At 37.5% G+C, this 224,764-nt stretch overlaps 1 protein-coding gene across 1 annotated transcript; it reads left to right on the forward strand.

The window, feature by feature from the left end:
* Window positions 1–21,481: 21,481 nt before the first annotated feature.
* Window positions 21,482–206,673, forward strand: CSRNP3 (cysteine and serine rich nuclear protein 3). Its single transcript, XM_045187352.2, has 7 exons — window positions 21,482–21,535; window positions 43,872–44,042; window positions 68,121–68,209; window positions 134,997–135,167; window positions 185,654–185,913; window positions 200,412–200,708; window positions 202,061–206,673. The coding sequence occupies exons 3-7, from the start codon at window positions 68,197–68,199 to the stop codon at window positions 203,114–203,116; spliced, it is 1,797 nt and encodes a 598-aa protein (XP_045043287.2). The 5' UTR covers window positions 21,482–21,535; window positions 43,872–44,042; window positions 68,121–68,196; the 3' UTR covers window positions 203,117–206,673.
* Window positions 206,674–224,764: the final 18,091 nt, after the last annotated feature.

Here is a 224,764-nt window from a genome sequence, read left to right on the forward strand (position 1 = left end):
TGTAACTTCATTTGGGGACTTGTTATCTAGGGTATCATTAGGTTTTACATACCCAAAAATGCTATGGCAAAGTGTTTTCAGAATTAAGGTCCTTTGAAAAATGAACCAATTATCGTTTTTAAATTAAATCAGGAGAAAGTTTTTTTCTTTCTCTCTCTCTACCAGAGTATATCTGAACATGATAATTTTTCCCTCAAGTATTATTTATAACTTACTTAAATCATGTTCTGGTTGGTTTATGACCTACGTGAGATTGAAAATCTTTCAGAGGTATATTGAATTATGGTAATTATTTCCAGTACTAGGTCCCATGAAGTCTGGATCAAAGCATAATATTCATCTAGTACACTGTGAAATTTGACTCCATTTCTTCTATCTACTGCAGCAGTGGTTAGAGATGGATTCCATTATCTGCTTTTTTTGTCTTGGATTACTTTTGATCAAGTATAATTATGTATATGCATCACACATATAGGTGATTGCTCCATCTTAATCTATTCTTTATTTTTCGAATTACATTATTTGTTATAACTGAAAAGGTGAAAAAGTTTTCTTTTTTCTTTGTCTTGGAAAATATAAGATTCTTTACATATTTCACTGGCAAGCTTCTCTGAATTACAGACCTTAAAATTATTGTGTTTGGTACTTTTCTTTTACCGGTTGTGTCTTTTGCCTTGTATCAGTGGTATATGTGTACTTCTATTATTTCTTCCTTGTAGAGTATGTCCTTCCAGAAGTTCAATATTATTTCTTTCATTGGTTTTTGTATCATTTGTTTAACACACATATATAGGTGCTCAATAAATTCTTGTTATAATCAATTGAAATAAGATATTTTATCTCCCTGTGTATTAAAACCAAATGGATGTTAATCTGGTACTGCCTTATACATTTCTGAATTTTCCAAATAGTCTAAAATTAGCATATATAATTTTTATAATCTGAAAGGAAACTAATCTAAGTTTTAAAATATCAGTGAAATTTGGCAGCTACTTTTCTGCCTTGGTATTCCTATTAGCTTCATATCACCTGGTAAATATGACCATGGTGTTTGTATGTCCTTCTCACCCCCCACCTCTTCGGAAACTATGGATCACAGTGTTTAAGGGACTAAGTGTATTTATCCGAGAGAAACTATACATTCACACTCAGTGGGGAAGCTGAGAGCCCCGTGTTCTCATTCTGTTTTGTCCCTTCCCATCCACTTTCTATCCTCTCCGGCTCCCTCTGTTGGCCCTTTATGAAAAGGAGAAACATAGAATTTCAGAACTGGAAGGGACCTAAGAGACTATATTAGACCTTAGAGTACAATCACTAAAATGCCTAGAGCCAGCCAAGGCTGCAATGAGTGAAGTGGGATTACTGGGGCCTGTGATGCCCCAGAGAAAACAAACCCTCTATAGGGGTCAGTGCATCGGACTCAGCGCCAGCTAATTATTGCCAATCAAGAATGTAGGCCCAGTCTATCATTTTTTTTTGAGAAAATTCAAAAGTGGACTTTATGTAAACATCCAAATGTTGGCAACTGATGCACACAAAAATGCTCTGCTTGTCAAAACACATCTTCAGGCCACAATGAAGGCATGAGCTGCCAGTCTTCAAAATGTGGTTAGACCAAACTCTCATTTCACAGACGAGAAAACTAAAGTGCAGACTGATGTGAAAACTTGCCTAAGACCATCCTGGACCTTGGACAAAAAACTCGGCACTCTTCAACCGTACATATTAGTGACTCGATATAAATATTTCCTTAACAAGCCAGAAAGGAAATTTGCAAGCATATCCTCCATAGGGATGAAGTGTCTGGGAATTGTTGTATATCTTGGTTCATGGAGCAAAAAAGCATTTATGTTTGTAGATCAGGAAGTGGCAAGAAGACTTTGTTTGAGTAAATAATATGGTGCAACATCTGAGAGGCAGGTAAGGTAATAATATTTCATTTATATTCATGGCAAATAGTTTTTTACAAATCCAAGCTCTTTTGTGCAGAATAACATAAAAATTTCTGAATTTCAGTTAAGGTTTTGTTAATAAACTGGTTGAAACTGGTATATTATCTATTACTTCTACTAGATTATTATTTTGATGGATGTCTTAGGGATCACTTGTAATTTGGAGAAGGAGAAAATTATCTACCAAATTGCAAGAATAATCTTTCTTCCCTAAATTTGTATTGCATTTTATTTCCTACATTTAAAGTGTCCTTTTTATAAAGGCTCAAAAAACAGATCTGTGGTAACCATCAACTAGATAAGTAGTAAGGTTTCTATTTCCTCAGATAACATCATGGTCCTCGGTGAGATTTTTATATTCTGATGGCCCAGCTTCCATCGCTCCCTGTTTCACAAACAACACAGGGTTGGAAATAACATCGACCAGATCAGAACTGGCTAAAATCTGAAGAAGAGAATATGGCTGCAAAGACTAAAGAGGCCCACACCACAAAATATATTATAAGACACACTTCTAATGTTTAATAAAGATGATTCTCATTCCAGATCATCTGGGCAACTTAAAAAAATTACCAGTGCCCAAGCAAGGATTCTGATTTTATTGATCTGAGAGGTGGGCACACAGATATCTCATTCTGGTCAATCTCCATGTAGTGAGTAGTACTAGCACATGATTGAAATAGCAATGGATCCAGATATAGGGTAAATTTTCATCTGCATCTTCACACCAATCCCTTCCTGACTCTCAGGAAATCCAGCAGCAGTATCTAGAAAGGAGTGAAATCTATCTCAGTTCCATATTGATGTGCTGACTACTGAAGAGGGGATCTAGAGTCCTGGTTAGTTCCATCCTAATTGCCAAAGCAGATTGAATTCACGATTGCCACTCAGGTGTCAGTTTCTTGGTCCAGTAGAAGAACTCCCAGATAAAGTAACCTGTGTCTATAAGACTAAGATGCTTCAATTATCTGGAGGCTTAGAAGTAAGCAGTAGGGCGGGCTGGGGTATTGGTGGAACTAAGAACCATTTGCTGGACGTACTCATGCACATGGACGCAGTAGAGTCCACCTAACAAAGGAAGATGCAAAAGCATTCCAGAGATAGGACCAGAATTTCTGCATGGGAAATGGAACTTTGGTTGGCAGGGATGGGCGTAGCCCATTGAAACCTGTCTTAAAGTTACATTGGCTTAACAAAAACTTTAGTTTTTACCTAGCCAGTATGTTTATTTGCCATACAATAATTTACGGAGCCGAGAGAGGCTGACAGAGATTATAGGACTAACCACATACATGGGTATCTATTTGTGCTGTCTGTGAGGGTTCGAGAACTGGCTGGTTGTGAAAGCAATTCTGTTCTTTTATTTTTTTCATTGATTTTTTTTAGAGAGAATGGAAGGGAGAGGGAGGAAGTCAAAAAGAGAGAGAGAAATATTGATTTATTGATTTGTTTTTCCACTTATTTATGCATTCATTGGTTGACTTTTATACATGCCCTGACTGGTAATTGAACCCACAACTTTGGTGTGTCAGGATGATGCTCTAGCCAACCAACCTACTAAGTCAGGGTGTCAAAGCAATTGTCAACAGAAAGAAAAAGAAGCTAAATCCTCTAGTATGGCCTCTGTCACAGGCCTTGAAATGATGCTTTTGGTAAAAACATCAGTCTTCTAAATCACATTCAGAGGTGAGGTCTCCATTTATGACTAAATTTAACCACAGGAAGTTACAATTCTTAGTATTCGTTTCCTTAAACTTAACACAATCTCCTCCTAGGTCGCAGATCAGTCTTATTTCCAGTATGTGCTATGTCATGGACTCACAACCCTCATCTTCTTCTTTCTCCTCAGTGTTCACTCTAATAGCTAGTTTTTTGACCCTCAAAACATCAAAATTTTAATTATCTTTATTTACAGAATAACTGAAACAAATTGCCATGAATTTGATCCTCCAAGGGAAACTAACCTCAGGGATTCCATGGTGATTTTTGTGCCAATATTTAGAGTGGCCATGTCTCTTTAAGGAAGAGAAAAACACAGATATATCTATTTATTTACATTTAATCTCTGAGCAGTTCTCTAATTTACATTTAGTCCTTTGAGTGCCTTCAGATTGAGGTTTATACAGTAGATAACCAGCTTTCATAAAACTTAATAGTTTATGTGTAAATTTTGAAACTCTGTTTTCATACTTAACCTCAAAAAATGTTTGGTAAACACAAAACATTAAATCAATATGTACTAAACTATGTTTTGCAGATCTTGAATTTTATGGTTTATTAAGAGTTGCTACAAATTTTCATGTGTGTGTGTAAACACAGACACACACATGCAAAGGATTTGCTAGATTGGGAAATGCCGTCTTAAATCTACACTGGCTTATTTACTCTAAAACTTCAATATTTATGCCAATTAACTTAGGAGAATATATTGAACACATTTTCAAAATCATTCAACCAATCAAGCCATTTGAGCAAATCACATGATGAGACTAGTCTTTTTAAAGGAGCATTTCAGAAAATGTGTTCCACATGATGGACTAGACAGCCATGGATTTTGGAATCCCGACAGGGTTAGAATTCCAGCTCTGTCACTGGGTAAATAATATCTGTCTCACAAGACTGATCTGAGATCAAAAGAGATGAATTATGTAAAGATGTTGGGATGCAGAGGTCCTGGATATATCAATAAATCTGAACTTACTCCTTCCCTTGGCTTCAGAGTCTCTTCGGATGGCCTTTCACGCACACACATATGTATTTGTATGGCTCTAATCGGGTTCCACATATGGATCTCATTCTAACTTCACTTAATTATTTACTGTAAATATGGGTCTGTATTAACATAGTTCATATAACAAAACAGGCCAGCTATTATTCCATGTAATTAAACACTAGTTTCTTTGGACAATAGCTTATTGTTGGACACTTCAGTTATTTTCAAATTTTCCCTTTCATAAACAGCTTTGTATGAACAGCTTGGAACAAATTACTTATTTGCTTTTAGATTATTTTCTAGGAGTATATTCCCCAAAGTGAAATTACTAGGTCAAAGAAAAGCAACCGTTACACAGCTTCTGTCACAAATAGCTCTGCAGAAAATTTGAACCGATTTATAATGCCACTTAAAATATATAAGCATACCTTTTTACCTTAACCTGTCACCAGTAGATCTTTATTGCTTTTGCTAGTTTAATGGCTATACACTGGTCCCTCAAATTTGCTGGAAGGCAATTTTATTTAACTCCAGCATGCTATGGATTTTTTAGAATGGTGGTTTGCTGCTTTTATTTTTATACAAATGTGCAAGATGTTTATTCTATTACTTTGGTATTTATTGATCAGAATCTAAATATCCAGGTTACAGGACCTCTAGCCAACCTCATGTTTTAGGGCAAATATTGATAACATATAACAACTGCTCCTTTAGGATGACTTAGAAGCTTTGTCATGTGACTCCAACCTTTTGCTTCCTCACCACTTTCCTTTTCCCACCCCACCCTCCAAACTTGATAGAGCATAGCAAATCTCAAATACTTTTAGTAAGAGTGATATCAGAAAATATTCAGTGTTTAAATCACTGCTATGGTTGGCCAAGAGTGTTTATGATGTCAAAGAGTCTCGTAAAACCCTGAAAAGCCATGATCTCAAACTTATATCAATAATTTATCCTTATGGGCAAGGCTTTAAATGAGATCTTGATAATTTTATATTAATATGTAGAGGGACTTGCTAAATTATGTAAGATAATTAAAGGACTAGTTCACATAACATCAAGCTCTGCCCCCAGAATTTTTCTCCATTGCCAAGGCTTCTTGGTGACTTTCTACTATGTTCTTTAGGACCAATCCTAACTTACACTGAACTGCAACTTAGCATGATGTCATAGGTCCTGCTCGTTCAGTCTTGGTCTTGCACATCAGTACTAATAACTAATTTATCTACCTTTAACCTAAGGATTCCTTGAGGTAGCCTAACTGGCACACCACAGGGGTAGTTGTGTGTTCCCCAAAACTCAAGCTTACCAGCGAGGGAAGAGTTGGTGTGTGACATGTAGACTGACTGTAGACACTGACTCCCTGCCTGTCCTAAGCCTTAGCAAATATGGAGCCATTTTATTAACTCACGGATATAAAGCTAGATGAATCATAATCCCAAATCCGAAGTTCTACTACTGTTTTCCAGAGGAAGGAGTGTGTGTTAGTCACATGGAAAACTGAGTAAGACTGTCTTGCCAAGGTGAACAAAATGAGGAATCGCTTATGAGCCCATGCACACCTCAGAATTTGCCTGGGTTTATAATAAATATAATAAAATATAATATGCTTTATATTATTATTTTATATTATATTAATGCATATGCTTTAAATATAATATAAAGCATATACATGCTTTATGGACGAGCAGATGTCGAAGACTGTACTGAGAGAGAAGAGGCAGGAGACGGAGCCGTAGAGGATGCAACTGGAAATCGTGTACAGGAACACTTTGCTACATGTCACCCACCCTTGAGTAAGAATTTAGGTTTTTCTAATAGAATGTTTTCCTACCAGGAAAGGTGCCTTCAGTTTCTGGGCAAAAAATCTTTTATTTCTCCCACCCTAAACTGATGGAGTATCTGCGTGGTGAGAATGACTTCAAGTCATTAAAGTAAATTTTGGCTTTAACCAAAAGGTTTTTAATGTTGTGAAGTTTTGACATTTGATCAATGAAGTACTACACTAACCTATTATGTAATTTTATATAGTGCATATTTACTATATAGAAATTTGAAATGCAAGTAAGCAAAAGATAATGAAAAACACCTCTATGATATGACCTTACTTCCAGAAATAAAATTATAAACATTTTGAAATATTCTTCTAGAATTCTTTCTATACATGTACAATAAAGTGATTGATCATAAAGTCCATCTTATGAATTATTTACATGTCAATAAATGCATTTTTACTGTGAATATACAATATAAATTAAATGGCATATTAATAGTCTATGATTTATTAGTCAGTTCTATATAATCAAATACTGATACTATATGCTTGAGATCCTAATATGATGAAAAAAGGTTAACCTTAATGTATTTTTCTCATATGTTTTATATCAATGTGTATGACATCATCAAATCTTACTTAAGCCATTTAACATTTCCCTTTGAAGTAATTGTTCAGACTTAAAAAAATTGATTGAATGCCACCTTTATCCAAGTACTCAACATAGAACTGTGTTTACCAGTAAATTTTCAATTCTGAGAAAGAAAAATGATGATTTGTTTCATGTGAGTATCACTCGGAGGCAGCCAGGTTTCTCATCTGTTACAAGTGGGGCAGGGAGGGTTGCAGACAATACTGTGTGTGTGTGTGGGTGTGTGTGTGTTACTGGCAGGAGACTATGTAGATTTGTAGGTTTTCCAAAGATGTTAGTGATATATTTCTGAGAGCCAGATGTTTCTGTGTTCAAATTCCTTACTGGGTTAGTTCAGGCAATTTATATAATTTCTCTGATCTCATTTTCTTACCTGTAAATTAGAGGTCATGATACCTTCTTTGAAGTCTCATTGGAATGAAATGAGAACATGTTTTTAAAGCTCTTGGTTCATAAAAGTACCAAAAGTTTATTTCCTATTTATTTAAATGGATCTTTCCCACTCTGACTGGTGTGGCTCAGTGCATTGGGCGTAGTCTGGTAAACCGAAAGGTTGCTGGTTTCATTCCGTCAGGGCGCATGCCTGGGTCGCAGGCCAGGTTCCCGGCTGGGGATGTGGAAGAGGCAACCAATCTGTTTCTCTCTCGAACTGATGCTTCTCTCCCACATTGATGTTTCTCTCCCTCTCTTCCCCTCTCTCTAAAAATAAATAAATAAAATCTTTTAAAAAAATAATGGATTTTTCCACTTTCAGAAATAGAACCAATGATTCCTCACATCAATTGAGTACATGAGTAAATATACACGTTTGACTTTGTAAAATATTTAAACACATTTTATTGAACTGCATAATTACAAGTAAACCATCTTGCTGCTATTATTTGCATGTGGCTTTTATCAATATGCTTTTGACCTTTTTACACTGTGATCATCACAATTATTGTCTTGAAAATTTTTCTCTCTCACTTTTAATCTTTCCCTACCTGTCAAACTAATGAAGTCGTTAAGGTCACCATGAAATAAGTCCTGTTTGGGTTACGAATGTACCGTTTCAGTTCTGCTGCAATTTGCCCTGTGCTTATGGAATACACTGGGTTTTGAAAGAAAATAATGATCTGATACTCTGCCAGCTTATCCTCCACATCCTTTCCATAATAACTACAGAAATAACAAAAAAAGAAAGAAAGAAAGAACAGGAAAGCAGTCGTTCTTTGACAAAGCTTTTTTATCTAACCTGGTCAAGCATCACATCTGTGTTTGCACCTACCCAGAAAGTGAAGGAATAAAGCAAGAAAACTCCTTTTATCCCTCCTCACTAGCATGCACCCCGCCCCCCGTAACAGTTTCCCCAAGAGGATATTGTGTCTAAGGAATGCCGTATTTCTTTCATCAGAAATGGTTTCTTTCTCAGTCATGTTACTAAATAGAAAACACCGCTGTTCTACGCTTGGCATAGAAGCGAATACACATTCTCATGAATGCACATACATGTACATCATTTTATAGAGAAAATAGAGAAAATTTAGTTCCTTGTTTCTTAAAAGTTCTCCATCCTATAAAAATAATAAGAAAACTCCCCAGCTAGATGGGAGCAAGTTAAAATCTATTTGCAAGAATTGCTCTTCTAATGCCACACATTTTCTTTCTTTTTTCTTTCTTTCTTTTTTTTTTCCATAGGTGGGCTTGTCTGAATGTTTCCAGCCCTTAGTAGGTGGCAACTTTTATCTATGCTCTCTGTGCTAAACATGCCTCCTTCACCTCGGGTACTGCACAAATTGCGGTGCTCACGCTGTTTTACTGTTCACTGCTGCTGTAACATCAAGACCTAAACACTGAAAAGAGAAGTCATAATAAACACATTTTGTTCCTTTACTCAATGGGAATTGATGCAGTGCTTAATATGCACCAGACCTTACATGTGTTATTTAGTGCTCATCTATGTTATTAAATTATTTCTATTAGATGTGTTTATTCTCACTTTTGTTAGACTATAGTATTATACTTAACATATTGTTTAATTCAATTTCTGCTCATTGTATCTGTTTCATGAGGTTTCTGCCTTTCTGTGCACTTTGGCAGAAAAGGATGTAAGCATTTGGCTCTTTTCCATCATTTTAAAGTTTAAGAAGGATTTATTTTATGTTTATTAAAGTAGTCAACATAATCACCCTTTCACCTTCCTACCCTCAGTAAACAAATTCTTGTTTCCTGTAAATTGAGATACAGTGATAGGAATAAAGGTATATATTTGCTCTTGGACTCAAGTGTACATTGACACGTTGTTATTCAATTATATTTTTTAACATCCTTTTACACATCTGAAACAATGATAAACAAAGGAGGCGTGAAGACGGAAGAAGTCCCTGCCCTCCAGGGGCTTCCAGGGCTGAATGACCTGCTTTCCTCTGTCTGACGGACGAATGATAGAGTTCTATGGACTTTCACTTTTACATACACCAACGGGTTGAATTACATATTCGACACTCTGTTACTAGGGGTTCTGAAAACTAAGTATTCATATACTAAAATCAGCACACTACTGCTATGGGCTGAAGAATCTATATTAATATTTTATTATTCATTCTTTTAGCAAACTTTGATTTTAGACTAGCTAGCCTAGCATTTATTTACAATTGTTATATGCATTTTACTAGATATACATATGTATATGTATTTTAAATGTAAATATTATCTCTTTAAACACAAAAACCACTATGTAAAGAAGGTATTATTATTAATACCATTATACCAAAAAAAGGAAGAAACAAACAAAGGCTTAGAGGTTTGCTGGTAAAGCCAGGGCTGGAATCAAGGTGCTGGGTCTGGAGCCCACGCTTTCAATTCCCAAATTGTACTGGGTGTTGGCGACTGAAGGATGGGCAATCAAACACTGCCCCTGACCTCAGAAAGTTACGGTCTAGTTAAAGAGACAGATATTAATTGAATCACACAAATATATAAACAGAAATAGTAATATGTACTCGAAAGTGTGAATACAGGCTCTTAGACCAAAACTATAATGAAGAACCGGATACAATCTGACACGGTAAGAGAAAACAGTTTTGAAAGTTAGATGGGAGCTGCTTTCTGAAGGATAAGCAAGCATTAAAATGATGAGTATCATCAAAAAGAAGTTGGAGATCAAATAAAGCATTTTTAGACGGGAAAATTAGAGGGAAAGCCACGGGGGAGAGGAGGGTGAAGGAATTAAAGGAAATCCGAGGTGGCTGCGGCCCCCCCGGCCAGGAGACTGGCATAAACGCGATAAGGTACCGACCGTCCTGGGCGTACCGGCAACGTTAGCAATCTTTGTCCTTTTCCTAAGAACTTTGAGAATCCGCTCAGTGATTTTAAGTTTCTAAAATTTCTACTTAGCTCAAAACTCTTGGCAATTTGGCAGACCTACTGCTCATAAACACAAACATATTTGGAATTTCTTCAGTTTTTGTGAAGAACATTTTGTTATGTCTTGAGTTGTCTAAGGTTTTTATTTGAAGTTATTTATTATCTTTAAATGTTACTTACTTTTACCTTATCTTCATTGCCTGTTTACTTGGTTGTAGACTTTTTGGCTAACCCCATCCATCTCGACTGTCCAGTGTTTGCATAAGTAATATTTTGGTCTAGTTTTTGAAAAACTACCTCAAGATACGTATAGTATATGTTATAGTATAGATACTGCCTTCGTCCATTTGGGCTACTGTAACAAAGTACCATACACTGGGCGGCTTATAAACAAAAGAAATGTATTGTTCACTGTTCTGGAGGCTGGGAAATCCACGAAGAAGGCACAAGCCTATTCAGTGTCTGGTGAGAGCCTGCTTCCTGGTTCATAGAATGTTGTCTTTTTGCTGGGAGCTTACATGGTGGAAGGAATGGGAGAGCTCTCTGGGGTCTCTGCTCTGAGGCCACTAATCCCATTGATGAGATCTCTACCCTTCTGACCTAATCATTTTCCAAAGGCCCCACCTGCTAGTACCATCCCATTGGGGATTAGGATTTCAATGTATAAATTTGAGGTGGGGGGGACACAAACCTTTAGTCTTTAGTTCAATGAGCCAAGTTCAAACAATATTTGAGAGCCATGTGTGCTCACATTGCATGAGTCATTAATACACAATTACAACATTTCTACAATGAAGAGTAATACAGAAAAAGGGTGAAGGCGGAAGGAAAAGAGACCCCTCCCCCACGAAGCCTATGTTCCCTTGAAAGAAATGGCCAAGTCTTCAGACCTGGCAAAGTCCAGTGTGAGGCTTTACGGCAAACTGGAATTCTGGTAGGTTTTTAACGGAAAAGAGGAGACAAAATAAAATGCAGGAATGCATGGAAATGAGACAGTATCACACACATACTTACAAAGTTATGATGAACTTAGAATTTCAGAAAATAAGCGAAGCCAGGGCACGTGATAAGACAGGACAGGTATGCTGCTCATGAGAAATCGAGATGGAAGTGTGTCATAGGCTGACTTTTGAAATCTACTTTTTGCGGAGGTGGCTTGGATGACCTATAATAACAGAGGACCTATGACCAACAGAGCACCAGAGTCTGCATTAAATCATGAGACTATTTCTTGAGAACAGTTAAGTTATTTGACTTCCGTTATGGATGTTGTTAAAAGGGAATACACATAGTTGAGACTCATCAAACTTTCTATTTTTATGGAGATTAGCAGTCAGGAAAAACACACAAAAGGGAGATGATCAGTATGTACAGAGATTTGGCTCCTGATATCATCCATATGATAACAGCGGCTCTACTCAGCACATTAGTAAAATTTGGCAAGATTTATGAATTGTCTTAGCAACCTCCCTGAAAGTGAAGTTTGGCTGATGCAATGCCATCATAGGAAAGGCCAGATCTGCATATCATTAACATTTGTGTTGGTGGGCTCCCAAAAATGGCGTAGTCTGACCCAAAATGAGTGTTATAATAAAAACCTCCGCTTGTTATGCAGGAGTGTAAAACCATCTGAAGGAAGCAAAAAAAATTAGACATTTCTTCAAGCACAAATGTCTGGTGTCAAAACTAGTTGCAATAGTGCTATGTTCAGCAGCTGCACCTGCATGGGAACTAGGGAGCTATTTGGCTGTGAATGTTTGTTTCACACATCAGAATTTAAAATAGGGAGTGGAATACACTGGGCAACATCTCATGAAAATGGAGTGGGTTTTCTTCTTCCCTCCATAAGTTGAGCCTGAAGCCTTAAAACAAGCATAAACCATGACATAATGGTTTTATCTGTGGAAAAAATACATATTTTTCTATGCAACTAATGGCATTTAAAAGAGAAATGTGCCTATTTTGTTAATGACCACTCCCACATTATAACTATCTTGGAATTTCCTTTTTAAGCAATCTTTCCTAGAGACCCAGTGTTGGCTGGAGACCAATTTACTCAATGCCAAAAAGTTATTTCTCAGGCCCAATTATCTAGAAAGCTCGTGAAATGTGTGCCTTGGCAGGCTGAAGGAAAAAAAAAAATTAATCAGGTTTTCCAGAGGAACTCTCAGAATTTCCAACACAAGATCCCATTTTGGTTGAAAGAGGATACAAAGATAGAAACATTAACGAAGAAAAAACGAGGACTGTTATCTGTGATACAACTCCAGGCAGATTTGTTCCGTCAGGTCCCTCCTAGCAGAAGTGTAGGAAAAGGTTAAAGTGGTTAGAGGACCTAGACAGAACTAAGGATTTCCTAAAATGTCCAGTCATGTGATGACAGCTATTTGGGTAACCCTTAAGGAAAGAGCTAGAAGTCAGAGGCAGAATAAAAGTCCCTTTTGTAGTTATTTAGGACAAATGAGTATGTCAAAATTGAAGAGGACCAAGAAGTTAATCTGGGACCATATCAGCAGGAAACTGATGATGACCTAGGACTCAGCTTATTTACACCAAGTTACCCAGTTGCAACACCAGCCACGAGTTCAAAGAGGCTCCAAACAAACCTTTGGCTATTCAGAGACTCCCCTGGCTCCCTTCACCTCTACTCCCTTATTTCTATAGCCTCAGAGCAGATCCCTTTCACCCCCAAACCCAAGACCCACTCTTTTCCCATTTTTTTCCCCCAAGGAAGGTGATACTCCTCTAAGGAGAAACAATCCAATTTACTTAAAAGGAAACAGAGTTTGATCTTTAGATTTTGCTAAGCTTAGCTCTTGTCATTTCTTACAATTAGCTTTTTCCAATTTCTGCCTTTGAACGTATCTTCCAAACTCAATCACAGAAACCAAAGGCATCCTCCATTCAATTCTACATAAAGTGTCAGCATATACCTCGTCTCATTCAGGAAAATAATCACAATATACCAGAACTAATCATGTATTGTAAATATGATATTTGAATATTTAATATTTACTTATCATCTATCTAATTGGCAAAAATTCAAAAGTTTGGCAGAATATTTTGTTGACAAAGCTGTGGCAAAATAAGCACTCTAAATATAGCTACTGGTGGTCATCAAAATGGCAGAAGCTTCTAAGTAATGTGTTAAATTTTGGAAAAATTGCATATTTGTATAATCTTTAACCTATTATATCTCATCATGTTGAAAAGTGATAAATGAAAGGAAAAATAAGATTTATCCTGTCTTTCCCTTATTTTTATTTCTTTACTTTTATTTATTGTTTACACTATTACAGATATTCCCATTCCCCTCCTTTGCTCACCTCCCCCCACCCTCACCCTCCTCCCTCTCTGTTTTTTCCTATATGAACCATTACTCTGGAATAAACATTGAAGAAAGTAAGTGTATCAATTCCAATCATTAAATTTACAAGAAATGATAGGATTAGATTGTCACTGATTTTCAGGTTCTAATAAAACAATAAATCTAAGTTGTTAAAAAACAATATTCAACTGAGTAAATTTGAAAGATTTTGTTGGCTTTCTTCTGTTGAATCAGGCAGCATCCAGTATAGTAAATGGAAAGAAGCTTTAAGGAACTATACAAAAATGAGAGACTTACAGCCCGAAGGGAGAGGGAACAGGAAGTTACACTAGACACAGAAATGGGTTGATTAAAGAGAGCTCACCTCCTTCAGGGGACAGCAGGGGCCATCAGGCAGATCACCTAACTAGTGCTGATCAGGCAATTCCTACTGACTGGTTTAAGATTCTGTTTCTGGGAGAGTAAAAAGTGTAATCAAGTTTAAGTTTTATTTTGATGATGAGATGCCTAGCATACATGTCCCTATTTTGAGTCGTCTTTTTAACAAATCTATGACTGTATAATATCGCACACACACAAAAGTCAACCTAAACTTATACCAATAAAAGTACCCACACAACCTAGACAGTAAAAGCTGGAAGGTAATCAAACTATGTTACCAAGGTTTTGACTGCGATGTCATATTTTGGAATGATGTTCATAGAATCAGATGTGATCAAACAATTTTAAGGAACTGAGATTGAGTCAATAGTGCATCCTTCAAAAAACTGCCTGAACTCTTGGGGGTCTCAGTTTCCAGAGCCCTTGGAGGTGAGTAAGGAAGGTCACCAACCAGAACTTCAGGATATTTGGGGACCTTGAGAAGTGAGGAATTCCCCAGATCTGCTGGTATTTTGGTGACATCTGATGACAGGTCCTTGGCTTGGCATCCTAGTTTCAGGAGGATTTTTTAAAAATTAATTAATTTATTTTTATTCAGTTACAATGTCTGCATTTTCTCCCCTTCCCTCCACCCCACCCCAGCCAGTCCCACCTCCCTCCCCCACCTCTACTCTCCCCCTTGATTTTGTCCTTGTGTCCTTTATAGTAGCTCCTATAGACCCCTCTCCCCACTATCCCCTCCCTACTCCCCTGTGGCTATTGTTACAATGTTAATTTCAATGTCTCTGGTTATATTTTGTTTGCTTTTTTCTTTTGTTGATTATGTTCCAGTTAAAGGTGAGATCATATGGTATTTGTCCCTCACCGCCTGGCTTATTTCACTTAGCATAATGCTCTCCAGTTCCATCCATGCCATTGCAAAGGGTATAAGCTCCTTTTGAAAGTCCATTCTGAAATTTCTTATAAAAAATTCCAGCAGATCAGACTTAAAAAGTGCATATATGGTCATCACTATTCTTGCTGCACTTATATAAATAATCAGCCCAAGTTTAATGAAACTAGATTTATTTTGCAAATAAATTAGTCTTACTGTGATTATCTTTGAAAGAAATGGGGGTGACTATAAACAGAAAAATATGTTTTGATGGAAAATTATTGCATGCGCCTGTGGGTACCAGAGTCTAGTCCTGAGCACTGTTTCTGAGGTTCTGTAATCTACCTGTAAGCTGGACAGGACCCCCAATTCATTCAGTTTTCTCAAATATCTGGCTAAACAATCCAAGCTAAAGTTCTCAGCTTTCTCGCACTTGTCTGCCTTGAAATAACTAAATTTATTCTTAATCCTTTGCTTTACATAAGTTCACAACAGAAAATGATCTTTATCAAATCAAATCATCATCATCATCATCATCATCTCACAGCATCTGCTTTGGAAGGATCATAACTTAAACTCCTGATGTCGTTTTGTTCCCTCAAATGGAGATCAGGAGAAAAACTGGGAGAGTAAAATGACTTCAGAGTCGTATGTGTGGGAGTACAAGGAAATGCAGTGACTTAAGCTGGACTGCTTTAAACTGGATGGAAAATTAAACTGGACTCGAGAACTGGCCCCGACGCGCTACTACCCGCTATAGATTGCTTCGAGGAGCCGGAGTCTACGAGAATTAGCGCTGCACTGCGAACCACCTGAGGCCTTCTTGTACTTTAGGAAAGAGGAAAACCAAAAGTTGTTTTTTTTTTTAATTTAATGAAACATAGAACTACCTTTGAACTAATTAAGAACACTTTTAAAATTTGTGTTAGGATTCTTAGTTTTAAGGGTCATTTTGGGAAAGAGAAAGTTTACCTGAAAACACTTCATGCCCAAGTCTGTCAGGATGCCTGCTGCCATTTGAATTCCCATAGGAAACGTTGGCCAAAACTCCTATTATTGAATAACCATTGCAAGATTCTCCTCGTTCATTTTTTTGTTTTGCAAATAACCTTTTTACGTTTGTAATGTGCAGCTATAGATACCATTTATTTTCTTTCTGTATGAATAGGACAAATGGAGTTAAATATTTCATTGTTAAAACATTATTATTTTGCCACTTATTTTCTTTTACTATCTGAAAATTTATATTTAAATATTCTTTAGAAATTTTTAGAACTGATGTGTTTGTCCTCATTTTTTATATTTAATATAAATAGCCTTAGATTGCTACGATTTCTTGCTCTGATTGTTCCAGGTTTGTAATAAATACTACTTACTGATAAGGAGTGAGTGCCTACCCACACTAATATCTTCAAGCAACGCCTCCCTGGGGGTTATGGCTGAGATCAACTTGGAGGCAATAAAATGACAAAGCATCTTCTATCATCCCCTCTGAGATGACTGCAGAAGAACAGGATGGAGTCCTATAGTGCCCATCTTAAAGATTTACACAAATTGTTCCTTTCTCTCAGATTGCTGCTACTTTCCTCAGTGTTACATACTGTCATTAAATTCTCCACCCTTGCTATTACAGCTTCCATTACCACCCACATGGCACTCCAGCTTTATCCATGGGTGGCAGATGTTATCACCATATGTCATCCGATCAATTTTCCATTCAAGGGTAATGTAACGTTTGGTGGAAAGCCAACTCACACTTAGGAAAGGCTTTCTCTGTGGTCTTCACCAGCCGTAAATGCAAGCATCCTTTCAACTTCTTGGCTCTGATACCTAACCCAAAAATCAGCAGGGATCTTAGAGATGCTTTGCATGTTTCTGTGTTAGCTAGGCGCTCTCTCATTGTCACCTGCCAAATTATTTCCTATTAAGGAGCTTGGCACTATTTTGCTTTTGTCTACTTTCATCTCAGAATATTCTGGACAGAGAATCATTAGATAGGTGAATACCCAAAGAGAGCAGCGGTTTCAGGTTCTGGTTCACGAAGCTGTTACCCTCTCTTTTATTTCTAGTATCTTTATCTCACCTCCTTATTCCAGAGGTTGGCACTGCTCATAGTTTGAAATGCTTATTCCATAAAGTTCTAAAGGGTGCTCAAATTTAAGACAGATGACATATCTGTACAGATTTGATCTGGGCGTGCTTGTTCTCTCTTTCTCTCATTCCTTTTATTTTTTTTTCTTTTCTCTCCCAACTCCACTCCCACTCTTGTTTTGAATTTATGTCTTTTCACATTTATCGAACACTTATTTTTTTTGCCAGTCACTGTGTATGCTCTGCACATTTAAGTATTGAATAGAATGTAATTCTTCCAAGTTTTTCATATTTTAAAGATAAACTTTAGATTATTTTGAAACCAGCCCAGTAAATCATTGCATTTCCCAACCACATTGGGTAATTAAAATGTGGAATGTTTGGGAGAAGAGGAAGTAGAAACAATTACATGTTTTTATCGACTATGAAATGATCTCCCTCTCAAGCACTGAAGCTGCCTACAATTTGGTGATGACATTTCTGTGTACTTTGTTCACAATTAGTATTTTAACGACTCGGGTGATGTCCTTTTCCCATTTTTCTTACCAGTTTCAGGTATCCAAATGTCGAGATCAAACGCATTTGAAATTGCTTAATTCCAATGATCACTTGACTTGCGTTTCTCCAGATATTTTCTAGTTATTATATGTCTTTCCTTATCTGTGATAATCAATGATTACTATGAAATTTCAAGTGCAGACAATCTTTACTTTTACATAGAATAAATACACACCTTTTAAAAATTTTCTCTCTGTGCTTCCAGAACAGGTTAGGACTGTGGGCATTTTTGGCAACAGGAAATAGTGGGCTTAGGAACCAAAGCGATGTTAATCTCTTCATGAGTTATAACTGATGTTCAAACATCATCATAACTTAAGGTTTAAATTATTTGTTCTTAAATTATAACTTTATATCTACCCCTAATGAAAATCACCCGCTACTTTCTTGTTTATTCATGCTGACCTGTAATGTTTTCTATAATTTATTCTAATTTATTTATCATAGTACTCCTCAGAAAATGTGAGTCAAAACAGGACAGTTGAATATATTTTACTGTCCCTCAAGAACATTTTATTAATATCACTTAATTGTTATATAATTAACAACCCTATCTACAGCTGTTTTCAGCATGAATCCCTACGGAAACCATGTTATCAATTTTTTTTTTTGTCCAGAGCATCTCATTACTAAGAGAATTTTTTATTGTCAATACATCATTTTCTACAATCCTCTTCTAACTTAAATGTCATATTTTGTGCTAGTTTTGTTGTTGCTCATTTCCGCCACCCCAGGAAGGTCAAACAGTGCCCCCCTTGAGCACCTGCACACGCAAGAGCAGTGGTCTTGACATCTTTGGGCCACCTGGTCTTCACTTGGCTTCCTGGCCACCTGCTATTTTTCCATTCCTGGGCTCAAGTCCATACACTGTCTCAATGTCACTTATTTGTGGAATTTTAAAAGCCAAACCTGTGAAAACAGAGAATACAATGATGGTCACCAGGGGATGGAGGTTGCAGGGTTTGGGCAGATATTGTTTAAGGGCACAAACTTACAGTGAGTAGTAAATAAGCCCTGGAGATTTACTGCATAATAGAGTGAATATAGACAACAATATTGAATTATAATCATCACACTTGTTAAGAGATTAGAACTTAGGTATTCCAACCACTGAAAAGACAGGACAGTTATGTAATATATAGAGATGCTAGTTACCACTACAAGGGTTATCATATTACAATATATAAGTATATTAAATTAACATTATGCATCTTAAATGTACACAGTGTTATACATCAAATAAATTTCAATGAAAAAATAAGTACATAACAATAAAATTTAAATGTGCATTGGACTCTTCCGTGGGTCTGGATGAAAAGCAGACTACGGTTCAGTTTACTGGCACAGGGCCTGAGATTCTACATCGTAATGAGCTCTAGGGGGTGCTTGACTTCAGTGAACTGAGCTTTGATAGCAAGGCACTAGGCCTTGCCATAGCCTTTTAAGGGTTATTTTCTCAAAATTCTCTAGTCCTTTGATTTCCTACACCACTTTTTTTTTGGCTCCTCTCCTTGCTAACTGTTCCTCTTACATATCTTTTCTTCATACCACTTCCTCTGTTTGTTCTTTGTGAATGCAAGTCATCCCAAGGGGTTTATTCTCACTGTACTTTTTTTTCTAGAGTGGTGGTTCCAAAGTTCCGTATACAAGGAAAGTTAGCTGGGGAATGGAATAAAAATGGAGCTTCCTCAGCCCCGCCGCAGAGATTCTGACTTGGTAGGTATGAGGTGGAGTCCTAGTCTGCATTTTTAATTCTTAGAAAGAAATTCCGTAGGACATAATTTTGAGAACAACTGCCCTAAGGGTACTCATTCACTTTTTGTTGCTTTAACCATACTGTACATAATTTCCAGATGGTACCTCGACCCCAGACCTATCCATGATTTAAACTGACAATGTAATATTTCAGTCAGGATATTCAAAAAATTCAAAATGTCCAGACTAAATTGATCTCCCCCTTATCACCTCTTTTTCTCCCTCTTTCTGAGATAATGGTGCCATAATCAAACCATGCAAAATCTGGTTAGGGGTAGTGTCCAAGGAACCCTTGTCTATAGAGTCGCTGACCTAGAGCATTATTGGCATAAAAATCACCCTGGATGCTGTCACAAACTCTTCAAATGCTAATTCCTTAAATCTGGGGTGAGGCCAACAGATCTGCATTTTTAATACACTCCCCCCCAGCAATGATTCTGATGAAGATGACCCCCCACCCCCCACTTTCAGAAATGCTGCCATAGGGATATTTCCAGCTATTCCTAGAGGCTTTGAAAGCATTTTCCAAGGCAGAGGGCTTGGGGTGGAAATAGGGATGTTTTAACCTTCCTCTTTTCTCAGGCAGAGCCTCCCAAAGCTACTCCAAGTAACTGCACACACTCAGTGAAATCAGTGCACTTCTTCTATCTGAAGTCAGGTTTAGGTAGAGTTTCCAGCTACTCCCCTCCCAACAAGATTGATACCCCTAAGCCTTTTTCATACAATTATTTCTGGACACCAATGTTTGCCCTCAGGACATTTACTCTTTGAAATAAATAGATTCTTGCCACGTCTCTCTCTTTTTTTCTCCCTTTGGTCTTTCCATGTTATTGATTCAAGAAATTGAATTGCAAAGACTATAAATATCTCAGGTAGGTAGTACATATCCTTAAAATAGAGAAAATATCCATTGTTTAATTTATAGCTCCCCTAAAAAACTTTTTCAGACTAACTTGAATAGTGGAAGCTCAATCAATAGTACCTTTTATCATAAAGAGCCATGGTTTGTGTTATATTTTCAATGTTAAGAATAAAATCTGTACATAGGTATAGATTAGATAGAAATAGATGATATATAGATTTAGACGTAGGTATAGGTGATATAGTAGACACAGATCTACTTTGAAATCTTTGGTAGTCTCAACATAACATCCTTTAAGCTGTGGACAAATTTGCTTTGTTGCGTTAAAGAATTCTAACTTGATGTTTCCCTTGATTATCGTCCTATACCTATTATGCCTTTTAGTTCAGAAGTGAAATTATTTTGCCCAAAGTTATTAGAATAAAATTGGACTTTAGTCACTTTGAGACATGATAACTAAGTGCTGATTCCTTTTTAATCTTTAAAAAACTCCATTATTTATATGGACAAACTGATACCAACCTTTAAGAAATCTGAAGTAATGCTAACCACACAGTTCTGAAATATTGGAACAGTTTAATATTCGGGATTAAATATCTTTTTCATGCTGATTAGGCTCTGAAACTGGTTTTAAATGGAAAGAGTGCCAAACAGAGGCTGAAACGCAAGTGGTATGATACATCGATGTGCAGGGGTTCGACTCATTTTATATACTTGCAAATCGTATAATATTACCATGATGTTCAGCCTCAACTTTGTCTATCTGCTCATCAAAATGTAAAATGAGGAGATCAATATTTTCCACTGGGAAAAATCAGTGGGAGTTGAATAAATAGGCGTTTTACCTAGGTTTTACCGTGAGTGTTTTGCTTTGATTTCAGGTGGGTGAGGCGTTTGATTGTCCCTGTTTTCCTAAATCCAAAGCAAGGCATTTTACTTCAGCTCAGTTCACCTACAGATATTTTTCATAGTTAGGAGCTATTCTTTGAAATATCTTTCATCTCTTCATTCCTTTCTTCTCCACATTCCTTTTCTCCACTCCCTTTCTCTCTCCCAGCAGCGAGGGTTTGTCCTCCAAAAGAGCGGGGGTGGGAGGGACCAAGGGAGGGAAGCAGAGCAGGGAGCATGAGCCGGAGAATGCCAGGATCCGGCTTTTGTTATTGGTTGGCTGCCGCCTGATGGATGTAGAGGGAGGAGTGAAATCTTCAGTGTGATCCGACGGAGCCGAACTACAGAAACCATACTTACAGGTAAGGGCAAACAAGAAGAGAAAATTTTCTTTTTATTCAAAAGAGAATGCTTCTTAATTCCTACTGAGAGCGTTTTACGATTTGAAAATCATTCTGAAGACATTTCCCGAAAGTGTGTCCTTTTCGTTACTTGAGGAAGCTCTGCGAAAATGTTCTTTCTCCCTGCAAAACCCTGAGCTGATAAAAACACCACAGGCATGTCTTATCCTGGGTAACTTCCTAAGCAAGGGTTATTGAAGCAAAATTAACAGATGATTGAGTCGTCACGTGCTTTTCGGGGGTTTGTTTTTATAGAAGCTTATGTAGTTAGGAATCAAAAGAAGGATGAGGAGAGAGCTCAGTAAAATCCACAGGTCCTGGGAAAATGGAGCTTTCTCTAAATATACAGTATAAAATTTCGTGTGTGTCTTCTAATATTTACAAAACAGTAAATGGTTTGGGAAAATTTTTGCTGGTTGTAGAGCTTTTTAGCTCTAACTTAGAACGAGTGATTTATGTGTATTTATGCTCTTTTAACTTTCTCCTTTGATAAATCTTGGGCTATTGAGTAGCTGCATCAGTTTATTTAGTAAACATGTCTGTATTTATCAACATGCATGAGACTTTAAAAGCTCAGAAGCCTATTTGTGAAAGATTAAACATTGCCATAAAAATTGCATCTTAATAGGCCAGTTTCATCGCTAGTTTCATTTATCCACCAAATATATCTAGATAAGGATTCCATCACAGCATTTACATTGTTAGGAATATTTCTAGGCAATATATATATATTTTTGAAGCTCAAAAGTTAAGATTTACTTCACCAGTGGCTTAGTGGCTTATATCTGCTAATATCGTCTTTTTATCTTTTTTTTCTTTTTGCATGGGGAAAATAGGAGAGTTCTAAATATGTAGACTAAATGACACACAGTAAAGACATTAAAACCTAATTTTACTCCAAGTCATTTTATTCTATTCTTAATAAATAAATATGGGTCAATATTGGTATGATAACCTTTTGAAAACTGAGCTTCTTCTAAGAAAGATTATCACTGACATGGCACATTGGCAATTAATTAATACTTATTGATTATGATAACAAAATAACAGTCAGTGGTGTCACTGATTTGTTCATATATTTTTTAAATACAGTGCTTCTGAATGAATCACAAACTAGTAGGAATGAATATAAATAATTTTAAAGTTTTCTTGGGGGGGTCCTGATTTTGCTTTTTGTAATTGGAGAGATGGGTTTTGTCTTTAAATAGCAGACAAAACATAACATCCCTAACGATACTAAATACAGAGAATAATATGTTTCCGTACTTAAGTGCCATAGTGACCCAAGCATGTCCTCCTGCATGGCTCATTCTGAACTATCTCCACTCTTATGTCTGCATTTCACAACTCATAGTGTGCGGCCGAGATGTTGCCATTTTCTCATTATGGATTCTTTTCATCTTGGTTTTTAAAACAAAATGATGGTAGAAATTAATCCTCTCCTTAGACTGAAATTTAAGGTGATGTATAAGACCAGGTATTTACTGCCTGATATGTATTTGAGAAACTAAGTCAAGGCAGTTATGTTTTTTTGGAAATTATAAATTCTGAGTAAAGCTACCTCCAGGAATGAAGGGGAATTGATGAAAATTAGAGAGCAGAGTTCCACATGGTTTTAAATTATTCTGTTTCCTTGGAAACCAGCTGCTGCAGATGCATTTTGCTTTCTTTGGCTAAAAATATCATCCTTTTAATATTCGCTAAGGGAAAGGTTCTGAATAAAACCAGAGTGTATTGTTGCTGCTTTTTATAATTTCCTTAATGGTTCGCATATTTTGCATGAAATGAAGATAAACCCTTTCTCAATCAGCATATGCTATCATCCACTGGCAGACATATCTGCATAAGCCCTCCTCGAGCACTACCGTATTTTTACTGCAGGGGCTATGGGGAGGGGGTGTTGGGTGGGGGGGAGCCCGCGCTGGAGTGGAGGCATATTAGATTGAGAATTTTTTTAACTTAAATATCCAGGCCATGTTTCATTAATGCAGTCATTTATTTTTACCTCTTTAATCTAACTAATATGTAAAAAATTACACATTGCAACAACCTAAAAGCAGTTTAATATTATAGTTAAATATCACCTAGAACTATTTTATGTTATTAAGTCAATATATTTGAAATTTAATAGGAATTATTATAAATTTATATACATCTTTTTGTTTTATTAGAAGGCTTTGCTTTTTTGGAAATAAATATTTATTTTATGAAACTTTTCTTTAAAAGAAATAAAATTTACAACTATCATATTTTACCCTAGGCAATTTCTTATAACACTTTCATTGTGATTGCTTTTCTCTCATCTACTTGGTGAGGAGAGAAAATCATCATAAAACTGTTACACTTTTCCTATTTTATTGTAATTTAGATGAAATTTCTAAATCTATTTTCTCTTTTGCCAATTGTTTTTGACATACAATACTTTATTTTCATATAAACTTAGTTTCTTAGATTTCATCTTAGCAATGTAGCAAATAAAGTATCACATGCTTAAACCATGTTTTAATACATTTAGTATTTAGCCAATGCATTACATAAAGTTAGATAAATTTAGAATGTATGTCATATTTCAAAAAGAGTTAGGGTAATGGGGAGTATTTCATTTTTATCAATTAACATGAGCAAAGCACTTCAGTGGCAGCACTTTCAGCATAAACACAATAACATTAAAGAGCATGGTAACAACAAACTAGACTAGTAAATGGATTATGCAACCTGTGCAAATAACCCTTATTTCTGGCACAATAAAAATTATCCAGTGTATTTCCAGTCCCTGAAAATAATGCATTGCATGGTTTTACTCTCAACTGCAGATCATTTTTAAATAACATTTGTTAGTAGTGTCTCTTTACTGCTTTATGCTTCTTTATTTGTTAGATTCAAATTCATAGGTGAATTTACATGTGTCTCTTAAGTATCACAAAATGTATTCAGGAAAATGAAATTTAATAGCTTCCTCTGTAACATAGACAGACAACTTAGTATCTATAATGAAAATATGCTAGTTTGGCAAATAGCCCTACATTGCTGGAAATGGAAGGATGGGATTTAAAAGAAATAGAAAACATCCCTGCCTGGATAGCTCAGTTGGTTAGAGCATCATCCCTATACACCAAGGTTGTGGGTTTAATCTTCAGTCAGGGCCCATACAAGAATCAAGCAATGAATACATCAATAAAATGGAACAACAAACCTCTCTCCTCCCCTCTGTCTTTCTCCATCCCCCTCTTTCCTCCCCCCTCTAAAATCAATAAATAAAAAATTTTAAAAAAGAAATTATGCCAATGTGAGAAAACTTAGGTCAGGTCTCACAGTGTTCAAATTATGCTGTGTACTTTAGGTAATTCAAATGGAAAATCATGTTAACTAAAAAATAATTGATCAGAGGTTACTTTTGATGGAGTATATATTTAATTCTTAATAGTATAATATAGGGCTTATTTAGTATAGAAAGGCAGTTGGTTCAAAGGACCATTATTACTCTTTATTTACCACCTTGTAAATTAAGGACCAAGTAATGGCTTTAATTATCAAACTAATAATCACATTTGGATGTTTCACATATCTCCTTGAATCATTTGACAGATCATTGGATTTCTGTCAATTGTTTTGATCTCAGTTATAAGACACTAAATAGTTTGACCTGAAAATTGTTGAATGAACATGCTCTGAAAATACAGACTCAATTTAAGCTTTTGAAGCATTTAATTCAAGATAATGATGACCTTGATAAAGGTCAATACTAATTCTAAGGATCATACTTTAGCAAGAAAATCACTTGACATGAGATCAATGTGTCATTCACTTTAGTCTCATGGCTGAAAACAACACATTTCAGTATTTCTCCTGGCTCACCTGCACATTTGCAAAAATAGTATTTTATTTTTATTTTTATTTTTATCGTATTTTTCCATTACCATTTATTTCCCTTATACACCCCTCCCTCCTGCAATCACCACACTGTTGTCCATGTCCATGGGCCTTTTTCTTTTTTGTTCGATCCCTCTACCCCCTACCTCCACCCTCCACTAGCTGTCATCCTGCTCTCCATCTATGAGTCTGTCTCTGTTTTGCTTGTTATTTCAATTTGTTCATTAGATTCCACATATGAGTGAAGTCATATGGTATTTGTCTTTCTCCAACTGGCTTACTTCACTTAGCATAGCATTCTCCAGGTCCATCTATTCTGTCACAAAGGGTAAACTTTTCTTCTTTTTCATGGCAAAGTAGTATTCCATTGTGCAAATGTCCCGTCGTTGTTTTATCCACTCATCTACTGATGGACACTTGGGCTGCTCCATAACTTGGTGATTGTAAATAATGCTGCAATGAACAGAGAGGTGCTATGTTCTTTTGAATTAATGTTTCAGGTTTATTCAGATAAATTCCCAGAAGTGGGATCACTAGGTCAAAAGGCAGATCCATTTCAAATTTTTTGAGGTGTCTTCATACTGCTTTCCACAGTGGTTACAACAATCTGCATTCCCACCAACAGTGCAAAAGGGTTCCCTTTTCTCCACATCCTCACCAGGATTTGTTGTTGATTTATAGATGACAGCCATTCTGATAGGTGTGAGGTGATATCTCATTGTGGTTTTAATTTGCATTTAGGGACCTTGAGCATCTTTTCATATGTCTATAATGGCCATGTGTATGTCCTCCTTGGAGAAGTGTCTATTCAGGTCCTTTGCCCATGTTTTAATTGGATAATTTGGTTTTTTGGTGTTGATTTTTTAAGTTCTTTATAAATTTTGGCTATTAACCTCTTATCAAATGTATCAGCAAATGTATTCTCCCGTTCTGTGGGTTGTCTTTTTACTTTGTTGATGTTTTCCTTTGCTGTGCAAAAACTTTTTAGTTTGATGTACTTTCATTTGTTTATTTTTTCTATTGTCTCCCTTGCCTGAGGAGATATACCAGAAAAAAATATTGCTACAAGGAATGTATGAGATTTTTCTGCCTATGTTTTCTTCTACAACTTTCAGGTTTTGGGTCTAACAGGTAAGTCTTTTTAAAAAATATTTATTTATTTATTTTTAGAGAAAAGGGAAAGGAGGGAGAAAGAGGGGGAAAGAAACATCAATGTATGGTTGCCTCTCATGCACCCCCTACTGGGTACCTGGCCCACAACCTAGGCATGTGCCCTGAGTGGGAATCAAACCGGAGACCCTTTGGTTTGCAGGCTGGCACTCAATCCACTGAGCCACACCAGCCAGGGCTAACATGTAAGTCTTTAATCCATTTTGAATTTGTTCTTTTGTGTGGCATAAGAAAGTAATCTAATTTCATTTTTCCTGCATGTATCTGTTCAATTTTCCAAACCCATTTATTGAATAAGCTATCTTTGCTGTAATATATGTGCTTGTTTGATTTGTTGAATATCAATTGACTATATAGGTGTGGGTTTATTTCTGGGCACTGTTTTCTGTTCTATTGATCTATGTGTTTGGTTTTATGCCAGTGCCATGCTGTTTTGATTACTATCGCGCTATATTAGGTAGCATGATTCCTCCAACTTTGTTCTTCTTTCTTAAGATCACTGTTGCTGTAGTGGCCATTTGTGGTGTTTTTGTTTTTGAAATACTAGGTCTAGTTCTGTGATATATGTCATTGGTTTCTTCATAGGCATTGTATTGACTCCATAGATTACTTTGTGTAGTATGGACATTTTAATGATGTTAATTCTTCCTATCCATGAACATAGTATGTGCTTTCACTTAATTGTATCTTCCTTTTTTTTTTTGGTTTTTATTTTTTTTAAATATATTTATTGATTATGCTATTACAGTTGTCCCATTTCCCCCCCCTCACTCCACTCCATCCTGCCCACCCCCTCCCTCCCACATTGCCCCCCTATAGTTCATGTCCATGGGTCATACTTATAAGTTCTTTGGCTTCTATATTTCCTATACTATTCTTACCCTCCCCCTGTCTATTTTCTACCTACCATTTATGCTACTTATTCTCTGTACCTTTCCCCCCCTCTCCCCCTCCCACTCCCCTATGGACAACCCTCCATGTGATCTCCATCTCTATGGTTCTGTTCCTGTTCTAGTTGTTTGCCTAGTTTGCTCTTGTTTTTGTTTTAGGTGTGGTCGTTAATAACTGTGAGTTTGCTGTCATTTTTACTGTTCATATTTTTGATCTTCTTTTTCTTAGGTAACTCCCTTTAACATTTCATATAATAAGGGCTTGGTGATGATGAACTCCTTTAACTTGACCTTATCTGAGAAGCACTTTATCTTCCCTTCCATTCGAAATGATAGCTTTGCTGGATACAGTAATCTTGGATGTAGGTCCTTGAGTTTAATCTTGGGTAATGTAATTATGATGTGCCTTGGTGTGTTCCTCCTTGGGTCCAGCTTCTTTGGGACTCTGAGCTTCTTGGACTTCCTGGAAGTCTATTTCCTTTGCCAGATGAGGGAAGTTCTCCTTCATTATTTGTTCTAATAAGCTTTCAATTTTTTGTTGTTCCTCTTCTCCTTCTGGCACCCCTATAATTTGGATGTTGGAACATTAATTCGGATGTTGGAACATTTCAAGATGTCCTGGAGGTTCCTAAGCCTCTCCTCATTTTTCCAAATTCTTGTTTCTTCATTCTTTTCTGGTTGGATGTTTCTTTCTTCCTTCTGGTCCACACCGTTGATTTGAGTCCCAATTTCCTTCATATCACTATTGGTTCCCTGTACATTTTCCTTTGTTTCTCTTAGCATAGGCTTCATTTTTTCATCTGGTTTTCAAACAGATTCAACCAATTCTGTGAGCATCTTGATAACCAGTGTTTTGAACTGTGCATCCGATAGGTTGGCTATCTCTTCCCCGCTTAGTTGTATTTTTTCTGGAGCTTTGAAGTGTTCTGTCATTTGGGCCTTTTTTTTTTTTTTTTTTTTTTGTCTTGGTGCATCTGTTACTTAAAGGGGCGGAGCCTTAGGTGTTCACCAGGGTGGGGTAACACTGGTCACTGGGCTGTGACGCTGTATGTGGGGGAGGGGCCGAGAGGGAGCAATGGCACCTGCTTCACTCTCCTCCGGATTTCAATCCTTCACTCCCATACCCACAATCAAACTGGGCCGCTCTGGTGCTGGTTCCCGAGTGGGTGGGCTTGTGCATGCCCTAGGCCCCTGTGGGTCTCTCCAACGACCTCTCCTGTGAGGCTGGGAGTCTCTTCTGCTGCCGCCCCAACCCCCGCGGGCGTTTTCAATCAGAGGTCTGAGGCTTTATTTCCCAGAGCTGGAGCCCTGGGCTGCGCCATCTGCTTCGCTCCCCACCGGTTGTCCAGTTTATTTGTGCTCGAATGTGGGGCCACGGGGTGCTACCCGCAGCTCTGCCTGCCCCGTTCTCTGCCACTCTGAGTCCGGCCCTCTCGGTTTATCTGTGTGTGAATGTGGGGCCGCAGGGTCTGCTAGTAGTTGAACTGCCTGCCCGTTCATCCCACATTCCGCCAGTCTCAGTCCCGCCAGGGCCACTTGAGTCCTCTCCGCCCGGGTGCCCGTCTCCGCCCCTCCTACCGGTCTGGATGAATGTTTATTTTTTATTTCCTTGGTGTCGGACTTCCTTGCCGTTCGATTTTCTGTCAGTTCTGGTTGTACGAGGAGGCACAGTGTGTCTACCTACGCCGCCATCTTGGTTCTCTTAATTGTATCTTCTATTTGTTTCTTCAGTGTCTTATAATTTTCTGAGTGCAGATCTTTTACCTCCTTATTTAGGTTTATTCCTAGGTATTTTATTCTTTTTAAAGCAATTGTGAATATAATTGTTTTCTTAATTTCCCTTTTTGTCAGTTCCTTATTGGCATATAAAAATGCAACTGATTACTGGATATTAATTTTGTATTCTCCTACTTTGCTGAATTACTTTATCAGTTCTAGTAGTTTCTTGGTGGAATCTTGGTGGTTCTCTATGTACAGTATCATGTCATCTGCAAATAAGTCAGTTTGACTTCTTCCATTCCAATTTGGATGCCTTTTATTTTTTCTTCTTTTCTGATTGCTATGACTAGGACTTCCAGGACTATGTTGAATAAGAGAGGTGAAAGTGGTCATCCCTGTCTTATTCCTGATCTTCAGTGGAACACTTGTAGTTTTTGCCCATTGGTATGATGCTGGCAGTGGGTTTGTCATATATGGTCTTTATTATGTTTAGGTGTGTTCCCTCTATTCCCACTTTGCTGAGAGTTTTTGTCATAAGTGGGTGCTAGATTTTTGTTAAATGCTTTTCTGCATCTATTGATATGATCATGTGGTTTTTATCCTTCATTTTGTTTATGTTGTGTATCACATTTACTGGTTTGTGAACATTGTACTGACCTTGCCTTCCTGGAATAAATCCCACTTGATCATAGTATATGATCTTGATGCATTACTGTATTTGGTTTGCTAATATTTTGTTGAGGATTTTAGCATCTATGTTCATCAGAGATATTGGCCTATAATTTTCTTTTTTTGTAGTGTTTTTATCTGTTTTTGCAATTAGGATAATGCTGGCCTTGTAAAATGAGCTTAGGAGCCTTCCCTCCTCTTGAACTTTTTGAAATAGTGTGAGAAGGAAAGGTGTTAGTTCTCAGAATGTTAAAATTCACCTGTGAAGCCATTTGGTCCAGGATTTTTGTTTGTTGGGAGTTTTTTTGATTACTGCTTCAATTTTACTAAGTAATCTGTCTATTCAGATTCTCTGATTTGTTTCAGATTTAGTTTTGGAAGATGCTGTGTTTCTAGGTATTTATCTATTTCATCCAGGTTGACCTGTTTGTTGGCATATAATCAGCAAAAACAAAGGAATGTAAGAATTTTCTTACAATCCTTTGTGTTTCTTTGGTGTCAGTTGTTATTTCTCCTTCTTCATTTCTGATGTTATTGATTTGGGTCTTCTCTCTTTTTCTTGATGAGCTGGTTAAAGCTTTGTCAATCTTGTTTATCTTTTCAAGAAACCAGTTCTTGGATTTATTGATCTTTTTAGTAATTTTTTAGACTATTTCATTTATTTCTGCTCTGATCTTTTTTATTTCCTTCCTTCTACTCACATTGGCTTAATTTGTTGTTCTTTTTCAAGTTCCTTTAAGTATAAAGTTAGATTGTTTATTTGAGCTTTTTCTTGTTTTTTGAGATAGGCCTGTAATGCTTTGAATTTCCCTCTTAAGATTGCTTTCCCTGTGTCCTGTGGATTTTGGATTGTTATGTCCTCATTTTCATTTGTTTCAATGTATCTTTTGATTTCTTCCCTGATCTTGTTGTTGACCCATTCATTAGTTAATAACTTGTTATTTAGCTTCCATGTCTTTGTGTATTTTTCAGTGTTCTTCTTATGATTTATTTCTAGTTTCATAGCTCTGTGGAGAGAGAAGATGCTTGATATGATTTCAATCTTCCTAAATTTATTGAGGTTTGTTTTGCACCCAATACATGATCTATCTTAGGAAATGTTCCATGTGCACTTGAAAAGAATGTATATTCTGCTGCTGTGGGTTGAAATGCTCTGTAGATATCAATGAAATACATTGATCTAAAGTGTCATTTAAGGCCACTGTATCCTTGTTAACTTTCTGTCTGGAAGATCTATCCATGGAAGTCAATAGGGTGTTAAAAATCACCTACTATGACTTTATTTATGTCTATCAAGTTTGCTTTACATATGTAAGCACTCCCATTTGAATACATAAATGTTTACTAATGTTACATCTTCTTGTTGGATTGTTCCATATATCATTATGTAGTGTCCTTCTTTGTCTTTAACTATAGACTTGGTTTTAAAGTCTATTATGTTGGATATAAGTACTGCTACACCAGCTTTTTTTCCCCTTTCCATTTGCATGAAATATCTTTTTCCATCCCTTTACTTTAATTCTGTGTGTATCTTTTGTTCTGAGATGGGTCTCTTGAAAACAGCATATATATGGGTCTTGGTTTCTTTTTTAAAGAAATATTTTTAATTATTTATTTTTAGAGAAAAGGGAAGGGAGAGAGAAAGAGAGGAAGAGAAACATCGATGTGGGAGAGAAACATCAATTGGTTCCCTTCACATTCTCCGAACTGGGGACCTGGCCCACAACCCTGGCACATGCACTGACCAGGAATCAAACTGGCAACCTTTTGGTTCACAGGTTGGCACTCAACCAAATGAGCCACACTAGTCAGGGCAGGGGCTTATTTTCTTATCTATTTAGCTACCTATGTATTTTGATTGGTGCATTTAAGCCATTTACATCTAAAGTGACTATTAATAGATATATATTTACTACCATTTTTTAAATTATCTTTTTCTTTTTCTTCTTATAGCAATTCATTTAACATTTGTTGTTGTACTCATTTGGTGTAAAAAACTGTTTTAGAATTTTTTTTTGTCTGGGAAGCTTATTATTTCCCCTTCAATTTTAAATGATAGCCTTGCTGTATAAAGTAGCTTTGATTGTAAGTCCTTGCTTTTAATCACCTTGAAAATGTCACACCAATCCCTTCTGTTCTGAAATGTTGCTGCTGAGAAATTAGATGACAGTCTAATGGGAGATTCCTTGTAGGTAACTAACTGCTTTCCTCTTGCAGCTATTAAGATTCTTTCATTGTCTTTAAGTTTTGTCATTTTGATTTTGATGTGTCTTGTGTAGGCCTCTTTGGGTCCAACTTGTTTGGGACTCTCTGAGCTTCCTGGACTTGTGTGTGCTTTTGCTTCACCAGGTTAGGGAAGTTTTCCATCATTATTTTTTCAAATAGGTTCTCAATCTCTTGCTCACTCTCTTCTCCTTCTGGTATTCCCGTAATGAAGATATTGTTATGCTTCTGTTGTCCCAAAGGTTTCTCATGCTCCCCTTATATTTTTAAATTCTTTTTACTTTTTACTGCTCTGCTTAGGTGTTTTTTTGTACTTTTGTCTTCCAAATCCCTGATTCAATCTTCTGCTTCATCTAACTTACTGTTTATTCTTTCCTGTGTTTTATTTGTTTTGGATATTGCATTCCTTATTTCTGACTGTCCTTTTTTATGGTTTCTATGTCTTTTTTGATGCAGTTGAGTATTATTTTAAACATTACTCTAAACTCTATGTTAGATAAATTGTTCTCTTCCATTTCATTTAGTTCATTTGGGACCTGTTTCTTTGTCTTCCCACTTTGGCTCCCTTTTTTGTCTTTGATTCTATGTATTAGGTAGATCTGCAAAGACTTTGGTGCTGACCTATATCTCTCTGATGCTGTCACAATCCACAGCTTGTGTTCCCTCTGCTGTGCCTGGGGTGTGCAGACAGAACCAAGCTGCACACCAAGGCTGGCTTTTACTAGCATTGGGCCCAGGGTAGGGTTTACTAAAGTCTCAGAGCTCCCAGAGATATGATTTTGCCTGTAGGCTTTCTATTAGGTTTTGTCTCTAAAATATTATCCAGCTTTATACTTTTTCAGCTCAGCTTAAGCTCCAAAGGGTGTGTGGTGAGAAGGATTCTTGCAAGTAAGACTGTTGCTTCCCTCACCAGCCTGATTCCACATGGAAGGGTAGTGCTCTGCTGAGAAAGATGGCCACTGCTGTATGGGGAATAGCTGAGCACAGGGATCCTGGCAGCTGACCCTTCAGCTCTCTCTCCAGCCTCACTTTGTATTCCTCAGCAGCCCCACTCTAGCTCCACAGGGTGCGACAAGAGGGATTCCTATTTGTGGGACTATTGCTTTCCCTCAGGCTGGTGTTGCATGAAGAGTAGTGCTCTGCCTGAGAAATATGGCTTCTGCAGTGTGGGAAATAACTCTGCACAGGGATCTTGGAAGCTGTTCCTTCAGCTCTGTCTGCAGAGCCACCAACCTCAGACTCTACTCATGTGGTTCCAGTTTGTTCTGCCTTCCCTCTGCCAGAACCCAGGGCAAATGGCTGCAAAGGAATTTTAGTGCACTGTCCCTTTCTGAGGCTCTCTGCATCTCTAGGTGTCTCTCCCTGGTGGAGAGAAACCCCTCTGCTTTTCACAGATGTTATTTGGGTTTCTTTCCTGGTTCTGGTGCTCTGTGTTGGGAAGCCCAGCCTGGGGTTTAGACCCCATGCTTCTCAGGGGGAGCCCCACTGGCTGCTGAAATATCTATCTGGTACTTCAGCTACCACCCATGGGAGCCCCGCCAGCCCTCTCACACCTCTGTGCTCCCTACCATTCTCGTTGTGGTGAAGTGGTTTCTTCCATAAGTACTTGGTTTTAAGGCTTCTCTCCAGCTAGTGTTAAGCTGGTTATTCTGGATGATTTTTCTCTAACTTAGTTGAAATTCCAGTTTGGTCCTGGAAGGAGGTTAGTGTAGCCTCCACCTTCTCTGCTGCCATCTTTGATCCCCCATACTATTTTAAACAAAAACACAACCACCAAGTAAAAGTAGTTCTTATGTAATTTTTTATATTTTTAAATAATTTTGCCTATGAAGTTATATAGCATATACTCACTTAATTTTCATTAATTACTTTTGAATATTTTAGTTTTTCATTGCTCTAGGAATATGGGAGTGGCCTGTAGAGATAATTCCATCCTGGATTGCTCATTTTCCTATAAAAAAAATAAGACACTGGAAAGGATAGTTCCATGGTGATTTTTTTCACTGGGAAACTGGATCATTTGCTAAGGCCAAATAACAGCCAAATACTATGTGCTTGTATTAAATATTTGGATATAATGCATTAAGTACTGAATGAAAGCAGAGTTTAGGAGGACTTTGAAAAGTGAAAAAAACTTGGTGTGGTCAGATGATTCCCAATGCATAACAGCACAGGAATTTTAGAGTTGCACAGAACTCCCCACTTTAGGTCCGCCTTGGTATTTTGTGAGCGTGATTGCTTTGACTTACTGTCACAGAGCCCTTGATTTTTTGTGAGTTTGCTGTCATGCTCAAAAATGCATTTTAGTTTTGTTTTCTAGTAAACATTCATATAGTTAGTTGTTGTCATGTTGTAGATATATCACATTACATTTAATAAATGACACAAAAAATTTCCTAAACAGGACTCCTGAATGTATTTACAACGATTTTCATTTCCTTTTCTATCCCACTTAGGCTGGCCACAGAAAATCAATATTTATCATCCATTCTTACCCAGGCAATATTGGTTATAATGCTGTCAGATTATTGAAACAGAATGATGCTGGGAAAGGTTTTCAAAAGTTATTTTTTAAAAAACTCTTGCTTTGCTTTCTCATAATTCCTTTCTTGTAATTCACTAAAATCATAATTAAAATTTTATATTATTTGGCCACTATGATATCTGAATCAGTAAGAGGCTGCAGTGGACTCTCTCATGCTGGACAATAAAGCCCCCTAGGGCTGAGTGTCAAATGACTAATTCTGAGCTTGGAGATTCCATTATAAGCTTATATATTCATAGATCTTCACACACCTTATTGGCAGGGCCAATGAGAGCAGTCTCAGAGCCACCTAAGACCTGTTCTCGGCCCCCTGCCATGGCTTTTTTATGTGGTCATTACGGTCACTATCTTGACCTCTTTCTACAATCTTTTATTCAACTATCTCAATTATAATTCTCAGTAGCAAGGGGTTTCTTTTTCTGTGTATCAACAACAGCTAATGTAATACCTGATACATATCATGTGCCCCCTAAATCATTTTGCTGATTGAATACATACGTGAATAATTTTGTCAGATAATTATCTTACCCTTTTCTTTTATCCACCAAATGATAGACACTCATTACATTCTAAGGTAGGCCCTTCCTTTCATGTGCTTCCATGTTAATGCTCTTTAATGTGATGACTTCCATGTCACATAAATGTGATTAAGCCATGTCAAACTTTGTATTGCAGGCTTTTTATTGTGTGAACTCCATTTGAGGTCTCCTGCATTACCAGGAACTTCATCTATATGCATGTCCCATTTCATGATTCTGCACTGTGCTGTTCTGTAATATCACTATTCTGCTTCTGATACACACACACACACACACAGGACATCATACACTATTACATCAATGGATGAATTGTAAATAAATAATAATTTTATATTAACTTGTAATAAAATGTTAAATAATGTTTGTGTAAGAAAATATAGTAATATGTCTTATACCAGCCTATGAGCGCTGTCATGCATGTAGTCATTCAGTGAATCACCACAACATTTGATTGAAGTTAAAATTTTTCAGCAAGATTGTTGTTCTGCACTGGATCCACTTTCTGCCATCTATATTGTTTTCTGGTAAATAATTTCAAGCCATAATGCTTAGCAAGTGTAAATGCTGAATCAGGTACAAAGAAACCAAGGGTGCATGGTTTCAGAATTAATATAGCTGTTTTACTGGAGTTTAATATGGCAGAAGGTAAAGGTAAGCAGATAATATGGGACTGGAGGAAGTTCCTACCACAGCCAGGTAGAACTGACAAAAAAGTGGATGTTCTGACCCGATGTGATAACTGAGTGTCTGAAGATAGAGTGAGTGCTTATATTCCAAAAATGTGTTCAGTTCATTTATATGGGAAGGATGATTTAGTCACAGAGTCAGCAAGTCTGTTTCTAAAAATGCATTCTCTGAGGTAATGGGGTCTTGTAACTTGGCTTACCTATTAGTTCTTTAAGTAGTGCAGCATAATGATGGATGGGATGTGTAATGGACTTTGCAGTCATACAGATTGTAGTTCAGCTCCCAGACATGGCATCTACTGCCTGTGTAAATTTGGACAAGCTATTTAAACTATCTGAGCCAGTTTCCCTTTCTATAAAATTCAGCTATCTGCCTGTGTGATAGTGTAAGGATTGAAAGGTCTATGTGGAACATTTTTCACCACAGAATTTGGGACATAGGAAATGTGCGCAAGTTTAGTTGTTATTTCCAGTCATTCTTTTTGCTTATAAGTCAAGAATGGGAGGAGCAAAATAATCCCGAGGGTTTTTTTTTTTAAGATTTAATTAATTAATTTATTTTTAGAAGGAGGGGATGGGAGGGAGAAAGAGAAGGAGAAAAACATCAATGTGTTGTTGTTTCCCAATGTGTGGGACCTGGCCCACAACTCAGGCATGTGCCCTGAATGGGAATTGAATGGTGCCCTGAATGGTGACCCGTTTGTTCACAGGCCCACACTCAATCCACTGAGCTACACCAGCCAGGGCTAATCCCCAGGGGTTTTAATAGCTTCCTAAATATTACTTCTCATTAGGGAATTACAAAAAAATAAAAACAAAAATTCTTCTGTATTGGCTAGTTTTTCTATTTTCCACATTTCTATAATTAAATCATTGGTCATCACCTGGTTGAGTTAGCATTATATAAGACTGTAGAATTATGAAAACCATTCTAGCAGTGAGACAATCATCAAGGGTCAAGGAAGAGTGTGATGATTAAAAGTATGCTGATCAAATGTCAAAATGCCCGGGTTTGAATGCTGCCTGTAGTTTACCTCTATGACCTTGTCCTCATTATCTAACTTCTCTGTTAGTCAGTTTTTTATCTGAAAACGGCATTAATAATAGTGCCTACTTCATGCCCTGGCTGGTGTGGCTCAGTGGATTGAGCACTGGCCTGTGAACGATAGGGTTGCTGTTTCAATTCCCAGTCAGGGCACATGCCTGGGTTGCAGGCCCAGTCCTCAGTAGGGGGCACATGAGAGGCAACCACACATTGATGTTTTTCTCCCTCTCCTTCTCTCTCCCTTCCTCTCTGTTTAAAATTAAAAATAAATGAAATCTTAAAAAAAATAATGCCTGCTTCAGATGGGCATGATGAAGATTAAATGAGTTGATATATGTTATATTAGTTTTCTATTGCTATGTAACAAATTACCACAAACTTAACAGCTTAAAACAATGCCCACTTACCAGTGTATAGTACTGTAAGTGCGAAGTCCTGCACAGTGTGGCTAAGTCCTTTGCTCCGGGTTTCACAGGGCTGAAATCAGGATCAGCTCAACTGAATTTTTGTCTGGTCATTCTGGGGAGAAAGCTATCGTACACCCAAGTTCTTGTTGACAGAATTCAATTCCTTGTGGTCATAGCACTGAGGTCCCCATTCTCTCCTGGCTGCAGCTGGAACCTCTCACAGCTCCTAGAGGCCACACACATTGCTTGTCATGTGGCCCCTTCTGTCTTCAAAGGCAGCCACAGAGTCTCTTTTGCACCAAATCCTTCTTACTCTTAATATCTGACCCCTGCATTTAAAGTTCATGTGATTAAGTCAGACCCACCTGGATACTCTACCTGATCATTGATTTGGGACCCTAATTACATATTAAAATTTCCTTTGCCATATAAGGTACACATAATCACAGGAGCAAAATTTTACCATGTATGTAATCCTGGGATTATTTTTAAAAATGTACACCAGAGGGTGGGGAATCTTGTATTTCACCTTAGAATCCATCCTAATATTGTACCTATGCAAAATGCTAGAAAGTGCCTGGCACAAAGTAAGCACTATACGTGTGTTAGCTCTTAACGAGTATCGAAAACATTCACAGAAATGTTTAAAATAGCAGTGTCACAGTGATGGCAAGTTGATGATAAAGTGGTATCCCAGTGCACAATTAAAGATACGAATTGGTAGAGACTTTCTGCCAGGTTATTTGACAATGTGTATTGAAAATCCAATAATTCCACTTTTAGGAATTCATCCTAAAGATATAATCAGAATTATTCACAAAGACATGAAAGAAAATGTTAATTATATGGTGATTTATAATAGTTTTAAAAACCCAATCTCCTTTAGAATTTCAGTTGATATTATGGCCTGGCTATTCAATGAAATGCTATGTAGTCTTAAGCACAAAAACGAAAACCAAATAAAACAAAAACATGTGCTTTTGGAAATTATTGAATGAGAAGGGAATGTGCTCATGTAATAAGTGGAAAAAGCATAGGTTACAAAATTGCATCTATAGTGTTAATCAATTCACACTCTTTGGAGTGGGAGGTGGCCTTCTGGCAAGACATGATCACTTGGAAACACAGCCTGATAAATCTCCTCAGATTGCTGTAGGTAAAATTATCTTCTAGAGACTCCTTAGGAGCCTAGCATCCACATGGAGTTGTAGGGGGATTTTAGCAAGACAGGGTGACTTGACTAGGTCACGCTGACACTGGTCATGCCTATTCAAGCAGGGCATCCTCAAAAGAAGACTTTGTATCATCTCCCCTAATTTTCTGTGCTATTACCATCCATTCAATGCCTCAGGGTGCACATGGTGGTCTGGTGTCTCACTCCTAATTTATAACCCTCTTTTATGTAAACTGGCTAAGTTATACTCTCAGCCAAGATTTTAGAGAATTGCTCTTGTTTTGTTTTAGCTATAATGCAAGGCATCTGGAATTCACAATAGGTACCAATGATGAATGGAGAAGTTAACAATTATTAAGAAAGCACCCACAGTGCATATTCTAACACTATAAAACAGCCACTGTCAATCCCATTTTACAGGTGAAAAAATGTTGGCCCAGAGAAATTAACTAACTTGCTGAAAAACTATTTAGGAAATGGTGAAACCAGGTTTTCAAGCAATTGGCTTCACCCTCTTCACAATTCCAGTGATTGCTAGAGGTTCCTGGGACTCTATATGTTTAAAAATCTCCCTAGGAAATTTTAACAATGAGGCCAGTCTAAGTCCTACTGCAGTACACATCCCCGCTTTCCTGTACCTGAAGTCAAATGAGTGGTAAATATGCAGACTGCTTTTTCTCTCCTAAGCCAGATCACTAAGCCAAAATCAATGCCATATCTCTCAAGTTACCAAATTGTCCATTTTTCCTTTGGAGATTTCCCTCTATCCCTATGTGACTCTCCCATGTCCTACTTTCCCCTCCAAGTTCCCAGTACCATTCAATCTACTTTCACTTTTATTCACCTTCATTCTGCATCCATCTCTGGCTTCAATAATCTGCCCCCACTCTTGTTCTAATGTTTACCTACTAACATCTGGTTCTCAGAGGAATCATTAGATACAGGATTAGTAATAATACAGTATTCTCATTAGATAGATTAAGAAAATCTAAGAAGGCTCCCCTTTTTTTTTCTGGACCTGGGAAACACAGAACTCTATTAAGTGATCCTGAAATAGAATTCTAAGACTTTTGACTTCTAACAAATACACAACAGATATTGTAATCTCAGATGCCAGAAAATATAAATGTCATATGTACTTCCCTCTGTTTGCTAATTGTTTCTTCCAGCCATGTACTCTGCAAACAGCATTCTGTGTTATAGGGTGACTCTTAATATTGCTCAGGATTGCTTTCACTTGATATGCAGATGGGACAACCTCAATCAAGGGCAGTGAGAGAAACTGTTTTTTCCCTTATTTGCTCTCCTTTCTCACCTACTACTGTAGATATCTGAATAAAGGTAGCAACTTAATCTCTCACAATTTAGCTTCTCCTGCATGATCTCACTGTCTGTTGCCAGGGAAATAACTGTAACATTGCAATTTTAGCACTACAACCAGAGTACACTGCAGTGGGATCAGACTGGCAAAAACAAAGCAACATGAGTCTCTCTTTTGACAAGTGTCTGTTATGCTTTGGGATTTTTCCCCACCTTTTTCTTTGTGTTTACTTCAATATCTAATCATACAGTTTGTTCTCTCCTTAATGACTTATTACAGTATTCTTCAAGGCCATCAGAAACTAAAAGCATAAATGTGAGCAAATTCACGCACAAATTATTAACATGAATTTCTTAACAGTTAAGGAATAAATCTAAATAGTTTCCTATAACTAATAAACATAAGGTATATCAACATTTTTTAAAACCATCAAGAGTTCTCAGTCTTTACAAGTAAATCATCTAAAACTAGCTGAAATCACTTGAAAATACGAGTTTCTTCAACTAAACAATGATCACATTATGTCACCAAGTGACTATACCAAGTTGGAGACTATCTGGCTTTCGAACAGCGATAGTCCAGAATCAGAGTCCTATAATCCTGGCAACAGCAGACAGCGGTTGTGGGTTTGACTTTTTAAAAATCTTGAATAAGTAACTTTAGGAATAATGGTGGGTAAAATAGTTATTAAATCTTTGCCTCCATTTTCCCACAACTAAGTAAATCCTTGATAGTGGTTACTATCCATATATTCCCTTTTATCTACCAAATTACAAATATATCCTTTTAGAATGATAAAGAAAAGCTTACTTTTTCATTGTTAATTTTATTTGCAAGGCAGTAGCACAGAGTGGTACAATGTATCTGAACTGGTTCTAGTTGAAACCCGGTTTTGAGAGCTTCCGCTGTCCAGGGTAATTGGTAAATCTAGAGACAGGTGGTTCTAGGTGAAATTAAATAACCACATGGCTGTGGGAAGCACTTTGACCTTCCATCTCCTTCTAAATTCTTTCTAAATTCTTTCCCCTAAAACAACAACAACAACAACCCAAGCAAGCAAACAAAAAACTAGGGACCTCTCCAGCTATCTGACTCATCAGGTTTTCTAACTTGAACTGCTCATCTGAGCCACTAAGTTCTAAGAATCTTTCTTAATTCTGAATCGTTTCATTCTCCTCTCAAAGCTACCTTTCCCTTTCCCATAGCCCCTCTGTTTTCTTATGAAATGACAGGATAATGAGGCTCCTTTAAAGGAATAAACCAGGTCTGTCACTCTCCTACATAAGCCCCATAGTGTGGCCTTCTCTCACTAGAGCACTCAAAGTCTTCACAAGCTCCACACAATATGGCCCAATACCTGTCTAACCTCATCGCCGACTGTGCCCAGCCCAGGGCCTTGGCACACACCCCCAGGTGTCAAAATTGCTAACTCCCCCCACCCCGACCCCTCCATGTCTTTATGCTACTTTCTTACTGAGACATTAGCTCATCAATCAATTAAAAGCAGAATGTTCTCTATCAGCCAAACGTCGTCACTGTACAATGTAATTGCTTACTTTTCTCCATAACATTGATCTCTATATGGCATGTTATATATTTAATTTACTTACCTGTTTATTATTTGTTTATGCCTTCACCCACCAATACCTAGTATATGAGCACCATTAAAGGAAGGGTTTTTTTTCTTCTGTGTTATTATTTTATTCCCCAGTACCTAAAATAGTCACTGATACATGAAAGCTCAATAGATGTTTACTGAATAGATAATAAATGGCTCTTAAACAAAAGGCTTCAGACAAGCAAATCTCTTTTCTGTTGAAGGCATAAGTGACTGGATGACATTTTTCAACAATCTGAACTGAGACGTAGTAAAGAACAAGTCAGTTGGCGATCAGAGTTGAGACGTTCAGGATATGTTGAGGTAGAGGCAGGTCTGTCAGAATCTAAAACCATATGCCAGCTGGGGATAGGGGGAAGCAAAAGTACAGAAACAGAAGGAGCCAGTCAGTGGAAGGACCCAGAATAAATATGTTCCAAGGAAAAGTAGCTACCAAAATTGAAGGAGACTATGCGGTCAGTGAGGGGCATAAGAAAAATGGCCGGTCCCAAGGCTGCTGCTACTTTTTAAAGAAAGTCTCTCTAGTTAGACTTGTTTTGTACTACCAGGAGGGCACAGCTAGGACTACCATACTGGAATTTGGTGGCTTATGTTGCTGTCTCTTCTTGCCAGCATGTGTTGTGCAGGTATCCTCTGTAAAATAAGTTTGTTCTCCCAACTGAAGTATCTCTAAAAGGTGTTTCAGGGTTGTATTGGGCTAATGGACTGTTTTGAATCCTTACTCTATTATCCCTTCCAAGTTACAGATCTGAACCATTCTTTGTCTATCCTTTACAGCCAGTCCAAGTTGAGCTTTAAATAGAACAGACTGACAACTGTCAAAGGGGAGTAGGGTTGCAGGTCTGAGTGAAAAAGGTGAAGGGATTAAGCAAAAACAAAAACAAAAAAACAAAAAACCCCTCATAGACACAGACAATAGCATAGTGATGACCAGAGGGAAAGAGGGAAGGGGGGAGGTAGAAGAGGGTAAAGGGGGAATAAATGGTGACAGAAGGAGACCTGACTTGGGGTGGTGAGCACACAGTACAATATACAGATGATGTGTTACAAAATTGTACAACAATGTCACCCCAATAAAGTCAATACAAAGAAAGAAATTAAAATAATAAATTATAATGTAATCTAAAAATTGCTCCTTTAATTTTATAAACAAAATTTGTAATGGAGAGGAAGACAGTGAATGTGAAACCTGAGGATGTAAAGACTGCTTCTGCATGTGAGTGGGGCATTGGTCAGATTTTACAGGAGATCAAGTTGGAAAAGCCTGGAGCAGGAGCGACCAGGACTTGGTTCTCCCTTTGGTCTCCCTTTGGTCTCCCTTTGGTCTAGGCATGCATCTCTTGTCCACCACGGATCATACTACTTACAACCTACTGTCTCCTTGGCTGTGAGACCATTTTTTGTTGTGCCTGTGCTATCATTTCCCTTAGGGTAGAGAAATCTTTCTTTATACCTTTGTTACAAATAACAGTAGATGAAAGAGAAAACTAAGATGACTGCACGATTATATTGCATCTGACACTCTTTCCTCATTGAGGTTACCTGCATTTGTAGGAATTCGTGTTTGCAACTGCTGATCTCCTTAATAGCTACTCTATATCTATGAATAAATTATTATTCTCAGAGATTTAATGACTCACCTAAACTGACATTAACAAATTTAAAAAAAATGCATCAGGCTACCTCTGACTGGCTTTCTCTGACTGGCTTTCCCTGACTGTGTTGATACCGAGAGTGAAGACGTAAATTGAATATTTTACCCAGGAAAATATTTAGGGACTGTGGTTTACCCTATATAAAATGTACTGAGCCAGCCTCCTTGACATAGGACTCAAGTATTCCCTATAGCTCTGCTCAGCTGACCGGTAACATGATGAGGCATCTAAATTCTGCAGGTATAGCCATTCCTAGCAACCAATCTGATTTTTGATGGACAAAGAGCCCCAGGAAAGTAGATGCCTTTGCACTGAGAAAAAAGAAATTCCAAGCAAGACAGACATGCCCTAATCAGTATGCTCTGGGTATGACAGCATGCAAGAGAGTGATCTGTTTTGTTCTGAACTCTGGCTCTGTCAAAGACAGTACACGGTCTACCAGAACAAATCAAATACATGTATTTGACTCCTGTTTCAATGTTTGAAAACACAGAAACATATTTCTTTATGCAACTCTCTGATTCCAAATTGTTAATTTTGACTTTTTCTTATGAAATGCTGTTGTCAGATGAGGATGCAAATAACAATCAAGGTGGAATTGTTTTCAGTGCTTTTAAACATCATGAAAAGTATAATTTCTGCATGGCTATGATAGTATGATAGATGTCATTCAAAAAATCACAGCTCCCCAAAGCAATTTGGAAACCTCGACCGTGCAGTCGGTGGTCAAATATTAAAATGCGCTGTTGCTCCTGTTCTGTTCCAGGTACATGTGACAGCGCTGCAGCTATGAGCGGAATTTTAAGGGGGAAGTGTGAAGAAGTTGACGGCTCCTCACTCTGTTCCTCTGCGCAGGAACCAGATGATGAAGTTTTTAGCTGCGACAGTGCTGACAGTGTTGATAGTGTCGATCTGTCCACCTCTGATCATTTCACCGGTGAGTGTCTGAAGCTGCGTTTCAGGTTGGGCTCCAGATGTGTTGTGTGGTCGATTCTTGGAGTTTCTGTATTTATCCACCGTGCTATACCTGCTCTAGAGTTTGAAATGTTCAGACTTATTTGCAAAACAGGATATCATCTTGGTTAATTATCACAGTAGTGTGCTTTTGTTCATCTCTATGGAGTGAGTATGAGAAGGAAAAACAAGTTCAATCAAAGGCAAGCAGGTAGAAATTGAAAATGATTTTTTCATATGTGTCTTCAACTTTCTGAAATAAATCCATTTTAAAAAACTCTAATCAAGTCCTTGGCTTGTGTGTCTCAGTGGATTGAGTGCCGGCCTGTGAACTCAAAAGTCACTGGTTCGATTCCTGGTCAGGACACGTGTTTGGGTTGCAGGCCAGTTCCTGGTTGGGTGTGTGCGAGAGACAACCAGTCAGTGTATCTCTCCCACACTGATGTTTCTTTCCCTTTCTTTCTCTCTCCCTTCCTCTGTCTCTAAAAATAAATAAATAAACTATTTTTAAAATCTAATCAATTGAGGTCTTTTGAACTTCTATACTGGCTAATGAGTTGTGGAATACTTGCAGTACTGAGTACAATAGATTTACTTCCTAGGTGATGTTTTGTTTTATTTTTTTTTCAAAGAATCGTGCACTGAAATCAAAGCCTTGAAATCCCTGAAATTCTATAGATGTTTAGACACTGGTAAACCTCAAACTCAAGGCCAGGTTCAGGCACTACAGTGACTGTAGCTTTCTACAGGTGTATACTAAACAGTTAATGTGAACATCATTTAACTTAGTGTGAAATGATCCGACTTAAAATTGCAGCTGTTTCAGTTATATTCCTGGTACACCTAAAGATTTGAAAGAGACAGATTTTTACCAACATCTCCACATCTACTCAACCCCAGGCATTAGGGGAAGAGGGATCTCCAAATTAATTTTAGAAGAGTTAACATCACACAAAGCAAAAATTAACAAGGTGAATAAAAGCCCCATCAAATCACCCATATCAGAGGATGGCTATAAGCTTTCTTTTGAAGCTGTGTCCCGTAAGTAAAGATAAAAATTATACAAGAGTTTTGTCCCTCCCCTCATAAAAGTTTTTTTTTCCCCTAGCATTATTTTTCAGCATTAGTGTCTGGGGATTTTTAACACACTGAAACAGACTTTTAAAATCCACATTAAAGTTGATACAGTATGTTTCTGACCCCTAAAATTCCACTTTTAACCCTCTTTTTCCCAACGCCTAAATTCAGAAATTTGCTTGGTATTCATGAATTCTCCCTCCTCACTGTTAGACATGTTTAGATTAAAAATAGTATAATTTATAAGAATATTTACCCTTTGTATTATTTAACTCTTGACTAAAGTAGAACTTATTTATATGAATTTGCAGAAAGCATAATAAAATGAGGAGGAAATAAAGGAGCACTTGGGAGAAAAGAGAAAACAATAGCTGTCAAGAACAAGAGTCTCTAGTTACGTAGCAAGGCCATTGGCGGTCAGTGTAGTATTTATGGGGGCATAAGCTTTGTTTGAGATGTAGCCTCGTCACCCCTTCCTCTAAGTGTCTGTAGCCTTGTGAGGGCCCACACCTTGCTGTCACCTGTGCTTAGAGAAGTACAGAGCACTGAATGGTACTTTGACTTTCTTCATTGAGTGAATAGATTAATTTTAGACAATTCTCTATTTTTACATTTTTATTGACAAATAAAAATTGTACATATTTAAGGTGTTCAAGATCATGTTTTGATGTATGAATGAATGCATTGTGATATGATTTCCACTATCAAGCTAATTAACACATCCATCACCTCATCACCTCACATGGTTAGTTGGCATTTTTTTTAATTTTGATTTTCTTTTTTTTTTTTGGTGGTGGTGGTGGTCGTGAGAACACTTGAAATCTATGCTCTTGGCAAATTTCAAGTGTAGAAGGCATTTTTTTATAATTTCCGACAATTTTTTAAAACTGGAGAGAATGAGCCCACTGTTATTATCCTTAGAAAAGCGACAGCATACATTTAAATTCAAGCTGCTCAGGAACTCTATTAAATGCGTTTTCTTTGTACCTTGAAGAGCTTTCCTTCTCCGAGCTCTGGAGCATTGCAGGAGCTGCCTAGTCTTTTTTATGTATTTTCCTGTAGCCACTCCTGAGCAACATCATCACCGAAGACCCTGCTTCTTTGAGACACGACCTCATCTAGTGCAGTGTGGCATTTTCCATGTGCCTGTGATTTTTTTTAACCTCCAGCGTGCTTACATCCTCTCAGTGTCTCTGCCTCTCCTAAAGTTACAAATTGACTCTCCTGGAAAAATCAATTGTAAGCCTTCTATGCAAGATGCCTATTGATTTCTACAGCTTGTGAGTTCACAGAGTACCTATAATGTTCCTATAAACACCATCAGGTCTTACGATTGTGGCTCTAGAGTCTTTCCAGATGAAAGTGATATTCTGGAAGTTTTAAAAAAATTATAGGTCAGGCGCTTGTAATAAGTACCCGAACAGTTCCCTGGAAGGGCAAAAGTTGGAATGGAGAGAGGTTTTATTTTGATAAAATGAACTATCTGATAACTGTTCTGACATCTGGTCATAACTTTTCTGTTTCATCACCATTGTGAGAGTCTGTGGAGGAAGAGACATCTGAATACAGAGGAGAAGATGGGCCTGCAAAGAAAACAGCTGCAGAGTTTGATTAGCTTTTTCCAGCACTGCTGTTAACGAACGTTTCTCTGTGAATTTCCAAGGGCTCTGAGGGAACCATTTGCTGACACTCCTCTGTGAGGAAAAGGAGACAGGCATCATTGAACAGCTTGTAATGGAATGTGTGACCAGATCCATGGTGCGGGATACTCAGGAGGGAGGGAGAGGAAGGAAGATAGATGAAAAAATGTGATCTAGGGGGATTTCTGTTACTTTGAGCTCTTCTTAGCCTGATCTCCAATATAAAACCTTATTAATTATTTTATAACGTTGGGCAAATTGAAAAAGGAAGCCCCTTTAATGAATGTTTTGAGAAGATCTAATGTTCTGTGTCTAACAAAGACAAACAACATTAAGGCATCAAACTCATTTTGAATTCAAAGAATGTTAGAACTAGTAGGGCCTTTGAGAAAATCTAGGCTGGTTCCCTTATTTTACAGATGTGGAGAGTGGGGTCCAGAGAGAGTAACTTGGCAGGAATCCCAATGTGAGCCAGCAGCAGAGGACTTCGCTGCAGATCCCCGTGGTCTCTGATGGTCTGTTGTACCACTGAGTGCTAAGTAGAGGGACCCAAGTCTTCAAGTGAAAGGCATGCCTCTGTATTTTGTGCCAGCTCCTCTGAGAGACAGAATAAATGAGTCCATCTGTTGGTAAAGGTCATTGGCACCTTATCTCCTTTTGCCTTTTCTTTTTCAGCTGGTTTCTGGTGAAAGTGCTAATATCTCCTGGATGTAATATAGTGCTAGTGATGAGTTTATGAATAAATTCAATGAGCTAAAGCAATAGTGGCCAGAGAATTTAATTGAGTGTGAATAAACAATTTGCCTTCCCCTCTCCGTAAGGGACAGGGCAGACTGTTGAGGCTGTCCTTGTACGTCACTGACATTGACGGAGATATCTTGCAGCAAACATGTTGTTTTACATTTACATGAAGGAAATTGGTTTGTCTTGGTGACATAATGCTGCTTGTGTAATGTGAAAATGTTACAATGAAGAAAAGGTGAGATGAAGTATGCAGCATACTTCTTTAATAGAAGCTGACACATAGGGTTATTTCATTTACTTTAAAAGTAAAATCTTTTGTACATTCCACTTTTGCCAGAGGGGTGAATGGGCATTCTGGACTCCCTAGAAAAAAAAAGATAATGCTATCTTCCCCTTCTCTGAACTCCAGGTCCCTACTTTACTTGTTCAATAATTCAAGTCCTCAGAAATCCACTTACCTTGCATTTCGATTAGAGTCACTTAGTCACAGCTTCTGATTGAATGAAGTAATTATATTCCATTTGCTGGCTAGGTACAGAATTGGCTTTTATATTTGCTTATTTGTTTTAAGCTCTTGAAAGCATAAATTTGGCTTTAGACTTAAAAGCCAAATTGGATCAAATTTCAGATAAAATTTTATATGTCAATATCATAGTGAATCTAGAAAAACCTTTTCTCACTTGTGGATTTAACTCTCAGTTAGCTTCATAAAACACTAAATATAGAAGTAGACTTGGTGGCGTTAATGGTATTGGTTCTCACGTCATTCAAGGAATAAGCATGCATTCTCGTGAGATCCGAAATACATCACAGAAAACCTTCCACTTTCTCACATCTATTATTTACTCAGGATGTTCATGGGTGGAATTGATGTTGTAGTTAGTTTCACAAAGAGCACAAGAATTAAAGTTGCTATTAAATATTAAAAATATCATCTTTACATCAGTTACCAGAATGTTTTCATCTGACAGTGTGATTTGTTTACAAATATTACTTAGAGTATTTGCATTTTATAAACCTCTCTGTAAGAATCACATTTTTATTTTGGGGTCATCTAGGAGTGGTCATGGCAGTAAATAAATGATTGCCCAACTGCAAAATGCCATGAGTGGAAAAGGGACCCAAATGAATTTAGATAATTGCAATTCTACCAAACACTTTCAAAGTACCATATCTTTTGGCTTCAGTTTGAATACCAGAGATTGGTTGGCTTTATACTTGTTTATGGTGGTGATGATGAAATCATAACGCCTGAAGCAAATGTCTTTGTGTTTCTGAAAAGATTTTAAAATTTATCATGCAGATCAGGCAATCTGATGCTTTCTGACAGTTCAAGGGAAGGATATTTGTGAGCATGTGAATGCAGAAAAGAATGAAACCTGGCCCCGCTTAAAAAAAAAAAAAGGAAAGGAAAAGAAAAGCAGAGAAAGGAGTCAGTTGGTGCTATTTCTGAATTGGCTGCAATATCTAACCATCTACATGTTTGTACTCTGAAACTATTACTTCTTTTTTGCCTGAGAAACTTGGGAATAAACTGGGAATGTTTTAGGGCCATGGAATGATTGTACCATATGTTTTATATGTTCAGTTATAGTGATGATCTGGTATGAATTAGAATAATTAAATGTCTCAAATTTACTGAGTTCCACTGAGATTTGGGTTAACGTTAGAAGCATAGTTTTTAAATGAAAAGAGAGCAATTGTAATAAATATAACAAAGAGAAATATTTGATTTTCCATGAAAATCCAACATGTAAATACTAAAAAGTCACTTTCTTCCATTTATATTTAATTTTCAGGTAGAAAAGATTTTCAGTGAATGAAATTTGAAATGGACACTCAGTTTATTGCATTTGGTTTTATCTTACCTCACAAATACAATAATGAAGCAGTAATAAAGATTGATTTATGTAATTTATAATTATAGGAATGTGTATGAAATATTATGAAACTTGTTTTATATAATGGATTGTTAAATCATTTCAAAATCCCTAACAGATATGGGCAGTGGTCTAAATAAGCATGACTACCCTCCCCTCCAAAAAATACCCCCTACTCTTTGAAAACAATTTCCAACGTGCTGTGAAAACTGGTGAAGACTGCTATCCAGAGTGCTAAAAACTGGATACTTCTGACTAAAACACAGTAGTGGGTCCCGTTAATTGTGACATTGTGGAGACCTGAAATGAATGGGATGCTGTATGTGGTTACTCCATGATTGGATGATAATGTTAATGGAAATACTGTAACATGAAAATGTACATATTTTAGTTTTAAATCATATTAATAAAATTGCTTTTAAGTATTCACAATAAAGAATACTTAATATAGTTCACCTTTAATACCTGTAACTTCTACATTATACTCTAAATATTTTTTATTTTAAAGATTTTATTTATTTCTTTTTAGAGAGGGAAAGGGAGGGAGAAAGGGAGAGAGGCAATCAGTGTGTGGTTGCCTCTCACACGCCCCCAACTGGGGACCTGGCCCACATCTGAGACATGTGCCCTGACTGGGAATCCAACCAGTGACCTTTCAGTTTGCAGGCCTGCGCTCAATGTACTGAGCCACACCGGCCAGGGCCATTATACTCTAAATCTTAACAATGACAGGGTTAGGAGTGTTGAATTCTATTTTAGAGGATATGGGTTTGGAAGAAACACCAACTATTAATTTTAAACATAGTTGATTTTACTAGCATAGACTGTGCTATTTCATAATTTTCCCAAAGATGTCATTCATTATCTTGCTGTGTCGTATCTGACTTTTACTCTGTTTTCTGTTTCTATGACACGGTCATGTTGGCTTGGAAACAGTAGTATATAATATATGTATACATTTTTATCTGAAATTTGTACTGCTCTCTCCAAGCCAAAATGATGGTATTATAATAGATAATATAATATATGTACAGATAAACACATTTTAAGGGTGTTATACTGCCAGAACAATTGATCATTAGGCTCACAATTATGGTGATCACAAATTAGTACTAAAATTAAATGTTACACTAAGATCATGGCTACATAAGACACACATGTCACACATTATGCCTAGATTTTTAAAACATGAATAAAGTTGGAGAGACAAAAAATATTCCTAGAAAGTAAACTTGAACAAATAATTAATGGACATTAATAAAGCATCTATATTTTAAAAATTACCCCAATATGAGATGAGCAATAATTTTGATGAAAAATTAAAGAATAACTAGAATCCAAATATGATAAACAGAGCCGAAATAAACATTGTTATTTTCAACAGAATAGCTCTTACATTTTTAGCATTCACTTGTAAAACGAGTGAATTCTAGGATTCCATTCCTAGAATATGGAAATGGTTGAAATTCATAATTACAATTACTTTAAACTTCTTGATGGCAAGGGCTCTGTACTGTATTTCCCCCACATTGCTTAATGGTAATAATCATAACAGCAAGCCTTATTATATGCAATACTTTCGTCATTTGCCAAGCATTTTGCTAGATGCTTTAAACAAATTATTTCATTTGATTCTCACATTAGCTACTAAATAAGGTTATTTTGATTGGCGTGTTCATGACTTTTTTCCAGAAATGAAATGACTTAATTAATCAAATGATTTTTGTCATCTTAGAAATGACATGAGTGAAATGAAATAGACTAATTGCATAGAAATTAATTAAGATGGTTGGATACGGCTAGGGTCTTCTTCAATAGGTGCAGACCCAGGGAAATGTCTTCATGTAAGGAAGTTCCCAACTTAACCATATAATATTGCCAGTGTAAATACAACCACTTTTAAATTCCTTACATGTTTTACCAACCTTTACATCTATTATGTTAAAATTTAATATTCTAAGATTAGAACACTGAGATATTTTGGCTTTATTTTATTTTTTTTCCAGATATTTACTAGTTCTCTTTTTTTTCTTTTCTTTTTTTCTTTTTTAAATGTATTTATTGATTATGCTATTATAGTTGTCCCATTTCCCCTCCCTCACTCCACTCCATCCTGCCCACCCCCTCCCTCCCACATTCCCCCACTATAGTTCATGTCCATGGGTCATACTTATAAGTTCTTTGGCTTCTACATTTCCTACACTATTCTTACCCTCCCCCTGTCTATTTTCCACCTGTCATTTATGCTACTTATTCTCTGGACCTTTCCCCCCCTCTCCCCCTCCCACTCCCCTGTTGATAACCCTCCATGTGAGCTCCATTTCTGTGGTTCCATTCCTGTTCTAGTTGTTTGCTTAGTTTGCTTTTGTTTTTGTTTTAGGTGTGGTTGTTAATAACTGTGAGTTTGCTGTCATTCTTACTGTTCATATTTTTTATCTTCTTTTTCTTAGATAAGTTCCTTTAACATTTCATATAATAAGGGCTTGGTGATGATGAACTCCTTTAACTTGACCTTATCTGAGAAGCACTTTATCTTCCCTTCCATTCTAAATGATAGCTTTGTTGGATAGAGCAATCTTGGATGTAGGTCCTTGCCTTTCATGACTTGGAATACTTCTTGCCAGTCCCTTCTTGCCTGTAAGGTCTCTTTTGAGAAATCAGCTGACAGTCTTATGGGAACTCCTTTGTAGGTAACTGTGTCCTTTTCTCTTACTGCTTCTAAGATTCTCTCCTTCTGTTTAATCTTGGGTAATGTAATGATGATGTGCCTTGGTGTGTTCCTCCTTGGGTCCAGCTTCTTTGGGACTCTCTGAGCTTCCTGGACTTCCTGGAAGTCTATTTCCTTTATTTATTACTTTAAAAAGCTAAAGGTATCAAAAATTTTAAGTAAAAGGATGACTGTTTTGCAATATATTTTCTTATGATAAAAATACTCTATGAAAACCCATATAATGTATTAATATGCGGCCAATAAAAAGTTGAACAGATGTATCTGTTGTCATAAAAATATATTCATGTTAATAAAGTTTGCAAAATTGCATTAGTTTCATCCTGTTTGTAAAATCTTACATATGAGGTGTAAATTTGATAAGATCCACAAGTAAAAAAGAGAAATGTTTTCTATAGAAATATGGATAACAACAGAAATTTCCCATGCATGGTGAAATTGTGAGGAACTTTTGTTATCTATATGCTTTAAATATTTCACAATATTTGTGTTCCCAATTTGTTTTCATATGTTTTAGCCTAAAATGATTTACTATGTTCATTCATTATAATAGCTTTCTAGAATGTTTCACTAATATAATTTCTGCTGTCATGACCTGTTTGTAAATAAATCTCAGAATAAATCCCTAAAGATGGAAATCATAGTTCAAAAGTGTCTTTTTATTGTTTTTTTCCCATTACCATTTATCCTCTATATCCCCTTAATTGCCCTCTAGAAAGCTTGACCAATTTATATGCCCATGGCTAGTAATTGAGTGCCTATTTCTCCAGCATCTTGCCCAAATAGCTGTTCTCATTCTCTCTCTCTCTCTCCCCCTCTCTCTCTCTTTCTCTCTCTGTTGTGAGTTGGCCAATTTGATGGATGAAAACTAATATTCTACGGGCATTTTAACTTGAATTTTTCTAAATAGTGAGAAGCTAATTATATATATTTATTCACTTGCTTTTTCTGTGTATAAATGGTCTATTTTTGTGTGTATAAATGTTTTTTATTAGATGATTTCTCTTTCATTGCTTTATAATATTAAGAGTTATTTGATTAATGCATATGCAATCATATATTGCCTGTTTTTTATTTGTCATGTAAATCTTTCTATGTTTGCCATAAATACATGTTTATGTGGTCAAATATATGTGATGATTTGGCCATTAGGTAATGCTTTGGCAGGCCTCTTGCCCCCAAATGTTATTACACACAAGTGATCTCTTCTAGAACTAAAATTTTATAATCTTCTAGCCATAAAATTTTATTATGTATTTAAATCTTTAGACCATTTCAAAATTATGTTGGCATATTGTGTGAAATAAGATTATTTTCCAAGTCTGCTAAAATCACGTATTGAATATAATGTTTTCTACTGATTTGAAATTCTATTCTTAATCTTAAACTAATTCTTACATACCCTAAGATCAATGTCTGGTTTGCTTTCTATGTCACAATCTGGATGATGATTCTTAACCTAATGACAGTGTTATATTATGAGTCAGCAGTAAGTTTTATTATCTCACCCAGGAGTTTCCATTTTCCTAAGCCACTACTCCAAATAAAATCCACTCCCACACTCTCTGAGTTATCCTCACATGATTATTTGAATTTTAAAAGAATATTGTCAAGTTTCTAAACTAACCATTGCCATTGGAATTATATTTAATTTAGAGTTTAATTTGGGCTACAAGGCAGGTTTGATATCTTTAGCATACGATCTTTCCATTCCAGGTATGACAGATACCTTTCTATATTTAACTGATACTGTACCCACATTGATATTTGTGCTTTGCTTTTTCCAGTTCATTTTTCATCCTGAGTCCCTAAGTTTTAAAAAATATTTTAAAATATTTTGTGCCTATTATGAATAAGGTTTTTTAATGTGTGTTCTAGCAGATTATGTTTGGTACTGGAGAAGGCAGTGTTTTTTATTTCTTTTAATGGAAATGCTTCCTTTAGTTTGGCTGTAGGATATCCCTTATCCTGCTTAAGGAGGTATCCTTCCATTGGGAGTTTTGAATTGATAATAAATATGAAGTTTTCATTAGTACATATCAAAATAGTCCCATTTTTCTTTGACTTGTTATATGATAAACTGAAACAATTTTCCTAATATAAAATTATTATTGCCTTTGACTCTATTTCTAAGTGATTTATTTAATCTCACATGAGGATTAAACTTAGTCTGCAATATGTATGCATTAAGAAACCCTTAAAATGTTCAATAATATTTTAAAATTTATTTAAAAATATGCTTCATTAAGAAATAATGAATCTGGAGCCATCACTCACCCTGATTTTGAACTATAACAAAGCTATAGCAATTTTGGCATTAAAAAAGACACATTGATCAATGGAACAGAATAGGCATCCCCAAAATATACCAATGCGTGTATGGTCAACTAATATTTTATAAGGGAGACAAAAATACTCAGTGGAGAAAGAAGAAAGTCCTTTTAATAAATTGTATAGGAAAACTGGATAATCACAAGCAAAAATATAAAACTGGACACCTGTCTTACAACATTCACAACAATTAACTTGAAATGGACTAATGACTTAAATGTAATACCTGAGACTGTAATGCTTTTACAAGAAAAAATAGGGGAAAATCTCCTTGATGTCCTTATTGGCAACAGTTTTTGGATATGACATTAAAAATACAAGCAACAATAGCAAAAAAAAAAAAGTACATCAAACTAAAAAGCTTCTGCACAGCAGACAAGACCATTCACAAAATGAAGAGACAGCCTACAGAATGGAGAAAATATTTGCAAACCATATATCTGATAAGGGGTTAATATCCAAAATACAATAGGACCACGTGCAACTCTATACTAAATAATCAGTAAGAAAAGGGGCAAAGGACCTAAACAAAATTTTTTCAAAGAAAATATACAAAGAGTTGATGAGTACATAACACGATGCTCAACATCATTACTCCATCACCAGAGAAATGCAAATCAACCCCTATGAGACATCAGCTCACACCTGTGAAAATGGCTGTTATCAAAAGATGAAATGAATGTTGGTGAATATGTAGAGAAAAAGAAATATTTTAAAGATATCGCTTGATGTGAAAGAAGGAGGAGCTAGAAACATTAGTGTTCAGCACAAATAAATGCAGTGTTGATCAGGCCTCCTTTAGCATTTTTTTCCAAATGGTCGAAAGATAATTATCTATATTATTACAAACAAAAACAAAGTCTCTCCTTGATTGTTAAGGTAGAATAAAGGAGGATAAAATTGCTCTGTTTACCATTCCACATACTGTAGCTGCAGCTTAACTTTAAATACATTTTTTGTTTCTTCGTGGCCAGTTGTTATTTGATAGCCTCCATCTGGCATTGATCTGCATTCTTTTTGTAGTCTGATTACTAGGCATGAATCAAGGAAATCAGCTGGCTCCTCTATCTTTAAAGACTGGCAGAAATTACCTTTTTTTATATTTTATAATTTAAATTTCCTTTTTAAGATAAAAGAGTATGTACATTTGTATGATACATTTCTGTGAATTATACACTTGAAACCTATATGATCTTATTAAATAATGTCATCCCAATACATTTAAGTCTATTTTATTGATTATGCTATTATAGTTGTCCTATTTTTTCTCCCCTCTATTCCCCTCTGTCCTGTATCCACCCACCAGCATTCCCCCCTTAGTTCATGTCCATGGGTTGTAGATGTAAGTTCTTTGGCTTCTCCATTTCCTATACTACTGTTAACCTTCCCTCTGTCCATTTTGTACCTACCATTTTTGTGTATTATTCCCTGTACCTTTTCCCTCATTCTACCCTTTCCCCCTTCCTGCTGATAACTCTCCATGTGATCTCCATTTCTGTGATTCTGTTACTGTTCTAGTTGTTTGCTTAGTTTGGGTTTTTATTGTTTTTTTTTTTTTTTTTTAGGTTCAGTTGTTGATAGTTGTAAGTTTGTTGTCATTTTACTGTTTATATTTTTGATCATCTTATTTTTCTTAGATAAGTCCCTCTAACATTTCATATACTAAGGGCTTGGTGATGATGAACTCCTTTAACTTGACCTTACCTGGGAAGCACTTAATCTGCCCTTCCATTCTAAATGATAGCTTTGCTGGATAGAGTAATCTTGGATGTAGGTCCTTGCCTTTCATGACTTGCAATACTTCTTTCCAGCCCCGTCATGTCTGCAAGGTTTCTTTTGAGAAATCAGTTGATACTCATGGAAAATCCTTTGTAGGTAACTGTCTCCTTTTCTCTTGCTGCTTTTATGATTCTCTCCTTCTCTTTAATCTTGGATAATATAATTATGATGTGTCTTGGTGTGTGCTTCCTTGGGTCCAACTTCTTTGGGACTCTCTGAGCTTCCTGGACTTCCTAGAAGTCTATTTCCTTTGCCAGATTGGGGAAGTTCTCCTTCATTATTTTTCCAAATAAGTTTACAATTTCTTGCTTTTCCTCTTCTCCTTATGGCACCCCTATGATTAGGATGATAGAACCTTTAACGTTGTCCTGGAGGTTCCTAAGCCTCAATATATTTAATTTAAAAAAAAGAAAAAAGAGCGAATTCATTGAGTATTATGGTCAACTAAGACCTGTCAACGTAACCACCTTCACTTAATTTCTTTTACTGGTAACACATGACTGTATCCATTCTTTCATTTATTCTACTGATAATACTTGGCATTTCTCCTAGCACTTTTTAAAAATATTCAGTTAATGATCATGGTTATATTAGTCAAGATAATTTATTGCAAGTGAAAAATCCCTATACAATCTAGCTCAAAGAAAGAAAGAGAGATCTTAGTACATGTAACTGAGAAAGACAGGGGTGAGGTCATATCAGGCAAAAACGGATCTGGGGTTCAAATGACAACTTCAACACTCTCCCCTCCTCCCCAACACTTGGCTCTGCCCTCACAATGGGACACCCTCATTTACTCCTACTACCTGTGTGGTTATGGCTTTCCCTAATGACCTGTTGAAAATATCTTACTCCAGGTAGACATATATATCTCCTAGCACTCTGTTTTTGAAGCCAAGGAGCAGACACTTCCATCCCTGGATCCAACAGTTTACATGGTGAAATATCTCTTGCCTTTGTGAAAGAGTGTCTTAATGTGTCAACTGTGTGCCCACTTGTGTTCAGATCCAGTCTCTGCCCTTTCTTTGAAAACTGCATTTCCTGACTGCCTTGTCTATTGAATTCCATATGGATTCAGCCAGTAAGAGGCACCACTAGGACAGTGGAGGTCAGGATGAAAAAGATAAACCAGAATATTCCAACCCCTTCATCCATGACTCAGGTGGTATTTCAGGTGACCACTGCACCTTCTCCATGGTTCCAGCCCTTGCTCTAACAACCCTGCTTTTGTGGCCCCAAGCCCCATGGAGCAACTTCCTTGGAGATCTGGTTCCCACCAGGGAGCCCCAGGTCTTGAGCTCTGGTGACATCACTCCTTCCTTTGTGCCTCCAGCTAGAAGGGTGTCAACATCTTCCTATGTGGCTAAGCTATGAGGTCCTTTGTTTTCTGTTTTGTTTGGCATCTCAGCCCTTATGAAACCCTAATAATTAGTTCCTTGTATGAAATTTATTCATTGGACTACCACCCAGCAATGCCTCTGTTTTCTGAACTGAGCCCTGACTCATAATCCTCTGAACCAATCACAGTGACCAAGGGATGAGGCTCTTCAATTGGCTAGATCTCATTCATTTACCCATTCTTGTAATAAAAAATTTAAAAAAAGATGTAGAGTGTGTTACCAGAAAAAATGGGAAAAAGAAAAACATTGAGTGACCCATAGTACACATTACAATTCATTTTAATCCTGTAGTTAATAAACATGAAGATCCAAATTTTAAAAAATTTAAAATAACACTGCATAAAAATTCATAAGTAATAATGAAATATCTCAAGGTAATTGCCTTTAAAATTTATAAATATCCTATCATATTCTGTACTTTTTTATGGTTAATAAAGAGAGCTAGTACATTTGAGATCTGCTGTGAGTCACATGTAAATGCCATACTTGTCTCTCCTGCAAAATACAAAACCAGAGTTCACATGCCCCTTTAACAGATGAAGAAACTGAGGTGAAGTAATTTGCCCAAAGTCACAGAGGTAAGAAGGAGAAAAAACAGGAGAATGATGTCAGACTGTGTTTTTTGGTAGTCTGGAGACCAAGCACTTACTACGTTATCATACCACTAATATTTCTCTCTTGCACTGCATTGAAGCTGCATTTCTTTACTCATATTTTTAAACATCTACAATCAGGGTTCATCCAGTGTTCACCTTACGGTAAAATCACTTGATTAAAAGTCATTTGTTATAAAGTCTATATCCAGATAGACTTCTATAATGAAATTCTATCATATAGCATTCAGAATGGATCCTCTTTCCTTTATCCACGCTTTGTACTTAACATTGGCACCGTGTGCTCCATGGTGTTAAAAGCAGACCAATTTGGGGACAGATTAATTACATGAGTATATGGACCCCATTTCTATCTTCCACAACATGCAGTGCTTCTGAAATATGAAGAAAGCATGGAAACACTTGTTAAATGCTAGGTCCTGGGCACTTCACAAGGGAATATTTGTGAGTCTTACCTCTTATTGTAGCAGAAGAGATAAAGACATAGTCTTACATTACAGAAAGTCTGATTTGTTCCTCTTTTCCTTTGTAAAGATGAAAGTTTTCAGGACAACTCCAGCAACCATAAGACTTTATTTGGGCATTTCTACCCTGCAGGACAGTAACTGGTTTTCAAGAGGAAAAATGCCCCTCATCATAACAATTAAGGTACATACTACAGGCTGCTTCATTAAAAGTTGAGGAAACAGCCCTGACTGGTGTAGCTCAGTGGGTCGGGCGTTGTTCTGCAAACCAAATGGTAACTGGTTCATTTCCCAATCAGGGCACATGTCTGGGTTGTGGGTGGGGGCGTGGGTTGGGGGCCTGTGAGAGGCGACCAATCAATGTTTCTCTTGCACATTGATGTTTCTCTTCCTCTTTCTCTCCCTTCCTTCCTCTCTTTCTAAAAATAAATAAATAAACTCTTTTAAAAGTTGAGGGAACAAATGTTGTAAAGATCTTTTATTCCTCTCAGTGGATACTGCTTTTTCTTTTTTTAGGTTTGATTTCTATTTTCTGCCACCGAACATAAAAGTACACTGACTAACCCGGTCTGCAATCTAGCTGTGTTCCTAGGACCATCTGTAAGGGTTTGTGCATTTCCTGGGAGTCTGATCAATTCTAACAGCAATTCTCTATTTTCTCTGTGAGATTAAGGAGGCCTGTGATCAATTTTACATTTAAAAGTTAGTTTCTGTCTGAAAAATAATTCTGGACCCAGTGTCCAAAAACCCCATCCTGGGCTTCAAAATTGATTTCCCTGAATAATTCTCTTTCATATAGAAACACATGAATTTTTATGTAAAGTCATAAATATCCTATCACAGAATTTGTTTAATGTTCCTTCTCTCTCTTCCTCTCTTTTTTCCTTTTCTTTTTTTTTTGGTTTTGCTTAGCTTTTCCCTCTTTTTTTCCCATTGTTCTTCATCCACATCTCTTGCTCTAATAGGGTACTCTTATTGGCCTAGTTTGGGTCCCTTTACATTTTTTTAATATCATATAATCACAAACATATATACATATTCACACAAAATTTTTTATCAACAATTGATTGTATACACTTTTCAATGTAATGTTTTTAGTTGAACAATACTTGATGAAAATTACCCACGTTATTTGTTACAGCTCTGTTTTATTCTTTTCAATGGCTGCACAATATTTCAAGGTATGGACGAATCACATTTTAATCATTCTTTCCCCTGTGAATGTTCATTTGTTTCAGCTTGGTTTTTATGATACTATGAACAAGGATGCAATACAGGTTCCTTTGAAAATGTCCTTACATACTGGTGCTTTACTTTGTGTGGGGTAGATTTCTTAGGGTGGGAGAATTTATATTGGCATATTGCTTTTTCAAAAAGGCAGGAAAATTTATACTCCTACCAGATTTGGGTACGATTTCACTTTTTCCCGTAAGTTCCAAGCAATAGGTATTTGCACATACTCATTCAACAAGATAAAATCTCTGCCCTCGTGATGCTTATGTCAGTAGCCGAGAAGAAAAACAAACCTTGGCTGGGTAGCTCAGCTGTTTAGTTGGTTGGAGCGTCATCCCATTGTGGGCTCAATCAATGTTCAGGATGCAAAACTAGGTTGTGGGTTCGATCTCCAGTTGGGGTATGTCTGGAAGGCCATAAATTGATATTTTTCATTTATATCTATGTTTCTCTCTCTCTCTACCAAAAAAGTCAATAAATATATCTTTGGGTGAGGATTAAAAAATAATAAAAAAAGCAAATATGTAAATAATATGATGTCATAAATAGTCATGGATGTACTGTGAAGAAAAATAAAGCAGTGTTAGGATATAGAAGTAGGGATGCCTATTTTATTTTATTATTATTGTTTTTAATTGATTTTATAGTGATAGAGGAAGGAAGAGAGAAAGAAACTGATTTGTTGTTCTATTTATTTGTGCAGTGATTGGTGTTTCTTGTACATTCCCTGAATGGGGATCAACCCTGCAACCTGGGCGTATCAGGACAGTGCTCTGACCAGCTGAGCTACCCGCCCAAGCTGGGGTTGCCTATTTTAAATAAGATGGCCACAAGAGGCCCCTTCGAGGCGATGCTGTTTTTTGATTTTGGGTTTTTTTTTCCCCTGGGCAGTTCTATGGCACTTTTAATCAGAACAGGGAGATGCCATTTTGATAAAGACTTGGTGAAGTGAGGGAGTGTGCCATGCAGTATCTAGAGTGGAAGGAGGTCTCTAGAAAGAAGAGCAAATATGAGATGTCAGCGAGGAGCTTGACACTAGAAATAGGAAAGGAGACAAAGTTAGAGTCGATTGTCCGGCAGCAGAAGTGAGACATGTGGGACTTGAGAAATGGTCAGAGTCAGGATACAGCCTTAAGGTAGAGCTGACAGAAGGCGCTTGCTGTTTGGATGTAGGGTGTAAGAGAAAGACATAAACATAAATAATTCATAGGCTTTTAAGACTAAATTTCTATTTTACAAGAATTTTAGATTAATGGAAAAGTTGAGAAAATATCACAGAGTAAATTCCCATAGAACCTTCCCCCCAAATTAACATCTCACATAACCATCGTACCCTTGCCCAAACAAAGAATTTGACATTGGCACATAGTACTACTATTAACTGAACCACCGACTTCAGATTTTATAGTTTATCCCCAGACAGATTTTTCTATCCTAAGACCTCCTTAAGGATTTCAGGTCAGATTTAGTCGTGTGTACTTAGTTCCGTCGATCTGTGGCAGTCTCTGTTCTTTCTTTTCATTACCACAACGGTTTTTGAAAAGCATAGTTAGAATGTCCCTCAAATTTATTTAGACTTGAGTTATGGATCTGAAGGAGGAATTCCACAGAAGTGAAGGGTTCTTTTGTATCAAGTCGCATCAGGGAGTAGATGATACGAGTATGAGCATGATGTATATCACTGGTGATAATGTTAGTCATTTAATTTAGATGATACCTTCCAGGCTTCTCCACTGTATCATTGCTGTTTTCCTTTTTCCACAATTTATTCTTTGGAAGGAACTTACTAAATACAGGTCACATTTAAGGTGGGGGTTGGGGATCAAGCCCCATTTCTTAAGGTGGGAAGAGTATCTACATATATGCATTATTTGGAAGTCTTTCGTAAGGAAGCTTTGTTGTTTATCTCCTATTTATTTATTTATTCAGTCATTTATTTATATCAGTGTAGACTCATGAATATTTATTTTGATTCTTTGGGTTATGATTTAATACTGTCATTAATTTTTAGTGCTTAAGTTGTAGCAATTTTGACCATTAAGAGTATTTTCAGGTCAGCTCTTGTGTCCTTTTGACATGCCAATGCCTATCTTTTTTTCCTTTCCCTTACTTTCCATCACTGCAAGATACTACAGGTTCATCTTGCACCTATCCTGCTGCAATGCTAGAATAAGCAATCTCTCAAGGAGCTAGGTTTTTAATATGAGTCCCTGAGTGATGCCATTTACTAAAATGGAAAAGACTGCGGTAGAAGGAGAAGTCTAGAATATGTTGTTTCCTCCCTCCTTTCCACCTTCCCTCCCTTCCTTCCATCCTTTTATTTTATTATTGTTTTGTTTCGATGTGTTCAGTGTGTAAAGCTGATTAGTCATTCAAATGGTTCTGTAAAGCATGTAGTGATGATAAGACTCTAAAGCTCAGAGAAGAAGTTAAGACTAGAGATCTAAATTTGTGACATAAATAAATGGTGCTATTTAAAGACATAAGATCTGCTTTGCTAAGAAAGAGTCAGATAGAGAAGTCCACTAAAGTATTCAGAGGTCAGTAAGAATAGAAGAATTGAGGTAAGAAAATTGAGAAAGGGCAGCAAATGAGGTAGAAGAGAAGCCTGGCTCATGTACAGTATCCTAGAAACCAAGTTAAAAAATTTCTTTTTCAAGAAAATGAAAGCAATTGAGTCAAACTCTCTTGAAACATAAGGAAGATAAGGACTAAAAATTTACCATTGAATTTGGCAATATACAATTCAACTGCTGACCTTGATAATACAATTTCAGTGGAGTTGTGAAAATGAACCTAATTTGGGGGAGTTCAATATAGAATTTTATCTGAGGAATGGAGAATACCCTCTTTGGGGAAGTTGCTATACAATGGAGAGGAGCCCTGACTGGTGTGGCTCAGTGGGTTGGGCGTCATCCCACAAAATGAAAGGTCACCGGTTCAATTCCTGGTCAGGGCACATGACTAGGTTGCAGCTTCAGTCCTCAGTCACGGTGCATGACGAAGGCAACAGATCGATGTTTCTCTCTCTTTTTCTCCTCTTTTCTCTTTCTAAAATCATTGAATCAAAAGTAAAAATTAATTTTTTTAAATAGAGTAGAAAACTGAGATAAGGAACTGATGTAAAAGAAATTTTTTTAAGTTAGGAGACATTACAACTGCAGACAGATGGGAATTGCCCAGTAATGTGAAGAAAAAATGACAGTGCAGGAGAGAAAGGGGATCATTGAAGTAACAAAGACCTAAAAATGATGAGAGGAAAGGAGTTGACCTTAGGTTGGAGAAAGAACAGTTTCTCCATTATAACAGGATTGAAGGCTGAGTATATGGATACAAATATCAAGGATGTACAGGATATAATAGTAAGAAGAGGAAATTGAATAATGGTTCTTCCAATTTTCTTAGAATCCATATTATAAACTCAGATTACATGGAAGAAATGTCGAAGTGTTGAAAAGAAGCAAAGGTGCCTCTTTTAGTGATACCATAGAGCTGAAACATGAATTAATAAGGGAAATGCGGTAAGATAGTCAGGGGACCCACTTGAAAGTCTCTATCATATATCACTAGTTATGCCAGCAATGTAATATCCTTTATTTTCTCTAGTTACAATAATCTCTGCAGATACTAAAGGCAAGTCCATAGGAGGAAGACAGCTGATCTTAACTAGGTAATTTTATTTTTGTCACACTGACGTGAAGAAGAGAGACCTTTTAGGTGAGTGTATGTGCAAGGGAGAGACTAGCATGATGAATGGTGGGCCCTACACTGGGTAAGTGGGGTGTGTGAACTATGTATACAGGTCAAGAAGCTTTTTGGTTGGCGAAGTGTATGATCTAAAGCATTTGAAGGCTTGCATTGTAAAGGTTCTTTAAGGCTTCCCTGCACACTGCTGGTCCTGCTTGCCCTGTGGTGGTGGAACCTGGAACACCTTTTCAATCCCTTTAATGATACTCTGTCTGGTCAAGTTTGCACATCTTTGTGGTTCAGTCTTGCTAATTTACAATTTTGGGAGGAATTATCTACATCTTTGGGTTTTTTATTGTTGCCTAAAGTTTCACCTAGATTCTCTTATAATTCTCACAAATTCCCAGGTAAGTCTTTTCCTGTACCTTCACAGAGATATATCTGAACAATTTTAGAGAACTTTTTGCGCTTTCAAACACAGCTGACTTGAGTGGAAGACTCAACGGTGACCACCTGATAGGTAGATAGCCTAAGAGGAGGGGTTGGATGAATTTGCTTCAATAACTCATCTGCTTTACTGAAATAGAATGACTAAGTCCTGTCATCATTTTAGAAACTCTTTTGGTCATGTGATACTGCTTTACTATATACTTCAACACTGTTAGAGAAAAATAGAAATTCATTTTTCATTTGTTAAATGAGTGAATTAGTAGCTGCATGTATTTTGAGAACTGCACTTCAGCATGTGTGTGATGGTTCAAAATTGGAGTGGTATTGTTATTTATGAAATAATTCTAAATAGAATTGATGTGATTGTCAGTGGGGTTTTATTGTCTTCACAAAAAAGGGTCAAACTTTATACGGCAGATTCATCTTTCCCGCTAGATTTATTGGCTCCAGGGCTTTTTCTTTAGTCTGGAGACTGTCCTTCAGAGTGAGTGATGCTTTTGCCGATTGTGGGCATATTCATTTTGCAATACTGTATGTTGAGATGCAGTAACAAATGCAATTAAACTATTGTACTGAACTTAAAAGTTTTATCACCTTAGAAACACTGAATGGCAATTTCAGGTTTTTTTCACTTATGTTCATATACTGATATGAGTCATGCTTCCAGCCAAGCAGAAGTGATCAGCTTGGAAGGGGTGTGAGGGGGAGTGTCTCAAATTCTGTAATTCTGGAATAAGTTTATTCTCAAAACCCAGCATTTGCCAGAAAGATTTTTTTAAAGGCAGTAATAAGATAAGAATATTTAAAAGAAGTTATATTTCCTTTCAACTAATCATCGAATCATCCATTAAAATTAACACAAGCTGATCTGATAGCTCACTTACGCCTACCACTGACCTGTGACCTTTAGCAACCTCAGTGAAGTCTAGCATGACTATTGATAAAATATGCCAACAAGAGCTTTGTATCTCTCTGACCTACTAAAGGTTCCCCTTGGAGAAAATGTTGACAAACACGGAAGAGTGACCTGACCCTTGCCATTCTGAATGGCTGCTGGGATTTACAGGATGATTTGCAGTAATGTCCGTGAGCAACCAGGAAGCCAAGAGGCTGGGAACAAGGAGAGGCGATGTTCACCATTCTCTCTAGCCCTGCAGAAGTGCAGGACTTTCTAAAAGTGAAAAACTGGTTCTCAGGGAATTTCTCCATTGAACCCCAAATGTTAGGAAAGACCAGATGGAACTATAAATGTTAGGTGCACATTTCTAAGCAGTAAGGCAGGTTTATGTCTTTTATTTTATAGGACTCTGTCAGAAACCAGGGTTCTTTTGATGAGCACACACACAGACACATATTTGTGAGGGCAAATAGCATTACGTTTACATTAGTGTACATGTTCTTAGTATTCTACAAACTTCACCCTCCTTGAATATTGTTCATAGTACCTGGGATAATTATACTTATCCACAAACCTGTCCCACATGTCACTTGTCACTGCTAAGACCATCCATGGGACCCGGATTCCACTCAAGTAGTGGTATAATAGGGTATGCTGGGACTATCAACTCAGGTTGTGATCACCTTAAAAACATGGGTCTCCAGGAAAATGGCAGTTTCCACCAATCCTGTGTAGTCCTCTACTGACATGTCCAGACGGCTTGTCAAGGAAGAGTAGCAGCCCCTGGATCTTCCTGAGGTACATTATCTGGGGTTATTCCTCTGCACAGTTGCCTGGGTCTCAGAGCAAGTGCTATTAACCTAGAGATCTTAGCATCACAACTCTGTACATTCTCTCTCTCACAAGCATGCTCACACCCTTCCTTGCACAGTTTCACATAGCCAGTGTCCCCAAGTCACATCCACAGACCAAAGTGCTGGATTGGAATGGTTTTGAGCATCAACTCCTGCACACTGTGCCCAGAACTAGCATCAGTCTTCATATCCCCAATACTTGGACTTTGCTTTGGCTATAACTTGTTCTTTCCATCCTTCTTCCTTTGTGAGGGACTCCCTATCAGGGACTTGACTGGCCTCAGGTTAGGTCAGTCTGTCCATAAAATATATTTTATGTCCTTGACCTTGGAACAGGTCACAGTTTGAGTCCCTTTTTTCCCAACACCAAAGGTCCCTTGGCCTCTGTCTAAATTATAGGTTAACTAAAGGCATACAAATTAAGATCCTTAGATTTCTCAGTACTTTTGCCTCCCTCAATAGACTACCTTACATGCCTAAATAAAGTATTTTATTTATTTGGTTGTAAAATACAATTATGTTTGTAGTTTTAACAATAGGTTGTCAAAAATCTTAATTTATTTCTGTAGATTTAGTTACATTTCACAAATATACAGTAGTCAGTTTTCTTATTCAGTCAGGGAGACTGAACTAGACATCCGTTTCCTCACTTTTTCTATGGCAGAAAAAATTTATTTTGGGGTGGTAAAATCTTAAATGATGCCTCAATAGGTGAAAATGATGTTTAAATAATATCAAATTACCTTTCATTAACAAAAATTTTGACTTGAGTTATAAATGACATTTATAAATATATTTAATGAAGCATGTACTTTATTTTTAGTATTTTATTTTCATTGTAAATAGTATTTTTGAGTTTGTATTTAACAGACACATTATAAGCCGGTAGAAATCTGTTAATGTGCTTGCTTTTTAACTGCTTGACTTGCAGTCTCATGGTATGTATCATAACAGAGGACAGAAAAGTTATATGCTCAACTATTTTCAAAATGAATGCCACAGGTTTTGCAGGTTGAGCTGTTCTTCAAAGTGAGTGCAACAGGAGATGCAAGTTACTGCTTCTGTGGTCTTCATCATGGCATCCTTTGAGGGTAATGTTCTCAGAAGCGTTTTAGATATTTGAAAGAATGGAACTGGGCTCAGTAACCTCTAGTAGCTCTACACTTCCAACCCAAATTTGTTAACACTGCTACTGTTGTACCAGATATTCCAGTTTGTTCTAAATCCATGTATCCCTACCTACCCACATAAATACACATGAGGTTTAAAAAGAGAAAGAGGCTTCTGGAAACACAATCTTCCTGAGACAATTTTTTTCTTAAAGATTTTTGATATTTAATTATACTTGCCTCACATCAGCACAGGGCATGCTTGCTCAGACTATTTATTTCATCATTCACATAACCCATGGAGAGTATTTCTACACCAGCGATTGTTCTTGGCTACAGTGAGTGGCAGTTCATTTCTGGCTATTGTAGAAACACAATAAAGGAACCACACTTTCCAAGGTTTTCTACGTCATTTTTTAGGAAAGTTTTTACATTGTGTATGGACATGACCTAACATATTAGGATGGAAAGCTCATTAATTCTTTAGAAAAGGTGATTATATGCATTTTATTCTGGGAAAATAAAAGTATGTAATTACTACTAGGGTTTCCTCACCTCTTTAAATTATCGCACTAATCATTTGAATTATGGTACTGGAATTTTAAAACAAAATTTTTCTTAATTCATGTTTATGTTAAAGCATTTTTGTTTGAATTATTTTCTTAAAGTCTATGTTACCTTAAGACCTGAATATATAAATTTTTGAGTTAATTTTAGAGTTAAATTATTTAAGTAAATCAAAATAACATAATAAATGTTCACCAACTATTGTCACCAACTATTTAGCTATAACATTTTGGTTAATTTTCCCTGATTTTTGTGGGTCTTGAACATATGAATATTCTAGAGATTAGAAAGTTACTAAAATCCAATGTGATGTTAATTAATAGGATAGAAGGACTTTAACTCTTGTTCATAGAAATATTTTATTAAATAAGAGGAAAATAAATGAATGAAATTGATTATGATTAGTAATGTACAACATTCTTCTAGAATGGGTATTCTTTCTGCACTAAGTTATACATAATGCAATTATCCTGTTCCATATTTAATGCCTTATTTATATTCCAAGGTTTCTATTGATTTCTCTCTGTGTCATACTTGTACTTTGTAGTCAGCTTTACTTTTTGAAAATATAACCTTATGTAACATTGAAACAAATTTATTTTTAAGGAGAAAATAAGGAGATATCAACAGACTGAACAGATGTTTTCAGAGGCATAGAGTCTTCAGGAAGACACTGGAGTTCATGAGATCTCAAGGTCAGCAGTTCACACATTATTATTTACATTATTATTTTCATGCTTTTACAGATATGAGTTATAACTTTGTAACTATTCCAAGTTTTTATTGCTAATGTCTAGTTACATAATATGGAGAATGCTCTTATTTAAATTACATATTTACCAAAATTTCCTAAAGATTGAAAAAATTTCATTATACTATAAATGTATTATTTGGTTCAATTGGGGATGGTTAAAAGAAAATATTGTTTTAGTAGAGAACCAAAGTATAATTTGTTTCACTTTTTTAAAAAGTAGCACTTTCATAAAGAAAAAAAACATAGCACTTTTCACATGACAAGAAATAAATATTAGACATCCTTATAAAATTTTGTTATTATTTGTTAAGAAATGTGCACTTATTTAGCAGCTTTCTTCTTTTATTTCGTTTCTTTGGCTACAACACACACACACATATACACACATAGTTTAGAAAAATAGCTAATCTTTAATCCTTCTAAAAAAGTTTGAATCAGATTTCCTGACTTTCCCCAGTACAGTCACAGAAATTCTGATTTTGTTAAAAATGCTCCTGCAATAAGATGACAATATCAATGAACAAAAGAATAATTAAGGACCTTTTCTAAGTTGTTTAGAGTCATAATCTAGAGAAAAAAGCCTACTGTTATTAAACAGTTATAATAATACATGAATGTAAAATATTCATTTGAAGTTTGAATTACAATTTAGGTTAAAATGGTTCACTCTAGTGGGATGGCTTGGGAAAGTGGATGATTTCTGACTTCTTTATATTGTGAGACCCAACATCAAACTATTCATAATTTTAAATGAAAAAATATTGATGACCTTTTATTTTGATTGCATTGGTCATGCTTCTCTTCGGTGTCTGAATCTCTTTGTCACTGATCCAAGGACGTATTCATTCAAATTTGCCTGGAACACACCATATGCAAGGCAATGGGCTGCCTGCTTTGGGTGTTTCAAATGAGCAAGAGATGTTTCCTGTTCTCAAGAATTGTCCAACCATATTTTACTCAGATATTAAGTTTATTATTAACACAAGACATACGTAACTAAAAGGGCAAGCTAGATTTAAAAGGGCACGCAATGAATTCTAAAGCCCAATGGGAATGATTTGGGGATTACTCACTTTTTATATTATGGCTTTTATTAGCTTAGAATGCTAAGAGTTTATACCAATGGAGTGTTGCTCCATCACAACCCACAACTGACCTTTACAACTGACCTTTTATTAAAGTAGCTCTTCAAGTACAACACAAGTAAGTAATATGAGATTCTAAGAAAGAAAAGTTTCTTTTTTGCTACAACGCAAATTTAATGTTCTAGAAAATACTTAGACAAACACCTATGAAAAGAACAAAAGTGAGCGTTGCTTAGTTTTTTTTCTTATTCTAGTACATTCAACTTATTTATTAAGTTTACCAGAGAGTGAAATTATTTCTCCAATGACTTAGAAGGACATGTAAATCTGAGAGAGATTGAATGCTGTAAACATCTATGGAACCCATATTCACGCAGTAGCTGAGTGAGTAAAGAGGTTTGCAGTGGAGTAGGAATCCAGACTCTACTGGAAATGGAATTACCCAGTACTGGGATTCTTGTGAAAAGCTTTTAAAAGGTGTATCTTAAGAAGTTAAAACAAGTAATTAAAATAACAAAGTTATTTTTGAAGTCAATAAGATACCCTTTATTTAAATTGTGCCATCAGACAAGTGGTTAAATTAATTTATATAACCACAATCATTCAACAAGTATTTATCAAGTGCCTAGTATGTGCATGGGAGCAACAGCATTGAATAAAATACACCACTATCCTTGCCTTAAAGAAAATGTCGTTCTAAGGGGTAGAAACACATAGGCATAAAAACCCCAAAGTTAATTATGCATTATGTTAGATGACGATACTGCTATGAAGAGACAGGAAGCAGGAAAGGGAATATAGAACATAAGGAGAGGTGAAGTTTTAAAATAAGCCTAATGATTTAGTCCTGGATAATTTACACTAAAGAAATAGGTATTACTTTAGCCCACACGGTCCCAACTAAAAACAAGTATGATGAAATATAACACCTATTGTTACATTTTCTACATCATTTGTTAAGGTGAATGTTGTTAATTTATGTAAAATAATAACTAGTGTGTGTCTTTCTCAATTTCACCATAAAGACACTTTTTCAGTGGTAATACATTTACCACATGTACATGAAATATTGTCAAAGTGTTTGCAATAAAGAAACATACAATTGAATGTGGATTAGTCCATTCACTTACTAAGGGGGTAAAGACTATAGCTATTCACCTATGTATGGGGAGGAGGAATCAATTCATTTTTTACATTGAGTGTTATAAACTTAAAGTAGTTAAGGACTGCTGACAATACACATAGATGAGACGTGGTGCTAGCAGTGTATATACTACCTCCTAGTCATCTATAGCATCTTGCTGTCAACCGAAACTCAACCGAGACAATGTAAGTTCCAGCCTCCCTTATTTAATTGAAACTTGCCTGTTTGACCGTCTGTATATTTTTAATTTCCTTCTTTTTTTCTTATACCTAACCTTGTATCTAAAATGTGTCTTAAAAAATAAGAGTGAATCCAAAATCAGTGAGAAAATTAGGGAAAGAGATTAAAGTAAAATAAAAACACAAGATTAAGTCAGAAATGATGCTAGGTTACCCAATGAAATTAAATCTTTTCCTCTCACATTTTCTTCAAATTCAATAAAACTTGGATCTTTTCATGTTCTCCAGGTATTTCTCGGAATTTAGCTTGGACATGAACCTTTACTTTTCTACAACCTGACCTTTCTTACATATACATGCAATCGTGAAACCATACCATGGTGAATTTTCTTTTCTTACACCCAGGCACACTGAGTGCTACAGGAGCCAATTACACCACTCTGCAGATTGATGGTTTTCTAATCTGAGTTAGCCCTTCAATAGCATTCACTAATCTTTCCCCTCTGACTGCGGTCGGCCACTATTTCAAAAGTTTATCACTCCACTTTAACCATACAGTCTCTCCCCTTTGCCCTCACTGCACCTGCTATTTTAACAAGAAAATTGAGGTCATTGTGTGGAAACTGCTTGTGTATCCTTGCAATCCTCTCTTGTATCAGAGTCTACATCTATCAACATTCTTACTTTGTTTCCTCCACTCTTAAAGGATCAGGAGTTCTTCCTGCTATTAAAAGCAAAGGCTGTGTTTGATTTTATTTCCTATCACTGATGCTGAGGATTTGCCATTAGTTATTTTTCTTTCTGTCCTTTATCTTCAACTTTTTATTCTTTGATGGTCCTTTTTCTTTAACGTATACACATTCTGCAAACTTCTATCCAAAAAAGTAAATCAGACAAAAACAAACTGACCTCTTTCTTCACTAGATTTCACCGCCAATACCATTCAATTTCTCTCCTCTCCAACTCATTCAAACTCTCCATAGCAGCAGTTGGCAAGCATTATCTCCAATTTCTAAGATCCAGGCACTTGTCAGCACAGTGCAATCTGATTTCTGACCCCATTTAACAGAGCATGCTCTCTTTTAAGGCACAGATGACTGGCTGTCCTTATCTTGACTGGCTCTCTCAGGGGTATTTGACAATGTTAACTTCATTTTTCTTCCTTCAGTCCCAGGACTGTTGTGACACCTCTCCCTCTTGGTTTTTTCACCCCTCGTATGCCCTTTTATAAAGGCCCTTTTTTTATTTTTTAAAACATTTTTATTGTTATTCAATTACAGTTGTATGCCTTTTCTCCCCATCCCTCCACCCCACCCCAGCTGAACCACCTCCCTCCCCCACCTCCACCCTCCCCCTGGATTTTGTCCATGTGTCCTTTATAGTAGTTCCTGTAATCCCCTCTTCCCACTGTCCCCACCCCACTCCCCCCTGGCTATTGTTAGATTGTTCTTAACTTCAGTGTCTCTGGTTATATTTTGTTTGCTTTTTCCCTTTCACAGGCTCTTCTTTCTCTGTTCTTTCAGAAAGTCGTGGATCACAAACTCAAGTACAATTAGGTGTCTATAGGTAATATAAATGAGTGGAATCAACTAATTGAAACCAATAAACACTCTATAGGCTATATAATATGTCCACAAAAGTTCTTGATGTTTTCCTTTTGCTCAAATGACTCCCTAGAGGTCCACCCTAAGCTTATTCATCTGTTCTCCCTGCTCTTCCGGACCAAGCAGAGGCACTCATGACTTTATTATTAACATAGATGGCAATGACTCCAGCCCTATTCTTTGATAAACTACAGAATTACATATTACAGTACGAATTTGAGAAGAAAGTATAGAGATTTACCATACATTCCCCACCCCACATGTGCATAGCTTCCCTCATTATCAATGTCTCCCACCAAAGGCGCGCATTTGGCACAACTGATGAACCGCAGTTTACCTTAGGTTCACTCTCAATGTACGTTCTGTGGGGTTAGAATAATGTATGGTGATGTGCCTCCGTCATTGTAGTATTATACAGAGAATTTGCACTGCTCTGAGAACCCTTTGTGCTCTGCCTATTCATTCCTCCTCCCTGTACCCTAACATCTGGCAGCAACTGCTCTTTTTCCTGTCTCCATTGTGTTGCCTTTTCCACAATGTAATATACTTGAAATCAAATAGTATGTAGCCTTCTCATATTGGCTTCTTTCACTCAGTTACATGCTTTGATTGCTCTGTCTTTTTGTGGTTTGATAGTCCATTATTTATAGCACCAAAAAATATTGTACTGTCTGGGTATACCACACTTTATTCATTCACCTACTGAAGGGCATCTTGGTTGCTTTAAGTTTTGGCAATCATGAATAAAGCTTCTAGAAACATACATGAGCAGATTTTTACATGGACATAAGTTTTCAACAACTTTGGGTGAATACCAAAGAGTGTAATTGGTAAGTCATATGGTAAGATTCATTTTATACGAAATCACCAAACAGCCTTCCAAAGTGCCTGTACCATTTTGCATTCCCACCAGCAATGAATGAGAGTTGTTCTTGTTCTACATCTTTTCTGCGCTTTGGTGTTGTCAGTGTTTTGGATTTGGGCTATTGTAGCAGGTGTGTAGTGGAATCTCAATGTTTACTTTTCATTTTCCTGTTGACATATGATGTGGAATGTCTTTTCTTACGCTTATTTTTCCATCTGTATGTCTCCTATTAGGAGTTGCCTTTCACCCATTTGTTTTTCTTTTTGTTGAGCCTACGAGCCCTTTGTGTATTTCATTTTACCCAATTTTTTATTGGGTTGCTTTATATTGTTGAGTTTGTAGGTTTTTTTTTTTTTAGAAAAGTGAGAAATACAATTTATTTATATTTTCCTAATACAATCTTTAAATTTTTTTTATTTTTCTAATTTAACCTTTATTGTATTTTTCTCCATTACCATTTGGTTCCATTACCCTCCTCCAAGCAATCACCACAAATAGGTTCTTTATAAATATTCTGCATAAAAATCTTTTGGGAGATGTGTAATTTGCAAGCTATTTCCCCTTTTGTGGCTTCTTTTTTGTCCTCTTTGCTGTTTTTCAGAGTAAGATAAAGTCATATTTATCAAAAACTTGGATGAAGTCATATTTAACAAACTATTTCTCTTATGGATATTGGTTTCAGAGTTGTATCTAACAGTTCTTTGCTTAACTCCTCAAAATCACAAAAATTTTCACCTATTTTTCTTCTAAAGGTTGAATAATTTCATATTTTACATTTAGGTATATGATTAATTTTCAGTAAATTTTTGCATAAGGCAAGAGAATAAAGTTCAATATGTTGCATACAGACATCCAGCTGCCCCATCACTATTCTCAAATGACTATTTTTTCATTATTAAATTTTCTCTGCACTTTTGTCAAAAGTCAGTCATGTTTGTGTGGTCCTATTTGGGCCTCCATTCTGTTACAGTGATTATGTATTTATACTATTTCCCATTATCACACTATATTGATTACTATAGCTTTATAGTAAGTTTTAAAATTTTTTAAAGATTTTATTTACTTATTTTAGAGAGAGAGGATGGGAAGAAGGGAAGGAGAGAAACACCAATGTGCAAGAGATATATCAACTGGGGACCTGGCCCGCAACCCAGACATGTGCCCTGACTGGGAAACAAATGTGACCTTTTGGTTCACAGTCCATTGCTCAATCCACTGAGCCACACCAGCCAGGACTACAGTAAGCCTTGAGATCAGATAGTATGCATTCTCTTGTTTTTAAAAATTGCTTTTGTATTCTAATTCTTTTGCTTTCCCCTATAAATTTTAGAACCAGCATGTTGATATCTCTCAAAATTATTGCTGGGATTTTGACTGGAAAATTCATGTATATTAGAAAATGCTCCAAATTCAACTTAAATAAGAAAAGACACTTGGAAAAATATTCACCACATATGTAAGATAAAAATGATCAATATTATTAAATATAGTTATGAGATATCACTAAGAAAATATACACCTCACTGGCTAGGCCTTGTGGGAAGTTTTTATGAAAGAGTTTCCAGTGACCTCTAAACTTAAAACAAAATGTTCAACGTAAATCAAAGATATCATAGTAATCAAAGATATTATAGTCATATAAACATATAAAACTTGGGGAAATAATATAGCATACTGACAGAGCATCATTTTTAAGATTAGACTAAACTTTGAGTTCATTCTCCACTTCTATGAGGATTTAGGCAAACTGTTTAACTTTCTAATGTCGAGATACTTTATCAATAAAGGAGATACAGAATCTGGGCCATTATCAACATTCGGTTGTGGATTATTATCATAAATATACTCAGTGTTGACGAACATGTGGGGAAATGAAGTGTATCATACTATGATACTACAAATATCATACTACAGGAATGGGAAGGTAAATTGTTTCTACTTTTTTAGAAATTCAGTTGTCATTTTATAGAAAATAACCTTACTCTTTGACCCAGGGATTCCAAATCCTTTAAAACTTTAATGAAACAATCAGTTAATGAACACAAAGCTATTTACACAAAGATGTTTACTGAAACATAAAATAATGAAAATGGAAAACAACATGACTCAAAAATAATGAAGCAATTGTTAAAATGTATTCAAAGTAATACTCTAAGATAGTTAAAATAAAAGTGTCTCCAACTGCCTACTCTGAAAGATGCTTTATAGCCTTTGTTTTTGCTTAAAGAAACAGTTTTCAGAATATGCTGCTGTTTGTGCTCCTCAGCCATGTGCACGTATGTGATTATGTAAATGCATGTGTGCATGCGCACCCACACGTATGTGTAATAAAAGTGGTTATGCCTGGGTGGTCAGCTGTGGATTTAATTTGTTGCCCTCTTAGAGTTTTCCAGTAGTCTCCAAATTTCCCCAAAACATATCTTATCATAAATTAAAGATAACTTAAAATATGACCCATGAAGGTATAGAAAATCATAAACTATATAAACAGGTAGTCAACTATTTAAAACATTATTTCATAGGTGATTAGCCTTTTATTTAAGGACATCCACAAATTAATAACAATAAGACTGCAGTAGAAAAATGGGCTACAAGACGTGAAAGAACAAATTGCTTAAGAAAAAATGTAAACATCTAGTAAACATAATGTTATAATTTTTGTGTATCTAATTAGCAAAGATTGCTATTACCTAGCTGTTTCACTGTCATATACTGTTGATGGAAATATGATAGTAGCAAAATATGTTAAGAAATTCACATGCTTATGCTCTTATCTTAAATGAACAATAGGTTTCCAGACCAAAGGAAATCAATTATAGCCTTGTATATAATTGTTTGAAACATTGAAAGTAGCATATATGTTTTTATTAAGAGAATTGTCTTAAAAATTTTGGTACATTTGGAAGACATAGTATTACATAGCACTAAAATTTTATTTACTAGAAATTTTAATGACATAAAAATACTAAGAATAGGTTAGAGAATAAAAGTTGAAAAAGTGGAGATAATATAAATTATATAAAGGAAACATTAAATGAATAAAAAGCTCAGGAATTAAACCAAAATCATTACAAATATTTTACAATCATATAAACATTATAAATAGTATTTGAAATACAAACATTTTCTTTCAAAAAATGTGTGGCAAGTGATTTGTTCTTTTTTCTTTATTCATTTCTAAATGTTTATAGTTTTCATGTAAATTTTTTAAATTAAAAAAATATGTTATTTTCTCCCCATGCCCATTCTTTTCCTGCTACTGTGTTCACCATCTCAGTTCAAAGTAGCCAGTCATCTAAGTCAGGGTGCTGCAAAGTAATTGTGATTATTTCTTCTCATTCATTGTCACTTCTAGAAAATCATGATCCCATTCTCCTGCTTTTTTTCTTTATGCTACTTCGCATCCCCTCCTGGGAGCTGTATTGTCAGTACCACCACCTGGCTTCTGTTCCCCTTCATCTCTCACCCGGACAAAGTGAGAGCCTAGTGTTGTGTTTTCCTGATTCTATTTGTGTCCCTTCAAGTCCATTCTCAATACAGCTGCTCAGAGGTTCAATCTAAAACAAATATCTGACCATGACCTTCATTCACTCTCTTAACTTTCTTCAAAGATTTCTCACACATTAATTAAAGCCAAACTACTTTTCTCAATTACATGCCTCCTGCATTCTTCTTCAGCATCTTCGCTCACCATGCTCAACCTGGATTCTACAGTGCATCAGTCCTGAACTCTGTTATAGTCGCCCCCTTGGGTTCATATCTTTGTGCCTTTACATAGATGCTTTTTCTGGTTGAAATGCTCTTCTTTTCATTTCTTACTCCTTCTTTGCTTCCTAAATTCTCTTTAATTTTAATTTTTAAAAATTTTATTAAATTTACCTGGGTGGCATTGATTAATAAAAGTATATAGGTTTCAAGTGTACAATTCTGTAATATATCATCTGTATATTTCATTGTGTGTTCACCACCCAAAGTCAAGTCTCTCTTTATACTGAAAGGCTTAGGGCCCCCACCAGAAGTTTTTTCTGAGCTATTTCCATGTTTTATTTAGCATCTTATGTTTACTGTGTATGAGATGATTGATCACTTTATTCAAATTATCTTTTTACATGTTATCTGCCCCTCAAGACCAGTGACCTCCAAAATATAATGCACATGACCTGTGGGGTGAGCAAGAATATCTTCTGAGAAGCAAAATAAAATATCAGTATTTGTATTTATGTTTCTTCATCATTTCTAACTTCTATGTTTAGATGATAACTTAGATAATATATGTATATAGTAATACATTATATTACATACAGATGCATGCATATATAGGAGTGGAATACACACAGGGACATTTGCTTACTGGTGGGAATGTATAATTAAAATGCTTGAAGATCACGTCACTGAAGCTTCGGAAAGAATGGACAGCTTATTACCCAGAGCATGTAGCAAAGTGCTGGGCACAGAGGGACTTTGTTGAATTTCACTGAGATTAAATTTTTTAAACTATCCACATTTATGAAGTTAGTTGTGAAGTGATTTAAAATTTGGGTTAATAAGGTAGCTGAAAATGCATCATTGTCCTAGACTAGATCTATGAGTATTTTATAAAAAGGAATATACATTTTCAAAACTAATTAAATTTTGGGGATAGAGTGTGTTTGTTGACCCCAATTCTAAAAGCTCAAAAATGCAAAAGTCCTTTAAAAATTCCCTTTACCAGGAGCTGCTCGATTCATATAGCATTTTGATACCTGTCAATTAGTTCCACTACTATCTGATAGAAGGGCCATAGTCTCAAACAGAATTCCATTCAAAAAGTTTGGTTATCTTATATTTATGTCTCTCCTAAACTTAATAAAATTATAGTTCTAGTTATCTATAATTATAAAGAATATAGGAAAAATTGTATCAGATATTTCTCATATGGCCTCATTTATTAAGAAAAAATAAAACTAACAGATGGAATCTATTTCAGAACATCTTTTTAAATCCCTTACTATTAAAGTTATTTTATTCATCAAAATGATTTTTCAACACAGGCCCATATGCCCCTGACTGGTATGGCTGAGTGGACGGAGTGCCCAGCCTGCAAACCAGAGAGTCGCGGGTTCAGTTCCCTGTCAGGGCACATGCCTGGGCTGCAGGCCAGGTCCCTGGTTGGGGGCACGTTAGAGACAACCAATCAATGTTTCTCTCCCCTTCTTTCTCCCTCCCTTCCCCTCTTTCTAAAAGCAAATACATTTTTTTAAAGGGATAATATAACATGCTTTGAACACAGACACTTAAGAAATTGTCTTTAACATAGGTTTGGTTTCCAGTTGTCAATATAATATAACTATTTCTTCTTCCTCCAGCCAAGAAGATGACTTTATTTTTTTGTTAAATACGATGTAAATTATCAAGGGTTGAAAAATTGAATGCACTTTCATACTTTATTTTATTTCTAGATATCTTACTTTTTAGACCTTTAAAGAAAAAAATATGGTGTAAATAACAGTCAACAGTACAAAAGCACATTTAGAATAACATAACTGACTCGCTTCCAACTTGGTCGTCACCACCCGCATCTCAGCCTGACTGAGGAAGTGTTCTGCTTCGAAATCCATTTCAGTGCAGTCCATAGTAATGGGAATCCCTTACTTAGCCATCTTGCTTGACAGTCTCGTAAGGTTAAAGGGCAGAGCGAGTGCTAAGGGGGCCAAGCTGCCTATGCTCCCATTCTGCACTCTGTGTTGAAACTTCCAGAGACTTATCGATGCAGTGGGACTCGAAAACTGAGAGCAGCCCCAGTTTTCTCCATGGCCTTCGCCCTTTCTCACAGCCCACAGAGAACCACTTTATCAAAAGGAAACTCGAATTTGCCTCTGCTGTGTTCTTGTCAAGCCGAAATAATAGAATTCCTTTTTTTCTTCTCAAGGGTGTTTTACTAGGTTAAAATATAAATCTTAGGAAGATATGGCTTTTAATCAGAACATGTGGTGTATTTCCATTTCTTTTTCTCAGCTTACTGATATGTGAATAATAAGAATAATAAGAATAATCTTTATTGTTCACATATCAGTAACAGATGTCAGCTTTATGTTTTAAGTTGAAGGCTTTACACTAAATTGACAAGAGTTAGAAATCATGTTTATAAATAGGCAAAATATAAGACAATATCTTTCGTTGTTTTTCACATACCTATTATAGGAGTTTCTATTGATAAGATCAATACAACATACAATGAACCCTAAAGCTATGCAAGAATGATTCTTCTCATAACTGTTAAATTCTAAAAATACATAAAAATGCATGTAATAAAATTAATTATCTCATCAAAGTTTCTACGGCTTTTCTTAGTGAAGGAACATCTGTGATTTAAGAGGAAAGAATCAAAACTAGGTGTATTCCATTTAGACAAGGCCTGAAAACTTGTTGCCTGAAAACTAAAGATATATTTTGTTCGGCCCTCATAGGTCTGTTTGTTTGTTTGTGTGGTTTTTCTAATTACCTTTGCTGAACTTCTACTACCCACTTTCTTACTCTGTGCTATTTCACTTTTGTTACTTGTCTGCTCCAGAAGTCATCTGAGTTTGTTACCCCAGCTTTAAAAAGTCGTTATTGCATTATTTTAAAAACACTATACTCTGGTTTCTCTTCAGATCGTATAAATCTTTCGCCTTTTTAAAAACACTTACAAGTATGTAAGGCAGATTTTCTTCTCTTTTTTAAAGATTTTATTTATTTATTTTTAGAGAGAGGGGAAGGCAGGGAGAAAGAGAGGGAGAGAAACATCAATGTGTGAGAGAAACCTCGATCGGTTGCCTCTGGCAGGGACTCTACCTGAAACCCAGGCATGTGCCCTGACTGAGAATTGAACCAGCAACCTTTCACTTTGCGGGATGATGCTCAACCAACTGACCCACTTGGGTCAGGGCTCGGGCAGATTTTCTTTATTTTTTTTCCTTTTTAAAGATTTCACTTGTTTATCTTTAGAGAGAGGGCAGAGGAGAGAGAAAGAGAGGGAGAGAAATATCGATGTGAGACAGATACATGGATCAGTTGCCTCTCATACTCTCCCAGCTGGGGACCTGGCCCTCAGGCATGTGCCCTGGCTGGAAATTGAACCTGTGACCTTTCAGTTTGCAGGCTGGCACTCAGTCCATTGAGCCACACCAGCTAAGACAGATTTGCTTATATACTGTTTTCTTATATACTATAGACATGTAACATGCTCTTGGGGGTATTTAGCAAAATTTACTAAAATAGAATTCCTTTGATCTTATAGCTCTCTGAAGCTATTGTACAGAAACATTGATATAGTAGCATAAAGGATGTTCACTGATAAATTAAGAGTAAAACATTAAAAATCTTCCAAATACCCATCAATAATTTATTAGTTTAATAGTAAATTATAGTAAACCTATACAATGAAATATTATATAGCTCCTTAATAAAAGAATGAGGTAGTTCTAGTATACACTGATATGGAAAGACATCAAATAAATATTAAATTTAAAAGGTAGCAAAATATTTTTATTTTTCTGTAACTAATTATCTCATTAAAATAGCAATAAATTAGTATATGGTTAATGTATACCAAGTGGGTAATGGTAGCTCTCCTTGATGGGGTGGGATTGTGGTTTGCTTCTCATATTCTAGACCCATATTTCCATAATATTTAAATTATAGAGCAAGCATGTATGATACACAATAAAAAGCTAAACTGTAGACACCCAAAACACCAAAATTTTCTATAAAACATATAGCATAATAGTCCATTTCCTGTATTTATACCTGAGACATAGATTGGCTATTGATACAGTGAGAATAATGGTATATATAATACAGTTCAAATTGTTAATACTCAGTGGATTATATTTAATAGTTTAGTTTTTTGGTACTTTTTGTTCTTTTACATCTAAATGAATAAAATTCATTTTAAATGTGTAAGTGAAATTGTTAAAATCTGATTCATTCTTAGGAAGAAAAAGAACACTTACACATTTAGGTTCATATTTTTCATAGACATAAGAGGTGAGATGAGTTTGGATGTTCATGAAAAGTTTTATGCTGGGAACCAGGTCTATTCAAATGCTTTAGATATCTCTCCTTCTAACTCACATTGTAAAATTCTGTACTAATCTGTTTAGAAAGGTAAGAAAAAGTATATTCTTCCTGCTGCTGAGAAGACAAATTTGTTGTCTCTGCCTTAATCACGAACCAGACACTGGGTTGCAAAATAAACTTGGCAAAATTTAGATGTCCTGTCCTTGCAGACCATTTGGTCTGCAAATGGCCAGATGATATATGAGATGGCCTTCCCATCGTCAAAGATAGAATGGAGAATGAGGCTAGCTTGCATACAGGGGAAGACGTTCGTGTGCTAGCCTTGGAAAATTTTATGTCTGACCTGATCACAGTGACAGCTTTACTGCCATGATGAGAGAGAATTAAAACCTTGCAGGCCTAGAGAGGAACTCGACGATGAAGAGCATATCACAGTCTGGAAAAAATGAGATCATGGCTTGGACTATTCTCTTCGTTATCAATAGCAAACATACACTGAGCACCCACCAGATGAAAACCATTGAATTAAGTGTGATGAGGCTGATGTTATAAAACCCATGTGAGAAGCTGACAGATTGATACGTATATGTGCCGTTGACTTAATGATATATTTAGTCAGTCTGGACATCACCAGAATTGGTAATATTTGACAGTTTCTGTTTCCTATGAAACTACGATTCCTCAGAAAAGGACATACAAAGCTTTGCATGTTAAATCAGAGATTCACTCATCCATAGATCCCTGGTTTTACATGAAATTGATTTTCTCAGGTTAACACTAAAGATGAAAAAACAATCTGGTTCTGAACTCCAGGGTGTCCGCACATTTGTGTGCCGATAATGTGCTTCCAAAGTTCATTTTAATTAAATGACCAGAATATGTCAACAACCTTTCTGAGCACTTGTCACTTTAAATACAAAGTGTCATATATTGTAGTTGCTTATTAAAGGGTAGTAGTTCTGTTGTTGTTGCTCTAATGTTAGTTAAGAACAGACAGTCTCAAAGTTTTAAAACGCAAGTTCATTTGACCTCAAATTGTTCATGTTTACTTATTATTAATCACGCTTAACCAGTTTCCTTCAAAGTGCATCTGAGAGTGCATTTTACTTCTTCCCCAAATGTCCACGGGCTAAGGTTTCTACAGTGTCTTCCTAAATTTCAGCTCAATATGGTTTCCACATGGTTCCATCTGTCAGCGAGCCTGCCAATATGCAGTGAACACATGAAAATCGGACTCATCACTTAAGGTGACAGATAATAACTGTCTTTAAGTCTTCTATATTTTTTCCTAGGTTTTTGGTGACCTGGCCTTTATGAATTTACACTTAGAATTTCTAGTGTGTCTAGTGTTAAACATGAGTTAAGCCTTTCATTCAGTTCAATACAGTAAGCAGAAATGTGTATAAGGTCTTTTGAGCTCAGATAGTGCTACAGGGACACAGGTACAGACACAGATTCTAGCAGGATCCGCTCATCCTTCCAAAGATGACACATTTAACGTGATCCACTCTATGTAGTTCTTTCATGTGTGTCGGGAATGGAACACATGAAATGTGACTGTATGGGAGGCCAAGATTTTAAATTGTGTTTTCGATTACAGAGTAAATAAACAATATCCCTTAATATTAGTTAGTATGCATTAATTTACGATCTGAAGTAAGATCATATGTTGTTACACTGGCTAGAGCCATTGGTTCCATATCGTATCAGATGTATGGTGGTCCCCAAAGGGAAATTAAAAACAATCAAACAGGGAACTCTGCCTTCCCTTTTCTCTATCTGTCTCAACGGGCTCTCCAAAAGAGCTATGCATTGCAGCCCGATCTCCATTTTTCACATGGTACTGCTGTCTCTGGTGCCCAGGGCGGAAGATAAATCAACTTATTCCAATGTCAGGAGAGAAGGATGGTGGTTAACGAACTCGACTGCTACTGACCCATTCAGCTCCCTGCGGCTTTCTCATTATAGTGGCAAAGGGAAAAAGCAAGGGGTGAAAGAGGCTGCATGCTGAATGCGGTGGGTTTACAGATCCTGACCACAGGAATACTCAGCTTTAGGGATTTGATGGCCACGTGGTAAATACATTCAGAGACTGAACAACTGGGGACCCAAAGGCCCGAATGCCATAAACCTCACCTTGCATTTTCCAAATGAGAATATCCAAGGATCCTAGGTATATAATGAATGGCATTTGTCTGCTCTTTCACATCGACATTGCATTAGGAGCAGCTGAAAGACTTTCATTATTAACAATTAATACCTTCTGTCAGTATTAAAAGTATAAATATGAGAAAACATTATTATTACTAACTTTAAACTCATTCGTTATGAATTATTTGCAATGATTCAGAATTCAACACTTCCTCGTGGGGAGCTCATAATTCTTTTTTCGTTTTATATTTCATCGATGGTACCTCAGAGCACTAATCATGATGTTTCTCACTCAGAACTGCCTTTCTTGTATTCAGTTTCTTTTGCTTTTCCTTTTCTCCACCCTCTCCTTTCTGTTTTCTTCTCATCTGATTGATCTTAGAGTTTCCTTCCCTCACCTTAATTAAATTTATGACCTAGAACCTCTGTTTGCCTTCCATTCTTATTTTTGATTTGTTCAATTCAGAAAGCACTTATTATCTCCCATGGGTGCAGACACTGAGAATTCTCGGTGAATAAGCAATAGTTTCTGCCTTGAGAAAACTACAGATCTTTTCCCCTTCGGCTCCTGGAAAGGAGCAAGAAAGCAAAACTAGAATGTCTGAGGATAAAGGAAGAGGACGATGTCGACCTTTATTTTTAGCATTATTAGCAAGGGCCCACTGCTCTAGCAGTACTCCCAGCAGTCGTGGGGGCTACAATTCCTTTAAGGGGCAAATCTTTCATTGGATACTATAGGAATGCCTATAAATACAAACACCCCTGAGAGAAATCTAGTCAAGTAAGCTCTTCCTATCTGGGATTCCCATGGTGCATTGTTTAATTTCTTTTATTATTATTATCATCATATATCATCCTGCCTCTAATTGTGTGATTTCCCCCAAAACCAGTAGGAGAAAAGTGGGACAGGTAGGCCATTTTGAGGCTCTGGGATTCCAATTTCTGGGATACCTTCATTGATCCTTTCAGTACCATTCTTGCTTCTTTGAAGATGATACTAGCTGCCTCTACTTTCCCATACTTCTCATAAAATAGTTATCTCTGTGATCTCTGCCACTTTCTCACTGAACCTATTTTGTTTTTTTTTTCATTTTCTTTTTATTTTTTGTATTAGAGGGAGGGGAAGGAAGGAAGAAATAGAGGGAGAGAAACATTGATATGAGAGAGAAACATCTATCAGTTGCCTCTCAAACACCCCCCAATGGGGACTGAACCTGCAATCCAGGCATGTACCTGACTGGGAATCAAACTGGCAACCTTTCAGTTTGTGGGATGTTGCCCAACCAACTAAACCATACCAGCTGGGGCCCCGTTTTCATTCTGTCTCTTCTTTCATGACTCTTAAGAAACAGGGGTCATGCCTAGTCTTCCATCATTTCCATACAGCCTTAAAGAGCCGTTTTGTGGAATTGATTTCCAAATGCATCATTGACATCCTCAGTGACATCCTTGTCAGCATCTTGCCTTGACATTTCTTTAATTTTTTTGCATAACCATCTCCATGGATAGAAATAAATATTTTATCTATTTGCTTCAGAATAATTAATTAAATAATCATGAAACGGTTTCTCTTTGCATTGAGTCTTGAAACATTTTCTGGAATGTGACAGTACAATTGTGAAATACTATGTTAGGGACACACTCCTCATTTGTGGAGCGTCCAGCATCTGTTACCATTGTCAGGTACCTGTCTTACCAGCTTATCAAATAGAAACTTCTATGTAGAGCATTTCTATCACCTCTTACCTTAGAGTTACCCCAAAATACATTCAGGGATTTTCCCAAATTTGGTGAAGAAATACTCTGAATGATGGCCTATAGGTATAGCAAGCATGATCATGGGGCAGCAGGCTGGGAGGGTGAGGTGTTATTTAAGCAACTGTGACAGGCTTTGATTTTCCTGGAGTCTTGTCCTTTTCTTTAAAATGTGTGCAATTCTTTGCATTCAACTCCATAGTGTATTTACATTTATCAAGATATGATAGAATGTTTTGATTGCTTAAAACATTTTCTCTAAGTATCTTCAGTAAAACCGACGGATCAATATGCAGAGTTTTTACTCTGGGTTCATGTTAATTCCAATATGCTTCCCCTGATGGCGAAGCGGGAATTGACAAGAATTCGCCTTTTCCTTCACCCTGTTCAACTAGGACACTGAGTTTTTTCATGGCTAACGTACTTGATTTTTTTTCCTCATCATGCACTCACCCACTTTTCTCTCACTCCTAAGTAACTGACATTTCACCTGACATTATATAAAAGCTTCACCTGTTTGTTCAAGGTGTGATTATGTTCCCCCAATGCTTGCGTACTTAAAATATTTTTCGTAGCTCGTCTAGATATCTTTCACTGAAAACTCCAAGAGGATAAAGACTTTGTTCTACAGTATAATTTACAGTGTGACTTGCATGGCTAATGTATGTTTAATAACTGCATTTTGATGATGATTTTTACATTTTTTGACAACGTTCCTTATAGGACCTTCTTGCCTGAACTAATGTGGGTTTATGGCACTAAAGGTGGTTGCCTCCTAGTGTTGGGTTAACAGTAAGGAAGTAGGCAGTGATAGTTCTAATGGTTGGTATAAAAATGGCATAAATGTTAAAAATAAATTCAATTTGTACCTTAGGTTTTTTTGTTGTTTTTATGTGAGACCGATTCCTAATTAGGAATGTCAGAGCTTATACTGGAGCAAATTGTAAGAAACTTTCTGGACTTAAAAGTAGAGGTGCTGTAAATCAGATGAAATCTATAGGTAAAGCCTCATGCTTGAACTTAAGAGATCTCTAGAGTTGCTGGTGTAATGTCAGCACACCGAAAGGATGAAATGCCAGAAGAAATGGACCTGTCGACCATCCTCCAATAAAACAACATGAAATTACAATACTGTGCTGTCCCAACCTCCATGCTCTTACTATTCCTGGAGAGCACAGTGCACTGTCTCACTGAGGCAAGGTGTTGGCTGGCAACCAGCGCTCCCTTTCTTGTTGTTCTACAACGCATTGACTAGGCTGTTACACTTGTTTATATTATTTGCTTCAGTGGCTTGCCCTGGCAAATTACTCCCTGTCTTTATTGTTACATTCAGTGCACTAGTAGTGTTTTAATTTTGGTTTGTAGCCCAGTGTTTAACATTTCCGTTAGTGTAAACAATATTGGATAAGTTGATATTCTCTCTGAGACAGAGGCTTGTAATACTCATCTCGTCTTCTATGTGGAAGTCTTTTACTTAGAAAACTCTTTATTTTTGCATTTAAAATTATCTTAATTCTATGGGAAACATAATTAATACCTACGTTCTGGTTCTTTGTTCTATTGCTGGGCAAGGCATTCTCTTCGTTATCTTCTTGGAATGCTTAACTGTGAAGTCAGCTTCTCACTATTCTCTGCTCACTAAGCTCTGGAGACACATGCAGACTCTCCTCCTCTGTTCCACAAGACACCTCATTGATCTTTCCAGTTTTATTGCACCAGTTCATTGTTTTCCACAGGAATCCCTGCTGGCTTGTCCCTACAGTATTCTGGCTGCATTCTGACTTACATACTTTGTCTAAATCTCTGAAGCCTGAACTCTGGATTCCAGAAATGTAGAGGGGAACTCAGCTGCCTGGTCCTGCCTGCAAGGGACGATCTATTTTTATTGGTGGTTTTTTTTGAAGTCTTTCTGTATTTATCTTTAACAGAGTTTCTGAATAATTTGTGTAATTTATGCATCTAGAAATAACATCACAGGAACATTTTGCATATATTTTTAAAACTTAAATAATTTTATGTGACAGGGTTTTCTCTGAAAAGCATGCCTTTCCAAAGAAAATGTTCAAAGTCACTATTTCATATTCCATCAACGCATCAACCTCTTGTACTTGAATACCCACCTGAAGGGTCAGTTACTCTTCAGAGTTGAAATTCTAGTTGAATCAGTGTCTAAAGCTACTGACCTCCATCTCCTCACCTGCCCAGTTATCACATCCTCTCTACCAACTGGATTTTTTAGACAGTGAGGAGGGGCTGTCAGGTTCATTTACTTACTGTGTGATTCACATACTGGAGATTACAATTTTAATCTTAATGATGGACTAAAAGAGGTTAATTAGTTGATGCAACATAAAATACTGACTTTAAATTCTAGTAGTCATGACTATCCAAGATGTTATTATGTAACATTTTCTTTGGAAAGGCATAATTTTTGGAGAAAAGCATGGACTATAGACAAGAGCCCATTTGCCTTATTCTCTACCCGATGGCTCTTCACATTGCTTCTAGAATTCGTGCTCTCAGTACTCATGAGCACTATAGAGGTTGTCCAAGGTCATCCATTGCCCCAAGGCTCTCTCATCTGTCTTTTGCGATTTCAGAATGTCCTGAATAGAGGACATTCTGCCTACCACATAATGGGTAGTACCTGCCATCAAAGTTTTCTGCAAATTGTATGGCATAGATCCTTCTCCCCACACGTCTAGAGCACTGTGAGGCATCCAGCCCAGGTGACACCCACGGGGGGTACACAGACAAATTAGATCATCTATGCCTATAGAGACCACAAATCTAGATGCAATGTCTACTCTCACGTTGGCAGTAGAGACCTCTTGCCCCTCAGCAGCTTTTCCTCCTCCGCCCTGAGCAGTTGTATACCTCCCTTCCATTGTGCACTCAGTGAAGACACAGGTCTCCAGTCACCCCAGGTTTAAGGTGAATGTTTATATTTGCCAAACTAATGGAGCATCGAGTCCATTACTCTCTTCTACAGATTTTGTATTTTTCACAATCTTTATATAGTCTCATAAAAGCAAGTTCACTTAGGTAGTGAGCAAAATCACCCTCTTACCAAGAAGGAAACTGAGACTTCATGTGGTCCAGTGATTCGTCCAAAGTTGTGGCCAGGTCTAGAACTCGAAAATCTGGTCACTTTGCAGTGTTGTTGCTGGGAGTTTCCAAATACAGCCGTCACAGCCTGGAGCACTAATTAGAATTTTCAAAGACTGTTTTTCAAATTGCCTGTTTCTTTCCAGAACTTTTGATACATCATCCTAACACTCCTTGCTTTCTACTCCCTCCTTTGTAAAATTAGTTCACTTAACGCAGAATATCATTGATGAGATTGTTCTGTATAAGTGAATGGCATGGAGAAAATGAAAGTGTTCAGAACCAATCCTTTGAGAATTAGATGAAACTGTCTAAGGAGAAAAAAAAGCCCATATACAGAAATTTTTTCTTATAATTTTCTTGCACTCAGATCTCTTAAAACTCACTATTACAACCGAGTGTTGATCCTGTCAGTATTAAGAAACATATACATACACATATATTATTTATATGAGGTATACACTATGAAACACAAGTGCATGCATGCACAGGCATATAAGTATGTATGTCTATAAAATATAACACTTAAAAGACTCCAAGAACTCATACTGTAACATTAACTGCTCTTTTCACTTGTCAGTATATTATGAACCTCTTTTCATGTCATTAAACGTGAATAATCGCATAATAATGAGTCTATCCTGTACGGCTGTATCAAATTGTATGATAAATTCGCTATTTCTAAACCGTGAAATTGTTTCTATTTTCCCACTGTTTATAATGATCCTTACTTAGAGTTAAAATTTAAAATACATATATGAGTATTCTTTCTGCATAAATGCCTAGAATGAATTTGAACATCTTTGATAAGAAATGCCAAATCAATGAACATTTATCTTGCACATTCTAGTTTCAAAGGATTGTAGGGTTTTCTCTTAGTTACAGATTTTTACAACAGGATAGAATGATCATTTAGGAGTACTCCTACTCTTTAAGATCTCTGACACCAAGTTTTTCTGGCATATCCAAGAGTAAGTCTGAATGATATTTTCCTGAACTTACCAAGAATCTGTCCTTAGTAAACAGCAGCAGACCCTCAAACTCCTCTCAAACGGTTCAGACAACAGTTGTTTCTTATTAACAGTTGCAATATGTCATGTGGCTGTGTCTTCTCCTGAAGAGGCTGAGGCTGACAGTTATCTGGCTGTCTAGGAGAGCTGAACCATCAATTGACTCGCATTTAATTTGAGGCCTTGGACCAGTTTGTGTCATTCATCTTCCTTCACTGTGCCAGACATCTACCTAGACCGCAGATCTATAGCTGCCCTTATCACTGAGGTCTTCCTGGATTCTTGCATTTGTTACCATTTTCATTAATAGAATTCCTATTTATTTAATTGTTCTGCTTTTTTATTAATAGAAGGCAATGTTTATAACAAGGACTGCCCACTCAAGATGTGCAACTTAAAAGTACACTTAGCTAGTAAAGATAGAAATAAAAGTTTGTTAAAAATAATTCACCTAAGATCTTGTGAACATTTAGTTATATTTTAATCCAAATTTGAAACTAGATATGAGAGTATACCACATCTTCAATATCATGTAGTTACATCTTGAAAACGTCAAATATGTTATTTTCCAAATATTAAAAAAAGCTGATTTACTCAAGAAAAGGGCAGGGACTTCTGAGTCATCAAACTCCATTGTTTTCTTCCCACTCAGAATTGTGTTGACATTCTCCTGAGGAAGGTAAAAGTTGATTCAAATAGTAACATTTATCTTATTTTGAAGCTGTAATAAGTATTAGTGGTTTTAAATCATTAATTCAATAAATATTGACTGAGTTTTTACTATGTGCAAGTTATAATTCTATTACATATCAATAAAAAAAGAGATCAAAATACCCCTGTCCTCCAGGAGCTTACTTACATTCTAGTGAAGGAAGATGAACTATTAGCAATTAAAGTAATACTATGTTATGCCTCTATATTCTATGTATCATGTATGCATATTATATAAAATATTATATCTTCTGCATATCAGAATACACAGAGTGTCTTCTAGTACTTTAAAAAGTGATATGGGAAAGAGAAAAACAGAACTTGGATGTGTGATCTGCAGTGTAGAGTAGGGGGCAGATTGTGGTATGAAATAAAGTAGACAGTTTAGGCCTCACTGAGGGCGGAAGAACTGAAAGAAGTGGAGGAGGTAGCCAAGGGCTACTTGAGTAAACAGTGTTCCAGGAAAGGGGGAGCAGTGGAATAGAAGCCCTCAGGCAGAGCTCCTGTGATCAAAGGACAGCAGTGAAGCCTTGACTGGGATGATTGAGAGGAATGACTAAGGAAAAAGTTGTCAGAGATAAATTCAGAGTAGTGAAGGGGGCTGTTTATATAGGCCCTTATGCCTAATGAAAGACATTATTACTCTGAGTTCATGGAGAAGCAAGCTTTTGATGACTTTGAGAAAAGGGTGACATGATCTGACTTATACATTTAAGAATATCTGCCAGGGCACTGTGTTAAAAATTAATGGTAAAAAAAAAAAAAAGGCAGAAGAAGGAAGACCTCTTAGGAGGCTTGCACCAGAATGATAGCAGTGTAGCTGTAAAATGTGGTCTATTTTTGGATGTGATGTGAAGGTAGTTCCAGTGGGAGTTATCGACAGGTTATGCTTAAATAGTTACCTAGGCTTTGCTTAAATTGAGTGCTACAAAAAGAGAAGAGACAGAAAATGGAGCAAGGGAGATCAAAATAAGATCAGTAGAGATGGAGAAAGCTATAGATGGCAGGACTGATTAAAAAATCAGAAGTTCAGATTAGGGTATCATTTAAGATATCTGTTATACATTCAAATGAAGAGGCAGTTAGATATTGGGGCATGGAGTTCAGGAAAAGAGTCTGGACAAAATACACAAGTTACAGATTATAGATCCACAAGTTCCAATTATACAGGGTATGTAAACCATAAGAGAACAAGAGATAACAAAGGCAGTAAATATAAACACAGAGAAGAGTCTATAACTGAGACCTAACCTTCTCCAATTTAATTAAAATATTGGGGAGGAGTGCCCGCAAAGGATACTTGGAAGGACCAATCAGTGAAGAGGGAGGAAACCAAAAAGACATGGCATCAAATGAAGAATGTGCATCGATGAGAAGTGTCACTTGCTTCTGAGAAGTCAAAGTAAAAAGGAGATTGAGATTTTCCCATTTCATTTATCATTATGGAGTCCCCTGATGGCCTTGATAAGAACAGTTTACATGAGTCAGTGGGATGAAAGCCCAATTTAAGTGGGTTTAAGAGTGACTGTGTGGAGGTTTAGTGTATATGAATAGATAATTATTTCAAGAACTCTTGCTATGAAGGGGAGCAGTAACTGGAGGGGAAACAGTGTCAGCAGAAGGTTGTGTTTTTTTAAAGGGGAGACATAACAGCACATTTATATAAAAATGATTTAGTGGAGAGGGAAAAACTAATGATGTGAGAGTAGGAAAGCAGTCTGGCTCAGTGACCTTGAGCAATCAAGATGGGATGGGATCTAGTGTGTAAAGGAAAAGGAGCATACTGGAGAAATTTTAATATGTCTTGGCACTGTATTATGATAAGGTCATTATAAATAATTCAAGGAGTACAAGATTCAGAGTGCTGGTGGGAGGGATGTGGGTAGGTATCTGAGGTTATCGTTACTTCTTTCTAGGTTATTAATTCTTAACCAGAGTTCTTGAGAATAGCAATCACATCTTCCTTATCTACCCTGTGTGCCTGGGGCCTAGGGTGGGTCCTGGAACATTAAATAAGTGCTAAGTAAGTATTTTCTGAGTATAAAACTAAGATATTTTATTTTCTTCTCCTTTACCTGTATTTCTGAAATTTAACATAATGAATATTTGCTAACTTTTAATCTGAAAGAAAGAAATGGATCCAGGAATCTTTAATTGGTGATTTAAAGTGAAATGCAATATTGGGAAAATAGTCTCCATTGAGTGATTTGCTAAATATTGTATAATTCTGAACCAAAATAAAAATAATATGTATTAACCCTGGCTGGTGAGGCTCAGTGGATTGAGTGCCAGCCTGTGAACCAAAGGGTCATTGGTTCGATTCCCAGCTAGGACACATGCCTGGGTTGCAGGCCAGGTCTTCAGTTAGGGGCAGGCAAGAAGCAACAGATTGATGTTTCTCTCCTTCCCTTTCTCCCTTCCTTCCCCTCTCTCTAAAAATAAATAAATAAAAACTTTTAGTAAAAAAAATATGTATTGGATGCCAGGAATGTGGTAGGGTTTCACATTTATGTGGTAAGATATTATAATTAGCCCAATTTTAAGGATGAGGAAACTGGGTCTCGGGGATGTTAAGTATCTTGCCTGAAATCACAATGTGAAATGAAATACCTGAATTCCACGTGGGGCTGACTGACTCCCTCAATCCCTACTACCTTTCAATGCCCTACTTCAGAAACCTCTATTTTGCAATCCTGGTAGCCTGCAAAAAAAATATTACCTCAAAACCTAATGCAATGTTTTCTTTGAATCAGATTCATCCTAAGCAGTTTCTTCACCACATAAATTTAAAACTATTTTTATAAACGTATTATCTTGGCTTAAAGAGTATATTTAATTAGTGGCCTTTTAAGAAATGTGGAAGTATATTTGAATTAGTTCTGCAAAACTTCCTCAAATACAGGTGTAGCCAGATTACTTTTTATATTTATAACCCAGTGGGGAGAGCAGGAGCTTACAATATTGAAACCCATCCATAATTTGGAACCCTGGAAAACAGTATAAAGTAGAAACTGAATTACTTATGCTTTTTTCAAAAATAAAATCCAACTGACTTGGAGAAAAATACAAGATTTAAGTCATTTTTAGCTATGTCCTGATTTTTAAACTATGAAGTAGATTAATAACCATTGTAAAAATCTTTTCAAATAATATTAAATGTATTAAGCAAAAAAAGTGCAGTTTCCTCTATCTCTGGCTTTGATTTATGCCCCTCTTATTGGTGAGCCTGCTCAGTGCTGACCACGTCTCCTTTCAAGCCTTCTTCTGTGTCAGGTGAAAAGTGTTATCTTCATGTTCTCTGATTTCGGGCATACTGATGAATCACACTCGTTTGTACATCTGCAGGGTATCTCATATTGTGCGTGCATCATTAGTTATTTAACCATTTCCATATGGAAGGACATTTGAAATTCCTTTCAGATTTTCATTATCACCGACAATGCTACAGCAAGCACCTGTGTATCAGTATTTCCACAGATTTGTTCCTAGACATTGAATTACTAATCAAAAGATTTGGGCATTTGATAATTTTGTCAGATAATGCCAAGTTACTGAACAAAAAGCTGCCCCTCTAGGGATGTTAGGAAAAGCCTGCTATCACAGCCCTTTGCCAACACTGAATATTATCAGTCTTAAGTTCTGCCAGTCTGTGTGTGTGTGTGTGTGTGTGAGATATCTCTTGGCATCTCTGGGTTTTAATTTGCATTTTCCTGACTATTACGAGAGGTTAAGCATCTTTTCAAATGTAAACTGGCAGTTGCAATTTCTTTTGCATAAAATTCAAAATATGCCCTGTTTCTCAATATTTTAAATTTTACTGAAATATTCTACAGGGTACCTGAATTCCACCCTGGGAATAGCAGTATATGTGCAGGTCGTTATTTTCAAAATGGAAAATGTTTCTTTTTGTGGATAATTTTTCTTGACTGTAAAAGTAAATCATGATAATGGTAAGAACAAAAGATCCAGGTATACAGAAAACTAATTTAGAAACTATTAAGAACACCATTAAGAAAAATGTCAAAACCCCTTACAATAACAACAGAGAGCCCACTATTAACATTTGGATATATATGTATTTTATATATATTTTTACATGGCTTCATAGTATACCATTTTACAAAACTGATAAAGGATTGCACATACTGGTTTTGAAAACTGAAGTATTATTTAAATTTTTTAAATTTATTTTGTTTTTATTGTCTACTTTCTTTAAAAAAACTGCCTTATTCTTTTGACATTAAAACCCATTTAGAAAGCTTCCTTAAGTAATACTGAAGTAGAAAGTCCCTTGATATATGTAGTAGTAATAATTAAAAATGAAGTTTTGCTTTTACCGAAGTGTCATGGATAAAACATAGCCCTGGGATTTGAAGACGTGACTATATTCCCATTTCTGCCATGTACTAATGATCCAGCATTCAAAACTACTTCACTCCTCCTCAACTGTAAATGGGATTAGTCACACGTATCTCTCTAAAATACTCTGAGGATTAAATGACAATACAGGCAGATTTCCTGTCACATGGGAAACTGCCCAATAAATATGATTTGAATTTGAAGTATCCAAACTACTCCATATAACTATATTTCATAACTATATTTATACAGGGAACATATTCTTTTTCCCTCAATCATTTATAACTGAAAGTCTTTGTCTTCTCACAAAGATGGCAAAAAATATTTCTTTTACTATGTCATAACATTTATTATTTTGAAACAAAGGGAATCTAAATTGTTTGGAAGTCATTATGTCCTAAAAATTAAGAAAACAGTAAACATGGGCAAGCACATAAAAACTACCAGTTACCTCTGTGTTTTTCATTTGTTTGTTTGTTCTTTTAGGGGCATTAGAGTGATGTATTTAATCTTAGGATCTCAAAACTTCTGTAAACAATCTACTGTGGATAGGATAGAGAAAGTTTAGCCAGAATTATTTTAAAAATTAATACAATGCATATTTGTGGAATTTTTCAGAACTACTCCTTTAAGAATTTCTACTCCAGTCTAAATAAAAAGGGAATTAGCTTTTAAAAATATTTTTCCGCTGCTTACTTTCCTATTCTTTTAACTTTTTAAAAAATTGTTTTACTGAGGTAATGTCTGCATGTTTTTTTTTTATTTTATTTTAAGTAGTAAAGACTTTTATGGCTTACTTAAGGAAAGCCACTTTTGAATTCTTGAATTCTTTGAAGCTGGGACTTAATCTACTCCTAGCTATACTGAGATTGCCTCAAAGGCCTTGAAGGAACCTGAGCTGGTGTTTCATATTGTGAAGATGATTCTTTTTATAATCTGCGCTAACAGAGACTGCATTGTTGTGAAGTCGACATCTTAGAGCTCTATTAAATCTGGTAAAGACCAGAAATGGTTGGCATTTTTCCAATGTGAAAATATAGCATTACCAAATTTACAACTGAAATCTACTCATTTAGTTGGGCAAATTGAAAGTCAGAGTAGGAAAAGTAAATTTAAATTTAAACGACCAATTTTAAAGTTTACACCTGTAGACAATTCATCCAAGTGAGTAGCAAGGGTCAGCTTAGGAAACTAGGCTGATATTGAACTTGGGCTGTCTAGCACAGAGAAGTACTGGGGTTCAGTCAGATTTTTGCTTTGCTTAGGCAATATACCCCCATTACTTACTCAAGCTTAATTTAAGCTTAAATGTGGTAGCTCTTGATTACATACATATACCATTATTGTTCTCAATGATCTGTTACATTTTTCTTCTATATTTTTCCATTTAAATCTTTACAAAATTGCTGTAAGACACCTCTTCAGTAGACCTCAAATTGGAAAGGATTGAAGGCGGGGGAATATGACACAATTTATCATGTCCAGGAGATGGAGACTGTTTTTTTTTTACCCATTAACACCGCACCCCCCCCCCCCCCCCCCCCCGCAGCACCACAGGCCATGCAGGCTCTAGAATACAATGAAGATTCATTGCTATGGCAGCCCGAAGGAGCTTTCAGCCTTTCGGTAGACCGTGTGGTATAGATGATATGTCCTTTCATATTTGTATTGATGTCTAGAGATAATAATCAAAATGACCTTGGAAATGTTTCGGAGGAAATAAAAAATGATCAGATCAGCCCACGTCTTCCGTGTATCTGTGGCTCCTTACTGAAGAATCATAACATATTAGAGGGGAAAGCATATCAAGTCTTTCACAATTCAGTTGCCATTATTTCTATAGGACCTTGAATAATTTAAGATCTAGCCAAACACTCTGGCCTTAGCAAGGAATTCAAGATGTAGTAAAATAATAAACATTATTCCCAGACCACACTGATCATTGTTAATGATTTGAGGGCAAAAACAAAGACATTAATAAAAAGCCAGCAGATTTTCGTGTCATTGGCAATGCATAAACAAAAAAGGAAATGGATGCCAAGTGAAAAGGCAAAATGTTACTTTGATAGTATAGAATATTATCATAAATAAGACCTTACTTTAGAGGACAATTCAATACATCAGTAATCCTGTGGATGAATTATGATGCGGTCCTGTGGGAGAAAGGAAATCAAGGAGGAACAGAGTGGACAATTTATTTTGGATAGAGTGGGAATGGTATTAACAGCTCGATTAAGTGCCAACAGTTAGGAATTAGCTAAGAGTCATTGTCTTCCTGGGACAAATAAAGTGTAGCTGTTCTAACTTGCTTTTTGTCTCACGTAAATGTGTGCTTTCATCGTTCCTGTTGACAACGGAACAAATCAGAAAAAGCTTCATTTGCTGAGTAGAAATAAAGATTTACCCATTCTTGTTTTGTAGAACACAGTCAACGAGCTGTTACATTACAGAGCCATATTCTTTTACCATATTTAGATTAAGGCACATAAATGTCCCCTGGAGAAGTGTGGCTGGTCTGTGCTGAATGTTTCCCATTCCTTGCTGCCCTGCTTGCCCCTGGCCTCCAGCACATGTGCACCGTGTCTCAGGAGGCCACCCTCACTCTGTAGGTGAATTACGTTTTCTCATCAGTTCTGCACTGGATTTAAGGCTCTGACCTAAACAGTCGTTTGATAAAATGACAGTGGTCAGCTTTTCCTCAGACACAGTTTCTTTGTATTTTTATTTTTATCAGATAACTTTGCTCTCTCCCTTTCCCCTCCTGGGGAAGACTTATTTTCTCCCACCTCTGAAGCTACTCTTTCAGATCCACCTTCTCTTACATTTTCCTATCATCTGCTTGCAGAGGTAGACAGCCTTTATAGTCAGTCCCTTTCTGTGTGCTCATTCTTTGATTCCAAATCCACCTGAGCTTTCTGTGTAATCCCAAGGTCATTCCCACATGGAGTGTTGATGCTCATGTTAATACCCTGAGTCATTTCATGTCTATTCAGAGCCCTGGGATCTACACACTATTATGCGTTCCTCCCACCTAATCTGAGCTCTATACAAGAATATTAAATCAGACGTACAAAAAAATTCCCATTAAGAGAAAATGAAGTATCCTTCACACCTTATTTCCTAGTGCCTTATTGCCCCCCAAATCTTTTAGTCTCCCCAAGGCCCAAGTGAATAATGGGAATTCCCACCATCTGTCTGTCTGCCACTCATTTTTCTTTCTCCGTTGTTGCTAAGTGCTAAATCACAAGTAGAGTTGGAGAAATTACACACTGAAAACTCTCACCTATACCCAGCAATGGCAAAAGTCAGTTTCATAAGCCCCTGCAGGTCTTGATAGTAGTGATTCCTTTCTGATTCTAGCTATTGATTGCTAGAATCAAAAATTGGGAGCCGAGCAAAATTGTATTCCCAGAGGAATCTAACCAGTAGCACTTCAGAACAAAGTGAAAATTATGTTTACTAAAGTGCTGATGTGCAAACTCTGTGGTTATATCATAAAACACTGGGTTACCAATCTGGATCTGAGAGCAAAACAGGAATATGTAGATTAGTTCAAAGAGAACATACAAGTTCAGAACTCCGTAAGTTTAAGATGTAATGTCAACCTGTTCCCAAATGAGCCAGATGCATAGAAGGAAATCTGCAGGAAGCATTTTAAGAATCACTAAAGAAATACAGAAATTCAATAAATATAAAACGTTTGAAAAAGCATTCACACTTCTCATGAAGAATCTGGCACTAATTTTCATGCTATGATACTAAACCAACAAGAGAGCCTGCATCCTTGGTTTTTGAAATCTCTGTGAAGAGTACCATCCTCCCCAGTTGGGAGTACACACAGTGCGGGAAGGCCAGCCAGCATTCTGACATAAAATCACTTCCCTCGGCTCGCATCTTTAATTTATAAGCACGTTGGGTAGGGCGATTCAAGGGGAAATTTAAAAAGAAAAAAAGCTATTTGTTTTTCTGCTAACAGGTAAATCATAGTTATATGGAATTCCTTGTTAATATAAGTGTATTATTTATCAGAATAGTCTCATCGCAGGAATTACACTTCCAGTACTTTTAAGCCCACCCCCTTCAGACCCCTGCAGCCATCTCAATCAGTAATCTGGATAGAAAACCAACCATCTATTCTGACAAAAAGCTCATCCTCAGTTGTATTATTAAGGTGACTTATGCTTTGATGTTAGCAACATAGTTGCCAGCTATATACACAGTGGTATAATGAAAGTTGATCTCCTTTAAGTCTGAGCAACCTGAAAGGTACAAATTACCATGCTCTATACAGTCATCTGCAGACCACATAACACCTCCTCCTTCCTTGATAATTTTAGCTCTTGTCTCACTGTTACTCTCCCTAACATCACACCTTCATAATCCTTGAATATCCATGTAGATGATTCTTGCAGTGGTAGTTTGATGACTAACTTCTCCAATAGAGTTATCTTTCACTTTCCTTCAGTGTACAAACAGTATAACTCTTCATAGCCAATAATTGTAACCCTTCCATAATCTCATTCCCAAGGAGTCCACTCTCCAACCACTACTACCTTTCTCCCTCCCTCCCTCCCTCTGGTAATCTGATTCTTGTAATTCTTCCACCCCACTGGGACCTGCCATGTATTGATATCACCACCTTTCACTCATGTCTTCCTGTCTTCCTGAAATAAGCGAGGTTCCATGTTTATCACTGTAATCATTTCCTTATATTTACCCTCAACTCCCTTTGCCCATCTCTCCTGCTTTATAGTACATACTGGCATGACCCCAGCCCAGGTTCAGTCTATTTTACACTGATTTCCAGCTGAACGTGGCTGGCAAAAATGTACAGCTGTGCTATTTATTTGTACTTGAATTCATAGCCACTAATTTCAACTGAGCCTTTGTGGTAGCCTCTAATCCTGCCTCATTCCCCTCGTCTACCGAATCTCTCCCTACCCAGAAAACATGCTGTCTCCTAAAACAGAACTCCAACACCTCTCCCCACCATCTTCATGGTCAATTTATGATCTGTTTTCCCAATTCCCTGAGAAAATGATAGCAGAAAACTTACATAGGTTCTCCCTGCCATATCTCTGCTTTCTATTTGTCATGATGAATAAACTTTTTTTTTTTTCCTATCTGAGACTCGATACTAAGTTTAGGCACTTAATCTCATTCCTTGTTGCCTACCCAAAGATATTGCTCCAGTGGGTATCCTTTTCCTATGTCATAGATATTTTACTCTATCATTTCCAACAGCATATAAGTGTACTTTTCTTCCTTTCAAGTGGAAAGTCTCTTTTCTCCCATATCACCTTCCATTTACTATACCATTCCTATCCACCCCCTTAGCAAAACTCTCTGAAAGAGCTACTTACACTCTGGCCAGTTCACTTCCCCTACCACTTCATCAAAACCGTTCATCTAGGTCACGGTGCTCTCCGTGTTTCTATACCTAATTGCAAATTCTCAGTCTTCCACTCACTTGACCCTTCAGCGGCTTTTGAGACAGTTGATCGCAACCTCCTATGTGCTTCCCTATTTGTTGTTTTTATTTTTGCGTTTATTAAAATCAATAAATCACCGAAGGGGTAATTGGTAAAAGTTTGTTGTACACAGTGACAGTTTTCTTCACAGTGTTTGGTTATAACATTAGAATTTTCAGTGGTTACCTCATATTAAACTTGGAAACAGATCAAGTTTTCCTTATGATTTCCAGAGGCACAAGCAAGAAATGTCCCAGGTCAAGTTAATCCTGCCAAATAAGCTAAATTGAACTTTGCTTATATCACTAAACTGGATTTATCTGCTGAAGGAATTTTCAAGATTGGCCTCTGTTTTGTTTTGTTTTTACCACCTCTTGCCGGGTTTGCTGGTTCTTCTTCGTTTCCTGTGCTGGTTCTTCCTCATCTCCCCAATCACGAGACATCGGAGTGCACAGGACTCAGTCCTCAGACTGTCTCTGTTTTCTATCTACCGTCTAGAGGCTTTGAGTATCATCTTTAATGGAACATTTTTATTGTTAGCTTCAAAGCCTTTCATGAACTTCATCTCACCCAGATAGCTAGAACTGCCCATTTGCCATCCCCACTTTAGTAGACACCTCAGAGCTAATTTGACATTACCTGGACTTTTGCAGTCTTTCCAAGCACAAAGTGCTAATGCCTTCCTTGTAATTGAACCAGGGAGACTTTTTGGAGGCAAGGTTGTCTCCTTTGTTTTTCTTCACCCAACATCATCAGAACTTTTTGGTTCTACTCTAAGATATTTTCGGAATAAGCCATGGTTTGCCACCATCATCTTTCATTCAGATTACTGTAAGGGCCTCCTAACTAGTCCCTCTTTCTCCCCTCCTCTCCCACGCTGTATTTTCAACACAGAAACCCAGAGTCACCTTTAACTTTATTCAGATCATTCCCTCTTCTGCTCAAGACCCTCCATTGACTTTATCCATTTCACTCAGAGTGAAAGTCAGAGTCCTTAGCAGTGGGCCGCACACAAGAGCACTGTCTGCTGCTCTTCTCACTCCCTGAGCAGCTCCCATCTCTGGCTCCCATCCCTGATGGAAGAGCAGCTCCCATCTCTGGCTCCCATCTCTGGCTCCCATCCCTGATGGAAGAGCAGCTCCCATCTCTGGCATTGTCTCCTCCTCGCTCCTTTCCTGGCTCACTCTCTTCCAACATGCTCTTCTCCTTTTTATTCCTAGAACACGCTAGTTCCTTTGCATTTGCTATTTCTTCTTTCAACCACGGAAGGGTCTTAGACCAGTCTTATGAATTCAGAAGCTAAATCTTAATGGATGAGTAGGCATTAGGTAAGGAAAAATGAGGTATATTAGGCGATAGGAATAGTGTGTGAAAAGACATGAAGGTATAGAGTTGCATTTTATATTCAGTTCCCTGTTACTGAGGAATAAAAAAACCACATGATTTGATGGGAGATAAAACTGAGACAGGAAGCAGATGGTGGAGGGTCTCATTGCCGTGCTAAGTATTCTGATGGGGAGTCATTCAGGAGTTTAGCAGGGGGATTCCTTGATTACATTTGTGTTTTTAGATTGTTCGCCTAAATCTAAAAGGTGAAGAGAGAGACCGACCGGTAAGTAGTCCAGCTGAACAAAGAAGGTCTGGACTAAGGTAGCAATGGAAGTCATGCTGCTAGAGAAGCAGAATAAAGAAACTTGTGGAGGAAAAGTCAATGATTCTTAGTACTTAATTAAGTAAAACTAGGAGCGAAGGCAGGAAAGCATTGAGGACGATTACAAGTTTCTTGACTTCAGCAATAGAAGTGGTGTTGCTGGACTGAGGTGTGGGCTGCAAGAGAAGCAAGTCTGGTGGGAATGACCACATGTTCCTGGTTTGGCACACTGGCTTTGAGGTGCCTGAGGGAAATGCAAGGGGTGCGATGAGTCTGAAGGTCTAGGGAGATGTCATGGTTGGAGACATAGGCCTGAAGATCATCTTCGTGTAAGGGAGAATCAAATCCCGAGGATGGATCAGACGGCCGAGGCAAGAACAGGGCAGGGGACAGGAAGCGGTGAGTGGAGAACACTGGACACCACCACGTGGGAATGCTTGCAGGAGACCGAACCCAATGAAGAAGAACCTGCCATCTCAATCCAGAGTCAAAAGTCAGAGAGATGGGAGATAATTAGGGAAATTTAATGCAAATGACAGATTTTAAGAAGGGCTGAAAAATAAAAATGTGGAAGTTTCTTCTGGAAAGGTCAGTTTTAAAGAAATGATGGGGACACATGCCTTACTGAAGAATAAATGAGAGATGGAAACTTAGAATGATTTTCAAAAAATGGGTAAAAAGAGAAGTGAAGCAATATCAAGATGTCAGTGCAAGAAGTTCTGTTTTGTTTTCACATAAGGTGAAAAGATATGATCTGGGCTGATATTTAACCTGTGTACACTGACATTACCCACCGGTTATTTATGGCCAGTACAAGATCTGATTGGCAGGCGTGTCTATTCCGATTGGTCAGAATCCAGAGTCATTCATCAGCGTAGAGTCATTGCTAAATATATTTTTTATATTCTCCTCAGTGTAATTATAGGCTAAGGGGAAGAAAGTAGAACAGGAAAGGTTAAAGATATGGAAGAATGGCAGAGGTCAACAAACTGGCTGAGAGTCTACTGAGCAAACTGGCTGAGTAAAAATTCGATCGACTACCTCTTTTTTCATGGCCCTCAAAGACGGAATGATTTTACAGTTTTAAATACTTGAAAAAATAAAAATATCAAGAGCCTTTCATGACATAACAATTTTATGGAATTCAAATTTCACGGTCCTTATATAAAGTTTTATTGGAACAGAGACCCATCCGTTTGTTCACATGCTGTCAACAGCTACTTTCACGTTACAATAACAGTTAAGTAGTTGGGACAGCTACTGTGTGTCTAGTAAAAGTCTAAAATATTTACTTCCTGGTCTGTTACAGAAAAAACTTGTTGACCACCGATGTATAGTACGGCCTCTGAGAAGAGAGAAGGAGAAGCTGGGATCAAGGGCACATATATTAGCCCCAACAGAAAAAAAGGGTAGTTCCTCCTGTGAGACTGGAGGGAAGGGTGATAGGACTGTGCAAATATAAACAGCTTTGTGGGTGCTAGAAGAGAAAGAGGAAGGAGCTCTGCCCCCACCACACACACTCCACACTCGAGGTGAAATGTGTTGGTGGCCATCGATCGTGACATTCTAGAGGACAAAAACTGTGTCGTATTCATCTCTGTCTCTCCCACGGCTTTCAGCACAGCGCCTTCCTTTCAGCCACTCTCACTAAATATTTAATTGAATCCCAGGTGAAACTCTATTATAAGCGCATTCCTAGAAACCTCTGCCCTCGGGGCTTTGCATTTAATTCTCTTACTATCTGGGCCCACATTTATTAAAGTTTGATGTTATGTTTAGATGTGGAACAAAAATGGAAACTGGCTTCTTATTTAGTTAATTTCTAGTTCACTAAATAGAGTCACTATACTCAGAGTTAATATTCTTATTAAAATTGGCCTGTTTTTCCTTTCTTCAGCCTGAATAGTTCTTTAAGTCCTTAAGGGGTTTTGAGAATAACCGGTGTACAAATAAAAGGTATTAATAGTTTTTTAAAGCCACTAACAATGTAAAGAAAAAATAAGAACAAAGAAAGTTGAAAACTTAATGAGGAAAAATTACAATGAAGTAGCAAATGTGATGCCTGTTATTTCCTTTTGCCAACACGTTGAGTTTTAAATTTGAATTTAACATGCTTGGCTCTACACTACCCCTTCATGGCCATTGTCACTATGTCTACTGTCTATACCTGCTCATACAAATATATTGCCAGCCTGGACCTATTGAGATTTGTAATTTCTGATGAGGAGTTGTCTGAAAGCAGAACAACAGTCCAGGGAACCAGCTTGAGGTTTACTTTTACCATGGCTTAAATACACGTGTGCACAAGCACATGTGTTTACAGAAATATACGTATAGTCACCCTGATTATTAAAGTCACAAGGTATTTTTTTTCTTAAAACATAACAGCATGACTGACAGTGATAATCATAAAAATATATCAAACCAACACATTGTACACCTTAAAATTACACAATGTCCCGTCAATTGTATCTCAATAAATAAGCACCAGAAATTTTGAAAAGGAACAGCCTGTATGTGAAAGTATCCATGACTTTACCTATTAATCTATTGTGAATGCAAAAATTAATTTTGCAACCACTCAGTTATCTAATGTGCTTTAGTCCCCCCAATAAATCTTTGCATCTCCAAAGGGAGTTTTATACACGTGATGACCTATAAAGATACTTATCTTGGCATGATTATCCTTATCATTAATCTTCCAGTAAGGCATGGATTGCTGAAAGGGACATTGTAAAGTGACTGATGGTAGTGTTATAGTGCCCAGCAACAGAGAACGCACCTATACAAGGGTCATAACAGTAACTCGGCATCCTTGAGTCTACAAACTAGTCTAACTCATCTGCAGTACAGCACAAACTTACAGTAAAGTGATGTGTCAGACGCTGTAGAGAGAGAAGGAAGAAAATGTGCAAACAGAAAAAAAGCAAAATATTTTGCCTAATTCACGTGGGAGTATGGATGTTTTAGATTCTTCTTTTCTGATTGTATTATTTTTCTCACGTACAAAATTTTGGTTCTTTGTCACTTTCTTCAATAAGGCATTCCGGTACCAGAAAAAAGCAATACTGCGAAGGTGAGAAAGGCAGCAATAAAAACAGTCTGTCAATGACTGATCTGTACTGATGGAGGTGCACCTTTAAGGTCACTTGTTCTCAAATGGTATTAAACTTCTCATAGATAAAGGCTGGGAGAAACAGGATACGGTTGACAGTTAACATGTTTTTTACTAAGTATCTTATTTTAGGCTTTCTAACTGAACAATATTTAAATGCATTAGACCAAGATAAATGTTGGGAAGCTGACATTTTTTTAAAAAAGTGAACAAAACATATTTTATTAACAGACTATTTTTTGGAAGATTTCCCAGGGTCATCCACGAGTAAAGAAAGGGGATGTGTAATGGAACCAACAGTTGTACTAATGAGGAACATCAGATTCCATGGCACCATCTAGCTTTAAGACATTAGAATTTAAGAATATAAATTAAGGGATCTATAAGAACAAATAGGAAAAGCATTAAATTTGTGTTTTATGACATCTTCCTAGTCTCCCATATTATGAAATTACCCTCTGTGAACAGACCATGGTTTATTCATCGTTAATCCAAAGACAAAAGCTTACAAACTCTCTTAATATTTTGCCTAGAAATTTCCTCCTTGCTAAATGGTAGAATTAGTGAATTTACTTCCCGAAAATATTTTAAAATGAGAATATCACTTTTAAAGAGCATAGATATACTCCTAGAGGCAGAGAAGGTTGCTCATTGACTTCTGTAAAGCCTTTGTGAAAATGGTGCTGGACTGTGTAGTAAGAGAATTGGGCAGTTAAAGCCTGATGTCAACACTCACCTTGACCACGCTTTTCATAATCACCCGTGAATGATCCTTACCTGTCCATCCCTTTTCCTGAACATTCTTTTTCCTTTTATGAACTTGGCTTTCAGATCTACTCTGTTAGTCATCTATCTTTCATCTCCAAGCTGTTTGTGTCACTAGTGTTTGTGATGTGATTTGCCTCACTGAAGCTGAAACATTCAAGGGATCAAACATGCTATTATTTTTATATTTAGTTATATATTTTATATTCAGTAATGATTCTTCTATTTGTTCTTGATATTCTACAAACATCCCTTTAAACACTATCCATTTATCTAACATATAAAAGGAAATACTTTAATTCCTTACATTAGTTACTAAGAACTACTTGTCAAATACATTTCTCCTGTGAAATAATGAAAGAGTCAAAGTACTTGAGTGCAAAGAGCATTAGTTAAAGCTAAGAAAGTGGCCACTTGAAATATTTATGCCTTACTTTTCCCATCAGTAAAATGAAATAAAGTTACAAGTGGTCCTTCTACCTTGCATGGCTATTTAAAGATAAAGAAAATGTTTCAGATATCTCAGGAGAAAATTCATGTCCATCAAAAGGTTGAATAAATTCAAGTTAGGCAGCACAAACTCCCTTTAAAGGCCATATGAAATTGGACTCATGAAGGGAGAATGGTTGGGATCTTTTTTCTTTCTCTCCAATAGTAATTTTTCCAATTCAGTAATGATTCTTCTGTTTGTTCTGTGTTCTTGATATTCTACAAAATGTCATTTCAATTTTGGCAATATATTCACTGAATCCAAAAATGAACTGTTCATTTGGATTTTATTCTCTCTGCAAATATTATAAAATAACATTTATTCACTCTTCTATAAATTTAATGCCAATGTTTAAAAAATTACTGCAATGCAGGTCACATTATAATTTCTTTTGTCCTGGGAAATTCCCCACAACTAAACTGAAATCTTACTATTTTCCACAGCACAGTGTGCCCCTTGCCTCAGGAGGAAAGAATAGACAAATGCGGCAGACAAAAACTTAGAACAGAATTTATACTTTGTAAACCCTTTTTCTTTCTCGTGCATCTGCTGTAGATTTATTGGTGGCGGGTGATGAGAGCGTTCTCAGTATCAATCAATGTCTCAATAGCGTTTTTTATGTTAATGACTGTTAAAGTCCAGCGAAATTAATGCTGAATGAATATAAATAAAAAGCTATTCTATGTGTAATATTAACACATGGACATTTTAGTCTATCTTTAGATAGTTTTATTTAACACATGCCATGAATTGACAGAAAACTTCTGTTGACAGAAATAGTATTTATAGAATGGTTTGCATATTAGCAGATGTATCAATCCCAAATGTGAAAATGCTTGTGAAGGCCCAGGAGTGAACTTGAACACAACTGCCCTGGATGTGCAGGTGTCTGTACTCTCAAAGAAATCTCCCTGTGACTTCAGAGACACTTAGATAAATGAGTATATGCAAAATCACAGGGACTTGAACATGACAGAAAAGGACAACAGGGAAGATAGTGCTGTCGAAGATGGTAGCGATGATGATTGGTACCTGAAAAAAAGGCCCAAGAAGTTTTGCAAGTTGGAAGAATTTTTAACAAGGCTAAGATGGGTTACCAGCTGTAGAACGGAGAAAAATTTCAAGATATAATGTCTGATCCAATTCTCATAATGCCGTTGTAAAGAGTGGGTGGAGGAAGTGTATACAATATCTCTAGCTTTTCACCTGTTTGTTATTTAGACAAGCTCAAAAAACACAAACTAGAGGTCAGTGTTAAACAATAACTCTGTCCTTTTAATAACAACAACCTGCATTTACCAGCATTATCAAACATTCTAAAGGCAGCTATTGAAAGGCTTGTGTGCAAGCCTTATACTTATGTCTGTATTCTAAGAACACTTTCTCAAGAACTTGTTCAACAACATTCAATATCTCTAACATGAAAGGCTTCTGGTAGCCTCTAAGGATATAAATGTGAGTAAGGCAGAGATTTTATCTTTGTGATCGTAGTTTATTGGTATCTTTCTAGAAATGCAAACACCTTAATGCAGTTTGGTGTATAATATATAGTAGAAGAATAAAACATGCAAGAAAGAGAAAGGAATGACCTTTTCTGCCCACACACAAGGGATATGAAGATAAGTTATAAAGGGAGGGCAATTTTGTGCTAAGACTTAAAGAGAGATCAAGAGTTTACCTGATGATGAGACTTCTGGTCAAGATGGAAGTGTAGGTAGACATGCTTCACCTCCTCACACACCAGAGAAAGAATTACAACTAGATCTCAAAACAAATAACACTCAGAACCTTCAGAAAATCGAGCTGTATGGAAGTCTGGCAACCAAATTTTAAGAAGCCACATCCATCCAGACAGGTAGAAAAGGTGGAGTCATGGAGACGCATGGACAGGTGGTATGGTGCAGAGAGATGGCGGAGGTGGCAGTGGAATCGATGATCCCACATTCACATATGGTGGATAAAAATCAGGAAGCAATCCCAGTCCCAGTCCAGATGACACAGCCCAGGATTCCAGGACCAGAGATATAAACCCCCCTTACCTGTGGCTGTAAAAATCAGTGGGGGTGGAGGTGGCAGAAGAAACTGCTGGATTTTTACCACTTAAAGGGCCCTAAGGGACTTAAAACATATGCAAACCTACCCACACTGGGTTTCACCACCAGGGCAGCAGCTGGAAGGGCACCAGTCACATACAGGAAGTATGTGAAATGACTGGAAACAGGGCAAGCACTGGGTGAACCTCCAGAAGCCATGCAGCTGCACTGCCCCTCTTTGAGCCACCCCCCAACAAGAGCCACAAAGAGGTGAAACAGGTGGCCCCACCTTGGCAATTACTTAAGGCTCCACCTCACACAATATGCAGGTACCTTTTTTATGTAGACCATGCTACTAAGACAGAGAGTAAAAGCAGCTCTACCTATTACACATAAGAGAGGCTGCCAAATTGAGGAGACAAAGAAATATGAACTAAATGAAAGGACAGAACAAAACCCCAGAAAGAGAACTAAACAAAATGGAGATAAGCAATGTATCAGATGCAGAACTGAAAACACTGGTGATCAGGATGCTCAGAGAACTCACTGAGTACGGCAACAACATAAAGGAAGAAATGAAGGTTACACTAAGTGAAATAAAGAAAAATCCACAAGGAACCAACAGGGAAGGGAAGGAAGTTGGGATTCCAGTCAATGATTTGGAACATATGGAAGAAATAAACATTCAACCAGGACAGAAAGAAGAAAAAAGAATTTTAAAAAATGAGAATAGGCTTAGGAACCTCTGGGAAAACTTTAAATGTACCAACATCTGAATAGTAGGGGTGCCAGAAGGAGAAGAGGAAGAGCAACAAATTGAAAACTTATTTAAAAAAATAATGAAGGAAAACTTCCCTAATTTGCAAAGGAAATAGACATACAAGTCCAGGAAGCACAGAGAGTCCCAAATGAGTTGGACCCAATGAGGACCACAATGAGACACATCGTAATTAAAATGCCAAAGGTTAAAGATAGAATCTTAAAAGCAGCAACAGAAAAGTAGAGTTACCTACAAAGGAGTTCCATAAGATGATCAGCTGATTTCTCAAAAGAAACTTTGTATGCTAGAAGGGACTGGCAAGAAGTATTGAAATTGATGAAAAGCAAGGACACAACCAAGATTTCTCTATCCATCAGAGGTATCATTTAGAATGGAAGGGCAGATAAAGTGCTTCATAGACAAGGTAAAGCTAAAGGAATTCATCATCACCAAAACATTATTACATGAAATGTTAAAGGGACTTAAAGGAAAATAAGATGATCAAATCCATGAACATTAAAAAGTCGACAAATTCACAACTATCAACAACTGAACCAACCCACCAACCAAACAGCAAACAGTGAGAAATGGAACAGAATCACAAGTGTGTAGATCATCTGTAGGGTTATCAGCTGGGAGGGAGAACGGAGAGAATTGGGGAAATGGTACAGCGATTAAGAATCATAATTGGTAGGCACAAAATAGAAAGAGGATATTAAAATACTATAGGAAATAGAGAAGCCAAAGAACTTACACATATGACCCATGGACAGGAACTAAGGTGGGGGATTTCTGGAAGGAAGGGGGGTTATTGGGAGGAGGGGGACAAAGGAGGAAAAAGTGGGAGAACCGTAGTAGCATAATTAATAAAATATACGTAAAAAAAGGAAAAAGTTTACCTGATAAAGGAAAGAAGTGAGTGTAAGAAATCAGAGAACCATCCTACAGTTAACACTGTGCTAGGAATGGAGCATGGGCTTCTATTCCTGTCTCTCCTATTTACGGTCAAGGACTTACTGGTCAATCCATGTTAAAACACAATGTCAGCTAATATAATCAGGGGTCATAATGTTCAGATAAAATGTGTTTACACTTCCCTCCATTCTTAATCCCGCATGGTTTACTAGTCTCATAAGAAATTCTTAGACCATCTAGATAGAGTTTATTGAGACTGTGATCAAAACTAGTTTATTTACAAGACTAATGGCTTTTCTTCGATGACATGTTAATATTCTAAAGTGAAAACAGGTATGACCATTTGACCACCTGAATTAAATAGAAGCACAATCTAATATGAAGGAACTCATATCTACTACGATCACATGTGTATAACAATCATACCAGTATAATAAAGGTATATAATTTCCTTCTCTCCATAGACAAAAATTAGAGCCAAACATGCTTGGATCATACTTTCATGGAATAGAGCTCTTTGATAAAAATAGACATGAATAATGAATACTAAATAGGAAGCTGACTATATGAACAAGAAGGAAAATGCATGCCTCGTTTCAAAGAAGCCAGTCACTAGCATTAATATCAAGCCACGGGATTAAGCTCATTAAATCATGTGCCTAAAGGAGAAATCCAATTTATTTCTTGTATTTCTTCATGCTGTATGATTAACATAAAACATGGAGGTGGATTTTGTGATCTGGATCATGATTTTAATCTGCACAGAACACTTTCATATAATTTTCTTATATGAGCACCACAATTAAGTTCAATTGATAGTATTCCAGATTTGAACTTTTATTGTGAAAAAGGTAGTCACTCTTTGTTCTTTCATCATCTTTAATCAGGTCATGGAGAGAAATTGTGTATCTGCATAATAGAGTTTGTCTGTGAGCTCCTCTACCAGGCATTGAACATTCAGACATCAAGATGGCATCTTTGTATCCTTAGCATCTTATGCTCTTGCTGGTGCATGGTAAGCATTCGATGTTCACCACTGAATGCTCTGTATCCAAGCTTCCTCTTGTATTTCTAACCTTGGTTAATGGTATCATCCATGCTCTCTCTCAAATTGAAAATCCTAGATTCAGGGTTTTCCTGATACTCTCCAGCTAAGTATCTGTTGATTCACTTAGTATCTCTCCTCTCCATCCCCAGGGCTGCCATGTCTTCATTCTCACAGGGGTGTCCAACCTTTTGGCGTCTCTGGGCCACACTGGAAGAAGAGTTGTCTTGGGCCACACATTAAATACATTGTGACACATAGTCACCAAACAATCTCATGTATTAAGTAAATGTTTAAGTAAATTTGCAATTTTGGGTTAGGCCGCATTCATAGCCATCCTGAGCCGCATGCAGCCCATGGGCCGCAGGGTGGACACCCCTGATAAAGCTTTGTTAACTTTTTTCCTCTGGGATATTTCAACAATTTTATATGGTCTCCCTTTCAGGACTTCTCTCCCATTCATTCTCTGGAGTTATGTAATTAAGACACAGTTGTAATCAAACCACCTAAATACCTGCTATGAGTAGAAACTGACTCATACAAATGTACAATCTCATCAAGATCAAATAACCTCACCATTTTCACAGTGAAATTTTTAGTTCCTTTCACACATATATTAGTCATGCCTCAGAATCTGTATATATTCTAGCACTTCTGCCTAGAATACTTTTCTCCTTTTCCACAAAAGAACTCCCTATTCATCCCCTAATATTTATTTCCCATGTCACCTCTTCTGTGAAGTCCACCATGACTGCCTTGGGCAATATGCTCCCAGTAGAGCCACCATTCATTAAAGCCATACTACCTAGGTTTGGATTCTGACTCTGTCATATTGACAAGTCATTTAACCATCATGTCCCTCGTTTGTCTCACCTATGAAATGGAGGTGGTAAAAGTAGCTTTACTTGTCGTAATGGTTATGTGAGTTAACTAATACATGTAAAGCACTTCAGTCTTAATAAGTGCTTGATAACTATTTTCTTTTTATGTAGCATTATTCACTCCTGTCTTTAGGTTCTTGATATTTTTCTATTATAGAACTTATCCCCAAATGCTGTAACTATTTCCTTATATCTGTCTCTACTTCTTAGTAGAGAGTCACTAAGCTTTCAGACTGACTTATTCATCTCTTCAACCTGTAAAAGCACTGAACATGTAGTACCTAGTGAATGTACAATGAACGGGTGTATGAGGGAGCAAGTGGATGAAGTGAATAAATAAGCCCAGGATGTTTCTGTACGTCTCTGTTACACAAATCAGAGTAGATTCAATCTATTAGCCAACTATTTGTAGAAATCTGCTGGAATAAAATACAGGAAACTCTTTTTCTTTTGCCTTGACCCCAAAAGCTGTCTCATAGTCTTTTTACCTATGGTGCAGCTTTCCCATTGACATGGAAAAGCCACTGGCCCTATGTAATAATAATAATAATAATAATAATAATAATAATAATAATAATAGTTATTTTTGCCTGCTTGGTTCATGGTTGATTTTTGCCTGCTTGGTTCATAGTTGATTTTTGCATATGCTGTTTGACTCTGTATTTTCTGTCCCAGAGTAGACACCTAATTCAGTGCACAAAGAAATCATTATAATCAACTTTGATGGTCACTAAGAAATAAATGTATCCTTTGTGTTCTCAGAAAGGAGGTTTGCTTCATTTACTCTTTTCTCTCGATCAATGCTGTTTTCTAATGCCTTTGTGGTGATAAAGAGACTAAAGGGTGGAGGGAAAATCTGGATACTTTCCTCTCTGGGTCACTTTGGATAAAGACTTCTTTACAGCCATGTTCGGATGATTTATGTACATATTGTGTATGCAGTAGCAACAATTATAGAACTATTCCTACCATTTAACCTGTATCATTCTGAGCGGTCATTCACCAGCCACCTAACATCTGCTACTCGGATAGCGCCATACCCAGAGAGGATGAAGAGGCAGAGGACAAAACTCCCATAGGCTTGTTCACTTTGATAGGTAATGGCGTGTGTGTGTGCGGGGGGGTTGGTAATTTTCTCCAAGATGATCTGTTTTTTATTGTTATAGAACTAGGACATATTTGTCGTTTTTCTACATCTTTTCCTAACTTAGAAAAAAGGTAACAAAAAGAAATATAAATACTCTCCTCTATGTACTTTATTTAGCGAAGGTGCTATTTTTTACAATCTCGCATAGACTCCCAAACACAACATTTACAATATTTGATACTATTTTTTCACAACAGTTGAAAGTGGACAAACCGAGGACAGTACAAATCAAAGTACCTGTGCACTTACTAAATTTGTCTAATAAAACTAGTTTCATGCTCTCTACTTGTTGTATGTAATTGGTAAATGATCATAGAACCATTGACTTTGAAGGTTATAATGAGATCAGAGACCTGTTCATTCAACCAGATTTAACTTCTTTCTTTCTTTACGACAGATTCCTTTCTCCTCATCCCTCGGTCACTGCCGCTAGTTCTGGATCTCTTACTTCTTCGCCTCTCCTCCTCTTCAGACACTCTGCTGCTGCCTCAATGCTCCACCAGTCTAGTCACTCCTCGGTTGTCATGGCTGTTTTCTGTACTCACTGCTCTGACCATCCCTGTTTTCTTATGCCTTAGTGACTTTCCAATGTCTTACATGTTGCAAAAATCTCCTCACCTCAGACTACTGAGTAGTTCAAGGAGGACAGGCTTTCTTTTTCTCCTTCACCCTTCCAACACATGCCTCAATCTCCTGTCACCCAAACGTCCTCAAAGTTCCTCTCCTTAGTTACTGAAGCTCTTAGCCTGGATTCTGAACTTTTCCCATTGTGTCATCTTTGCAACTGGGAATCCTGTTTTCTCCCAGCTAGTTTGGCAATCTCTTAACTATTCCTTCAGAGCCCCACTCCTGCCATACCGCCTTCTCAGGTAACTCACTCTTCCTTTGCTCCAGACACGGCCTAAATTATTTTGCTTCTCTTTTCCACCTTCCTAAGCTGTATTTTCTTTTAATGCATCCATTACATGCATCCACTTCATTAAATAAAATTCAGCAATTCTACTGAATATGCACATCAGACTGTCCTTTCATGCATTTTAGGTTAATTATGTTGTATCTGTCATACACGTGTAGATATTTTTCAGTTATCAATTGCTCAGTAACTACTGCAACAATTAGTGACTTAAAGCAGCAACCTTTTTTTTTTTTGTATTATAAATTCTGTAGGACAAGAATTTGAGAAAATCTCAACTAAGTGATTCTTCTTCACATAGTGACAGTTAGGATTACTTCATGGTGTCCATTTGGTGGGTAAGTGGGTTTTGAGGGTCTAGGATGGTTTTACCTACCTGTTAGGCATCAGAAATGGCTACAAAACTGGGCCCACTTGGGACTGTTGACTAGAAGGCCTGTCTATGGCCTCCCCATGGTCGTCTTAGGGTGGATAATGGTCATGTGGCAGCTCAAGGCTCCTGGGGAGAGTGTTACAACAGGCTCAGGCAGAAGCTATAAGGCTTCTTAGGACCTAGGTTTGGAATTTCCAGAACATTATTTCTGTAGCCTCTATTGGATAAGCAAATTATTAGGACTAGATTTGAACATAATTGAGGGAAATTAGACTCAACCTCTTCATGAGAAGTATAGCAAAAAGTTGGTAGTGCTCACTCTCTCTCGTCTCTTTCTGTCTCTCTCTCCTTCTATATATATTTATATATTTTTATAATAATGGTATCCTAATTTTAGGAAACAATATTGAAAATAACATCATATTGATTATACATAAAATACACATTAAGTCGATAAAATATTCAAACTTTAACATTTCCCTACTTTACCACCCTCCCATAATATGCTCAACATTTTTTTTTCTAGCTAGTAGACTGTAATCTTCTTGGAAACAGTATATATTTTATTTTTATATCCTTAGCAACTGTCTCAGAGCTTGGTAAATGGTAGCCTCTCAATAAATATTTATTGAATTGACTTGAATTAGTCCCGGATTTTGAGGCTATCATGGCCAACTTATTGACTTCTCTGTATGTGTTGTAAGGTAGAGTGATACGTAACGAGACATCCAGCCTGATCGAGGGTTAAATCCATTAGCAGTTCCTGGCACATATGCCAATGAATGTGGCTCCAGGAAACACAGATCACCGTATTAGTAAATCTTCTCCATCTTCCTTCATGTAGTAGAATGTTCAAGGGATGATCTGTTTAGCAGATCTATGCTGAAATTACTGCATGAGCTAAATAACAAACATTTCAGATTACTCTGACAAGCTTTCACTATTTTATAGAAAAGGGAAACAAACAAAATGATTCTATTACTGGGTTCTTGTCATTAGAGAAAAACTAAGCTAACAGAAGTCAACAGTGAGGGTCAGAGTGTGTTTTGCAATGCACGGCTTTTGCATATAACAAAGTCAATTAAAACATCTTTTTCATCTTGGAAGAAATTTGGTTCTTTAAACTGTGAACTTGTGTTTCTCTGTTAATTTCAAATGTAAAGAACGCTTGGCTGATGGAACCATTACATAAGCACAGGCGCCGTTGTACATTGTGTGATATGAGAATCAGAAACTCGGCTGTGACTCTCTTGTCATGTCACTGACAGAGGATTCCAGAATTTTGATTGGAAGGATGGGTATATTTTGTAATTTGTTTTAATCCTGAAGCAATTTTATGAGCTTTGTTTTAAATTACTAAATTTATTTCTATTTTTTCTGCATGTATTAGAAAAAAAATCACTTCTTATTTCCAAAAGTCCTATCTACTTACTATATCAGTTTGCCTCTACTATTAGGATAATGCACTTTAAATTATTTTAAACAATTATTAGGATTTACATCATTTTTTCTCATGTTACTAATATTAGTTGACAATGCTTGGTTAAAGTCAATTTAGGGAACTAAAGTATAAAAATATTGCTTAATGTGTTCATGACTTGCTTACAAAAGATTTTTCTGTTGCTGCTTTTGCAGACTTAAAAACTGAGGCATGAGATTCTAGAATAACTAACCAAGGTCATGTAAGGCAGTAGTAGACCTGGGCAGATGATTACTTTTTCATGATCATTCTGTCTCTTTCTAGACCTCCCCAGTTCTCTTGTCCACCTTTAAATACCTTTTTCAACATTAATGAATTTAATAGGTTCTTACATTTAATTCTTAAGTTTATACTCTATGGTCTTTTCATTGGAGAGTTACTATTTTAGTGATAATTTGTTTTAATTACTAGCTATTTATATATTCTTTGTATTTATAGTTTTTTCTTATTGTAAATTATTTCTTTACATAGATTCCTACAAACTGTAAATTTTGTGTATATGTAGTTTTTATTTTCAATTTTACAACTCTGACCTCTTCTTCTCCCTAGAATTTGGAAATACCTTAGTTTTCTGCTGATTCTTCCACTTGGCAACCATTTTATTTCATTGTTTTTGAAGTGATGCAGTAAAAGAAAAATGGCTGCCTTTTGTTTATTTCCTTGTACATTAACACAGTGACATCATCGAAGATATTCGCTAGAATGTACATATCTTTAAAAACCCCGAGGTGCACAATAAGTCAGGATCAGTCTGGTCTTTCCTTTTTTCCCCACTCTAATGCCCCAAGGTTTTGTAGCTTTAGCGTAGCTCTTGTATGCAGAGGGGAAAATGAACATGAGCATTTGGGAACAAATACATGAAAATTGCGGTGCTTAAAACATACCTGAATATTTTTCAGTGTTAAGAACACCTACTAAAAGGCATTTACTTAAGTCATGAACCATTCTAATTCAATGCTAACCCTACAAAAATATCATAAAGAATGATATTAAATCATTGTGTTTAGAAACTGGACTTTTTAGCTACACTTGCCTATTCTGTCTTAAAATTATTCTTAAAAACTTCAATAGACACAAAAAATTTTGTTATGTTTCTAAAAATAATTTATTAATGGAAGGCTTAAGCAGGTATATATATTTACTGTTTTCAAGATTACTGAATTATTTATAACCACTATTAAAATGCACTGTATGTATATCAACTATACAGAAAATTTGTTTTCTGATCTTCATGTATGGTGTCTCTGACCTTTCCTCCTATGTTCTTTGTTGCATTTGCTTTGTTTGTCATAAGATTTTCATTGAGATGAACAAGCAACAAGCTTTCAATTGCCAATTCAATATTAGGTAGATTATTAAAAATATAAGAAATAGATTTTTAAATCAAATTCCAATAGATAAATTTTTTTATTTGGAAATCCACAATCCATCTTCAGATTTTGAGGAATACCTTTAAGTGTTTTTTTTAACATTTGTAGAAAGACAATCTGACTATAGACACACACACAGATCTATTAATTCAATATTTATATAGCAGAAAATTCCTGTATATGTTGAGTAGTCAGCTCTGAAACTACTTGTTAACACTGAAATCAGATAAGGTAAACCACATGCTTTATTGAGGTAAGCTGTCTAAAATAAGTTACTGCGATTTTAAGAATTAATATGAACCACATGTTCTTTAGATCTTTAAATTGAAATCTTCATTGTTCTTTTAAGTCAGCTGTTCTAAGAACATGTCATCTTTTGAGAAGATAAATTAATCATCTACCTCATTTATATACATCAATAAGAGTCACCCTCTCATCTACTTTGTCAAAAGTAACTCGAAGATCTCTTTTTATTAATTTATAGTATATATTAGTAATTGAGATTTTCATAGAGGAGATTTTTGAGAGAAACAACCACTCTCAGAAAATAACCTCTGCCAAGAAAAAGAAACACCAGCAATCTAAAGGTTAAGACATGCTGTCAAATCATTCAGTTAAGCAAGGCTCTTTAATAACATTTGTACAAAAGTATTTCCAGAATGCAGAAGGTAGGAAACAGCCTTTTGCGAGTTCCCCTTCCCTAAATTATTATTCAGCCTCTTATTAAGATAAAATCTAGTTAACTTCCTTTGAATGCTGCTGGCTCAAATGTTTTCTATAATAAAATAAATTTTGTGAAGGGATTTCCTTAAGTTGTGCTGCATAAATGACTTAGAGCAGCTTCATAGTCTGTTATTCCTTCCTCCTAGCAGACCTCAGCTGATAAAAATATCCATAGACACAGTGAAGTCAGTGGCATGCCTGGCTTTCTCAGACAAAACTCCCATGTGATCACATATAGGCAGCCTCAGTGAGGCTGATGCCGTGCAGCTAGCAGTAGGTAATGAGTCTTTGTGCAGAGTGAAGCTCTTGTCGCTGAACAATAAAGCATACGGTACCAGCAATAAAACACAGGGCTGGCAAATTTAAGAAGATTCCGCTGAACCAGGAAGAACAGTGCCTTTGGTGATGCTGACACATATTATAAAATGATAATCAATCTGTTTTGGATTCTAATGAATAAAGACTGCAAGGACTAAGACTACAGCTATTTGAACAGGTCAGTGATTTTATAAATTACTCCAACACATCCTTGTGTTTGATTGGAATTAAATTAGAATGGGCTGATGTGTGTTTTGCCTTACACAAAAACTTTGCAAGATATTTGCAGTGGTAATATGAAGGATGCACTTGAATTGACCCCATGTGATTAAATTGTTGATATAGTCAGATGTGTTAGAGAAATGTTTATATGATCGTAGTAAACTGAAAACTTATTTATCCTATTTAAAAATTTATGTGTAAGAGAAAAAAATCCTCCAATAATTTTTCATCTTCTTTATGCAGGAATAATATAAAGCAGAATACTACTAATAAATAGCTCAAATAAAAACCTTCAAATTTATTTTTCCAGTATTAAAAAATATTATATTGCAATAGTTTACATGTCTTACAAATTGGAAGAAATATCATTCAAAATTTATTGATGTCTTTCAATATACTGCAAGAGGAAGGCTTGGAATATTTAATTATTTCAATAAAAATATTTTAAATAAGAAGTTTGAAATGTTAATAAATGCTACCTATTAGAAAAATGCATTCTATATTTAAATATAGTAATATATATCTATATTACTCTGTTGTGTGCCTTTTATTTTTCATGTTATATTTCCTCTGATAGATGGAAAATGTTGCATAAAGCCTTTTATTTCATAGATATTATTCACTCACTAATGAAAAAAACAAATTAGCTTAATTGTTAAAAAAATGGATTGATTATGTGATGATGCCTATTTCCTTTGACTCACCATTTAGAAAAGAAGAATATGTGCCTTCATGTGTATTTATGAAAATATGTACACATATGACCTCTGTATCTAGAAAATAACCACTTCTTAGGTTTACGATCCATAGGGAAGTTTATGTTTTAAATAGAGAGATTGCTGTGTGTAAGGAGACAAGGGAAGAAATAACTCTAGCAAATTATAGCACAACGCTGAGCATCTTTGCCAAAAACAGACAAGCATTACTGCTACGTGAACCTTTAAATTTCAACACACAGTTTAACTTTGCTCTACATTTTTACTGCTGTATTGTTTTAGAGACATCCTGGGACCTAAATCCTTTATAATTAATTTCTTGGACACCATTTAGGATAATCATCTTTAAGACACTAGGGCATATTTAATATTTTATAGAATTATTATACGGACTTCACGTATTTGTATAGTGACTAAATAAATTTATGCCTACAAAGTGCTGTTTAAACTATAACAAAAAGAAATATCCTGTGTCTCTTGATTATCCTTACAATACTATGTATTCCAATGGAAATAAAAAATCAGCTATGTTTCAAAAACAAGGGCAGTTAATGAAAAATTTAAATTGGCCTTCCACATGTATTTAAATGAAGTATTTGCCTACGTGGGTTTCCTTAGTTACCATAGCCGATGTGACAGCTACTTCTGGGGGCAGCAGGGAAAGTAGGGCTCTAAAAACAGTTAAAAACCACTTATCCATTAATAGACACGGGGGCTGTGATGCTGCCAGCCCAGCGAAGTCAATGCCCACTCCCCATCGCCTATTCCAGCTCTCCGGTGATTCAGGTAATTCTGGCAGAGCTGCAGCTCCACAATCCTTACCCAGCATTCCGTTTCAGCTGCTGGAGGGCTGCCTGAGCCTTATGCAAATGAGACCAGCTCTGAGGCTTTGACTGCAGAAGCAGAGGAGGGAGGCAGAGGGAGTTCAAAGGTCACAGGGCTGGTGGAAAGCTGGATCGGTTGCCTGAAAAAAAAAAATGCACTGGGCTCCTCTGCAGCAGTGCTTTGCAGCAGTTAAATGAAGTGTGCTTTATTTCTCAGAGTGAAGATTTTACAGCGTGTGTGCCGTAGTCGTTTAAAGTGCACGCAGGTACGGTGATAGATTTCCTGATGCGCCTCATTTTATTTCTATAAAGGCACTTGAGGAGGATTGGCTACTTTAATTCATTGCGGAAATTAGCAGGGTATTCCCCGTTTTCAGACTTCCTTTAAGTAGTTTATTCTTATCTTAATGTTTTCTGGATTTGCAACATGGGTGTTTTGTTCGAATGGAATTGCTTTCATGTCAGAAAATACTGGATTTGAGCTTTGAATAATTAAATTTTGAGGGAAAGTTTTTGATTGCAGAGAGATACCTGGGTTGAAACATCTCGATAAATATCAAGATTTACAACTTTTAGAGAATTTTCACATTCTTAAAAAATGTGTTTTAAATAAGAATTGGGTTCCTAGCCTATGATTCTTTTGAGATTATCTTGAATTAAATAACGGAATTCTTTTGTTCATTTCCAGCATGACATCATGACAGTTTTAATAAGTTATATTTTATTTCATTATAGGAGAGAGTGTCAGTTTTGAGTCTTCATTCTATAATTTACTGCTAAACACCTTTTCAGATAAATCATTTCTTATTTTGGTGTTGCATCCTTTAAGTGCTCCTGTAACTTTCCTTATTGTTATTAATTTTCTTTTGGACTTTTTAGACTATGTTATTTTTAATTAAACATGTTCAGCTTCCTATGACATTTCCTTTACGTTAACTCTGGATAGTAAAGTGATCCCCATAAATGTCACAGGAAGGACAGAAGTCATTTTTTCTATGCACTAAATATCCCACTTTTTGTAAAATGTGTGATTACGTCATAGTAGAATCTGACCTGTAGCAAACAAATGTGTACTCACTTTTATTGTTTATAACCCTTTTTTATTTACAAAACATTTTCAATAAACTTAAATCATGATCAAAGTATGCTTATCCATATCATTAAAATTTTAAAATATATCAATTCAGCAGTTACAGTGTGGATGGGAAATAATGTGATTTTAATTTTCATCAAGTCAGCATCTGTCTGCATCACAGGTTGTATGTTTATGAAAATATTTTGGAAACATGAAGAAGTGAAATAATGTTTAGCCATGAAATTACTGCTTTATGCTTTTATATTTGCATAAGATAATTTTAAATGAATTTTATAAAGCTTACATACAAAGAGGTAGCACATGTTTAGATAAACTTAATTACTTTCTTTGCACTGAAAAGATGGTGTTAATTTATTATCATGATTAAGACTTGGTAGTTTGGCAACAATGTCTTTTATTTTAAAATTGGGGAGGGGATGGTAGAGGGTGGACCAAAGAAAGAAGTTGGCCAATGAAACAGTGAAGGACAATTACTGCAAATGTTTATGAAATCACTTGGTTGTAATCTCTCAGGTCCAGGTTCTCACCCTTTTTCACTCTGTGGGGACGTTATGACATTTGTCCAGGATCCTGAGATTAATTTAAGAAAAGGAATTCATGTTTTGGGTGTTTCTTAAAAATACAAACACTGTCCATTTTATCTAAACTCTTTCTCTTTTGAAGCTTTCAATAATGACTGCTGCTAAAGTAGATAGAGTTCAAATAAAGTGTTTGTTTCTTATGTTGAAGGGAATATGCTTTCTTCTACTTAAAATAACATTGTAAATGTTTGTCTTAGATATGTGTATATATATAATTTATTATGAAATGTATGTATATACACATTATATATGTATTATATTATATAATATAATATATTTATATATATTATCTATGCATATGCATATTTTTTACAAACAGCCAAATAAAATCTTTCTAATGGTCAATAATATTTAATTTAACAATTTGGAAAAACAAAAATTTTGTATTTTGCTTTTCACTCAGGTCATGGCCATAGTTTGGATGTACTAACCTCTGTGTGTGTTCTAGACAGAGCACAGGAAGGAAGAAAGAAAGAACCTAGTTTAAAATTAATTTAGGCAGTCCAGTACTATTAACTTGGTCAGTGCAACCGCTACCAGTTAGCACACTCTGGATATAGAAATAAAACTAGTGTGGACAGAAAAGGAGAGCCTATGAAGATTCTTAGAGAAAATGTGATATTAGACAAATGTGAAATAGAATAGTTGTGCTTCCATGAGGCAGGAGAGCGTTTCATACGACCTGGGGCAATTATATGGCTTTGAATATCCTGGATAATTTATGTCTCTATGCAAATTCACTCAAAACCTTGAAGTCTTTTTTGCATTTGCTTGAGCCATCCTACAATACAAATCTCAGCAGCATGTCCATGGTCTGGATATTTAAAGGTATATGAAAATCTATTTGTGTAAATGTACCTCAAATCAAATTTGGAAAGTAGAGTAAATAGATTGATGTAAGAACAACTCATTAAAGGATATGCAGTTAGCATACTTGAAAAAATGGTGCTACGTCAGACTTCAAAGGAATCTTTAAGGACTTTGCAAAAACTAATTTCCTGCATTCATATTACCATTCTGTCTTTGTCATCACTTGAAACTAGAGACTATATTGTAAGCCTGTAAAAGATTTTAGGGCAAACAATGTTGCACTCAGCCTGGCAGTATGGAAGAGAATCTGAATTCTACAAATAACTGTTGTTTCAAAATTACAAGTGTAGGTTTTAAGTTGTACCATTATATGTGTCCTTCTCCTGAACTCCTGGTGTTTTGAAATAGAAAGAATAACAAAATTACTTACATAGAAAGAAAATGCCCCAAATAATTGAGTATTCAAAAAAATCACATTTGTTTATTTTAACCTGGCATTTCTTAGGAAAGATTCAACACATTGCCTTTTTAATCACTTATTCTGGAATTTACATAGAATCCTATCAATTGTATTGAAAAGTATATGTAGAATAAAATTGTAATTTTTTAAATTTTATTTTTATTCCACATTTTTAGGCACATATCAATGCTATAATAATACATTGTCTAGAACAGTTGGAAAATAATCTGTGGTAAATAAACCAGTTTTCCAAATAAATAAAGTTTTTAACTTTAATGTCCAGTTTTTTAAAATATTAATTGCTTTCATGGAAACAAAATATAGTACATATTATTCTGTTTTGTTGAACAGAGTGGAAATCAATTTAGGCTTTTCTTCATGGCATAAGAATCATTATTCCCACTGTTACACTGACTTACTACAAAGGATAAAACTGTTCTCTAACACCAAGTGGCAATGCTATTATATGCGTTTGTATAAAATTTTACATACTTTTTATATATTTACATACTTTTAATTTTACTCTCTTTTCTCATGGTAATATTTATTTTTAACACAGTGAATAATTGCTTATCTGAGGGCAACTCAAAAATCAAGTTTATGCACCTTGTTTTATATTAAATTCTAAATCATTTAGACTTTGGTGGGCAAAGGGAGAGAAATAAACATCCCTCCACACTTCTCCCTTGTACTGAACTTCTGACACATACACATAACAAGTATATTGAGCATGGGAAAACAGAACATAAACAAAATTATCTTAGTTTTTCTAATGTTCAGGATTTGGAAAATCATGTTCAAACTCCACATGAATTAGAAGTTGTTCTTGTTGCTACAGTGAGACTCTGTCATTTTAAAACATCAACAGGAATTTGAAGTTACTTTGTCTAGTGGGAAAATGAGGAATCGCTAACAGGTGTACCAAAGAAAACACGCAGACTGTTTTTTTTTATTTGTGGCAATTGACTAATCATTGATGTCGTATACCTATTGTTGCCAATTTCAGGAGTTATGGTCTATTTCACTCTCAAATCCTGGAGCTCTGAGATTCTCCACCTCTCACCACCATGCTAGCTGGGAAGAGTTATTACCTTGGCAAACCTTCAGCTCCATGCAAGCTTAGGAACCCACATATTCATTTAGAATGCATTTAGTTGTGTATGTGTGTGTTTGTGAGTGTGCATGCATGCACGTGCACACATTTTGAATTTCCCCCAAATCACATACAAGAAAACTAAAACAAAGGAGCTGTCAATCCCTACTTCTTTGAAAATTTACTCATTTAATTATGTGTTAAGATACACAAGGTAGCTAATACCATACCCACTAATAGGTGTTCTCATCCACTCTGAAAAATTTTGAACACCTGAAGCAATATTGATTCCATGAACTTAGTGTCAAAATATACTCTGTAAGAATGAGGACTAGTCCAAAATAATGGGGGAAAGCTTCTTATTCTGGATTTCATTTGTCCAATAGCATTTTAAAAGGCCTGAAAACTACTTGAACAAAGCTGGGTTATATTGTTAAATACAATAAAACCTTGTAAATTAGGGCAAATCATGGACAACTAAAAAACAGGAAAATACTGAATATGGTTTTCCTGATAGATAAGTGCTTTTTATTGTGTATTGGATATGTGAGTTCAAGCTATATAATGGAGTGTGAAGAAGCTGAATAGGATAGTGGTTAGGAGCTTAGGTTCAAGTTCAAGTTCCAAACCTGGTGTCACTTCTAAGATATTATCTGCCTCTGAACAATTCATGTGGCCTTGGACATGGTACTTGAAATCTTCAAGCTTCATCTTTTTTCATCTGCAAAGTGGGGATAATTGTGTTTATCTTATAGGTTGTTTATGAAAATGAAATGGCATAATGCATGTCTGACACATAATAGGAGCATTATAAAAAATAGCTAATATTCCTCTGTTTCAAACCATAGGAATTGATTCTCTTGTGTTGGTAAGGCAAGTTCAGGTAAAGCCTCAATTTGGAGAATCTTGATGAAACACCTTAGACATCAGTGGATGAAAAAGAGACATCTTGCGAAAATAAAAACCTGTGAGGACTTTATTGGAGGTCACGGTGCTGGGAAGTGGTATGGTAGTACTGAGCAGCTGAGCAGCTGAGAAGGCAAGCGGTCACCTTACGGTCATCAGGGTTCAAACTCTATGTGGTTTCATAGACAACTTCAGTCTTTCCAAGGGGAGAACAATAACCACAAAATCCTCACATAGGTGGTAAATGTAGTTTTCTGAGCTCTCTTATTTTATATCCTTTTTTTTTTTGGCTTTTAAGTTTTTCATCTTTGTGCCTTTGCTCTACTATTTTTCTATTTCCATTTTGACTTTGTATAATCAAGGCACTAGTCATTCATCTCTGCTCTATTGTAGAGTTCTTTTCTCATCCACAGACTGTGGACTTTCTATTATGGAGGAAGTCTGGCCAGAAATACTCACTGAGCCAGTGCTATTATGGAGCATAATGAATATAATTCTACCTAATGACTTAAAAGTACTAATTTGCCTGAATCATGAAACATTCTCTAGGTCACAGATTTATTGCTGTTTTAAACTTCCTCTGTATCAGAACGATGTTTAGAAATATTGTGTTCGTCCATTTGGTCACAAGTTTTTTCAAAAGAAATTCAGAAAACATATCTACATTTTTTTTACTTAAAAATGACTTTAATAGCATACTTAGAGGTGCTTTTTGATTAATTTACATTGGTAACAAGTGTTGGTAAAATTGGTGGGGAGGGATATCATGATTCTCTGCTTTTGTGAAATTTAATTTTAATGGGGAAACCTCTAAATAGTGGGTTTCTGACCTTTAAAAGATTGTATGAGTTTGGTGTGACTTATTTCTATTGTAAACACATTTTTATTTGTGCTAGTAGAACTGTCACTGAGAATTGAAAATCTAGATATTTAATCTTATATTCTACGTTATTTTTACTAATTGCTACTTAATGTAATGTCCGCTGCAAGTTGAATAACTAGGTATTGTTCTCTGCCTTGGGTAGTAAAAACCTATATCTTGCTTAAGGTGGTGATTTATTTTGAAGAAAGTCCAAAGTACTTTTCTCTACTTATTCTAATTCTAAAATCTCTTTTATTTTCTGTATGGTATTTTTGGCAGGAGCCCAGTGCTTGGATGGGAATGGTCCTAAAGCTTGGCCATATTTTATTTTGATGTCCACTTTAGGATACTTTATGGGGCAAATATTTTTAAAAGTTCCTTTCCATTCAAACTATTCTGATGATTCATCTGAAGGAAAAGATATCATATCGCTTAAATATCCTTCGATCTACACTGTAGTCTACTTTATTATTCAGCCAGAAACTTTCTAAAAGACTGAAGAGAAACTTAAGTGCTAAGGAGAAAAAAAAGTATTATCTTCCAGTGTTGCAGTAATAATTCTAAATTCTTCACGTCTGTGTGGTCTTCTTTTCCCTTGATGTGCTAACTCTTGCAGTCGTCTAAGGAATTAGGATAAGTACTGTTCTTTAGTCTTAATAGCAAGCATATAAAATAAATTTTTCTTTGGTACTTTTGTTGGTAGAGTAGGAAAAATAAGCTTACAAGAGGCATTTGATCAATTTTCAACAGTTTTAAAAGCCTTATTATGTTTTGGGTTGATTTTTCTCTGCTCTTGCTAACTAAAAGAGTGTCCTGAAAGTTAACTTTTGGGAAGGACTTTGGGCTTCCAGTCCATATGTACTTTATGATACTGTGTTGCCAAATTCCAACTAGTGATCAATGTTTAGAGTTGAGAAGCATTAAAAACCCAGTTCTGGCTATATTTAATGCATAATAATCCCAACAGCAGGGAACAAAAAATTTCTTGGGGTCCCTTCAGCCAGAGTCATTAAGAACCCCTTTACCATTAGTAAGTAGAGTCGCCATCCATCCCTGTATCAGCAGGGTGGAAATTACGTTAGCCGCTGCCGTTTCTATACAGTGAGAAGAGGGTATGGGCATTAGAGGCTCCAGGAGGCTACAATTTTATCATTCACTCCCAGGGAGTGGAGACTGCATTGAATTGGAGCCTGTTCTCTAGTTATGCCCTGCCCATTATTTTGATAGAAGTGGAAACTGAGAAGTGGAAAAAGAGAGAGGAAATCCTCTTACTCAAAATTAGGCCACTTGTTAGGAGCTGATCCAGAATTAGATTCCAAAGAGAAGACCATTCATTTACTAAGGAGGCCGTGGAGTATATATTCAGTCCATGAAGAAACTTACAGTCAAGGGCAAGAAAATGTGATGTAAATCAGCAGTCATGATACAGCATAAGAAGTACTGTAAATGTATCAAGCAGGTGCTATGAATGCAGAGGGGTCACTTAACTCAGTGGGGTGCTGGTCAGGGAATATTTCTTGGATAAAGTTTGGGTCAGGACTCTTGAGCAAATGATCTACATTTCTGAAACCTCAGTTTCCTTTGTTAAAACTACCTTATACAGTTTGGGAAAAGATTGCAGAGAACAGGTGCAAAAGTGTCTGGCCCTCATAGGAACTCAATAAAGGCTGCCTGGTATATTATAGGCAATCTAATTATGTTTTTTGGAAAGACAGACACTGTTTTTAGGAAAATGTACTCAACATAGGACCATTCTAGTCAAGTCTTCACCAAGCCACCAAGTTAACAGACAAGGCCAGTTTTGGCAACCAAGAGAGCACTGAAGAATGAAGCCCTTAAGAGTGGCTGGGGATGTCCCCAAGAGATCAGTAGGCAGAAAAAACTGAAGGAGCCAGAAAGAAGCCTTCCCTAGGGAATGGACAACCTGGTGGCAAAGGGAACAAGAGGTAACAGCTGCCCACACTTCAGTGAATCACTTCTCCAGTTTCTGGATATTCTCCCAAGCTGGGGTGATGGTAGAAGTCACCAGAGCAGGTTCTTAACCGAATGTCCATGGATGGATGGCATGCATTTGTGTTTCTGTACTTTTTTCTGGAGGAAGTATTCCTCCTTTCTTTCATCAAATTCTCCAGCTTCAAATCATCAACCTGCAAAATGTTGAAATCCTAAGTACACCAAAACTCAAGGTCACGGGCAACCCTGGCACAAGGAAGACATACCTAATGGGGGAACCCTAAATCATTTCTCAAACAAAAATATTCATTAGGCGAGAGTGCTCCCAGGGTTCTTGGCTGAAGCAGACACCTGGACAAGAGGTGTATTTGGCCATCTTGTGCTTTGATTCTCACATTGGCAGGTGACCAGCAGCATTTTTCACATTGGTGGTGCCCCATGGAAACACCTTGAGGGATTTTACTTTGTAAAATCATTGCCAAATCCCTATCCTCTTGGTGGCAGATATGTTAATTTCTTGCCAAGTGGATTAAGGCAGAAATGGCCTTCATATTGTGGAAAAAATATCTTTCTGTTTAGAGAAATGCATAAGCATTCTGAGAATGTGTGCAGTCATAATTGTTCAGGACATTAAAATCTGATGCCAACTTCTTGAAATAATGGTTATTGTATTTAGCAGAGGCTACAGCTCACAGGCAGGGTAAGGGCGGTAGTAGTGTCAGCACTGGGGCAGAACATCACAGAATACTCAACATCATGGTTTAAAAAATTCGGGATGAAAACATTTAATATAAACTAATGGGTAAAATTGTATCCTGATAGTTAGGAACACAAATGGGTTACTGAAGATATCACACCAAAAAAAAATAACACATTTATTGTTTATTTTTTAGCTGAGTTCTCCCTTTTTAAACATTGGAATAAAACCTATACACCGTCTTCTGTCCTCTGTCTGGCCCAGAAGACAATCTGGTTGATGAAGTGTGACGTTGTGAATAACCTTGCTTTTGCCAGCTAAGCTCTCCCACCTGCTACCACAGATGAGCCACACACCAGTATTTTCACCACCTTGTTTGCAATGCCCTTCATCTCACCATTTGAATTTGGTGAAGGCCCATTGCTGATTTACACACGAAGCCTTACCTAATCAAAGTCATTGGAATAGAACTTTTTCATAGTTTCTTAGCTTTTTGTGCTTGCTGGAAGAATTTGATGAGAACACAAAATAAATCATTTTGTTCTTTGACAAGTTATGAAGAAATACCCCCATGTCATGTTGCAGTGCAGGGTGTTCAACACCCTGCCTCGCTGTAGTCCACCTCACCAGGTGGAAGGGTCTCTGTGAATGACCCTTGCAGTTGCAGTTAAAGGTCACTCTCACTTTAATTAACTACAAAAGTAGCAATTAAGCAACGCACAGGATAAACCCAGGCTCGCAGGTAAAAGTGAAAGGAGGGCTCTATATGCCTCCTTTTGCTCCTGACAGAGTAGCACCTAGTGCTCCGGGTTAAGCAGCCTCCGTGGAATAAGGACCTACCCTGACCAGGTCAATGACCGGGAACTCACAGCTCACCACCTTTCTCTCCTCATTACTATATAAGGAAATTTTTGCCACGCCAAAATTACCTCCTTTTACATATGTATTTCCTGCATCAATGATAGGCCAAGCCTGCCCTTCACCTATTAAACATCACCTACCTCTCACTTTTTTTCCATTGTTTGATAAGTTCCTTATTTACCTTCATGATCTTATGTGTTTTATTTAATGGGTTTTACTGATTGGTTGAGGGCAGAAATATTCATGTATGGTAGTAGCAGTTGGTAGGTGGCATTTTTCATGTAGATGTATTTATTGATTTCATAGTCATTCTATTTTCTCACCAAGAGACCAGAGCACCAGTTAGAGTTGGCAGAGGAAATGCGGGATGCCCAGTTAAATTTGAATTTCAGATACACAGCAAATAATACGTAAAAATATATCCCAAATGGAATTTATTGTATCTAAAATTCAGATTTAACTGGGTGTCCTATATTTGTGTTTGCTAAATCTGGCAACCCTAACGTGGTTCTGCATATCAGATAACTTACTCCTCAGAACTGAGAGATCGATGATATTCTTAAGGCATTTCTTCTGCAGTCATTTCCTTAAAATATATAGCAAAACATTAGAAATAGGGACAGATGTAAGAAGAAGAAAGGATTAAACATGAGATGAATATAAATGGGATAGTGAGAACTCAATGTGTTACCTATGGAAGCTGTGAAATATTTTGGTAGTCAAAAGAGTGATATAAACAAGATTTCAGCAAATACCTAAAGTTTAGTTTCAGCCATTCTTCCAAAAGCACAAAAATGTACATTCTTACCTAACTTCTTGCTTTGGCATTCTGTGCGGTGCTCTCCCACTCACCTTCACTCTACATCCTTCTGGCTCTTTTTATTCCCCCTAGAAATATATTAAAGAAAATAATTATAATTATAACCATAGGAAACCTGGTGTAGCTTATCAGCATTTTTTTGAGGAGAGAAATGGAAATACACCTTTTTACTATTTTTTCATTAAACGTGTTGAGCAATGGTTACATCTAATACAAATATGAAATAAATACTATACATTAGATATCCAAGATCACAAGATGTTTGTTAGCGGTTTTAAATAAAGTTGTTATTAATTAAATTTGACAATAGAAAGGGCATCTGGGTGCAGGAAAAAAGGCAACTATCCAAGCGGTGAAATCATGGGCCGTATTAATAAATGAAAAAATAAGATAAATCCGTGTTAGCCAAGGAGAGAATATTGGCTTTGAAATATAATTGAATTTATTGAAGCCTCTGAGTGAGAGTGTCTCTGGAGTATTCCCTAATTGGGTGGCTCCCTGCCTTCTCGCCGTGTACTTGAATGATCAAAGGGCTGGCACCTGACTCAAGATGGCTAAATCGTTGTTCACCCCTTGGAACATTAAACTTGAAATGTGAGACACAGAGAGCTGTTGCTGGGTTTAAACTTGGTAACAGTAGCGCTCTAGAGAATAGATCAAGGAATTTCTACAGCCATAATCCTAGAAGCTGTCCTTATTCATACATTTCCTCAATTGGGGATTTAGCTCTCTCAGATTGCATGAACTAGTTCAGTATTTTTCCAACAGATGTCTTTGTGCTTAAGTTAGCTAGAATTGGCCTTTGGGTTGCTTGCAAGCAAAAAAAAAAAAAAGTATGACATTTTGAGGTCAATTTCCTTTCTCATTTTGATTCTCATTCAATCAGATACACCAGATATTTTGTTAGTCGGGAGAGAGAGAGTAGTAAATGAGATGAACATGATTTCTGCTTCATGGAGCCTTCAGTCCAGCAGAGAAAACAGACACTGATAAAGTAATTGAAGTATGGAAATGAAAGGGCTTCATTTACAAATATTTCTTAAGCACCTATTATATATAAGGCATTTGTCTAGATCCCCTGGAACACCAGTAAGGAAAACAAAGATCTTTGCCCTTAATTATTTTAGCTGTGGATGAAAACAATAATTAATAAACTTGTTTTTCTGCGTAAATACATAAATAAATAATGTGGATTCAGAAGGTGGTAAGTGCTATGGGAAAAGAAATTTTAAAAATGAACCAATGGGAACAGTATATCAAAAGGCTTAGAGGCCACAGAGAAATGACAGGGTGGAGAAACTGAAAGATTATTAGAGCTAAAATATTGACAGCAAGGTTAGTGGCTCAAAATGAAGATGAGGAGGTTAGCCAAAATAGACTGTTAAGGACTTAATAAGCCATTTTGAGGATTTTGAACTTTATCCTAAGGCAATTCAAAGCCACTTAAGAGTTTTAAACTACAGACTATCATGATCAGATTTGCATTTTAAATTTATTGTTCTGCCGGCAACCTGGAAAACTCATTGAAGCTACAGTGGTGGTTGGGAGAGAATAATCAGGAGGCTTTTGTCCTAGTCCAAGTGAGAATGGTGATGCCCTTGACTAGCATGCGTTTCATGAATTGGAAAACAGTAGCTGTGTGAAAATGGCTGTTATCCAGGTTTACATTCTCAGCTATTCATATTTAGAATAAATGAATTCCAACCCAGCTTTGTCTTCTGCCTAAATTCTTGTATTCTTTTCTTCCCTAGTGAGATAGTATAGATGATATAGGAGAAAACCATGTGCTCTGTTTACCACTCCACTGTTAGGTCTAGATCAAGGGTACATACTCATAAACAGTGGGTCATCTGACCCTATAATTGTTATGACATCTTTTACACTCACATTTTTTAAAGTCTGTGAAACCAGACAGGTGTTATGCTTGGTTGCTACACAAGCAATTTATCACTTAACCAGTTTCATGGGTATATGTTGCCATTATGCCCTCCTGTAATTATTTAACATTTTAATTTCAAGCATGGATATTAATTCTACTCTAAGTGGTAAGTTCCTTCTTTTCATTGACTTGGGTCTAGCTCAGGCTCTTTCAGTCCCAAAAATGTACACGGAAATTATACCCAACCTTCAGCTCCATTGTTTCAAGTCTTGTTTGTTTCAAATGTAATAACAAAGGGAAAAAAAGACTTTTAATTCTCTTATCATTACTCCAAGGGTTTCTCCTCTCATTCTTGAGGAAGTGAGAAAGGAAGAGAAAAGTGCCAAGTACCACCTTTTACCATATTGGAACATGGTTCCCTGTGGCTCGACAGAGTGTCTTTGATTCTTGAGAAGTCTGCCTTTGCTATGGAAGCTGGGGGGGGGGGAGGTAGAATGGAGGAGTGGAGCTTAAGGACATGGTCTTTAACTGTTCCCATTGCAATATTTTATTTAAAAATATACTTTTTGAAAAATGGGTTTCCATCTTGTATTACTTTGTGTCTTGGAGTTTCTCCCTCATGAATTACTTTGCATCTTGTTTGAAGTGAACCATTTTAAAATTTATATTCTGTCCTACTTTTATTTCAAGAACTTACTTAAAATATCTTTCTCTTCGTTGTGCTCAGATATGCATGAACACTTTATGCACTTCACACTCTTTTAGGTGGAGGAAATAATATGCTAATCACAATAGTGGTAAAATCAGAGTCAGAATAAAGATTTTATTCTCGAAAGAGTGGACAATGCAACATCGTCTTATTGCTATCCATTTTCTCCATTGTTAATATAAGGGCACAAAGACGTGGTTACTAAAACAGGCAGTACAACGTGAACTTGGGAGTGTTCCCAAGTCATCGGAGCCCAGCATAATGGATGTTTGCTCCTTGAGGACAGGTAGCATGTTTGACTCCCTTTTACATCCCCTACTCCACCCCAGGAGTCAAGCATATGTACGAGGCCTGTCCAGAAAGTATCCAGCCATGTACTATGAAAAATAAACACATTTATTAAAGAAGATTCAAGATATGAGAAACATTGTACATAGGACAATGACACCTCAGCCCCCCTCAGAGCAGGCACCTTGGGACCTTACACAGTTCTCCCTGTCACCATCAGCTGACCCTTCATATTTTCCTAAATCTCATTGATGAGCTGAAATCTCTTCCCTCTTAAAGGTGACTTTAGTTTTGGGAAAAGCCAGAAGTCACAGGGCACCAAATCTGGGCTGTAGGGAGCTGAGTTACCTGGGTGATTTGATATTTTCACCAAAAAAATCTGCACAAGACATGATGCATGAGCAGGCACATTGTCGTGATGAAGCTGCCCATCGCCAGTCACCCATAGCTGCAGCCTTCTGAATCAGCTGAATAGTTTTCATGGAGGAATGTTCAAGCTTAATGCAAAATTTGATGCAGATTCGTTGCTCTACTAACTCAAGTCATTTTGACTACAATGGCCACACCATACACATGCCCACTCAACAGCATCTACTACCCCCACTGACTAGTACAGTGAAGTTGTCATTGTTCACACATGCATATTCCAGTCCACTCTCCTTGGCTGCCAGGTGACATCAGTGTCACACAAACTGTTCTCATTATATTAACAATGGTTGGACTTTTTCCAGACAGACCTTGTATACCAGTTCCTCACCACATGTTTAGATGGGTGGAGTAAATTAAAATTAAAGACTTAAGAGACATCTTGTACTGTATTTAACTTTATTAGAAACCACACCAAAGACCGCCAAAGAAGAGATTTTGACCAGGAATTGAATGCTGGGTTGTGTGACTCTCTAGGGCTAGTATATGGTCATACCCAAGAAAGGGAAAGTCCAAAGAGAAGCTGACTAGGCCAGTCAGACTAGGAATTACACAAGTGGTCTTCCAATTTGAGCGTTCATCAAGATCACCTAGACAGCTTCATGAAGCAGAGTGCTGGGTCTTACTGCCGGGAGTTTCTGATTCAGGCAATCTGGAGTGGAGCCTGAGAACTTGCATTTCTAGCAGTTTCCCTCCCAGATGATGCAGACTCTGCTAATCCAAGTAGCCCGCTTTGGGGAAAAAAAAAATGACTGCATTAGACCTTGGAGAGCTGACCCAGCTAAGAGGATCTGGGCAGGCTACTTGCTCCGTGATCTGTGCAGAGAAGGAGTGATTTCAGAGATTGCTAAGGGCAGTACCTAGATCATGTAATTAAGCAGACATCAGAATAGTTGTGTCTGCTTCCTCCTAATCAAAGGATGGATGGCTATGCTCTGGCAGGTAAAGGAGAAAATGGGTTCAAGAGCTCAAATGAGAGTCAAACGAGCTGACAAATGCGATAGAAGTTGGAATGCGTGGAATTGACTTAGTAACACTTTCCACTAAGTTAACCTAATTTATGAATGTAAAAACAAATCCATATATCTAAGCAAATTTATATAGGTTTTCCCAATTATATCCTTACACTGCAAGGAAAGTTATGTCCTTCAGCTGACTGTACATATGTCAAGGTAAATGGGGAGGGTGGAGAAAGCCCAAGGAGAAGGGAAAGCCCATTCATCCTACAGAAAGGATTTAGGAGAAACCATGCCCTCTCCCCACTCACTCTCCCCACTCAGTGTTAGCTGCCAGGTAAAGAACTTCAGCAACTAGGTATCCTGGGGACACATTTCACCTTATTGCACTATTGAAATGGAAACTATCTAAAATTTAGAGCTGATTTCATGTGCTTCATTGTGCTCAGATAATTAGGGTTCTTACATTATAAAACTTGAGTATGATTTTTTTGCATACTTATCTGTGTTTTTTTCCAGATGAAATTTTTATAAGCAGTAGTCATTTAGGACTTTGGAGGACAATGGCATTTATTTTCACGACAGAATTTTATGGACACAGGGGTTTTTTTTTTTAAGATTTTATTTATTTATTTTTAGACAGAGGGGTAAGAAGGGAGAAAGAGAGGGAGAGAAACATCAATGTGAGGCTGCCTCTCATGCGCCCCCTACCCGGGACCTGGCCCACAACCCAGGCATGTGCCCTGACTAGGAATTGAACCAGTGACCCTTTGGTTCACAGGCTGGCACTCAATCCACTGAGCCACACAGGGCAGGTTTTGTTTTTGTTTTTTTAACTTGCCAACAAAAAGGAATAAAGGTATCACAATAAGATGAACTGTGTCAAAAAATGATACACTGTGGTAACCAAAATGGTCCATGCTCATATTTAATCTAAAGTAATTTGTGTTGATTTGAAAATATTTTTTGAGAAAAACTGCTTAGTGATCCTTTCAAGGTAAAGCTCAGCTCATGTATAAAAAGCCACATAAAAAATGACTCTGGAGACCTTGGCTACACATCCAGCGGTCAAACATTTCAATGCTTCGTTGCTCCTGTTCTGTTCCAGGTACATGTGACAGCGCTGCAGCTATGAGTGGAATTTTAAAGAGGAAGTTTGAAGAAGTTGACGGCTCCTCACCCTGCTCTTCCGTGCGGGAATCAGATGATGAAGTGTCCAGCAGCGAAAGTGCTGACAGCGGGGACAGTGTCAACCCGTCCACCTCTAATCATTTTCCCCGTGAGTATGGGTGCCATACCTGAAGCTGATTTTCTGGTGCTGCAGGGAAAATAACTGCATCATCTTTATCATTTTTTCAAAAATGAAATATATTGGAGGCAACAGTGGATTCCTTTATGTAGGCTGCTTTCGGCAGTGGATTAATCAGTTGTATTAACCAGCTGATTCAATGAAAAAGTGACATTTTATTATTATTATTATTATTATTATTATTACTTTTCAAAGAAAGCACCCAGTCTGGCAATAGATGGGAAAAGACAAGTACAGGCACAGCACAATTTATCCTCCTATAGCTGAAACAATATTCTGGATATTCTGCGAGGAGGAACAAAAAGATGTATCTGGGAGTTGAAGGGCTAGGTTAGGATGAGAAAGAGCTCAGCCAGCCATGCAGCAAGAGATTTGTAAAAAGTGTCAAAACTCTCCCACGTGTGCAAGCGCATTCGGTTTAGACCTCTTTCTTCCTGATCCTTTTATTCTCTCATTCCCAAGAATAATATTTAAAGCCCACAAAGAAGAAAGAAAAAAATGTATGATTTCTCTTTGATTCCTTTTTTTACCACACTGTAACAGCATCCCTTCCTACCAAAGTATTATGAGGTTAGAATGAATGAGAAAAATTCATAAAATAACAGTCTACATGCTAAAGAAAACTTACTAGTAACGACTGAGTAATCTTCTTGAATGTATGTTTCCACAGAAAGATTGTAACGTCATGTATCATGATAGATAACTAGTCATAGTTTTTTTTAAAATTTTCAGTTAAGTAGCTGATTATATTAATATATGATTCTATAATATGGAATTTATTTTGGAGATACGACAACCCAGAAACCCAAAAGAATTAATCATATTTTGAAGAGGTTGATAAGGAACTCAATAAAACTGTTGAACGTGACACAAATGTACTAAAATCAACAGCCTTCCTTTAAGCAAGCAAAACTGATAGAAATTATAGTGAAAGGGCAATTATAACTATTATAGGATGAAAAATCATAAAATATTTAGGGACAAGGTTATTGTGAGATATTAGCTGGTCTACAAACACATTTACATACGTTGTGATGATATCATATGATCTTATGTTTTTGATTCAAAAGCAATATTTTTACCAATTTTGTCTTAATATTAATATTGATAATAACAAAGACATTATCACCTAACAGAGTTTTGTGAAGATCAACAGAGCAGGTGACATAATTCACATGGAAGGACATTGTAAAATGTCAAGTACACACGTTATAATAAGAGTTATGATCAGAGCTAACACTTACTGGGTACATGGTATGTTACAATAGTTCTATATATAGTAATCCTTGAAGTACCACTCCCTTCAATATACAGAGGCTCAGAGAGGCTAAACATCTTGCCCAAGATCACACAGGATTTGAGCCTAGAGATAAATATACTTGTTCTGCTCCATGGCCTTCAACTTTTTAATTATCTCATTCTGTCCTTAATTATATAATATTGGACATATTTTTAAAATACTACTCATTATGAGTTATAAAAGAATGCTTGAGTAAGTGAAGAGAGTGTATCTTCTGGTTATCATGATAAATAAAGCTATTAAAGCTTTTTATATTATTTATCAATAAAATAGCATGATCTCCATAAAATTCTCAACTGGCTTTTCATAGAAGGTGACAGAATGATAAAAATATATTTGGAAAAATAAGCTAATGAGAATAAAGGAATATTTTTTAAAAAGAAGCCATAAATGTTGAAAAGCCATTCCAGACATGAAATCATAATAGAAAATTATATAATTTAAATTTTTTGTTACTGGCTAGATCTAGGAAAGTATAGAAAATCTCAACATGTTATATACAAGAATTAAATATATATAAGAATATAAGAATAGAGTATTCTAGAACAATGGGAAAGGGAAGGAGGATTTAATAAATGGTTGTAGGATTAGAGTTTGAAAATGAAGTAACAGATATGTCAAACATATGCCAAAATATATTTCCAGATGGATTAAATATATATATATATATTTTAAAGAAATCATGGGGGGAAGGTGCATATTTGTCAAGCATTTGGTGGAATAATTATATAAGCTTTGAAGTAACAGAAAATAACTCACATTGCAATATACTTAACATATTTAAAATATAAAAATATTAAACTACTTGTTACCAAAAAAAAGCCCAAAGTAAAACTATCTATGTTGGAAAAAAATTGTGGTTAATATTGAATAGGGTTATTTTCTAGAAGGAGTTTTAAAAAATGTGTAATTTTTTTAGATAAATACTAAGACACATCCTACAGATAATCTACCTAATAGAAAATAATATTAGCAAATATTTTTAAGCATTTAACAACAATGGTAATAATGCAAATTAAAACAATATGAGATTTCATTAGTATGAAATCATGGAAATTTAACCTTTATGAAATTAGTGCTCCTCTATCCAATGAAAAATACTAATACTTGAGTGCTAGTGAAGGTCACAGCACAAATCATAGGCACATACATTGCTACTGGTGGTAGTGAAATTTAGGAAGTACTTTGGAAATATAAGAGCCATAATATCCATATCTGTAAGTCTGTACTTGAGATCATTTATCTGAAGGGGGAAGCATCACAAATAAAAGGGAAAGATGCATGAAATGAAAATGTGGGTGCTTTTTGGTAGCACCAAATAACATGGGTTGGGGGCAGGGAAAAAGAAGGTAGCAGGTTTAAGAGGGGGGAAATGATACATTAGGTTATGGTAACATATACAATTAATTCTTCTTCATGATACTTATAAAGACTTTCTGGCAATGTGTGAAATGCTACTGAGACAGTATTAAGAAAAGCAGGACACAAATTTTACCTATACCATCAGGAGAATTCCATGCATGCATAAGGGCAAGGGATGGTAAGGTGCCCTGAAAACTGAAACTGACTTGACTTGTTGAAGTATTAGAATGATGGATAAATTTTCATATTTATTGCCTTTTTTTTCTGTTAGTATTTTATATATTCCATAACAAGTAAGCTTTAAATTTAAAATAACTTTAGTTCAGACTGTGAGCTCAATCAAGCAATACTTCAGCTAACTAGTAAAGACTTTTGTGTTATGACCAACAGAAATTATTTTTCCCATTGAAAAACATAGACATATTTTATGATGTCCAAAACATTTTTGAAATGTCTTAGCTCATTACTTATTGTCAGTGGTAGTTGGTAATGATTAGTTTTCTAAACTGCTGTTTTAACTTTGTATTAAATGAAACTTGACTGAGATTTTTCATGATTTTTAAAGATAATTAAAATGCCTGATTTACCAGAAAGTGCTGTTTTCATTTAATAGTCAGCTTAGCTCATCATATTTATATGATGGAGAGAAAGGAGAAAACAAAGAATCAAAAGATTAAAATTCTACCTAGAATATTTCCTGAGTAAAAGATCTGAGCATGTTAACGAGCATGAGAGGAGTAAAGAGGTTTCTGTTTCTAGAAATGTATTCGCATTATTTGCTCGTGCAACAAGTGATGCAGAAATTTTTGGAAAATGTTTATTTATTTTTCCATCAAGGTCCTCACCTGCAGTGGTCTTATCTGCCAGTGAATCTATGGACATAGACTTTTGGAAATGTTATTACTGATGAGTCCTCTTTATTTAATATATTTTTGTACTTTCAGAAATAAAAATGATTATCTTAGAATAAAGAAGGATTTTTGATGGCTATTTCAATCTTACTCATCATGAACTCATCTTTCAAATTTAAAATATCCTGTGTACTTAGTGTTTTATAAACACTATTGTATTGTGTAACATAGCATTTTATTATCTTTACAAATATAGGAACTGATAAAGTTGCTTGGAACATGTCACTAAGCTATGGTAGTAGAAAATTCCATGCTGTTCTAAGCTTTTTGTAAAGATATTCAATTTGCACCACAGCACATTATGATAATAAAAGCTTCAAAATATAAATCTGTAAAGGCTTATGCCTTTTTCCTTGGACTTCTGAGGTTTGCTAGGCAACTAAGCATACCTGAGAGAGACCAATCAAGGTCATGTCTTATACTTCCCTTGAGACAGAAGCAGCTGGATTCTGTATTGCTGCAGAACGCTTTGCTTCATCAAATCCCTGTGGCTCTGTAGCCAATCAGCCTATGCTTGAGCTCTGTCAAAAGGAGAGCCACAGAAAACATAGGGAGGACTGATTGTTTTGTCCTCTCAAGGTTCTTGGCACTTCACATGAATAAAAGGAACACATTATTTTTCCTGAAACAGAATGCTTCTACAAATAAATGTATAATATTTAGGAAGTTAAAATATCAAAAAGGAAAAAGATAGACATTCTAAATAAACATAAAAGCAAGTCTTTTGAAGGGATAAGACTTTCTAATTTAAAACACTTTCATATTCTTGAGTTCATTTGATATCAAAAAATTGTTGTGTATTAGGAGCCATTATTATACCCATTTTATAGAAATAGAAATTAACAGTCAGATGTGTCTGTTACAGGCTCGGTTCTAGGTGCTTTCAGACAGGTCAAAATGATAAACTACAGGTAGTAAGTACAACTTGGAGGTAACAGTGACAGATCATGTCTACCCAGCGTTGTGGTACTAATTTGAGAATTTACTATAGCAAAGACAGATATAGCGATCTACCCCTGAATCAGTTATTTTTCAGTGTATGGAGGAATGTTCAGGCAAAAACTGAACATAGTTTTATTAGGGGAAGTCTTTAATCAGAAGGTAGGACCCCATGACCCTCAAAAGCTCGTTTCTACTCTGTGAAAATATGATTCTAAGAACAAGGCCCAAACAGCATCTTAAGTTAGAGCCATGTCCAAGGAGGAAAAAATAAGCCAGGTCAAGACACCTCTGAAAATCTACTATTAAATTAAGAAATTCCCAGACTCTGCAGCCCCTTATGTTGGAAAAGAGCCAGTTAACCGGGCCTCGTCAGATCCGATGGAACCAGCTGGAGATCTGCTGTACTTTGTTTTGTGTGCTCTGTCGTGTTATCGAAACACTGGACATGGACCAGTTGAATCATTAGATGTTGAGTCACCCCATCTCCTATCTCATGCACAGCACATTTCCTTGACTTCTCGTCATCGTGGACCCTGCCTTCATATCTGTCCTTCTCTGCATGTCCTTACCTCCCACCTTTAAGCAGGGCACTCAAAATGAATTTGGAAAGAATGAGTGTAAGCTGATCAAAGGCAGGAACTGGGTCTTTGTATGCTTAGCATCTAGTAAGCACTGAATATTTGTATGATAGCTGAATGAATGGACACTGATCAAACATTTAATACATGACTTTCACTGTACTAGTACTAGGAGCTAAAAATATAAAAGTAAATGAGACATGATCCATTTTCTGTAGAAACTCACAGCCTAATAGCACATTAGCACTTCTCCAGCACTTACTGTACTCTGTTTCTTGTAACTTTATTTTTATTGTTGGCACAGATCCCTGCTTTTCCCTACTTTTCCTCTTTGCCCATTCATCCAGTGCTCGCCCCACCTTCTCTCTGGTCATCACCAAACTGTTGTCTATGTGCATGGTTATGCGTCTATACTTTTTAGCTGAGCCTTTTACCTTCTTTTATCTAGTTCCTGCTTCCCTTCCCTCAGACAGCTGTCAGTCTGTTCCCCGTATCCATGTTTCTGTTTCTATTTTGCTCATTAGTTTATTTTGTTCATTAGATTCCACATATAAGTGAGATTGTATGGTATTTGTCTTTTTCTGACTGGCTTATTTCCCATAGCATAATGTTCTCCGGGTCCAACCATGCTGTTGCAAAAGGTAAGATTTTTTTCCTTTTTATGGCTGTGTAGTATTCCATTGTGTAAATATATCAGTTTTTTTATCTACTCACCTACTGGTAGGTATTCGGACTGTTTCCAGATCTTGGCTGTTGTAAATAACACTGCTGTGAACACAGGGGTGCCTATATGGTTTCAAATTGGTGTTTGGGGGTTGTTAGGATATAGTCCCAGAAGTGGAATCACTGGGTCAAAGGCAGTTTCATTTTTATTTTTCTGAGGAAATTCCATACTGTTTTCCATAGTGGCTGCACCAGTCTGCATTCCCACCAGCAGTGCACGAGGGTTCTTTTCTTCACATCTTCACCAGCACTTGCTTGTTGATTTATTAATGGTGGCCATTCTGACAGGTGTGAGGTGATAGTTCATCGTGGATTTAATTGGTATTTCTCTGAAGATTGGTGGCGTTGAGCATGTTGTCATGTCTGCTGGCCCTCTGTATGTCCCTTTTGGGAAGGCGTGTATTCAGGTGCTCTGCTCATTCTTTCATAGGATTGTTTGTCTTTCAGGTGCTGAGTTGTACAAGTTTTTCCCATATTTTGGAAATTAACCTTTTATCAGATGTATCACTGGCAGATACATTCTCCCATACATATTTTGTTGGTGGTTTTTCACTGTGCAGAAGCTTTTTAGTTTGATGTCACCCCATTTATTTTTCCCTTTGTTTTGTATTCTGTTTTACACTGTTATTTGCACACGCACCTTATCTTTTCTGGAGAGCTATCGGCTTAAGCTTGTGTTCTTCTCAGTCTGTTTCAATTACTATTAAATACTTGATAAATAACATTTAGCTATGTAAAGGACTATCCTTTTTGGGGACAACTAAACCATGTAAATGAAAAAAGATACATTTATTGTAGGACTTCATAATGGCATGAACATTAGTGGAAATAAATACCAATTTACAAGCTAACACTAATTTATGATTGTGACATATAAGGATTCTGATTTATTGGTTATTATATTCAAATACATTGTATTTGAAATACATTGTATGTAATGGTGAACTGTGTTTTAGACAAGGTTGGGCGCGTTCAGGATGGAATGGCTATAGACTGAACGGTGTTTTAAAAAGGGTCCCACTATAATTATATATTCCTAACATGTTCCTTTCAGGTTTCATTTGCTTATATATAACTTCCCCAGGCAGAAACACCACTGTTAATTGGATACTGTGCAACTCTTTATGCAGGAGCAGTATAACACACTTCAGGGAATCCAGGTTGCTTTCACCTTCACCATCCTTTGAATTATCTAGGAAAACAGGCATTACTGAGTCAGATCACTAACATCACACAGGCTCTGTAGAGAAGGTATGCAGCCATGTAATGTGAAAAATACAGACGTTTATGGAAGAAGATACAAGATACAAGAAAGATTGTACACAAGACAATGACACCTCAGTCCCCTCCAAAGTAGGCACCTTGGGACCTCACACAGTTCTCCCAGTCACCATCAACTGCCCCATCATATTTTTCTGAATCTTGTGGACAGTCTGAAATCTCTTCCCTTTCAAAGGTGATTTTAGTTTTGCAAAAAGCCAGAAATTGCAGGGGGCCAAATCTGGGCTGTAGTGGGGCTGAGTCACCTGCATGATTTGATGTTTTCACCAAAAAGCTCTGCACGAGATGGGCGCATTGTCCTGATGAAGCTGCCAATCACCAGTCGCCCATAGCTGCAGTCTTCAGAATCATCCAAATAGTTTCCACAGAGGAATGTTCAAGCTTAATGCAAGATTTAATGCAGATTCATTGCTCTACTCGCTCAGTCATTTTCAATGTGTCATGAAACACAGTACACATGCTTACTCAATGGCGTCTGGCTGCCCCCACTGACTAGTACAGTGACATCATCATTATTGACAGGTGTGCATTCCAGTCCACTCTCCTTAGCTGCCAGGTTACATCGATGTCACGCACCTTCTCATTATATTAACAATGGCTGGACTTTTTCCAGACAGACCTCACTTAAGTACAGTTCATTTAATTGTCATTTGGTCTGGTTTAAATTCAGGATCAGGGTCTCATATGTATCCTTTATAAAAGGGAACTTTTTAGATTTATCTCTCTTTCAGCCTGCAAAATTTTTTAAGTTCTTTTTGTCTTCTTATGTATTTGCTTTTTCTCCCACAGTCATGTGTTATACAAATATGTCTTGAGTCTGTCCACTTCCCTCCATTTGTTTTGTACCACCCAAGTACATACAATGTTCATCTCCCCTGCTCTGCTGTAGGAGCCTTCCAGCTGCTTTCTCTGCTTCCTCTCTCTGGACTCTCGGGTTCTTCTCTGTGCAGAAGTATACTGGGTCACGTCATTTTCCTGGTTAAATGTGGGGATTGGTACTCTAGATATGAAGTGCATAAGAATGGATGGTAGGTAGGTGCTTTCACTGTACTTTCTCGTTTTTATTTTTATTTTAAAAGGAGCAATCAGAGGTAAATATGGCAGAATATTAATATCCATTAAATATAGGTGGTAAGTGCATGTTTTGTCTGGAGGTCAAAAATATTTTATGATTTTTAACAAGTTTCACATACCTTTCACTTGGGGTAAAATCTATGTGTCACACCCCCATCCCTATCCAATTATTTTCTTTTCTTTCATAGCACATTCCACATTCTGCAACTCTTTTATAGTATATTTGCCCAGTTTTCTGTATCTGTCTCGTTTACTGGTGTATTTCTCATAAAGAGAGGCAGAAGAGGCCCATAGCATGTTAGAAACTCCCAGGCTAATTTTGGTCATTAAGTAGAACAAAATTTAATATATTTATTCAGAGCTTTCATCACGTCCACAGTGATAGACAAGTGACATTGCCAAGTATTTTCTGTAACTCCTTTCACACAAATTCATTACCTAGTTTCTAAAATGCAGAGAGCCTCGCCTTCCCTGGTATTAGGCTCTGGGCTGCACAATGACACTGAGAAAAATCAACATCGCAAATTCCCTCTTGTGCTTCTGAAATACAATATACAGCAATGACCTTTTTCCCTTCAGTGGTGTTAAAATAGAATATTGTTTCTTTAGCTGATTATCAGTGAAGTGGTTGCTTGTGTTTAGGAGCCAGTATGAAAGAAAAATATTTATGTTTGCTATGATTTTTCTTTCCCTAGCATATCAGCTGATTATCTGTGAATGGGACTTTACTGCAAATTCCTTCAAATTGTAATAACTGAAAAAGCCACAATCAAGAAGCCAGAGGATCCCCAGTCTAGTTTTAGTTCTTAGTAGGTCTGACCATGTTTAAATCATTTAACTTGTTTCTTCATTTGGAAAATGTGAGACTAGGTATTAGAATTTGCATAAGATTCAGGTAATCCTTCTTTTCTCCATTTACGATATGCCTTTGATAGTACTCCTATTTTGCTTGAGTTATTTATAGTACTATATTTGAGGACATCTTTGTGAGAACTTAATGCTTATATACCATTAATGTACCTACATATAAAATCCATATTTCCTACATATTTCATTTGGTGCATTTAGCTTGTAGATTTAACAACAAAAAGAAAATTTTGTGAATTATTTTAATTAATTTTGTTTGGGGATGTCTTGATTAAACAGATAATGCACTCAAGATATAGTATATTAGAACTGTAAAAAAATACAGTTTAATAATGTAAGACAGCCCTGACCGATGTGTCTTGGTTGGGCACCATCCCACAAAGCAAAAGGTCGCAGGTTTGATTCCCGGTCAGGGCACAAATCTAGGCTGCTGGTTTGGTCCCTCAGTCAGGGCACATTCAGTAGGCGACCAATCAGTTTCTTTCCTGTGCCGATGTTTCTCTACCTCTTCTTATTTCTCCCTTCTCCTCTCTCTAAGACAACCAAATAAATAAAGGTAGGGCTGAGTAAAAATAAATGATGATGGTTGGAGTAAGGAGTTGTATATGTTGGTACATTGACAATGAGATATTGGAAAAATAATTAGAATATTCATTTACTTAATGATTTTTTAAAAATTATCTTCAAAGCTGTCTTTAGCTAAAAATTATTTAGCTAAAATGTATAACTGAGCACTCTGGAATATCTCATCACTATAAAGGAATATTCTAACTCAAAATTTAAAGGAAAAACATAAAAGAATGAAAATTAAAAGTAATGATTTATCTGAAACATTTCTGAAATGCATAGTCATTCGATATCATGAAATGTTATTTATAAAACTAAATGTCTACATTTGTCTTATTTATGTGCTAATTGTATTTTAATATTGGTGAGGTCCACCCTACTTGTCAACAGAATGTGTAGGCATTTAGGCAACATATTTTAAGAGGCTTCTCTGTCCTAAAATACTGTTTCAACTACATGACTAAAATTCCCACCATTAATGTAATCCCTTTGGGATGATTCCTTTGAGGTGACTCTTAAAAATCCACATATATGTGACCTATCTAGTTCTCTCTAGTAGTTAAAAAAGTAATGTCTGGATTCAAAATGCCTAATTTCTCAAGTTTCCATCAAAGATTGTCAACTCAGAGGCAAGTAATATAATATCTCTGATATTTGGTTTCCTCATCTATAAATATGAAGTGAAAAATAGTACCTACATTATAAGTTTGATGTTGGCTTAAAAGAGTGAATGTAGACAAAATGTTTTGCATTTTACTTGACATTTAGTAAATGGCCAAAAAGTGTTAGCTATGATGCTGATGATGTTCTCAATGATGGACAACACCAACTTTGTTAAAAGTTATTATGGAAAGCTACCTATGCAGAGAGCAGGTCTGTTTTTGGTAGAGTGGGAGAGAAGTCTGGCAAAGATCTACATTAAGGGTGCAAATCCAAATATCTTCAGATCCAGGCAAGTCATCACCGTGAGAAAGCTGCCAGGTGTGTAACAGGAGGGCATGGTGGGTCTAGAGTGTACCTTCCCAGGGCTTTCTATTCACTAGTAGCAATGATAACGATAAGCCTATCTAATGCAAGGGAATTCTTCTTGAGTCTATATTCAGTTTACCAAATACCTCCTTTCTACTCCCAGTCCAGGTAGTGGAACATTATTCAGGGGACATTCTGAGATTCAATCACAGTAACTATGGAAGTAAAATTTCCAGCATATACTCTCCGTTTTTGCAAGAATTATTCCTAAAATATCATAAGGGCTCAGAATAATAATTGCAGCAGTAATAACTGTCATTTATTGATCTTTCATTAAACATTCAATGCTAGTTACTGCACTTACGTTTTACGTGTGATCTTACTTTCTTAGTACAGCCTAGGAAACCTCTGGTGCTGATTTCCAGTAGACGCCCACAATCACAGAGCTAATAAGTAGTGGGGCTAGTTTTGGATCTTTATGTCAGTCTGACTCTGCATCCTGTATTTTTATAATATTGTATTTTTCTCATAATTATTGTTGAAAATAGCATTATTAGCCTTTCTCATTCTAGCATCAATTTTCACACTTCTGAAAAGATCTCTTAACAGTTTGTATTCAATTCAGAAAATATAAAATCTGCTAACTAATAATATAACACAGATTCCACTTTAAATGGGAGAAGCTTGATAAACATTAAATGGCTCGGGTTCAAAGAATAAGCTGTATGTGCTTACTAACTCTTTCATGCATACAGCTTTTTGAATTGGAGTCATAAACCTTTATATCCAAATGATATGGTTAATAGTCAGTACTTTGTCTTGTTAGATTTTGTTCTAAAGCTGAACCACTTAGTGTTTTTCTGAGTGGTATTTTCTTGTTAGAGTGAAAGCACTAGGAAAGAAGAGATGCTGACATTGTTATGACTGAAGAAGGGAGACTGGGGCTTGGGGCACCTCTCAGCGAGGCCTCCATCCCTGCAGGAAGAGCTGCAGAGCAGGGGAGAAGGGACTGTCTTGGCAGCTGCCTCCCCTTTGATTGACCACATCAGGCTTTAAAAATATCCATAGACTCATTAGCATCAGCCATTTGCAGAGAAGCTCTCTTGTAGACCATTTTAATGGAAACGTGAGAGCTTTTATGAGTGCACTCCAAGATGAAATTTATGGGAAATAGTCACAGGAAGTGTTTGATGTCTTTTGGACTTATTCTCCTGAACTCTAGGCATTATCAGAACATCAATAAAGCATGACTTGTATGTAAATACCAGGACAGAGAAATAAATGTTGGCACAGGTATTTCTGGAAACTTTTCTATAACATTAATCAAGGACAATTTACTAGAAGAAACAGTAACTTGAAGCTCAAATGTCTAAGAGAGGGAAGGAAGGAAGGGGGAAAGAGAAGATAATGCAGTTGATTGGACTGAAATTGTATACTTATATGCTCAGAATGTAGGACTAGGAAAAGAAAAGGGATAGCAATCAGGGAAGGCATAGCAGGGTGGAGGCCTGCACGTGACTCAGGCACACTGCACAGAGAGGAATTGAGTGCTAAATAAAAATATGTGTATAGAAACAGTTACTACTGTTGCAGTTAGCATCTCTTAAACTCTCCAGTTAAGGGATGGAGTCTATTATAACCTCATAAAAGGGTAGGTTTCTTTTCAAATGGTAGAAGAGTGTGGGATTTTAAAAAATGTTTACCACTACACTGAACATGTATTAACACACAATTCTGACAGCAATCCTAGGAAATGGGTATTACTTTTAATCCTAGTTTTACAGATGATGAAACTGTATTTCTGAAGAGGTCACTGACTTTTCCAGGGCCCTCTGAGTGGCAGAACCAAGTTCAAACTCAGGTCAGCTTCACTCCAGTGTTTGAACTCTTAACCATACATCTTTATTTTTTTTCTCTCTCTGTCTCTCTTTTTTATTGTTGTTCAAGTACAGTTGTCTCCATTTTCCCCCAACCACACCTCCCACCCCAGCCATCCCTACCCACCACCTTCGATCCTACCCTCCTTTGGCTTTGTCCATGTGTCCTTTATACATGTTTCTTGACAGCCCTTCCCCCTTAACCATACACCTTTCTATGGAAGCCTCCAAGGACCTGTTTAATGAAACATTCTTTTCCTTCCCTGATATGTAGTTTTAAATCTAGGCTTATTTTTTAAAATTTTTTATTATTTTTTTAATCCTCACACTAGGATATGTTTATTGATTTTAGAGAGAGAGAAACACAAAGATAGACACAGGGAGAAACATCAATGTGAGAAAGAAACATTGATCAGTTGCCTCCCGTGTGCACCCTAACCTGAGACAGAATCTGCACCCTAGGTATGTGCCCTGACGGGGAACCAAAACCCCAGCCTTTTTCGGTGTACAGGGACAATGCTCCAAACAACTGAGCGCCCCAGCCAGGGCTAAGCTTGATTTTAATAATTGCAGAAATCCATACGTGTGTGATTTCATTTTCTAAGTACAAAATCAACTCAAGGTCAAATGATTTAAAGTCTTCATTGTACAGCTTTTATTTTTATTGCCTAAAAAGTAAAAACATGTATATTTGCTCTTGCCTTTAACTTTTTATTTTATGTTTTTAAAGATTTCATTTATTTATTTTTAGAGAGAGGAGAAGGGAGGGAGAAAGAGAGGGAGAGGAACATTGATGTGTGAGAGATACATCAATCAGTTGCCTCTGGCATGCCCCCATCTGGGGACCTGGCCTGCAATCCAGGCATGTGCCCTTACTGGGAACTGAACTGGTGACCTCTTGGTTCACAGGCGGAACTGAACCTGCAAACCAAATCCACTCAATCCACTGAGCCACACCAGCCAGAGCTTAACTCTTTTTTTAAAAAATAAAGATTACCTATATATTTGCCAGGCAATATTTACAAAACTGCAAGATGCTTACCAAAATATTAGGTACATTTTTCTTCACATGAAAATTTTAAAAAACATTTTGAGGTTATTCTTGGTAATTGATTAGTTCTCCAATTTCAAAACTGTGTTTTGTATAGAGCAGCAAAATCATTTACCTTAGAATTGCTCAATAATAAAACTATGCATGTGTAAAAGAGATTTTCTAGGAGTACTCTATGACCTGTATCATTTTTCCAAATGTTTAAGGACACGTGAGTGAAAATATTAGTTACAAACATGAAAACAGTGAAATCCTTTTAAAAATATTGTTTTACACATTTCAAATTGCTCTTTTGTTTTGTCTGTGTATTTACAGTGTGGAGTGAAGAAAGCAATAGGAAAAATGTGAATAATACAAATTAAACTTAAAATTATGTCATTCCTGTAGATTTTACAGTTGTGTATGGCACAAAAAAAAGAGCTGAATACATAGTCTTCTAGTAGTCAAATTATTGTCCTACGTCAAATTATTATCCTACTTAGCAAACGTATCACTCACAAATCATTGATGAACAAATGAAATTTCTACATGTGTTTGGTGTTTCATTTTCCTTTTATTCATTTACTTAAGTAAAAATGCAAACCAATGCTCCTGTCCAAACTACACGCATTCTCGCTCGCACTCAGAAGTTATTGACAGATACAAAAATTAGGCAAAAATCAATTAACAGCTGTTTCTTTGAGAATCAATTGATTAAATGGAATTACAATAAAAAGTATATTTTAACATTATCGATGTATCATGGGCTATGCATTCTTTATATAAATAAAATTTATAATAAATGTATGAATTTTTGTGGGGAGCCAGTTGTTAAACATTTGCCAGAATACTATTGGGTTAAGTTTATGATTATTTTAAAACCGATCATTTTGTGTGTGTCTTTAAAATTTTTTGCACTTTATTCTTTTATAAAATGTTAGTGTTAACTGATAAAATTATATTTTGTGTATTTTCATAAACATTTCATTGTAAATTCTGGAAACTGTAAACGTTTGGGGGAAAATTACATTACAATGAAATTTTAAAAGAATTTTGGTTCTAATTTGTAGATATTTTCACTTAAGTATTTTTTTTTAACAATCCCAATTTATGTCTCTCAAGTATTTCCAGCCTTCTTTCGTTGCATGCTTTTTGTTTGCTTTGTGGTCAGTTAGCTCAGTTAGTTAGAATCTGAGTATGAATATCGGGCTCCATCCCAGGCTGATCCTTCTCCTCCATTGACACAGGCTAGCCCTAACCTGGAACAGAGAGCCACAATGGCCATTCTTCAATATTACACAAACTGACCTGAGGGCAAATAAGTAAATGAAAACATATCAGTAACAGAAAAACACCATTCTGAGTGTGTGGTGCTCAGTGATTTTTGTACACAGCTCGTAGTCACATATGTTGTACCAACAAAAATATCCCATCTGTGACTTTTCATCATAGTGGTGGCAGATCTTTTTGCTGCGTTATCTTCAAGCAGTTGCTTGAAAAACTATGAGTATTGTTTGTACCTGTTGGAAATCAGAGTGTATTATCTCATTCATGTGGCTGTCAACATTAGCTAATATTTAACACCCAAATAGGACTGTCAATTAATTGTACTTGAATTCGAAAAGTTAGGCACCTTTGCTATTGAGGAAGAACAGCAGAAGAAAGATAGTATGAACCAAGAACTAAACCAATTGACATTTAAACAGATTACACTCTTTCATGTGCAGCCAGCATGAGGACATCTTTGCTCCCCCTTCGCCTCTCCCTCCTGTCCACTGCCCATGCAGAGCAAATTTTGTATGTGGAACGATTCGGGGGTGCTAGAAATAATAGCCTTCACAAGGATGGGAAATGCTCTGGGGCTAATTATAAAGGATTTGTTCAGAGAACCAAATTCTGTGTTGGGCTTAAAGAGTGATTTGGTAATGCATTAGAGTAGCAATTTTCAGTTGGTGCTTTGCAACACACTGGTGCGCCCCAAGAATTTTTAAAACATGCAGTACCTGACTGTTTGGTCAGGGACACTGGCCTCTTTTCCTTTAGATTGCTAAATAAAAAATGACAACAGCCGAGACAGCAATAGCTGTCTCGTGGGAATGAATCAAAATTACACTTATTTTTCTTTTGGTGAGATTGGCAAAATATATATTTTGGTGTGCCGCAGAGTTTTAGTAATCACTTTATGTGTGCCATGAGATGAAGAAGGTTGGAAAAGAAGTATATAGCAGGGTTATGCTGGAGTACCCTTACGAGTGTTGTTGTTTATGTGGTGTGAGTTTGGGAGGCTGTTCAAAAATGCTGTGATGTCTTAGGAACACATTCCTTTGCACTTAGACCCACCCTTCTCATTCCTTCTTTTGGGATGATTAATATTAGGGCTTTAAAGTCATAAAACTACGAGCCACACCCAAGATAGCATGAGTGACTTTTTCTCTAACTGAAGCTGCATACTGCCGTAGTAGTGTTCTGCATCATCTGAATTACAGAAGAACTGTTAGAATAAAATCAAGAAAAAAGAGCAACACAAAAGAGAATTAAAGCCAAATCTCTTCCACTTTACAATTTTACCTAAAATTGTTCCAAGAAAGATACAGACTAGATGAGGGATTTATTGTAGGAAAACCTTCTTCTGTGTCCTGATTTTTCAATTATTGAGTTCTGAAATTAAAAATCATGAGGTACTCTTTTCTTCTTACCTAAACTCCTTTTGAGTCAAATTCTCACAACCCAAAGATTACAACTATGAAATTACATTGAACCACCAAATATTTCATTACATTAGTAGTGAGCCTGGGAAGTGCACAGTGCTTCCTTGGTGAGTTAGGTGGTTGGGGACCACAGGTGATTTCTGCATCCATATTATGCTTCATAGCTGCTGGCAAAATTGAGAAGATGGCAGAAACAGCAAGAGAGAACAACCTTTTTGAATCAATTATGAAGGTCTACATACATAATGTAAAGCATTATAAAAAAGAGAAGGGTTGGAGGCTCAGAAATCCTTGTCTCGTGTCCTAGAGTTTATTCACTGGCAAATGTCCTGGTATAAGTAATTTTGACCTGGGTTATTTTTCAACTTCCTCAATCTGATAGAGATACTGAATTTCTTATACAATCACCTAAGTCAGAAGGACTTAGAAATTCCAAGGCTAAAACGTTTAAAGAATTCTTTCACTCTTACTGTGAAGTCATTCATTAAATTATTAATTAGGCTATGCTTGTTACTCTGGTTGTCAGGAATAAACTCTTAATAAGAGTAAGGCTTGGGAATCAAAGAAAATTCTCAGATGAAGGTGTATATATGAGGCCTGTCCAGAAAGAATCCAGCCATGTAATATGAAAAATTGAGATACTTATTGAAGAAAATATAAAACATAGGACAATGACACCTCAGTCTCCTTCAAAGTAGACACCTTGAGACCCCACACGGTTCTACCAGTGTCTCTTCCACTGTTCAAAACACTCTGCAAAATCCTTTGTTGGAATCACCATCAGCTGCCCTGTCATTATTTTCCTGAATCTCATTGACGGTCTGAAATATCTTCTCTTTCAAAAGTGATTTTAGTTTTGAGAAAAGGCAGAAGTCACAGGATGCGAAATCTGGACTATAGGGGACTGAGTCATCTGGGCGATGTGATATTTCACCAAAAAACTCTGCATGAGACATGATGCACGAGAAGGTGTGTTATCGTGGTGAAGCTGCCAATCACCAGGTGCCCATAGCTGCAGCCATTTTTGTCGTGTTGTCTCTCTCAACTGATGAAGAACATTGAGGTAGTACTCCTTAACTCTTCGACCTAGAGAGGTGTACTCGTAATGGACAACACCTTCCCAATCAAATAAAAACAGTTAGCATGGTCTTGATCTTGCTGTGACTTTGGCACACCATTTTGGGGCATGGAGAGCAGGGAGACTTCCATTGGGATGACGGGGCCTTCTTTTCTGGATCATAGCTGTAGACCCACGATTCATCTCCTGTTATGACCTTCTTGAGGAAATCTGGTTCATTGGTAGCAGATTGAATCAAGTCATTAACAACTGCAGCACGATATTCCTTCTGCTTGGGTAGCAGAAGCCACAGGACAAATTTTGCAAAGGCACATTTCATGTCAAGATCCTGTGTCAAAATCGCAGACACAGTAGTGTTTGGACTCCCCAGATCAGCCTCTACTTCTCCCACTGTCAGTCGCCAATCTTGTTGATTTCAGCACATACACATTCAACATTCTCAGGTGTTCTGCTTGTTGCAGGCCTTTCAGAATGTGGATCACTTTTAACAGATTCTCGACTATCCATGGACAAACGCATGGAAGCATTTGTGCCATGCTTTTGTTTGCGCTGCGCTCATTGCATCATCCCCAAAAGCCTTCAGAATCATCCCAATAGTTTCCATGGGTGAATGTTCAAGCTTAATGCAAAATTTGATGCAGATTTATTGCTCTAGTCATTCAGTCATTCTGAATGCAACAGCTACACAGTACACATGCTTATTCAACAGTGTCTACCACCCCCACTGACTAGTACAGTGAAGTTGTCATTGTTGATGCATGCACATTCCAGGCCACTCTCCCTGGCTGCCAGGTTACATCAATGTTGCACAAACCATTCTTGTTGTATTAACAATAGCTGAGCCCTCCAAAAAAATACAACCTTTTTTTCTCTTGCTATTTGGGATTTTATATATCATGTAAGCAAAAATAATAAATTGCAAAATTTTTCAAAAGTAGAATTAGAGGCAGCTTTGTAGTTAATAATTACTTATTACATAGCTTTCTATAAATGTTACAGGATAAAAGCATATAAGCACTTTAAAATTTTACAGTTTTTCTTTTTGATCAAGTTGATCCTACCGGAGCTTAAGCCTATATAAACCTTCCAAAAATTATCTAAATTATCTGATCATCCACAGTTTTCAAAAATAGAAAAAAAGAGTGAAATATAGTACAGTGAGTTATTAATTTTTTATTTTGGGAAATATATGCAGATGCTGTTACAATTACATTTCCAAAGTAGCTTTTTCCATGCATCACCCAGTTAAAGCACCATATAGGGGATGGTAAACAGAGTACCAAAAGGGAACCTCAGTCTTAACAATGAAGGCCATTGCTGTACATACTAAAATACGATTTATTCAGAAATAAGAGTATGCACAGTGGGGTTGATGAGGTAGTCCATTCCATACTCGCTGGTGTCTCATGTATGTCTCTCTATCAATTCCAATAGATTACTTTCTCCAAATCAAAGTTACATAAATGTTTGTTTTGTTTAACAATTTTTCAGCAGGTAAATAAAGCAGGAAAGATCTTATCTATATATTACCATAGAATTCATGAAATATTGCAAGCACATCCTATAATTTCTCATTAAATTCTGTAATGTAAGCCCATGGGTAGGGTAGTATTGGTATCCTATAAATGCAGTGGCTGATATCTTACATTTGGTATTTCTAAGGTGCCTCCTCATTTAAAGGATACTCACATATTTTTATAGGAGTTTATCTGAAGAATATTAAATTATAATTACTTTTCTACAGTCAAAATGTCAATGTTGCCTGTGGATTAAATGGCCTCAAGCTTTGTTTACCATCCCCCATTTTCATCCTCTCTTTCATATATATGTATGTATATGATGTATGTGATGTGTATACATGTGTATATATACATATATTAATCATGTGCATGTGTATATATGTGTATATGTATATTTATATAAACACACGCACATAATGATTAATTCTTTAGCTGACCTCTTTCTAGTCTGCTTTTCTTCCAATTTACACTGTAGGAGTGATATGACCACCATATAGTAAGCTCACTCTCTTACCTTATTTTAATTTCTTTCTCCATTGTGAAAACTTAAGAGTATGGTCACATTATGATACGTCTTAAGCAGGAAATCAGAAACTGAACTAAACAAGTATGGGTTCTTGGTGAGCAGTCTTGGATCACTGTCGTCCTGAGTGCTATGCTGAGTCTGTCTGACCACAGCTGCTCCTGGCAGCTTTTACAGCAGGCGTCCTACCAAAATATTATTATTTGTGTTCTGCCTGCCTCCTTCAATCTTTTTATTGAAACACCATTTATGCCAACGCTGGCTTTCTTTTCTGGCTTTTCTTCTCACTTTCCTCCCAGCAGGCACAATTTTCCTCAAGTATTCTTCCATTTGCTACGCTAAGAATGAAAGACACAAGGAAGCAAAACATGGCCTGGTCTTCAAGGAACTCCTAGTTTCACTGATGAGAAAGGAAGGTGCAAACAATTTTTAACAGAGCATAAAATGAGTCAGTAGAAATAAGAAAAAATGCGTGAAGCATCACAGAAGCAGAATATTACTGTTTAAAGGGATCTGGACCAAGAAGGTCTTATAGATGATGGGATGTTTGAGCTGTTTTATTTTTATTTAATTGCAGATAATATTTCTTTATGAAAGAGAATTTAAGACAAGTTCTCAAAATATTTTCTATCTTTTCTTGTTATTGTACAGTTTGTACCATTGAAAAATGTAATCTTCTGCCCTGACTCATGTGACTCAGTGGGTTGAGTGTCGTCCAGAGAACTGAAAAGTCACTTGTTCAATTCTAGGTCAGGGCACATGCCTGGGTTGCAGGCCAGGTTCCTGGCTGCGGGTGTGCAAGAGGCAACCGATGGATGTTTCTCTTGAACACCAATGTTTTCTCCCTCTCTTTCTCCGTTCCTTCCCCTCTCTTTAAAAATAAGTAAAATCTTTTAAGATATTAATCTTTTTTATAGACTCACCACATTTCAGTCTTCGTACCTGCGTGCACATGGGCATATACGTTGCCTTGGCCTCGTTTACTCTTTGCTCTTGTTGTTGTGACTTCCCACTTGATATTTCTGTGTGTGCCATTAACTGTTTCTACAGAGGAGGATGCTTATTTTGCTCTTCAGAGCCTTTAGCTTTACCACTTAAGAGAATTTTCTTCAGATCATTTAACACATTCCCCTACTATTACACATCTTGAAAGGCAAGCAGAACTACTCTCTGCTGGTCTTCCTGTTCTATTTTCAAATGTCTCCTTTCTAATATCCATCTTACTTCACTTCTACCATGTTTTCCATGTTAAAAAGTAATTTCTGAAGTTACTGTGACCATCAGAAAGGAGAGTGTGTCTCAAATTGAATGCAAAAAAAGTTTTTCTTTGCAAATAAATACATATATTTTTAAATTCTAGCAGCCTACTCCCCATCTTGTATACCTGTACTTTCCACCATGTCATCGCCCGGCTAAGCCTTCCTCACTCTCCTTTGGCTTTATAGATCTCTCCAGTGGTTAGTTCTGGGTCCCTACATTTTTGTAAGAATCAAAACAATGTAGTTTTTTAAAAATAGTATATATTAAGGGGAGACATATTTATATAGCTTTTTCTTGGGTATCTATATATTAGTTTGAGTATAACAAAATAATAGTGGCATTAGCTACATTAAAGAATAGAGCTTATTCTTAAGCTTATTATGTAGCTTAAACAAAGTGGAAGTTTATTTCTCTCTAAATATAAGGGTCTAATGCTAAGCGGCCCACTGCTGAGCTGGTGGGTCCCTGGTTTGAGGAACTCGGCTAATTCTGTCCTGTTGGTCTGCCACATTGAGACCACCACTTCCGTCCTGTGCACAAGGTTGGCTCTTTGGTACCTTGTCACTGCGTTCACAGGCCTGCAGTGGGTAGGGGCGAGAAAGAACCAGGGAAAAGATACTTTTAGAAACAAAACCCATGACTTGCACATACTGTTTTTACTCAGACCTGTTGGTCAGAATCTAGTCAATTCATGAGCTCACTGAACTGCCAGGGAGGCTGGGTGACTAGCTGAAAATGGCATCAAGATGTTGGAGGCAGAACCTTCGGCCTCTATGCCAGTCCAACTCGTCCCACTTTCTTCTCCCCTGGCCCACACCTCCTGTCTTTAAATTCATTTGCACTTCTTGTTCCTGAAGAGTCTCCATTCCCAAGCCTTTTGATATGAACAGGCTTCTGTATTGCATTGCATTTGTTGCTCCTGTGATGTCCCTATTCCGCAGAGCCTTCAGCCATCAGATACTATCTTTCAATGTTGTGTAGTCACTGGTGGTCTCTTTCCCTCCCCCTAAATTCCCACTTTGGGGACTTGCATTCCATTTCTCGGTGGCCGTTGTCTAAACTTTTTGTCTCCGGTCATTACATTTTTTAAACTCTTACCTTCCCTTTTAGAGCAACCCCAAGTAACATGGCTCCTGCTCGTCTCCTCCCCACAAAAGCTGTTGCCTTCTTACCTAGCTTTTCTCCGACTTCTCTTGTCCTGCAGCACAGGAAATCTGTCAGCTTCATTTTTCTACCCTTCTTTCGAGTTTCCTCTTGCCACCCCGTAAGCCCTACAGACAGTAAGGAAAGGGTCCCAGCTACCCTACACTGCTCCTGCAGCTTACTTGCCTTGTGTCTTCTTTCATCCTGTGCCCTAAAGATGATTCAGGAAAACCATTCCGAAATGTTGTAGGGTAAGAAGGAAAACAGTCTTTATTTTACATAATTCTAGCTTTTTAATAGAGGAATTTTATTACATATTTTCGTTTATTTTAAGCTTTTCTATGTACATTTGGGAGCTAAAGAGTAAAATAGTCTTAATCAAAACACAGATCCAGCTTTTGGATTCTGAATATGTTCCCCCACGCTGGTTCCGCGGGACCTCCTGAGGGAGTGAACAAAGGCCTCAGGCCTGCTCTGTGGAGTCAGCATGGAAGACTTCCAGCAGGCCGGTCTATTCTTCCTGAAATGCGCTCTAAAGTCGGTCTTTTTTTTTTACTTTGATGTAAGCTCCTGGTTTTCTCATTTTTAGAGAGTTAAATTACTACAAATGTTCTGTGGATTCATCCATTTTTTTCTACTTGTGTTTCTTTCATTGAGGTGAAATTCACATAAAATAAAATCAATGTTTTTAAAGTGTTTATTCAATGTAGAATATATTTTTAAAATTTAATCTTGATTTTCTTCATTTTATCATGAAAGATCAAGATACATCTTTTGTTACTATTTTTTAATAAATGTCTCTAGGGTATAAAAAATGATGTTTGACTGTTTGATATACACAAACATAGTGAAATGATTACTACAGTCAAGCTAAGGAATGTATCCATCTCCTCACATAGCCACTGTGTGTGTGTGTGTGTGAGTGAGTGACAGAGAGCAAGAGAACACCTGAAATCAACTCTCAGTAAATTTCTCATCTACAATATAGTATTATTGACTAAAGTCATCATGCTGTACATTACCTTTCTAAATTTATTCACCCTACATAACTGCAACTTTGCAAGGACTCATCTGTTTTGAGATACCACTGAGTCCCTGCTGACCAGCTGTTCTCACGCATTGTTAACCTGGCCCATCATAAATTTCCCCATAGAGGTCCTCCCTCTCCACAAAAGCTGCTTGAGTTTTCTTCCCCAAACTAAGGAGCTTTTTGTTCATCCAACAGCCCACAAGGAATGCCAAATATACTTTGGAAAGCCCAAGTTCTCACCTTGCCTTCTCTTGCCTCTCTTCATTTCCTCTTCCTTCCTAATGCCTTATCCCTTTATTTATTCTGTCCACTCCAGTAGTCTACCCTACCATTCACCAGGATTGATTGGCTAAGGTGCCAGACTTACTCTTATTAATCTCCACAACCCAGTGAGGTAGATATTCTCAGTTTACAAAGAGGAAACCGGCATGGAGGAGTTATGAAGCCTGAAGAAGTTGAGAAATAGTGGCTGAGCCAGGATGGAGATGCCATTCGGACTCTGAAGTCAACACTACATCTCACTGCCTGTCAGACACTTCGGGTCTTTAGAGAAGTCATGTGGAATAAGTGAAACAAAATGAAGTCCAAAAGATCCCATTTCAAAGCCTGGCTCCATATTTTTGGTTATATCCTAGGCAAGTCACTAAACTTCCTATTTAATTTCCTCATCTGGGGGCAGTGATTCATTCTTTCACTCACTAAATATTTACTAAGCATTTTCTATGTGCCAGCCACAGTTCCAGGCATTTGGGTTATGGCAGTGAGTGAGACCCACACGACCATGCTCTCTAGGAGCCAACATTTTAGTGGGGAGACATAAAAAATAGACATATCATGTGGTTGTGAGTGGTCTAAAGAAAAAAACAAGGAAGAGCAAAGAAAGAGGAAAAAAGGAGAGCAAGAAAAGGCTTTGCTAAGAAGGTAAAATTTAAGCAGAGATACAAAGTAAGGGAGGGAGCCACGTGAACATCTGGGATAAGAATATCCCAGGCAAAAGGAAAGTGCAGAGCTGGACTGAATAGTAACTAACTCAAAAGCGTGGTATATTTCAGGTACACAAGTGTCTTCTTTCCCCCTTTAAAGCTTCCATGTATTGCCAACACTCAGTATTTCCCTGCGTAAATCACTTTTGAGAGCTGAGCACATCTAAGCACTTGGTATGATGTGGTTTCTTTCACCGCCCTCCTAACCAGGCAGCCCAGAGAGTCTGCTGGTGCCACCTTCGTGCTCTGCCACCTTTCACTGCCACTGCTCTCTCCTCTTTGGGCTCAGTGGCCAAGTGGCTTCACCTCAGTGTGCACCAGTCTCTCCCACAGGGGAAACCCTGATCCACACTTTTTAACAAAATGATAAATTTACTTACATTTATTCCCAAACCAGAGAAAAGCCCCATTCCTGCCTCCAGTTTTCCATGCCCTCAGTTACATCCCGATTCCCCATAAACACGATGAAAAATTCCTCTTTCCTTTTTCTGTTGCACTTCCTTCCCCGTGGTGTAGCCCGTGTTGCTGGCCTCCGCCTCACGTGCTGCATGTTGGTTTTTCCAGCGTTACGCCTTCTTGCAGTTTAGAGCTTACGTCTTCACGTCTTCACAGCTTCCTTTGAACTCCTTCACCTCCTGTTCCACTCCTCTCTCTTAGCCCCTGCTGGTTCTGTCAAATCTTCTAGGAATGAGTCTGCTTCCTGCCCAGTGTCTGACTACACTGGGCCCTTGTGGGAGCCATTTGACAGGGCTTGCTATTTCCCCTCAATGTTCTCCCACTCCTGACCGGAGAAGGCATTTGCCTCTGAAGCAAGTCACCCATCTCCTCTCTCTAGCAGGTGCAGTAATTTTCCTTCCATTTTCTTGATTCCTCTATTGTCCATTCTGGGCCAGTTTGCTTTTCTTTCCATCACCTGAAATCCTTTGCCGTTTTCCCTCCGAGCCTTTTTGCACCGGCTGCTGCTCTGTCTATTACAGGCACAGGTAGCTTTCCTGAGTTCTTGTCTTTTACATTCTGGGTCCTTGCAGGGGGCGTAGCCTATCTCCACTGAGAAATGATTTGTGGCCGTCTACTCCAAACAGCCTCTTCTACTTCTTTTGAAAGAACGCACTGATAGTCTCTCATCTTCGAAACCCCTCTTCTCCCCTCACATCGCACTGATTGCTTGAACCGCATGCAGACTGTGTTTGTAGAACCAACTCTATTAGTTATAAACACTTTCTACCTAAAAGAAAACTCTGTCGAGTAAGTAACTCTTTCTTCCTCTTGACACATGACTTGGCACCTTGCTTTTCACAAATGCTGCCCTACCTATTCGCATATGTGGTTGAACAAATGCCTTTCTGTGATTGTCTCCACCCAGAGACGTGGTCAGGGCATGGCATTTGTTCCTTCATAGACGAAAGACTAAGATCAGAGAGGCTGTGCAACTCCCTCCCAGCACACAGCCAATGAACAGTTGCCATGCAGACCCTCTCTTCTGTAGACCCCTTCTCTCTCCAGCGCCCCATAACAAATGGCCCTGCCAGCTGTGCTGGAGCTGTTGATGCCTGACAGCACTTGATGAAACAAATTCGCTTGGAGCTTTTGTTGAATTTCTGAAGAGAATGAATGGGTGGTTTTTAGCATCAACATATTCTGTGGAATTGCCTTAAAATGATTTCCACTAACCCGACACTTGATTTGCAGGTGATTTCTCCTATTCTTGTTTAATAGATTCACATCCCAAATCAGCCCTGAAGGATACACTCCAGGTTCTTCCCTACTCCCACCCATAAGCATACTGTTCTTTCAGAACTACTCCATTCTTGATATGCTGTTTCATGCCCTTACCTTCCCACCCCCTTCTACTTCTCTTGTCCTCTTTGCTTACCCCGTGCTCCTGCTTTTCACTTTCTTTCTGTACTGTCTGCAAAGTTTCTCTTCATAGACCAGTGGCTCTCAAAGCGTGGTGACCGAGGTAGAAGCACCGGCATCATGGGGGAACTCCTGAATCAGAAACACTGAGGGTAAGGCCCAGCAGGCTGTGTTTTAAGAAGCCCTCCTGTGGAGCTGAACATATTAGAGCCAGTGGGAGCTGGTACAGACACCTTTGTCACCTCTTCCTGCATCCATGTTTAGTGATGCTATCTTCATCGCTCAAAATTGGTAATGTTGGGAATATTTACACCACAGAAATTGGCAAACAATACAAACCAGAGCCTTTTATCCTAACAGCCATTTGTTAAATATTTTTCAGCTTACTACTGCCCCTAGGTGATTCTCACACACACTAAAGTTTGAGAATTTAGGATTTACGTAGATTACATCTGATACCCTGCTCAGGAGGATTAGTCTGTGTTCTACTTCTTCAGAGTCTTAACCAAGTTATTCTTGTGACATTCCTTCTCCTTCAAGTTCTAGGTTCCAGGGATACATAAAGGGCTACTGTGTGTGCTCACTATTTGCCCCTCCTTGTTTCATTAAATAATATGCAACAACAGCAGATTCTGTGGCCCTGAAACTCTCCTACATCCATTTCTCTTGTCTTAGCCATACTTTCTCATTTCCTGGTCCACACACTTTATTCACACTGGTAAAGCTACCACGATTTTTATCCAAAATGCTGTGAATTCTGGAGTGCACCTATGATCCCCTCTTTCTGTGAAGTGGCTGAAGCATCACAGGTATGTGACTTGTCCAAGGTTATCTGGTTACTTATCAAGTCAGGAGAGAGGCCGAAAACAGAGGCAAAGTGTAATCATCTTCCTCCAGGATTACTAGTGAAATAGTCTACCAAGTGATAAATGAAAATACCTCTAGACATGTGTTATTCAGAAATCAAATTAGTAAACATTAAACTACAGAATCATCAAATGACTTTGTGCAAATCTAGCAGTCTAGCATTAATCTTATTCGATCACCCTCTTTTCTTCCCTTTAAAAGTCTTCATTTTTATTTATCTGCATTTTGTACTCTACCTTTCATCGATTCCCTCTTTAATTCCCAGATGCCATTCAGCAAACTATTTCTTCTCTCAGATCTAGATGACTCCAAGCTGATTTCCTGTGGTTCAATGCTCAACCACTTAAAAGAAAGGTTGCAGCTTTTTCTTTTGTAGTCAGGTGGATTTGATTGTTTAAAACAAGCTTGCTTTCAGAGACTCTCACAGATTTTACAAAAGCTTAATCATTGTATCAGTGTGTAGACTAAAATAAGACCTAGGGTGCACCATACAAGGGTGCCTGTTCTTTGATTTTTTTAAGAAATAAAAAAGCTTCTTTTGTCTCCTTTTCTGTCTGACAAATTAAACTCTAGTGTTCTTGGTGAAAAATGAATTACTTCTAAAATTATGCATATGTATTTTGAAATGGTCTTTTCGTTTTCTACTGAGACAGCATTTAGAATCATGAGTTTTATTTCTTCTGTACCTAGATCTGACTCCCTTTTCTCCAAGCGTTTATTTGTCCTGCTTGATTGCCTTTCCTGCTTTACCCATTTGTAATAACTTCTTAATCGTTTTGAAATCCACCATATTTTCTCCTTTTGGTTGGCCCCCAGGGTCCCCAGGGCATTAACTGCAGTGAGTGGTGGACACATTTTGGGTTCTTCCGTGGACTTTTGTCCCTTCAACTGGATACCAACAACTTCCCCAGGCTGGGTGTCTGGGGTTCTCTCCACAACTGCTTTCACAATGCATCTCTTTTTCTCCCAGACAGCAGATGAAAGACAAAATAGACATTTTGTATTTACCCTGTACAATTCATTGTGAACTCCAACACCATTTTCAGAAACATTGACCTTGTACAGTTATCCTCTATTGGTAATTTTTTCAAAAATTATTTTATTTCTCATATCATAAAATTGCTAATACTCAACATGTTCAAAGTCAGCTCTTCGATTCTCCAGAACTGGTGGAACAAAGGCCTATTGCCCTCACTCATTCAACATTTATTACAAGCCTGCCCAGGTATACACAGGGACACGTGGATACCGCGGCAAGGTTAATTATTTGTTCAATGTTTTCTCATTAGGTCCAGGGTTTTCAATTATTGTATACCTTTTTCATTATGTTGAAAATGAGAGATGTATTAGCTGCACTAAATATGTAACATTATAACTTAATCGTAATTGCCTTGCTATTACACTTTTCTGAACCAGATAACTTCTGAGGAGGCATATAAGAGGACTTGAAATTTAAAGGATAAAATAAATCACACGTTCCCAGTAAACAAAAGCTATGCCGTGCATCACACACGTTCAGGATCTCAGCTCCCGGTGACTGTGACTTCAAGCAACTGATTAGAGGCTGGAGGCAGCGTGTGTGCAGGCGAGTGGCTCTCCCTGCCCGTGCAAGGAGCAGCTTGCGTGCACACCATGCGTGTCCTCAACAGATGAGTGGTGTCGGTGAAGACTTTTTTATATTCTCACTCGCGGGAGCTGTTCCCTTTGATGGGAACAAGACCAATTTACAAGCTGCCAGTCTCCTGTGGAAATCCAGCTTCACTGGCACACATCTTTTATTTTTTCCAGTGATATTCAGTAACCTATTATGGATGCCCTTAGAGGAGCCCTTGGCAATTGCCCAGCTATCCTGACCTTAATGTATTCGAGATATTAAGGAAAAGCAAGATGCATGCCAAGCCCCTAGAAGACATCTACCAGATGAGACAGAAGTAGAAACAGATCAACTGCAAAACTCAGCTAATTAGACAATCAGAATATATCATTGTGTTTAAAGATTTCTATAATAATAATGTATTTTAACATATCAGAGTTCAGCAAACTACAGCCCTGTAGGCCAAGCCCATCCCATCTCCAGTTTTTAGAAATTGTGTTGGAACACAACCACACTCACTCATTTACATGTTGCACATTATCTGTTGCTGCTTTTGCGCTATGACGGAGTTAAATATTTGCAAGAGACCAAATGACCCAACGAAACCAAAAAGTTTTACTCTCCAGCTCTTGACAGCAAAGGTTTGTTGACCTCTGCAACAAAGTATGTATAAACCTGTATCAAAAGGACCAGTTCCAATACCAATGGCATTTAAAGTATTGACTCAAGACCACTTGTAGTATTTTCACAACATCTGTGCTGCATGGCCAGGCCTGGAAATGATAGTGAAATATGACCATCATTCATACTAATGATAATAGAAAACCATTAAGCATTTTAGGAGTGCTTAGAATACAGCCTAGGTATCGATTCTGAATTTAGCGAGAAAATGTTCTTTTCTTTTTCTTATCAATGCCACAAATCTGTCATCCTATTATGAAAAAAAAAAGTGAAATAAGGGACACCAAACGCTTTCTCTGTTTTCCTTAACAGTCTGTCCCTGCAATTGGACTTTAGAACCTTACATTTACATTTTAAAAATCTAAGTCTAGAAGTCAACACATCTAAAACCATTTATATTTTAAATAAATTCCCCATTACAATACTTCCTTTCGATTCATAAGAAATAAGGTGGATTAAATGACTATTTCTCATGAGATATTTGCAGCCAGTACAACCCTGGCATGCTCCATGATTCACCCACATCTTGATTTCACTGAAGTTTTTATCAGAACTCTGCACTCTCAAGTTTAGTTGAACACCATGGACTAAGCAACCTACCATCTGTCAGTTTCCATTTCCTATCTGCAACATTGAAGCCCTTCATCTCATCTGTAGGGCTGTGCCAAGAATTAATGAGATAAAACCTGAAAAACACTTAGCGTTGTGGTACACATGTGAGAAAGGTTAGTTTTCTTCCCTTTTGATACATTCTGTAATATTTGAACATTTTTCATGTCATACTTAATGCAAATGTTCCTGTCAACTTAAACTTAGCAAAAGGACCACCTGAGTGAACTAGACACTGACGTGTGGTTCAGCTTGTTAAATGTCTCTTAAAGCATTCATCCCAGTCGTTACCTGGTGATACCATTTCAAGTTATTGAAACCTAGGGGTGCTCTACTCTACAGGGCCAATAATGCAATAATATAGTTATAGGAAGACAGTTGGGCCTGTCTTGTATTCTTTCTACCACTTAAGTCACCTGTAACTATGTTGGAACAGTGGCCTTAACGCTGACATTAACCTCCGGAAGTGTGCAGAATTTGAGTCTCTGTCTTTAAGAAATAATGTCATGGGGCCTCCAAGTCTGGCATCCATTAATATTTTTATCTTATTTTATTTTTCTAGGATTTTCTGGGAACATGCATGGAAATACTTAGATACTTTTAAATTACAAAAAGAAACCAATCACTGCTGAGAATTGCATCTTCTTTAGCCTTGCTTTATTCAACATTCGAATGCCTTCCTGTGTTTTCTACACAATAACTTGAATCCCCCAGCTCACAAGCTTTCCAAGACTCCCTACTGAATACAAAATAAAACTTCATTTCCTGATCACAAGATTTAAGTTTAAAATCAAGCTAGCCTATTCCCCTATTTCTTGTTGAATACTAGGTCATATTCCTTTGTTCATTTCCTCAGTGCTAAGAATAGTGACTAGCACATAGTAGATGCTCCAAAAATATCTGTCAACTCTAATTAGTAAGCGAAGTATAAACAGAACCTCCTCCACAACCACCCGCTATTTGTGGCTCCCTGAATGTGCTCTTCCCCTTACAACTTTGGGGTAATTCTCAGAATTATTGAACGCAGCCCACGCTTTCAAAGCTGCTGTTGTAGATAGAGAAGTTAGAGAAAAAGGCATGTGAATAGGGACCTGGATTACTCAAAGAAATATGCTAGGCCCTGTGCTAGGGGGCTGAGAATATAGAGACCCATGAAGCATGCTCTTTGCTTATGTCATGAAGAGACCTACCGGTCAGGTGACAAAAATTTTACTCTAGGGTGTGGAAAGCACACTGACACAACCTGTGGGGGGAAGTCATTCTAACACTGGTATGGTTGCCTTGCTGTTTTATGTGCCTCTCTGTTCTTTACAATACTGGAATCTCAGCCAGGAAGGAATCATGTGTTCACCTTGGTATGCCCCAGAGTGCTTTGAGTCTCCGCATGTTCTATTCCCAGCAGGCTGTGGGCCCAGCCAGTGCAGTCATGAGGAGAGGCATCCCAGCACTTCAGCTGGAGCTGGGGAAGGAGCCGCCTGGAGCTCCTGTCTTGGTTCTTAGCAGAGGAAGCTAATTATTCTCTCTCTGGGAATTACTCTACACACTGCTGAAACCCCTGCAGCCCAGCTGATGAGTGGGACAGCTGCCAAAGCCAAGCAGCCAGGCTGGGCCCCTGGGGCACCTGTGAGGCCATCCTCTTCCTTAGGTTTGAAAAGTTTACTGTGATCATAGTGGAGATAAATGGTGGAGGCCGGAGAAACTCTTACTCTTTTCTCTCTGCATCTATCAAAAATGTATCCCAAACCCCCACAGGACAGCTTGATTCATCTTGGGTAACAAAAGCCTGTCTCTGTTTTCCTCTCAGGAAAAGAAGGCATTTGTAAATGGAAAGTTAAATTCCAAAGTCTTCAGACACCCTATTCTCATTCTCAGAGGCATATCTGAGACTTTATTCTGTTCAATAACCAGCTGTTTTGATAAGGACATTGGTGTTTAGTGAGGCAAAAAGAAAGAGCAAGTGAGAAAAAAAAAAAAACAGGACAATGTGGCTGCTCTAGAAACAAATATGGCATCGTAGAATAAACAGATACCTATTCTGAATCCCTAATTCTATCATATTGTTTCCATAGGAGACAATATTGTCTTGCCTACACATAGTACCTTACCCAAAGTTAACCCTAGTCTAGACTGGTCTGGATTTTGTGTTAGATGACAGTAGGCATCTAGATGGTGTGGTCATGGCCCAGGGCAGCTCACCAGGGTCACACAGCAGAATCACATGATTCTGTAGAATTGAACATCTAGTTCAGAGTCATGGGTGGTCATCGCATGACAAAACGCTCAACCTTCCTCCATCCCCCTGGCTCTACTCTTCCTCTCTCCTTACACACTCTCTCTCCACTGCGGTCCTCCCCTGAGAGCTGTAAGTGGGCACCATCCATTATGCACAGCCCCCTCCAGCTTCTACTCCTAAACTCACGTCCCCAAACACAGCAAGGAGAGTAGCAGATCCAACGGCAAAGAAACCTGTTTTTTTTTATCATAACCCAGTTTTCTGAATCCATGTAAACAGGTGGCACTTTGTTTTAATAGTATTCCTACTAACATTAAGAGAAGCGGTTTCTTTCATTGAGCCAAATAAACTTCCTTGTTCTTTTCAGCCGCAGATTAGCATTTTATGCAGAAACCACTTAGAAATTTTCTGGGTTTCAGGTGTTTGATATATATTTATTCAGTGAGTGAATAAATATGAATTCATTCATGTGTAATTTGAATTATTCATGCGTGACTAATGGATAAATTAGGAGTGCATAGGTGCGGAACTCTTTGAAGGAATGAATCATGTAGAAAGGTAATCGGTGTGATTATAGAGATATGTGAATGAGGATAACAGTGCTAATTTCATCGGTAAGATGTGTCTTGAGAAGCTTTCCCAGTAATGCTGATGTATCAGTGTCATTCAAATTCATCTCTCATTTAGTTCCCATATCTAATAGCACTGACATGTAAGATAGGACAAGTGATCACTATTACCATGTACGACCTTGGCTTCACTAGAACTAAATTTGCAAATCAGCCAGATACCATATTTATCATAAATGGGTGTATGCCTGTAAAAACATATATATATATATGATATTTGTATATGTAAATCAACTGCATATTTGAATTATAACAAAACTTAGATTTTATGGAATATTTTTCTACCCAATCCAAAATTCCATCATACTAAAGCTGCTACACTTTTATTATTTTTTAAATAACTAGAGTATTAAGCTGTAGTTGGCTCATTGGCTTTAAATTCATTTGGCTGTTACCAGTACTGGAGCAGCATCCACTGATATCTGGTTTATGATTGGTTGAATGAGACTGAGGGCCGTCCCCGGGAACTAGGGTTGACCTGCATGTAAGATGACCAGCAGCCTTACTCTCAATACTGCTGGTATCATAGCATATACAGTTCTGATCTAAGTCAGTTGTTTTTCTTCTGTTTTGTTTTTAGCTAAATATGTGATACAGTGGGGAAAAAAGCACGACAGGAAACATTGTTGGATCAAATAAATAGGCAGGTCACAGAGGTATGATTCTAGGTTAATTAAACAAGGCTGTCGCAGGAGCTCATAAAATAGTTTGGGAAAGGAACAGGAACAAGTCCTGGGTAGGATAAAAATGCTGAACAAGACTAGGGCTCTGCTAGGAAAGCTTGAATTCTAACAGAGAAGTAGAATCAAATCTAGAACCAAGAATCAGGCTGCTCCAAACTATGTGGGTCTTTAAATGGAATTTAGCAGAAATGTTACTCTCCAGTGGATTTGAGTCTGCCTTGAAAGGAAGAACAAACTAATTGTATATGGGTGCATGCTAATGGGTACTATTAATATATCTTCAGGCTCATTCTCATTGGTTTAGAATTAGCTGGAATTAGTACTCACATTGGCTGTGATGGGACCAGCAAGGAATGACACATTCACAACCACTATGGAGTGGTTTGTGCTCGTTAAACATATATGGAATTCTGTGAATAGTAATTGTACTTATATTAAAGGAATTTTGAAAATGTGGAACATATGGTCATGAGTGTTAGGGTATAAGATGACTCATTTATAGTAATTCCACTTCATGAATGTATTAAACATTTTTATTGTGTTATGTTCAGAAAACTGTATGTTTCTCACTACAAAATAGAGAATTTACAATCTTTGTAAGTTTTCTGCTTTTTGTGATGTTCATTGCATAAAAATTGTAAAGTTCAAAAGAGTATAATGAAATATTTTTCATTGTAATGGTGTCACCACCAAGATAAACAATATTATTATTTTTCAAGTATATTTTATTGATTATGCTATTACAGTTGTCCCAATTTTTTTCTTCCCTTTATCCCCCTTCCACCCTGCTCACCCCTCACCCTCCAGCATCCCCCCCACTTAGTTGATGTCCATAGGTTGTACATATAAGTTCTTTGTCTTCTCTATTTCCTATACTATTCTTACCTCCCCCTATCTATTTTGTGCTTACCAATTATGCTTCTTCTTCCCTGTACCTTTTCTCCCATTCTCCCTCTCCCACTCCCCACTAATAATCCTCCATGTGAGCTCCATTTCTGTGATTCTGTTACTGTTCTAGTTGTTTGCTTAGTTTTTGTTTTTGTTTTTTAAGTTCAGTTGTTGATAGTTATGAGTTTGTTGTCATTTTACTGTTTATAGTGTTTGATCTTCTCTTTCTTAGATAAGTCCCTTTAAAATTTCATATAATAAGGGCTTGGTGATGATGAACTCCTTTAACTTGGCCTTATCTTGGAAGCACTTTATCTGTCCTTCCATTCTAAATGATAGCTTTGCTGGATAGAGTAATCTTGGATGTAGGTCCTTGCTTTTCATGACTTCAAATACTTCTTTCCAGCCCCTTCTTGCCTGCAAGGTTTCTTTTGAAAAACTGATAGTCTTATGAGCACTCCTTTGTAGGTAACTCTCTCCTTTCCTCTTGCTGCTTTTAAAGATCTCCTTATCTTTAATCTTGAGTAACTTAATTATCTTGTGCCTTGGTGTGTTCCTCCAAGGATCCAATTTCTTTGGGACTCTCCGAGCTTCCTGGACATCCTGGAAGTCTCTCCTTCACCAGATTGGGGGCATTTTCCTGCATTATTTGTTCAAATGAGTTTCAGTTTCTTGCTCTTCCTCTTCTCCTTCTGGAACCCCTATGATTCAGATCTTGGAGTGCTTCAAGTCATCTGGGAGTTTCCTAAGCCTCTCCTCATTTTTTTGAATTCTTGTTTCTTCATTTTGTTCCACTTGGGTGTTTATTTCTTCCTTTTGTTCCAAATCGTTGATTTGAGTTCTGGTTTCTTTCCCTTCACTGTTGGTTCCCTGTATATTTTGGTTTATTTCCCTTTGGGTAGCCTTCATTTCTTCCTTCATTTTGCAACTGAGCTCAATCAATTCTGTGAGCATCCTGATTACCAGTGTTTTTAACTCTGCATCAGATAGGTTGTCTATCTCCTTGTTGCTTAGCTGTTTTTGGAGTTTTGATCTGTTCTTTCACTTGAGCCATATTTCTTTGTCTCAGAGTACCTGTTATGTTGTAAGGGGGCAGGGCCTTAAGTATTTACAAGGATGGGGCAACCCTCTTTGCTGCTTTGTGGCACTGTCTGTAGGGGGGGGTCAGAGAGGGAACAATGCCAGTCACTTGATTCACTGTGGTGCCACTTTCCAATGAACTCTCCCATGAGACTGGGAGTTTCTCCTGCCTTTGCAACTCCCACAGTATTTTGAGTTTTTACTTTTCTGTTGACCCAGACTGCCTCACCTACCCGCCTAGTCTGCTACCTTCCTGCGTGTCCTCTCCCCCACCCCCGGCTGCCCATCTCTGACCCTCCTTCCGGTCTGGGTAAATGTTTCTTTAACTCCTTGGTTGTCAGAGTTCCATGCAGTTTGATTTTCTGTCAGTTCTCGTTGTTTATTGTTTTTAAATCGATTGTTATCCTTCTTTTGGTTGTGCGAGGAAGCAAAGCATTTCTACCTATGCTGCCATCTTGGCCCTGAACAAGACAAAGAATATTAGCATTGTGGTTTTTGTCCCAGTATTTTTGTATGTATTATATATTTACTACATATTGTTAAACATTTTTTTTCTAATCTGTTCTTTTTTTCACTGAATACTCTACCAGGCATTTTCTAGTATTATTAAAATATCTATAAAATCTTATTAATTTCACTGGCTACAAAAATATTCCTTTGTATAGAGAGAGTCTCATTTTACTCAAACAGTTTTACAGTGTTTAGCATGTAGGTAGTTGTCAATTTGTCATTGTTACATGTAACTTAATAAGGTACATCTTTGGATATAAACAATTTTCTACATTTCCAATTATATCTTTATTCATAGATTCAGAATAATTTTTATTGAAAAAAGATGAAGATCTTTCCAGGTTCTTGCTATAAATTAAGAAATTGCTCTCTGAAAATGTTATAATTTATATACCAATCAGTAGTATAGAAAAGTACTCACCTTTTTGTACTGTTGCCACCACTTAAGATTATTATAATTTTATATTACTTGCTAATTAGATGAGAGAAAATTGTACTTTGCTATTGTGTTGATTTTACTTATCGGTTTACTAGTGAGGTTCAACATTTCTTTTTTACATACATTAAACATTCGAACATCATCTTTTGTCATCTTTCTATTTTTGAACTTTGGTTATCCATTAATTGTTAGAAAAATGTTCCATGAACAGAGAAAAAATATAGTCGACTCTCATTCTTCATGGTAGTTATTTTCTGTGGAGACTAAATTCAGTGCACACTCAATCAGCAAATACCAAAGCATTCTTCCTAGGGAGACGCAGCGTTAGATTTCTGGGAGCCTCCGGTCATAACATTTGCATTCACCCATCAATACGTACCTTGTTTAGTGTGTTTTTATTTAAAGACAACTTATTTAATATATCTTGTTGATTGATTAACATTAAACTCATTGCCAACAGCGCTGTAACTAGTGTCTGAACAAAGCTTATCTCACACGTGAATTTTCTCTGTAAGGCCCATTACAGCCTTTGTGTGCTTAGCAACACTAAACAGCACTCCAGCACTACACTTTGGGGCCATTTTAAACAGCAAAACGACCTACAAAAAGCACAGCAGTGCAAATATTGAGGCACCAAACATACCACAAGAAGGAGGCTTGTTTATTTACACGGTGAGAGCTAAAATGAGACGGCAGGCATTCACCTTTTTCAGCTTCAGCTGGGAATGGGAGGCAACTCAAATTCCTCCCCGCTCTGTGGGTGTCCGTGAGACACTGTGACAGGGTCACAGTATGGATTTAGAGGTTCACTATAAGTTTAGGCAAGGAGGCAAACCCACAAACACAGAATGCATGAATCGTGAAGATTGTATCTTCATGTTTTAGTGAACAGGCTATAGGTAGATGGTGATGAATATGCGTGAATAAAGACATGAATGAATAGGCAGGTAAAAGTAAATCAATTCGTCTTAAAGGACACAATAAAAATAAAAATGTTCTTTAAAACCTGTAATTTTGAAATACAGATAGGAGTTGCCATAGCCACAGCAAGGAAAGAGCCGAACCGAGAAAGTCAAAGTCAGTGAGCTGACACTGGGGGAGAGCCAGCAGACAGGAGGTGGAAAGGCCACCAGTGCAGAGCTGGACAGTGGCGAACCTGAGTCTCATTTATTATCTCGGGACCTTGGATGAGAACCACTGTGAGCCTCCACTTTCTCCTCCACAAAATCAAGATTAAGATATCCCCTTAGACTAAAATGTTTCTTACAATTACTTTTTGTCTCGTATTCACAGTTATAGCCCTAGGACTTTGCACAATTCCCAATATGTATGTCACTTATCTGTCAGATATAGTATTATGTCAGATACTCAATGCCCAAAATGTACCAAAACTAAATGTAAGAACAAGAAGAGTGAAGTACAGAACACCGTACATTTAAAGTGCAGAATAAAGCATTTTAATTGTAGAACCCTTGTCATAGACTAGGCACTGCCAATAAATAGTTAATACCTATTGATCTCTATATCTCAAACACTCTACTGCTTTATTTAAATGACTTATGTGAATTCAAATTATATGAGTGATTTCTTGATTTATTTGTTTTTACTTAACAAACAAACACTTACATAGTACTTACTATGTTCCAAGCATTGTTTAATGCTTTATGAGTACTAATTTATTTAAGCCTTGTAACAACACTATGTAGGAGGTACTATTACTACAGCCATTTTATGCATGAGGCATAGAGAAAGTATGTTTTCCAAGGTCACACAGCGAGTAAATGGTAGAATCAGGATTTTAACTAAGTGCTTTGGCTCCATAGTTCATGTTTATAAACCCTATCTCGTCACAACATTTCTAGGAGATTTCAGATAAGAAATGAGGATTAAATAACTGACCTAATGTGGCAATAAACCTACTGGTGTGTCATTAGGATTTGTAGCTCCAGGCCACAAGCAGTGTGGTAATAAAACAGCAGAGATTTCAAGGGTTTCTTATGCTGCTTCTAAGTGCTTCTAAGGATGAGGCCACTTGCTTTCTCTCTCCCTGCTTTAATAATGAAGCTAGATTATCATTGCCACAATTCTAGATTTTGTTTGGGTCCTGGGAGCAGGTACTCATAGAATGTAAGAAGAAAGCAGAAAGAGTATTAGAACATTGTAGAACTAAGAAACGGAAACACTATGTTGTCAAGATTAACAGCTTGAGCTATGGACTGACACTGTCTGCATTCAAATCAAGCTGTTCTGTTACCAGCTGTGAGGTTTTGGTGAATTACTTCACCTCCCTAGACCTCAGTTTCATCTGTAAAATTGGTACAGTTCTATCTAACCACACTATGATTGTATTGATGTGAGGATTCAAAAATTAGTAGCTATAAAGCACTAAGAAAGGCCCTTGGAACATAGTAAACATACAAATGAAATTTCACTAATAAAAGCAATGCTTTAAAATTATCCACCTCCTGTGTACTAGTAGCTTTCCAAACATTTTTGATCACACCTCTATCACTAAAATTGGCATGCATACCAATATCCTTATTTTATGTATAAATTGTGGAAATATATTGCTGTTGTAATATATCCCATGTAGTTTTGAACAAGGCCACAGAAATGATTCACCAAGTCCTAGTTTATCTCTCTTCAATACCCTTGAGCTTCCCTGGACACCCTGATCATTGCACTTCCCCTCCTTAAAGAGTTCTTTGCTCACAGGTACCTACGGCCTCCCCCAGTCTTTCTCAGTTCAAGGGACATACTAAAGAAAAAGGGTGACTTCTGCTGAAGGAAATTAGTGACATCCATTACCATCTGAGAACAGTAATAGTCCCTTAACTCTCCCAAAATTATTCACACACGCAACATGCTGTGTTATCTCTACTGGGCCCTTTATCAAAGGCCAAAGGTCTGGTGGCCAAGGCAAAGTCAACCTTACATTGATTCAGCTTCTCACTTTTCCTTTGTTTCCAGCTCTAAAGTCCAAGAGCGTCTTTGGACAGTAAATTGGTCTCTGTCAGATGTCAGAGATGAATATTTTGCTTGTGTAAGTCTCTTAAGAATCAGATTTAGAGGTGATGAAAACTATGTACATGAAAGGGAGGTCCAAGGAACTGGTTAATGGAGATGGCTGTGAGCCAAAATTCAGAATGTGAGTTTGCTCCAGATGATAAAAGAAACAAATTAATCATTGAGAAGTCATGCTGTTAAAGATAGAAGAAGTTGAATTCTGCTTTTGAAAAATACAGTATACTCTTTATTCTGCTTATGTTTTTCTCTTCTATCCCAAGGAATGTGCACCTTAAATGTAGAGAAAAAAGACAAGGAAACCCTTCTCCCTTATACAGTCCAAACCTGGGGCTACTTTGGCTTTGAAAAACATATTTATTGTAACAAATAACCCATATATCATATGAGTAGCATAGAAAAAGGCAAACATAGATCCTTTGGGACTGTTTCTATGTGTCCAAGATGTACCTTAGGAGAAAAATATACATATATCACAGATGTGATAGGCGAGCTATTGCTGATACCACTCATTGGAACTGTTGAAATCATTCCAAAGGTCTTTAGATTGATTTTTCTCTTTGGGCAACATGTTTGCAAAGGGAAATAACAAAATGACCTAAACAAAAAATCCTGTACCTTGCAATAATAAAAATATCTCATTAAGCATTCTGTAAGAACTGTTTTAGTTTGTAGACTCTTTCTGGGGAAAGACTATGTATGTGTTTTTTGAATATAACTTACACATACTAAATGATTATTATGACATCATTTGTTATGTCATGGTTATGAAATCATTTTACAAGTATTACAGTATTTAATAAGATTAGAAACATATCAATAAATCTCATTCATTTATTAAAGAACTATGTATTGAATATCTACTCTATGGTATACCATTCCAGGTTTCTGGGATATATGAATGTGTGAAATAAATAAAAATTCTATCAGGAGACAGAATCCCCACGTGTCTTCCTGAGGATGCCAAGAATGCGCTGACCCGACCCCTCTTACCTGAGCCAGTTCTCCACATTGTGTTTGTAGCAAGCAACCTTGAGAGATGAGGTAACGTCTCCTTCTGGGACAAAAAATAAAAAATAAAAAATAAAACAGGCTTGTTTACTTACTCATTGAAAAACAGTGGTTTCCCACAGTCACTATGTCTTTGGCACAATGCAAACCTACTGTGTGTATAGTGTCTGTCTGCACCCCCGCACACACACACACACATGTTGCCGCAGTAGAATTTGCAGGACTAGAAATACCAGCAGACACATGATGCTCGTGGCAGTTGATATGCTGTGCATAATAAAGCAGTTTGTTCTGACCCAGGAGGCTCGTGTCTTTTGCCCCATCCACGAAACGTTAACAGGACAATTTTTTCGCTGTAGGGTAAATTCAGTCTCAGACATGACAAATCTCTGCCCTCATTCAATTTTCATTCCAGCCCACATTGTTTCAGTTCTATCCTGCACTCAGAGGTCAATAAACATTTTAAAATCCCCCTTGCTTATTTCTGCACCTTGTCTCAGGAGCTCATCAATTAGGCCTTTTTCCTACCGCTCATCACCACCCCCACCAAAAGGAGAAGGGTGATCTCTTGGAAAGCATGCCTCTTTGTTATATTTCCTCAGAAATTAATAAACCTTGAGCAGTATGATTTTATTTTTATAGGACAGTCACTGCTCTAAGGCAGAGAGGACGATTTAAATACTAAGAGACAGAATTATTTTGTAGATCTATTACTAATGGATTGCTAAAGGCAGGAATTTCAGTCATAGTTTTTGCTGTCAGTCTACACCAATTAGTGATATTTTATCAGCAGGATTTCTGGTACCTGTGTCCCCGAACAACTGCTTGGTTTTTAAAGATGGCTTCACAAGCTCATTACTGATGGACTGTATAGAGGTTTATTATGATGCCATTGTTCATGTGTTATGTTTGATCTCCTGGTATGTAAAATAGAGCGTATTTCAAATGGTTTCTAATACAAAAGTTATGTGTGCCCTCTAGCCACGAAGGTGATGTGTTCTCTTCAATACATTTTTTTTCATTGAAAAGTACTCCAGGAAAATAAAGTGTCTAGAAATTAGTGAGGAAAGAAGATATGTTGACCTTGAGGCTTCAGGGGAAAGCTGTCAAATGTCATCTTATCATTTAAAAGTAAGGAGAATATATTTAGGAAATGTAAATATTTATTTAGCTGATAGTTATATATCATACATGGAATGTAGTTAAACTCTTACCAAGTGAGTTCTAGGTGCCCAGCGGTACGCCGTTTGCTGAGGGTTCCCCGGGGGGTAAGATGCAGTCCTCAACCCCTAGGTCTTACCTGAATGCTGGTGGAGGAGAGACACACACTGATGTTAGCAATGTCAAGGCAGGGATGCTCTGGAAATGTGCAGACAGAGTGCTCACCTTATCCTAAGGGTTCCATGAAAGGCTTTCTGGAGTTGATATTTGAGCTGAGTCTCAGTTTTATTTTTCTAATAGGTATTGGGTAACAATTCTATACTAGACAGGCTGCGTAAGTATTTCTTTATTCATAGTTTTAAGTATTAAACACAGATAATAAAAATTTTCATGAAAACTAAGCATATGGTCAATTAAAAATAGGCATGTTTATAGCAAAATCATAGGTAAAAGTGTATCTTTTTGTTTTTTATCATTCATTGAACAGTCATTGATTTTTAATGAATAATTTCCAGATTATTCATTGTAACCCTAGCTTCCCCTGTCCCACCTGCTCCCCCAACATCTGCTTTAATCCCGACTCTGCATCACTGGACTCCTTTTTAGAATTTAGAATTTCTAACATTTCTAACAGGGAGCCAGGAATATAGCAAAGATTAATTTCTTCCTTTTTATATTCTTCAAAGATTTATATTTTTATTTGACATAAATATAGTAAAGGTGTTTTAAGCTTAAGAAGAAAAAGAGAAATCAAGCTTCCAGATTTCATCCTTCCTGGCCAAATTCAAAATTCAAGTGTAATATCCTTGACCTGGTCTTGCTTTCCCGGGTGATGTGATCTCAGAACAGTTTTATTGCTCTTATTATTGAGGATTTTGTATTTGTTGCTTTTGTCGTTAAGTGATGTTCTGACCTGGATATTATGATATATTAGGCTTGATGGGACTATATTGTTGCACCAGATGAAATGTGTGGGAAAGTCATCGAGCAGGTGGAAAGTGCCGTTTAATCCTTCTAACAGGAAAGGCTCCTGGTGGTATTGAGAAAATGTGAAAAGCAGCAAAACTGGTTAGTAGAGCTGAAGAATAGCAAATGTCTCCTTCTGTCATTGTGTGAGACTTTTAATCAAATGGCCTGCCTCATGCAGCTTTATTTTGCATCGAGCTATTCCATGTCCTCCAAATATTTCTCCGATGGTGGTAATGAATTGCATTGCCCTCTCGGTTGTAAGAGCGCGGGTATTCTGCTGAGGAGCCATATGGTTCCCATTTATTTTAATGTGACTTTGACATCAGGAGAATTGCTGAGACAGCAGAGGAAAGTGCTTATACCTTGGACGGCAGCCAGAACTGCGATTATTTATGTTTAGTAATGACTACCTTTTTCCCCTATAAGTAATGGTATGTTCTTAAGATGATATCCATGTTGAGATTTTAATAAAATGAGAGTATGGGTTTATATATTTTGAAAATAGCTGTTACTTTAGTAGCAGTGAAATGTTGTTTTTTAGCAAGAAGTTTTAGGGTTTAATTGCACATACGAGAGATTAAGGAAACAAGCTGGGAAGTAGGTGGTACTTATTTTCTCACACTTTTTATTTGGTTTAACAGCATCACCAAGATAGTCGTCTGCATATGTAATGCTTTCCATCTGTGATTCTTAAAGCATTTTATAAAGGTAATTACCAGTATCACTGATAATATTCCTGTGAGGTAGATAACATAATTCTGAAAATATTAGTGCAGGATCTGAGAAATGCAGATGCTCATTATTATAATCTGTGTAATGGATCTTAGCAAGTATTAAAATTCAGAGTTTAATTGATTATATTATTTCACAATTTATCATTTTCCCAGTATCAGGGCAGAACAATATTTTTCTCTAATTCATTAGTACCATGATATGCTTACAATAAAGAAGCATTTTTGAAAGTGAAAAGATAAGGAAATACCTCAATAATTATGTATGTTCCATATATAAATGTTAACAGTAACTGTAGAAACCTTAAGGATTCCATGGGAAAGATTAATGTTATTTAAAGACATATACATAGTGTGAAAAGTGAAAGAGCTGGTAACAATGATCAAAACTCTGTAAAATGGTTCTTACCAGCAATGATATCAGATGGCTAGATATATGAGTATATATGGAACAGGAAAACAGTTGCCAACTACGAGCCTGCTTTGGGAAGGACTGATTAGAATACAGGACCTAGATTTAGCAAAATATTTCAATATTACCTTGTGTTTCAAAATATTTTGCTCAAGGAACTTAGTGTATAAACTTTATTTAAGTGATGTATCATGCAAAAACAAAACTGAGCCAGAAGGAAGACTACATGTCAAAATTAGAATTGGAACACCCAAATTCATGATGCCTAGTACTGTAACTTTGATGGATGAACTGATGAAAAAGGAGAATTAGAATGAAAATCAGTAGATCACTCAGTCATACTATTTTAAACTATGGTTTCATCTAAACTGGTTTCAGTTTAACGACTCACCATGGCCAATGTTAATTGCATGTTATGTTGACGGCCAGGACTTCTGCAGTCACATCACATTTCCTGGGAACGTCAATTTAATGTAAGACGGAGGAGGACTCATGCTAAGTCAATTATATATTAAGATTATATGTAAGAGAGAACATGTTTTCTTTTTTTAATTTTTGCTTTTTCAGTTTCTCAGTTTCAATTTTATAACATTAAAATATAGTATTTATTCCTGTGTCCTAATAAGTGTAAAAACAAAATGACCCCCTTTACTCCCCACCTTTTTTCAAAGATTGCTTACAAGGATTAAAAAGTGTAGGGAACATCTTTAATAAGTAGAGATGTGTGGATGAAAAATAGCTAGTTCTGAAAATGTTACTCTTTGTGAGTTAATCATTTTGATTATTTATGACATCAAACCTGGAAGGTCAAAGTTTGCACTTGATTTTTATACGCAGCTTTCTAAATGTACATCAAAATCCTGGATGGTAAACCTTTCTTTTTTCCAAGCTGACAATTGCAAGTAGATGATTGTGCTATTAATGTCAAATTCAGCTTGCAGTGTGCTGAGCAGCCTGGGCTGGAGCTGTCTGGAGAGATTCGGGAGAGAGCTGGTTTCCTCCATGCAGCTCTCTCACTCGCCTGTGGGATGCAGCCGGCAGACGGAACGATGCCGACGTGACATGCATCTTTATGATCTGAAACAAAGCTTCAGTCATCCAGCCTCAGTGGTCATCTTTTATATTATTTCTATTCCTGCTAATATTTTTTGTTTAAATTCATATGCAGTATGTGTAAATCTCTTGATACAATACTTATTATTTCACACAGTCTTATATGAGAGGGTTTTATTTTTGGCTTTGTTTTTATAAACTAGTGACTTAAACAAAAGAGTCTCATCTTAAATTATTTCATTCAGGAGCTGCAATGCACGAAAGATGTTATTAGTCTGGAGGGCAATGCATTGTGAATATTTTAAACTTAGAATGGAAAATACAGCTAAATGGTTAAACTACCTAATTTTGCCTGTGAATTATAAAACTATTCCTCCTCGACAGAAGAACTGAAGTCAGAATGATTACTGGTTCTTATGTATGTTTGTCGTATTTTGTACGGTATCGTCTATTTGCTGCTTTACTAACTAGTAGATGAATTGGCTGGGTGATTTGAGATAGGGAAGAGTGGCGTTTAGAGCTGAGGAGAGAGATGTGCTACAATTTTAAAAACACTTAGAGGTATAACTCACACTATAAGGAACCAGATACAAATGTGGACTTGACATCAGAAGTCTTGCTATAGGTGAGAACTATTTTTCTTTGATCTTTTGTTTTTTAATGCTATTTTCACAGTCATAAGGTCAGTAGAAGAAGAAAATATAGTTCCTGATTTGCTATTTAGTGGATTCTGACATTTCCTTTGGATTACCGACTCTGTCTCAGTACCTTTTTGGAAATGTGAAACACTTTAATTCCAAAATATTGGGTGTCGCATGTCCAGTGTTTGGGAGGGTCTCTGTGGTTTGTGATTCTTTGTGTGTGTTTTATGCCCTTCATCGCTGACTATTAAACAATGGAACCTTTGTGATAGATCATCTTACATTACGTACTTCAGGTAATTTGGATGTTGTGCATGGTTGGAAGGAACATATTCCCAGTTAGCCTTTACTTTCACTTTGCCTCTCGTTCACCCAAGCCCCAAGAGGACCAGTCTTCTGGCGCCTCTGCCGCTGCGATGACTTACAACTGTCCTCAACGTGAGCAAAACAGCAAAAGACACAACCGGGGCAACGATATGCAGGAAACTTGCGGGTGTAGGTTGACGGAATAAAGGAGGACAATTAAAACGAGGATGAATTGCTTTCGAGAGCAAACTAAACTTCATTTTCAAAGGAACCACTACTACATTCCTCAGTTCTTAGACAGATTTTCACTCCTCACTTATGGTGAAGATTGGAGACCACGTAGGCGACACCCTCATCAAGAGGGGCAAACCCTGATAGTCATGTCAGGGTGGGTAAAATGTGAGAATATGATCAAAGGAAACTTGCAGAAGTCCCTTGTAAAGATTTAATTTTTTTTAATCTTAATAATTTTAACCATTGGAAAGTGATTTACTATCTAAGCTATTAGGCTGATTTCTAGACAGAATATTTCCTGATGAAACTGGAGTTTTGGTTTGTACGCTAGACTTAAATACTTCATAAGTCTGATTTGATCTTGGCTTATTCTTCAGAAGGTGAGAAGCCACATGCACACCTTCAGGGCTCCTGATTAATCTGCTCTGTATGTTTTAAAAACACAAGTTTTAGTAGCCCAGGATTTACCAAGATAAACAAGTTAATCTCAGCAACCTCACTTGCTTCTACTAAATTTCTCCCATATAAATGAAAAACAAACTCCAAATGTACATTTACTAATCATTTGATATTTTCCTTTTGTGCATAATGCATAGGAAAGAGAAGTATATTGTTGACTTTAGACCCAAATAGTAGAATTAATATTTTCCACAATTTAGCCCCTGTTTAATATCAGATTGGATCATGAACTCTTAATTTCCATGTGCCAAATTTAGTGCCAAAATACTTAGCTTTGCTTATTGCTGTCTGCCTTTCCAGTTATGCCAGGGCATCACTGATAGTTGTGGGCACAAAAAGGAACAGGTCTGCACTGAGGGTGCCTGGCACGCTGTGCCAGCGTGAGCTCCAGGGTGGCTGCACTGTGGCGGAATCAATGGTCTGGAACCTGGTCTTCGACCTGACAGGCCCAGACGCACGATGGTCCCTGTACAGGCAGAGGAGGCAGTTTCGGATGACGTGATACACACTAACCACATTCACTAATGGCTAAAGTATAAATTTAAAACACATTTGATTATTTTTAGTAAGAAATAAAATGAATGAGTCAAGTCATTAGTCTTATTGACTTGAAAGTGTATTCCAATTTATACGAACAGATTGGCTTATGAGTGTGGAAATGGAGCAAAATCAGCCAAATTTTCATAGAGCTTGATGTAAGTCAACTCTGATACCCCGATATCCTCCTCCCCTCTGTGGGGTCAGAGTATTCCAAATATTGGTGTCATCAGAACACTGGCCCTGGAAACACAATGGTCCCATTTCTAGTTTGGGCTTCTATTTTTAACTCACTGTCCATGAATTTGCTACATAATTTATGATACAGATTATTTTATTTTATCTAATTAAATTCATACCCTGGCAGTGTGAATGAGTCAGTTTCCTAATTTTCTTTTGCATTCATCTCTAAAGCATTTTGGGGGAGTATAACTTCTACAGATAAACTAATATCAGTCACTCTATGCAATTTATTTTTTAACTCATAAAGATCAACGTTATCTCCATAACATGTGATAATTTTACAGTAACACCAGTGTGCCCTAATGTGGGAACCGTAATGGTGTTCCCAAGAGCTGTGTCCTAGGCAGTACATATAAAGTACTATTGCATTAGATACTTCTGCCTCAGGGCGGGGAGGTGGGTAACTATGAATGGGATAAAAGAAAAGGGTCAGAAAGACACAGACACAAAAATAGTAGTATTGTGCATGAAAACAGACTAATTATTCTTTAGAGCAATGATGAGACACACTTTCTCCTCCCTCTTTTTTCTTGTTCTTGATCTCAGAACAGTAAACTGAACACTAACTAAACTCTCTGGAGACACAAAGTTGAGTTCAATCATTCTGCAAAGGGCACAAATTACTAGATAGTTACATCGGGGAGGTTTTCGATTCCCTAAGGCAGATGTGTTGAGTGAATTTGTCTGTTTTTCCCAGGCTTGAAGAACACAGGATCTTTTTTTATGACTTCATTTTGTAATGTTAGTCAAATTGGGGCCTGGGGGGGAGAAGATAGCCCAGAAAGACCATTCTACTGTTCCAATTCAATCAGAAGGTGGCTCCTAAGGTTGGTCGTACAGTTTTCAAAGCCTTCCTTCTAAAAATATTTTGTAGACTTTTCAGTTATTCTTTTGGCAGTGCTATTTATAATATGCAAATGCTAAAACAAGCATAAGCATAGGTTTGACTTTGCAAACCCTTGTGCAGCAGGAAGCAGAACAAATCCTAGCACAATTTGATGATGTTAGCAATGCCAGGAGCCCAGGTGAAGGGCCCCTGCTCTGCTATTAGAAAAGCCTCCCTAAAATGACTTTTCGAGAAAGGATAATCTGGTTTTTTAGGAAACAGTGGTGCAACACATTCATGCAGAAGGTTGAAGAGTTGTTCTTCTAATCTAAAAATATAGGTACAAGATCTAAATAAATTTTTAAGAAGGAAATTTGTCTAGAGTACTGTGAATTGTCTGAGAAGAAATATGTAATAAAATTGTCAGAGGTGTTTACAATAATTATCTTAAATTAGTACATTAATTTTCTTCTTATCTGTAAATGTGAGGCCTTGAAAGATAATGGCTTAAGGACATCATTTTTATGACATCAAGGGTATAAAGATTGAAGGTTATCACCCAAAAACCAGAGAAGCTCTAGCCTGCTGTAAGGGTTGACAGATGAGGTTGTCAGATTACTTAGGCAGATTGTGGAATTTTTCTTTCTATGGTGATCTTTCACATTTTTTTATAAATTCTTCTCTTTTTTGAGATGATTTAAACATACAGTTATGAAGCAGATCAGAGCTTTTAAATCAAAGTTGAAAACTGTCGCTGCCACCAGAAGTACATGTTGCAGTGACCATACACATAAATATTATAAATGGGAGAATTATGTACACTTTTGAAAGCATTTGCTTTCCAGCAATCTCCTCAGGAGAAGTATAACAGTAGGGAGGAGGGGAAGTTGAGAAAGGTAAATTCTTGCCCAAATGTCATATTTCTCTCACTCTGTATTCTTCTGAGTCTGTTCATTCTGTCGGAGCTTCTCGTCACTGGAAATGAAAGTTTCATGGTCATGGATCACCATCTGGTTTATTCACCAGTGTATCCAATCATCTAGAAAGTGCCTGGCACATAGTAGGCCCTTGGTTTGTACTTACTGAATAAATAAATCTATGAAATGAGATCAACGATAGCCGCCTCTCTGTACTTGGATTGAGTATTTTATGGGGCAGGGTGGGAAAGGAGAAAATAAAACCTTGAGCTCACTTGGAAAAAGATTCTTATAAAAATCCAAAGTGATATTGTAGTCTCTCTTTTTTTCATTGCTTATACAACCTTACAAATCAAAATCATCTTCAGAGACAGTAGCAGTTAGCATCTCTCAGCTTCGTGCAGCTCCCTTAGAGTGGCTTCAGCGCTCGCTGTGACATGATGTTTGACGTCCTAGGCTCCAGAATAACAAATCCCAGCTTCATCACTGATTATATGACCTTAGCCATGTGATTTAACCTTTGATGACTTGGTTTCCTCAAAATGGAGGCATGGGTAATATCAACCTAAGGAGTTGTACGGATAAAATTAGATAATTTGTGTGAAGTCCTTTGCATAATACAGAACTTGGAAAGTACTCCATAAATGTTAGTTTATATTATTTTTTGCTATCCAAGGATTTCTTCTCAGTTTATTGTTTCTTCTTATTTGTTTTTCTATTTGAGCATGTGTATTATTTTCCTAGGGCTCCTGTAACAAAATGCCACCAACTCAGTGGCTTAGAACAACAGAAATGTCTTGTCTCACAGTTAGTTCTGAAGAGTAGAAGATCAGAGTCAAAATTGGCTGGGCCGTGCTCCCTGTGAAAGTTGTAAGGGAAGAATCTTTCCTGGCCGTTTCCAGTTTCTGGTAGCCCCAGACGTTCCTCGGCTCTGGCAGCATAATCCCCATCTCTAGCCATCTTCACACAGACTTCTCCCTTGCTCTTTACATCAGCCTGCTGTGCACGTCTGTGTCCAAATGTTCCCTTTGTACACGGACACCAGGCATATTAGATTAAGACCCACCCTACAGAAATCGCTTTAACTGGATCACCTCTGTAAAGACCATATTCGCCTATAAGGTTACATTCTGGGGTGTTGAGGGTGAGAGCGTCAACATATTTTGGGGGTAGGTGAGCACAATTCAACCATAACAGCATGATTCTCTATACTTCTCTTCAATTCTTTGTATCTCTCCTTACCCAGTGGAGAAACATCATATAATATAGCACCAGACTGGGAGCTTTTAGGTTTAAGATTAGTTTTGCCACTAACTACGCTGAAAGAAATCCCTCATATTCTGCAAGCCTGGGTCACTTCACTATAAAATAAGAGGGCTGGGCTAGATGATATCTAGCATGTCTCTCAACTCTAAAAGGCCCTGGTTATAATATGCGACTTTCTTTCCATCAACTACAGTGTGTATCTCCACCCTCCATGATGCTCTGTGTACGTTGATGTTCCCGTAACTAATTATAAAATACCCCATGGCATTTTCAATGGTCTCAATGCACACTTGATTAAAATCCCACTGTCCATAATGCTAGTTAGAGAGATTCATATCAAATAAAACCTTTTTTTAGATTTAGATTGTAAAAATATCTAAACAGTGCCAGTGAACCTTTTTTGTGATTTTTTTTTTTGCTTTTTGGAGTTTTCTAAAATTTTTCAATAGACACATATTTTATGCCAAGTGCCTTCAATATAAAAATAAGATCCAAAATATGAAGGTTTGTCGTGTGTGTCTTTTCTAATTGTAGTATGATACAACTTATTTGAAAGCCATAAAACCAAAACGTCAGGGGTTAGGGGAAATGAAAAATCAAATTCTGCTACTGATTCATAGACTCCTGGCAACTTTCCTAAATGTTTGTTTAGACTGCAGCTATTTATAGGACTTAAAAGTCTCCTACACCCCAACTAGAGAAAGATTGAAAGAAAAGAAAGAGAAATCTGCTAACTCTGAGATAATGACATTGCTTGTGTCTCCCTGTCAGAAACAATTAAGTAAAGATTCAGGTGGCAGTTTCTAATTCTTCCCTTCATCTAAAAATCGCTGCCCTAGGTCTTCACGGTATCGTTTCTTTCTCTTTCAGCTTCCTCCATTCTGAAAAGGGAGAAGCGGCTGAGGACCAAGAATGTGCATTTCAGTTGTGTCACCGTGTACTACTTCACGAGGAGACAAGGCTTCACGAGCGTGCCCAGCCAAGGGGGCAGCACCCTGGGCATGTCCAGCCGCCACAACAGCGTGCGCCAGTACACTCTCGGCGAATTTGCCAGAGAGCAGGAGAGGCTCCACCGGGAGATGTTACGAGAGCACCTCAGGGAGGAAAAACTAAACTCTTTAAAGCTAAAGGTAAACTACATTTGAAACTCACTCTTTGCAAAACCCCACCTCCTTTCTTCAATTTGGTTGCGTTAACCATTTTCATATTTATATTCACAAGCCAAACTGGGTGTTTTACACAATGGACTGCCCACAGAGGCTTTTTTTTTTTTAAAGCAAAAACAGTATAGTGTCTTCTCTGAAAGCAATGTGGAAAATTTCCTAATTTTGTTTATTCATAATTCACTCTATAAATGTGTGTTATTGAGCAATGCTAGGTTGTAGAAGTGGTGCTTGGACTAGGGCTAACTGGTATCAAAATAGATATGATCCCTTTTCTCCCAGAACTTACCTATTAATAGGAAAGAAAAATATTAATCATGTAGACAAAGAAAGATCACAGCTTCATTAAGCAATATGAAGGAGAGCTGCAAAGTGCCCTGACAGTGTATAACGGAATTGGTGTGCTCCGAGGGTCAAAGGAGGTTTCCTCCAGGGAATGACAACTGACCTGAAATCTGAGCAGAGAGCGAGGTGGTAAGGCTTGGCAAGATTGGTTCAGGCGGCAGGAAGCACAGTGAGCACACAGAGGCTGGTGTGGCTGCAGCAGAGGCAGAAAGATTGGAGTGACATGCAGGAGTTGGGATAGGGCTTTGTAGATCATGTTAAAGCATTTCTTTTCTCTCTTCATCCTAAGGCCATCAGAAATAATCCAAGAGTTTTCAGCATGGGATTGAGTGGTGGGATAATGGGATCTGGTTCGTGCTATGGCATGAGAATAGTTTTGGAGTAGAAAGAGCCACGTTGTGGTGGGAAGTGGGGGGTGGCATGTGGAGTTAGAACCAGGTAAGAGGCTATTGCAATAGCCCGGGAAAGAGATAATGACAAGTTAGATTAGACTGATGGTAGGGGAGATGAAAAGGGATGGACAGGGGGAGAAATTTAGGAAGTAAAATCAACAGTGCTTGATAATGGGTCGATTTGGAAGGAAAAGAATGACTCCTAAATTTCTGGCTTACAAAAGTGAATGGGTTGTGGATGATGATAGTACCTTTGTCTACGACACGGATATGACAGGGCATGCAGGAGGAAGTGCAGCTTGGGGCTGGGGGTGTTTGGGACGGGTAGATGACGAGATCTTTTTGGACGTACTGATTTTCAGAGGATCTTGAGGTTTTAAAGAGATGTCCGGGAGTTGTCCAGGTAGATAACCTGTTCTTCTGCCATATTAGAGATTAAGTTGAGAGAAACACAGCTCAGAACACTTCTTTCATCAACCAATGGCACTTTTTATATTCACAGAGATTCATCATCCTATTGTTTTATAGGAAATGCTCTCCCATCATTATCTAATGACAAAAAAAAATCTTTCCAGGTCATCCAGAGGACTGAATATAAAGGGCTACTCATTAAATAGCTGAAGCACCGTAAGCATACCTTTGTTACCTGCACCTTTAGTTTCCAGTATAAAGTCGGTTGGCAGAAGTGTCAAGTGTATTTCAAAATACCTTGTTTCCATGCATTTTGCAGTGTATGTATGTGCCTTGCTCCAACTTGCAGAAGTCAGTTATTTACATTAAGCTGGACACGATCAACCAAGAGCACGTTTCACATTTCCTTTGGAGGCATTTTTGACAGATTTCCTTGAAATTCCCTTAAGATTTTTTGGTAGCAATCCACTGCTATTGGTGTTGTTGGTCATGATTGCCTTGCTTATAGCTTAAATTAATAATAATTTTCAGATTTGCTTCTGAAACCTACCCTCTGCCTTTCTGATGCACCGCAAACCAGCAATGCCCCTACCCAAAGAGAGAAGTCACCCTTCAAACTCAGATATTGGAGGAACGGTAGTAATCACTGCCATTCATTCGGTGATTTTTATTTGCCGGGCATTTTATAAATGTTATTTAATTTTATCCTAACAAAGACCTGGTGGAATAGGTACATTATGAGACTGTGTGTACAACTAAAGATAAAGAAGCATAGAGATATTATACTGCTGACTCACTAACAGAAAACTGGTTATATTACCTCATTACTCCCTCTTCTAAAATTAATTGATTATCCCCTATAGGCGTTGGGAAAGACAATCTGTGTACCTACAGGGAGTCGTCCCTATCTGAGGTTTAGTACTGTGTGCAGTAGTTTGTAACAGCTGGGGAACTATAATTCCATCTGAAGACCAGAAGATTTATCGCGGTGAACTTTGAAGCACATTTTACATGTGATAAATATTAGGGGGAGCCACACAATGCAGGCAGGAACCTCCCTCCACATCAGGCAGTGATATATTCTGTTACTATAATTTGTATTCAGCTACTTATACACCTTTTTTTAAACACGCTGAAGAAGAAAGGAAGCAAAAATAGCAGTCTATTATTGATTCATCTTTTTCATCGTGCTTAGTGTTGCAAGTTGGGAAGGCAATCATCCCAGTGGGTGTCATGTCTAGGTTTGTCATTGATAAGTGCAGAAGTGAAAATATGCAGCTTTCTCTTTTGGTGAAGATATAAACAAAAATTATTTGGATAGCATAGCTTCTTCCAAATGAATACCAAGCAAGACAATACTGGGATTCTAAGGTGATCGGATCTTAGCCTCACTGTACTGCAAGTATTCAGAAACCTGCATCACATGGACCTGATAAAAGATCACAACAATACAGCAATGTGAACCAGTTTCCTCCAAAAAAAAAAAGCCTAAGGAGAATTAATGGAAGAAAACTTATATTTATAAAACATATATGTGTATTATTTATATATACAGGGTCTGTCTGGAAAATGTCTACCATTGTTAATATAACAAGAATGGTTTGTGTGATGTGGATGTAACCTGGCAGCCAAGGAGAGTGGATTGGAATGTGCATGTGTGAACAATGATGACTTCACTGTAGTAATCATTTGGGGTGGTAGATGCCATTGAGTGAGCATGTGTACTGTGTGGTCATTGTATTCAAAATGACTGAGCGAGTAGAATGAATCTGCATCAAGTTTTACATTAAGCTTGAACATTCCTCCATGGAAACTATTTGGATGATTCAAAAGGCCACAGCTGTGGGCAACTGGTGATTGGCAGCTTCATAACGGCAACGCACTCACTCATGCATCACGTCTCATGCAGAGTGTTTTGGCGTTTTGGCAAAACATCAAATCACTCAGATGATTCAGCTCCCGTACAGCCCAGATTTGGTGCCCTATGACTTCTGGCTTCTCCCAAAATTAAAATCACCTTTGAAAGGGAAGGGATTTCAGACCAACCATCAATGAGATTCAGTAAAATACGATGGGGTAGCTGGTGGCAAGTCCAACAAAGGATTTTGCAGAGTGTTTTGCACAGTGGAAGAGGTGCTGGGAGAGCTGTGTGAGGTCCCAAGGTGCCTACTTTAAATGTGACTGAGGTGGCATTGTCCTACCTAAAATGTTTCTTATATCTTGTATCTTTAATAAATGTCTCTATTTTTTTCACAATACATTGCTGGATACTTTTCAGACAGAATATATATATATATATATATATATATATATATATATACACACACACACATATATATAGACTATAGAGAGTGAGAGACTATATATATGTACATATAGACCATATATATATACCTACTCATACATACATATATATTATTTTTATTGTATTTTTCCCATTACCATTTATTCCCCCTATAACCTCTTTCACCTCTACCCACCTCCCATCCTTCTGCAATTTCCACACTGTTCTCCATGTCCATGAGTCCTTTCTTTCTTTTTCTTTTTTGCTTAGTCCTTTATGTTGTAATTCATCTAGTATATTAACATTAATGGTTTTTGAAATACTGATTCTACTGGTACGAGGTTTAGATAACAAAAATCTACAATTAGCTGTCCAAAAATTTCACTCTGATACTTGAAATTTTCATACTTTTAATATGAATAGCATTTGTTTTGAAATATAAACTCCTCTGAGGTAAGTAGCAAAATAAACAACTACATTGATTTTACTACTTTCATTGGGGCAGCAGGAAGGTCACCAGCACGGAAAGGAGCCCAAAGAGGAAAGCCAGGATTGCTGAAAACACACTTTGCCACTTTAGTTTTGCCAGGAGGAAGTCCTCTATGAGAGGCGATAAAGAGAAGGCAGCATCTCACAAGACAAATCCTTTCCAAAGCCCTCACTATGGAGACCAGAAAAAAACACCACGGGAAATTCACTGGGCTTGGAACTGGGTAGTTCCCCTCCTACTTATTTGAGAACCGGCAGCCCAAAAAGAATAGAGAAGTTTCTGTTTTCACTGTGACTCCGTGTCTTTCTAGGGTGTCCTCCGGGTTCCAAACAGAGCACCCAGTGTATACAATGGCACTTCTTCCAGTGGGGCCTCAAGGCGGAAAGTTAGTGAAAAGATATATACACACTTCCTGATGTTTTTTATCATAAGTATTTTGAGAACAAAGTAAGAATAGAAACTAATTATTCATTGTAAAATGTCTTATTTAGTAATTCATCTCTTAAATTATGAGATAGATAGATTGAAGAAAAAATATGTACAATTAGATTGTAGAACAAACTTATTTTTATTTTGGAGTTTCAAGTGCATCCTTGTCGTTGGAGATGTTGGTGTTCCAAACATTGTCTAAAAACAATGGATGAAGAAAACTGAATAAAATACATGTTCCTAAAAGAATAACTACCTTTAGATTTCTAAATTACGGAGCATAGTTCTTTTTTTCTGTCAAGCCCATTCAAATCTGTCATACTCTTCACAGCAATCAAGGCAGTCACCTTAATACTATACTCTATTCCAAATTAAGTGCTTAGATTTCATCCTCTGCACCGCACTGTGGAACAATTACATTAGCCTTTATTCGCATTTCACACGGATCTGTAAAATGCATTAGGCAGCCATTTGTACATTTCAAAGCGCCTTGGCTTTGCGATTGCCTCTGGGTTATATCTTACTGGATTCTACTACCTTGTTCTAGGGAATTGAATTTAGCTTTCACAGCTTCGACTGGCCTCTTTTTCTCAATGTTTTTTCAACCTTAATTATTGTTCTTCTCCTTTCTGAGATCAAGGTATCTTCAATCTGCTATCATTTCCAATGGCTTTCCAGGACACTCTTTGCAATTTCTTGGTCATGTGTTTCTTGAAGAATACTTGGATGTTTGCACTTTTTCCTCATAAAAAGAGTTGCCAGGTGGTAATTCTACCTTTAATCATCAACCTTGAAAAAGTCTCCATCTAAATCTTCTTCACCCCAAATTTTACATTTCTGATTGTGTTTTATTCATTTAGTGACTTACCCATGCAACATCACAGTTCTCCATTTTCACCCCAGCCACATCCCCTTGTATCCCTTCGACAGTTCTGTGATTTAACTAACCTTAAGGTAAAGATCCTAAATGCCTGAGGAGATATAAGGGATTGGGGCTTGTGAGAGATGGTAGACACAGGCTATTATCTCAAACCTATACTTTCCAAATTTTTGGATGTGCTTTTCAACTATTTCCCCATCCTACAGCTCTTTACTGAATGGTGTAAAGTCTACTGTCATGGTATTTTTTAACACCACTTCTCCCTACAGACCTTCTCTGTTAAACACCATAGAGATTACTGAAGAGCTTACTCACTGCCTTTGCTTTGAGAATACAACCCCAAATGGAGGCCTGGTCCAACACCAGATGGGAAACTAATATCCCAAGTGTTTGCCATGTCACACGCACAACCTATTTTGACACGGACAGAGAAAATGTGCTTAACCAACGTGACGGAGACCGAGAGACTGGCCGTCGGCCCTGGGCAAATGAAGTATGCTTAAGAATATGTTCTTTCATAATATTTCTGGTATTTTAATTGAAATGGAACAATTAAGCATATATGATAAAATCTTTACATGCTTCATATGCAGTAAACCTTGATCTTCTAGTCTGAAACCAGCTGAGCTGACTCTGCCGGCTAAAATGCGGGGTGCATCCAGTGGTGCACGAGAGCCAGGTTGCAGAGGTGCTCACTGAAGTGTGTTGGGCACAGCACATATCTCCCCAATGGTAGCTTAAAATCTGCCATGATGGGGGACTGCGTACTCTGTGGGACTTGACAAACACATCAGTTAGACCCCCTTTTTTTTAAGAGAAAGATCCAGCTGTTAAATATTTACCGGCACGCTGTTGGATTTATTTGACTTATTAGCCACTGCTAAAGGAAGCACTGTTTGTCTAAACCAGAAGGGAAGATAAAGGAATGTATGAAAAGTTTATGGGTCTTATGTGTTGATATTATTATTCTTTCTGGTGACTTTCGTGGTGATGTGTAAGCCACGCACTCATTGAAAATTCTGATTGTTAAAATTCTTATAAGATGACAAAAGAACTAAACATACCCGGTTCACTGAGGCGTAATTAAATTGGTTCCAGTTTGCCACCTGCAATTAACAACTAGTGAACTGAAGAATTATATTGTAAGATTTGACTGAGTAGCCAAATGATATGGATGTTTTCCTTTTATTTACCAGAGACCTTAGTGACTAGGTCATCTGTCCAACTTATACCATGAAACCAGGAATTCCTTTGATCAAATACTTACTGGTCTATCCAGCCACCTAACTGCAATATCTGGAGACTCTGCTTTTTGAGACAGCCCATTCCATTTGTGCAGTTTTAATTGTTAGAAAGTGGTTCTTTACATGGACCAACCTGCTACCATCTAATTATACCTTTTGACATTAATTCTGCCCTCTAGATACATAGAATAAATTTTGTCCCTATTCATCACACCTTCAGGGTTCAAAAACAGTGTTGAAGCCCTGGCTGGTGTGGCTCAGTAGATTGAGTGCACGTCTGCAAACCAACAGGTCACCAGTTCGATTCCTGGTCAGGGCACATGCCTGGGTTGCGGGCCAGGTCCCCTGTTGGGGGCATGTGAGAGGCAACCAAATGATGTTTCTCTAGCACATTGATGTTCCTCTCCCTCTCCTTGTCCTTCCTTTCCCCTCTCTCTAAAAAATAAAATAAAAATAAAATGTTTAAAAAAGGCAGTGCTGATGGACATGCAAATGTATTTGACAATAGGTTATATGGGTTCCATGTGTTTCTGATCTACAGGATTAAACATCCCCAGGTCTTTTCACTAATCTTCCTAGAGCATGGTTTTCAGACACTTTATTGCCCTGGTTACCTTCCTCTGGATATAATGCTGGATATTTATGTCCATCTCAAAATATGGTACTGGGTCCAGACTTGGTACTCCAGGTGGAATCTGTCCAGCATATAGGAATGTTCCATTATCCTGCCCCAAGCTGTTGCTGTCCTATGCATGGATATACACTAAAGTCACTGTAGATTTCAGGAACTTGATTGATTTGTTTGTTCACATTACGCTGGTAGTAAGTAAAAGAAAGCAAACAAGAAACAAGCAGCCAAACAAAACCCAGATAAGGCAGGTGTGAATTACTACATATGAGTAAATTGAACTTTGTAATCTCTCCGGGGCAAGAATCCTCTCTAGTACTGGACATGGTATACAGACAGTGATCAATAAAGTTTTGGGGTTTTTTTTTAATTTAAATAAACCTTAGCTTGTCATTTGAAGATGCAACTAAATTTGCCTCCTAGGTATTCATCCAAGACAAGATTTTAAAACTATACCTCCCATTACAAGGCCAAGTTCTGGATATCCTCTCAGAGTAGTGATCCTCAGGGGGAAAAGGGAGCTTCGCCTTCGCCACCGCCCCCCACCCAGCCTCCGTCGAGACTCATTGCCAGGCCAGGCACTGCTGTGTCGGGTGTACATGAGCCACATCCCTCATTCCCACCTCCCTGGCGATGCCAAAGAGCTCAGCATCACTGTTTTTAGACACATTTTCAACTGTTCGGATAACTGAAAATCTGTGTGTCCATCTATCTCCTCATTATTCATCTCACATTCCTTTGTTCCATGTGCAAGCCATGAGGAATTCTGTCTGAGAATCTCAGGGCTAGATCAGTGGTTTCCAGTTGTGTTCCGTGAGGTCAGGGCTGTGTGCACCACACTCTCTCCTTTATCTGTTATCTGGCTTTTATATTTCATATTTATATGTTAAGGTTCTACGTGGACTCTAACTTGATATATGGCCATTCTCTGCTGAGCCCAAGCAATACTCTAATAGTCACTCCTGTCTTTTTCAGGTGCATAGGGACCATCAGAATATTATCTAGAATTAGCTTTAAAAAAAAAAATTCACTCTCATTGTGATTATTTTTTGATTTCTTTCTCCATGACTTTTGACAGATATTAGACAGCTTTTTCATTGCTGTGCAACAAATTCCCTGGGTCTGGGGATTCTTACATAAAACAGTTGAGTGCTCTTTCACTGTCTCCACCTCTTCTTTACATTAAATCCTTCCTAACATATCTATCCACCTGTTACTGGTTTGAAGGCTTTTGTCCTTGATAGGACTATAAAATCAGAATACAAAGGAGGTAATTCTGCTTTTTGCCTTTATATCTGCCCTTCCATTTAATTTGTCTATCATTTCCTCCCAGTTAATTCTGTAATTTACACATGTATTTTGTTGTACTTGACCATGCTACATCATATTTATTAACTGGTCATCTCCCTAGCAGACTGGAGGTGCCTTAGATGACAGAGCTGTCATGCATATGTAAACTGTAATACCTAGTATAGAATGGTGATTCTAATACCTAGTGTGGTGATTGGAGGGTCATCTCATACACCAAAAGGTTGTGGGTTCGAGCCCCAGCTGGGGTGCATACCTGAAGTCAACCGATTGATGTCTCTCTCGCACTCTCTCTCTCTCTCCACCCACCCACCCTTCCTCTCTCTCTAAAATCAATAAACATATCTTCAGGTGAGGATTTTTAAAAAGAATATTCATTAAAAATATTTATTAATCAATTACTTTGGGGGTTGCAATTAACAAGGTGCTGAGGATACAGTGGTGAGCAAAACATATGTGGTCTCTATTCTCATTGTGTTCCCATTACAATGGGAAATACATACATGAATCCAATCACCAAAGCTAATATATGATTACAAAATTAGGCAACATACTATGCTGACTAAATGCGGGCCAGGGCTTATGTGTAAAAGTCAGCTGAGAAAATCGAGAGGAACACACTAGTTAGACAGTGGTAGCTGTCAGTTGGGCCGGCTTCTTCCGGCGGCTCTTATTGGCAAGGCCATCTTCATGTGCCCACAAATTAAGTAACCAAAAGAAACACTAATTTGGTGAGGTGGTCATATCTTCAGCTCACTTCCTGTCTTCTTTGCCCTGAGCTCTTTTTCTCTGTGTCTGAATCATATTTTTCATTTCTGAATGAGCTAATTGTAAGGGAGCTTGCATTGCACGTTGTCTCCTGCCTCATAACACTGAGACGAGCCCTGGGAGTTTGGCTGCAACCTTGTCCTTCCTCGCAAACAGGTGTTCTGTTACTCTAAGGGTTTTCGCTCCACACTGGCCTTGCAATCCTTGCTCAAGCTTTGGCATCAAATAGTCCTGATTCTCAGTACATCCACTGATTGGCTATGTAGCTGGATAGACTTTGGCTAATTATCTTCTCAGGACTCAAATTTTCTCTTCTATTAAAAAAATACTTCACAAGATTGTTTTCAAACTAGATGAGGTAGTTTATATAAAGCATGGAGCTCAGTGCCAGGTTTTCAGTATATGGTAGGTTGGGTCATTCTCAACATTATCGTCATCACAATAGGCAGTGGTGTCTGTGAAGTTAAATTATTTTTTCACATTCTTATTTTCATTATGATTTTCACATGTGCTAATACCTTTATAACAACTAGGAGATTTTATTAATGAGTACTTTTTAACTGTTAAAAATACATGTTTTTATTTTATTTTTAGCATTTTAGTCATTCCATGTTTTCAGTATTATTTCTCTCTCATAATCATTTTGCATTATTTTCACTTAATTCACCAAAGATTGCCTTGCATTGAAATTCATAGTGGAATTCATCCATTGCGTGATATGAGAAAAAAGATTGAAAGTTTGTTTTCACTTGAGCCTCTCTTGTACTTGACCCAGAAGAGTTTCAGCATCACCTCACTGATTCTGACAGTAATGTGTCCCATCCTTCAAGTGTATTTACATGCACAAAGATTTTACTTTGTTGACCTTTGGAAACTGCTTACTCATACTTATCAGTACGTGTCAGACAAATTTGGGAAACTAAGATATTTCCATTCTATCTGTTTTTAAAATATTAGTCTTTTCCTTTGTAGAGTGAGTCTGGACAAATTTACGCAGTCCCGTGTTAAATATCATCATTGACAAAATAAGCACACACACACACAGAGGCCAGAGCCCATGACCTTGAGATCCTTCCAATACAATATAAATAAATGTACACATATATAGAATAGGTATGTAATACAGCAAAGATCATTGAATTAAATTATGAATTGTTCTTATCACCTGTAAGATGGTTAAGGCAGTGGAACAGGGGAGCTACTCCCTGAAGGCCTGCTCTTTACATGCTTTTTATTCTTTGCTTATGGACCAATGCAAGAAGAGATCCCATACAAGTCCAGTCATCTGGATAAACTGGAGGCCAGTGGATGCCTCGTGCTGGGGGCTTTGAAATACTTGTTGCTCAGTGTGGAATCCCTTCTGCCTCCACCAGTGCATCTGACTGCTGCTCCATCTTCAGAGCTGAGCTTAGATGTGAATGTCTTTCCTCCTCACCCCACCCCCAGCCTCACCTTTAGGTGCCCCTTCTCCATATTCCCAAATGCCCTGTGTTTACCCTCAGCTAGGGAATCCTTATGAACTGGATTGAAATTTACTTGATTTCTCATCTCTTTACTCCAGTCCCTTGAGCTCAAGGCTTGTGGCTTGGGCACTGATACACCTAATGCCTAGTACAACATAAGCACAACAGACTATTCAGTATGTATTAAATATAGCAAAACAGTGTGCGTATGTAATTATCATGGCAGTTAAGGGCATGAGTTGTAGAGTCAGATATCCAGGTTGTAACTTAGTGCATGTCCTCATGTTTGCAATCTTAGGCAAGTAGTTTAGCATTCCTATGCCTCGGTTTCCTCATCAGTTAAATGGATATAATGATAATGTGTAATCTCATGAGATTTTTTGTAATGCTAAATGAGTTAATGCAGGTAAAGTCTTCAGAACAGTGCCAGGCACACAAGTCCAAAACTGTTACTAATATTATTCTTGACCTACATCTGCTTTTCCCATTTCTCTTTCACCCCCATCTCCAACCTCTGTTTTTTCCCAAACATGCGTTCACAGGAGTAAAAGCAGATTTGAGGGCCAAGATGACTTGGCCATCTCCTTAAACACCATGTTTTGGCAAGCTTTCTTTGAGCTATTAGGAAGACAGCATTATGCGAAGCAAAGAGTACTGAACTAGAAATAGGCCAAGTGCCAGGTTGCCTTCCAAAATATCTGTCTCAAAAGAGAGCATTCCTTTGAATGTGCTGGTTACTCTGGATGCTTTTATTTTATAAACAGAAGAGTTTTTTTAGACACATTGTGTTGTCTTTCACGTTAGAGTCCCTCAGCACTACATTAGGTACTGTCAGAAACTTGGAATCTATCTGTGAGATAGAGGGGAAAGCACAGTAAAATAGGGGTGAGAGAATCCAAGCATGTTTTGGAGCAGTCACAATTAATCTGATCCTCGTTAATGCATAAAGTAAGGAGGCTGCATCTGATGCACTAAAGTCTGAAAATTCAGTGGATCTGTTTTGAGATAGGGTAAAGACATCGAAAGGCACCACTCATGTCAAAAGAAAAATCGTGTGATATATAACGAAATATTATTCAGCCACGAGAAGGAAGACTATCGTGCCATTTGCAACACAGATGGACCTTGAGGGCATTATGCTAAGTGAAATACGTCAGGCAGAAAAAGACAAACACTGCATGGTTTCACTTATAGGAGGCATCGAAAACAGCAGAACTTGCAGAAATCGAGGGTAAAGTGGTGATTACCAGAGGCTGGAATTAGTTCTGGACATCTGCCTTACAGCAGGGCGATTACGGTATTATGTACTTCGAAGTTGCTAAGAGAAGTCTTAACTCTTCTCACCACACACACACACACACACACACACACACACACACACCCCAGGGTAACTATGGGATGTTTTCCTATAATGCTAATCCTTATGCAACATATGTGTATCAAATCAACTCGTTCTACACCTTAAACTTACACGATGTTATATGTCAATTATTTTTCAATAAAGTTGAAAGGGAAAGAAGAAAAATGTAAAAAATGAATATTCTCATGAGGATGGGTCATGGAGTGAAGGAGTCAGCAAAAGGAGATGAGGCCACCTCAGAAGACTCCCAGTCTCTTTGCAGTAGATCTTGAGGGCGCAACAGATGTTGTAATTAAGTATGTGAGAATAAGAGATGTGGATTTTATTTCAAAGGGCACTTGTATTTGGAATAAGAAGCATCTATAGTTTATTTGAGTGCAATTTTTAAAAAAATTCTTAGGTTCCAGTTGGTTATTCATGATGCCCTAAATATTTTTATGTTTTTAAGTGTTTGCTAAAACTTTGTGTGTTTTTTCTTGTTGTTGACTTTTAGATTTCATGTATTGTCTGATAGCAACCACTTTTTAAAAACAAATCAAATGCTGCTGATATCAAATGGAGTTTTTTGTGACGTTAGCACTTACACAAGGGAGAATAAATACTGTAGAACGTGGAGATTAAGTAAGAAGGACATATTGAAATGAATCATGCTAACCGAGGCAGAGGCGTTCTACCTGTGCCATGGAGTCTGAACCTTGATGCGGGTCACCTAGGCAAGCCAAGACTTAAAGAAAATAAATCTCAGTGCCAGAGGTGACAAGACGGGAAAGGGAACTTCCTGGTTGTTAATGCAGCTTTTCCTATCACAGAGAACTGAGTAGATGTTAGGCAGTTACACACTTGAATTCCTTAGCAAATCAGATCTTTGCAGATGGAAGGATGCCTCTGTTTACAAATAAGAATTAAGAAATAAGAATGAACACAAATGGTAACAGCAACCAACCAAAGCAACATCCTAATAGTGGATATTCCAAAAACATGAAAACAGTTTAACCAATACCTTTATAAAGAAATGCCAAGGAAGGAAATAAATTGCAGATCAAACCAAGAAACAAAACCTAATAAAGGGGAATACACACCTTTGTAAGAACACAGATTTAAGCTCTGAGATATTCAAAATACAATTTAGCAGCTTTTGAAAATGCTAATCTCAGGGACCTTTTGGAATATATTTTAATACACACTTGCTATTGTGTCGTTTCCTCTACTTGAGGGCAGAGGCCAGTTTTCTATTTGTTTTTCAGTACACTCAGAGTAATGCAGTTTGCGATTTCAGATCTATAATTAATGTTTTTATCTAAATTCTTATCTCAACGTTTCTATGAAGTTGAGAGAATGGTATCTGATGTCACCAGAGTATTTTAACTGTGTAGTGACTGAGCCATTGTTAAGATCAAAAAGCATGGTACTAATTACAATTAATGACATTTATGAATAACCTGAAAAATTAAGGAATCAAAAAAGCTTCTGTATTTAGAGCTTTTTTGAATAATCCCTTACAGAGTTTTGGCATTTGGTCCTGTGCTACTCCTCAGAATACATTTCTTGCTCTTATTCAGAAAAAAAGTCTCTTTCTCAATGCTCCTTTATGAAAGAAACAATAGGTGGTGGTATAACAGTTTGAAGTGAAATACTGATTCAGGGTTTACTGATGGATGAAATTAATTTAGAAAAGAAATATAAATAGAAGCAGAATAGGTATGGGTATATAGTTGTCCACATGAGCTATAATGAGCAAAGTATTGCTTTGGGGACAGGCCCGTGTGAACTCCTTTGAGGGCTGAGTTGATTGTTTCATTGGCCCACTGGCAAGATCCTCCCAGCACTGCCCTCTGCTCCTTGTCTTACCGAGAGCACACTGACCTGACTGATGGCTTCATATCAAGCCCTCGTTCTTGGAATGTTCTGTAGGGCAACTGTGTTTGTAATAATCCCAATAGCACAATGCGGCACAACTTTACTCCCTACTACATGGTTTTGCTGGATACCAAAAGGCAGGGTGGTTATTTCAAGGACAACGCGTTTGCTGATTTAGGTGACATGGGCTCCCACTAAGATGCTATCAACTCTGAACAAGGACACATTTATTCCAACATCAGAGCTGCCCATCACGAACTGAGTCTAAAAATAGCTTTCACTGATGGGCACCTGTGACCTTTGGTCTTTTTCACATTGCACTGGCTAAAACCTCTACCAACCCTCGCTGTAACATTAGGAGGTTAAGAGAGCCAATTAACAGTCTTCCGTTACCAGTGCATTTAAAAGCCTATCATTTTGATGCCTTCATTTTCCTCACTGTGACTTCTTCAAAGAGAAAAATAAATGAAAATGATGTGACCCACAAACACATATTGATTATGGGGACATGATGTTGTAGAATAGTTTTATTCTTACCAACTATAAAAGTAAGGATGTGGGACCCTGCGCATGCAAAGTCCTTAACTTGCTGCTTTGTATTTCTAGATGACCAAGAATGGCACGGTGGAATCCGAAGAAGCTGGCACTCTGACAGTGGATGACATTTCTGACGATGATATTGACTTAGACAACACAGAGGTGGACGAGTACTTCTTCCTACAACCCCTGCCGACAAAAAAAAGAAGAGCATTGCTGCGGGCCTCTGGAGTGAAAAAGATTGACGTGGAAGAAAAGCATGAGCTGCGAGCCATCCGCCTATCGCGAGAGGACTGTGGCTGTGACTGCCGTGTGTTCTGTGATCCAGAAACGTGCACCTGCAGCCTGGCAGGCATCAAGTGTCAGGTAAGGATTTGCCTTTCAGGGGATCCAAAGACAAGAGTGGCTACACCATCCTCTAAAGACGCAGTTGTTTTACATGTAACAAAATGTCCAACGTGTAGAAGAAAACTTGGGGTGAGGCAAGACATTATTAAAAACCAGTTTAAAAACTAGGTGTCATTATTTTAGGTAGAAGCCTGGCCTTTTTAAGAAGGAGAGCCCCTCAGGCAGGCAGAAGAGAACAGTTCTCATCAGCTGAACAGCTAGCTGTTTGAAGTAGATTCACAGAAAAAGGATTCCAGAGTAAGAAAACAGCTACAGATTCTGGTCTTGACATCTGCTACTACTTTTTATTGGGACCAGAATGATTGTGCGAGAATCTGCCTTCTCCTCTTAGCACAGGAAATTCCCCATGTTTGGATAAGGTGGCCAGTGGGGCAAGTTCTTTCCAATTGCTTATGCCCTACTCTGCATACAGGTTGATTGGAGGAATGAGTACCCTTGGATTGCCCAGAATTCTACATATCACTTGACTCAAACATTCAGTCCAGCAATGCTGGCCGAATCTCACTACTCTATTTAGAGACTCCAGTCACTCAATTTTAAGATGTTGATTATAGAAGCATCACCTTTACTCCAGAAGCTTGTAGTCTAATGGAGTGGGGAGGGGAAGGAGGAAGCCGGGACCTAAACGCGTGAGTCCACCAGATAAAGTCATGAATGCGCATGCCCATCACAGCCCTGCAGTGCACATCATGCACTGTGGGCAAGGATCCGAAAGAACAAGAAGGCAAAGCAGTAAGAGTGAGTTATCAGGCTACATGATATCAAGTGGTATCAGTCTGCACACCTTGGACAGAGATGTTCATTTTATGATAAAGGAAAAAGGAGATGGCTAATATGGGGAATGTCATATAATTTAGATTAAAAATAGCAGCTGGAGATGAAGCAGTACGTTTGTTTGCTTAAAACTGGGTGTGTGAGCTGGCATGCATCACAAGGTAAGTGAGCCTGGGGAAAGGACAGAAGCATTGAAAAAAGGGAGCAAAGTTAATAGATGAAGAGATGCACAGAAAGGGAGTCCGGAGGAAGAAGTAAAGAAAGCACAGGAGGGGTCAGCACACCAAAAATATACACCATATTTTTAGTGTATTACTGTATCTCACTTTTATTTTGAACATAGGTTTCAAAACTAGGTTGACTCATGTTTTAAGCTTTCACTTTCCCTTTTCATTTTTATTTGCATTTTTATTTTCATTTGTAATGGGCAAAGTGGAATTAAGTAATCCCAGATTCAAAGGGGTTGCTGAAAGGTACTGGATTTATATTTGGTTTATAAGAGTTCCATGGGGCTAATCTGTGTCCTTCCTTCCAAGGTGGATCGAATGTCTTTCCCATGTGGCTGCACTAAAGAAGGATGTAGTAACACAGCAGGTAGAATTGAATTTAATCCTATCCGTGTCCGGACTCACTTTTTGCACACAATAATGAAACTTGAACTGGAGAAAAACCGAGAGCAGCAAATCCCCACGCTGAACGGCTGCCATGGTGAGATAAGTGCTCACAGTAGTTCCATGGGCCCTGTTGCTCACTCCGTAGAATATTCTATTGCAGACAATTTTGAGATTGAAACTGACCCCCAGGCTGCGGTGCTGCACTTGCAGTCTGCTGAGGAATTAGATTGCCAAGGAGAGGAGGAGGAAGAGGAGGAGGAGGATGGGAGTAGCTTCTGCAGTGGAGTCACCGATTCTAGCACACAGAGCTTGGCACCTAGTGAGTCAGATGAGGAGGAGGAAGAGGAAGAGGAGGAAGAGGAAGAGGAGGATGATGATGATGAGAAAGGGGACAGTTTTGTGGAAGGCTTGGGTACACATGCCGAAGTTGTCCCTCTTCCTTCTGTCCTTTGTTATTCTGATGGCACCGCCGTTCACGAAAGCCACACGAAAAATGCTTCTTTTTATGCCAACTCTTCAACTCTGTATTACCAAATAGACAGCCACATTCCCGGAGCTCCCAACCAGATCTCTGAGAACTATGCCGAAAGAGAGACTGTCAAAAATGGTACCCTCTCGCTGGTGCCTTACACCATGACCCCGGAGCAGTTCGTTGACTATGCCCGACAAGCGGAAGAGGCCTACGGCACGTCCCATTATCCAGCTGCCAACCCCTCTGTCATCGTTTGCTGCTCCTCTTCGGAAAATGACAGTGGTGTGCCCTGCAATAGCTTATATCCCGAACACAGGTCCAATCATCCTCAAATGGAATTTCACTCATACTTGAAAGGCCCCTCCCAGGAAGGGTTTGTCTCTACATTGCATGGTGACAGTCACATTTCAGAGCACTCTGCTGAAAATTCTTTGAGCCTCGCAGAAAAGAGCAGATTGCATGAAGAGTGCATCACATCACCTGTGGTCGAGACTGTCCCTGTCTAGGAGCTTAAGTTATTCTCGGACCAGCTCTTCTATTTAAACCATTGTATTTAATTGGATTTCCTGGGCTCATGGTTGTGTAAACTGAGGACCAAGAAAACTTGGGCTGAATCTTCCAGACTGTATTTTGTTTTCTCCTTTCTAGCTGCGTGTCTGTGGCATTGCACAAATACAGTCTCTATGGGGATTTTAAAAGATTTCAGACTGTTTTGATAGAAAATGCTAATTTTAAAAAAGCATATCTCACAATTGCCTACCTGTCAAACTGTGTGAAACCTGCCAAGTTGTGTAGATCAGAGCTCCAAGTTTTGGATTATCGGGCCTGTGCAAAATTGTTAACTAAGACTGGGAAATAATAAGATTTAGAGTCCTACTTTTCGATATTATCCGAAGATGATGGTGACTTTTTAAATGTAAAAGTAATTATTGTAAGAAAAAAATTTAATCGTTCCATGTGAATTTTATTTATGGTAGTTAGAAGTCATGTTTTGATGAAAATGAACAGCAGCATGTTCTTTTAAGCTGAAGACGCATAGTTAGGACCACTGAGCATGCCCCCATGGATTGCATCTGGAATCCATTCACGTTTTTATGATCATAACTGATCAGATTTGCAAATACTTTCTTAAGGGTGAAATAGGCCTATTTTTGCTATTTTGGACAAATAAATGAATCTATATGTGCAGGTCCTTACACAGTTTTCTCTAAAGTTAAGAGTTAGGACAATCCTTTGGTGAGGGTCTAGTTCATTGCCCTCCTTCAGTTGACTCCAGAGATGGAGGTAGAAGGAATTGCCTTTCTTTTTTAAACAGCATCATCTCGGTTCTTAGCTCGGACAGCACCTTCAAACTCTACTCCCCTACATCAAAATGCACTTTAGTGCCCCTTCATGGTAAATTGTGAGGGGTGGGGACTGAGAACTCTTTGAGATGAAAAATTTAAAAAAAAATTTTTTTAATCTGTAACTATTATAAGGTTCATATAATTAATCCAGAGGAATCATCCAGTGATACTTTATGAAGGAAAAATGACCTGTTTTCCTTCGCCACTCTGAAGACCTAACTCGGTAAGAGCAGAGGAGGCTGAGGAACGTGGACGAGACACAGTCTCAGCAACCAGCCTTTTCTACAGCGGGATCAATCCATCGCTACAAAATGAGTGTATAATGAGATTTCCATTTAGCGACCAGCTGATTGAAGGGGGGGCCTCTACCCAAACATTCAACTAGGCCTTACTTTTCTGAAGCATTTTGATTTATCTTGCCTGGGACATTTAGCAGAACAGTCCAGAATGCATTGAATACTTTCTAATTACCTCACGTTCTCTTGTTAAAGGGGACAGATAGAAACAAAACATGCACTCCCCACCTTTAGGTTATCTGCACTTGGTTTGTCGGAGGACTTCTAAGTTCCCGTGTTCCTGTAAATTAATTTAGGTAACTAAATAGTGTGCTTTATCTTCCTTTTTCAATACAGTATGACTATGCTAAACCTTGTTTCCTATTTTTGACCTGTTGTTATATCATTTCACATTTTATGCCTCTTTGAAATGTGGACATGCCTTGCTATTCAGTGACTGCATTGCTACTTATTTTTTATGTTTTTTAGACTTGGGTGTTTAGCAACATGGATATAAATATATCGTGGACTTCAGTTCCTTAAAAAAATACTATATTCTTTAACTGAACTTAGAAATGATTGATCTAAAGGAAGTCCTCCATGGGAAAAGTTTCTACTAAAACTTGACTTGGGGAAAATGTGTTTACGTGGCAGCTCTCCCACTGTGCATGTGTTCCTGCCCTTCTCTACCCCAGCACTGGGCCAAATTTACTATCACCATTACTATTAACATGAAAGGATCTGTGGGCTGGTCCTTACGGAGGCAGCAATAATGAGGGCAGGGACATTCCTGTTGAAAGATAAGCCCTTTGGGCTAATCAGATTGGGGTTTTGCTCAAATCTCAGTAGTATATCTGGTGGTGTCTACAAAGTTACAGTTTTTAGTGCTTGATCTCCAAAAAATTCCCCCCTACCAACACAATCTAAAGAGCACAGGCCCAAAGAGAAAATGACGAAAGGCTGTTGTTCTTTATTCGAGCACGGAAAAGGATCACGTGTGCCATATTTCCTGGACCGTTACAAACAGTTGAAGTATTTACAAGTGAAGCGCGTAGCTTCTTCTTGGAACACAGAGCATGGCAGAGTGGAGAAGAGGTGGCTCTGGTTGGGGCAGAGTTGATGGGTAGAATGTCAGTCCAATTTCTGAAAGGACAGGTATTTAGTTCAGCTCAGCTTCATTTTCCAAAGAAGGCTGACTCCTACTTGTTTATGTTTGGCCGGTCTCTGCTTTGTAGCTTCATTTCCTAAAAGATGCTTAACCCAGAAACAAACAGACAGACAGACAAAAACCCCAGAGCTTATGTCCCCATCTGTCCAACTAGGGATAAAAGTCACTGCTGCACGGCAACATTAACCTTCCCACCAAGACAGCTTCCATTCCAAAGTTTCATACACCTAACCTGACCCCTAAACACCTCCCACAAGCTGCATACACAGGTTACCTGTTAAAACATGCCCATATACCACACACACACATAAACACACACACAAACAGATGTATACCACTCACTGGAGAATGACAGATTTTTACGCAATGGCCAATAATAAGTACTGAATTTTTCCTACCTTAGAATCTGGTTCGGTTTTATGACCTAAAAATGTGGTCTAGAAGAGTATAATTTTTAAAGCCATAGTTTGAAAATATTGGGTCAAGGTTGCAAATAACACTAATGGTGGAATCATTTCATTGTTATTTCCTTTCCCAGAAAAACTGAGAAAGCACAGTGTTCCATCTGACTTTGTTCTCCCCGTTAATAGGTCTTCTATTCAGCAAATACTGCCCACATGCCAGGAAAGTGCTACAGTTTTTCTCAGCTTTTTAAAATGGGGATCGAGCTAGATGCAGCCAGTCGGGACACTTAAGATCTTTATACCAAGACACAATAACCTGGCCTGCTGCTCTTGCAGTGCCCGCCGTAGTGTATCTAACCAAATTATGGTCTTTTTTTGACACACAACTCTTTAGTTATTCACTGTCAACGGCAAAGCTTCCTGCTTTGGTCCCTGTTGTTTTAGCACCAGCCCTCTACCTTTTATTGGAGCTTAATTCCCAGTTAGAACCCAGGCCAAATTGATTTGCAAGTCAAGAGGCTGGAACAATGTGCATTTCCTTTGTCATTCTAGGTTTCCTTTGGGAAAAAGAAGTCAATGAAAGAGATTTACTTAAGGTCCCGCCACCCCCCTCCCCACCTTCTTCTTATTGATTTTTAAGACAAAAGTAAAATCTGTTTGTCTCATGTTTTTTGGTTAATTGAATAATATAGTTACAGTTTGAAAGGTAATTTTTTTATTTGTGGTGAAACTATATTTTTCCTATTGTGCCAGCCGCACATAAAATGTGGAATTAATATTTATTAGAATGATAAAATCTTGACAATTATATATAACTCAGCAATAAACAACCATGAGTTACAAATTAATCAAGAAGCAAAGAGATTATAAGTGATTATGTTCTTTAAAATTTTACATTCAGATGACTTCTGAACAAAATTCTGGTTTGGTTATCATTAAACAGAAAATATGATTTTTTGATATATTTGATATATTCTGGTTCTTTGATTAAACTTCTGATATTGTTGTACAAGTTTATAACCTTTGGTTGTAGTATCTAGAATTTATTAAGTAACAATTCTTTCTGCCAACAAACATTTATTGAACACCAACTATGTTAGAGGAACTGTCCTAGGTGGTAAAAATGGGGGGGCACTCAAAGTTCTAAGGGACTATGAGGATGAAGAGTGGCATGAAATAATCGAGCCTCATTATAATCCTTTTAACTTGTGGTTTTATAAAGTGATATTAGAAAGTGTGACATCAATTCTTGTCTAACTATGTACAAACTGCAGCTAAAAAGATACTTCTTTTTTTTCTACATTAATGTGACTTCCTATATCCTCCTTCTTTCCTCTGCCCCTATCTGAAATTTATGAATTAAATCTGGACCCAGCTAGAATAACTGAATCTAATGAAAAAGAGATTTTTCAGCTAGTTGCTTCTTCAGTGTGAGACCTATATAAGTGATGCTAAATTTATACCAGCCGTCTCCTACCAGACAGTTTCAAAGGCGGGTTGACTCATGCATGACCCAGGAAACATTTCAGGAAACCTTTGAAACAACAATGGGGAACACAATCACTCTTCTATTTATAAACAGCCTATCAAAGTAGCAAAACCCTAGTTCCAAGTTTCAAAGGCATTGCCTTGCAGCCTGTAGACCACAGAAGAGGTCATTCTGCCCTCTCACTTAGCTGGGGTTACAAACCATCAAATTAGCAGGTGGAAAATTGACATCCTCAGAAGTCAACAGGAGACTGCCTGTTTAAAAGGTGGCACAAAGCCTTCCATTTCTTCAAATATGACTTAATCTTTCTCTTTCAAATGGCATCTGCTCCTTATTCTCTCACAGAGAGTTCAGAGTGTCATTATTGTGGTTGGTGTATAAAATAAACCAACCTTAAAAGGAAAGTCCTGGCATGTTTTCAAAGGCAAGATTTTACTGTCATTGAAACCGGAGCTCTTTAGATCCTTACCACAACCGATGACAAAAGTTTAAAGTCTTAATCACTCTTAGTTCTAACACAAATTTGTGACTACTGGTGACATTATTCTTCTTTCTGAGATGTGCTCACTTGGGCTAGAGTAACTTAAATGCCTAAGCCTAACGCTCCAGCTTTGCACAAATAGCACAACTTCTCAGATGTTTTCTGTAGTGTTAAATAATTTAATTGACTAAATTGAACTGAGTATCTGCAATTTGAAACCTCACTAGAATTATAGAAGTGTCAGGGTGGGGTGAGGGTGGTCTATAAGCTTAAAAAGTGACAGTGTCTTCCTTGGAACCATTAAGTTTCAGCAGCACTGCAAAACTAAAATTTTATTATAGGAGGAAATAGTAGATTCACAAGTGGCAGCCCAGACGCTAGAAGAGGCAGTTACGGCTTGGACACTCTCACAGCCCTGCGGGCGCTCACCGTGGTCTGCCCGCTGCTGCAGCAGTCACCCCTTACTATCGAAAAATCACGTGACGCTTAAAACAATGAAAACAGCTGTAACAAGCTGAAACAAACTGTTATTAACATTTAAACCCAATTTATATCACAATGATTGATAGACTGTTGTCAGAAGTAATAAATATGGAATTAAAGGAGCTCTTTAATATTTACCTGCCAGTCTGTGTATTCAATGTGACTCTTTAAAAAAAAAAACAGTCACTCCTAAGTTTCACTTTAACTTTTTTCCCCGTCTTTCAACCCAGACCATGAGATGCCCCTTCCTAACCAAAGCTGGTGCTTTGTTTTGTTTTCTTTCTTATCAAAAATTCAAACTGAAAAGCTTGTATGAGCTGGATTTTACCTGGTGAGCAGTCCTGGGGTCAGCCTAACTCTGAGCCAGTCTGGATAGCAAATGCCATGCCCTGGGTTCTGTGTCCTGGCCTTGGTGACTCGGAGAGAACAATGGAAACAGGAAGGTATGTACAACCAGATTTGAAGCCTACACCTGTCCAAGTGCTACATGCGATTTGTGTAATCTAATTAACTGTAGCCTGGAAGTTAGTAAGTACAGAGGCTTCTTACATTCATGAAAAATGGGGTAATTTCAAAGATTTAAGTCACGTTGACTACTTTTGCTTGTGATAAATAGATCACTATACAGGGTAATTTTTTATTTGATATTTTACACTTATAATTCAAGAAAAGCCAACTGTAGTGTGTCATTTTATTATTTCACAAAAATTTCTGGCAGAAGTAAAGTTTCAAAAATATGGTAGAATTTATTTTGGACAACATTTGTATTCAATATGCTAATGATGCCATTCCTTCCTTTTCATTACTCATTACCATGGTGATAGCCCAGTCAGTTCGATAACGTTCATTTTAGTGATGTGTGAGGTCACTTAAATATTTTCAGATAATGTATATTGATTAGAAGAATTTAGGAGAAGACAAATTTATGGTAGAAATTAGTCTTGCCTTTGTCTAAGTTAATTTATGTGACCTAATTGAATGATTTCAGTTGTAATTTTGAAATGGTTTGTTGGGTATACCTCTCTTTTTTATTTTGGCTTTCTCCTGATATTTTTTAAATCTGGTTTAGGGGTATCTTAAAAGTTATTTATTAATGAGTATTTGGAAGAAAGTTGAATTGCAAAATATCTCTTGAAAAGTTACCTAGGGACTTCTACCACCAGAGATCTTCAGCAAGCCCTAGTGCCACTCTGAGTCCAGACACCCCTTTCTCGGAGGTCTGGCTTCCTGATTTTAAAAAAGTGATTTCACGAGTCTCCTAAGAAATTAGACTTTAAGATTTCTAACTCTATAGCAAAATTATCCAATTTTGTTTTGCTCATTTTTATGTTGGCAACTAAGCTTATCTCCTTAGCCATAAATAAAGCCAGCCATGTTTAAAACAAATTCAAAGATCTATGTATCATTTTGAAATTTTACTTAAATGTGAAAGGAAAGGAAGAAGTGAACTAAAATCCAAATCTGAGTTCTTCTAAACAGGAGAAACTTAAATACCTAATTTGTCTGAGGTTAATTTTATGTTTGTTTTTGGTTTGAGGGTTTTTTTTTTAACTTATATATTTGTTGATCCTTAGGTGGTTTAATAATACCAAAACGATATCTGAACTTGATACACTTTAAATTTTAGTAGTTAGCAAAGTCATTTCCTTAATACTATAATCAGATAGGGTCCACTTGCAAAGGTTACTGTCTGAATCTTGATTCATTAGGCACTAGTCATGCCAAATGGGTATCTCAGAATAGTTTAATCTTTTCAAAGATACTCACAATGGCCAACTGTGTGTGAACAATGGAAAACTTGAGATTCTTCTGTATTCTCTAAATTTTATAGTCGTGAGACTAGTAAAGATCTCCAGAGGTCATCTGGCTCATCCATCTACCTCCAGGGAGGACTGTCACTCAGGCATGCCCAACAGGATAGCTACCCATCTATTCTTCACATCTCTAGGGAAGGCGGTTTCCTTGGCAACACAATCCAGATCTCTTAGGTTTTTCTCACAATAAGAAAATATCTTGGCCAGTTGTTGTGAGCTAGGCACCTGGCAACAGTTGTGGTGATTTGGGCCATTGTACTGGGAGACAAAGTTGGGTTTTCCCTACCTTGGATAATTATTATATTTAATGATTCTGTAAGTCTCCTAAGAAATTAAATTTTAAAAATAAAGATATGGGTATTGAGACAATACCGAGTAACATGACTTGCTCATAACAAATAATGATTTTAGTAGGATTTTTTATTTTGTTTTTGTTTTGTTTTATCTGTGGTGTCAGGAGACTATTTCAGGAAAAATGAGTTTCTGAAAAGTTAAAATTACAAAAAAGCTTTTTTTTTAACTTCTTGCTTCTAAATAAATGCCTTCTCATTCATTTTTCTTTACCCTAAAATGACAAATGAGAAACTCAAGTTTTCCCCTTCTTCTAGGGAAGTTGGGACTAGCTGTGGAGAGTCTGATGTGGAATAAAATTACTCCAGAGAATTACTTGCCCACCATTTGATCCCAGACTCTGTCTCCATGTTATTTAAACAATAGCTGCTTGCCTTCTCAGGGATCAGCAAAATGATTTAAAATTTATCACCCTGACAAGGCCTGAAAACAAACAGAGGCGTCCAGGAGGGCAGTGATTTTTTTCTGATTACATCACTTGACCCAATCACTGCCTGCAGCTTTCAAAAAAATGTTTGGATTTTTTTTTTGCTGTTTGCTTAGTTGCTTCTAACTCAGAGTCAGAACTAACCTGAAGATGAGGAACACGCCTGAAATGTTTCCTTTCTCCATGGCATTTAAAAAATCTAGATACAGCTGCTTATCTTCCCAACTCGGATGCTCTTGTGAAATGACAGCCACATCAGCGTGGGTGATCACCATAAATAACACAAAGGGAAATAACCTTTCTTGATTTAAAAGAAAAGCTATAGAATCTTCTGTAAAGAATGTTGAATCATTTGGCCCACGTTTTTAATTGACTTTAGGCACCTCTATGGAAATAAGTCTAAGGTGTAGTTTGTGAAACATGTTTCAAAAGTGTTTGATGTAAAATAAACGCTAGACATTTACAGTACAGAAATAGTTTTAAAAAATTAAAAGCCTGTAGATGATGACTCTGTTCCTAAGAACCTCAGCCTTTATTGTGTCTTAGTAAAGTTGATATGCTTTCATTTTAGTTTATTGCATTTCTGGTGTAATAATAGCCTCTTAAGATAGAACTATTAATACATATGTACTGGTTATGCCTGTTAATGCAGAAAATGGCACTTTGTTATTTCAATGTGTTTCCCTCAATGTCACAGGGTATATCAATTTGATAGGAAAAGGTCATTTGACATTGGTCAAAAATGCATTTTCCCCATTTAAAATGTATGTGTATAATCAGTTGCATAGACAAATGTAACCTTTTGCAGTATCTTTATCTTCATCATAATCTTAGACATCAACTGTGTCTCCACTTTCCAGCTGCCATAGAAATTTGATGCATTTGCAAATTCTGGTGAAATCTAGTGAGCTGAATGTAATGGTGGATCGAGTGATCCAGAGCACTTGGTTGTTATCTTCCAGTCTATGTGGAACCATTCAGACATTGGGAATGGGCTTTACACAAGGGAAGTCTTTTGGGATTATTTTGTTTTGCTTTGGTCTTGTTTGTTATACTGCGGGCAAAAAAGATAATTTAAAAACTCAGATCAATTCACTGTAACATTTTTGACATTGTGATTGGTTGCATCTTTTAGTTGACTTCTGCTATTATGTTTACTCAATTTCAATAGTAATCTAATCACATAGAAAGGTCAGAAGAGGAGAAAACCAGACTCTAATTCACACACAGAATCGCTGTACACTAAGATGTCGTGTTGAATGTCACACAGTTTTTAGACTGATTTCTCTTGTGTATAAGTTATAACATCAAAGATGCCAAAGGGTATATGAAATAAGCTACAATAATATTCCACAGATCTTAACCTGGACCTTATGTTGTAATAATTTATTCATATTAGCTGTAATCTTCTGTATTTATATTTTTCAGTATTTATTATGAATGACATAGAAATTTGTGTATTTATTGTGGCTTTTTATTGCAGTGTGTATATATATATACATATATTACAAATAAGCATTTTTAAGTCTTATCCTTAAGTTTCTTTTATTAGTGGCACTTGTACTGTGCTGTACTTTTTATTATATATTGTACAATATCTTGTCCATTTGTTTGCAGCAGAGTAAAACTGGTTTCTAAGTTGTACCTACTGTTGCATTTTTGTTGCATCTTGTGTAAACCCTTTGCTCTTGTGTCCTGAGCCGTCCTGAGCTGTCACAACACAGGCAAGAATACCTCCCTCCCTCCGTGGAACAGACGTTCTTTAAAAATGGTGCGAAGCCACCTCCTGTGAAAGGACTCGTATTACCATCTCAAAGCTGTGTTAACTTTTTGACGTTCGATCCCTAAGTGGAGATGCTTGTTAACATTTTTCTTCCCCAACTATGCAATTCCTTTATCGAGTGATTATGTAGAAGTAAATACCAGGGCCAGGAACCCCCTATGCAACTGCAGTTGAGGAGGATATTTTTACGACGACATCCAACCTCTTTAAGTCACACCCTGTAATTCACCTGGTCAGCAGTAGTTGTGTTTTGTTTTACTTAAATCAGGATCTGTGTGATTTGATGTTTAGAATATATGTGTACACATAGGGACATGCATATGTCTACCTGTTTAATAATGCTGACTTCAGGTAACCAAACGTATTTTTATTGGCAGTAGAATGAAGAGAGAAGAAAATGGATACTTCCTAATCTATTATATGCAGGTCACTGTCCTCACACAACTTGTTTTCTTACATCTGGACACTGGTTTCATATTTTTGACAGTTAAATAATATGTAATTATGTCATTATCCCAAAACTCAAATTTGATTGTGTTGGTCACTTAAAAAAAAAGTTCTGTGGTGCTCCTTTCTCATTGCCAACAAGATAAAATCCAAACTCTCTGGGATGCCCCGCAAGACCTGGGTACTACAAACCTCTCTCGCTTAGTTTTGCTCAGCAAGCTCCCCCGTTGCTTCCCACGGCCTCCCATGCCCACGGGAAAGCCTGCTGGGACTTCCTGCTACTCCATCTCCCCTGCCTCTACCTGCCCCCTTCGCCCAGAGTGCACACCCCACAACCCCATTCTGACAGCACAGTTCCAATGACCACCTACTTATTTTCAAAGAGGAAACTCAAATGTCCCTTCCTGATTCTCCTGAGATTTTTCATAAAAGAGCATTACTTGCTCTTTTTTGCTCAATCCGAAGCATTTATTAGAGCCGAAGTCTCACTGGATTCACTTATGCATGTGTCTACTCCCTCTACAGGACTTCCTGGGAACAGACAATGTGTGTTTTTACCCTCCGTGTCCCCCTCCTCCAGCTTAGTGACTGGAACATGGCAGATGCTTAAAATACATTTGCTGATACATGTGCAGTGCAGAAATGAGTGGTACAGTTATAGGAGTTCAGATGAGGGAAAGACAGCTGGCGAAAGGCAGAAGAAGGTCCCCGATTCTGAGGGAGGGCGAATTTCAGCTGGTTGGGGATATTCTATATTCAACATGATGGGACAGCTTGAGGAAAGGCTGAGTCACAAGTAAGTCACCCTCCTCTGTGCCCGGCGCTCAGGTTGCTAAGAGCAGACGATTTACCGTCAGGAACAAATGAGCTATCAGATGAGGATAATCTATTCAAAGATTGCAGAGCTTTAATGAATCAGTGCAAAGAGTCTCCCTCGTATCCTTAGAGACCTGGGAATATCCTGAGGTATTAAAAGAGGAATTTCAACCAAGTAAGAGTGATGTTTAGTCCTGTGGAATCTGGGTGCAGTGCACAGACTGTTTGGGAAGATGAGAATGCCAAAGTAAAAATCCTCCTATGCAATCATTATTCATTCAAAGAGTAATTGAGGAACATGTATAAAGGACACATTGACAAAGCCAAAGGGGTTAGGATCGAGCGTGGGAGGTGGGAATGGCTGGGGTGAGGGGGATTGGTGGGGGGGGAAATGGAGACAACTGTACTTGAACAACAATTAATGATAATAATTGTCCAGGACCTATTCTGTTTAGGACACTGTACTAGAGAACCAGATGGCTATAGTGAACAAGACAGATAGGGTCCCTCCAGACAAGTAAGTGTAGGGGTCTAGGAGATTATGGTAAAGAAAAGGTCAGCTATCTGAAGGCCTACTTGGATATGAGAGATTAAGAGTAACAAGATTATCATCTAAAAACACTGTAGATGGGGCCCTGACCAGGTGGTTCAGTTGGTGGGAGCATCAGCCCATGCACCAAAAGATTGCAGTTTGATCCCCAGTCAGGGCACATACCCAGGTTTCGGGTTTGATCCTTGGTTGAGGCATATATAGGAAGCAACCGATCAATGTTTCTCTCACACATCAATGTTCTCTCTCTCTCTCTCTCTCTCTCTCTCTCTCTCTCTCCTCCTCTACTCTAAAATCAATAAACATATCCTCAGATGAGGATTTAAAAAAATACAACAGGTGGAGTATGGGGAAGGAGTTAACACAATAGATGTATCATTAAAATTGATGCTGGATCCCTGGCCGGTGTGCCAGCCTGTGAACCAAAGGGTCACTTGTTTGATTCCCAGTCAGGGCACATGCCTGTGTTGCCGGCCAGGTCCCCAGTAGGGGATGCGTGAGAGGCAAACACACATTGATGTTTCTCTTCCTCTTTTTCTCCTTCCCTTCCCCTCTGTCTAAAAATAAATAAATAATTTTTTTAAAAAAAATCGATGCCGGAATACTCAATAAAAATAACATATGGACACAAAGAAATGGGAGTCTAGAGCTTAGATAAGGATGTAAGATTTGGAGTGAATAAGTGCTTTAAGAGGAGACTATAGAGGCAGGGCATAATGGATAGAACTGAATCCTTGAAACCTGTATTCTCCAGAAGCAGTTGGTGAGGTGGAGTTTAGCAAGCGGGATTTTTATTAGGGATCAATACTGTGGAAGTTGGGCGAGAAGGAGAAATCAAGCCGTGATGCAGACCCAACACAGCCACTCAAGTCATCACCACCTGGGTGCTCTGCAGCATATAAAGGGCTCTTCCGAGCCTGACGGGCTGAAAGGGACCAGACCTTAGTGCCGCCCCACAATCAGCCACTGGGTGAAATCCACCCCAGGAAGGGAGTGCTCTGGGGTGAGTTTCGCTCTAGAGGAGATACCTGAAGAAAGTTGAAAGCTGGGGGCTGTTTGCTGACTGCACTCCCAGAAGCCAGGAAAGTTCTTGAAGGTGTCACAGCTCTGTGTCTTCCAGTCCACCCCTCAGATCTACTTCTTCATTTAAATTTCAGGGAGCAGGCCCTCCAGGATTCTGGAAAACTTAGAAAAGTCTGGTTAGTAGAACAGACTATGACCTCTGCCACTCCAGCTGGTCTCATAGCCACAGCTGACGCTCACCATCTCCGTCTTTCACTGTGAATTCTGTGTCCCTTCAGCGTCAGCAACCACTTCTGCTCGCTCGGTGGCTTGTGTTGTGGTGTGACCCAGACCCCAGACACAGCTAAGTGGATATTCCCTCCCATTCTCATTGTCCAATGGTAGACCCATCTCTTCCTGACAATCAAGGTCAATTACCCTTACCAAAATGGTGATTCTTCTTCCTGCCTAAAGAGCCCAGGGCGCAGCACTCAGCTTAAATTCTATGGGAATCTTTGGGCTCCTGCTAACGGTGTTCTCGCTCTGGGAACTAGGACTTTCAGTCCAGCAGAGTCTGTAGATAGGTGGGGTTGAAGCCAGTTTTCCCCATTGGGTCATATTACATGGGGCCACTCCTGCTTTCACTCCCAGGGAAGGAACATGTGGGTTCCTACTGGTAACATAATACTATATAAAGGTTTTTGATCCAATACATATACTGCATCCTGAAATATGGCAGGTACCCCATCCTACAGCGTACCACCTCCAAACTCGCACTTCTACTGTTTTCAGCAGGCCAGGCATCACTGCCAGGCCACCAGCTTCTGAGTCCGTGATATGAGCAGCGGACTCCCATACCTTTGTTCCTGTAAGTTAGTTCACCTGCTCTGATAATGTTATGTGAGATTCCATATGGGTAGATCAAATACATGATAAGCCCTGCAGCTAAAAAAGAAAGATAAAATTAGACGGGAAAAATATATATACACAGAGTGGGCAAATGTAGGTTTACAGTGTATGTGAAACACAGTTTATTCTTGTATTAATATTTATTATTGAATTATTTTTCATACAAACAACTGTAAACTTTGCACATATACATTTTACATATATAAATACACACACACACACACACACATTTTTAAGACCCCCCGTGGTGCCAGGATGGAAGAAGTCTCATGTAATCATCCCGCCCAGTGCCCAGTTGTGCTCCAGAAGAACACGCCGTTCTGAGGCCGCAGCATCGCTCTTTGGGGCGGGCAGTCTATGCATTTGGCAGCGGCAGTAGCTTTATCGACCTTGGTAAATGGGAGGCCATGTTCATGGGCCTAGGCTTAGTCTTCACATTGTCACCAATGCCACCCAATTCATGTGCCTGTCAGGCCAGCACTGGATTGATTAGCCAATGGCTGAGACTGGCTTCTGGCACCTGGCCAAGCTATTCTGTCTATACCCATACTCTCCAAACCAGCGTGAGCCACAGGAGTGAGTTGTATTTTCTAGTAGTTACTTTAAAAATAGGTTTTCTTAAAAAGGTGAATTAACTTCAATATATTTTGTTTAACCTAATATTAACTTTAACCTAAAATAAAAAAATATTATTTTAACATATAATCAATAGAAAAATTATTATTTTCCATTATTTTTTGAACGACTAAGTTTTGAAATCCAGTGTGTATTTTACACTCACAGCATGTTTCAGTCTGGACTGGCCCGTGTGGCTGGTGAATACAGTATTAGACAGCAAAGGTCCATCCTGTTCTTCAGTGTCTCTCCTGCGGTGGGTGCCCTCTGGTGGGTGTTAACATGCGTGCCCACTTGCACATGTCTATCCACGCGATCGTACCCAAGACCTTCGTTCCCCTAATCTTCTAATGACTCACCTTTCAGGTCCCTGACTCATTTGTGAGGCCATTCACCTCTGTGCATGAGTCCATATGTATTCTAACAGAGCCACACAAAGAGAATAACTGGACACCATCAACACTCTGCCCATTTTAAGGGTTTTCCCTAGCCACTGTCTTTCAAGGCTATCCTTAAGTGAGGCTACAGAGCAGCGGCACTGATTTTTGGCTTGCACTGCATCCATTTTCCCCTGAAGAAGCTGTTGTTTTTTTTTTTCCTCTCCCACCAGCTGGTCATAAGGAATGCTTCACATGGGGTGAGGGTGAGCTGAGGGAAAGGTGCTGGTCCAGTGGTGGTGGGAGACAGGGCTACCCGTTCATGCAACTACTTGTGTCTTCCAGTCCTGTTTGTGCTCAACCCCAGCTTTTCTATGCCTGTCTCACAACAGAGTGCTGCTAGCCCTGTCTTATCTTTTGATTCAGTGGCTTTGCCAGAACCCAGCAGCTGTTTCCAGATCCCATGGCCACGTGGGATCCCACAGCCAGTAACTTAGTCTCTACAAGGTCTCACTAATGTATGAGAAGTGTTTTTGAAAAAAACATACACATTATTGCTACGAGTGGCAATGCCTGGCTCTTAGGGCCTGTGTTGTAATTCTACAGCTGGCACTTGCCATAACCTCCACACTGCATCTTTTGCTACCATCGGTACCTCTAATGCCATAGTGTCTGTGGGGTCATGTGGCCCAAGCAGAAGGGCTTGTGCTACTGCTACGCTAGACCTGCTCTGTCCCATTCAAAGTTGGCAGTCTTCCACATTGCAGAGTTACTGTCAGGTGTGGAATGTGCTGAACTGAGAACTGGAACAGGATTACTAGGTATTGTGCCTCCTTCCTCATGGTCCAAGGTGAAATTTGCAGTAATTTACCTTTACTGTGAAGCACATGTCCTGGAATGCCCCATACCACAGGGTCCCTAAAGATTACAGTAATGTGGCAGGCCCTCAAGTACTCAGAGGGTTTATCTCCCACTCTCCGGAATGCATGTGTTTTACCAAGGCCCCCAGCATGCCAACAACTTATTGCTCATCTGCCTTGATTAGCATAATATAAATGGAATGGTATTCTACAGATGTCTATAGAGTCTGGACCTCTGTGTACTGTATAATATAGGAAAATACAAAGCTAAATATATATTGTTGCCCATTCCATGTAAATGCATTGGACTGCTACCTTGGTTGAACAAGGAAATTCTGTGCTCCACGTACCATCAGATCTTCTTTTCTAATTGGAATAGAAGATAATACATTTGCCAAGTCAATGGCCTCATTCATGTCCCTGAAGTTGGTTAGCCTTCACTGGCAAAGGTACTACATCTGGCACAGCAACTGCAATTGAAGCTACCACTTGGTTGAATTGTCCAAAACTTACTCTTCAGGATCCATCTGGGTTTTTCAGGGGCTACTCACTGCACTGAGGTGACTTAAATAGGGATTATAATGGGGACCTGCACTTCTGCACCCTTTAGGTGTTTACGGGTATCACTAATTTCCACTATTGTCCCTAGAATGCAAACTTGTTATTTACCCTGATTGGGGAAGGGGGCAGCAACAGTTTCAGAGTCTTCCTCTTGGCCTTCCCCACTATTATAGCTTTCTCCCACAGGTCAAAGGTCTGTTGTGGGGATTGCATACATATATACCAAATATGTCAATCCCAGTTATGTTCTTGGAATAAGAGAACTAACTGCTGGGTGGGTCTACAGACCCCATGGATTTGACCAAGTCTCTGTTTGTTACCTGGCTCATGGTGAGGCTTCATTTTTCCAGGTCATTGTCAAGTCTAATACAGTGTGAAACATTTTCTAAATGTTTGCATAATCCTCTTTTTCTGGTGCACAGTCATCCAAATAAATGGCTATAGGTACCTTTTTGGAAGCACTGTGCAAGCGCTACCATGCATACATGTATGTTGTAGCTGGATCTTTCCTTCCAAGGACCTGGCCTCCTCTTGGTTAATGGGTCGTGTGTCTGTAAACTCACTCAGGTCTGGAAAGTGGGTAAGAGACATAATATTTTATTGACATGATTACCTTTAGGCTCCTGGCCATCCATCCTAAATTTGTGTGATGGTATAATCTGAGAAGGGCCCTTGTTGGCTGCTCATCTATTTTTGTCTCAAGATATAGCCCTTTCTATTAACCATGTTCATAATTCTCTGTGGGTTAGAACCCCCTGACTGCCGTTCTGCTCCTCCTGATGGTAATTACATCCTTTTGGGTTTTAGTGAGTATGTGTCACCACCTGTCCTATATTGTTTCAGAGTTCTGTCACCCCCATTGGATTGCCACTCTGGGTAAGGAACTTCCATGCTCCACATGCTATCAATGATGGAGTACACATTACTAGCTAAGTGTCAAATACAGCTCCAAAATTTAATCTTATTAACTGCTTTTTTTGGACCATTCCTTGTTCCAAAAGACGGATTTGGTTTTCTAGAAGCAGACTCCAAAATGGAGTTTGATATGCAAGCTATGTATTAGGTATCAATACCTTGTAGGAGCAACAACGAGAAAGCCACGGAACAGAGAAATAAGTTGAACTGTGGTGCAGCTCTGACAAAACCTCAGCCCAACCCACAGGGAGCTCAGAGACAATGTGGTCCTTTGGAGTTGTCCCCTAGTGAACAAAAATGTTAGGTCTTTATAGCCCTGCCAATCAGTCATTAGATGCAAATAGCCCAGGTAGGTCATACTTTTCAGCAAGGTATCTCTCTGAAGCTGAGGTCATCTCTGAAAGAGAGAACAGTCAGCCCTGCAATGTCTTTGGGAGGTATATCTGTCACATCAAAAGAAGAAGTAAAGACAAAGAGATTGTAAAGTCTTTAACTTAGGTTTAAAAGTGAACACATATATTCACCAGTACAAGGTTCATCCTTCATGACAGGCCCCACATTGGGTGTTGAGTTCAATTCTGGTTACTGAAGAAAGAGGAATATCCACTTTCTGGAATGTGTTCAGAAGAGAACCATCAGAATTGTAAAGGAGTTAAGAATTACAATGAAAGAGAACTAATTGAAAGAATCGATATTTATACTAAATAGGGGTTTTCTTCAGATACCTAAAGAGGCTGAAATTACTCCCTATGGAATGAACAGGTAAAAGTCTAAGAAGCCAAAAGTTGTCATAATACAGGGCGTATAATTCTAATAGTTAAAACTGAGTGAAAAAGCCCTGGCTGGCGTGGCTCAGTGGATTGAGTGCTGGCCTGCGAATCAAAGAGTGGCTGGTTTGATTCTCAGTCAGGGCACTTGCCTGGGTTGCAGGCCAGGTCCCCAGTTGGGGGTATACAAGAGGCAACCATACATCGGTGTTTTTCTCTCTTTCTTCTCCATCCCTTCCCCTGTCTCTAAAAAAAAAAAAAAAAATCTATAAGACCATGAGAATGGCAAAAAGGGAGAATGAACAAAAAGTCAAAGCCACATCATCAAGATTCTTGACTTTAGCTATTAAACAGTGACAATGCCCTGGTCGGTGTGGCTTGGTTGGAACGTCGTTCTGTAATGGAAAGGTTGTGGGTTCAATTCCTGGTCAGGGCACATGCCTAGGATGCGGGTTCGATCCCCAGTCCAGGCACAGGCGATCCCCGGTCTAGGGCGTGTATAAGAGGCAACTGATTGATGCTTCTCTCTCACATCGATGTTCCTCTCTCTCCCTTCCCCTCTCCCTTCCCCTCTCTTTAAAGGCAATAAAAAAAAATGTCCGGAGGTAAGGATAAAAAATAAATAAAAGTTCAAATAAAAAGAAAAAACAGTGGCAACAAGCATGGTGTTTGGAAGCGTTAAGTGTGAGAGCAAAGTAGAACGGATTAGTGACGGTGTGTAAGACAGGAGGCAGAGAAACCAAGGAAGAGTAGCCATGGTCAATGGAACCATGTCTTACCTTGCTCATCACTGTATTTGCAGTACCTGGCAGCGTCTCTGCACATGGAACAGGCCAAAGCAAATTACCAATGGTTTCCCGAACTAAGACAATGGCTGCAGAAACACAGAGGGACAACCGGTTTCTGGATGAAGATTAATAGAGAGGGGTCAAGGAGGATAGATTTCTTGATTTGCAGCTACTGGTACACTTGCTCTAAGTTGGAAACACTGAAGGAAGAGTGGTTGGTGGACAGGGGAAGGTAACAGGAGAGGAAGAAAGACTGAATTCTAAGGTTTACCTAACAATCTATGATTAGGAGCCTTTATTGAAATTTCTCAACAAAGTCTCCACTAATGCGCTTTTTCATAGTTGTTTTCTGTGCACCAGTACCCAACGATTACCCCTACCCTGTCAGTATGGAACGGCTTCTGCTTCTTTGTCAAGTTTTCATTGGTAAAGAAAAGCAGCAAGCCAATTACTGAGATCATTCAGATGAAAATTTTACTTTTGCCTGAATTAGCCAGAGAATTGAGGCATAAATGGACCTTTTCACTTGACTGATTGAGATAATTGCCTCACTTTTCTAGGGGAGACCTATAGTTGGGAAGCTGTGTTTGGTCACCAAAACATGTTTATAATAAGCATTATTGACTTTTCTTGAAAGAACTATGCTTGGCTAGGTGCCACACTCAAACACTTGCCCTCATCTCTGTAGGCATCTGAAACCGTGCAGAGAATTACCATACCTGGGGAAAGTCCGTGCGTGAATTCTTTCATTGAGGGCCAGCTTGAAACACATCAGTTCAGCCCCCAGAAGAGGTAAAATGGCATCTCGGGGGGTCTGGGAGGAGGTGGCAAGGCAGGAGGTTGGCTCAGTGGATAAGATGCAAAAAGTGAGAATTAGCTCCAGGTGCATGGGAACAAATGGCTTTTCCTGAAAGAAGTAGGTAGGTGGACTTGAAAGAAACATGTAATTTACATTTATTATTAGAGAGGTGAGAGGAATTAATAAAGAGACCAGAGGAGGGGTAGACATTAAAGCAGCAGCATGACTCACATCAGAGCCCTTTGCCCGGAACCTATGTAATAGAAGCTTTTCCTAACAGCATGAGACACAGGGAAAGCATTTCCAGAGAAACAGCATCTGAGCTTTCACACAGCATTTACTATCTGGTGGCCTGCTGCTGTAACAACCTGGCCACATACGGAGGAAGCGTAGTCAGTGATGACCTAGAAAATTCACTAAAGAGCGAGGTGGACATTAGAAAAACTGTCTTGTAGATGTGTCTGAAATTACTTTGTGATGGCTCCCCTTACTGGACAACTGGCAGAATGTCCTAGACCCTGAAGAGAAGTGGGAAGACGTACTAGCGAGGCATCCTGCAGGAAAACTTCCAAGTTCCCTGCATTAAAAAACAAAATGCTGAAGGGATTTTATTTTCTGACTATCAAAGTAAAAGAAAGGACATTTCAGCCTTGGCATTTATAAAATCCACCAGACTTATTTTTTGATGTCTGTATTGATTTATCCTCACTGGGTGTTTAAAGAGTCCGATGTTAGGATTTGCGATTATGAAATAACATGACTGCTTTAAGCTTTGTAATGTTTTAAACTTTTATATCACATAATTTTAAAAACTATTTGAAGTAATGGATAAGATACACACATCAGGATTGATATGTCTAAATAAGCTGCATTTTGGGGGAGACTACATGTTTACAATAAGAAGGTTGTCATTGTTCAAAGCAATCTTCAATATTTTTTGCATTATTGTTTGGAATTATACCTTTAATTGTGGCAAATATTAATACTTTGATATTTAGCATTTTTAATCCCCATAAATCATTCAGAATTAACTATGCTGAACAACAATGAACTAGTAAAGTTAAACCACTGTATCTAAAATAATAAAAACAAAATAAGTGTCTTTCAAATTATTCCCAAGGATTTCCGCCAAATAACCTTTAAAACGTCAAATAATATACAAGGTATGCTCTGGCTGGTGTGGCTCAGTGGACTGAGTGTTGACCTGTGAGCCAAAAGGTTGCTGGTTCAATTCCTGGTCTGGGCACATGCCCGGGTTGCAGGCCGGGTCCCCGGTTGGGGGCACTCAAGAGGCAGCCGATTGTTCCTCTCACACATAGATGTTTCTCTCTCTCCTTCAGTCTGAAAATAAATAAATAAAATCTTTAAAAATATATATATACAATGTATATATCACCCACCTCTCCCACAGGCCATGTGTATGTGATTATTTATTTAAATATGAGGACTAAAATATCTTATTTTAAAAACGTTAATACCTATATATGTATCATCAAATGTTTTTATGTGAAATTTGACATCAGAAATCTGGGGAGACTATTCTGTTACTAGCACAGGCTAACTTTTTGCTTTGATCTAAAGCAGGGCTAATGAATCTTGCTTGGAAGACAAATGATATTAGCATGAAAAAAAAAAGTCACACTGCTAAACTGATATTTTATAAAGCTGATCCTGCGATAGACAGGATACTCTTGAGATTAAGTTTATGCTTAAAATTGATGGTTCTGGTAGATTTTTGACTCTTTGAGTTTTATTTTTATTTTAGTATATTCACAGAGTTAGTCAAGAGATGCTGAATTATGCTATTTAGCAGCAAACAAACCTCTAAATCCCAACGGTTTAAAATGTCATTTCACTTTAGGTTCATCAAATGGGTGAGGTACTCAGCACTAAGTGGTCCTCACTCAGGTATTGAGATTGAAGGAGACTTCACCATCCGAAACATGGCAGGCAGGCAAGGAAACGGGTCCAACGATGCACCGCTTTGTAAAGATTTCTAGCTGGAAGTAACACACGTCACTTTCACTACCATTGCATTGGCTGAAATAAACAGCATGGACAGAAATAGAATTGCATTTCACTCCTGTTGTCTTAATTGATTCTCAACAAAGGTTCTAATCTCTCGTAGAAAAAAAAAGGAGGGGCTGGTAATGCTATCCTACTGTATGCTTGGAAAGAGAACAGAAACATTGGGAGACAGCACCAGTAACTATCCCACTCACACTAAATGAGTCAGCATATTAATGCAGGCAAAGGGGACAGTGCTCTTTAGCAGAGAACCAAATACAGCACTAGGATACAGTGAATTTTATATTTATATGTTGTTATTTTAACAGAAAGAGGCCTAACATTATATTTGCTGAATCGGTTTAATGTCTGAACTTCTTTCCAAGTCTTACTTTTTACTGCAATAAATAGAATTTAAATTGAGCTCTCTGGGGATTTCACAGTGATTGATTGGACTGAGGTTAGGGCCATTCAGGATAGATGTGAGAAGCAGGGCGATGGTGTGAAAACAGCTGCTTTTAGGGCTCCAGCTTCCATCTTGAGCATTGCTCTGGGGACAGCTGCCAGTGGGAACCCACCAGGAGCCCAGGAGGCTCACTGTCTGCCGGACCTCTGTATCAGATTGTACACCGTCCCCAGCCTTTCAGATGCCAGCATGAGGAACTCTGTAGCCAGGACGTTCCTACTTACTAACCCAGGAGACAGTTTATTCTTGAAGTG

The sequence above is a fragment of the Desmodus rotundus genome, chromosome 2, assembly GCF_022682495.2.
Source record: "Desmodus rotundus isolate HL8 chromosome 2, HLdesRot8A.1, whole genome shotgun sequence".
Lineage (NCBI taxonomy): Eukaryota > Metazoa > Chordata > Mammalia > Chiroptera > Phyllostomidae > Desmodus > Desmodus rotundus.

Coding starts and splice junctions, on each gene's coding strand:
- CSRNP3 (XM_045187352.2), top strand. Junction 135,168..185,653: donor CACCTCTAATCATTTTCCCC/GTGAGTATGGGT, acceptor TTTCTCTTTCAG/CTTCCTCCATTCTGAAAAGG. Junction 200,709..202,060: donor TGGCAGGCATCAAGTGTCAG/GTAAGGATTTGC, acceptor CTTCCTTCCAAG/GTGGATCGAATGTCTTTCCC.